A 271,579-nucleotide genomic window follows, 5' to 3' on the forward strand; every position below is an offset into this window, starting at 1 on the left:
CTCGGTTATAGGTCTTAGAGCTGGCAGGGGACAGCTGCAGCATTAGACGATACTGTAGGTGAGTATGTGTGTTTGTTTTTTCTCTTTTAAGCATACTACAACTTAAGTCTTTGTCAAGGCCTATTTGTTGGAACTCCAAAAGCTGTGATAAAGCTGGGTACATAGGGACCCATATGTTTCTTTCAGTAAAAAATATATAACCCAACCCGACTTTGTAGATATCTTTCAGGACTTCAGCAACATAAAATTTACTCTCCTCTGAGAATAACCCAAGGCAATTAGCTTTTGCCTCTCAATTTCCAAGTCATTATGCAAGTATGATCAGAGACTGACAAGGTTGACCTCTCTTATATCTCCAGTCCAGGTCCCATAGATGAAATAGAGGGTACCAAGGGACAGGAGGAACAAGAGTGTGGGTTGATAAGAATGCTTGCAGCAGGAGATGTAGACCCTGGCAGGCTGGCAGAACATCAAGTCAGGAACAGTAGCTGTGCATGAGATCCAACCAAAGTTAAAGGGGCACTTCACACAGGCTGCGGGTTCCAGATGCAAGGCTTAGCAGAGCTCCCAGCAGGCTTGGAAACATGAACTTACTGTGATGAGCAGAGCTGATACAGATGACAGCCAGATTGGCGCTTAAACCAGATGTGAGAGCAGAGCCCGGAATAGCAGCATGGTCACAGGAATAGCCAAGGTCAGCAGCAGGCAGGCAGCGATGTACTGACTCATAAGACAAAAACATTTACTTACCAAACAACAAACAATAAAGTAACACTTTATGCACTACATGCCAGATAAAAGCAAGACCACTAGCAGTGTGACAAAAAATTGAGCCATTGATGGCTGATAAGTATCTGAATATAGTCCGAAGTCTTTGCTAAGAACTGAAGCAAAGTATTCTGCAGCTGTCCCTGATCTCACCATGCACAAGAAAAGGATCTGAGCCAAAGACGAACAAGAGAAAAACAGGGAGGCACACACCTTTCGCAGGTAATCCTTTAATGATCAAAGTATTAAAATCAAAAATGATTGCAATCACATATTTCATGAACTAAAAGTACCTTGAATGGAGCCTCTTCTTGCTAAAGTTGTAGAACCGCTCAAACAGTATCTCACAAAAGTGAGTACACCCCTCACATTTTTATGAATATTTTATTATATCTTTTCATGTGACAACACTGAAAAAATGACACTTTGCTACAATGTAAAGTAGTGAGTGTACAGCTTGTATAACAGTGTAAATTTGCTGTCCCCTCAAAATAAGTCAACACACAGCCATTAATGTCTAAACCGCTGGCAACAAAAGTGAGTACACCCCTAAGTGAAAATGTCCAAACTGGGCCCAATTAGCCATTTTCCCTTCACAGGTTGTCACTGGAGTCCTCTTACACTCCTCCATGATGACATCACAAACCTGGTGGATATTAGAGACCTTGTGCTCCTCCACCTTCCGTTTGAGAGTGCCCCACAGATGCTCAATAGGGTTTAGGTCTGGAGACATGCTTGGCCAGTCCATCACCTTTACCCTCAGATTCTTTAGCAAGGCAGTGGTCGTCTTGGAGGTATGTTTGGGGTCATTATCATGTTGAAATACTGCCCTGTGGCCCAGTCTCCGAAGGGAGGGGATCATGCTCAGTATGTCACATGTTGGCATTCATGGTTCCCTCAGTGAACTGTAGCTCCCCAGTGCCAGCAGCACTCATGCAGCCCCAGACCATGACACTCCCACCACCATGCTTGACTGTAAGCAAGACACAATTGTCTTTGTACTCCTCACATGGTTGCCACCACACACACTTGACACCATCTGAACCAAATAAGTTTATATTGGCCTCATCAGACCACAGGACATGGTTCCAGTAATCCGTGTCCTTAGTCAGCTTGTCTTCAGCAAACTGTTTGCGGACTTTCTTGTGCATCATCCTTAGAACAGGCTCCCTACTGGGAAGACAGCCATGCAGACCAATTTGATGCAGTGTGCGGCGTATGGTCTGAGCACTGACAGGCTGACCCCCTACCCCTTCAATCCCTGCAGCAATGCTGGCAGCACTTATATGTATATTTCCCAAAGATAACCTCTGGATATGATGCCGAGCACGTGCACTCAACTTTTTTGGTCAACCAAGGAAAGGCCTGTTCTGAGTGGAACCTGTCCTGTTAAACCGCTGTATGGTCTAGGCCACCGTGCTGTCGCTCAGTTTCAGGGTCTTGGCAATCTTCTTATAGCCTAGGCCATCTTTATGTAGAGTAAAAAATTCTTTTTTTCAGATCCTCAGAGAGTTCTTTGCCATGTTGAACTTCCAGTGACCAGTAGGAGAGAGTGAGAGCGATACCACCAAATTGAAAACACCTGCTCCCCATTCACACCTGAGACCTTGTAACACTAACGAGTCACATGACACCGGGGAGGGAAAATGGCTAATTGGGCTCAATTTGGACATTTTCACTTCGGGGTGTACTCACTTTTGTTGCCAGCAGTTTAGACATTAAAGGGGTTGTAAAGGTAATTTTTTTATTTTTTAAAAATAACAAACATGTTATACTTGCCTTCACTGTGCAGCTCGTTCTGCACAGAGTGGCCCCGAACCTGCTTTTCTGGGGTCCCTCGGCGGCTGTTTCAGCTCCTCCCCGCAAGAACTAACCACCTCAATGCGAGCTCCCTCGCATGGTGGTTAGTTGTTGCGGGCGCTCCCGTGATACAGCGGGCGGCTATAGCCGCTCGCTGTATCACTCGGCCCCGCCCCCCAGCGCGCCGCGTCATTGGATGTGATTGACAGCAGCGCGAGCCAATGGCTGCGCTGCTTCCAATCCATCCACTATAGCCAATCAGCGGCCAGGCTGAGCAGCGGAATGGATGTCGGGAACGAGCAGCCGACTTTCGAGGGGTCAGGTAAGTAAAACGGGGGGGCTGGGGGCGGCGGTATTGTCAGTAGTTTTTTCACCTTAATGCATAGAATGCATTAAGGTGAAAAAATGTTTACCTTTACAACCCCTTTAATGGCTGTGTGTTGAGTTATTTTGAGGGGACAGCAAATTTACACTGTTGTACAAGCTCTACACTCACTATATTACATTGTAGCAAAGTGTCATTTCTTCAGTGTTGTCACATGAAAAGATATAATAAAATATTTACAAAAATGTGAGGGGTGTACTCACTTTTGTGAGATACTGTATAACCTTTTTTGTTTCCTTATCACCCAGACCACTGCAAATTGGGTTGGCGCGCTGTTAACACCCTTCATCTTCCCTATAAATAACTATTGAATTGGAATAATTATAATTAGACATCAAGTAGGTGTCTAGGACACCTAGGACTGTGTTTGTGTCACAATATTATTATTATCATTCATTTGCATGAGTCACTATATGCACTATTGTTACTTGTACGAGTTGCACCTTTGGACATTTTTTTACCTGCTAATTGGGTTGTTCTCCAGCCAGATGATGATCCTTTGGTAGTTTTATTTGCCTTAGAATTTTGCAGTGTTTCGCCTGTTTACCTATCAATTTGATTAAATACTGTATGTGCGTTTTCTATATGTTCTAAGTCTACTTACCTTTAACAGCGCAGCACCATACACTACACATACCTTTGTTTAACTGAATCCTTTTGTGCCATCGTGCATTTTTATTCCAAAGTCTATCCATATACCTACTTGAGCTACATCCTCATAACAGATGGCCACTTTCAGAAAGATTGAATTGAGGACCCTTATGGATGAATATTTGCCTGAATCATCCCAGTGAGGATCATATGCGTATATATATATATATATATATATATATATATATATATATATATATATATATATATATATCTGTTATATCATAGATCCTGGTGCTCGCCCCCTGTAGACTGCACTCCCATATCGGCTTCTTATGACCTGTTTGGTTCCCTGGTGCCTGTGTCTGTCTAGCCGTTCCGCTTCACTGACAATAATTTGCAACTAATTTATTTATTTAGCTCTTGAAGAAGTGCATTTATGCGCAAAACTACTCTCAAGCAGAATTGACATACCCTGAGTTGGCCTTTGTTGAACCCTTATTACTCTCATCAGGGTTGTACCTGTTCAGGTTACCTCTTATGCTATCATATTGGGGAAACTACCAAACTTAGGGGATGCTTTGGCCTAACAGCCTTGTTAATTTAGTCCATGAGGACTATAGACCACTTGTTGGTCAATGATATATTTTAGCCATATTCATCATTGTATGTGTTTTTTATACTTGTCTCTGTTTAGAATTTTTGGCATAAATAAAATTTGTATACAAAATTGTTTTAAATCATGCCTACAAAGTCCATTCCTTTCTTCTTTCATTTAGTGTTTTTGACCATGTGAGATATAATTGCATGCTTTACATGTCTTCTTCTTCTTCTTGCATTGGTAGGTACCCTAGATATTAAGGAATGTTGGCATATCTCTATTCCTGTGCTCGGATGTTTTTAATTTGCTAGGGGCAAAAAGATTTTGGCATTTCCTGTCCCCCTAAAGACAACTCTAGGTTTTATAGGTAATACTTTGGCTAATTTATCATGTTGCATCAGGATTGGCCAATGGTTATTAATAATTGTGTTAATACTTTTGTAATGGTTGTTATATCCTGTAGAAAAAATATGGTAGAATTACTGGCATCACTGGGTATATTTCCTTCATGAAAGGTGGACACTGCAGATACTTCTCAATAGCTTCATTATTATGATCCACTTCATAGCTTTTTTCTAAGAACTCATTTTTCAATTTAATACTCTGCTCCCTCATGTTCTGTTTTGTGATACAATTTCATATCAATCTCTGAAATTGACCAAAGGGTATGTTTTTCTTCCATCATGGGTGATGGCAGCTCTTTTGATGAAAATAGCCGTTCTCATAATTTTGTGTTTTAGATATAATCTGACTCCTTTCACCTACAGATAAGACCAAATTCAAAAATACTAAGGAGTCTTGATCTGCAACATGTGTAAACCTGATATTGTGAGGACTGCCATTGCAGTATGACACAAAATCAAATATACTTTCAATGGACCCAAAGCTAGTCACTATAATGTTGTCAATGTAACTACCATAATAAATGGGATGTTGTTAGGTACGGGTATGGAGATTGAGATGCTAAGAGGGCTCCCCTTGCGGATAAGTGCAGCGCGCCCCTGGAGTTGGGAACAGGGGAACAGGCTGAGGTCATACACAGAAGCAAAGTCCAGATGTAAGCCAAAGGTCAAACCGGGTGATCAGGAACAGAAGCCGGGTCTAGAGGCAGGCCAAAGGTCAAACCGGGAGATCAGGAAGCGAGGTCACGGGAAGCCGGGTCAGCAACGGGTAATCCACAGATCAAGAAACAAGGTCACAAGGCACACAGGGATATAACATAATAACATAATAATGTTCTGCAGTCAATGGCTGGCTTAAATAGGGCCGTTGGCGGCAGCGTCAGTCACGCCACTTGCGCGCCACCGTGCACGCGCAGTATTGCGCGTGCGTGTGTGCCGATGCACGCAAAAGTGCGCCAGTGCGCACATCTCAGAACTCTCCGTGGGCATCCATGTTGGTTCTGGGCAACATTGCCAGTTCTGTGACGGCCATGTCTCTGACAGATGTGCTGCAAATGGGTTGTTTGACCAAATTTACAGAACTTACAAAAAGTCTATAAATAAGTTTGCATAACTGATGGTAAAATGTGCTCCCATAGCTGTGCCAACTCACTGGATGTAATAGTTGTCCAAGAACTGAAAACAATTATGTTCTGGTACAAACCTTGTGAAAATGGAAATGCATTTTGATGGTAATGGGTTGATATTCACTTCATTTTACAGAAAATAATCAAGGACGCTCAGTTTGGCTGAATGAGGGATTCAAGTATATAATGAGGGCACATCTAGGGATAACCAAAAATAGCCCAGCTCCCAATGGTAGTTTTTAGAGGGGTCTCTAAAATGTGCCGGTAGTTCAACCAATGTTGAACTAACAACATAAAAAAACTTGACCCACTAAAGGAGTCAAGACTAGTCAGGAGCTTGACTAGTCATAAAGTAACCCCTAGTGAAGTTCAAAGAGCTGCAAGGTAACTGGTTGCAAAACAGTCAAAATGAAGCATCCAAAAAATACTGATAGTGTCCCCATAGCTCCCAGTGCTTAGAAAATGCTATATGAGTTTAAAATGAGTACCCCTGGCTGTTGTGGCACCCCCTAATAATGTCACTGCTCCAGCACATGCTCACATGCAACCAAGAGGATAGGTGCCTTCTTTGAAAAGGGAAATCAGCTGTCTTTATCCAGAGACCACAGGAGACAGAAAGGAAAAAAGCCACAGAGTGTTGGCAGTGAACAAATAACTTCCAGCAGAGACACTATGGACAATGCTGCAATATGTACACAGGCTTATTTAAAGCCTTGTAGGAAAAAAGGGGGGTTGGGACCAGAGCAGTCCCAGGACTGCAATCAATGGGAGAATCACAATGGTATTAATTAATGAAAAATATAACTTTATTGGTTATTGCACAATAAAAATATATAAATCTCACTGATGTGGCACCATGGCCATATGAGTGAGATGGGTTCCCTCACAAAAAACACCAAGCTCTGGTCCCAACCCTCCTTTTTTCCTACTAAATTATTACTCTGCAACTAGGGAGATACCCCGTCATATAGACGCATCGGCTGATCAATCATTATTTTTATAATTTTTGACACTTAAACACAAGTGGATTCCAGTGGTTTTTATCTTTTGTTATTATTTAAAGCCTTTTCTTGAGAACAGAATGCCCCACAGACCACCAGAATGGGGCTCCCCTCATAAAGCGCTGTTAGAGACTGTACAAAGAGGACATCCACCCAGGAAAGGCTGAACCTGGCTGGGACTATGCAGTGGTAAGGAAGTTTGCTCGCTGATCCATTGATGGGGCAGAGAAAATAATGGTGTGCAGTCTCTGGGTCTATTAACTTATAGATAGCTGGTCCTATGGGGTTATGGGGGTGGAGCCTTCACCCATCTGAATTTATTTGATTCAGGAAAGACTCTATCGGGTGTTTCCCTCCTCTTCTGAAAATTTCTAGAGAAGTTCTGTTTCCTCAGCAGAATCCTTTCATGTATTTTGGACTTGTCACAAAAGCCTGGATTATTGTAATTTTGTTACAGAGTTCATAACAGAAATTACTTTTATTCCACTGCAACCCATACCATACGCAATCATTAACCCTCTCTATGGCAGTTTGTACATTACTAGGTCTCTACTTTATTACGTTTGTAAAGCCATAATACTACACTGACCAAATTTGACCCTCCTACATTGGACTTTTATAAAAAAAACATATTAAACTCCATGCTGGGATTCTACAAAACAAATTATAGGGTATGTCTCAAAAGTTTGGTAATTGTGACTGAATGACCCTGAGACAACCACATATCTATAAGCACTGTCATATTTCATCTAATGCTAGAGGACTCTGAAGAAGAGGGTAAGCCTTTGAAATGCATTTTGGACAATTACATTCTATTGTAGGGGTTCGATAGTTGAAATTCTGTGCCAATTGGTTTGATAGAGGTTCTGTTTTAATATATTTCATGTTATACGTGCTTACATCAAATCTTTGTGAGTATGAGATATCTTTTTTTTTTTTATTACAAATATATTGAGGATTTTACACAATACCAGGTCACTTTTTGTCTGTTTTCTAGCATTGGTCAATAATTGCATTCAGCAATTTTATCAGAGACATTGTCAGTTTGTATCCTTTCAACATTTGCGTGCTGAAGGTTGTGTTCTACACTTCATCTGATAATACTGTTTAGCTGTTTTGAACATTGGTTGCTGGGAGGGGTTTTGCTCTCTGCAACTAAATTTTTCTATATGTTTATTTTTCATTTTCGGAATGGTACAATATCAAGAAATATCCACAACTTACATCCCAATTGCTTTTGCATGATGATAATTAACCATTCTGGAAAAAGAATGATTAGAATACACTTAGTATGTTACAGATACCAAAAATTACAATTCCAACAAAACATCTACTAAAAAATGTAACCAATAATCTTTATCCACATCTGACAGCAACCCTCAATAGTCCCTTTACCATATACATTAAAGCAGAACTAGACACAACAATTCAACAGTTTCAAAAGAGCCACATTCCCGGCATGCCCACGCTCTTAACCAAACTGTCAAACCATCAAATTGCTGGTGCCACAACTGACCACACCTGCAGCACCACAGCAGCCACAGGCAGTAGCCTCCCTGGCTGAACAGAAGGGTCCAGCTCCACTTCAAATAATTAAGGTAATAAACAATTAATAAATAAAAGTATGTTTTAACTATGAGTTACGTTTAAGATTACCCAAACTATTATTAGTATAAGCTTTGCTATACCATTTTGTATATTTTCATGTGATCATAAATTGTTGTATCTCCACCAGTTCTAGAGTGCAGTATATAAATTGTTTCCACCTCTTAAGAAAATTGTTAACTTGGGTCTGATTTGAGAGTTCCATACTTAACTCTCTTAAAATATATATATGTTTTTTCATATCTGTTATTAATTCTGCCACTATAGGAGAGGCACTAGTTATCCAGTGACTCATAATGGCTCTCTCAGCTGTCAATAAAAATATATGAAACCACTGCAGATTAAATGTCCACCTATTTATAATACTTATTGCCTCAGCCTGATCACAGCTAATCAGTAACATCAAAGGGTCTTTGTGAATAGTGATACCTGTAACCAAATTTATATATCCCATCACCTGCTCCCAAAAATAGTGATATCTGTAACCAAATTTATACAGTATCTCACAAAAGTGAGTACACCCCTTACATTTTTATAAATATTTTATCATATCTTTTTATGTGACAACATTGAAAAATGACACTTTGCTACAATCTAAAGTAGTGAGTGTACAGCTTGTATAACATTGTAAATTTGCTGTCCCCTCAAAATAAGTCAACACACAGCCATTAATGTCTAAGCCGCTGGCAACAAAAGTGAGTACACCCCTAAGTGAAAATGTCCAAATTGGGCCCAAAGTGTCAATATTTTGTGTGGCCACCATTATTTTCCAGCACTGCCTTAACCCTCTTGGGCATGGAGTTCACCAGAGCTTCACAGGTTGCCACTGGAGTCCTCTTCCACTCCTCCATGATGACATCACAGAGCTGGTGGATGTTAGAGACCTTGCGCTCCTCCACCTTCCATTTGAGGATGCTCCACAGATGCTCAATAGGGTTTAGGTCTGGAGACATGCTTGGCCAGTCCATCACCTTTACCCTCAGATTCTTTAGCAAGGCAGTAGTCATCTTGGAGGTATGTTTGGGGTCGTTATCATGTTGAAATACTGCCCTGTGGCCCAGTCTCTGAAGGGAGGGGATCATGCTCAGCTTCAGTATGTCACAGTACATGTTGGCATGCATGGTTCCCTCAATGAACTGTAGCTCCCCAGTGCCAGCAGCACTCATGCAGCCCCAGACCATGACACTCCCACCACCATGCTTGACTGTAGGCAAGACACGCTTGTCTTTGTACTCCTCACCTGGTTGCCACCACACACACTTGACACCATCTGAACCAAATAAGTTTATTTTGGTCTCATCAGACCACAGGACATGGTTCCAGTAATCCATGTCCTTAGTCTGCTTATCTTCAGCAAACTGTTTGCTGGCTTTCTTGTGCATCATCTTTAGAACAGGCTTCTTTCTGGGACGGCAGCCATGCAGACCAATTTGATGCAGTGTGCAGCGTATGGTCTGAGCACTGACAGGCTGAACCCCTACCCCTCCAATCTCTGCAGCAATGCTGGCAGCGCTTATATGTCTATTTCCCAAAGACAACCTCTGGATATGATGGTGAGCACGTGCACTCAGCTTCTTTGGTCAACCAAGGCGAGGCCTGTTCTGAGTGGAACCTGTCCTGTTAAACCGCTGTATGGTCTTGGCCACCGTGCTGCCGCTCAGTTTCAGGGTCTTGGCAATCTTTTTATAGCCTAGGCAATCTTTATGTAGAGCAACAATTCTTTTTTTCAGATCCTCGGAGAGTTCTTTGCCATGTGACCAGTGACCAGTATGAGAGAGTGAGAGCGATACCACCAAATTGAAAACACCTGCTCCCCATTCACAACTGAGACCTTGTGACACTAACGAGTCACATGACACCAGGGAGGGAAAATGGCTAATTGGGCTCAATTTGGACATTTTCACTTCGGGGTGTACTCACTTTTGTTGCCAGCGGTTTAGACATTTATGGCTGTGTGTTGAGTTATTTTGAGGGGACAGCAAATTTACACTGCTATACATGCTCTACACTCACTACTTTACATTGTAGCAAAGTGTCATTTCTTCAGTGTTGTCACATGAAAAGATATAATAAAATATTTACAAAAATGTGAGGGGTGTACTCACTTTTGTAAAATACTGCATATCCCATCACCTGCTCCCACCAGTGCCACAAACAATGTGCCAGCATAAGTCTATATAGATTACATTTTGAACATATTCCTGCAGCGATGCATAGTATTAAATGGAGTTTCTCTCCAGTTCTCATTTATAATTATTCTCCGAACCTAGTTGTATCCCTCCACTAATTTTTCCACCAGATCAGCTTGCCAATTTTATACGCTTGTATTTTTCACTGATTTAGAGCAGATAATATTCAAAGGATAGTATAGATTAGATATAGTGTAGATACATTTTCCTATCAACCTATCCAAGAAGGTGGGCTTGAATGCATAGAGCATAGCATTGCAACAGGACCCTAGGTTAACTAGATATTTGTAATGCTGGCTCAGAATATTACATTCCATAGAGATTGTTTCAAAAGACTTAAATGAGTAAGAATTAGTATGGTTCAATTGGTATGCTATAATCAACCCATTCTGGCTCCAGGTTTGAAAAGCTGCATTCCATTGGATGGGTTCTTCCGGGTGAAATACCACAAGCAAGTCTCCTCATTTGAAAGCGTTATTTTTAATTAACAAAAAGAAAAAAAACAACTGCCTGTAAATATCTCGGTTTATACTTTCATGCTGTGTTGACTTTTTAAGTGTAAATCAAGCAAATTACTTTGTTATGGGTATTGTCAGTGTTTCCACATCATGTTTATACTGTTAAAATATTCACTGTGTTAGTTTTCAATAGGAGTTCTGTAATTTCTTAGGTTGCCAGAAAAAAAAAAAAAAAAGGCGCTTCGTCAGTAAATTTTCCATGTTTTGCCAGTAAAAAATGCTACTGAAGGTTGGCAACCCTGGCTGTGAGGAAATTGTTGTAAAACTTATGTAAAAAAAAAAAAAAAAAACAGAACAATACTCAGTGCAGCATCGGGGTAAACAAAACGCAACCTGTCTACTACACATCTCTAGTCTGTGGAAACAATGGATTATCCTGCATTGACAGGAACTTTTATACATTGGGAGACATTCCTTGTTTTTTCATCAATTCTCTTCATGCTGCTATTGTATCCCTGTAAAGTAAGTTAGTCTTCAGACTTAGAGGCAGACTTTCTCATTTTAGTGTGTACTAAAGCAGAGAGAACCCAGGGAGAGGCCTGTTCTATCCCTATATCTAAGTTAGAATACATGTATCTCAACAAAGATGTTAGCCAGTCGAAGGCATGTCTCAATAAACAAGCTAAATAGTCAATTCTAAAGCTGGGAAAGCCAAGATCACTTTTATTTTTAGGCAGGGAAAGAGTAAATATTGATACTTGTAGTGTCTTCCCATGCCATAAAAACCTAGTCATAGCCTTCATTAATTAATTCACATCCTTATGTTTAAGAAGAATTGGTAATGTTTGTAAAGGATAGAGAAGATGGGCTAAATTCACTATTTTAATAACATGGCTTTTCCCAAATGGCGAAAGTGGAAGATCAGCCCACACCTCCAAATCTTTATCTTATTAATCATTGATGGACAATTTAAAGCATACAAAAGTACCAATTTTTATCCCTAGATAGTTGTAATTGGTAGTATCTCACTTTTGTTAAAGTTTGTATGCAAACCAGAAAATCTACTGTAATGTTCAGATATTTTTTGAATCTCTAGGATATTCTGGCTGGCTGTGATGAAAAAATGAATATATCATCTGCAAATAATGCAGTTTTAATTTCTATTTTACCTATTTTTTTCTTCAAGGTTGACCCAAAATGAGGATATCTAGATGGGTTCAATAGCAACATTAAATAAAATTGGTGAAAGCGGACACCCTTGTCGAGTGTCCTTCATTGGTTGAGATACATATATTATAATATAATTTCAAGCTGAATGGGAGTGATACATTTTTTTAGATTTCACACTTGTGTGCAGTTTGCATATTGCAGGTGCATTTTGAATATATATATATATATATATATATATATATATATATATATATATATATATATATATATATATACCCTGTTTCCCCGAAAATAAGACCTAGCGTGATTGTCTGTGATGGCTGCAATATAAGCCCTACCCCCCAAATAAGCCCTAGTTAAAGTCCTTGTAGGTCTTCTTTTCAGGGTAGGGCTTATTTTCGGGGAAACAGGGTAGGGCCTATTTGGGGGCTAGGGCTTATATTGCAGCCATCACCGACAATCACGCTAGGTCTTATTTTTGGGGAAACAGGGTATATATACATCTTTAAACCATTGGAGTCTATGGAACCAAAAAACAGAAAAAAGTCCCTGGCCCTTTCCATAAAATGTGCAGATGTGAACTACATCCATAGGAAACCATGTTAGATGGACTGTAGTGTGTTTCAGCAAAACTGAAAATGCATACAAAATGCATAGGTGTGAACTAGGCCTCAAGCTATGATTTTTTAAAAGATTTTAACATCCACTTTTAATTATGAGCTATGTTTATACAAAGATGGTGCCATAGGCTCTTTTCCCTTTTTAGGAAGAAGTCTTATAAAAGCCTCTGAACAAGAGTGCAAATATGGACAAACCTCTCACATGGAGTTATACCGAGCAGTAAGGAACAATGTTTTTCATCTTATCTTCTACAGGAAATCCATCTGGTTTTGGAGATTTATCATTGGCCATACACTTAATCATACTTTTAATCTCTCCTGCTGTTATTTTACTATTTAACCTTTCCAAGTTAGAGGGATGAACAGTCAACAATGGCATTTTTTGTCAAAAATTGTTCCCCCGTTTTATGTTCTAATCCACCTTTTGAAAATACACAACTAATCTTTGTGCAATGCTGGAGTCACCCACTCACTATTAACCACAAACTACTTTATTGAATTGGATCACATTGTCCTGAGAAGGCACAGTTGTCTAAGAAGATTTTATCTTGTTTATGTAGAACCTGTTTCATGTTGGGATCTGAAGCAGGCCATACAGTAGATGGTGCGAATTGCTGAGAAAATACTGTGATTATTGCTAGTGGCTATAGTACGATAATCATAAGTAAATCCGGCAGGCTGGTTATACCCAAGTTGATTGATCAATCAACTTGGTACATTCAGCCTGCCTGCGCACACCTCGAATCTCTGGTTCCTGCTGAACCGGCCAAGATTCTAACCATCTATGGCCTTATTCATGTTATATGGACATGATGATAATGTAGAAAAATACTTACAACTTAGCTTGTCATCTTTTGTAAATCATAGCCTGTTTAGTCATCCACTTGTGTTTTTTTTCTCTGCTTAATTTGTGTGCAGTGTTTATTAATAGAACTTGAGGACCAATATTGCAAGAGTACCAATCATTGGTGTCATAGCTAGTGTTTTTGTGTCATCTCTATACATGGGCTTCTGAGATTAGTATAGGTTAGTATGAGATCAGTCTCTGCTTTGTTTACAGTGTATTCCACCATAGAACTCAATGGGATCTCATGGCAAACACATGGTAAATGCATGACAAGTAGGGATGAGCTTCATGTTCGAGTCGAACCCACGTTCGACTCGAACATCGTCTGTTCACCCGTTCGCCGAATTGCGAACGATATGGGCCGTTCGCGCCAAATTCGTGTGGCGCGTCACAGCCCATAATTCACTGCGGCATCGCAGTGCATTGCTGGCTGATGATTGGCCAAGCATGCACTATGACCCGCATGCTTGGCCAATCACAGAGCCGTCTGAACAGAGAGCCGTAATTGGCCAAAGCCAAGGAGGCTTTGGTCAATTATGGCTCAGGGGATTTAGCACACGCCCCACACTATATAAGGCCGCCTGCACGGCGGCCCTGTGTAGTGTGTGTTCCGGCATTCATAGATAGAGAGACAGACAGTGTCATTTGATTTGAGTTAGATAGATTAGGCAGAACAGTCAGTCAGTTAGCTGCACTTACAGTGTATTGTGTATATATGTATGCATCCCAGGTGTTGCATATATATATATATATATATATACACTGTATTCAGTTTAGCTAGATCCGTTTATCTTCTTACTGACAGGCAGGCTTGTCTTGTTACAGTATTTACAGCTACCTGAAGAAAATTGCTGGTGTTCTTTTGATCCTATTAGTACCACAGTCAGGCAGCTAGACTATTTACAGTTAGTTCATTGCGTCCTGCTCACAGTGTTCAGCTAAAACTACAAGTTAGTGTGGTGCGTCCATCTCACAGTGTTCAGCTAAACCTACAAGTTAGTGCGGTGCGTCCACCTCACAGTGTTCAGCTAAACCTAGAAGTTAGTGCGGTGCGTCCTGCTCACAGTGTTAAGCTAAAACTACAAGTTAGTGCTGTGCGTCCTCCTCACAGTGTTCAGCTAAACCTACAAGTTAGCACAGTGAGACCTCTGCACAGTGTTCATCTAAAGCTACAAGTTAGTGCAGTGCGTCCTGCTCACAGTGTTCAGCTAGATCCGTTCCTGTTATCTTCTTACTGACAGGCAGGCTTGTCTTGTTACAGTATTTACAGCTACCTGAAGAAAATTGCTGGTGTTCTTTTGATCCTATTAGTACCACAGTCAGGCAGCTAGACTATTTACAGTTAGTGCAGTGCGTCCTGCTCACAGTGTTCAGCTAAAACTACAAGTTAGTGTGGTGCGTCCACCTCACAGTGTTCAGCTAAACCTACAAGTTAGTGCGGTGTATCCTGCTCACAGTGTTCAGCTAGATCCGTTCCTGTTATCTTCTTACTGATAGGCAGGCTTGTCTTGTTACAGTATTTACAGCTACCTGAAGAAAATTGCTGGTGTTCTTTTGATCCTATTAGTACCACAGTCAGGCAGCTAGACTATTTACAGTTAGTGCAGTGTGTCCTGTTCACAGTGTTCAGCTAAAACTACAAGTTAGTGGGGTACGTCCACCTCACAGTGTTCAGCTAAACCTAGAAGTTAGTGCGGTGCATCCTGCTCACAGTGTTCAGCTAAAACTACAAGTTAGTGCTGTGCGTCCTGCTCACAGTGTTCAGCTAAACCTACAAGTTAGTGTAGTGAGACCTCTGCACAGTGTTCATCTAAAGCTACAAATTAGTGCAGTGCGTCCTGCTCACAGTGTTCAGCTAGATCCGTTCCTGTTATCTTCTTACTGACAGGCAGGCTTGTCTTGTTACAGTATTTACAGCTACCTGAAGAAAATTGCTGGTGTTCTTTTGATCCTATTAGTACCACAGTCAGGCAGCTAGACTATTTACAGTTAGTGCAGTGCGTCCTGCTCACAGTGTTCAGCTAAAACTACAAGTTAGTGGGGTACGTCCACCTCACAGTGTTCAGCTAAACCTACAAGTTAGTGGGGTGCGTCCTGCTCACAGTGTTCAGCTAAACCTACAAGTTAGTGCGGTGCGTCCACCTCACAGTGTTCAGCTAAACCTACAAGTTAGTGCAGTGCGTCCTGCTCACAGTGTTCAGCTAAAACTACAAGTTAGTGCTGTGCATCCTCCTCACAGTGTTCAGCTAAACCTACAAGTTAGCGTAGTGAGACCTCTGCACAGTGTTCATCTAAAGCTACAAATTAGTGCAGTGCGTCCTGCTCACAGTGTTCAGCTAGATCCGTTCCTGTTATCTTCTTACTGACAGGCAGGCTTGTCTTGTTACAGTATTTACAGCTACCTGAAGAAAATTGCTGGTGTTCTTTTGATCCTATTAGTACCACAGTCAGGCAGCTAGACTAATTACAGTTAGTGCAGTGCGTCCTGCTCACAGTGTTCAGCTAAAACTACAAGTTAGTGGGGTACGTCCACCTCACAGTGTTCAGCTAAACCTACAAGTTAGTGGGGTACGTCCTGCTCACAGTGTTCAGCTAAACCTACAAGTTAGTGCGGTGCGTCCACCTCACAGTGTTCAGCTAAACCTACAAGTTAGTGCAGTGCGTCCTGCTCACAGTGTTCAGCTAAAACTACAAGTTAGTGCTGTGCGTCCTCCTCACAGTGTTCAGCTAAACCTACAAGTTAGCGTAGTGAGACCTCTGCACAGTGTTCATCTAAAGCTACACGTTAGTGCAGTGCGTCCTGCTCACAGTGTTCAGCTAGATCCGTTCCTGTTATCTTCTTACTGACAGGCAGGCTTGTCTTGTTACAGTATTTACAGCTACCTGAAGAAAATTGCTGGGGTTCTTTTGATCCTATTAGTACCACAGTCAGGCAGCTAGACTATTTACAGTTAGTGCAGTGCGTCCTGCTCACAGTGTTCAGCTAAAACTACAAGTAAGTGTGGTGCGTCCACCTCACAGTGTTCAGCTAAACCTACAAGTTAGTGCGGTGCATCCTGCTCACAGTGTTCAGCTAGATCCGTTCCTGTTATCTTCTTACTGACAGGCAGGCTTGTCTTGTTACAGTATTTACAGCTACCTGAAGAAAATTGCTGGTGTTCTTTTGATCCTATTAGTACCACAGTCAGGCAGCTAGACTATTTACAGTTAGTGCAGTGCGTCCTGCTCACAGTGTTCAGCTAAAACTACAAGTTAGTGGGGTATGTCCACCTCACAGTGTTCAGCTAAACCTACAAGTTAGTGCGGTGCGTCCTGCTCACAGTGTACAGCTAAAACTACAAGTTAGTGCTGTGCGTCCTGCTCACAGTGTTCAGCTAAAACTACAAGTTAGTGTGGTGCGTCCTCCTCACAGTGTCCAGCTAAACCTACAAGTTATTTTTTTGCGAGCTCTGCACAGTGTTCAGCTAAAGCTACCTGTAGAAGGTTGGTGGTGTTTTCCTGATCCTATCACTACCGCAGGCAGCTAAAAAAGCTACAAGTTAGTTTTTTGTGAGCTCTGCACAGTGTTCAGCTAAAGCTACCTGTAGAAGGTTGGTGGTGTTCTCATACTACAGGCAGGCAGTTGACTTTGCTAGCTGCAGTATCAGTACATATATATATATATATATATATATATATATCTCAGCTTAGTGCAGCTACAGGCCATTAGTATGTCTGGAAGGCCAAGAAGGAGAGGCAGACAGTCACAAGCCAATAAGAAAGGGCAAGCAGGCTCTGTGTCTAGTGCTGGTCGTGGAGACGGTGCATCCTCATCAGCACGTGGCCGTGGGTCACACTTGGCCTTTTTTTCAGGCAGCTGGCCATGTTGAGCCGCAACATGCGGAAGACTTGGTCGAGTGGATGACCAAGCCGTCCTCATCCTCCTCATCCTCTCTCACCCATGCCCAGGGTACTTTGTCTGGCAAAGCAGCTGCCTCTTCCCTTGGCTCAATGTCATCAGTGACTCCTTCCCTAGCCCCACCATGTCCTCCTGAGGAGTCCCTCGAACTGTTTGACCACAGTGTTGGGTACATGCTCCAGGAGGATGCCCAGCGTTTGGAAGGCTCTGATGATGATACTGAGCTCGATGAAGGCAGTAACGTGAGCACGGACAGAGGGGGTGCCCAAGAAGGACAGCAATCTGGCAGTCATGCTCCCCCTGCTGCAGCATACTGCCAGGTTTGCTCCAGTGATGAGGAGGGAGGGGATGATGAGGTCACTGACTCAACGTGGGTGCCTGATAGGAGAGAGGAGGAGGCGGCACATCACCAACGAGGCAGGATGCCCTCCAGGGGCCAGCCTAAGGGCAGCACCTTGACTGCATCACACCCCAAAGCTCCACATGTGCAGGGCGCTGCAGTCTCTGCGCAATATTCAAAAAGTTCTTTGGTGTGGGCCTTTTTTGAGACGAGTGCATCAGATCGCACCGCTGCTATTTGCAACATATGTCTCAAGCGTATCTCGCGTGGCCAAAACATCTCCCGCTTGGGTACCACATGCTTGACCAGACATATGTTGACCTGCCATGCAGTTCGTTGGCAAGCGTATCTAAAAGACCCACACCAAAGAACAAAGAGGATCTCTCCTTGCTCCTCATCAGCTGAGATCTCCAACCCCACTATACCTTCAGTCCTCTCTGAGATCTGCACTGAGAGGAATGAAGGTGTAGAATTAGGTGTGTCACAGCCAAGTACTTGTGGGCAATCTGCTTTTGGTACACCGACGTCAGATTGTACCAGGCAAATTTCCCTGCCCCAGCTGCTGCACCGCCGAAAGAAGTTTGCTCCCAGCCATCCACATGCCCAGCAGTTGAATGCTAGCTTGGCAAAATTGCTAGCACTTCAACTGCTGCCTTTTCAGTTGGTAGACTCTGCCCCCTTCCATGAGTTTGTGGAATGTGCAGTTCCTCAGTGGCAGGTACCCAAACGCCACTTTTTCTCACGGAAGGCGATTCTGGCTCTCTACCGGCATGTGGAAGGCAATGTCCATGCCTCGCTGGACAGGGCAGTCAGCGGTAAGGTGCATATTACCGCTGACTCATGGTCCAGCAGGCATGGACAGGGACATTACCTAAGTTTCACGGCACATTGGGTGACTCTGCTGGCAGCTGGGAAGGATGCAGGACAAGGTGCAGTAGTGTTGGAGGTTGTTCCGCCACCACGTCTCCAAAATGCTAATGATTGTGACACACCTCTCTCCTCCACCCCCTCCTCTTCTTCTTCCTCCATGGCCTCTTCCTGTGCTTTGTCCTCGGAACCAGCGGTGCTCCGTAGCCGTTCAAGGGGCTACGCAAGTACGCAGGCCAAAAGATGTCATGCTGTGCTTGAGCTGGTGTGCTTGGGGGACAGGAGCCACACTGGGGCAGAGGTTCAGCTCTGCAGGGGCAGGTTCAGAGGTGGTTGACGCCACACCAACTTAAGGCAGGAATGGTGGTTTGTGACAATGGCACCAACCTCCTTTCTGCCCTCCGACAGGGACAAATGACCCATGTGCCCTGTTTGGCTCACGTCCTTAACTTGGTGGTGCAGCGGTTCTTGGGCAGGTACCCGGGCTTACAGGATGTCCTGAGGCAGGCCAGGAAAGTCTGTGTGCATTTCCGCCGGTCATATAATGCCGGTGCTCGGCTGACGAACCTCCAAAAGGAGTTTAACCTACCCAAGAACCGCCTAATCTGTGACATGCCCACCAGGTGGAACTCAACGTTGGCCATGCTGCAGCGGCTGCACACACAGCAGAGGGCCATCAATGAGTACCTGTGCGACTATGGCACCAGGACAGGGTCAGGGGAGCTTGTTTTTTTTTCCCCACGCCAGTGGGCCATGATCAGGGATGCATGCACTGTCCTGTCACCATTTGAGGAGGCCACAAGGATGGTGAGCAGTGACAGTGCATGCATCAGTGACACTGTCCCCCTTGTCCACCTGTTGGAGCACGCGCTGCGTGGAATAATGGACAGGGCACTTGAGGCAGAACAGAGGCAGGAAGAGGAGGACTTCCTTAGCTCTCAAGGCCCCCTTTATCCAGACAGTGTTCCTGCATGCCCGCCGATCACACAGGAAGAGGAGGAGGAGGAGGAGGAAGATTGTGTCAGTATGGAGGTGGAGCCTGGCACTCAGCATCAGCAACAGTCTTTAAGAGATCAGTCCCAAGAAACACATGGACTTGTACGTGGCTGGGAGGAGGTGGCTGCGGACCATGTCATCCTTAGTGACCCAGAGGACTCCAGACCGAATGCCTCAGCAAACCTACGCTGCATGGCCTCCCTGATCCTGCAAAGCCTGCGTGAGGATCCTCGTATCAAGGAGAAGGACCAATACTGGCTGGCAACCCTCCTTGATCCACGTTACAAGGGTAAGGTTGCAGACCTTATCTTGCCATCGCAGAGGGAGCAGAGGATGAAACATCTTCGGGAGGCCTTGCAGAAAGGTCTGTGCAACGCGTTCCCAGAGACTGGGAGGTTACAAACTCCTGTTTCTGGACAACGTGTTGCTGAGGCTTCGGTCAGTCAAAGAAGGAGCGGTGGAGAAGGTGGCCGTCTGACCGATGCGTTCAGACAATTTTTTGGTCCGCAGCCCCAAGGTTTGATCGGTTCCAGCAACCATCGCCAGCGTCTGTTTTACATGGTGCAGGAATACCCAGGGGCAAGATCTGACTTGGATACCTTTCCCACCGAAAATCCTCTGGGTTACTGGGTCTTGAGGATGGATCACTGGCCAGAGCTTGCACAGTATGCAATTGAGCTACTGGCCTGTCCTGCATCCAGCGTTCTTTTGGAACGCACATTCAGTGCTGCTGGAGGTTTTGTAACCTATCACAGGGTGCGTCTGTCCACCGACTCGGTCGATCGACTGACCTTCATAAAAATGAATCAGTCTTGGATCACCACCAGCTACCAAGCACCTGATGCTGATGTAACCGAATAATTTTTTTTGAAATCTCAGATCCCTTCCAATTTTTCAGCCCCTGTTAAACAGGGGCGTGTAATTACAATTTTTGATGCAATACTTTGCAGCAGGGCTCGTTTCTGCGTTACAACTAGAGTATCTGTGAGGGGTTGCAGTGTTGTGGCACCAGCACCAGTGCCTAAGGCCCAATTTTTCAGCCCCTGTTTAACAGGGGCATGTAATTACAATTTTTGATGCAATACTTTGCAGCAGGGCTCATTTCTGCGTTCCAACTAGAGTATCTGTGAGAGGTTGCAGTGTTGTGGCACCAGTGCCTAAGGCCCAATTTTTCAGCCCCTGTTTAACAGGGGCATGTAATTACAATTTTTGATGCAATACTTTGCAGCAGGGCTCATTTCTGCGTTCCAACTAGAGTATCTGTGAGGGGTTGCAGTGTTGTGGCATCAGCACCAGTGCCTAAGGCCTAATTTTTCAGCCCCTGTTCAACAGGGGCATGTAATTACAATTCTTGATCTAATATTTCACAGCAGGGCCCATTTCTGCACCCACCAAGAGCGAGTGAGGACTTACAGTGTTGTGGCACCACCACCACCAAAGGCCCAATTTTTCTGCCCTTGTTCAACAGGGGCATGTAATTACAATTCTTGATCTAATATTTCACAGCAGGGCCCTTTGAGGGCTTACAGTGTTGTGGCCACAACAACACCTAAGGCCCAAATTTCTGCTGAGTATATAGGGCAGGCCCCTACTTTCAAACATCTAACTTACAAACGACTCCTACTTGCAAACGGAAGGAGACAACAGGAAGTGAGATGAAATCTACCCCTAGGAAGGGAAATTCTCTCCTGTAAGAGTTAATATGGGAAAAACATTTCTCCTTTCCACTGATGCTTTCTAATCCTTGTTCCACAAAAAAACCCAAATTTTCAAAAAACATTTGTCATTGGGACAAAAAGTGAGGTGAAATCTTCTGAAGAGGAGGAAAGACAGCAAAACAAATGTCACAGGGGTGATAACCCTTCCCTATGTTTTCCAAAAAGCTTAAAAAAGATTTTTTGGCTGGAGCTAAACACGTTAAAAATGTACCCGTTAAAAAATGACAAACAGATTCTACTTAACAACAAACCTACAGTCCCTGTCTTGTTTGCACCGCCTGTATACTGCTGTTCAGAGTATATAGGGCCTGGTGGCCCCACACCTTTCCTTATTTTAATTTGGGTGCGGGGTTCCCCTTAATATCCATACAAGACCCAAAGGGCCTGGTAATGGTCTGGGGGATACCCATGCCGTTTGTCTCACTGATTTTCATCCATATTGCCAGGACCCGACATTACATTAAACCCGCAAGCAGTTTTAAATGAGATTTTTTCCTTTAAAAATTACATTTTGTGCAGGGACTGTTCTAAACATGGGAAACACGCGCCACTTTACAGGCATATAGACACACCCTAGGTACGATATTTAAAGGAATATTTCACTTTTTTTTTTACTTTAAGCATCATTAAAATCACTGCTCCCAAAAAAACGGCTGTTTTTAAAAGTTTTTTTTGCATCGATACAAGTCCCTTGGGGTAGGACCCAAGTCCCCAAACCCTTTTTAGGACAATACCATGCAAATTAGCCTTTAAAATGAGCACTTTTGATTTTGAACGTTCGAGTCCCATAGACGTCAATGGGGTTCTAACGTTCGTGCGAATTTTCGGTCCGTTCACAGGTTCTGGTGCGAACCGAACCGGGGGGTGTTCGGCTCATCCCTAATGACAAGTATGTGGAAAATGAATGATTAAGGCATTTCAAAAGCCTGTGTACTCTATCTATAAACGTGATGCTGATAATAGTTTCAGTTGGGAGGCAGCAGTGTCAGCAGAGTTGTCCAGGTTGCTTGTATATCTGCATGAAATATATAACAGTGGTAAATATTTGGGTGGAACATATATAATTTTATTGCCCTTATGCAATCCTCATTGCAGGGTGATAAAGTAATCTATATGAAAGGGTTCAGCCAGGTCACAAATCTATGCACATAAGTAACAGGGGTTTAGTACAAGCTGTCATCACACAACACTACACAACAGCAATTACTGGAAAAAGATGAAGCTTATTCTCTGGATAGTGTGCCTGCTGGGAACCTTTTTATATGGGGGGTCATGTTTAAAGGTGCAATATAATGGGTGAGTATTGCAACAAATCATTTTTTTATCATATTTACAGAACAAAAAAGATTATTGTATGTAATATGTTACAGCTTAAAAAAGCAATCAACATAAAAAAATATGAATAAGCTACTTTTGTTTAGTTTTGTTCTAAAGTAAACCATATGATACCAAAAGCAGAAGAAACTATGTTTTGATTACTGGTAAACACTTACAGCTAGCTTGCTATTAGATAGCTTTGCAGTTTTTGGAACATTTGCTTCTTTATCATTTCCCCTTGGCTTAATTAGTAAAGTTTGCTGCTAATTAAAACAGTGTATGTTTCAGAAGTAATACTTTGTACCAGTCCCTAAAAAAATGACATTATACTGTTTACAAGGGATATGCAATTAGCAGACCTCCAACTGCTGCAAAACTACAAGTCCCATCATGCCTCTGCCTCTTATGCCGCGTACACACGAGCAGAATTTCCGACAGAAAGAGTCCAATTGGAGCTTTTCATCGTATATTCCGACCTTGTGTATGCCCCATCGGACTTTTTCTGTTGAAAATTCAGACGGACTTAGATAGAGAACATGTTCTATATTTTTCCGATGGAACAAATTACTATAGGAAAAAACACTCGTCTGTATGCTGTTCCGACGCACCAAAAATGATGCATGCTCTGAAGCAAGTACGAGACGGAAGCGATCGGTCTGGTAAAACTCGCGTTCGTAATGGAGATAGCACATTCCTCACGCTGCAAATTCTGTGATCTTTTAATGCAGTGCATTCTTTTGTGCTTTATAATGCTAGAAGAATGAAGTTGTTTTGCTGCTGATATTCATGCAGAGTTCTCACAAACTTATTTCTTTATTATTTCTCATGATCTCATGAATAATCTTTTATTTTTTTAAGACAGATCTCCAGAATAATGTTTAGAATTATGTTTTATAGTCATCTTTTTTTTATTCTTTATTTCATCAAGATCTCCTTTTTTTTGGATTATTGAAAAATTTTTTTCTAGTGATCTCCATATTTTTTTTTTTGCGTGTGTCAAGTTTCCACAATAACATTATTATCTTGTATTTTTTAACCTCAAGGAGGTTGGTGTTGGTGTCCCTTGTTAATTTGACCTTGTATTTTTGAAATGTACCTGCCTACTCACAAACAAACTGTCCTTTTTGTAGAAAAACACATAGGCAAGTATTTGTGAAAAATAAAATCCTCATTTATTCTGGGTAACAAAATAAAGAGGAAGGCAACGCTGGATAAACTTTTGGAATTTGTGAAGCCTTTTGGCCCCCAGGGCAGACATCAAGTCTGTGGAAAATAAAATTGTTAGTTTGAGGCGTCCATATAATGTGGAGCCCAGGACTCCAGGGTGGTCCAGGACTCCCCAAGATCAGGACCAGCAGCAGATGACATATATGTCCCCAGGCTGTGGTACTACACCAGCCTGCATCTTCTGTCAGACCAGACTGAACCCAGGCCATGACTTTCTTCTCTTAACTGCAGCCTTCCCTCCAAGCTTCCCTGCAGCCTTCCTTGCAGCCTTCCCTGCAGCCTTCCTTGGAGGCTGTGGCTCTGGTGGTGGACTTGTGGCAGGAGGAGGAGGAGGAGGATGGGCGAGCTCACATACGTGGCTGTTCTCAGTCAGCTGCGCCCTCAACCCCTTCTGAAGGACCTGAGCAAAAATTCCCTCACAGAGGAAGCGTTGGCCCTCCTCCAAATTCTGCAATCTAGTGGCTAGATAGCAGCCATAGGCCTCTTCAGCGTTGGGGGGGCTCCTGAGGACATCACTTGCTTCCCTAATGAGGCCCAGTGCTGCCTCCTCCGTGATTGTTCCCTTCCTGGGCCTTTTTGTTGGAAGGCGGAGGGGAGGCACCTGTGATTGGGTTAGGCCACTGCGCCCGCCCACCTCCTGGCTGACACTGGGCCCGCCCACATCCTGGCTGACACTGGGCACGGCCACCTCCTGGCTGACACTGGGCACGGCCACCTTCTGGCTGACATTGGGCACGGCCTCCTCCTAGATGACACTGGGCACGGCCTCCTCCTGCCTGCCACTTTCCAGACCCTCCTCCTGGCTGAGCTCATCCTGTGTATAAAAAAGGGACATAGTTTTGATTTGGTTTTTGGTTCATCAATCACACACAATTTTCAGCTCATGACTTGCAAATTGAATGTTAAAAAATAGAAAAGACTATCATTCCGAGCCCAGCATTTTTCATTCTTGTCCCAAACATTTTTGGCCACTACTGTTAATTGATATGTAAATCTCTTTTTTTTAAATCATTAATTAAAAAATTATCAATTATAACTAGTTATATATATTATAACTAGTTATATTATATCCAGTTATCATTAATATTAGGATAATAAATATGTATAAAAATAATATACCTGACTCCAGCTGGGCGCATCCACTTCTTTCAGGATGGAAGACCCAGGTTGTTCCTCGTCAGCCTCTGCTGGAGTTAAGGGAAGGGTGGAGGGCAGGCTGCAGGGAAGGGTAGAAAGTGATTACCTGACTTCAGTCTGGTTGTCCAGAAACCACAGTTTGTGAAGTACCACAGCCTGGGTACATACATTTGCGCTGCTGCTGCTCCTGATCTGAGTGATTTCTGAATCTTATTATGCTCCTTCTTATACATGTTTCTCAAGATCTCAATTTTACTTTCCAAGAACACGATGGTTGCATCTTCACAAATTCCAAAAGTTTCTCCAGCATTGACCTCCTAGCTTGTTTATTATAATATAAGCTGTGTTTCACCTCCCACAAATTCCTCATCTCCCTGTACCTGTCCATGAATTCTGGGTCCTTAAAGTGAATCATATTTGCTGTAAGTCAATACACCAAACAAAAACACTAATCTCAGCCTAAACTCTCCTAATCTTATCCCATTATAGGCCTCAATCTTGAAGCAGTATAGGCCACTGATGGCCCAAGTTAAAATGTTACCTTTGTTTAGGACGCTCGCCACTTCCGTTCCTCCTTCCTCCGCACACAGATCGTACGTATGACACATGCTAGCTTGATATACACTGTGCATGCGTGAAACTCCGCCCTCCATAGCCCGCCCCTGACAGTCTTGCGAGAATATTCCCTGCCCTTTCTCTGTCAGCGCGCAGTAGAAGTGACATGGCGGAGACACAGCAGGTGCATGATAATAGCAGTAATGAGGAGGAGGAAAGCCCGGAGCCAGAAACATCCTGAGAAGATTTAAGGCCTCAAATATGGCCTTTATAGAGATGGTGGACATCTTGAGGAGGAAAGACTATTATGGGAAGCATGGACCGTACCTAAACCCAAATGAGAGAAAGGCCAAGATCATAACTAAAGTTTTGAAAAGTCTGCACATAAATTTTGGGGTACGATGATCCAAGGAGCAATTGAGGAAACGCTGGTCAGACCTGAAACTGAGGGAGCAGGATCAGTATAGAAGAATCAAGAGAGTGCTTCTAAAAAGTAAGTACTTGTCGTGTGTTCCTATCATTATTATTAAACTTGCATGCTGCTCCGTGTGCTTTTATTTACTGTTGTACAGTTTAAAATGGCGACTTTCATGTTCTTGGGCACAGTAATCGGTCATAGGAAACATTGTTCGCTCATTAAATATGATTTTTGGGCAGATACAGGTTAAATAAATTTGGTCATGCCTATTTGTATAAAAATAAGTTTTGTACATTGCTGTCTAGATGTGTTTGTAACTAGAATGAAATGCAAGCTTGATTCAGTGTAATGTAAGGAGAGGACACTCAGCAGCTGTTTACACATCTGGACTCAGGAGCACTAGTGTGAAACACAAGAACAAACTTTTTAAGGTGTCCCATACAGGTGCTCCAGTGGATACTTGGGGTGTCTCCATGTGTGAAAATTGTTACAAAAAGGTAAGTATTCCAGCTTTGGTAAGATAAGAAATCAAGTCTTCAGCTTGGAACTCTGCCCAAAACAGACAATTGTTCCCCACTTACCAGCAATGTTTCATATTGCTATTTCTGGACTCAAATATCTGTGTGCTAAGTATACCTTTTGTTTCATTCTCATAGGGGAGAATAGACTCAGAGGACACCACTCAGAGGACACCAGGAACCCCACACCTCACAAAGAAGGGGAACTCAGTACAAGACCACACCCGAGGATCTGGAGGAAGAAGAGGTGGAGGAAGATGGCGAACTTGTCACCACAACAGGTGAGTGTCTGACACCCCAGCTTCAGGTAATATATGTATGCCTGAATATTTATAATACATGTTTTTGCTCAAATGTTTAGGTGATGTGCTGGTTGTGGAAGAGCAAGCTGAACATTTCACAAGTGACAGTGCACAAAGTCTAATCCAGGACATCATGGTGTGGAATCGTGTAATTGACATCATAAGGAATAAACTCAATGTTATACAACAAATAAAGAACATGATTGACGTGTTGGGGAGAATCGAAATATCTTCTAAATGCCACCATTTTACCATTTGTTGTACTAAACAAAAATTTTTTTTTTACATTTTAAAAGCCAAATTTTGAAGATGCACACGGTGTGTCAACATGTGCTATCTGCCATCAGGAGATATCAATGTATGCCTTCATTTTTTTCTACGTTGAACTTTGTAGGTTCCAGAGTTGTGTATGTTATGTTTTGAAACATGCCTGTTTTTACCAAAAAAAACCAAAAAATTGTAAAAACTTGAGAAAAAAATATATTTTCCCAAAAATTTTTTCGAACGCACATGTGATTGTGCACAGAGTAAAAAGTTTGATAATCAGCAATGTGTGGCTTCTTCTTTCAATGCTCAATACCAGTTTTGTAAGTAATTTTGTGTTTACAGTGACAATGGGGCTTATTTACTAAAGGGAAATACACTTGGCACTACAAGTGCACTAGGAGAACCTAGGAGACAGCTAAAAAGAAACACAAGCAATAAAGAAATTTCAAGATTTTTTCAGATTTTTTTTTATTATTAAAAACTTATTTAGACATTGTATGGCATAGCAATGGCCCCCCTACCCATTAAATAATTTACATATTTCTGCCAAACTTCACGGCACTTTGGGGTGCCAAGCCAGGACGGCCAGTATCCAGGCCCGTCAGGGGATTCACAGGAAGTCCGGCCTCAGGCCCAACCGAGGCAACATAATTTTGGGCATTTTTCCTTAAAAAATTGTGCAATATGCAGCAGGATAAGATGATGTGGTTAATTTTGTACTCCGCCATATGTATTGCTTTCAGAAACAGGCAGAACTGGCTGGATATTATCCCGAAGGAATTCTCAACGACTCTTCTGGCTCTGACCAGCCGGTAGTTAGAAACTCTCCTCTCTGGGGTGAGGGTCCTCTGGGGGAATGGCCTCATCAGGTGTTCGCCCAGACAAATGCTTCATCAGCAATAAAGACGAGCGGGAGTCCTTCAAAGTTGTCCGCAGCAGGTGGCAATGCCAGGCCACCAGTCTGGAGACATTGGTAGAACTCGGTCTGGGTGAAGACTCCTCCATCTGATATCTGGCCATTCTTCCCCACGTCCACGTAACTCATATTGTGCCGACACCACCACCATCAACACTATACTATTAAAACCCTTATAATTGTAATAGTAAGAGTAATAGTAAGACCCCGAATGGGGTGGTGGCACGATGTGGATGTGCTTCCCATCTATAGCCCCTCCACAGTTGGGAAAGTCCCAAAGGTCAGCAAAATGGGAGGCCACAGTCTGCCATTCCTGTGGCATGGAAGGAGACTGTGGAGTCAAACCAGAAATAAAAAAATTAGTACTTTTGCACATAACATTGAAAGCAGATTACACAAAAACTTTCTTGGCCAACATTAGTATAACATTTATTTTAAGGAGTATTTAAAGAAATTTTAGGGGGGTTCTAAATGAGTTTGGGACCCCAAAAAAAGCCTCTGGCACTCTGCCTGAACTTACGGACAACAATAACATTTGTACACATTTTAGGGTGTGTTTAGGGTAAAGCAGTACAATGGAGCTGACAAAATACATTGTCAAGTGACTAGGCTAGGTGTATATGGGCCCAGAATAGCATGCTGGGGAGGTTAGTGAAGGCAAAAAAAAAGCAGCATTAAAAACTTTCAGCATGCATGAGGATAAAGGGGACATTCCCAGCATATTACAATCATGGTAATTAGGGAATGATGAAAGAAGTACAATACATTAGCAAACATTAAATACATATAATGTTGATGTTAAAGGAGAAATTTTACCTTAATATAGTCCTTCTGCAGGATCTGAATAATGGTAGAACAGGTCTCTGGGATAATGATCCCCAGAGCCTGGGGTAGATGCCTGTCGAGAATTTGAGGTCCTGCAGACTTCTCCCAGTCGCCAAGTACTGCAACGTGGTGACTAGCCTCTGCTCCAGAGTGATGGCTTGCCGCATGCAGGTGTCCTGCCTGCTAATATAAGGGGTCAGCAAAGCCAACAGACTGTGAAAAATGGGGTCCATCATCCTGAGAAAGTTTCTGAAATCATCAGGATTATTCTCCTGGATCTCACGAAGCAAAGACATATGAGAGAATTGGTCACGCCGGAGTAAGCAATTCTTAGTCCATGAACTCCTCCCCACCCTGTTCATGGACTGGGCTTAGGTCCAAGTATGAACCCCAACACCAAGCCCCCACTCAGCACGAACTCTACGTCGAGTATGTACCCGCAACATGGCTTCAAAATGGTTGGCTGGTCAGAACGAACAGAAAGCGTTGAAGAACAGCAAGGCCTGTGAAGAGCGAGCTGAAAATCAGAAATGAGCGGACAAGAACACACTGAAAAACAGATGCGAACTGACTACACGCACCGAAAAGCAGATACAAACCCACAAGCACAAACTGAAGAGCAGTAACAGACTGAAAGCACGAAAGCTGAAAAGCGCAAATCGTCTCTCACCAAAATTCTACTAACACGAGATAAACACAAGATTAGCAGAAGGAGCCCAAAGGGTGGCGCACTGGCTATTGAACTTCCTTTTTCTAGTCCCATCGTACAAGATGTACGTCACCGCATACTGGACGGTCGGAATTTGGTGTGACCATCCATGTGTATGCAAGACAGCTTGAGCGGAATTTCGTCGGAACTCCGTCAGAAAAACCTTCAGAGTTTATTCCGACGGCAAAACCGGTCGTGTGTACAGGGCATTAGTGTCATGCTTGTGGCTGTCAGAGTCTTGCTGTGCCTCATGGGACTTGTAGTTCTGCAACAGCTGGAGGTTCGCTAATTGCACATCCCTGCTGTATACTGTATGATAAACAAATAGGAAGAAAGATGTAACCTACCAGCAAACAATTAATTTACTGTCAAGACTGGCAGAGAAGTGGTTTAACTTTAAAGTGATTGTAAAGGTTTGTTTTTTTTTTAATAACAAAAATGTCATACTTACCTCCTCTGTGCAGTTTGTTTTGCACAGAGCAGCCTGGATCCTCTTCTTCTTGGGTCCCTCTTCGCTGCTCCTAGCCCCTCTCTCCTTTGAGTGCCCCTCAGCCAGCAGCTTGCTACAGGGGGCACCCAAGCCAAGTCAGAGCTCCGTGTATCCATTCAGACACGGAGCCCCGACCTGGCCCCGCCCCTCTCTCCCCTGATTGGCTGACTGACTTTGATTAACATCTGTGGGAGCTAATGGCGCCACTGCTCTGTCTCAGCCAATCAGGAGGACTGTCCTGGATGGCTGAGGGGATTGTGGACATCGCTGGAGAGAGAAGGGGCTCAGGTAGGTAATTAAGGGGGTTCTGGGGGGGGCGCTGCTACACACACAAGGTTTTTAATCCTAATGCATAGAATGCATTAAGATAAAAACCTTCTGCCTTTACAACTCCTTTAAGCTGCGTAGGGGTTTTTTCACTGTCAGGGCGGTAAGGATGTGGAACTCTCTTCCACAATCGGTGTTGTCGGCAGGAAGTATGGTAGTTTTAAAAAAGACTCTTGGACGTGCATCTTAGCAGAAAAAAATATAAGGGCATATGGGAAAATATTTTTTTCTACACACACACCTATACAGGTTGAGCTGGATGGACTGTTATCTTTATTCAACCTTGCCAACTATGTACCTATGTCAATACAAAAAGAATAATACGACTATTCCGTACAGGGGCATGACTACAGATCATGGGCCCATATGGCAAAACTTTGATGGGGCCTTCCCAGAAACTTCCCTGCTGACATTCATGTTAATTTGGGACTAAAGCCCACAGATATTGACTGCCTTCACTCCCTTGCCAGTACCAACATCTTTTCCTTGGCTTTTTCCATGTGGTTCAGCCATCCTAATTGCCAAATGGGAATGGCATTACTCCCATGCATTCCTTCGTTTTAGCACTGAGCTATACCAAGAATGTCCATTAAGCTGCATATGCACAGCTCAGTGTGCAGACTAAAGAAGACTAAAGAATATTGAAAACAAGCAGGAAAACTTGTTTTATTGCAGAAGAGACATCACAATTTTTTATTTTTGCAAGCTAGTTCTCCTTTAACACAAAGTATGTCTAAATCCAGGACAAGTAGCAGGAGAGCTGTCAGCATAGTCAGTACACTACAAGTTACCAGAGATGTGGAAAGAAGTTGTCAGGGAAGAAGGGGCATCATTGCATGGAATTAAAGTCACTATGTGACTTTACATGTATCCCCTCTGGATTATGCTGCCATGAACTATAGTGTGTGTTTTTTTTAAATGAAAAGGCTAAATACCTTTTCTAACACTGCAACTGTGTGGCCACATGATCCCCCTCCGCTCGTCTTTTCTAATCTATGGAGAGAGGTGGGAGGGGCCGAGATTCCCCTGTGAAGTCAGCCAAACAACACAGGGGGATCCCGTGACAGCACAGCAGTGGTGTGGGAAAAGGTATTTAGCTCTTTCATTTTAAATACAAGATGGCAGCCTAAACTGAAGGGGGTACATGTATTTATGCATATTGCAGCTGAATAGCTGCAGGAGGGGTGGGGAGGAGAGTCGCTCTCACACTGAGCGGCTGACAGGGAGGGAGGGGGAGAGGAGAGAGACTGTTAGAGCCTGTCAGAGCAGAGCAGCAGGCATGTAACCCGACCACAGTAATTATGGATCAGCAGCCATCATTACCGTGGTCAACAAAGACAGGGGGACACAGGAGCTGGCAGGATAAACCAGGTTTTTTTACAAGATAGGAAGGGAAAGATTACATAGCATGAGCACTGTGCTATATACAGCATGCTTTAAAGGTACAGGATTTTTTTTAGGTTAGAACCACTTTAACTCAAAGTCAGTAGTAGATGGATAGCTTCCACCACCCGCTCTGTGTTTGCAAGGGACAGTGGCAAATGGCACAGCATGTTGTACCCAGTTAAAAGTGCCCATTGCTCCTAATTCCTGACCGTCCAAATAAAAAAATATTTAGAATAGCAGTTGTATCTGTCTGTATGTAATGTTAAGGAGCAGTCAAAATTTTCAGATAGTGTCAGTGTCATGATATTCTGGCATCACGTATTTTGGAAGTGCAATTGATTTTTTTACATTTAAAGTTAGCTTGGCCTAAATACAGCAGCAGAACCCCAATCCGATGCATTTCAACTTGTAAAGGAAATCTTTTTAGGTAGTTTTAACAGATTTTTTTTTTTTTTTTTTTTCCTTGTCAAAAGAAGTTTATTGAGTATACAATGTTATAAAGATACATAAAGATACATAAAGTAAGTTTACAAGGATCTATAAAGTAAGCTCATTGTTTTACAGTAGGGTTTATATAGGTAAATATCATGAAATTTCAAATATTAAACATTGGGTTCACGTAAACCTAAATTAAAGATATATATCATTTCCTTAGTTACTTTTGTAGGTATTTAAATGATTTATACCTACTATACATATTGTTTACAAGTAGAGTGTATATAGGTCAAATAAATTCTGATAATGAGCTTTAATCGTAAGGTGGAGAAAAGGAAAGAGAAAGAAGAAAAAGGGTTGAAAGGTAGAGGTATGGTCCACAAGGTTGTCCCGCTCGTCAGTTTATTATTCTTTTTAGTTCTCTTTGAAGCCTTAGAATGGGTGTCTCTGTAAGTCATTTAATCTGTTACCATGGCAACAGGACAGAGTCATTGAAATTTGACAGGAACTGTTTTTTTATCCAAGGATGCCAAAGTTTTTCAAATTTTGGAATTTGATTTTGATCGATGGCTACCATCTTAGCATGGGACATTGTATTATTCATTCTGTGAATTGTTTCTGCTAGTACCAATGTAGGAGATTTCCATGCCTTGGCCACTGTTTGTTTTGCAGCCGTTATTAGTTGGATCATAAGTTTGAATTGAGAGAGTGTTAACCATTCCGGTTTTAGATTAAGTACAGTTAAATATGGATCTGGTTGTATTATTTTTTTAAATATTTTAGATGCAATCACGAAGACTTCCTTCCAGAAGGTTTGGATTACTGGGCACGTCCACCATATGTGTAAATATGTGCCTATTTCTGGGCATCCTCGAAAACAAAGAGTTGAGGTATTAGGTGAATATTTTGCCACTCTAGCGGGTACAAGGTACCAGCGAGTTAGGACTTTATAATTTGTCTCCAGTTCCAAGATGTTGGGTGAAGATGACTTAGATGTGAGCCATATGTTAGACCAGTCCGTGTCTTCTAAAGTTCGTCCCAGGTCCTCCTCCCACCTCTGAACGTAAGAGGGTCTATTAAGATTTGCTACTCCATATAATTGATTATAAAGTGATGAAATTGTACCTTTAGCAAATGGATCTTTTGTACAGATTGATTCAAAAATGGATAATTGGGATAATGGTGTATCCCCCTTTAGGAATGGTGTATAGAAATTTTTGATTTGGAGATATCTAAATATCTCAGAGTTTGGTAGATCATATTTTTCTCTAAGCGATGGGAATGAAAGGAATGATTTAGATGCTATGAAGTCATTTAGTGTCTGAATGCCTGATGTTGTCCAAGCTTTAAAAGAATTTGGGTAGATCCATGCCGGATAAAAGGCCGGATTTCTGATAAAAGAAAGGAGAGGATTATGTGGAGATTGTAACTGATATTTGGTTTTTAGTTTATCCCAGAGAGATAAGAAGTGTTTAGTTATGGGATTATGAATTTTAAAGCGGTCTTTAGGATCAAGCCATAATAAATTTGATATTAATAGAGGGTCATTTTCTGAAGCCTCTATAAATACCCATAATGGGATTTCCTGTTTTGCATGGTATTTGGACAGACTGGCCAAATGTGCTGCTCTGTAGTAGTTAGTAAAATTAGGGTATCCCAGGCCTCCTTTATTTTTGGGAAGATGTAGTGTGTGTATAGGTATACGTGGTTTAGAAGAGCCCCATATAAACGAAGTTGCTCTTTTTTGTACTATTCTCAAAAAATAGGAAGGAATTGGAATAGGGAGGACTCTGAATAGATAAAGCAATTTGGGTAGAATAGTCATTTTGATTGCATTAATCTTCCCTATCCAGGATAAAGGAAGTTGCGACCATTGTTTTATTAGATTTGTGATCTGTCTAAATACAGGAGGACTGACAAACTGACCAGTGGCAAAACAGTTTATTAGTATAGTTTGTGAGCTTCTTTTTTTTTTTTTTTTGCAGGATCACACTACAGTGTCTTTACTGTGAGTACACAAGAACATTTTAAAACTACAACCCCACATTCCACGATTCTGAACTCCTCCCCACATCCCTAATTATTCCCAAAATGTTAATATAAACTTCAGGTATGTGTTTGTTAGAAATTGTCCAGCACAGGACAGTATGTGAGTACTGTGAATAGGTAGCAAATAGTGAAACTGGCCATACAGGCTGAACAAAAAACTAAATCCTCCATCCATTTCATTTGTATGGAGGAATCCCCCTTGCTTGGACATTATATTCTGACAGCTGCACCTAATTCTGTCAGAATACACTAATCAGCAACTGCAGCTGCTGGTCTGGAAACATTTTCCAACCAAGTCCCTTCGACAGGTTGATCAAATGATCAACTATTGTCGAGGAGTGACAGCCATACACTAATCAAAACTTGGCTGGTTCAGCAGGGAATTTCTTTCAGTGTATGGCAAGCCTGAGAGACAAGGTGGGTTTTATCTTGCAATACAAGTTGAGTGCATTATCTGAGAGCCAATTACAACAAATATTGATCGGTGGGTGAACAGTATGTAACAACTTGGTTAGGCCCCAATAAACATGTGGCAAAGTCCCCAAAATATAAGAATGCTGAAGCACTAGAATAGACTGAAAACTTTGAGGCTCAAGGAAAGATTTACTCTGCAAACATTGAAGGCCTTCATAAACAGCACACTGGCTGCAGGGCAAGCCAGAAGCTTCAGCCCATACTATGCAAGCTCTGGCAAGTGGTTCAGTCTGGACACCAAATAGTGAATGGGGTCCTCACTGCTAGGGAAGTCCACATCAGCACTAGACCCTATATAGTGAATAATGATGTGGTTCAAGAGCTGCCAGTGACTGCTGCCTAAAGCCAAGCCTGAGCCACTGTGTTAAAAAAAATAGTGCTGAGGCAGCCACTACATCCAATGATCCTCCTTCCAGGGATTAGAGCACATGTGTTAAACACAAGGCCCATGGGCCAAATATGGCCCACCAGGTAACTTCATGTGGCCCTCACGCCTCCCCTGCAGCTGCAGCACCCCCCATGTCTCCATCCCCACCTTTTAGCAGCAGAGAGGAGGACAGATCCCTTCTTCCAGATCCTGTGCATTTCCATGCAGCCACGGGGAGGCTTGTGCCTGCCCCCGTCTCAGCAGTTGGCAGCAGACAGGAGGACAGAACTACTCCTACAGATCTTACACCTCTCTGTACATCCTTAGCATCCTCTCGTCTCTGCCTCTCCTGGTTTTAGAATTCAGCAGACTCCAGCAGCTGACTCCAGCCCTCCTCTGGTCCTCCTCCAGATCTTGCACTTTCGGCTTCCCAGCAACTCCTCCAGCTTCTTCCTGGCAGCAGGACAAGAAAAGGGAGGTGCACTACAATGTAAGGTAAGGTGTGGCGAGGGGGGTGCTCTGGACATTTGTTTATAATTATTCTTAGAAAAATACAGTTCTATGCCATTTGGAAAGGATGGTCGTACATTGCTGGTGTCATCCACAAGAAACTCCATTGGAGGCTGCCCAGACAGAACTCCATTGGCAGAGCCATGTTCTGTCTAAGCAGTCTCCAATAAAGTTTCTTGTGCATGATACCAGTAGTGTGTGACCCTCTTTTTTAGACTTGCATCATCTGCTGCAGGAGTGTGAATGGGCTCCATGCCGGTCTGCACCTGCCCTTCAGCATACCCCATTCAGTACAACTGGGAATATAAGAGCCCTGCAGCAAAGGACCCCAAGCCCTTGGTGCCACTGAGGATAACATTCTCCTCAACAATATTACCCCCACCAAAGTACAACTTATAGGGTTTCGGAGGGGTGAAACATGCCCTATTTCCTCTTCACCTCTTGCATCCCAACCCTCCTTCTCCCATTCCTTTTCTGCTGCTGCCCCACAGGGATGGAGCCAGTAGGCAAAGGATACAGCTGGCCTTGAGACAGCAGCAAGTCCTCTTCCTCCTCCTACTGATGTGTCTCTAGAGACAATTTGTGACACAACGCAGTGTGTACTCCATGAGGAACATAAGAGAGATTGTGCCTGTAATCTGATTTAATGTAGCTCACCATTTTGGTTTCCACTTCAAAAGGTAATACAATTTTGCATGCTTCTTGAATGATGAACCATTGATAAAGTGAAAAGAATCCCACCTCCCACAGTCTGTCCTCCTACCATCACACAGATACACATTGATGGTATGGCCACTGCTGGTGCAACCTCTGCATTGTGGCCAAGGTTGAGTTCCAGTGCATTCGGACATCACAGATGAGGCGGTTGGCAGGCAGGGCAACTCAGGAGCAGGTTTCACAAACATCACCAACTGGCTGAGCAAGTAAAAAAAAACAAAAAAAAACAAAAACAAAGAGAGAAGAAGGACGCCTAGATCATAGTGCCCCACGGCATTTCAATCTATAACATAAATCAACTGAGGGCCTTAAAGTCTGGATCAATCTGTTCCCCCTTGTAGCTTGGTAAGCAGAGAGAGAAAATTATTTTGTGATGGTTTCTATGATTTTTAACTGTATTCATATTTCCTAGATGTATGATATGTTTCTAATTTGGGTATTTTTGCACATATTTCTTATTAGTATGTGCTGAAATAAGACATACAATTTTCTATAAATAAGCAATAATTTTATTTACAAAGGTTAGTGCCAGTTTTGCCTTTTTTGACAAACTTGTAACCATTGCTTTAGCTGTTGTGAGTCTTCACATTGGTAATTGTTACTTTATCAAAAACAAAAAAAATAGTTACATTGTATCTATATCTACAACGTATTTCCAAACACTGTGATCCTATTACCCTCTGCTGGCCATTTATACACACTACAAGGTTTAGACTTTTTTTCATTTATAATGTAATATGAACTCATTTTTTATAGATTAATCACATCATTTAAGGACTTTTTATTTAAAAAAAAAAAAATGTGTAATTTTCGATTCTGAGATTCTGTGTTTTTCTTTTACTATTTTCTGAGTTTAAATACTTTTTATTAAAGATACTTTACTCCCACCAATCCTCTTTAGGAAATATGTATATATACTGTATATACAGTACTGTGAAAAACTTTTAGGCAGGTGTGCTGTAAATTAAAAATGCTTTCAGAAATGGAAGTGTTAATAATTTTTTTTTTGTCAGTTAACAAAATGAAAAGTAAATGCAAATGTCATTAAGAACTATCTTTGGTGTAAAGAAGAACAAGGAGTGATGGAAATGATGGGTTGGCCCCCACAGAGCCCTTATCTTAACATAATGGAGTCTGTCTGGAATTACATGAAGAGACACAAGGATTTGAGACAGCCTACACCCACACAAGATATATGGTTAATTTTTCAAGATGTTTGGAACAACCTACCTGCCGAGTTCCTTCAAAAATTTAGTGCAAGTATACCTACAAGAATTGAAGAATTAATGCTGGGTGGTTAAACCAGATATTGTTTTAATTAGGTTTCTCCCCTGTTCATTTACTTTCCATTTTGTTCATTGATAGAAATAAACACTTCTATTTCTGAAAGCATTCTTAATTTACAGCATTTTTTCACACCTGCCTAAAACTTTTGCATATATATATATATACACACACATCCATTACACTGACATGTGTGGTTTGAAAACTTCATTGTGAGTTACCCACACATAGGGATGAGCTCGATGTTGGGGTCAAACATAAGTTTGACTCGAACATCGGGTGTTTGCCCGTTCGCCGAAGAACGAACATTATAGGGTGTTCGCGGGAAATTCAAGCGCCCACAAAACGCCCCATAATGCACTGCAAGATCAAACCCAATCAAATCAATCAAACAGATGTCAGCTTTATAGCAGTTGATTCCTAATAAGAGAGAAATTATGTCCACTAGTAGTTTGGGTATGTTGGAGCTCAAAGATTAGCTGATTGATCAGCACTTTGGGTAATCATAGGTCTTAGTAGGATATCTGCAGCTGAAAACTTCTGTATAATGAAAATAGATGCCACTTTCCGACAGCCTTTAAATGAAAACCACAGGACTAAAAGAGGGAGCATGAAACCAGAGGAAGTAAACTCATATTCCAGAGATTAGAAACGGTATGAATAAAGATGATAATTAGTGATAATAGTTGTACATAAACTTTGCCAAAAAAACAGTTTGTAATCAAGTGGAAAGAGTACTTTCAGAAGGAGTTCATTTTTCATGTAGAGTTATCCTGATGTTATTTCTCCAATTGGGAATTGGCATCAACAATACATGTATAGTTGCAGACTGAAGCAGGCAAACAGCAGTATAACAGTTGTTGATTGGGTTTAAATGAATGTGTGGCTGGTGTTACTATCCGTGTTCTGATAACGTTATCATTCTATATAACTATGTGGTGGTGGAATCTCTTTTTGGAAAAAAAATTCTATATGGTGGAATTATTTATAATAATGTAATTATTATTTTTTTCTAAAAAAACAGTTTTTGTTCCTCTTTGAAGAATCCTTTCCGTGCTGTCGGCCCTCTATTTCTCTCCATATTTTTTCTAGATGCATTAACCCCGATTCAGAGGAACACACCTAATGCCCTGTACACAGGGTCAGACATTGATCGGACATTCTGACAGGAAAATCCATGGATTTTTTCTGACGGATGTTGGCTCAAACTTGTTTTGTGAAGGGTTAGTTTGTGGGTGTGGCGCTGTCCTAATTCATAGAATACTTGGTAGATCGTGTGTAGCCAAATCCCATATGTAAAGTCGCATATAAAGTATAGACCAAAATTGCAAATAAAAAATTCAACGAAAATAAAGCCAAACATAAAACAGCAAAGTGACCCCCTTTGGAGTGTATAGGTGTAACGTTGTCCTAGTGGAGAAAAAAGTGGAGAAAATGGAAAAAAATGGAAACAATGGAAGAAATCGCATAAAGGACTGCTGCCTCCACAGATGTGATTTCCACCAAGGTGGAAAAAACAGAAGGTAAGTGAAGGGTTAGTGTGTGGGTGTGGCGCTGTCCTAATTCATAGAAATACTTGGTAAATCTTGTGTAGCCAAATCCCATATGTAAAGTCACATATAAAGTATAGACCAAAATTGTAAATAAGAAATTCAACCAAAATAAAACCAAACATAAAACAGCAAAGTGACCCCCTTTGGAGTGTGTAGGTGTAACGTTGTCCTAGTTTAAAAAATACTTTATAAGTCGTGTGTAGCCAAATCCCACATGTAAAGTCGCATGTAAATTATAAACAAGATATAAACAAAATCGCATATAGCAAATTTAACGGCTAGGTTGGCCCCCTTTGAATTGGGGGAGGGGGAAGGGGAACAGGGGATGAAATCAAAAAATGACTTTAGCCAAAACTATTCCCTCCGCATAAAAACCCCATATAGTGATTGATTTAAAAGTCTTTGACAAACATAACATTGCTGAGTAATTACATAGGTTAAATCGTGACTAGTGCTCAGTGCAACTTAAGTGAAAAACTTGACATCTTTGTAAAACAAGGCAGGTATTTGTATTAATCTTGGTGACCAGGTGCTCGTGTCTTGTGATCATGCGGACAATCACCAGCTTCTTTAACCCCTGCGGTGGTAATGCGCAGTCACAGTGTATGCCACTGTGCGGCAATCCACAGGCTGTTTCTGGGTCACGGTGACGTTTTAGGCATAAGAGAAGAAAGAGGAGATTCCATAGCGTAAAACCATAAAACACTCTTTATTGAATGCAGATGACAGAATGGTACTCACATTTAAGCAGTTTATAATAGGCAACCAAATGTCATCAAAACAGGCGATCACACTCCAGTTGACGTCCCTATGACGAAACGCGTAGGGTGTGGCCTATTTTGATGCTTTTGCATCATCTCCCAGAGGATCACCAACTTAAATCTGACGCTCTCCTGTTTTGATGACATTTGGTTGCCTATTATAAACTGCTTAAATGTGAGTACCATTCTGTCATCTGCATTCAATAAAGAGTGTTTTATGGTTTTACACTATGGAATCTCCTCTTTCTTCTCTTATGCCTAAAACGTCACCGTGACCCAGAAACAGCCTGTGGATTGCCGCACAGTGGCATACACTGTGACTGCGCATTACCCCCGCAGGGGTTAAAGAAGCTGCCTAAAACGTCACCGTGACCCAGAAACAGCCTGTGGATTGCCGCACAGTGGCATACACTGTGACTGCGCATTACCCCCACAGGGGTTAAAGAAGCTGGTGAGTGTCCGCATGATCACAAAACACGAGCACCTGGTCACCAAGATTAATACAAATACCTGCCTTGTTTTACAAAGATGTCAAGTTTTTCACTTAAGTTGCACTAAGCACTAGTCACGATTTAACCTATGTAATTATTCAGCAATGTTATGTTTGTCAAAGACTTTTAAATCAATCACTATATGAGGTTTTTATGCGGATGGAATAGTTTTGGCTAAAGTCATTTTTTTATTTCATCCCCTGTTCCCCTTCCCCCTCCCCCAATTCAAAGGGGGCCAACCTAGCCGTTAAATTTGCTATATGCGATTTTGTTTATATTTTGTTTATAATTTACATGCGACTTTACATGTGGGATTTGGCTACACACGACTTATAAAGTATTTTTTAAACTAGGACAACGTTACACCTACACACTCCAAAGGGGGTCACTTTGCTGTTTTATGTTTGGTTTTATTTTCGTAGAATTTTTTATTTACAAATTTGGTCTATACTTTAGATGCAACTTTGCATATGGGATTTGGCTACACACGATTTACCAAGTATTTCTATGAATTAGGACAGCGCCACACCCACACACTAACCCTTCACTTACCTTCTGTTTTTTCCACCTTGGTGGAAATCATATCTGTGGAGGCAGCAGTCCTTTTATGCGATTTCTTCCATTGTTTCCATTTTTTCCCATTTTCTCCACTTTTTTCTCCACTAGGACAACGTTACACCTATACACTCCAAAGGGGGTCACTTTGCTGTTTTATGTTTGGTTTTATTTTCGTTGAATTTTTTGTTTGCAATTTTGGTCTATACTTTATATGCGACTTTACATATGGGATTTGGCTACACACGATCTACCAAGTATTCTATGAATTAGGACAGCGCCACACCCACACACTAACCCTTCACTTACCTTCCGTTTTTTCCACCTTGGTGGAAATCACATCTGTGGAGGCAGCAGTCCTTTATGCGATTTCTTCCATTGTTTCCATTTTTTTTTTTTTTTTTTTTCCATTTTCTCCACTTTTTTCTCCACTAGGACAATGTTACACCTATACACTCCAAAGGGGGTCACTTTGCTGTTTTATGTTTGGTTTTATTTTCGTTGAATTTTTTATTTGCAATTTTGGTCTATACTTTATATGCGACTTTACATATGGGATTTGGCTACACACGATCTACCAAGTATTCTATGAATTAGGACAGCACCACACCCACACACTAACCCTTCACTTACCTTCTGTTTTTTCCACCTTGGTGGAAATCACATCTGTGGAGGCAGCAGTCCTTTATGCGATTTCTTCCATTGTTTCCATTTTTTTCCATTTTCTCCACTTTTTTAATTTTCTGTTCCGTTGCGCTGATACACCACTCATATTTCAAACTTGTTTTGCATACACACGATCCCACAAAGTAGTCGGAATTTCCGAATGCCATGAACGCGATGACGTACACCACGTACGATGAGACTATAAAAGGGCAGTTCAATACCAAGGGAGGCACCCTTGGGGTTCCTTTTGCTAATCTCGTGTTAGTAAAAGTTTGGTGAGAGACGATTCATGCTTTTTCAGACTCGTGGTTTTCAGATTGTATTTCTGCTATTCAGTTTGTGCTTGTGGGTTTGTATCTGGTCTTCAGTGTGTGCAGCAAGTTCCCATTGACTTGTCATTGTGTTCTTGTCCATTTGTTACTGATTTTCAGGTCTCTCTTCACAGGCCTTGCTGTTCTTCAGTGCCTTCTGTTACTTCGTTCTGACCAACCAACCAATTTCTAGCCATGTTGCGTGTACGTACTCATCGTAGAGTTCGTGCTGTGTGGGGGCTTGGTGTTGGGGTCCTTACTTTGACATAAGCTCAGTCTATGAATAGGGCGAGGAGGAGTTCATGGACCAAGAGTTGGTTGCTCCAGCATGACCAATTCTGTCACATGCCTTTGCCTCGTGAGATCCGTGACAATAATCCTGATGATTTCAGGAATTTTCTCAGGATGACGGACCCCGTTTTTCACTGTTTGTTGGCTTTGCTGACCCCTTATATCAGCAGGCAGGATACCTGCATGCGGCAAGTCATCACTGCGGAGCAGAGGCTAGTCGCCACCCTGCGGTACTTGGCGACGGGGTTCTGCCATCATCCAGGTCCTGCAGAAGGAGTATATTAAGGTAAGATTTTTATCCTTTAACATCACAATTTATTGTATTTAATGTTTGATAATGTATTGTATTTCTTTCCTCATTCCCTAATAACCATGATTGTAATATGCTGTGAATGTCCCCTTTGTCCTCATGCATGCTGGAATTTAAAAAAAAAAATTTTTGTCCTTCATACATATTTGCCTTCACTTACCTCCCCAGCATGCTCTCCTGGGCCTATATCCACCTTGTCTAGTCAATTAGCAATGTATTTTGTCAGCTCCATAGTAGTGCTTTACCCTAAATACCCCCTAAAAGGTGTAAAATTGTGATTTGTGCTTTAAATTCTGGCAGAGTGCCAGAGGTTTTTTTTTTTTGGGTCCCAAAATCATTTGGAACCCTCCCTCCGCCCCAACAGCTAACTCAGCTGATACCAATCCTCTATCTGCTGACTTTGCCAAACCCACACACACTATACCCACCTCTTTTGTGATCAGATTTATGGATGAATTCCCCAAAGCATGTAGTGCAAGGGCCTGCCTGAATACTTTCAAATGGTACTGTTTAAAGTTTTTGTATCCTATTATTATCTTGATAGGTAATATCAGAATGTAAAAATGTGCTAAAATGTGTATAGTGTGTATTTATATCTTTGTATTATGACACTTCTTACCTGTCCAGTGGGCTGCCAATAGTGTAAGTAAGGAGGGGCTGGCCAAAGTAATACACATTATTTAGGCATTCATCTCTCAATGAAGTGGAGAGGGTTACCTGTCCAAAACATCTCCCCCCCTAAAATTTTTTAAAATGGCCCATGAGAGGGGGGGAGGAATCTGATAGGTGGTTCCTATGACGATGTCTTCGTGAGACGAAACGTACCTTCGGAAGGTTGACGCGCTGACATCATCGCTGACTGCCTCATCCTGAATGGGTGATTGCTAGCCGGCCGGCTGCTGCTATTGTTCGTGTCTATGCTTTTATCTACTAAACGCATGTAAGTGCAACTTTTAAGCATCATTAAACGTCATTTTACTGATTTACACTATGGAGAGCCGTTGTTTTATTATTTTTTTGGGTCCTGCCTACAGATCGCCCATTGGATGGAGCAACCCTGTATGTTTTTGGCCCTTCATTGAGAAGCCGTGGTGTGACGCTGCTTACCATTGATTGTCAGGCTACTTACAAGCTATCCAAAGCTTGCCATCTTATAAGCGTTTAGCACATACGGTGGTGGATCTTCTCACAAATCGCTATTGGTGTGACCGATTTACCTCACCTTTTATTTGTTTGGATGAGTTTTTCCACAGAGGTTTCATTGTTTCCACATTTTCACTGTTTGGACTAATTTTTACTACCCTTTTATGTTGTTACCACCCTTTTTATGTTACTTTTTTTTTGGCACTTATATTGTTAATTATTGTTAATTTTGGTCCATCATGGACTCTCGATCCTTATTTATTTGTACTAATTTTCATACATTATATTCACTTTCTGTAGCGCTGCTCATGTTTTTATAGAGACCTTATACCTTTGTCTTTAAATACTCCCTAAAATAAATGTTATCCTGATGTTGACCAAGAATGTTTGTGTCTAATCTGCTTTCCATGTTTATGTGCAAAATGATTCATTTATTTTTCTTGTTTGACTCCACAGTTTCCTTCCAACCCACAGGAATGGCAGACTGTGGCATCCCACTTTGCCCAGCGGTGGGACTTTCCTAACTGCGTAGGGGCAATTGATGGGAAATACGTCCACATCGTCCCACCACCCAACTTGGGGTCATGCTATTACAACTACAAGGGGTTCAATAGTATTGTCATGTTGGCGGTGGTGTTGGCTACTTATGAGTTCCTGTATGTGGACATGGGGAAGAATGGCCGGATGTCAGATGGTGGAGTCATCGCCCACACAGAGTTCTACAGGCATCTCCAGAATGGCAGCTTGGGCTTGCCACCTCCAGAAGACAATGCGGAAGGACTCCCATTCGTCTTTGTTGTGGATGAAGCGTTTGCACTGGGGAACCATCTTATGCAGCCATTCCCTATGAGGACCCTCACCCCAGACCAGAGGGTTTTTAATTACCGGCTGGCCAGAGCCAGAAAAGTGGTGGAGAACACGTTTGGAATAATGGCCAGCCGGTTCCGCTTATTTCTTACACAGATACACATGGCGGAATATAAAGTCAATTACATCATCCTGGCTTGCTGTGTTCTCCACAACTTTTTAAGGAGAAATTCTTGGAACTATGCTGGCTCAGTTGGGCCTGAGGCCAGAATTCATATTAATCAACCAACCCTGATGGCGCTTGAAGCTGGCCCTCCTGGCTTGCCCCCCCAGAGTGCCTGCGAGGTCCGTCTAAGATACATGGAATACTTTGCGGGTAGGGGGGCCATCGATATGCCAGACAATGTCTGAGACATTTTTTAAATAAAAATATATTTTAAACTGAACAAATATTTGCTTTGATTTACTGTTTGGATTTCTTTTAGCTGACCATGACTGAAATTTGGGGAGTCCTGAAAATGGCGTGATTGTATAAAATCAGAAAGCACTGTTGGGTGTTATTTACTAAAGGAAAATACACTTTGCACTACAAGTGCCCTTGAGACTGCACTGAAATTGCACTTGTAGTGCAAAGTGGATTTGCCTTTAGTAAATAACCCCCATTGTCAATGAAAACACCAACTTTACTACAAAAAATGCTTTTGAGCATTCAAAGAAGAAGCCACACATTGTTGATTCTCAATTTTTTTAATCAAAGCACAATCACATGTGCATTTATAAAAGGTTTTTAGAACAAACCAACATGTTTGTTGTATAACAATTTTTTAGGTCACATTAAAAGTAGAAATTGCCTTTTAAGGTAAAACAGGCAAGTTTAAAACCAAAAAGAAATACACAACTTTGGAACTTACAAAGTTCAACTTTTATAGGAAGTGAAGGCAATATCAGATATGAGTATTTATAAACTGTGTTTGATATTGCGTTCAGCAGATGGGGTGAAGTCACCCCTGGAAAAGCCAAATTTTGAAGATGCACACAAATTCCCGAATGTCAACATGCGCTAGCTGCCATCATGGGGGATCAATGGACGTGTTTTGTGGGTGCAACCCCTTCCTCTCAGCTCCTTTATTATTGAGGAAGGGGTTGCACCCCCAAAACGCATACATTGATCTCCCATGATGGCAGATAGCACATGTTGACACACTGTGTGCATCTTCAAAATTTGGCTTTTCTATAATATGTCACAAAATTGTCTCTAAATTGTCAGAAAAAATAAAAACACAAAGCAGAAATAAGTTAGGGATTTCTAGGGGTTTTAAATTCTCCCTAAAGCATCAATGATGTTCTTTATTTTGTTTTGAACATCATTGTTGTTTTGCTTGATATTTTCCAAGTCCATATTACACCCCATTATCTCCCCGATCAGGATCTGGGCTCTTTCACTGGTGAAATGACTTTCTTCCACAACATCACGATCACCTAAAATAAAAAAAAACACACCATGTATTATAACTATGCAGGCGTCCATCTCTTACCTGAGCCTGTGGTCGCAGACACTCACCTGTTGTGGCGACTATTTCCACAACGTCTCCCTCCTCCTCCTCTGCTTGGGTTTGGGGGATTTCCACTTCTTCATGAGGTAGGGGGTCTGCTGTCTCCTCTAATGAGTGGTGTCCTCCGAATCTTTTCTCCCCTATGCTAAAAAAGATAGGTATACTTAGCACACAGATATTTGATGGCAGAAATAGGAATATAAAACATTGCTTGGAAGTGGGGTACAATTGTCTCTTTTGGCAGAGTTGCAAGCTGAAGACATGATTTTTTACCTTACCAAAGCTGGAATACTTACCTTTTTGTAACAATTTTCACACATGTAGACACCCCAAGTATCCACTGGAGCAAGCTTGAATACTTACCTGTTTTGTACAAGATTCACAGATGGAGACACCCCTATAGTATACACTGGAGCACCTGTGTGGGGCCCCCTAATAAAAACGGTGTTCTTTTGTCCCACACTAGTGCTCCAGCGTCCAGATGTGTAAACAGCTGCTGAGTGTCCTCTCCTTATACAGAATCTAGTTTGCATTTCATTCTAGTTACTAACCCATCTAGACAACAAAATTATTTTAAGAAAAGTAGGCCATAAAAAAATGCCTTGAACTGCATCTGGACAAAACATGGTGCTTTCGTTTCCTACGAACTAATAATGTGTCCATGAACATGAAAGTTGCCATTTTAAACTGTACAACAGTAAAGAAAAGCACATGGAGCAGCACGACGTAAGAAAAATAAAGAATAGGAACACAGGACAACTACTTACTTTTTTGCAGCACTCTCCTGATCTTTCTATACTGATCGTGCTCCCTGATTTTGAGGTCCGACCACCGTTTCCTCAGTTGATCCTTGGATCGATGTACCCCAAAATTACGGTGCAGAATCTTCACAACTTTCGCCATGATCTTGGCCTTTCTGACATTTGGGTTTGGGTAAGGTCCATACTTTCCATCATAGTCGGCCCTCTTCAGTATGTTCACCATCTCCACCATCTCCACAACGGACATATTTGATGCCTTGAATCTTCTCCTCCGGGATTGTGACGTTTCTGGTTCCAGGCTTTCCTCCTCCTCCTCGTTGCTGCTATTAGCACGCACCTGCTCTGTCTCCGCCATGTGCTCTTCCCCACTGCACCGAATGAGAAGGGGTGGGGAATAGACTAGAAAGAACGTCAGGGGAGGGCGGAGTTTCACGCATGCGCAGTGTATATAAAACGTGCGTCGTACATACGATCTGTGAGCGGAGGAAGGAGTATAGGAAGCGCCGATCGTGATAACGAAGGTAACATTTAATATTGGGCCTATACTGCTTATAGATTGAGGCCTATATTGGGACAAGATTAGGAGACTTTAACCTGACATTAGGATTTCTCTTGTGTTGTGTCTTGCAGAGAAAATGGATATATTGAATGATCAGGACTTTATCCTCATATTCATTGATATGTACAGGGAGCTGTCCTGTCTGTGGCAGGTAAACCACCCACATTATAAGAATCAAACAAAGAGGAAGGCAGCACTGGATAAATTGCTGGAATTTGTGAAGCCGGTGAACCCCATGGCAGACATCCCCTATTTGAAGGCCCTAATTGGTGGCATGAGGAGCAATTATCTAAGGAAGCGCAAGAAGGTCCAGCATTCCCTGAGATCAGCAGCTGCAGATGCCATTTATGTCACCAGGGTCTGGTAATATGACAGACTGCATTTTCTGGCAGGCCAGACTGAACCCAGGCCAGCACTCTCCAGTCTTCCTTCCATGCTTCCTTCCCCCTCAGCTGAATCCTCTGACGACCAACCTGGGCCTTCCAGGCAGCAACATGTGGAGGAGCCCAAATTGAGCCAGGTACAGCATTCTTCTAAATATTTATGTTGGTCAAATTAATGATGTTACATCTATGTTATTTTGAATTCCTAATTTCTGATTATGATTGATAAACCAAAAACTAAAACGATGTCCCTTTTTCATACACAGGAAAGTCTCAGCCAGGAGGTGGCCGGGCCCAGTAGCCTGCCCGATACACAGGTCCCTCCCCTCCGCCTTCAACCAAAAAGTGTCAACCAAAAAGGAGGCAGCAATTGGCCTATTTTGGAAGGCTACTGCGGCTCTCAGAACCCCCCACAGTGTTCAAGAGGACTTTGCATACATAACAGCCTGCAAAATGCTGGAAATGGAGGAGGGCCAACGCCTAATATGTGAGTATATCATCTTCCAAGCACTAAATAAGGGGTTAAGGGGCCAACTCACAAGCCAAAGCCATGTTTGTGAGCTCAACCATGGTCCTCCGCCTCCTCCTGCCACACCTCCAACACCAGAGCCACAGCCTGGAAGGAAGCGTGTAAGGAAGACCAGAGAGTGGTGACCTGGGTTCAGTCTGGTCTGACAAAAGATGCAGGCTCTTGTATGACCACAGCCTGGGGACATGTATGTCATCTGCTGCTATTCCTGATCTCTTGGACTTCTGGACCAGATTGTACTTCCTTATATATGGACTCCTCAGGCCACCAATTTTGCAGTAAAATAATTGATGTGTGCCCTGGGGGCCAAAGGCTTCGCCAATTTCTGCAGTTTATCCAGCATTGCCTCCCTCTTTGTTTGGTTAGGACCCTTTAATAAAGGTATTTTTTTCTATTATACTCGCCTATGTGTGTTTTCCTTCAAAAAGGACAGTTTGTTTGTGAGGAGGCAGGTACATTTAAAAATACAATGTGAAATAAACAACGGACACCAACACCAAGCAATCTCCTTGAGATTAAATAATACAAGATAATAATGGTGTTGTGGTAACTTGACACACAAAACACACCCAAAACTATTCTGGAGTTAAAAAATAAAATTACAAAAAATAACACGAGATCAGGATTTCAAAAAAAAAAAAAAAATTAATCTAAAAACATCAAAAATTTAATTTTTTTTCGGTAGATGTGACAAATAAAAATATTATATTCATGAAATCACGATAAATAATAAAGAGAGAAGTTTGTGAGAACTCTGTGTGAATATGAGCAGCAAAACAACTTCATTCTTCACGCATTATAAAGAAGAAGAGAGTGCGCTGCATTAAACAATTTAAAACATTGCAGCGTGACGAAAGTGCTATATCCATTATGAACGCTAATTTTACCAGACCGAGCAGTTCCATCTCAGAATTTATTCTGAGCATGCGTGGCACTTTGTGCGTCGGAATTCCAATGGAAAAAGTCCGATGGAGTCCACACACGGTTGGAATTTCCGACAACAAACTCTGATCGCACATTTTCCGTCGGCGTGGCACTTTGTGCGTCGGAATTGTCCACACATGGTCGGAATTGACGCAAACGGATTTTGTTGTCAGAAAATTTTATAGCCTGCTCTCAAACTTTGTGTGTCGGAAATTCCGATGTAAAAAGTCAGATGGAGCCCACACACAGTCGGAATTTCTGACAACAAGCTCCGATCGCACATTTTCCGTCGGAAAATCCGACCGTGTGTATAGGGCATAACTTTATCTAATTAACCACTTCAGCCCCAGACCATTTTGCTGCCCAAAGACCAGAGCACTTTTTGGGATTCGGCACTGCGTTGCTTTAACTGACAATTGCGCGGTTCATACAATGTGGTTCCCAAACAAAATTGACTTTTTTCCCCACAAATAGAGCTTCCTTTTGGTGGTATTTGATCACCTCTGTGGTTTTTATTTTTTGCACTATAAACAAAAAAAGAGCAACCAACACCAAGCAATCTCCTTGAGATTAAATAATACAAGATAATAATGGTGTTGTGGTAACTTGACACACAAAACACACCCAAAACTATTCTGGAGTTAAAAAAAAATTATAAAAAATAACACGAGATCAGGATTTCAAAAAAAAAAAATTAATCTAAAAACATCAAAAAATTTAATTTTTTTTTTGGTAGATGTGACAAATAAAAATATTATATTCATGAAATCACGATAAATAATAAAGAAAGAAGTTTGTGAGAACTCTGTGTGAATATGAGCAGCAAAACAACTTCATTCTTCACGCATTATAAAGAAGAAGAGAGTGCGCTGCATTAAACAATTTAAAACATTGCAGCGTGACGAAAGTGCTATATCCATTATGAACGCTAATTTTACCAGACCGAGCAGTTCCGTCTCAGAATTTATTCTGAGCATGCGTGGCACTTTGTGCGTCGGAATTCCAATGGAAAAAGTCCGATGGAGCCCACACACGGTTGGAATTTCCGACAACAAACTCTGATCACACATTTTCCGTCGGCGTGGCACTTTGTGCGTCGGAATTGTCCACACATGGTCGGAATTGACGCAAATGGATTTTGTTGTCAGAAAATTTTATAGCCTGCTCTCAAACTTTGTGTGTCGGAAATTCCGATGTAAAAAGTCTGATGGAGCCCACACACAGTCGGAATTTCTGACAACAAGCTCCGACCGCACATTTTCAGTCGGAAAATCCAAACGTGTGTATAGCGCATAACTTTATCTAATTAACCACTTCAGCCCCAGACCATTTTGCTGCCCAAAGACCAGAGCACTTTTTGGGATTCGGCACTGCGTCGCTTTAACTGACAATTGCACGGTTCATGCAATGTGGTTCCCAAACAAAATTGACATTTTTCCCCACAAATAGAGCTTTCTTTTGGTGGTATTTGATCACCTCTGCGGTTTTTATTTTTTGCACTATAAACAAAAAAAGAGCGACAATTTTGAAAAAAGCAATATTTTGTACTGATCTCATTTTAGTATAGCAGCTGCCGACTATTGTTTTATCAATATTTTCTCTGTGTGCGCTGAGGGATACTGAACATAGTTTTTTATCTCTCATTCTTTGATATTTTTTACTTTTTGCTATAATAAATATCCCCCCAAAATATATAAAAAAACATTTTTTTCCTCAGTTTAGGCCGATATGTATTCTTCTACATATTTTTGGTAAAAAAAATCGCAATAAGCATATATTGATTGGTTTGCGCAAAAGTTATAGCATCTATAAAATAGGGGATAGTTTTATGTCTTTTTTTATTATTCATTTTTTTTTACTAGTAATGGCGACGATCTGCAATTTTTATCGGGACTGCGACATTATGGCGGACACGTCAGACAATTTTGACACATTTTTGGGACCATTGGCATTTTTACAGGGATCAGTGCTATAAAATTGCATTGATTACTGTAAAAAATGTCACTGGCAGTGAATGGGCAGTGAAGGGGTTAATCACTAGGGGGCAATGAAGGGGTTAAGTGTGTCCTAGTGTTTGTTCTAACTGAAGGGGGAGGGGACTGTGCAGGGGAGATGACAGATCACTGTTCATACTCTGTATGAACAGACGATTTGTCTTCTTCCCCCAGAGAACCGGAAATGGTGTGTTTACACACACATATCCCGGTTCTCCGTGTGCCCCGTGCGATCGTGGGAGCCCGGTGGTGATCACGACCACCGGGCACTCGCATTGGCTCCGTGGGTGAGCAGGGGGGCGCGCGCACACCCCCTAGTGGCCGTCTATTGTACCGACGTACCATGACGGCGATTCGCTCAGCCGAGCCATGTTGCTGCAGTATAACTGCGGCGGCTGGTCAGCAAGCGGTTAAAATAATTTAGGTGAATGATTTGTATCTGGGCAGTTGAAGAATTCATACTGTATTTTCTTCATTAACTATTCCCTGCCCAAGTCTATATATTAGGGTGATACTTCATGACAACCTTCCTGTTTTTTGCCTACATGGCGGCCCTGTGTAGTGTTGTTGGCGTTCAGTTAATGGCAGTGTATTTGATTATATATATATATATATATATATATATATATATATATATATATATATATATATACTCTGCATCAAGTGTAGCCTATATCTACAGTTCATTCCGTGGTGTACTATTTCTAATATACTTCAGGCAGTGTATTATTATATATACAGTCTAGTATATATATATATATATATATATATATATATATATATATATATATATATATATATATATATATAATCTGCATCCTGTGTAACCTATATTGTGGGCGGCACAGTGGTGTAGTGGGTAGCACTCTTGCCTAGCAGTAAAAAGAGTCCCAACCACAACACTACCTGCCTGGAGTTTGCATGTTCTCCCTGTGCCTGCGTGGATTTCCTCCCACACTCCAAAGACATGCTGGTAGATTAATTGGCTTCTGTCCAAAATTGGCCCTAGTATATGAATGTGAGTTGGGGACCTTGGATTGCGGGCTCCTTGAGGGTAGGGACCGATGTGAGTCTGCGATGTATGTGCGGAGCACTGTGTAAATTGACGGCGCTATATGGGTACCTTAAATAAATAATAATATAATAGATGAGCATCTTAATGAGACACAATGTACAGGGATATTAGACACGTACCCACACTCACTCAGGTTGGACTGGTGTCTTTATTCAACCTTACTAACTATGTAACTATGTAACTATATCTACAGTTCATTCCGTGGTGTACTATTTCTCATATACTTCAGGTGGTGTATTAATATATACATATATATATATATACAGTCTAGTATATATATATATATATATATATATACTCTGCATCCAGTGTAGCCTATATCTACAGTGCATTCCGTGGTGTACTATTTCTAATATACTTCAGGTGGTGTATTAATATATATATATATATATTAAGGCTGTTACTGATTAAAATTTTCGTGTTCAATTAATCGATCTTTTTTTTAATTGATTAATCGACTAATTTCGATTAATTATAACGCACATACAGATCCAACTACTTTTAGCTGAACTCCTTGCATTGCAACTCTGCATTAGTCAATGGTAAATGTGGTATACACTATATACAATCACCCAACACTAGTTAGTTTCATTGGGTAGTTGTGTTTTATTGAACTTCAATCAACTTCAATACAGTTCTGCTACTGTAACTGGAATCTAAGTGTTTACTGCCGCTGCACCACCCCACAAGTGTTGTACCCAGTTTTCATGTTAGTGATGCCACGGTATTTTTTCTATCCATCACTGATAAACCTAAAAAAGATTCTGTCTCCTTTTTAAAAGTATTTAGCCATCTCCTCCTTTTTCTTTGTTGATTTCCCCACCAAGAGGATCCAACTATTTGGCCTTTAGATACACTTTAAGATGACCATGGGATTATCGAAGGGTCAAATTTTGCTGCATTAAGATAACTGTACATGGATAAGATCCCTGAATCATTCTCCACCTCCTGGACTTGGACCTTCATCTCCTTATCCACACTCCACCCGGAGCTCTAGATCGCTCTCCCTGCAGAATGTAGAGCCACGGCTCGTGACTTCAACTGTTTCTGCAGGTAGGACTCCTGCCTTAGATCCTGACAAACCAGCTCTGGTTTGTCAGGCCTTCATTAGCAGACAAAGGCACTTGGGGAAGGGGGAGGAGTCTGGTGACGTCGATGTCCGCGATGTCACCGGATCTCCAACGGAACTCCCTGAAGACCCGGAAGCGGGCAGAGAGGTGAGTACCGATCAAAAGAATTTTGATCGATCAAAAAAGTTAACGATTAATCGAGGAATTAATAATTAATTTCCGCAGCCCTAATTTATATATATATATATATATCTATATAGATCTATATCTATATAGATCTATATAGATAGATCTATATAGATCTATATAGATATATATATATATATACTCTGCATCCAGTGTAGCCTATATCTACAGTTCATTGCTTAATTTTTTATATAATATTTCAATGCAGGGCCCGTTCCTGCGCCCAACAAGAGTATCTGTGAGGGCTTACAGTGTTGTGGCACCACTACCACCACCCAAGGCCCAATTTTTCAAGGAGAAGGAAGAATATGGGCCTTTTGCTGCTGGCTTGTTTCAATGAGATGCTGCTCCTAGAGAACTCTGTAGGGAATCATAGCTCAGTGGGTGAGTCATGTGTTCCCTCATGCATGTGGTACCCAAATGGCTGATATGCTGCAGGTAGAGACTGTAGATCACCATGGTGCTGTTGGCAGACCATATATTATAAAAGGCCAACACATCAGAGCTCTGTAGATCATGCCTGGGAATACCAGTGAACTATAACTGTAGAGCAGTTTTGTCAGATGGATTATGGCAGTTGCTCCCTGCACCCTTCTGCAAGCTGCCCTTGCTTCTAGACTAAATCTGGGGTGCACAAGAATATTTGGCCCACCACACTGCAATCCACAGTAGATTATTGCAAAATATAGCAATTATAGAGCAATTACCACTCCCCACACAAACACTGACAAATGACTACTGGGGATCCACCCTTTTATTGTGAGGTAGCTGCTACATAACAAATGCCCCGTTATTAGCTCTTCTAAGACCAGCTGACCTAACTTCAAGGGCCATACAGTGCATCATGGTTACAAAGAATTCAACCCAACAAAACTCATCATGTATTTGCCAGGACCACGAATCTTGAACACACTGGATCTGCCATGAACCCATGGTAATGGTGAATCCAAACCTTATCACCACACCTTATGCTGGCTAATTGTTTTTGCAAATTAAACTAGGGGGAATCTAAAAAGTAAACATGACATGTAACACAGAAGAAATACTGGTGCAACATAAATAATTTAGACATATTGTTACTGAATTGATATTGAGATATAAAAGCAAAATAGGCTTCAAATAAACCTGCTATGTGTTTAATGTAGGACCAAAAAGTGTCCTCCGGGCAGCCCAGGAATGATCTGACTACCAAATAATTTTTTAACAGATTTTATCATGCACATTTTTCACATCTCTTTTTTATATGCATGCTTATGTACATAGCAGGCACCTTCCCTGTTAGCCTTGTCTTGGCTAACAATAATCTAGAAAAATCCAATGTTGCCTTTGTAGACATCTTTATTTCATATTACATCTCAAATAAACAATATGTGTCCATGCTCAGATAACCTAAGCATAAAAATCCATAAATATTAACCCAAGCAATAAGTATTTAATCATTACACATTTCCACTGCTCATTTATGGATCTGTAGTGCTGAATGTGCAAAGTCAACATAACTTTGCAAACCTGCACATAATGTGAGCTGTAAATTATAAATCTAAGGTCCTTGAACATGATAAAGCTAAACAGAAAATGTGATGGTTCAAGATCTGAATCCCAGATAAGAAAAATGTAATTCAGTTTTTCTAAGTACATGATAGGAGGGTGAGGAAATTACGCTAATTAACAAGATGATAGGTTATGAACAAATTGTTCACAACTCTTTGGGTAGGAGATTGCTGTTTTGTTTTGTTATTATTATCAAAGCTGATTGTGTTAATATGGAAAATGGCTTTCCTTTCTCTTGGTTGGTTTTTGTTTTTTTTCTCTTCTTTGAAATTAATAAAAAAATTGTATAAAAAAAAAGAAAAAAAAGAAAAATTAAATTAAAAGTAATAATGAAGGTTAGGAAAATGGAAGAAAGGAAAACAATGAGCAACGTAATTGATATTGAAAGTTTGGAATGCCTAAAAGTTAACTACAGTTTTTAGACCATGTTAAGGCTGGTACACATAGGTTGAATAGCAGCCTGTTCAACAGAAACAGATTGAAGTGTACCAGGCTTTACATGTTTCACCCATTCTTAGAGTACTGTACGACATGTAACATGGTTGCATGGGGAGATTTAGTAACTGCCACAGGCATACAAAAAGGGGAGACATTCCATGCTTCCACGTTGAAAGTTAGAAGTTAAGATTGATTTGAGGATCCATTCCAAGTCCTCTGTTGTCCTATGCATCACATTAACGGGCATTGTGTCAGGGATATGCAGCAACACAACACACAATAATGCCTCAGCATGCATTGTGGCGGTTCTGCAACAAATGTGCATTGTCTTAGGTACCATTCAAAGTGAATGACATCACAACATACTAACACACAATACTTGTGTTGCAGTAATGTACATTACTCCAACGCATTGCATCGCAAAGGTGTATTTCATCCCTGAAATTAACCTGTGAGAATAGATATGAATAAAATAAAATAAAAGATAAGGCGCTAGTCGTGTTCATGTGTATGTCAATAGATATAACAATCCATAAATAAAATGTCATAGATTCAACAAAACATATAGCAAGCTAAAAGTCCATGTGTGATAATAATCCCAACACCAAAAACTGATTGCTTTCAAATAAAACTTCTAGTTGTTCCACCACGAGTGCTCAATGGGAAGGTGGCAACTCAATACGGATGTTTGACCCCTTTGTATAGGATGGTCAAATTGCGCATTTGGAATACCAATAGTATTCCACTGTCCACACCACTCCACTCCAATGGCCCCTCAAGATGAAGCTATGATGAAGAAAATGACTCCACGGGAGACATATATGAAAGTCTCATAGTGTAGTAGTTTTAATGAAAACGTTAAAAGCAGTTACAAAAAAGATTGCACTCACATGTTATAGTGCATGGCACTAGGTATAAATAGCGTGTGCGGATATGGCTTAGCCTCCGGCGGTGGCGTGCTGTTCACTACTCGGGTTGTAAAGCCTGTGTAGGGTGACAAACAGGACCCGGAAATGATGAACCCTCCGCTCTGACGTAAGTTTTGCCGTGCTCTTCGTCTTTATGAAGTGACTCTTGCTTTTTTTTACATTTCATTGCTTTTTTTGTGAATGGGTAGAGGTACAATGTACCCAATACCCATTCACATGGGGGGCTGGGATCTGGGGGTCCACTTGTTAACCACTTCAGCCCCGGAAGGATTTACCCCCTTCCTGACCAGAGCACTTTTTACAATTTGGCACTGCGTCGCTTTAACTGCTAATTGCGCGGTCATGCAATGCTGTACCCAAACGAAATTTGTGTCCTTTTCTTCCCACAAATAGAGCTTTCTTTTGATGGTATTTGATCACCTCTGCCATTTTTATTTTTTGCGCTATAAACGGAAAAAGACCGAACATTTTGAAAAAAAATGATATTTTCTACATTTGTTATAAAAAAAATCCAATAAACTCAATTTTAGTCATACATTTAGGCCAAAATGTATTCGGCCACATGTCTTTGGTAAAAAAAATGTCAATAAGTGTATATTTATTGGTTTGCGCAAAAGTTATAGTGTCTACAAACTAGGGTACATTTTCTGGAATTTACACAGCTTTTAGTTTATGACTGCCTATGTCATTTCTTGAGGTACTAAAATGGCAGGGCAGTACAAACCCCCCCAAATGACCCCATTTTGGAAAGTAGAAACCCCAAGGAAATTGTTGAGAGGCATGTTGAGCCCATTGAATATTTATTTTTTTTGTCCCAAGTGATTGAATAATGACACAAAAAAAAAATTTACAAAAAGTTGTCACTAAATGATATATTGCTCACACAGGCCATGGGCATATGTGGAATTGCACCCCAAAATACATTCAGCTGCTTCCCCTGAGTACGGGGATACCACATATGTGGGACTTTTTGGGAGCCTAGCAGCGTACGGGGCCCCGAAAACCAATCACTGCCTTCAGGATTTCTAAGGGCATAAATTTTTGATTTCACTCCTCACTACCTATTACAGTTTTGAAGGCCATAAAATGCCCAGATGGGACAACCCCCCCCCAAATGACCCCATTTTGGAAAGTAGACACCCCAAGCTATTTGCTGAGAGGCATGTTGAGTCCATGGAATATTTTACATTTTGACACAAGTTGCAGAAAAGTGACAATTTTTTTTTTTTGCACAAAGTTGTCACTAAATGATATATTGCTCAAACATGCCATGGGCATATGTGGAATTACACCCCAAAATACATTCTGCTGCTTCTCCTGAGTACGGGGATACCACATGTGTGGCACTTTTTGGGAGCCTAGCTTCATACGCCTTGAATCCAATCACCGCCTTGAGGATTTCTAAGGACGTAAATTTTTGATTTCACTCCTCACTACCTATCACAGTTACGAAGGCCATAAAATGCCAAGATAGCACAAAACCTCCCAAAAAATCCCATTTTGGAAAGTAGACACCCCAAGCTATTTGCTGAGAGGCATGGTGAGTATTTTGCAGCTCTCATTTGTTTTTGAAAATGAAGAAAGACAAGAAAAATGTATTTTTTTTTCTTTTTTTCAATTTTCAAAAGTTTGTGACAAAAGTGAGGTCTGCAAAATACTCACTATACCTCTCAGCAAATAGCTTTGGGTGTCTATTTTCCAAAATGGGGTCATTTGGGGGGGGTTTGTGCCATCTGGGCATTCCATGGCCTCCGAAACTGTGATAGGCAGTGAAGAGTGAAATCAAAAATTTACGCCCTTAGAAAGCCTGAAGGCGGTGCTTGGTTTTCGGGGTCCCGTACGCGGCTAGCCTCCCAAAAAGTCTCACACATGTGGTATCCCCGTACTCAGGAGAAGCAACAGAATTTATTTTGGGGTGTAATTTCACATATTCCCATGGCATGTTTGAGCGATATATATCTTTTAGTGACAACTTTGTGCAAAAAAAAAAAAAAATGTGTCTTTTTCCCGCAACTTGTGTCACAATATAAAATATTCCATGGACTCGACATGCCTCTCAGCAAATAGCTTGGGGTGTCTACTTTCCAAAATGGGGTCATTTGGGGGGGTTTTGAACTGTCCTGGCATTTTATGTACAACATTTAGAAGCTTATGTCACACATCACCCACTCTTCTAACCACTCGAAGACAAAGCCCTTTCTGACACTTTTTGTTTACATGAAAAAAATTTTTTTTTTTGCAATAAAATTACTTTGAACCCCCAAACATTATATATTTTTTTAAATCAAATGCCCTACAGATTAAAATGGTGGGTGTTTCATTTTTTTTTTACACAGTATTTGCGCAGCGATTTTTCAAACGCATTTTTTTGGGAAAAAACACACTTTTTTAAATTTTAATGCACTAAAACACACTATATTGCCCAAATGTTTGATGAAACAAAAAATATGATCTTAGGCCGAGTACATGGATACCAAACATGACATGCTTTAAAATTGCGCACAAACATGCAGTGGCGACAAACTAAATACATTTTTAAAAGCCTTTAAAAGCCTTTACAGGTTACCACTTTAGATTTACAGAGGAGGTCTACTGCTAAAATTACTGCCCTTGATCTGACCTTCGCGGTGATACCTCACATGCATGGTGCAATTGCTGTTTACATTTGACGCTAGACCGACACTTGTGTTCGCCTTTGCGCGAGAGCAGGGGGGGACAGGGGTGCTTTTTTTTTTTTTTTTTCTTTATTATTTTTTTTTTTTTTCATCTTATTTTTAAACTGTTCCTTTCATTTTTATTTTTTTTAATCATTTTTATTGTTATCTCAGGGAATGTAAATATCCCCTATGATAGCAATAGGTAGTGACAGGTCCTCTTTTTTGAAAAAATTGGGGTCTATTAGACCCTAGATCTCTCCTCTGCCCTCAAAGCATCTGACCACACCAAGATCGGTGTGATAAAATGCTTTCCCAATTTCCCAATGGCGCTGTTTACATCCGGCGAAATCTAAGTCATGAAATGCTCGTACCTTCTGGTTTCTTAGGCCATAGAGATGTTTGGAGCCATTCTGGTCTCTGATCAGCTCTATGGTCAGCTGGCCGAATCACCGGCTGCATTCTCAGGTTCCCTGTTGGGACAGGAGAGCCAGAGAAAAACATGGAAGACGGTGGGGGGGCATTGCTAATTAGCCGCTAGGATTGCTTTTACATGAAAGCCGACCGCTGGCTGAAAAGAATGATACCAAGATGATACCTAAACCTGCAGGCATCATTCTGGTATAACCACTCAAAGTCCAGCAACATACCAGTACGTTGCTGGTCCTTGTTGGGCATATATTGTAAACTTTTTTTTCATGCAGCCTGTGGGCTGAACGAAAAAAAGATATTGATCGGTGGGTATGCTCACCATAAGAATACCTCCCCTTATCCACCCACTTCTAATGATGGGCATACATGCACCGTATATATATGCCGAAGCATGGGGGCATCCTCCTGCAAAAGTTAGGAGCAAATCGCTCCTCCGCCCACTGCTGCCCCCACGCTTCGGCATATATGCTGAAGTATGTAACTGTGGTGGTGAAATCACCTCTGACAGCGCTGGAGTCACGGCTTTATGTATCGTGGGAGCAAACGCTGTTGCTGTCAAGATAAATAAATCCGCGCTGCAACTGAATGGCGTACCTGCTAAGCAAATAATGGTTAACAAAAAACAAAGTAACATTACAGTATAACAGTAATACTTACCATACCTGCAAAGCAAATACAAAAAAAAATAGTAAAAAATAAAACATTTAACGTAACCTGTGCCTACCTAAAATATATATATGCCGAAGCATGGGGGCATCCTCCCGCAAAAGGTAGGAGCAAATCGCTCCTCCACCCACTGCTGCCCCCACGCTTCGGCATATATGCTGAAGTATGTAACTGTGGTGGTGAAATCACCTCCGACAGCGCTGGAGTCACAGCTTTATATATCGTGGGAGCAAACGCTGTTGCTGTCAAGATAAATAAATCCGTGCTGCAACTGAATGGCGTACCTGCTAAGCAAATGATGGTTAACAAAAAAACAAAGTAACATTACAGTATAACAGTAATACTTACCATACCTGCAAAGCAAATACAAAAAAAAAACATAGTAAAAAATAAAAAATTTAACGCAACCTGTGCCTACCTAAAATATATATATGCCGAAGCATGGGGGCATCCTCCCGCAAAAGGCAGGAGCAAATTGCTCCTCCACCCACTGCTGCCCCCACGCCTCGGCATATATGCTGAAGTATGTAACTGTGATGGTGAAATCACCTCCGACAGCGCTGGAGTCATGGCTTTATGTATCGTGGGAGCAAACGCTGTTGCTGTCAAGATAAATAAATCCGCTCTGCAGCTGAATGGCGTACCTGAAAACAAAAAAGTGGTTAACAATAAAAAAACAAAGTATAAAAAAATTGCATACCTATAAAGCAAACATGATAAAAACATAACATAAAACATTGCAGTATAGAATACAATAAAAAAGAGCAGAACAATAGAGAGAGAATAGAGAGAGAACAATAAAACAACAACTATTTTTGGTTTTTTTATTTTATATTTTTTTTGTATTTTTATTTTTATTTTTTTTAATTTTTTAAATTTTTTTAAATTTTTTTTATTCTTTTTACACTTTTTTTAGTAACTTTAACTTTTTTAACTGGTACCAGGTTTGGGACTCTCAAAATGCAATGGCATCTTGGGAGACCCTGTGAAAGTGTGTCCTAGTCTGTGCAGTGCTGTACCCTACGCTAATACTCAACTAGTGTATGGTAGCGTTCAAAACATTCACCAATGCATAGACCAGGATTGTCAGGACAGGAGGGACAACAATACCGGGTGTCACGCCTAAATCCGCGCTTGCTGCAAGCACGACATCTTTTTTGGGGGGCTCGTTGGGTAGGGGTACTCGGAAGGACATAAGGAAAATGCCTCTCATGCAGCCGGCTTACTGCATTTGGTTGGGGAAGGTAAGGTGGAGCACCGTCTGGAAACAGAAGGGCTCTGACGATGTCTTGGAATTTAAGGAAGGATCCAGTCCGTCCTGAAGCTCTGTATATCACATGAGCATTCAGCAAAGCCAATTGAAATAAATAAACAGACACTTTTTTGTACCAGCGTCTGGCCTTACGGGCAACTAGGTACGGTGCCAACAACTGGTCGTTGAGGTCCACCTCTCCCATATTGAGGTTATATTCGTGGACACAGAGGGGTTTCTCCACAACACCAGTCGCCGTAGTAATTTGGGTCGTCGTGTCTGCATGAAGGGAGGTAAGAACGAAAACATTCTTATTGTCCCTCCACTTCATAGCGAGCAAATTATTACACTGCAAGCAGGCTCTCTCCCCCAGCCTAAGACGGGAATCTACAAGCCGCTGGGGAAAGCCCCGGTGATTAGGTCGCACGGTGCCACATGCTCCAATCTGTTGATCAAAAAGGTGACTAAAAAGTGGCACGCTCATGTAATAATTGTCCACGTACAAGTGGTACCCCTTTCCGAATAAGGGTGACACCAAGTCCCACACTATCTTGCCAGCGCTTCCTATGTAGTCAGGGCAGTTTGTCGGCTCTACGTGACTATCTTTGCCCTCGTAAACCATAAAACTACATGTATAGCCTGTGCCCCTGTCACAGAGCTTATACATCTTGACCCCGTATCTGGCACGCTTGCTGGGAAGGTACTGTTTGAATGACAAGCGGCCAGAAAATTTAATCAGGGACTCATCAACGCAGACAACTTGATGGGGAGTAAACAAGTCTGCAAAACGTTGGTTGAAGTGGTTTACGAGGGGCCGAATTTTGTAGAGCCGATCGTATCCACAGTCTCCATGAGGACAACAGAGTTCATTGTCGTTGAAGTGCATGAACTGCAAAATCTGCTCGTATCGTGCCCTGGTCATGGAGGCAGAGAACACGGGCATATGTTAAATTGGGTCAGTGGACCAATATGACCGCAACTCACTCTTTTTATTTATGCCCATGTTGAGGGAAAGGCCCAGAAAGAGCTTAAATTCAGAAACCATAATTGGTTTCCAATCTCTGGCAAGGGAGGACTGGGGAATAGTGGTGATGTGTTGACCAGCGTACAAATTGCTTTGGTCCACAATAGATCTAAAGAGATCTTCGGTGAAAAACAGCGAATAAAAGTCCAGTGGTGTAAAATCAACTGTTTCCACCTGAATTCCGGGTTGGCCAGTGAATGGGGGAAGTACGGGTGCTGCAGAAGTGGTGGGTTCCCAATTCGGATTGGCGAATGCAGCAGGAAGGGCACTATGGGCATGACAGGCCTGTGTTCATCTTGTTGGTGGCAGCGGCACACTACTAGTGCTTGCTACCTCGCCAGCTTGAACTGCACTTATGGGACTCGCCACGTCACCAAGTGTTACTGCAGTGCTGGATGTACGACCAGGGTGTACTAGGCCGCTGGTGCTTGCCAGTTCACCAGAAGGAATAGCGGCGCTAGTACTTCTCTGCTCCATACAAGGGACCTGCGGTTCTTGCACTTCAAGGACAGAAGAAGAAGATTGGGGTCTGGTATGCCTGACCGTGGCAGGGACCACAACTCAGAGCTATCTGTCATAGAGCCGCTGTCCTCTACAGGATCGTATTCTGAGCCTGAATCTGACAGATGAGTGACTTCCTCTTCACTATCTGTCATGCTCAGAAACATGTAGGCCTCTTCACTAGTGTACCTTCGATTTGCCATTTTGGGATCTAAATTTAGGGGTACACTAGTGAGACTCACAGGCAAAAAAGCTCCTGACTGTTAGCGACTGATTCAAAACGCTACCAAAAAACTGTTAGCGATCACAGGGATTAGGCCTGACTCTGCGAACGCTGCAGTTATGTGTGCTTAGTGTTTTGTAAGTGTCAGTGATCGATCCATACTGCACTTGGGTGGGCTGGGCTGGGCTGGGCCGAGGGGCAAAACGCAGGGGCTAGCAGGTATCTGGGCTGATCCCGCTAACACTGCGTTTTTTGGGGGGAGCCTAAACTGCTGGGGAGTATAGACCTGATCGGATCAGATATTGATCCGTTCAGATACTATAGCACTAAGGGAGGTGTATGCTGCTTGCGTGAGTGTTAGCGGTACTGGCGCTAACCTGACGCTGCCTGGGGCGACGCAGACCTTATCTGATCCTAAAAACGTAACTTATATCACCGCCAGGCAATTAGGGGGTTAAACCTTTATAAGGTAATAAATGGCGGGTGCCCTAAAACTATAATAAACTATAAAAAACTATAAAAAACAAACTAACCAGCGTCACCCATAACACTTATACGGTGATCGCTGGTGAAAGGGTTAACTAGGGGGCAATCAGGGGGTTAAAACCTTTAGTAGGTAGTATATGGGGGTCCCTGTCGCTATAAAACACTGACAGCGAACCTATATACTTACCTCCCTAACTAGCGTCACCTGTGTCACTAATACAGCGATCAGAAAAACAATCGCTTAGCGACACTGGTGACGGGGGGGTGATCAAGGGGTTAACCTTTATTAGGGGGGTACCCTAGACCTAAATGGGGGTACCCCAGATCTAAAGGGGGCTAACCTAACTGCTCTAACACTTATAACTGTCACAAACTGACACCAATGCAAAAAAAAAAAAACTGCTATTGGTGTCAGTGTGACAGGGGGTACAGGGGGGTGATCGGGGGGTGATCGGGGGTGATGGGGGGTGAAAAGTGTGCCTAGTGTGTTCTACTGTTAGTGTAGTGTTGGTGCACTTACTTGGATGTCTTCTCTCCTCAGTGCCGGAACGAAAAGACCGTCTCGAGGAGGGATGACATCACTTCCTCTCCCTCTGTTTACATTACAGAGGGAGAGAAAGGATTTTCATTCGCTGTGAGCGATCGGGAGGAGGTAGCCAACAATGGATGGCCTCCCCTTCACCTCTCATCGCCCGCAAAGAAATGCCGGCCGCCTCTGGCACTGGGGGGGGTCCGATCGGACCCCCCACCCGCGGGAGGCAGATCACGTATGGGTACGTGATTCTGCCTGCCCGTGCCATTCTGCTGACGTATATCAGCGTGAGGCGGTCGGCAAGTGGTTAAAGGGGGCTTTCAGATTCCGATAAGCCCTCCACCCACAGACCCCAACAACCACCGGCCAGGGTTGTCGGGAAGAAGCCCTTGTCCCCATCAACATGGGTCAAGGTGCTCTCGGGTGGGGGGCGCACCCCCCCATGTTAAGGGCATGCAGCCTGGTATGGTTCAGGAGGGGGGGTGCTCGCTCGTCCCCTCCCTTTCCTGACCTACCGGGCTGTATGCTCGGATAAGGGTCTGGTATGGATTTTGGGGGGACCCCACGCCATTTTTTTTTACAATTTTGGCGCGGGGGGTGTCCCCTTCTAATCCATACCGCTGAATTTTTTTAGCCGGCAATTTTTTTTTTTACATACAGCTGTCAGCGGGAAAGCCCACTGACAGCTGATGACTCATCGGTTGTTAAGTACACGGCAGCCGACTACAGTTATATACAGTGAATGTACAGCTAAAAAAAAAAACACACAAATCGTGGCAAAATCGCAGTAAAAACGCTGTACTTGCGTTTTGGATGCTGGTCCATTGAAGTCTATTACATGCAAAACGCTGCATTTTGCGGGAAAAAAGTCCTCGACCCTTTCCAAAAATCCATTGATGTGAATATGTTCCTTAGGAACCCATGTTAAAAAATTTCCCTGCATTTCTGCAAAATGTATCAAAAAACGCATTGGTGTGAATGGAGCATTACAGCATAACATTTGTCAGTACATTCAGATCCTAAGAACTACTAAAATAAATATAAAGCAGCAAAACAATTGTGCCAAAGATAAATAATAATTGCAGCAGCAGTCACTATGAAAAAGCCTAATGCCCCATACACACGATCGGAAATTCTGCCAGCAAAAGTCGGATGTGAGCTTTTGGTCGGCAATTCCGACCGTGTGTATGCTCCATCGGACTTTTGCTGGCGGAGTTTCTGCCAGCAAAAGATTGAGAGCAGGTTCTCTATCTTTCCGACGGAAAAAGTTCCTATTGGAAATTCCGATCGTCTGTAGCAATTCCGAAACGCAAAATTCCTACGCATGCTCGGAAACAATTCGACGCATGCTCAGAAGCATTGAACTTCATTTTCTCAGCTCGTCGTAGTGTTGTACGTCACCGCGTTTTTGACGGTCGAAAGTTCAGAAAACTTTTGTGTGACCGTGTGTATGCAAGGCAAGCTTGAGCGAAATTCCGACGGAAAAACCATCCAAGGTTTTTCCGAAGGAAATTCCGATTGTGTGTATGCAGCATTAGGCATAAATTGTACGCGATAAGGTGACCGCACTTCTACAATAATGGAATGGTGTACCTAAAACCATGCGATCATAACTGACGATATAGCATCGAAAAAAATGGAATCAACATCAGACAAATAAAAGGACTTTTGTGATATAAAAAAACACATCACAAAGTTCATCCATGTGATAATAATAAATATAATTTGTATAAAAAAATTCATAAACATAGATCTCCCATTGAAAGTTCATAAAAAAATCTTGTAGTGATATAAAGTGCAAAAAATGTGTACTATATTGCATGTTCATCCATAACAAATTAAATAAGTTAATTAATAAAAAAAAGTTAATTCATTAAAAAAAGTGTACTCCACAAAGTTCACATGTGCCAAATAAGTCCTTCAGTGCACAAAGTTCAGCACCCAGTGTCCTCCACTATTCAGGAAAACTGAGTACTCACCCAAAAAATGCTTTGAAACAAAATTATTAGCAGCATACACCATCCAATATCGGTCCAATGAAATCATGTCTGATCAGCATATGAAAAGCCAGACCTTGATTCCCTCTCAAATATTGGCAGAATTGATCTCCAGACAAATCAGATGTTCATCAGTATTCCAGAACACAGAAAAAAGAGAAAGGTGCCACATAAAACCCCTAACATTTATTTAGAGAAACAGAAAAAATGCGCTTACAATGACTAGTGCCATGCCTGACACTAGAATGATGCGCTTTGTGAAATTATTAGAGCACTGCCGACTGCAAATACAATGGGCTTCTATGGGATGATGTCACTCAGTCTCTCCATCCTACGCGTTCCAACGTCTGTCTTCATTGAGAGCCGCAACTCGCTAATAATTACACCACAGCCACATATCTGCCTACAGGATCTGTAACAGCATGTTGAATCATACAAGACAAAGATTTACTATCCTACTTTACCTTAACTCCTCTAGTATAGGAAGACTAAATGTAATACTCTTTGGACCAAGGGTTTTTGTGACAGGTTCCTCCTGCTTACCAGAACTCCACAAGCAAGCTTTGCATCACCCTGCTTGTCAGGACACTTTAAACATACTTTATTCCACAATGCTTGTCAGAACACTTAAAGTTATCCACCAAAGAGCTAGCTGAAGACTTAAGGCCTTCTTTTCTTCTGTGAGACTACAAAATACCCCCCCCCCCCGCCACAAGGGATTAAAGCCATTGGTGCCATAAAGGCCCATGCTTTCATCCAGGACTCTAATCTAATCTACTAAACAAGCAGGTCTAAAGACTTAAAGGTTAAATTATTTGAGTTGAACTCAATACAGTGTTTAATGGTTCTTTGGGAATGTGGTGTTGGGGAATAGAAGGGAGTGGTCTGACGTGAGATTAGTCATTCCTCTGCCCTCCTCCTGCCTGAACCCATAGAGCTCAATTTAAGCAGAGTTGTTGGTTCTGTGTAAGTGTTCACATCATACTGCAATCAGTTATCATTTTTGTGATTGTCTCTGCTTTTGGGGTTATTCACCTTAACCACTTAACATAGGCCCATAGCCGAATGACGGCTACAGGGCGGTTGCATAACTGTGGGAGGGTGTACAGTGACGTCCTACCAGAATCCTGCCCTCGCACACCCCCTGGGGCGGGCACCCGAACACATCTGTGACCGTCGGGTCCAGAGGCCGTTTACCATGTGATCACTCCATCAAATGACGGAGCGATCACATGTAAACAAACCGGCGTGATATGCGGTTCCTCTTTCCCCTCTCTGTCCAGTGTGAGCGGAGAGGGGAGAGATCGGTGGCAGCAGCACTGTTGGCTGGATGTGTAGTGCCCACAGCGCTGCTCAGTGACAAATCCATCCATCTATTCTCAGCCATGCATGCCCATCCATACTCTGCATACTCAGCCATGCATACTCATCCATACTCTGCATACTCATCCATACTCTGCATACACATCCATCCATCCATACTCAGCATACCCATCCATACTCAGCATACCCATCCATACTCTGCATACCCATTCATCCATCCATCCATACTCAGCATACCCATCCATACTCTGCATAGTCATCCATACTCTGCATACCCATCCATCCATTCATCCATCCATACTCGGCATACCCAGCCATACTCGGCATACCCATCTATACTCTGCATACTCATCCATACTCTGCATACCCATCCATCCATCCATACTCGGCATACCCATCCATACTCAGCATACCCATCCATACTCTGCATACTCATCCATACTCTGCATACCCATCTATCCATCCATCCATACTCGGCATACCCATCCATACTCACCATACCCATCCATACTCGGCATACCCATCCATACTCTGCATACCTATCCATACTCAGCATACCCATCCATACTCTGCATACCCATCCATACTCTGCATATACGTCCATACTCAGCATACCTATCCATACTCAGCATACTCATCCATCTATCCATGCTCACCCATCCATACTCACATACTCATCCATCCCTCCATGCTTAGCCATCCATCCATCCATCCATCCATCCTCAGCAATACTCTTCCATCCATCCATCCATGCTCAGCCATCCCATCCACCCCATCCATAATTAGCCATACCCATCCATACTCAGCTATACTCAGCCGTACCCAGCCATACTCAGCCATACCTAGCCATGCCCAGCCGTACCGAGCCGTACTCAGCCATACCCAGCTGTACTCAGTCGTAACCAGCCATACTCAGCCGTACCCAGCCGTACCAACTATACCCAGCCATACTCAGCCATACCCCTCCGTATTCAGCTGTACCCAGCCATACTCAACGGTACCCATCCATACTCATGCCGTACCCGGCCATACTTATTCATGCTCAGCAATCCCCATCTACGGCTCATCCATCCCCATTCATGCTCATCCATGCCAAATCAGTTATCATCCATGCCACATCCATGCCACTACAGTGCCTCACAAAAGTGTAATAGGTAGTCAAATTAGATTTGAAACTTATGTACCTAGAACACCTGATGGTGCTCAATGCATGTTGGTCCTCTGTATGTGGCCAGGCTGTGGAGAAGTCTCACACATGTGGTATCGTCATACTCAGGAGGAGTATTTTGGGGTGTAATTTTTAGTATGTACATGCTATGTGCTAGAAATATTGTGTAAATTGACAACATTGTGTAAAAAAAAATGCATTTTCATTTTCTTTACACATTTTCCAAAAGCTTGTAGAAAAAAATGACATATTCAAAAGACTCAATATGCCTCATAGATTATACATTGGGTTGTTTTCTTTCCAAAATGGGGTCATTTTGGGGGCGTTTCCATTGTCCTGGTTCTCCAGAGCCCTCAAAAGTGTAAGAGGTAGTCAAGAAATTATACAGTGTATGTGTAATTTATGCTCCAAGAACACCTGATGGCGCTCCCTGCATGTTGGGCCTCTGTATGTGGCCACGCTGTGTAAAAGTCTCAGACATGTGGTATCGCCATACTCAGGAGGAGTAGCAGAATGTGTTTTGGGGTGTAATTTGTGCTATGCATATGCTGTGTGTGAGAAATAACTTGCAAATATGACAATTTTGTAAAAAGAAAAAAAAAATCTTGATTTTGCATAGAATTGTGGGAAAACATTACAACTTCAAAAAACTCACCATGCCTCTTACTAAATACCTTGGAATGTCTACTTTCCAAAAAGGGGTCATTTGGGGGGGTATTTGTACTTTCCTGGCTTGTTAGGGTCTCAAGAAATGAGATAGGCCGTCAGTACTCAATTTTCAGAGATTGGCACCATAGCTTGTGGACTCTATAACTTTCACAAAGACCAAATAATATACACCAATTTGGGTTATTTTTACCAAAGATATGTAGCGATATAAATTTTGGCCAAAATATATAAAGAAAAATTACTAATTTGCTAAATTTTATAACAGAAACGAAGAAAAATGCATTTTTACAGAATTTTCGGTCTTTTTTCTTTTATAGCACAAAAATAAAAAAAACAGCGGTGATTAAATACCACCAAAAGAAAGCTCTATTTGTGTGAAAAAAGGACAAACATTTCATATAGGTACAGTGTTGCATGACTGAATAATTGAGCGCCGAAAGCTGAAAATTGCTCTGTTAGGAAGGGGGTTTAAGTGCCCAGTGTGTAAGTGGTTAAAGAGTTCCCTGACAGTAGCCAGTTCATATTGCTGAATTCCATTGCTCTTCATCTTTCAGTGAACAAGACACAGTGGATTTATTTTGGCTATATCTATCACTTAATTATATTGTTACTGTTTGTTTTATGCTAAAAGAAAGTCTTTCAGTAAAAATATTTTCTGGTTTATCACAGTTTGTGTCTATCTACTATTGTGCCTGCAGTAACACTGTTTACTGGGTGTTCCAGAGGGCTGAGACTGTTTATAGGGTTGAGAGGCAGAACAAAGAAACTAAAATACTCAAGTTGCTCCTTCTGGGGTGGCACTACACTGTAAATCAGCAAAATTACTTAAAACTGTATTAAACCCAAAGTAAACATTTATTATATTGTAGCTTACTAATTCTTAGAGGTGATGGTTACATGTGTTTTCTTTTTTAAGCTTTCATTCTTTTATTTTCATCTGGTGATCTAGCCAGTAAGTCTGTTATTTTTCAAAAGAACAATCTCTTTTGCAGATGTATCAGTTTGCAGGAATAAAACAAAAATTTAACCACTAACAGGGGTGCTTACAATGATCAGCTTTTATTTATTTATGTAAAACCTTCATATATCCCAAGAGGCTACAGAAGCAGGGACACACAGCAGTCTGTTATGTCCATTTACATCAGGCTACCTCTGATCTGTCACATTTAGGTCTGGAAAAATAGAAAAGGATGCAGACATGATTGTATACCTGCTGGATGGCTCAGAGTTACCAACTCAATATCTGATTGGTTAAAGCTACAGTTCCATTGCCATTTTCTATAAATTACAGGTGCCTGCACTGTTAATTCTGAAGGTCTCAAAGCTAATTTATTTGACCCTGCAACACATGATAGCTACCATGGTTGAAATATGATTGAATAAAAGCTATGAAATGAAGAAAATAGACTATTGGGAATAACACAAAATAATTAAAAAATTAATATTCAGTAAAGAGTCACTCAGGGGAAATCAATAAAGCATTCCCTTTAAATCTACCTGCCCCTTCTGCAGGCCTGGTAATATTTTCAATAGATAAAAATCTGTTTGTTTTTATTAGGTTTTTTTTTTTCATTTTTCAGGTCATTCGTTATGATCGTAATTCGTAAATTTGTAAATTCGAAAATTCGTAAATTAGAAAATTCAAAAATTTGAAAAATCAGGAAATAAGAAAGAAAATCTGAAAATTCTAAAGAATACCTAACTAACTAACTAACTAACTAATAATAACTAATCATTAAATTATAGGTATTGTAATTTCCTTTCAAATTTGGCTGTTAGTGAACGTAACGAATACAAATTTATCTGAAGTTACGAATTATCCAAAATAACAAATGCCACATCTAAACAAATGGAACAGAACAAATTAATAATAAATAATAATAAAGAGTTTTTATTATTATTGTTGTTATTTATTATTATTAATTTGTTCCATTCCATTAGTTTAGATACGTCATTCGTTATTTCGGATAATTTGTAACTTTGGATTAATTTGTATTCGTTACGTTCACTAACAGCCAGATTTGAAAGGAAATTCCAATACCTATAATTTAATAGTTAGTAATAGTTAAGTTATTATTTCAGATTTTCGAATTTTTGGATTTTCTAATTTCGAATGTCCGAATGTCCGAATTTACAAATTTACGAATTTTCGAATTTACGAATTTACGAATTTACGAATTTCTGAATATTCAGAAGAAATGGGTTTTCGTTAATTCGGATATTTCCGAATTAACAAATTTGTCGAAATTTGTTAAAAAACGAATTCGGAGTGAAACGAATTGCCCATGTCTAATTTTCAACAAGTATGTCAAGCTCAGGTAGCTCTTACTACCACCACTTTAAGAACCTGTCACTATGGCAGCAACAGATTCTTGAAAACTTTCAGCCAGTTTGTAGATTAGGAAACTGGTAGTAAGTAAAGCAGAGCTAAACTCTGCGTTACCTGACATTTTTCACTGTTATCTTCTAGCTGGCTTCTTCTGGGTGCTGGGCTGTAGCCGTCTTCAATCTTCATTGGCCAGCGTGAGATGATATCACTCCTATGAATGTGCATGCAGTCATCCTAGCACAGAGGTGCTGTGCCAGAATGTAAGCTGAGCTTTGATTGTGCAGCTCAGTGCACATTAAAAAGCAGACTGCAAGCAGGCAGGTTGGTTTCTTTTTTGCACATCTCTTCTGTAATAAAGAATCTTTGAAAGAGGGTTTTTTCCACTTTAATACCAGTCCTTGGTTGGCTACAGAGTATGCCAGTACTCAGAGTGGGACATGTCTGTGCTGGGAAGCTGTCATAATTGTGACAGTTTCCCTCACAGTTCTTTATCCTGTCCCATTCATCTGTAGGCTGGGAGATTTCCCTTTGAAAGCTAAATGTAAACAAATGGGCTGGGCACACTGGCGATGTCAATACCCAAGCATGGTAATGGCATATTTGGAAATGATGATCTCACAGGGGTGGACAGACAGACCTAACGGAGAACTAGTCCCCAAGGTTATAGCGTCTGTTGGGTAGGTGTGGCTTGATGAAGAACTAAGAAATTAGTTTCCTATCAGGTTTGCCTTGATTTTGATTGATAGTGGATGGCAGTGGGACAATTTGAAAGCCACAATTGGACTGAATAGTAGCTAAATAACCACCCACTGTTTTGTGCTGTCAAACAAAAGCAAGGCAAGTCTGATAGGGAACTAGTCTCTTAGTTTCGCCATCAGGCTCCACCCACTTCACTACAAAACCCCTTGGCCATGCATTTGTCTGTATGATGGGCAGAGTGGCTGGCTGGGGGGGGGGGGCACTGAGGAATGAGGAAGCAATGTCCAGTATATGACTTTAGCACCGGCCTTTGACAGAGTCATGTACATGTCTCCGACAGGTACACTAATCTAGTGCCATCAAGTCCAAGTTGAGTGAATCGAGTAACAGACTGACAATTTCACTGCGGTAATGTAAACACAACACAGAGGATGGAAAAGCCTGCCCCCTGCCAGCATGCTGCTGAAAAGCATGTAGAAGTAGTGGTTTCTCTGCAGAGGTCTCACACATCCCCTGCTGAATCATAACTAGAGCTTTCCATGAACATGAGCTTTGCCAATTGTAAGCCATAAGTCTAACTTAGAAGGTGACATTTTGGACCTTTTGCAGAGGGACTAGAGCTTCCACACAGTAAAGAACAACTTCAGTTTTGATGCATCTGGAATGTATTTATGTAGCTGATTTTAAATGAAAATTCAGTTGGGCGGTTCATTTTTTGCCTTCCAATTTTGATGCTTCCCTACTAAGACCTCGGTAATCTCGATTTATACCTCCATTCTCTGCATTCATGGTATGTGTTTATTACCATGTACTACCCTGGGGAACCCTACTACCTCTCATTTCTATCTCCCTATCTATTTTTTCTCCTACCTAAGATTACTTTTTCTTTTATCTTCTTTCTCTCTTCTACTTTTTCCCCCTATTCTCTCTCACCTCTTTCAATTTACTCTTTATATAGTCCTGGTAGCAGAACTTTTATTTCCTTGGTTATCATTATACCAAGTGTACATAGTTCCAATATGTAGTATAAGAGTTTAGATTCTATAATAAATTATTATTTTATTTTATTTAAAAACTATACTCTTGATAATAATTAAGACTTTTTTTTTTTTATCTGAGGTCATCTTATATTAACCTGTTCTAAGTTGGTTTTATCCGCTCTTATACAATGTATGACTCAATCGTTTGAGTAGTTAGATCCATGCTAAAATTGTTTTAGTTAACCACTTCAGCCCCGGAAGGATTTGCCCCTTCCTGACCAGAGCACTTTTTGCGATTCGGAGCTGCGACGCTTTAACTGACAATTGCACGGTCGTGCAACAAGGCTCCCAAACAAAATTGACGTTCTTTTTTCCCACAAATAGAGCCTTCTTTTGGTGGCATTTGATCACCTCTGCGGTTTTTATTTTTTTGCGCTATAAACAAAAAAAGAGTGACAATTTTGAAAAAAAAGCAATATTTTTTACTTTTTGCTATAATAAATATCCCCCAAAAATATATAAAAAAACATTTTTTTTCCTAAGTTTAGGCCGATATGCTTCTACATATTTTTGGTAAAAAAAAATTGCAATAAGCGTTTATTGATTGGTTTGCGCAAAAGTTATAGCATCTACAAAATAGGGGATAGTTTTATGCCATTTTTATTAATCATTTTTTTTTTTTACTAGTAATGTCGGCGAACAGCGGTTTTTATTCTGACTGCGACATTATGGCGGACAGATCGGACACTTTTGGCGCTATTTTGGGACCATTCACATTTATACAGCGATCAGTGCAATTAAAAATGCACTGATTACTGTGTAAATGTGACTGGCAGTGAAGGGGTTAACCAGGAGGGGGCGTTGCAAGGGTTAAGTGTGTCCTAGGGAGTGATTCTAACTGTGGGGGGGGATGGGCTATGTGTGACACGACACTGATCACCGCTCCCGATTACAGGGAGCGGTGATCAGTGTCCTGCCACTAGGCAGAACGGGGAAATGCTTGTTTACATCAGCATTTCCTCATTCTTCCTCTCCATGAGTCGATCGCGGGTATCCCTGAGGATATTGAATCTGCGGGACCCGCGGTCAGACTCACGGAGCTTGCGGCGGGCACGCATGCGCCTGCTATCCAGACCTCGCGAGATCACGTACAGCTACATGATTTTTGCACAGCGGAGCCAACCTGCCGCAGTATAACTGCGGCGGCTGTTCCGCAAGTGGTTAAACTACTTTTAGTTTATGTCCAGAAATTAAACGAGATGATGTGGGATCCTCCGCTCAAAGAGGGGCTTAAATCAAAGTGCTTGTGTCTCATTACCTCCAGGAAGAGAAGAGCCCCAGGTGCTGGCTAAATGCTGATGCAAGTAGAAGAGAACAAGAAGACCTGGACAGCCGCACTTGGTGTAAGTGCGAAACACGTCAGCTATTTTTGTACCACCCCACAGTTGTGTTGTGTACCTCATGATCCTGTATTTTGAGTAAAAAGGCGGATTTATCCATTCCGGTGTGCGGCTGTCCAGGTTTTCTTGTTCTCTTCTACTTTTAGTTTATGTTGGAACTACAACTCAATATTATTACCATATGTGATCTTTTCTTTTTTGCCACCATATGTACTTATGTATTCTAATTGTGAAAATTCGATAAACAAATTTGTCCATGCAGGGCAAAGTAACAGTTTCACTTTAATCCCCCTTTCCCAACAGCACATGCTCATCTTTTCTTCACTACCCCATTGCTATGTTTAGGAAGTAAGAGCCAACCTGTGCAATGTAAAATCGTTATTTTTTTTACAAGAACTAATTAATTTGGTAATACTGTTTACTACTACCTAGTAGTAATACTGTTTATTACTACGGAAATTCTTTGTTTTTTGAGAATCCTTATTATATTTTATGATGTTTTTTTTTATTTTTTAATCTCCACTTCAAATGAATTATTTTCTGCTCTTTTTCAAAGAAACCTTACAGAACCATGCAAATCATATTGGTCAAATTCTAGCCTGCTAGCCATGGTTTAGGAAAAGAAAACCATGCATTTGTTTTTGTGAATTAATTGTTACGTAAAAAACATACTATAAAACTATTTTAATGATTTTATAATGTAGACAATTCAACTAATCCATGAATAACATTAGTTTTCCTCTGTAAGAAATAGTACACTACACATGGTAATGAAAACAACACATGCATTCAATTTACCTTTTTGTCTGGTAAAATAATATTATTTATATTCTGTTACTGAATGACAAAATGCATTCCGAGTTCAATCCATATTTTGATTAAAATACCATGTATTACAGGGATCAAGTGCTTCGAATCATCCCACAGACAGCAAAGCATGCTGAGTATCTGCAAGAATTAACCAATAACTGGCTGGTAAGTAAATTTCATATTAGTTATTAGTGGTTGCAGAAAAAAGCATATAAATGTAAATGTTCATCTTTCTGTAATCAGAAAATTCTTAGAATGCTTTTTCAGTTCAAGCAACTAGGACATTTTAGTAGATTAAGAAAAAATAAATCACCTATATCATGACTGATACACATCCCAAAGGTATCAAAGCATTCAGCTATTAGTCCTTTGGGGTGGACATAATAGCCATTCAAGAAACCCAGAGCATTCTCTGAGATAAACAAAATGTGCAATATTTCTCCTACTACAAACTGGGTGTTACACAAAACCACTGTTCAGCACTTTTTGATTCAGCTTCCCTCAAGATTGAAAAAAGGCCTCAAAAATACATATTTCAACTGTATATAATTTTCTCACTGAGACTACAAAAATAAAATCCTAGATTTGCTACATTTTTTCCATTTCTGTCTGTGTCCCTGTGTTTTCCTGTCTGGTAAAACCATTGTCAGTTGAACAGGGCAAATCTAAAAATGTAGACCGAGATAGTTCTAATCCTTTCCCACTTGATCCAAGAATAGGAAAATGTTTTTGCCAACACTTTAAGAGATGGGTGCCACAGAGAAGTAATGTGAGGTCTTAGATCTGCTTGTTTTTCATATTATGGGACTTATAATATACTTAACTTGTTATTTTCCACATAAAACTCATAGGAAATGTAATCAAAGTGAGTGGAAATATTACTTTCCATAATAGATATCTACATTGAAATATTATTAATGCATGTCAAACACACATCAAAAGCAGGCCAGCAGATCCCCCTAAAATGTTCAGAAGCTGAATTTGACTTTTTTGTGTTGAGCTGTGGATCTTTGGATGCAGCATGTTCAAATGAGCTTTTTCTTTAAAAATGACAAGAATTCCTATCTACATGAGCCCTTACTGTCATAATGGCACTGACAAGATTTTGTACAATAGTATGCAAAAGGGGATGACAGCAGATGGAGACAACAGGAGCCTAAACAGATCCCCGATGAGTCTCTCGTACGCTGTAGGTGCAAAAACAAAGGGGGAGATTCACTAAAACTGGTACACACAATCTGGTGCAGTTGTGCATAGTAACCAATCAGCTTCTAACATCAGCATGTGCAATAAAGCTTTAACAATAAAACCTAGAAGCTAATTGGTTACTATGCACAGCTGCACCAGATTCTTCTGTTTGTTCCAGTTGTAGCAAATCAACCCTCTAAGAATACCTAATCTTTTTCTCTTCTGGTGGTTAGCCCCCTTACTGAATCCACAAGTGCTCAGAACTGAAAACTTTCAGGTTCATTCAGAACCACAAGAACATAAGTTTGCCATTCTGGAATAGTGGATGGAACTCTGCATTTAAAGTTTAACAATATATGACTTGAGTTGCATCTTGATATAGCACAGTCCTTTACCCTACAGGGTCCCAACATGCTTACAAACACATACACATACTAGGGCCAATTTGTAGACAGGATCAGATTAACCTACCAGCATGTCTTTGGAGTGCGGGAGGAAACCAGAGAACCCCACACAGGCACAGGGAGAACATGCAAACTCTAGTAAGATGGTGTCATGGTTGGGATTTGATCCAGTGACCCTATTGCTGCTAGGTGAGAGTGATAACCACTACACCACTGTGCTGCCCAGTGAGGAGAAATTAGACACACTGTACTGATTAATTATTATTTTTTCAACATAACCATAAATGTCAATTTAGCCAAAATGCTGACTTATCTGTGGCATGTTGATTTCTTCTATCTCCAGCTGGATTTGTGGAGGCCAAACATCCCTGAAGGAATACATGCTGGAAGAGAGGTTCATATCCATATTCCATCTTCTCATGTTAATGAAATAAAAAAATTACTTCTCCAATTTGACATCCCATATAGGTAAGTTTGGAGAATAGAGAAACAAGTCTGCATGTATGCAGGCGGAGATCTTTCTCAGAACAAGTTATAAAATAGCAGTCCAATCTCAAACCTGTTGCACTGTTGCTGAAGCCAACCATGATCCTAATTACACTGTAGTTAATTTGAAAGTGAAAAACATGCATAATAATATATCTTGTTTTGGGAAACTGAACAGCGTTTTTCTCTTCTCTTTCTCATCTTTGTTATAATCTTATCACAATGAAGAATGAGGACTGTAAGATAACAGCAAGAGATGCCATAGGATCTTTCAATACAAATTCAATATTTGTATGTTCTAGAAATAATTTTTTTAGTTATTTTACACGTACTAGGTTGACCTTAATCTTTACTGTTCATTTTACACTATATACTATATTGTTTATATACATATACCCATGTATTTATTTAAAGCTCAACAGAGGTTAAATGTTTATAATGTCTAGGAATAGAGGAACACGCAAGATTACATACCCTATTGTACCCTGCATTGTACATGGTGTGGTCAAGCATATGAGGCTATGGGGGGACCCATCATACTACTGAAGGGACCCTTAATCTGGCACCCCTAGACATAACAAGCGTTTAAAGTGGTTGTAAAAGCAGAAGGTTTTTATCTTAATGCATTCTATACTTAAAGCCGACCTTCAGTTATTTTTTCATCTTTCCATCTATTAAATCTTCTGCTCTTGTTGTTTTAACTTTGGATGGTAAAACATTTTTTTTTCTGCCAGTAAATACCTTATACAGCCCACTTCCTGTTTATTGTCTGGTAAAAAGCCTAGGCCATCATGCACAGCTCTCTCTCTAACTCTTGTGAGAGTTTGCCCGGAAAGGAAGGGGGGGTTGAGTCATAAAAAGGCCAATGAAAGCTGCAGGGCTGCAGAGCTGGAGGGATGCCTCTGTGTGTCTGTGTAAATCCAGGCAGTTAACAGGCAGCTGCTTCAGCTGCCCTTAGTTAAAATGGCTGCAATCAAAGTCAGTGAGCCAATAAGGTGAGAGGGTGGGACAGGATGGATTGACACACTGAACTGCGGCTCAGCTCAGGGGCCCCCATAGCAATCTGCTTGCTGTGGGGGCACCCAACAGGAGGGAGGGGCCATGAGCACTAAAGAGAGACCCAAGAAGAGGAGGATCTGGGCTGCTGTGTGCAAAACCACTGCACAGAGCAGGTAAGTATAACATGATTGTTATTTTTTATCTAAAAAAATAACTTTAGAGACTTTAGTATCACATTAACCCTTGCAGTGTGGGAAATACTGCAAGGGTAGATTTTTTTCTAATTCCTGGTGTTGGGCTTTAAACTTCATAATTTTTTTTTTTCTTACAATAAAATAGAATCTTACCTGATATGAAAACACATCCATCTATATGTGTAACTATTCATCATGTTGATTGTCCTTCAGAACCATACTATTAGCAATAGCTTTTAAAATACACTGCTTAGAAACAATGGTCATACATAGGCAGGAAAAGTAGGGGTTTTCCGACCACAACAGTACTGTTAGTGACACATCACAGGACGTACCCTCATGGCTAACAGAGGCCGGAGTCAAGGAAAGACTTTATAAACTTAACACAAATAAATCTTTAGGACCAGATGGCTTACACCTGATAGTCCTCAGAGAACTCAGTCAGGTTATAGCCAGACCATTGTTCCTAATCTTTGCGGACAGCATACTGACAGGATTGGTACCAGCTGATTGTAGAAAAACCAATGTGGTACCAATATTCAAAAAAGGGCAGAGACGAATCCCCGGAAATATTTTGGAGGGGATGATAAGGGACTATATCCAAAAATTTACTGAGGAAAAAAATCTCATTAGTAGTAATCACCATGGGTTTACAAAAGGTCGTTCCTGCCAGACCAATCTGCTAACATTCTACGAGGAAGTGAGCTGTCATCTAGATAGGGGGGAGCCTGTGGCCTTAGTGTATTTGGATTTTGCAAAAGTATTTGATACAGTTCCCTTTAAACACTTAATTTACAAACTGCAAGTAAGGACCATAAGACTTGTGCTTGGGTAAAAAAATGGTTACAGGGACGTGTCCAAAGGGTGGTGATAAATAACATGTACTCAGACTGGTCGGGAGTGGCGAGGGGGTACCGCAAAGTTCTGTCTTGGGACCAATGCTATTAAATGTATTCCTGAATGATATAGAGGATGGGATAAATAGCTCAGTCTCAGTTTTTGCGGATGACACAAAGATAAGCAGGGCAATAACTTTACATCAGGATATAGAGATTTTACAGAATGACCTGAACAGAATAATGAAGTGGGCAGACAAATGGCAAATGAGGTCTAATGTGCAGAAATGTAAAGTAATGCACTTGGGGGCAAAAAACATAAATGCAAACTACTCACTAGGGGGAGAACCTCTGGGGGAATCAAGGATGGAGAAGAATCTGGGGGTCCTAGTTAATTAATTAGTAGATGGCAGATTGAGCAATAGCATGCAATGTCAAGCTGCAGCTACCAAAGCCGGTAGAATATTAGCATGCATAAAAAAGGGATATACTCCAGGGATAAAACTATAATCCTATCAAAACTATAATCCTGTCATAAAACTATAATCCTTTAGAAGGTATGTGCTGGAGCTGGAGAGAGTCCAAAGAAGTGCAACAAAACTAATAAGGGGACTGGGGGACCTCAATTTACGAGGAACGACAGCAAACACTACATTTATTCTCCCTGGAGAAGCAACACTTGAGAGTGGACATGATATTGATCTACAAATACTTCAATGGGGATCCCAACATAGGAAAAAACTATTGAGTCTCAGGGAATGTAAGAGGACATGGGGCCACACAATGAGACTGGAGGAGAAGCAGTTTAACCTTAAACTGCGCAGGGGGTTTTTCACTGTCAGCGCAATATGGATGTGGAACTTTCTTTCACAATTGGTGGTGGCTGTGAGGAGTATGGATATTTTTAAAAGCCTCTTAGATGTGCATCTTAAAGAACACAAAATACAGGGATGTGGGAAATAATTATAGACATTGACACACATACACCAACACAGGTTGAACTGGATGGACTATTGTCTTTTTTCAGCCTTACCTACTTTGTAACTATGTAACATATGTTTTTTTTTTCCATTGTAGTGTACTAACTGAGGATTTACAACAAAACATAGACATGAACATGGTCCATAATAAAAATATGAAGGCTGTGTCTTTAAACACTTATGACTATACTCAGTATCACCCAATGGATGAGGTAAGAATTAAAATGTAATTAAAGTGGAACCTTAACCATATCAACTTGATAAAAACAATGTTCTTAAACAAGAAACATTCTACATTAATAATTATGCTATCAAAATTAGTGTGTGCTGTAAATTGCCCCCAGCATTGTTCATGTTTTCTATTGCCCTATGCTGCCATTTTGCTGAAGCCCAGAGCCATTGAACAGCAGTAAATCCTTAGGCTGCCAGCAGATTGGCCTCTACAAATATGGCACAGTGCCTACAAATAGAGAGCAAATAAGCATTTACAGAGACAGTGTATTACTGGATTTTAAACAGAATAGGAACTTATTTTTAATTTTTTGCATAGCTATACCTGCAGAAGGGGCCAACCTGAAGTGATCTAGCAGGACTTTATTTTCTGACTAAAGTTCCATTTTACCCTCTTAGCGCTGTCGCCTCCTAGCCCTCTAAGAGGTTTATGATGCTGGGAGGCGGGCGGGGCTTAAAACCATGTGACCGCCATGATTGGCTGTCATGGTGGTCACGTGATCCGAAAACTTCGGTTAGACGGTGGTAACTGTGCCAGGAGTGTACAGCTTTGCGCGCTCTCGGCACAGGTGTATTGGCAGCAATTCAATTTATGGACCATGCGCCGAAAGGCCATATATTTGCATACACCGGCCATCCAGCCATCCAGCCATCCAAGATTCATCCTGGGCTCCCCAGCGGACTCCTAGCAACATTCTAGAAACGGGAGTGGGACACCTCGGCCCCCAGCCTCCATCGCGCCGTCTGCTGCCTCCGGACGCCTAGTTCCAACCTGCCAGCCTCATAGGACAGCCTCCCAGGACACACCGCAGCTCTGGCCTAGCACTCTGGCCTAGCCCGGCCTGTTGCCTTCCTTCCCCAGCCTTCCCAGCCCGATCGGCAGACCCACGCACCCCCTCCTCCTGCACCCTACCACCAGCTGCAGGCGCGATTGTTGCCGCACCAGAGACACTTATCTTGGGACACCCAAACGCGTCTGCAGCACTCTCCCAGCCACCCGGAATGCATCCTCGGACTCCACAGCAGGACCTACCGGGACCCCGGTCCCCTCCAACCCCCGCCCAGACCCCTGCCCTCCAGTGCACCTCCACAGCATCTGAACAGGTCGCGGCTCGGGCCTAACCAGGCGGCCATCTTGGTACTCCTAGATGTGGCCGTAGCTCTCTGCCGGCCACCTGGAGCTCATCCCCGGACTCCACAACAGTACTCAGTATCACCCTGCTCATCAGTGCACCTTCTGGTCACCTCGTCCCTAGCTGCTAGACTCGAGGGACAGACCGCATCTGCGGCCCAGCTCCAGCCCCGACGGCCCACCTCCTCAGCTCACCCCTCTCTGTCTCTAGCGGGCAGTTGCCCTTCCTACCCCTCAATACCACATCCGTTACCGGACCTCACCGCAAGGGCACGGGGTGATACTGAGAGCAGGACAATCCTCGGCTCAGGCCTTACACCGGTGTTCATCTCGATCCTTCCAGATGCGGCTCAGTACCAGTAAGTAGTGGCTTAGGTCAACCCTAGTGCCCTCTCCTTCAATCCGACAGCCCCCCCACCCCACATCCTTCTCTACTCATACCAACCAACCCGGGTCAGGTAAGTACGCGGGGCCCACCTACTAGCAGTTAATCCAGAGACCTTGGGTCCGATCGCCTCCGGGGGCCAGGAAGGAATTTTTTCCTCTGCTGCAGCAAATGGCTAGGTCAGCTAGGGGTTTTTCGCCTTCCTCTGGATCAACGGGAGGGCGGTTAGGCCTGCGTGGCCCCCTCCACCACCACCAACAGTTCCACTCGCACCATCATCAACGCCACCCCTGAAGCAGCGGCATCCTTCAGACCATCATCTTCTCAGCAACAGAAGCAGCGGCACCCTTCAGGACCACCATTTCCTCAGCAACGTCACCATCGCTACACCAGTATCATCACCACATCATCCTACCTTCAGCAATTTTCTCGCCATGTGCAACTTCAAATACTCAGCGGACGCTCTCCACAAGCTAAGAATTACCACCTCAACATTAGCAACTTCCGTTCATAAAATACTACAGAAAGAACATTTACTAAGGACCAACCTACAATCAACCATCAAATATAGGAAGACAACAATTCAACCACAACAATTATCATGCGCTCTGATCAACACCAGAACTGCAGTCAAGCACAGACTGGAAGTACGCGACTTCATCACCCAAAACAACATAGATTGCCTCTTCATCACGGAAAGCTGGCTAACACCCGACTGCAACGCCATCCTAACCGAATTAGTGCCTGAGAACTACAGGATCCTAACTGAGCACAGAATAGGGAAAAAAGGAGGAGGCCTAGCAGTGATCTTCAAATCTCACCTCGCGCTCATCAAACCAACTGTACAGAACACTAGGGATGAGCTTCGAGTTCGAGTCGAACTCATGTTCGACTCGAACATTGGCTGTTCGCAAGTTCACCGAACAGCGAACAATTTGGGGTGTTCGCGGCAAATTCGAATGCCGCGGAACACCCTTTAAAAGTCTATGGGAGAAATCAAAAGTGCTAATTTTAAAGGCTAATATGCAAGTTATTGTCATAAAAAGTGTTTGGGGACCTGGGTCCTGCCCCAGGGGACATGGATCAATGCAAAAAAAAGTTTTAAAAACGGCCGTTTTTTCAGGAGCAGTGATTTTAATAATACTTAAAGTCAATCAATAAAAGTGTAATATCCCTTTAAATTTCGTACCTGGGGGGTGTCTATAGTGTGCCTGTAAAGGGGCGCATGTTTCCTGTGTTTAGAACAGTCTGACAGCAAAATGACATTTTGAAGGAAAAAACTCATTTAAAACTACCCGCGGCTATTGCATTGCCGACAATACACATAGAAGTTCATTGATAAAAACGGCATGGGAATTCCCCAAAGGGGAACCCCGAACCAAAATTAAAAAAAAAAAATGACGTGGGGGTCCCCCTAAATTCCATACCAGGCCCTTCAGGTCTGGTATGGATATTAAGGGGAACCCCGGCCAAAATTTAAAAAAAAAAATGACGTGGGGTTCCCCCTAAATTCCATACCAGACCCTTCAGGTCTGGTATGGATTTTAAGGGGAACCCCGCGCCAAAAAAAAAAAAAAAACGGCGTGGGGTCCCCCCAAAAATCCATACCAGACCCTTATCCGAGCACGCAACCTGGCAGGCCGCAGGAAAAGAGGGGGGGACAAGAGTGCGGCCCCCCCTCCCTCCTGAACCGTACCAGGCCACATGCCCTCAACATTGGGAGGGTGCTTTGGGGTAGCCCCCCAAAACACCTTGTCCCCATGTTGATGAGGACAAGGGCCTCATCCCCACAACCCTGGCCGGTGGTTGTGGGGGTCTGCGGGCGGGGGGCTTATCGGAATCTGGAAGCCCCCTTTAACAAGGTGACCCCCAGATCCCGGCCCCCCCCTGTGTGAAATGGTAAGGGGGTACATAAGTACCCCTACCATTTCACGAAAAAAGTGTCAAAAATGTTAAAAATGACAAGAGACAGTTTTTGACAATTCCTTTATTTAAATGCTTCTTCTTTCTTCTATCTTCCTTCATCTTCTGGTTCTTCTGGCTCTTCTGGTTCTTCTGGTTCTTCCTCCGGCGTTCTCGTCCAGCATCTCCTCCGCGGCGTCTTCTTCTCCTCGGGCCGCTCCGCACCCATGGCATGGGGGGGAGGCTCCCGCTCTTCTCTTCTTCTCTTCTTCTTCTTTTCTTCTTTTCTTCTTTTCTTCTTTTCTTCTCTTCTTCTCTTCTTCTTCATTTTCTTCTCCGGGCCGCTCCGCAATCCATGCTGGCATGGAGGGAGGCTCCCGCTGTGTGACGGCGCTCCTCGTCTGACAGTTCTTAAATAACGGGGGGGCGGGGCCACCCGGTGACCCCGCCCCCCTCTGACGCACGGTGACTTGACGGGACTTCCCTGTGGCATTCCCCGTGACGTCACAGGGAAGTCCCGTCAAGTCACCGTGCGTCAGAGGGGGGCGGGGTCACCGGGTGGCCCCGCCCCCCCCCCGTTATTTAAGAACTGTCAGACGAGGAGCGCCGTCACACAGCGGGAGCCTCCCTCCATGCCAGCATGGATTGCGGAGCGGCCCGGAGAAGAAAATGAAGAAGAAGAGAAGAAGAGAAGAAAAGAAGAAAAGAAGAAGAGAAGAAGAGAAGAGCGGGAGCCTCCCCCCCATGCCATGGGTGCGGAGCGGCCCAAGGAGAAGAAGACAGAAGACGCCGCGGAGGAGATGCTGGACGAGAACGCCGGAGGAAGAACCAGAAGAACCAGAAGAGCCAGAAGAACCAGAAGATGAAGGAAGATAGAAGAAAGAAGAAGCATTTAAATAAAGGAATTGTCAAAAACTGTCTCTTGTCATTTTTAACATTTTTGACACTTTTTTCGTGAAATGGTAGGGGTACTTATGTACCCCCTTACCATTTCACACAGGGGGGGGGCCGGGATCTGGGGGTCACCTTGTTAAAGGGGGCTTCCAGATTCCGATAAGCCCCCCGCCCGCAGACCCCCACAACCACCGGCCAGGGTTGTGGGGATGAGGCCCTTGTCCTCATCAACATGGGGACAAGGTGTTTTGGGGGGCTACCCCAAAGCACCCTCCCAATGTTGAGGGCATGTGGCCTGGTACGGTTCAGGAGGGAGGGGGGGCCGCACTCTCGTCCCCCCCTCTTTTCCTGCGGCCTGCCAGGTTGCGTGCTCGGATAAGGGTCTGGTATGGATTTTTGGGGGGACCCCACGCCGTTTTTTTTTTTTTTTTTGGCGCGGGGTTCCCCTTAAAATCCATACCAGACCTGAAGGGTCTGGTATGGAATTTAGGGGGAACCCCACGTCATTTTTTTTTTTAAATTTTGGCCGGGGTTCCCCTTAATATCCATACCAGACCTGAAGGGCCTGGTATGGAATTTAGGGGGACCCCCACGTCATTTTTTTTTTTTAATTTTGGTTCGGGGTTCCCCTTTGGGGAATTCCCATGCCGTTTTTATCAATGAACTTCTATGTGTATTGTCGGCAATGCAATAGCCGCGGGTAGTTTTAAATGAGTTTTTTCCTTCAAAATGTCATTTTGCTGTCAGACTGTTCTAAACACAGGAAACATGCGCCCCTTTACAGGCACACTATAGACACCCCCCAGGTACGAAATTTAAAGGGATATTACACTTTTATTGTTTGACTTTAAGCATTATTAAAATCACTGCTCCTGAAAAAACGGCCGTTTTTAAAACTTTTTTTTGCATTGATCCATGTCCCCTGGGGCAGGACCCAGGTCCCCAAACACTTTTTATGACAATAACTTGCATATTAGCCTTTAAAATTAGCACTTTTGATTTCTCCCATAGACTTTTAAAGGGTGTTCCGCGGCATTCGAATTTGCCGCGAACACCCCAAATTGTTCGCTGTTCGGTGAACTTGCGAACAGCCAATGTTCGAGTCGAACATGAGTTCGACTCGAACTCGAAGCTCATCCCTAATAGGGAACACCTGAAACCAAGCAGCTATATTCAGTGTGAGGCTGTAGGCATCACTAAGTAAACAGAGACTGAGGATGACAGGGAGCCAGCCAGCTCAAAGTATGGATATTAGTGGCGGCATTCTAGGCTGCACACGAGGATAACAGCTGCCAAAATGCCTGGTGGATGTCAGGAGAGGGAGTGTGCCTAATGCATTTCCAGGGACTTTGCCCTCTTCTTCAAATGCATTTGAAGAAGTCCTGGAACTCATCCTGTACCCAAAGAGGAAGCAGAGGATGAAAAATCTTGAGGACACCTTAAAGAGGAGTTTATGTAATGCCTCTCCAGACTCTGGTAGGTTACAGTCTCATGCAAAAGCTAGTTTTGAAGCTTCTGTTCGTCAAAGGAGGAGTGGTGGAGAAGGGGGCTGCCTCAGTGATTCATTTAAAAAAAATTTTAGCCCTCGGCGCCCAGAGCTGTCAGCTTCCACATCTCATCGTCAGCGCTTGCATCACATGGTGGAAGATTACCTAGGGGTGAAAACAGAAATGGAGAACTTTCCAGTCGACGATCCATTGGGTTACTGGGTCATGAGAATAGACCACTGGCCAGAACTTGACCAGTATACAATTGAGCTTCTGGGCTGCCCTGCATCCAGCCTTCTTTCCGAATGGGCATTCAGTGCTGCCGTAGATTTTATGACCGATAAAAGATCGCGTCTGTACACAGACTCTGTTGACTGGCTGAAATTTATCAAAATGAATCATTCCTGGATTAGCAGCAGCTATTAAGCCCCTGATGCCGATGTTCATTGGTTAAGTGTTTTTGGGATGTGGAAACTCTGTCTAGGCTGCCAGTGTCTAGCTTTGTGGGTGTTGATTTTATCTGGAAGAAATTTTTTGGTATAGGTTTCATGGGCACAATTAACACCCAAGGACCAATTTTTACACACCTGTTTGACAGGTATATATAATTAAAATTTTTTATAGCAAGCTAATTCTTGCTTTCATCAAGAGTACCTCTATAGGGTTATGGTGTGATGGCACCACTAACACCCAAAGCCCAATTTTTCCGCCACTGTTTGACCGGGGCATATAATTTAAATTTTTTATAGCAAGGCCAATTCTTGCTTTTATCAACAGTCCCTCCATAGGGTTACGGTGTGAAGGCACCACCAACACCCAAAGCCAATTTTTCCACACCTGTTACTTCTATCCAAAGTCTGCGAAACAGACACCAGAATTTATCCAAAGAATCTCTAATCTTGTTCCGAGTGCACTAAATTGTGGCCTCATTACCTCATCATACAGACTGGCTCCCCAAGCCGTTGTTTATAAAATAAAGAAAGCTTCCATGGAAAATTTATTTTTCTTTTCTTTAGAAATTTTATTTTTGCGGCAGCAGGTTCTATATATGGTACAGATGTGCCATTTTACAGGCAGACTAAGGTGACTCCCCAGGCACTATAATTGGAGGAGTTTTTCATTTTTATTGTTTCACTTTAAGCATCAATAAATCTCCGCTCATTTAACCACTTGACAACTGGGCACTTAAACCCCCCTCGTGACCAGACCAATTTTCAGCTTTCAGCGCTCTCACACTTTGAATGACAATTACTCAGTCATGTAATACTGTACCCAAATGAATTTTTTGTCCTTTTTTTCATACAAATAGAGCTTTCTTTTGGTGGTATTTGATCACCTCTGGGTTTTTTATTTTTTGCGCTATAAATGAAAAAAGACCGCAAATTTTGAAAAAAAACGCATTTTTCTTAGTTTCTGTGATAAAATTTTGCAAATTAGTAATTTTGCTTCATAAATTTTGGCCACAATTTATACTGCTACATATCTTTGGTAAAAATAACCCAAATTAGTGGATATTATTTGGTCTTTGTGAAAGTTAGAGAGTCTACAAGTTATAATGCAAATCATAAAAAATTGATCACACCTGATGTACTGACGGCCTATCTCATTTCTTGCGACCCGAACAAGTCAGGAAAGTACAAATACCCCCCAAATGACCCCTTTTTTGAAAGTAGATAATCCAAGGTATTTAGTAAGATGCATGGTGAGGTTTTTGATGTTGTCATTTTTTCCCACAATTCTTTGCAAAATGAAGATTTTTTATTTTTTTTTTTTCCCCCCACAAAATTGTCATTGTAATGGTTATTTCTCTCACATGCCATGTATATACCACAAATGACGCCCCAAAATACATTCTGCTACTCCTCCTGAGTATTACGATACCACATGTGTGGGACTTTTTCGCAGCCTGGCCACATAGAGAGCCCCAACATGCAGGGAGCGCCATCAGGTGTTCTAGGAGCATAAATTACACATCTAATTTGTTGACTACCTATTACACTTTTGAAGGCCCTGGAGAACCAGGACAATGACACGTGACACTGACGTGGCACTGATAACAAATGGCACTGATACGTGGCACTGATACGTGGCACTGATGACAGATGGCACTGATACCTGGCACTGACACTGATGTGGCACTGATGACAGATGGCACTAATGACAGATGGCACTAATACATGGCACTGATGACAGATGGCACTAATACCTGGCACTGACAGATGGCACTAATACGTGGCACTGACAGATGGCACTAATATGTGGCACTGATGACATGTGGCGCTGATGACAAATGGCACTGATATGTGGCACTGATGACACGTGGCACTGATGAAAGATGGCACTAATACATGGCACTAATACGTGGCCCTGATGACAGATGGCACTAATACGTGGCACTGATGACACTGATGACAGATGGCACTGATACGTGGCACTGATGACACTGATGACAGGTGGCACTGATGACAGATGGCACGTGACACTGACAGATGGCACTGATGACAGATGGCACTGATGACAGATGGCACTATGTGGCACTGATGACAGATGGCACTGATGACAGATGGCACTATGTGGCACTGATGACAGATGGCACTGATGACAGATGGCACTATGTGGCACTGATGACAGATGGCACTTATACGTGGCAGTGGGGACAGATGGCACTGGGGACAGATGGCAGGGCAGATGGCAGGGGCAGATGGCAGGGCAGGGCAGATGGCAGGGGCAGATGGCAGGGGCAGATGGCAGAGCAGGGCAGATGGCAGGGGCAGATGGCAGGGGCAGATGGCAGGGCAGATGGCAGGGCAGATGGCAGGGACCGTTAACAGCGGGACGACTTTTTTTCCTTTTTTTTTTTTTCTTTTACACTTACCGCCGCAGCGGTTCCGCTCTCCCTCCTCACACGCTGTCTCTGTGTGAGGAGGGAGAGCCGGCGATGAGAGATGATCTCATATGTTTACATATGAGATCCTCTCTCATTGGCACCGCCGATCGCACTGTAAACGGCCACTGTCATTGGCCGTTTACGGTGATCTGTGACTGGCTGTGTCTGAGGGACACGGCCAGCACAAAACTTCCGCGATGCGCGCCCGCGGGAGCGCGCAGTGCGGAAGTAAACAGGAGGACGTCCAGGGACGCCCTCCCGGCAATTGAAGTCCGCGCTGTAGCCGTCTTTCGGCTATAGCGCGGACGCCTAGTGGTTAAAAATTATATTTTTTTTAAACTTTTTTTTTTCATTGATACTTGTGCCCTAGGGCAGCACCCAAACCCCCATACATTTTGTATGCCAAATAACTTGCATATAAGCCTTCAAAATGGGCACTGTTGATTTTTCCAGTTCAGGTCCCATAGACTTTAACCACTTGCCTACTGGGCACTTAAACCCCCCTCCTATCCAGACCAAATTTCAGCTTTCAGCGATGATGCACTTTGAATGACAACTGCGCAGTCATGCTACACTGTACCCAAATGAAATTTTTATCATTTCTTCCCCACAAATAGAGCTTTCTTTTGGTGGTATTTGATCACCTCTGCAGTTTTTAGTTTTTGTTAAAAAAATTTAAAAAACCAGAATTTAAAAAAAAAAAAAATTTTATTTTAATATTTTGTTATAAAATTTTGCAAACAGGTAATTTTTCTCCTTCATTGATGTACGCTGAGGAGGCGGCACTGATGGGCACCAATAGGTGGCAGTGATGGGCACTGATGGGTGACAGTGATGGGCACTGATGGGTGGCAATAATGGGCACTGATTGGTTACACTGATAGGCAGCACTGCTAGGTGACACTGATTGGCACCACTGGTGAGCATTAATAGGTGGCACTTGTGGGCATTGATAGGTGACACTCATGGGCATTGATAGGTGGCACTGGTGGGCACTGGCAGGTGGCAATGGCGGGTGGCACTGGCAGGGGGTACTGGTGGGCACAGATGAGGCATAATTGCCTCTTCCTCTTCGGGACCGATGTCCCTTGCAGATAAGCAGGTGATCAGCTTTTTTTTCTCCTCACGCTGTTAGTGTGAGGAGAAAAAAAAACGATTACCGAGCTTTTGTTTATGTCATGTGATCAGCCGTCATTGGCTGACAGCTGATCACATGGTTAGGGGCCGGGACCAGCCCCTTACTCGAATCTGTGATCACCCGAGTCTCAGTGACTCGGTGATCACAGCGCACGCCGCTGTGCACGGGGCACGTGCACAGGGGAGGCTGTCATATGACGGCCTCCTGGAAATTTAGGTCCACGCTGTGGCCATCATTCGGCTATATATATTCGGCTGTATATAAGTCCACGCCCCACACTATATAAGGTTGACTGCACGGCCCCTGTGTAGTGTTGTTGGCATGGACGGAGACATAGCTTGATTTAGATTGGGCAGGCAGGTTATTCAGTTAGTGTATTTAATATATATATATACAGTCAGTCTAGTACATATATATATATATATATATATATATATATATATATATATATATACTCTGCAGCATCCAGTCAGTGTAGCCTAGAGATCTACATTCTACAGTGCATCCTGTGGGGTACTATTTCTAATCTACTTCAGGCAGTGTATTTGATATATATACAGTCAGTCTAGTCTAGCTATGCTGCAGCATCCAGTCAGTGTAGCCTACAGATCTACATTCTAAAGTGCATTCCATGGTATACTATTTCTACTTGGTGCGGTGTATTTGATATCCCTTCACATTTTTGTAAATATTTTATTATATCTTTTCATGTGACAACACTGAAGAAATTACACTTTGCTACAATGTAAAGTAGTACAGCTTGTATAACCGTGTAAATTTGCTGTCCCCTCAAAATAACTCAACACACAGCCATTAATGTCTAAACCGCTGGCAACAAAAGTGAGTACACCCCTAAGTGAAAATGTCTAAATTGGGCCCAATTAGCAATTTTTTCCCTCCCCAGTGTCATGTGACTCGTTAGTGTTAAAAGGTCTCAGGTGTAAATGGGGAGCAGGTGTGTTAAATTTGGTGTTATCATTCTCACTCTCTCATACTGGTCACTGGAAGTTCAACATGGCACCTCATGGCAAAGAACTCTCTGAGGATATGAGAAAAAGAATTGTTGCTCTGTGTAAAGATGGTCTAGGCTATAAGAAGATTGCCAAGACCCTGAAACTGAGCTGCAGCACGGTGGCCAAGACCATACAGCGGTATAACAGGACAGGTTCCACTCAGAACAGGCCTCGCCATGGTCCACCAAAGAAGTCGAGTGCACGTGCTAAGTGTCATATCCAGAGTTTGTCTTTGGGAAATAGACATATGAGTGCTGCCAGCATTACTGCAGAGGTTGAAGGGGTGGGGGGTCAGCCTGTCAGTGCTCAGACCATACGCTGCACGCTGCATCAAATTGGTCTACATGGCTGTCATCCCAGAAGAAAGCCTCTTCTATAGATGATGCACAAGAAAGCCCGCAAACAGTTTGCTGAAGACAAGCAGACTAAGGACATGGATTATTGGAACCATGTTCTGTGGTCTGATGAGACCAAGATAAACTTATTTGGTTCAGATGGTGTCAAGTGTGTGTGGTGGCAACCAGGTGAGGAGTACAAAGACAAGTGTGTCTTGCCTACAGTCAAGCATGGTGGTGGGAGTGTCATGGCCTGGGGCTGCATGAGTGCTGCCGGAACTGGGGAGCTACAGTTCCTTGAGGGAAGTATGAATGCCAACATGTACTGTGACATACTGAAGCAGAGCATGATCCCCTCCCTTCAGAGACTGGGCCGCAGGGCAGTATTCCAACATAACAACCCCAAACACCCCTCCAAGATGACCATTGCCTTGCTAAGGAAGCTCAGGGTGAAGGTAATGGACTGGCCAAGCATGTCTCCAGACCTAAATCCTAATTGAGCATCTGTGGGGCATCCTCAAATGGAAGGTGGAGGAGTGCAAGGTCTCTAACATCCACCAGCTCCGTGATGTCATCATGGAGGAGTGGAGGAGGACTCCAGTGGCAACCTGTGAAGCTCCGATGAATTCCATGCCCAAGAGGGTTAAGGCAATGCTGGAAAATAATGGTGGCCACACAAAATATTGACACTTTGGGCCCAATTTGGACATTTTCACTTAGGGGTGTACTCACTTTTGTTGCCAGCGGTTTAGGCATTAATGGCTGTGTGTTGAGTTATTTTGAGGGGACAGCAAATTTACACTGTTATACAAGCTGTACACTCACTACTTTACATTGTAGCAAAGTGTCATTTCTTCAGTGTTGTCACATGAAAAGATATAATAAAATATTTACAAAAATGTGAGGGGTGTACTCACTTTTGTGAGATACTGTATAATATATTATATATATATATATATATATATATATATATATATATATATATATATATATATATATATATATTTATATACATACACACTGCAGCATCTAGTGTAGCGTATATCTACAGTGCATTCCGTGGTCTACCGTTTCTACTACTTTTTTGGTGGTGTACACAGCACACAAAACAGTGCAACCGTAGTGCAGTTGCTCCTAATTTTCAGGTGGTGTACACAGCACACAAAACAGTGCGACCGTAGTGCAGTTGCTCCTACTTTTCTGGTGGTGTACACAGCACACAAAACAGTGCAACCGTAGTGCAGTTGCTCCTACTTTTCTGGTGGTGTACACAGCACACAATACAGTGCAACCGTAGTGCAGTTGCTACTACTTTTCTGGTGGTGTACACAGCACACAATACAGTGCAACCTGGTGTTGCCAAACAAAATATACATCATGTCCGGAAGGCCACTAAGGAGAGGCAGATGCTCACAGGCCACTAAAAGAGGGCAAGCAGGCTCTGTGTCTACAGTCAACAGTGCTGAATCCCTGAAAACTCATTTATTCAGGGAAGCCTATCCCACACCCACATAACTGTCCCTGAGCCACCCCCATCAAATCATTCTTTGCAGCTATTACCTTTTGTACCACCACCCCCTCCCTTTAGAATGTAAGCTCTATGAGCAGGGCCCTCCTGTACCTTTTGTATTGAACTGTACTGTAATTGTGTTGTCCCCCTTATACATTGTAAAGCGCTGCATAAACTGTTGGCGCTATATAAATCTCATATAATAACAGTGCTGGTCGCGGACATGGTGCATCCTCTGCAGCTGGCAGTGGGGCACGCTTGTCCTTTTTTCCTGCTGCTGGCCATGTTATTGAGCCAGAGCATGCAGAAGAGTTGGTGGAGTGGATAACAAAGCCATCCTCATCCTCCTCATCCTCTGTCACCCAGGCTCAGAGTAGTTTGCCTTCCAATGCAGCTGCCCCCCCCCCCATGCAGCTGCAAGTGGCCTAATTCACAGTCACTCCTTCCGTAGCCCCACCATGATGTTGGTTCCCAGGTTGAGGAAGGGAGTAATGTGAGCCTAGAGAGAGAGGGGGTGCCCAAGAAGGACTAGAAACTGGCAGTCATGTTCCCCCAGCTGCAGCATACTGCCAAGTTTGCTCCAGTGACGAGGAGGGAGGAGATGATGAGGTCACTGACTCTACTTGGGTGCCTGATAGAAGAGAGGAGGAGGCACATCTCCAGTGAGGCAGGATGTCCTCCGGGGGGCAGTTTAAGAGCAGCCACCCTACTGCATCACATCTCAGAGCTCTGCAGGTGCAGGTCTCTGCTGACTCCCTGCTGATCTTGAAAAGTTCCTTTTTGACATGTATGCAGCAGATCGCACTGTTGCTGTTTGCAACCTATGCCTGAAGTGGATAAAGCGTGGCCAGAACAGCAACCGCTTGGGCACCACATGCTTGACCAGACATATGATGACCTCCGATGCAGTCCATTGGCAACAGCACTTGAAAGACCCACATCAAAGAAAAAGGCGGACTTCTCCTCATCTGGGATCACCAACCCCACTATACCTCCAGTCCTCTAAAAAACCTGCACTGAGAGGAATGAAGCTATAGCAATAGGTGTCCCAAGTACTTGCAACCAATCTGCTATCAGTACACCTCCATCTGATTTTAGCAGGTAAATTTCCCTACCCCAGTTGCTAAACCGGAAAAAGAAATTCAGTCCCAGCCATCCACATGCTCAGCGTCTGAATGCTAGCTTGGCCAAATTGCTAGCACTGCAATTGCTGCCTTTTCAGCTGGTAGACTCTGCCCCCTTACGTGAATTTGTGGAATGTGCTGTACCTCAGTGGCAGGTTCCAAAATGCCATTTCTTTTCACGGAAGTCCATTCCGGCTCTCTACCTCCATGTGGAAGGCAATGTTTTAGCCTCATTCGACAGGGTGGTCAGCAGTAAGGTGCATATTACTGCTGACTCATGGTCCAGCAGGCATGGGCAGGGACGTTACCTTTCCTTCACGGTGCACTGGGTAACTCTGTTGGCAGCTGGGAAGGATGCAGGACAGGGTTCAGTATTGTTGGAGCTTGTTCTGCCACCACGCCTCCAAAACGCTAGTGGTCATTCTGCCACAGCTCTCTCCTCCACTCCCTCCTCTTCTTCTTCCTCTATGGCCTCTTCTTCTGATTTCTCCTATGAACCAGCGGTGCTCCATAAGCGGTCAAGGGCCTACGCAAGCACTCAGGCAAAAAGATGCCATGCAGTGCTTGAGTTGGTCTGCTTAGGGGACAGGAGCCACACTGGGGCAGAGATTCTGTCACCTCTGCAGGGGCAGGCTCAGAGGTGGTTGACGCCACACCAGCTTCAACCAGGAGTGGTTGTATGTGAAAATGGCACCATCCTTCTCTCCGCCCTCCGACAGGGACACTTGACCTATGTCCCATGTTTAGCACACATCCTGAATTTGGTGGTGCAGCGGTTCTTGAGCAGGTACCCCGCCCTACAGGATCTCCTGAGGCAGGCCAAAAAAGTCTGTGGTCATTTCCGCCGGTCATACGATGCCAGTGCTCGGCTGGCTGAAATTTAAAGGGAATGCAACCTACCCACCAACCGCCTCATTTTTGACATGCCCACCAGGTGAAACTCAATGTTTGCAATGCTGCAGTGGCTGCACTCACAGCAGAGGGCCATCAATGAGTACCTGTGTGAGTATGGCACCAGGACAGGATCAGCGGAGCTTGGCTTTTTTTCGCCACGCCAGTGGCTACTGATCAAGGATGCATGCACTGTCCTGTCACCATTTGAGGAGGCTCTTGAGGATGGTGAGCAGTGGCAATGCATACATCAGTGATACTGTCCCTCTCATCTTCCTGTTGGAGCACACACTTCGTGGAATAATGGACAGGGCACTTGAGGCAGAACAGCAGGAGGAAAAGGAGGACTTCCTTACGTCTCAAGGCCCCCTTTATCCAGATAGCATTCCTGTGGGCCTGCCAAACACACAAGAAGAAGAGGAGGAGGATTGTGTCAGCATAGATGTAGAGGATAACACTCAGCAGCAGTCTTTAAGGGGTGGTTTTCAGTCCCCAGAAACCCAAGGAGTTTTTCGTGGTTGGGAGGAGGTAGTTTCTGACAACGTCATCCTCAGTGACCCAGAGGACTCACAATCGAATGCGTCTGCAAACTTACGCTGAATTCTGCAAAGCCTGCAAAAGGACCCTAGGATTCGTGGTATCAAGGAGAGAGATCATTACTGGCTGGCAACCCTTCTTGATCCACGTTACAAGGGTAAGGTTGCAGAATTCATACTGTCTTCGCAGAGGGAGCAGAGGATGAAACATCTTCAGGAGGCCATGAAGAAAGGTTTGTGCAATGCGTTTCCAGACCCTAGGAGGTTACAATTTCCTGGTGCTTGGTTAGTCAGAGGAAGAGCGGTGGAGAAGGTGGCTGGCTGACCTATGACGAGCAACCATCGCTAACGTCTGCATTACATAGTACAGGAATATCTTGGGTCAAGAGCAGACTTGGAGACCTTTCCAACAGACCATCCACTGGGTTACTGGGTCTTGAGGATAGACCACTGACCAGAACCTGCTCAATATGCAATTAAGCTACTGGCCTGTCCTGCATTCAGCGTTCTTTCTGAACACACATTCAGTGCTGTTGGAGGGTTTGTAATGGATCATAGAGTGCACCTGTCCACAGACTCCGTTGATAGGCTCACATTCATAAAAATGACTCAGTCTTGTATCAACAGCAGTTATCAAGCACCTGATGCTGATGTAACTGATTGATTTTTCTATGGATGTGGGATCCCTTGAAGACTGCCTATGCTGAGTGACTATCCTATTCCTCCTCAATCTTGATGATGCTAGCTGATCAACAATATTTTTGATTTAGGGCCCCACCACCAGTGCCTAAGGCCCAATTTTTCTGTCCCTGTTTAACAGGGGCATGTAATTACAATTTTTGTACAAATATTTCACAGCAGGGCCCATTCCTGTGCCCACCAATTGTAACTGTGAGGGGTTACAGTGTTGTGGCACCACCACCACCACCACCCAAGGCCCAATTTAGCTGCCCCTGTTTAACAGGAGCATGTAATTACAATTTTTGATCAAATATTTCACAGCAGGGCCCGTTCCTGCACCCACCAAGTGTAACTGTGAGGGGTTACAGTGTTGTGGCACCACCACTACCACCCAAGGCCCAATTTAGCTGCCCCTGTTTAACAGGGGCATGTAATTACAATTTTTGATCAAATATTTCATAGCAGGGCCCATTCCTGCACCCAACAAGCGTAACTGTGAGGAGTTACAGTGTTCTGGCACCACCAACACCTAAGGCTCAATTTTCTGCAGAGTATTTAGGGCAGGCCATATAGTATATATACTTCTGTTCAGAGTATATAGTGCCTGGGCCCCCCCAAGCCATTTTTTTTAAATTTGGGTGCAGGGTTCTCCTTAATATCCATACCAGACCCAAAGATCCTTGTAATGGGCTGGGGGGACCCATGACATTTTTCTCAATGATTTTCATGTATATTGCCGGGACCCGACAATACATTACAGCCGCAAGCAGTTTTAAATCACTTTTTTCCTTTAGAAATGTAATTTTGCTGTGGTATTGTTCTAAACACGGGAAAACTGTACCACTTTACAGGCATACTATAGACACCCCCCAGGCATGATATTTAAAGGAATATTTAATTTTTATTGTTTCACTTTAAGCATTCTTAAGGTTCTTAAAGGTCCTCAATGTTGCCTGTTTCTGTTGCCCCCAGTCTAATTTGAAATCTTTGCCTGGGAGAGACTTTGCTGATGCAGTATAACTACCTTGTGTCTTGGTGCTGTGCTCAGTCTTACCATGGTGCATGACCTGTGACATGAAACTTTCTTCCACAACCTCACCTTATTAGCAGAGTTTGGCTGTACTTCACCCAGTTTTAAATCTCCTAAACAGCTACACAGTTGTTTCTGTCTCAGTTAATTAACCTGTCTCAGTTAGTCAACCTAATTATGAAATTGATGATCATTATCACCTGCTTGGTATAGTTGGTTACTCATACACCTGATTGTAATACTATAAAATCCATACATTTGTGCAAGAGTATAAAGTGTTCAAATGTAAGAATTGATGTTGGTTTTAAACCAAAGGGTGGTTGCACCAAATATTGATTTGATTTAGATTTTTCTTCTGTTCGCTCACTTTGCATTTTATAAATTGATAAAAATAAACAATTAAGATATATATTTTTTAAATCATTCTTACGTTACAGCAAAGCATTCTTACTTTACAGCAATGTCTTCACACCTACCTAAAGCTTTTGCACAGTACTGTATATTTAAAACGCTAACATAATTAATTAAAAGAGAAGAGTGAGGTTTTATAAAAAAAAAACATTTATACTCAGCTTCGATGCTGTATCTGTCCCCTGCAGCTTCTAAGACTGAGAACTGAGTTTTCAGTCTCTACTGAACAGAGAGCTGGTGACTCTCATTGGAGTGCCGGGCTGTGCAGAGGGTAGGAGCACCTAGTTCAGTCTCCCAGCGGCTAGCTGAGAGGCTGATCCAGCTGCAGGTCCAGGCTTCTGTGGTTATTGTACACCACTGTATTTGTATGCTTAGGTTTCATATCATTATCATTTTCGTTATATTTATTATAGCGCAGTTTTTTTTTGCTTTCTTATTGTCTATTGTGAAATTCTCACGGTTGAACTGCTGCTTTGTTCGGGGGGGTTTTTCTCTATGGTAGCGCAGTGATTATTTCTGTTTGATTTAGCCCACTGTTGGCTGAAAACAGGTACAGGAGTGCAGAATGAACTGTACTCCTGTGATCCCCAGGCAAAGTAAAGCCAAAATTGCTTTGACTATATTCTTTGACTATATCCTTAAGAGATTTGGTATCTTTTACATATACAGTATCTCACAAAAGTGGATACACCCCTCACATTTTTGTAAATATTTTTTCATATCTTTTCATGTGACAGCACTGAAGAAATGACACTTTGCTACAATTTAAAGTAGTGAGTGTACAGCTTGTATAACAGTGTAAATTTGCTGTCCACTCAAAATAACTCAATACACAGCCATTAATGTCTAAACCGCTGGCAACAAAAGTGAGTACACCCCTAAGTGAAAATGTCAAAATTGGCCCAAAGTGTCAATATTTTGTGTGTCCACCATTATTTTCCAGCACTGCCTTAACCCTCTTGGGCATGGAATTCACCAGAGCTTCACAGGTTGCCACACTCCTCTTCCACTCCTCCTGATGACGACATCACGGAGCTGGTGGATGTTAGAGACCTTACACTCCTCCACCTTCCGTTTGAGGATGCCCCACAAATGCTCAATAGGGTTTAGGTCTAGAGACATGCTTGGCCAGTCCATCAACTTTACCCTCAGCTTCCTAAGCAAGGCAGTGGTCATCTTGGAGGTGTGTTTGGGGTCGTTATCATGTTGGAGTATTGTCCTGTGGCCCAGTCTCCGAACGGGGGGGAATCATGCTCTGCTTCAGTATGTCACAGTACATGTTGGCATTCATGGTTCCCTCAATGAACTGTAGCTCCCCAGTGCCTACAGCACTCATGTAGCCACTGACCATGACACTCCCACCAACATGCTTGACTGTGGGCAAGACACACTTGTCTTTGTACTCCTCACCTGGTTGCCACCACACACGCTTGACACCATCTGAACCAAATAAGTTTATCTTGGTCTCATCAGACCACAGGACATTGTTCCAGTAATCCAAGTCCTTAGTCTGCTTGTATTCAGCAAATGTTTGCAGGCTTTCTTGTGCATCATCTTTAGAAGAGGTTTCCTTCTGGAATGACAACCATGCAGACCAATTTGATGCAGTCTGCAGAGTATAGTCTGAGCACTTACAGGTTGACCCCCACCCCTTCAATGCTGGCAGCACTCATAAGTCTATTTTCCAAAGACCACCTCTGGATATTATGCTGAGCACGTGCACTCAACTTCTTTGGTCGACCATGGCAAGGCCTGTTCTGAGTGGAACCTGTCTTGTTAAACCACTGTTGGTCTTGCCCACTGTGCTGCAGTTCAGTTTCAGGGTCTTGGCAATCTTCTAATGCCGCGTACACACGAGCAAACTTTACAGCATACTTTGCCCGGCTGACGGGATTTCGTCGGACAATTCGATCGTGTGTGGGCTCCAGCGGACTTTGTTTTCTCAAAAGTTGGACGGACTTAGATTTGAAACATGTTTCAAATCTATCCGACGGACTCGAGTCCTGTCGAAAAGTCCGCTCGTCTGTATGCTAGTTCGACAGACAAAAAGCCACGCTAGGGCAGCTATTGGCTACTGGCTATGAACTTCCTTATTTTAGTCCGGTCATACGCCATCACGTACGAATTCGACGTACTTTGGTTGATTGTGTGTAGGCAAGTCCGTTCATTCAGAAAGTCCGTCGTAAAGTCCATAGAAAAGTCCGCCAGGCAAAGTCTGCCGTAAAGTCCGCTCATGTGTACGTGGCATAAGCCATCTTTAGTAGAGCAACAATTCTTTTTTTCAGATCCTCAGAGAGTTTTTTTGGCATGAGGTGCTATGTTGAACGTCCAATGTCCAGTATGAGAGAGTAAGAGCGTTAACACCAAATTTAACACACCTGCTCCCCATTCATAGCTGAGATCTTGCAACACTAACTAGTCACATAACACTAGGGAGGGAAAATAGCTAATTGGGCCTAATTTGGACATTTTCACTTTGGGGTGTACTCTCTTTTGTTGCCACCGGTTTAGACATTAATGGCTGTGTGCTGAATTGTTTTGAAGGGACAGCAAATTTACACTGTTATGCAAGCTGTACACTCACTACTTTACATTGTAGCAAAGTGTCATTTCTTCAGTGTTGTCACATGAAAAGACAGAATAAAATATTTACAAAAATGTGAGGGGTGTACTCACTTTTGTGAGATACCGTATATCCTATTTACTATAATGTAAAAAAAAAGTATTATAACACCATATTTTGGGCATTCAGCACCAATTTATTGTTTAGAACGTCCCCTTAGTTAGGCCAAACAAATTACTTTTTGTATGCATACTTAACTTAAAATATAGTACATGAAAAAAAAGGAACAATATGAAATCCTTACTGCCAGCTTATATTTTAAAAACTTAGAACATGTATGGCCATTTACACTTATCAAAACTTTATTGCAGTGTGGTAATGCACGTGCATTACCAAGTGTTACAGCATGAGATAGCATGCATTGGGTTAAGTACATTGTACTTGTACATTGGATTGGGATGGCATTCACATTGAATGGCACTGCAAAACACCTCCCACAGAGAAGATGCCATGCATGAAAGTCCACATTGCTGCAACACACAAGTGTGATTGGAAATTTAATTGTACTGTTGTTAATATATTTAAAATTAACTTTAGCTAAACTATAGTTGTACAAACTGTAATGCTAGTATATTTTTATTACAGATCTATGACTGGATGGAACAAATTAAAGAGAACCACAATGACTTGGTAACTAAACTGTATTTAGGAGAAACCTATGAAAAGCGATCAATATACTATTTTAGGGTAAGTTAAAAAAAATATTAATTTCATTACTGTTCTGATAGAATATTCTAGGTATTTTGGAGAACCTCTGATGACCTCATAGGAAAATCTAGAAGCCTACCCATATGTCCATCTTAAAAGCAATCTAGTTAAAATTCTTGTTTCTTAGCCAGGAAATTGTGACATTCAGAATGCCAATCTGATGTTTACCATTACTTCACCTTCTTAAATAGAGGTTGTGTGTGCTTGTGCGCATGTATTAAAGACTGCATTTTTTTTTTTTCACAGGTTGGATGGCCATCTGAAAAGAAGAAAAAAATCATGTTTATTGATTGTGGATTTCATGCTAGAGAATGGGTCTCTGTAGCTTTCTGTCAGTGGTTTGTAAAAGAGGTGAAGAGTAAATCTATTATTTAAATTACAATAAATTGTTATTAATGAGATTCTGTTAGCTTACATAACCATGGGCTTTCAAAAAGGAAGGAAACAAGAAGAGGAGAAAGGGAGGGCTGCTATGGCTCTAAATAAATAATCTTAGGCTGCTTTCACACTGAGGTGCTTTACAGGCACTATAGCGCTAAAAATAGCGCATGAAGAGCGCCTGTAAAGAGCCTCTCCTCTCACTCCAGTGTGAAAGCCCGAGTGCTATCATACTGAAGCAGTGTGCTGGCAGTACGCCAAAAAAGTCCTGCAAGCCGCATCTTTGAGGCACTTTAGGAGCGGTGTATACACCACTCCTACAGCACCACTGCCCATTTAATCAATGGGCAGCACCGCCGAAGTGCCAGAAAAGTGGAGCTGCACTTTGCGGGCTCTTTTAACCCTTTTTCGGCTGTTAGCGGGGGTTAAAAGTGTCCGAAAAGGGCCGCAAAAACCACAATAAAGCGCCTCTAAAAATAGCGGAGCTTTACCGCCGACGCCCCCAAGGCCCCAGTGTGAAAGTAGCCTAAGAGAGAGAAATACTCTTTTCATAAAATCATGTTCCATCTCCTCAATTTTTTTATCCCACCCAACAAAAAATATTATTTATTTATTTGGTTATTTATTTATTTATTTATTATTTATTTTTTTTGTTTACAAAAGATTTTATTTGGAAGACAAAAATAAAACATGTACACAGGTGCCATGAGATTTGTACAGGATAAAGTGTTATTACAGATATTACATAGGTATGAGATAAAGTATCGTAATGTATAGTACATTGGTGTGGTAGGTAAGGGGGAAGACCGAGGGGTACAGGCATCTCGTGAGAAATACAAATAAAAGGCCTAGTACATGGACATTAAAGTGCATCATCATGTGAGGACCAAAATAGCCATTTATCATTATAGATATGCATGCTATCAGATATAGTATGATGGACTCTCTCTGAAAGTCTGAGAATTTCCATTCTGGATTCAACCTGGGGCCAAGAAAGAGTGTGTGACTTCCAGTTAAAAGCTATCATCCATTGAACAGAACTAATTAGAGAGTGGATTAGTCTGTTACCAGGAAGAGGAACATCTGGAACCAAGGCATAGAGGAGGCAGATTTGTGGTGAAGGGGAAATTTTTTTTTTAAGTGGTTTTTCTAATTTACTAATAACTGCATTCCATATTGGCTCCAGATGTTTACAGCTCCAGAAAATGTGAATGTAGTTGCCTTCTATGGGGCAGCCCCTGAAACAGTCAGGGGATGTCGTGGGATAAAGGGAATGAATTTTGGCTGGTGTCATATACCATCTAGTGAAAAGTTTAAGGGGGATTCTCTAAATGCAGCAGCGCAGTTGCTTTTGTGAAGGTTTTTGGTCATTTTAGACCAAGACTCAATGGGAAACGAGCAACCAATTTCTGTCTCCCATATAATCATGGGGCCAGATTTTTCAGGTTGGTGAAGGTTATTGAGATAATTATATACTTGAGAGATCAGTCCCTTATCTCTAGGGGTAGAGATGCAGATATGTTCAAATAATGTGTATGGTGGGTTGAGATAAAGGGAGTAGTTAGTGTCAAAGAAGTTTCGGATAAGATTATATTGCGGGAGTTCAGTCGAGGGGAGTTTAAATCTAGATTGCAATGAGGCAAAGGAAGAGAAATTCATATTTAGTGTAAGAGACTTTAATGTGGTGAGATTATTTTTTATCCACAAGTTAAAGAGAGAGTTGTCTGTAAATGCCTGGGGGAGTCTGAGATCGCCCAGGAATGAGGTTAAAGGGGGGGTTTCTGATATAAGTTTAAAGTTATCTTTGATTCTATTCCATAATTGGATGAAGTGGCAAATAATCGTGTTATGTTTAATTAAAGCGTGATTTGATTTTAGGTTAGCCCAAAGGACACCTTTAAGGTTTAGAGGGAGTATAGAAGAGGTCTCAAAGATTAACCAGGAAATATTAGTAGCAGGAGAGAATCATTGAGCCAGCTGAATCAGTCTGGCTGCTAAAAAATATAGCCAGAGGTTGGGGAGTCCCAAACCACCACTGTGTTGAGTTCTATACATTAAGGAGTAACTGCATCTGGGTTTTTTATTATTCCAAATGAATTTATTTATTTCACGCTGAAGAGATTCAAGTTTTGTTTTGGGTACATTAATAGGAAGGGTCCTAAAATAATAAAGTAATTTAGGGAGAATGGTCAGCTTAAACGCACAGATCCTTCCGAGGAAGGAAATGTGATAGGATGACCAGGTTTTGATTAATGAGCTTATATGGGAAAAAAGTGGAGGGTAATTGGTTTTGTATAGTAAGTTATGAGAGGCTGTGATGAAAATACCAAGATATTTGAAGGAGATCTGGGACCATAGGAATTTGAATTTTTTTCCAGAAGGGATAGTAAGCTAGAGGGACAATTGATTGGCAATATAGAACATTTGCTGGTATTAATGTAGAGATAGTTTGTGGAATGAGTGGAGTTCAGAGAGGAGATTAGGGATCGAAACTAGAGGGTTTGTTAAGAATAGTAGGGCATCGTCAGCATATAGACTGAGTTTAAAGTGATATGATTCTTTTTGATATCCTTTAATGTTGTGATTATTTCTAATAGCAATTGCAAGGGGTTCTATGGCCAGAGCAAAGAGGAGGGGGGAAAGTGGGCAGCCCTGTCTGGTGCCTCTACTGAGGGGGAAGAATTCGGAATTACTTCCAGGGATTTTAATTCTGGTTTGGGGTAGGTGATATAGTGCATTAAAGCCGTGTATACATTTTTCTGATATGTCAAATTTGGGTAATAGATGATTTAGATAAGACCAATTGACACTGTCAAAGGCCTTGTGGATGTCAAGACTGAGTAAATAAAGGGGACGAGAGTGGAGATTGGCATCTTGGACAATGTTTGTAACTAATCTGATATTGTCGGCAATTTGTCTGCCTGGGATAAAACCTGTTTGGTCAGTGTGAATCAGGGAAGTGATGACTGTGGCCAGTCTGTTAGCCAACATTCTGCCAAATAATTTAAGGTCATTATTAAGAACCAAAATGGGACGAAAGTTTTGGGGTAAAGTGTGGTCTTTTTGAGGTTTAGGAATCAAAGATAAATTAGCCAGCAGCATGTCCTCTGGGAAATGGCCCCCGGATAGGATGTGGTTGAACATCTTGGTGAGGCTGGGGGATAAAAGGGAGGCAAATTTTTTATAATAAGTAGTTGTGAAACCATCAGGGCCTGGTGCTGTTGAGGTTTTGAGAGATTTTATTATGTCCAGTATCTCAGCCTTAGTGCAGGGTTCACTTAGCGCAGAAGTTTGCTGCTGGTTAAGTTTAGGAAGTTGTAAAGAGTTTAACCAGTCTAAGTCAGTGGGTTTTGGGTGAGTTTGAGGGCCAGAGAGGAGGTTTTGGTAGAAGGAGGTGAAAATTTGGAGAACATCTTGGGGATGAGATACTAAATTTCCTTTTTGATTTCGTAGTTTGTATACGTGAGGGGGTTTAGTGTCTTGGTTTAATTTTCTGGCAAACATTGCTGAGGATGAGTTGCCATGTAGTAGAAATTTGGCCTTAGAGAATCTTAATGATTTTTCAGTGTCCTCAGACAGTAATGAATTAAGAACTTTGCGTTTGCTTTGAATAAGTTCAGTTAATTCTGGGGATATAGCGTTATTAAGTTTGTTATATAGCTCATGAAGTTCTTTGGTCAGGCATTTAATCTCAGAGAGTTTAGCCTTGTTCTTAGCTGCAGCTATGCTAATCAAAGGACCTCTAAGAACCACTTTGTGTGCGGCCCAAACAGAGGTAGGGAGGACCCCCTCAGTGGAGTTTGTGTTGAAGTATTCTTCTATATGTGAGGTGATGATTTGAACAGTAGAGGGGTTTGAAAGAAGAGAGTCATTGAGGCGCCAATTAAAGGGGGTGGGGGCCATACCAATATGTGAGGTTTCAAAGGCTACAATGTTATGATCTGACCATGGACAAGGAAGGATGCTAGCTGTGGAAGAGTTCGCTAGAAGGATAGGAGTGCAAAAAATATAGTCCAGTCTGGCATAGCAATCGTGAGGGTGAGAATAGTGGGAGTATGCTCTGATTCCTATATTATGTGCTCTCCAAGAGTCAATTAATTGTAATTTGCTAAGGGAACGGTTAATGGATTTGCTAAACGCTTTAGAGGAGGGGACAGACCTACTTCTGTCCAGAGCTGGATGGGCAGATAAATTGAAATCACTTCCAATAATCATATGAGGAGAGATGTATTGATCAAGTGTGTTAAAGAAGTTATTGAAAAATGTTGATTGAGCGTCATTGGGGGCGTATAGTGAAACTATTGTGACTGATTTTCTGTTAATACTGCCCTTTATTATAATAAATCTGCTTTCAACATCTTTGTGGATGATATGTGGTTCAAAAATTATATTATTTTTAATAAAAATTGCAACACCTCGTGTTTTATTGGAGAAGGTAGTATAGTGTATTTGGTTGAATGATTTGTCAAAGTATTGAGGGTGATTAGTGGAGGAGAAGTGGGTTTCTTGCATCAGTATAATGTCAGCCCCCAGTCTTTTGTATTGTTTAAAAGCTTTTTTCCTTTTGTTGGGGGAGTTGAAGCCTTGGATATTGTGAGAAAAAATTTTAAGTACCATATTCAGAGAGAGGGGGGGATGCTAGTTGAGGAGGGGGAAGTTAGTAGGGGCCACAGATGGGGGTCAGGTAAGGAAAACATGACAGAATAATACTGATCTGTAAAAACATTAATAAGATGAAAGGAGCATAATAAAGCAATGTCAATATCTATGTTAAATAAATGTTCCATGTACCTCATAAAATGTAATGAGTAATGAGAATAGTCATTCTGAAAATCAAAGCTGTGTAATTGTTTGAGTCTTCCAGAACATTTAAAATTAGCATAAGTTGCCGTAAGGGCTAGAAAAACAGTAACTAGAACAAAAAAACGTAAGGGGGTTGGAGGACTGAGAGTCGTCCAACCAATTGAGGAACTCAATAGGACATATTCGTCCAGGTTCTGCCGGAGGAGAGTGCCGCAGCCCTCCGGTGGGAGGTGAAGCCGCGAACTCCACAGGCAGATTGGGGATCAAACCAGCGACGGCGGATAGGCCAGGCAAAAAAAATAGTATATAGTATTAATGAGAAAAAAAAGAACAGAAAAAAAAAAAAAAGTGCATGGTGGTAAAAAAAAAATTTTTACTGACTATCCATGTCAGGCTACCAAAAGGTAGAAAACAACAGTGTTAAACAGAAACAACCACAATGTAGTAGATATTGACATGGTAATATTTGGAGTTAAAAGGGAAGCTAGAGTCAATATGGTGACATGTGATAGGTATAAAAAGTCTCACAGTAATTAGAAGTGATGTCTTCAGGTGAGTAGTTCAGTAGTTTGTGGGACATCTGCTGTTTTCACCCAAGAAAGGGCAGATAGTTTTGGATCAGAAGAACTAAAGGGCTAATAACCTGTAAGGGGAGAAAATTAAGGGTTATACCTGAAAAAAAAACGATTGTTAGTGTAAGGTGGGAATGGGGTTGGGACTCTGCTTCACGCCTTTGATTTAAGGAAGTCCGCATTTTTAGCGTTTTGGAGAGTGGTAGTGAGAAGTTTCTTGAGGAGTTATATATGAGAGGGTGAAGGTATGGGTTAACAGAACTCAGTCCGTCTAAATGTAAGAGGGGAAACCTCTTGTTTGGTCATTTGAGGCAGGTTGAAGTGACTATGTAACACGGTATTGAGGTGAGAGTTGTCGCCATCTTCTCTGTTCCCTGGAATTACGTCCGGTGGAGGGTGTGGACCAAATGGGAGATGATCTGGGGGTTACAGGGAGACGTTGAGAGGGTTGTGGTTCCAGCAGTCCCAGTTTGATTAATAAATCTTTTCCTTCAATAACATTATAAACCGTGTACGTCGAACCATTATGCATTATGGATAGCTTAAAAGAGAAGCCCCAGCGATATTTGATTCTGGCGGTTTGAAGGATGTTGGTAACCTCTTTCATCCTGCGTCTTCAATCCAGAGTCGCAGGGGAGATGTCAGGGTAAATCTGTAGCCTTGTACCATCTAACTCGATCTAACTAGGCAAGTTTCTAGCAGCTCTCATTATATCTTCCTTAGTGACAAAGTCTTTCATGCACAATATCACATCTCTAGAAGGCTTGTCTGAAGTGGGTTTAGGGCGCAGTGCCCTGTGCATTCTGTCACAGGCGAAAGCAGAGACAGGTTTGTCTGGGACTAGGTTGTGAAAGAGTTTTGTGATGGCATGATTTAAATCAGTGATAGACTCTGGAATACCACGAATTCTAATGTTGTTTCGTCTGTTTCTGTTATCTAAATCTTCAATGTGGGCTTGCATGAAGGAGAAGCTATCAGCCAGTGTCTCATAATCTTTCCTAAGATCATTGTGTGCAATGGCAAGTTCGTCATGCTTGGCCTCAAGTAAATCAGTGTGCCCTCCTATGCTAGTGATCTCCTGGGAGAGTGCATTTGTGGATTTGTGGATTTCTTTTTCTAGTTTGTCCACAAATCTGTCATATATGGCGGATAAACTAGCATCCAGGTCAGCCTTAGAGAGGGGCTGGTTGTACTCACAGTTTTTAGAAGCAGGCTGTGTGGAAATGCTGGAGGCCGCATGGTGGCGGGCGCCATTTTGGGTCATCTTCTTAGCTGTACTTGATTTCTCCAAGCTCAATAAAAAGTTTGTCAGGTTGTGTGTGGAGTGGCGAGATCGCTTCTTTTTGTGCGCTGGCATGCACCGGGGTGTCCCGCAGGGGTGATCGTATGAATCAGGCGGATTGTATGTGGAAATAGCCCTGGGGAACATGCCTGGCCTTCCTTGTCAGACGGAGCTCAGCTCAGCAGCGTCCATCCCGCATTGTGCCACGCATGTGCCTTATTTATTATTTTTATATATAACATATGGAAAAAATAAACATAGTTTATATCAAGACAATAAAGTGCAGGTGACAACTAGGGATGTAAGTGTCCATCATGGTAATCAAATCCCCACATTCATATAATATACATTCCCTTGCCCTCTTTTTATATGTGCAAGGTCCAAACCAAGTGTCCTCATATGTTTTTTAAATGGTGTTCCACAAAGACAATGAAAGGAGTCAAAGTGTCAATCCAAGTGGCACAACACAACCTTTCTGTTTAAGCAACTTAAACTAACAGCTCCTTCCAGAATGCTTGCATCACACATAAATTGAGATTCTGGCAACTTATGCCGTGTACACATGACCGGACTTTTCGTCGGACTGAACCCCGAAGGACTTTTCGACGGAGTTCCAACGAAACGGACTTGCCTACACACGATGACACCAAAGTCCGATCGTTTCGAACGTGATGACGTACAACCGGACTAGAATAAGGAAGTTCATAGCCAGTAGCCAATAGCTGCTCTTGCATGCTTTTTTGTCCGTCAGACTAGCATACAGGCGGATTTGTCGATCGGACTCGAGTCCGTTGGAAAGATTTGAAATATGTTCTATTTCTAAAGTCCGACAGATTTTTTGACAGAAAACGCCTGATGAAGCCCACACATGATCGAATTGTCTGATGAATTTGTTTTGTCGGACCAGTTTGGTTGAAAAGTTTGGTCGTGTGTACACGGCATTAGTTAAACACTTACAGGCCAGAAGATTTGAATTTTGATTTTAATGACCAGGCAATTTTTTGCAATACGGCGCTGCGTCGCTTTAACTGACAATTGCGCGTTCGTGCGACGCTGTACCCAAACAAAATTGGGGTCCTTTTTTTCCCCACAAATAGAGCTTTCTTTTGGTGGTATTCGATCACCTCTGCGTTTTTTTTATTTTTTGCGTTATAAACAAAAAAAGAGCGACAATTTTGAAAAAAAACAATATTTTTTACTTTTTGCTATAATAAATATCTATAAAATGTTTTGAAAAAACAAATTTCTTCCTTTCTTTTAGGCTAATATATATTTTTTCCTGCATATTGTTGTTTAAAAAATATATTATATATATATATATATATATATATATATATATATATATATATATATATATATATATATATATATATATATATATATATATATATATATTATATATGCATATAATATATTTTGCGAAAAATGGCCTGGTCATGAAGGGGTAAACCTTCCGGGGCTGAAGTGGTTAAAGCAACACATGTTTTAATGCTGTTAATTATTTAATTTTCATTTATGCAATATTCCATTTCACAGCTTGTTTCATCTCACAAATCCGATGCTATTCTTGCCAAAGTCCTAAAAGAAGTCGATTTCTACATTGTACCTGTGTTTAATATTGATGGATATATTTACACATGGACAACGGTAAGTTGAAGAAATAATAAAAGAAAAAAAAGCATTGTAAATTCAAGGGGACCTCACTAAGTAAAAAAACAGCATGAAAAAGTTAACTCTCATGAAATGTATGCCACCTCCCGGATTGCTACCCTTTCTTTATTTAATATTTACATTTTTATTCATGCCAGGATGTATGCAATAGCTATCTATTTTCTCCTTGCCCGTTGCAGCTAGGAGAACTGGGGCTCTCCTACACAGTGTTGTTAACTTCCCCATCTCTCCCCATGTTTATTCACAGAACACCCTGCATCCTGTGAGCTATTTAGAAAATACAAGTCGTTCTGTAACTGGACGAGGGATGAAAAGCTGTGGATAAACAACACTACGGTCTCTGTATATTGGAGTAGCAGGTCTCATAGCCATGGTGGCACAGAGGGATAGCTAATGCTTTACCTACTACCATGAATGAAGCTGTAGATAAAATATGGTCTGAATGGAAGCATGGGCACAAAATTATCAGTACTGCATGCTAAAGTTATATAAAATACATGAAAGAACAATGTAAACAGACTGTTAGGGATGTTGTGACAGACCTAGCTGGGAGAGAGACTTTTGGAGGGGACTGTATGCTAGCCTCTTGCCGATCGATCGTGGGCCCTTGCATTTGGGGGAACGGTGCTCTTTGTGAGCTGTATGCCTGGGGACCCTTGAGGTGGTATTACTGTGGATTCGGGTCCTGGTCCCCCAGGACACACAGACTCTGGGGACCCTGGATTTGCCATATTAGAAATAGTGGCTGATTCATAATGCTGGGACAGATACTGTTAGGAGATGCTGATGTAAATTCCAGCACCTGTCTGTCTGTTGTCTGATAAAATGTGTATTGTAAATAAGTCTATAGTATGGGATCTAAGAGTCATCCAATATGGCATCCCCATTGTTGTTTGTGTTAATTAACTCTGCTATTGTGTGAAGAAGAGTCTATGTTGATTGTGATAATGTTGATTGGGGGTTCTAAGCTACAAGACGGCCAGTCTGGCCTAAAGGTCATGTCTGAGTCATCTAGGCTGTCTAAAGGGATTAGTTAATTAGCCCATGTTAATTAGGTTAATTAGATTACAGGTGTATTGTTAGAGTAATATGAGCCGGAGGTATGCACCTCCACTTTTAGTGTATAAAAGAGCCTGTGTATTGTCCAATAAAAGAGATTCCTGGTTGAACTTACATACAGCCTGCCTGGTGTTTGTTCTGAGCTATCACAAATGGGTTAGAACGGCACATAGCTGTAATTCTAATCCCGGAGCATTGGATGACCGGGCAATCAGATGGTGCGATCTGCAGTCTGATTCTATAGCTGCAGAGGAGTGTCGGGAGAGTGAAACCGAGCGAGCAAGGGGCTGGTTACAGATGTGCTGGCCATAGCACAGCTGAAACTCAGAGGAAAAAGCAAATGCGCAGGGGCAGACGCATGCGCACACGTTTTCACTGTTAATGTTGGTGCCAAAAGGCCTATATAAGTGCAGCAGCTGCACTAGTCCTCTGTGTTTGACTGCTCTTGACTTCCCTTGAATGCTACCTGCCCTAACCTTGGCCTTTATCTGGACTTTGCCTCTGCCTTCTGCCCATCTGTCTGATCTCGTGCTGCCAACCTCTGCCTGTACCTTAACCATTCCTTGCCTGCTGTTTATGCCTGCATCTGACCGTCTATTGCCGATCTGGCTTGTCTGACCATGCATCCAGTCTCACCTGGCCTACATGCACCTGCCTGGCTCTCCCTGGAGCTTCCTCTACTCTGGCCCACCAGTTTTCCTGCACCAGCTATCACCCGCTGCCTTCTGCTGCCTGCTGCCTGCTGCCCACTAGCCCAGGGTATGCTGTTCCTGCTGATATCTGCTGTTCCAGCTATCCAGTCCATTCTGGTGATGCACCCGATACGCATCACTACTTCCAGCGGAAGACAACTCAGGCACCCAAACCTCACGTGGCCACTTTCACAACACCAGTGGTCCCTGAGCTGGGGCTGTACGAGAGGCCTTTACTCTGCACGTCAGGCTCAGCCGCAAAGTTCGTGACACAGACTTTTGAGGTACCCAAGAATAATAACCAAATTCATATATTTGTTTTTATTACGTCACTTTTTAAAAGAACATAAACGGTACAGTCATTAGAATGCATCCCTCATCCATCATCCTCATCCTCATCTGTCCAGTAGGCATTAGCATTTAGTAAGTCAGTCTCATAGGTAATTTACAACTATAAACTTTACACCTACATAATAATAGATTGATGATAAAGTGGACAACAGAAGCCTTATTCCTTTACTTTACATGTTTCTCTGATTTGTACCGCTTCTCAGGAGGATGAAGAAGGCTACTTTTGTATTAAATTTAAAAACAATTTCAAAAATAGTTCATATAAAATAGTTCATATACCAATATATCTGTACATAGATTATATTTACATATCACTTTTATCTGACGATTTGATGTCTACTACAGCCTTTTTCAACCAGGAAGCCCAAGCACCCTGGGGTGCTTTGAGGTTTCTTCAGGGGTGCCTTGGCAAAATGGCAAAAAAATTGCCCAAAATTGTAAACAGGCAGTGTGTGGATGAAGCCTGCCTTACAGTTACACAAAGTCACAGGTTTTTATTGTGCACCATACAACCTTCTAGCTGCTGTCCTTCTAACGACCAATTACATCATCAGTTTCAAGGGAGGCCTTCATTGCATCCTTGTTTGACCCTCCCCTGCCTTTCTCCGTCAGCTTTGGGGTCACATTAGATGAGTGAGTAAAACTGAGGAAGAAGAGAAACATTGGAATGCTAGTCAGTACTAGTTTGCACCTCTAACATTGGGGGTCCTACATGTGTGGATGTTGCTGCATTATGTAAAACTATTAGAATAGTTTTTACATTTTAGAATGAGGTGCCTCAAGACTGTCTATAGTTTTAAAGGATGCTTCGAGACTTTCCATAATTTTGGAGGGTGCTTCGAGATTGTCCATAATTTTAAAGGGTGCCTTGACGGACAAAAGGTTGACAAATACTGGTCTACTACATACTCAAGGATTGTCGGTTCCAAAGCGCATGATCGCTAGGTATAATAGAGAACAGCCCCAGGGAGTCACAGGAAGCTGTGGGCTGTACAAATTAAGCATATCTATAGGGGTATAAGTAAAAAAAAAATATATAATCGTTTCCAGTTCTATATTCAAATCACAAACTATCCAGCAAAGACTACCAAAAAATTAAATTAATATAAAAAAAAAACCTCTCAGGCTACTTTTGTTTTAGAATATACAGAATATTTAGGATTCACTATTGATATCTACCATCCTGGAGGCAACTAGACTATATGTCAGACAAGTCAGTAACAGCAAAAAAAAACCAATATGGTTCACAAAAGAGGTAAGAGCCCTTTCGCACTGGGGAGTGCGGGTGCCGGTGGTAAAACGGCGCTATTTTTACCGTTGTTTTAGCAGCGGTATTTGGCCACTAGCGGGGCGGTTTTACCCCCCTGCTAGCAGCCAAGAAAGGGTAAAAACCACCGCAAACCGCTGCTGCACCTAATCATTTCAATGGGCAGGAGCGGTGAAGGAGCGGTATACACACTGCTCCTTCACCGCTCCAAATATGCTGCTAGCAGGACTTTTTTTAACGTCCTGCCAGCACACATCTCCAGTGTGAAAGCCCGAGGGCTTTCACACTGGAGTGTGAGGAGCGGCTCTTTCAGGGCGCTTTGCAGGCGCTATTTTTAGCGATGTAGCGCCTGCAAAGCACCCCAGTGTGAAAGGGGTCTGATAAAAGAAAAAAAAATTGTATATATGAGACTCACAGAAACAAGAAGATATATGAAACCAGACAAAGGAAAGCCAAATATATTATCATTGCTGCAAAGGCACAAAAAGAGGAGTTAATGACTAAATCTATTATGAAAGAAGGAAAAAACTTTTTTAGATGATGGAAAGAAAAAAATACCAGGGGATCACCAACATGAAAAATGTGTACAGTTCTTATGTCGAGAGAGACCTGGATGTAGCAAACCATTTAAACATTTTACTTACGTTAAGTCTTCTTGGAATAAAATCTCTTCTAAGAAAACTTTGAGGTATAGTCGCTGGACCATTAACTAATCCTTTTTAATCAATCTCTTCCAACAAGAGAAGTTCCCCATGACTGGTGAACCTCTTCTAACAAGAGAAGTACCCCATGACTGGTGAACAGCTAATATTGTACCTATCCATAGGGTAGCAAGGTAGAAGCTGGCAACTACACACGGGTTGGTTTAACATTTGTTGTTATCAAATTAATGGAATCACTCCTACAAAAAGGATCCTTGATCACCTAAAAACACACAGTTTGCTGGACCCAAAGCAGCATGGCTCTACTGAGGGCATATCATGTCAGACTACTTTGATTGAATTTTTTAGTTATATCACAAATGTGTTGGACATAGCCTATCTTGATTTCGCCAAAGCATTTGATACAATTCCACAAAATAATCTCACAAAAAAGTTGTACAGGGCTTAACCCTTAGGTGGTTCAGTGGATATGCAGTTGGCTAAAGCAGAAATATGTGGTTGTAGATGGGGTTCATTCCGAACAGAGATCAGTCACAAGTGGTGCACCAATAGGTTCTGTACTAGGTCTTGTTTCAATTTAATCTGTTTTTTGGTGATATATATATAAATGTTTGTGTAAGGCAAGTCTTTTTGCTGATGACACAAAGGTGTGTAATATGGTTGATATTTCTGGAGATGTCTGTGACATGGAAAATGATTTGACATTGGTGATCAAAGCAGTGGAAACTGCAGTTCAATGTTTCTAAATGTAAAATAATGCTCATGGGAAAAAAGAAAACCTTGATAGAGTACAATGTTGGTGGTACAGTGCTGGGAAAAACTAAAAAAAAAAGTTTTGGGAGTACTTATTTCAGATAATTAAAAAATGAGCAAACAGTGTGACTAAGCTGTGGGAAAAGCAAAAAGAAATCTAGGATCTATTATTAGAGGAGTCACTTTTAGGAGGAAGAAGGTCCTGATTCCACTACATTACATTACATTTACTTAGACCTCATTTAGAATGCTGTGTCCAGAGACAGGCAACAAAAATGGTGAAAGGTCTGGAGGTTAAAACATATCAGGAGAGACTTCAGGAACCTAATATGTACAGTCTTGAGGAAAGAAGAGAAAGGGGAGACTTGCCTGGAAATTTTTAAATACATAAAGGGTGGGAACAAGATTCATGACAGTATTTTTAATATGAAACTGACATCAAGAACACGGGGACATGACCTCAAACTAGCAAGAGGAAAGTTCAAAACTTGTATTGCTTTAAGGGTGATAACTCAGTTCTCTTAGTAGGTTCTTTCCATGGCCTACAATCTTTCAGTAAGTAATAGTAGGGATGAGCCGAACACCCCCCCCCCCGGTTCGGATCGCACCAGAACCTGCGAACGGACTGAAATTTGCACAAACTTTAGAACCCCATTGAAATCTATGGGACTCGAACGTTCGAAATCAAAAGTGCTAATTTTAAAGGCTAATTTGCATGGTATTGTCCTAAAAAGGGTTTGGGGACCTGGGTCCTGCCCCAGGGGACATGTATCAATGCAAAAAAAAGTTTTAAAAACTGACGTTTTTTCGGGAGCAGTTATTTTAATGATGCTTAAAGTGAAAAAAAAGTGAAATATTCCTTTAAATATCGTACCTGTGGGGGTGTCTATAGTATGCATGTAAAGTGGCACGTGTTTCCCGTGCTTAGAACAGTCCCTGCACAAAATTACATTTTTAAAGGAATAAAAGTAATTTAAAACTGCTTGCGGCTTTAAAGTAATGTTGGGTCCCGGGAATATGGATGAAAATCAGTGAGACAAACGGCATGGGTACCCCCCACCCCCTAGTCCATTACCAGGCCCTTTGGGTCTTGTATGGATATGAAGGGGAACCCAAATTAAAAAAAGGAAAGGCGTGTGGCCCCCAGGCCCTATATACTCTGAACAGCAGTATACAGGCGGTGCAAACAAGACAGGGACTGTAGGTTTGTTGTTAGGTAGAATCTGTTTGTAATTTTGAACTGGTACATTTTTAAAGTGTAGCTCCAGCCAAAAAAACTATTTTAAGCTTTTTGGAAAACATAGGGAAGGGTTATCACCCCTGTGACATTTGTTTTGCTGTCTGTGCACCTCTTCAGAAGATTTTACCTCACTTTCTGTTCCAATGACAAATGTTTTTTGACAATTTGGGGTTTTTAGTGAAACAAGGATTGTTGATAAATCATCAGTGGAGAGGAGACACGTGTTTCCCATATTAACTCTTACAGGAGAGAATTTCCCTTCCTAGGGGTAGATTTAATCTCACTTCCTGTTGTCTCCTTCCGTTTGCAAGTAGGAGTCGTTTGTAAGTTGGATGTTTGAAAGTAGGGGCCTGCCCTATATACTCTGCTGAAATTGGGGCCTTAGGTGCTGGTGTTGCCACAACACTGTAAGCCCTCACAGTTACTCTTGGTGGGCGCAGGAACGGGCCCTACTGTGAAATATTAGATCAAGAATTGTAATTACATGCCCCTGTTGAACAGGGTCAGAAAAATTGGGCCTTTGTTGGTGGTGGTGGTGGTGCTGCTGCCACAACACTGTAAGTCCTCACAGTTACTCTTGGTGTTCGCAGAAATGGGCCCTGCTGTGAAATATTAGATCAAGAATTGTAATTACATTACATAAAAATTGGGCCTTAGGCACTGGTGCCACAACACTGCAACCCCTCACAGATACTCTAGTTGGAGCGCAGCAATGAGCCCTCCTGCAAAATATTGCATCAAAAATTGTGATCACAAGCCCCTGTTAAACAGGGGCTGAAAAATTGGGCCTTAGGCACTGGTGCCACAACACTGCAACCCCTTACAAATACTCTAGTTAAGCGCATCAACGAACTCTCCGTGCAAAATATTGCATCAAAAATTGTAATTACACGCCCCTGTTGAACAGGGGCTGAAAAATTGGGCCTTAGCCACTGGCGGCGGCGCCCAGAACCAAAAATATTCTTACAAACTATCAGCATGATCATTGAGGAGGAAGAGGATAGTCACTCAGCATAACAGGATAGTCACTCAGCATCAGCATAAGCAGTCTTGAAGGGATCTGACATTTCAAACAAAATTATTCTGTTACATCAGCATCAGGTGCTTGGTAGCTGGTGGTGATCCAAGACTGATTCATTTTTATGAAAGTCAGTCGATCGACCGAGTCGGTGGACAGGCGCACCCTGTGATCGGTTACAAAGCCTCCAGCAGCACTGAATATGCAATCCAAAAGAACGCTGGATGCAGGACAGGCTAGTAGCTTAACTGCATACTGTGCAAGCTCTGGCCAGTGATCCATCCTCAAGACCCAGTAACCCAGAGGATTTTCGGTGGGAAAGGTGTCCAAGTCAGAGCTTGCCCTAGGTATTCCTGCACCATGTAAAACAGACACTGGCGATGGTTGCTGGAACCGATCATACCTTGGGGCTGCGGACTAAAAAATTGTCTGAACACATCGGTCAGACGGCCACCTTCTCCACCGCTCTTTCTTTGACTGACCGAAGCCTCAGCAACACGTTGTCCAGGAACAGGAGTTTGTAATATCCCAGTCTCTGGAAACGCATTGCACAGACCTTTCTGCAAGGCCTCCCGAAGATGTTTCATCCTCTGCTCCCTCTGCGACGGCAAGAAAAGGTCCGCAAGCTTATGTGGATCAAGGAGAGTTGCCAGCCAGTAATGATCCCTCTCCTTGATACCACAAATACAAGGATCCTTCCGCAGGCTTTGCAGGATCAGGGAGGCCATGCAGCATAGGTATTCGGTCCGAGTGTCCTCTGGGTCACTAAGGACGACATGATCCGCAGCCACCTCCTGCCAGCCACGTACAAGTCCATGGGTTTCTTTGGACTGTAAATGATCGCTTGAAAACTGCTGCTGATGCTGAGTGCCAGGCTCCACCTCTATGCTGACACAATCCTCCTCTTCCTTCTCGTCCTCTTCCTGTGTGATCAGCGGGCACACAGGAACACTTCCTGGATAAAGGGGGCCTTGAGAGGTAAGGAAGTCCTCCTCTTCCTGCCTCTGTTCTGCCTCAAGTGCCCTGTCCATTATTCCACGCAGCGTGTGCTCCAATAGGTGGACAAGGGGAACAGTGTCACTGATGCATGCACTGTCACTGTTCACCATCTTGTGGCCTCCTCAAATGGTGACAGGACAGTGCATGCATCCCTGATCATGGCCCACTGGCCTGGGGGAAAAAACCAAGCTCCCCTGACCCTGTCCTGGTGCCATAGTCGCACAGGTACTCATTGATGGCCCTCTGCTGCATGTGCAGCCGCTAAAGCATGGCCAACGTTGAGTTCCACCTGGTGGGCATGTCACAGATTAGGCGGTTCTTGGGCAGGTTAAATTCCTTTTGGAGGTCAGCCAGCCGAGCACTGGCATTATATGACCAGCGGAAATGCACACAGACTTTCCTGGCCTGCCTCAGGACATCCTGTAAGCCCGGGTACCTGCCCGAGAACCGCTGCACCACCAAGTTAAGGACGTGAGCCAAACAGGGCACATGGGTCAGTTGTCCCTGTCAGAGGGCGGAGAGGAGGTTGGTGCCATTGTCGCAAACCACCATTCCTGGCTGAAGCTGGCATGGCGTCAACCACCTCTGAGCCTGCCCCTGCAGAGCTGACAGAATCTCTGCCCCAGTGTGGCTCCTGTCCCCCAAGCACACCAGCTCAAGCACCGCATGGCATCTTTTGGCCTGTGTACTTGCGTAGCCCCTTGAACGCTTACGGAGCACTGCTGGTTCCGAGGACAAAGCACAGGAAGAGGCCATGGAGGAAGAAGAAGAGGAGGGGGTGGAGGAGAGAAGTGTGTCAGAATCACAAGTAGTAGCATTTTGGAGGCGTGGTGGCGGAACAACCTCCAACACTACTGCACCTTGTCCTGCATCCTTCCCAGCTGCCAGAAGAGTCATCCAATGCGCCGTGAAAGATAGGTAACGTCCCTGTCCATGCCTGCTGGACCATGAGTCAGCGGTAATATGCACCTTACCACTGACCGCCCTGTCCAGCTAGGCCAAGACATTGCCTTCCACATGCCGGTAGAGAGCCGGAATCGCCTCCTGTGAGAAAAAGTGGCGTTTGGGAAACTGCCACTAAGGAAACGCACATTCCACAAACTCACGGAAGGGGGCAGAGTCTACCAACTGAAAAGGCAGCAGTTGAAGTGCTAGCAATTTAGCCAAGTAAGCATTCAACCGCTGGGCATGTGGATGGCTGGGGGCAAACTTTTTTTCAGCAGTGCAGCAGCTGAGGCAGGGAAATTTGCCTGGTACAATCTGACGTCAGTGTACCGATAGCAGATTGCCCGCAAGTACTTGGCTGTGACACACCTAATTCTACACCTTCATTCCTCTCAGTGCAGGTCTCAGAGAGGACTGAAGGTATAGTGGGGTTGGAGGTCCCAGCTGATGAGGAGCAAGGAGAGGTCCTCTTTGTTCTTTGGTGTGGGTCTTTTAGGTACGCCTGCCAACAAACTGCATGGCAGTCAACATGTGTCTGGTCAAGCATGTTGTGCCCAAGCAGGTGATGTTTTGGCCACGCGAGATACGCTTGAGACATATGTTGCAAATAGTAGCGGTGGGATCTGATGCACTCGTCTCAAAAAAGGCCCACCAAAGAACTTTTGGAATAATGTGCAGAGACAGCAGCGCCCTGCACATGCGGAACTCTGCGGTGTGATGCAGTCCTTGTGCTGCCCTTAAGCTGGCCCCTGGAGGGCATCCTGCCTTGTTGGTGATGTGCCTCCTCCTCCTCTCTCCTATCAGGCACCCACGTGGAGTCAGACTGTGGTCAAACAGTTCGGGGGACTCCTCAGGAGGACATAGTGGGGCTAGGGAAGGAGTGATTGATGCCATTGAGCCAAGGGAAGAAGCCGTGTTGGCAGCTGCTTTATCAAACAACGTACCCTGAGCCTGGGTGAGAGGGGATGAGGAGGATGAGGATGGCTTGGTCATCCACTCTACCAAGTCTTCTGCATGTTGCAGCTTAACACGGCCAGCTGCCAAAAAAAAGGACAAGCGTGTCCCACGGCCACGTGCTGATGAGGATGCACCGTGTTCACGACCAGCACTGTTGCCTCTAGACACAGAGCCTACTTGCCCTCTTTTATTGGCTTGAGACTGTCTGCCTCTCCTTGTTGGCCTTCCAGACATACTAATGGCCTGCACTGCAGTGAGATGTAGCTGCACAAAACTGGGATGTATATATATATATATATATACTGATTATACAGCAGCTAGCAGAATGCCTGCCTGTGGTATTAATAGGATCAGAAGAAGCACACCAGCACTTGTCTTCAGGTAGCTATAGGTGCAACTGTGCAGGGTACACAGTACACTAACTGTAAATACTTCAAGAGCCTGCCTGTGCTATTAATAGGATCATAAGAAGCACACAAGCACTTCTCTTCATGTAGCTATAGGTGCAACTGTGCAGGGTACACAGTACACTAACTGTAAATACTTCAAGAGCCTGTCTGTGCTATTATTAGGATCAGAAGAAGCACACAAGCACTTGTCTTCAAGTAGGTATAGGTGCAACTGTGCAGGGTACACAGTACACTAACTGTAAATACTTCAAGAGCCTGCCTGTGCTATTAATAGGATCAGAAGAAGAACACAAGCACTTGTCTTCAGGTAGCTATAGGTACAACTGTGCAGGGTACACAGTACACTAACTGTAAATACTTCAAGAGACTGCCTGTGCTATTAATAGGATCAGAAGAAGCACACAAGCACTTGTCTTCATGTAGCTATACTGTAGGTGCAACTGTGCAGGGTACACAGTACACTAACTGTAAATACTTCAAGAGCCTGCCTGTGCTATTAATAGGATCAGAAGAAGCACACAAGCACTTGTCTTCAGGTAGCTATACTGTAGGTGCAACTGTGCAGGGTACACAGTACACTAACTGTAAATACTTCAAGAGCCTGCCTGTGCTATTAATAGGATCAGAAGAAGCACACAAGCACTTGTCTTCAGGTAGCTATAGGTGCAACTGTGCAGAGTACATAGTACACTAACTGTAAATACTTCAAGAGCCTGCCTGTGCTATTAATAGGATCAGAAGAAGAACACAAGCACTTGTCTTCAGGTAGCTATAGGTGCAACTGTGCAGGGTACACAGTACACTAACTGTAAATACTTCAAGAACCTGTCTGTGCTATTAATAGGATCAGAAGAAGCACACAAGCACTTGTCTTCAGGTAGCTATACTGTAGGTGCGACTGTGCAGGGTACACAGTACACTAACTGTAAATACTTCAAGAGCCTGCCTGTGCTATTAACAGGATCAGAAGAAGCACACAAGCACTTGTCTTCAGGTAGCTATACTGTAGGTGCAACTGTGCAGGGTACACAGTACACTAACTGTAAATACTTCAAGAGCCTGCCTGTACTATTAAAAGGGTCAGAAGAAGCACACAAGCACTTGTCTACAGGTAGCTATACTGTAGGTGCAACTGTGCAGGGTACACAGTACACTAACTGTAAATACTTCAAGAGCCTGCCTGTGCTATTAATAGGATCAGAAGAAGCACACAAGCACTTGTCTTCAGGTAGCTATACTGTAGGTACAACTGTGCAGGGTACACAGTTCACTAACTGTAAATACTTCAAGAGCCTGCCTGTGCTATTAATAGGATCAGGAGAAGCACACAAGCACTTGTCTTCAGGCAACTATACTGTAGGTGCAACTGTGCAGGGTACACAGTACACTAACTGTAAATAGTGTAAAAATACCTACCTGCCTGTCAGTATAATAGGAAGAGAATAACAGGAACGGATCTAGCTAAACTGAATACAGTGTATATATATATATATATATATATATATATATATATATATATATATATATATATATATATATACAACACCTGGGATGCATATATATATACACAATACACTGTAAGTGCAGCTAACTGACTCAACCTGCCTACTCTAGCTAACTTAAATCAAATGACACTGTCTCTCTGTCTATACATCTCTCTCTGCCGTGCAACACACTACACAAGGCCACCACGCAGGCGGCCTTATATAGTGTGGGGCGTGTATAAACCCCCTGAGCCATAATTGGACAAAGCCACCCAGGCTTTGGCCAATTATGGCTCTCTGTACACACGGCGCTGTGATTGGCCAAGCATGCAGGTCATAGTGCATGCTTGGCCAATCATCAGCCAGCGGTGCTGCAGTGAACTATGGGCCATGACACGCCACTCGAATTTGCCATGAACGGCCTATAACGTTTGCAATTCGACGAACGGTCAAACAGGCGATGTTCGAGACGAACATGGGTTCGACTCGAACTCGAAGCTCATCCCTAAGTAATAGACAATAAATGTCATATTTGTGATGTGTGAATTGAATAAGGATCGCACTGTCTACTTGATCATCAATCTATTAATGTATTTGTGAAAAATGTGGATGTTTTGTATTGCCTTACTAAATTCTAAAGCATACTGGACACCTACAGTATGTGAGGGAGGCATTTGAATGACTGTAACTTTTATGTTTTTTTTTTAATTATAGTGATAAAAACATTTATATTTTGTATGAATTTGTTTGTAATACGGGGGGCAGGAGGCGGAGCCTAGAGGAGCAGACATGCATTGTTAGAGCTCCACACCGCTGAGGAGAGAAGAGAAGGACAAAGCGGAGCCTGCAGGCTCAAAAGGTATCCATTTGAACCTTTTTGCCCCAGGGAACAAACTGTGAAAGTTTGGGCAGGAAATATGGTACTGGGAGGAAACCGTGGCAGAAATAAAAATCACCTCACAAAGAGCTCACAGGCACTCACTGCAGCTGAAGCAGCTCCAGTCACCTCACAAGATACAGCATCAGGGCGCTCTCACAGACAGAAAATGTCACAGCAAGACTCTCCATTTGAGTCAGATACAGAACAAATCCTCTCACAAACTTCTCCACAAGCCTCCTCAGTATCCCCAGTAATATTATTACAATTTGAAAAGATGCTTCATAAGGCTTTAAAACAAACCTCAGACCAAATAACAAAAAGCCTAACCAAAGAAATAAGAGAGCTGGGAAACCGCACCGCAGCCTTAGAAATAAAAATGGATGAAATTGAAATTACAACCCAAGAAAATATAACAGAATTGGAACAATTAAAAAAAGAGAATTTAATACTTCAAACTAAGCTCGAAGATTACGAAAATAGAGCCAGACGTTCAAACTTGCGCATAAGGGGAATACCTGAATCTGTGACAGACCTGCAATCTACTATTACTGCTCTATTACAAGAACTAAAGCCAGATATCCCTATTGAACGTTTAGAACTGGACAGAGTACACAGAGCCCTCACAGCCAAAAAGAAAGATGGACCCCCACGTGATATAATCACAAAATTTCATTATTACAGAACGAAAGAACAAATACTAATTGCTGCAAGAGAAAAAAAGGAACTTAATTTTCAAGGACACAATTATCAAATTTTTGCTGACCTATCCCAACTTACTATTACTAAAAGACGATCCATGAAACCCCAACTAATGGAACTGCAACGCCACAACATTGTGTATCAATGGGGCTTCCCCTTTTCAGTCAGATTTAACTACCAAGGTACAATTTACAGAAGCAGATCAGCAGATGAACTACAACAAACCCTTTTAAAATTAAATCTGACAGAACCCACAAGCAGCAACACTCCCACACGCAGAAGAATGGCATCATCTTCACCTTCAGGCAGCACCCAGAAAATTTCAGAACAAAATGGGAATCATCATTCTCACAAAAGAGGCTGTTATGCCACATCATCCATGGACCAAGAAGATTCAATGGACTGACATCCTAATTCCTGATATCTCTTCATTTATTATACTAAGAGATGGTTCTCTATAAAAAACCTATATTTATAACTGAATGTAACTGCATTCTGATAGTCACACACTGTGTGGGATCATGTTACATTCCAGTTATATTTCTTATTACTTCTGATTCATATAGCCTTAGAATATATAAGTGAAATAAGGAAATTCTTGTTCAGTTATATATTATCAGGTAATAACAATAGATTTATTACTTTTTAGGACAAAAATGTTCAATAATCCAGAAGTAATGGAAGCTTTTTCTTTCTTTTCTTAAAACAAATATATTATTACCTAACTAGTTCCTAGAATTATGTTTTTGTTTATTCTAATCTGAAGCAATACAACCTCAATTTTATGAGTTAACATATCTAAACAGTTACATATGAATAAAATATGTAATTGTTTACTCTAAAAGGGTTAAAATCCCAAAATAATTCAAACTATCTTCATCAATACCAAAGTTATTAACAGTACCTTTATAACTGAATTATTTAGCCTAGGGCAAGACTAACCATATACAACCACCCTGGAATAAATAATTTCAACAAAAACTATATTCTGCACTCCAATTAATGAAACATCATTTTGATGTCTTTTGACATAGCACTTCTCTCCTGTAAGCGGAAGATCCGTGTACCCCCATTAGCCCTCCTCATTCTCCCAACCATATTATGTGGGAGTGTGATGAAGGCACTTATTCCCCTGAGAGAGATATTTATTCTCTTTCACGGGTAAATTGTGATTACTTGCAAAAAATAATTTATACAATGTATCATCTAATCTCATATATTTTTTGTTTACTCTTTACTCCAGAATTCACTGGTTTCTTTTCTATCTATTCATCTCTTCAGTCCACACAGGTTGATCTGCGCAGTCAGCTCTGCATAACAAAAAGTAAGTCAAAACTATTTGATCTGTTGCCATGGCACCACTGAATATACTTTCCCTGAATGTTCAGGGAATAAATGTCCCTCAAAAAAGGACCAAAGCCTTCCGTACTTTTCATAACAAGAAGGCTCACATAGTATGCCTCCAAGAAACACACTTCACCAAAGATTCTACTCCAAAATATATTTCTCCTTTTTATCAACAAATTTACACGGCTTCTGCCTGTACCAAGCAAAGGGGAACTCTAATTGCATTTCACCGATCCACACCATTCACCTTATCATCAGAAATTAAAGACCCAGAAGGTAGATACCTGATACTCATGGGTTATATAATGGATATAGCAATCACGGTGATTTCCTACTACGCTCCTAACAAACAACCTACACCATTCCTCTCACATATATTACAAGTGATTAACACACACAAAATAGGAACAGTGATAATGTGTGGGGATTCGAACCAGGTCCTCCTCCCATTTCTAGATAAATCACCTTTTACACCATCCAAAATAACCTCTAGATTAACTTTTTCTCAACTTCTTTCCAAATACAATCTGGTAGATTCATGGAGAGAAAGTAACTCAATGAAAAAGAAATTCACTTATTTCTCGCACCCTCATCAAACCTTCACCAGAATAGATCATATTTTTCTAACAATAGGAATGATACCAGAAATTATTGCATCAGATATAATTCCGATTCCGTGGTCTGACCATAATGCAGTATACACTACTATAGCCTCAGCCATACCAAAAGCGCATGACCCAACGTGGTACTTACCGGACATAATGCTCAAACACCCACTACATCAGATGGCCATTGAACAAGCTTTAAAGGAATACATATCAATTAATAATACAACAGACATCTCCCCAATAACACTGTGGGAAGCTCATAAGCCTGTCTTGCGTGGTACAATACAAAGACAAATGGCACTATTTAAACGGGAACGCAAAAATCTAGCAAAAAAACTAGAACTCAATTTTAATGCAGCCTACATATCATTTCAAGATAATCCATCTCAGAGTACAAAATCTCATCTGGAAAAATCTAGATTGGAATACGATCTATTTCTCACTGAGTCAGTTGATAAATCCCTCAAACGCTCCAAACACAATTTCTACATGAATACAAACAAACCAGGTACATATTTGGCTCGGGCATTAAATTCAACTAACAAATCTTTCAAATCAATACGTTTGAAATTATCAAAAAATGTTTACACTTGTAATCCAGTTAAAATAGTCCATAAATTTCACTCACATCTCGCAACTTTATACAAGACAAACAATGAATTTAATCCTACAGAGGCTGAATCCTTCTTCTCAAAAATAACCTTACCTGAGTTATCTCAGAATCAAAAAAGCAGTTTGGATGAGCCTATAACTATAGATGAAGTTGCTAACGCCATAAAAGACCTAAAACTTAACAAAAGACCAGGCCCAGACGGCTACTCGGCTGTATACTATAAAACATTCTCAGAAATACTCTCTCCCATTCTCATTGAAACTTTTAACAAACTTCTAGATGGACATTCTTTTCGGCAAGAAACACTAATGGCAATTGTTTGTATGATCCCAAAACCCCTTTCTGATGATACTTCCTGTGTGAATTATCGGCCTATCTCTCTGTTAAACCTCGATATTAAATTATTAGCAAAAATAATAGCAAAACGCCTCAATAGCATTATAGGAAAATTAATACATAGAGATCAAGTAGGCTTCATGCCAAATAGACAGGCAGGCGATAATATACGCAGGGCAGTGTTATTGGCACATATTGCTAAAAAACGGAAAATCTCTTTATGTTTTCTATCTCTCGATATTAAGAGGGCATTTGACACAGTATCCTGGCAATATATGCAATATTCATCACAAAAATGGGGTTTTGGACCCCACTTTTTAACATGGATCAAAGCATTATATAATAAACCCAAAGCCTATATAAAATATGCTGGATACAAATCTGAAGCCTTTAATATCGAAAGAGGTACCCGACAGGGTTGCCCATTATCTCCCTTATTATTTGCCCTTATACTCGAACCCATGGCCCAATACATCAGAACAAACCAAACTATAACTGGCATTGAAGTAGGAGGTATTACACACAAATTATGTATATTTGCAGACGATATATTACTTTTTCTATCATCACCACAGGTCTTTGGTCCTAACTTAATACCAGCTCTTGATGGATTTGCAGCCCTATCCGGCCTTATGATTAATCCTAAGAAATGCCTAGTGCTTAATATTTCACTCACAAACATGGAATTGATCCCGGCTAGGGCTGCACTCCCATTCACATGGGCAGAAAAATCAATCCCATATCTTGGAATTCATTTAACAGCATCTCATTCTGACTTATTCTCAACCAATTATCCTCCTGTATTAAGACAGATCACAAATCTAATAAAACAATGGTCGCAACTTCCTTTATCCTGGATAGGGAAGATTAATGCAATCAAAATGACTATTCTACCCAAATTGCTTTATCTATTCAGAGTCCTCCCTATTCCAATTCCTTCCTATTTTTTGAGAATAGTACAAAAAAGAGCAACTTCGTTTATATGGGGCTCTTCTAAACCACGTATACCTATACACACACTACATCTTCCCAAAAATAAAGGAGGCCTGGGATACCCTAATTTTACTAACAACTACAGAGCAGCACATTTGGCCAGTCTGTCCAAATACCATGCAAAACAGGAAATCCCATTATGGGTATTTATAGAGGCTTCAGAAAATGACCCTCTATTAATATCAAATTTATTATGGCTTGATCCTAAAGACCGCTTTAAAATTCATAATCCCATAACCAAACACTTCTTATCTCTCTGGGATAAACTAAAAACCAAATATCAGTTACAATCTCCACACAATCCTCTCCTTTCTTTTATCAGAAATCCGGCCTTTTATCCGGCATGGATCTACCCAAATTCTTTTAAAGCTTGGACAACATCAGGCATTCAGACACTAAATGACTTCATAGCATCTAAATCATTCCTTTCATTCCCATCGCTTAGAGAAAAATATGATCTACCAAACTCTGAGATATTTAGATATCTCCAAATCAAAAATTTCTATACACCATTCCTAAAGGGGGATACACCATTATCCCAATTATCCATTTTTGAATCAATCTGTACAAAAGATCAATTTGCTAAAAGTACAATTTCATCACTTTATAATCAATTATATGGAGTAGCAAATCTTAATAGACCCTCTTACGTTCAGAGGTGGGAGGAGGACCTGGGACGAACTTTAGAAGACACGGACTGGTCTAACATATGGCTCACATCTAAGTCATCTTCACCCAACATCTTAGCACTGGAGACAAATTATAAAGTCCTAACTCGCTGGTACCTTGTACCCGCTAGAGTGGCAAAATATTCACCTAATACCTCAGCTCTTTGTTTTCGAGGATGCCCAGAAATAGGCACATATTTACACATATGGTGGACGTGCCCAGTAATCCAAACCTTCTGGAAGGAAGTCTTCGTGATTGCATCTAAAATATTTTAAAAAATAATACAACCAGATCCATATTTAACTTTACTTAATCTAAAACCGGAATGGTTAACACTCTCTCAATTCAAACCTATGATCCAACTAATAACGGCTGCAAAACAAACAGTGGCCAAGGCATGGAAATCTCCTACATTGGTACTAGCAGAAACAATTCACAGAATGAATAATACAATGTCCCATGCTAAGATGGTAGCCATCGATCAAAATCAAATTCCAAAATTTGAAAAACTTTGGCATCCTTGGATAAAACAACAGTTCCTGTCAAACTTCAATGACTCTGTCCTTTTGCCATGGTAACAGATTAAATGACTTACATAGATACCCATTCCAAGGCTTCAAAGAGAACTAAAAAGAATAATAAACTGACGAGCGGGACAACCTTGTGGACCATACCTCTACCTTTCAACCCTTTTTCTTCTTTCTCTTTCCTTTTCTTCACCTTACGATTAAAGCTCATTATCAGAATTTATTTGACCTATATACACTCTACTTGTAAACAATATGTATAGTAGGTATAAATCATTTAAATACCTACAAAAGTAACTAAGGAAATGATATATATCTTTAATTTAGGTTTACGTGAACCCAATGTTTAATATTTGAAATTTCATGATATTTACCTATATAAACCCTACTGTAAAACAATGAGCTTACTTTATAGATCCTTGTAAACTTACTTTATGTATCTTTATAACATTGTATACTCAATAAACTTCTTTTGACAAGGAATTTGTTTGTAATACTTGGGTACCTCTAAAGTTTACTTTGTTCCTTCATGTATTTTTGAAATAGTAGCTATAAAAAAAACAGCATCAATCCTGGAGGTGGCATACACCTCATGAGATATAGCTTTTTTTACACAGCACATTTTAATTAAAAAAATGTTTGGCTGGTGTTCTGCTTTAAACTATCTGGGGTTGCAAAGATAATAGCCTAATTGAAACAAACTTTAAAATCTATCCTCAAGACAGAATGGTAAGAGAAAAAAAATAAAAAATTATTCCAAAGGGGTGAACTTGAATTAAGTTCTACTAATGCCCCGTACACATGGTCGGACATTGATCAGACATTCCGACAACAAAATCCATGGATTTTTTCCGACGGATGTTGGCTCAAACTTGTCTTGCATACACACGGTCACACAAAGTTGTCGGAAAATCCGATCGTTCTGAACGCAGTGACGAAAAACACGTACGTCAGGACTATAAATGGGGCAATAGCCAATAACTTTCGTCTCTTAATTTATTCTGAGCATGCGTGGCACTTTGTCTGTCGGATTTGTCTACACACGATCAGAATTTAAAGGATCGGATTTTGTTGTCGGAAAATTTTATAGCTTGCTCTCAAACTTTATGTGTCAGAAATTCAGATGGAAAAAGTCAGATGGAGCCCACACACAGTCGGAATATCCAACAACAAGCTCCGATCGCACATATTCCGTCAGAAAGTCAGACCGTGTGTACAGGGCATAAGAGGGAGCTGTTAGTGCATTTGTTGATGAGGAAAAATGAAAAAGATGTAAAAACCTGACTGAGCTCAACTTCAATTTTACACACTATGTGCTGTATCCATAAGTAGATGTAACAGGATCCAGTGATCTGACACATATATAGAAATATAGAAATTAACTTTATTGGACACAAATACAATACAAAACCCACTATCTATCTCATAAAATCATAATTGGCCAATTATTAAAAACACACACAACCTTGGCAGCTGTAGGGAAGTTATATGAACAACCCCCTCTCCCAAAAGAGAAAACAAAGGGGGGAAACAAAGGTATCAGCACATGTTCAAAAATGTATGTGCCCCATTGGGGGTCACAAGCTATATCAATTAGATAAAAAAAAAAAACATATAACATTGCCTTTTCTTTGTTGTAAAGTGATAATATATGGCTCATGGCTGAATGTTGCTGAAGCTTCCTTAAAGTGGATCATTGTGTTCCAGGACTGGTTTGAAGTTGGATGTTATACAAAGTCCATTAAGCGATCCTCTCATGGATATGCAAAAGTCCAGACCACATGAGAACAATGTCATCCCCATGTGGCCAACACTGTAATAGATTCTTTAGGCTATGGTGTAAAATCTACCAAGCTGAGGTTGATATAATAGGCCACTACGTGTTTATAGTAACCTGTAAAGTTCATAAGGGTATCCCATATAGGATCAGTCCTTATATATCCAGCTTGGAATGTGTCAGGAACCCTGAATCAGACTACGACAGAAGTACAGTAAAAATCACATTATTTAATAAAATGGTAAAATGGTATAAACAGAGCAAACATAGTCAAAACATAAACTAAAAATAAATAAAGAACCGCGCTACGTGCATAAATGTGAAAACATAAAATAAGTGAATCGTGAGTGACCAAATTTAAAGAAAATCCTGCTGCTAAACACAATAACCTCGATATAAGGCAAAGATCAAATACATGGCAATCAGTGTAGCGCTGGACATAAAAAATGTGACTAGTGACTAAAAAATAGTGCACAATCTCTATTATTACTAAGATATAATGCCAAAATAAACAGTATAAACACACTTAGATTATTTATCTAAGACTTATATCTAAATATGATACATAGTGAAGTTCTCATGAGTGATATTCCTTATAAATGTGGGTCCATGCCCAGAATAAAAATAAATATAACATGAATAGTGAAATAAAGTTCAAAAAAAGTGTCCCAAATAACAATGTGTTAATTCCAAAGAAATTCAGAAAAAGATGTATTGCAGGGTTCGGGAATACTTGATCCACCTCTGGTGCAGCCCACCACCAAATGTTAAAATTGAAGGCTTACCAAAAAGCCTGCGACCGCCCTTACTCAGGGGGGGTCAAAACAGGCTTAGTTGTGGAAATATGCAGGGATGATGGACCCCCCTGAGCCCTCTCTTACTTCATCGGACAGGCAGTGCCCAGTGCCTTCCCGTATTGCTAGGATACGGGAAGGCACTGGGCGGTACGATGAGAATAGCGTGCGAGTGTTGAAAGAGAGGGATCTATGTTCAGAGGGCGGAGCCAATCATCTCTCAAGTAGCTGTCCTGGAAGGTTCCTGGAAATACCGTTACCGCTGTGGTTTACCTGTACCTGACCTTTTCCGAGAAGAAATATTGAAGGAATTCCTGGGAGCATACTTCCACATCGGGGTCCCCGTTGCTGTGGGCTGCCTGTCCGATGAAGTAAGAGAGGGCTCGGAGGGTCCATCATCCCTGGATATTTCCACAACTAAGCCTGTTTTGACCCCCCTGAGTAAGGGCGGTCGCAGGCTTTTTGGTAAGCCTTCAATTTTAACATTTGGTGGTCGGCTGCACGAGAGGTGGATCAAGTATTCTCGAACCCTGCAATACATCTTTTTCTGAATTTCTTTGGAATTAACACATTGTTATTTGGGACACTTTTTTTTAACTTTATTTCACTATTCATGTTATATTTATTTTTATTCTGGGCATGGACCCACATTTATAAGGAATATCACTCATGAGAACTTCACTATGTATCATATTTAGATATAAGTCTTAGATAAATAATCTAAGTGTGTTTATACTGTTTATTTTGGCATTATATCTTAGTAATAATAGAGATTGTGCACTATTTTTTAGTCACTAGTCACATTTTTTATGTCCAGCGCTACACTGATTGCCATATAGTCAAAACATAGCCAGAGTTCGGTAACCAGGACGGGTAGTCAGAACAAGCCAGAGAAACAGGAGTCCAGAGATCAGCGAAGTCGGGTGCAGCAAACAGGATCAGGAACCAGAAGGGAAGTCAGCCAAGCAAAAGTTTTTCACGGGAAAACACAGCAGAGAGAGTTATGTTGACCAAGGCAAAGGCACAGAAGATCTGATCCAAGGAGTTTATATAACCAGCAGCTCTACCCGATGAGCAGGAAATGAAGATCAGGTGAGTCACTGTGGAAGGAAGAGACTTTGGCAATTACCGACAGCTGAGCACAGAGCTCTGGGAAGGAAGGGCTGAGCCCAGCCCTAACAGAATGATAGTGAAATAGTGGCTTATATAAGGAGTAGTGATGAGCTTCGTGTTCGAATCGAACGCATGTTCGACTCGAACATCGTGTGTTCGGTCATTCGCCGAATTACGAACGATGTGGGCTGTTCGTGCCAAATTCGAGTGGCGCGTCACGGCCCATAATTCACTACGGCATCGCAGTGCATTGCGGGCTGATGATTGGCCAAGCATGCACTATTACCCGCATGCTTGGCCAATCACAGCGCCGTCTGTACAGAGAGCCGTAATTGGCCAAAGACAGGGTGGCTTTGGCCAATTATGGCTCAGGGGGTTTAGTACACGCCCCACACTATATAGAGCCGCCTGCACGGCAGCCCTGTGTAGTGTGTTCCGGCATTGAGAGAGAGATAAATAGACAAGAGAGACAGTTTCATTTGATTTAAGTTAGATAGAGTAGGCAGGCAAGTCAGTTAGCTGCACTTACAGTGTATTGTGTATATATATATATATATATATATATATATATATATATATTTATATATATATATATATACACTGTATTCAGTTTAGCTAAATCCATTCCTGTTATTCTGTTCCTACTACTGACAGGCAGGCAGGTGTTTTTACAGTATTTACAGCTACCTGAAGAAAATTGCTGGTGTTCTTCTGATGCTATTAGTCCTATTAGCTACAGTATTTACAGTTAGTGTACTGCGTCCTCTGCACAGTGTGCGCCTAAAGCTACCTGAAGAAAATTAGTGGTGTTCTTCTGATCCTATTAGTACAGTACCGCAGGCAGCTGCAGTATTTACAAGTTAGTGTAGTGTATCCTCTGCACAGTGTGCACCTAAAGCTACCTGAAGAAAATTAGTGGTGTTCTTCTGATCCTATTAGTACAATACCGTAGGCAGCTGTAGTATTTACAAGTTAGTGTAGTGCGTCCTCTGCACACTGTGGACCTAAAGCTACCTGAAGAAAATTAGTGGTGTTCTTCTGATCCTATTAGTACAGTACCACAGGCCGCTGCAGTATTTACAAGTTAGTGTAGTGCATCCTCTGCACAGTGAGCACCTAAAGGTACCTGAAGAAAATTAGTGGTGTTCTTCTAATCCTATTAGTACAGTACCGCAGGCAGCTGCAGTATTTACAAGTTAGTGTAGTGCGTCCTCTGCACAGTGTGCACCTAAAGCTACCTAAACAAAATTAGTGGTGTTCTTCTGATCCTATTAGTACAGTACCGCAGGCAGCTGCAGTATTTACAAGTTAGTGTAGTGCGTTCTCTGCACAGTGTGCACCTAAAGCTACCTGAAGAAAATTGGTGGTGTTCTTCTGATTCTATATTAATACCACAGGCAGGCAGCTACAGTATTTACAGTTAGTGTACTGTGTCCTCTGCACAGTGTGCACCTAAAGCTACCTGAAGACAATTGCTGTTGTTCTGCTCCTATTAATACCACAGGCAGGCAGTTACAGTATTTACAGTTAGTGTACTGCGTCCTCTGCACAGTGTGCACCTAAAGCTACCTGAAGACAATTTCTGGTGTTCTCATACTAATAATACTACAGGTAGGCAGTTGATTCTGCTTGCTGCAGTATCAGTATATATATACATCCCAGCTTTGTGCAGCTACATCTCACTGCAGGCCATTAGTATGTCTGGAAGGTCAACAAGGAGAGGCAGACAGTCACAAGCCAATAAAAGAGGGCAAGCAGGCTCTGTGTCTAGAGGCAACAGTGCTGGTCATGGACACGGTGCATCCTCATCAGCACGTGGCCGTGGGACTTACTTGTCCTTTTTTTCGGCAGCTGACCGCGTTGAGCCGCAACATGGGGAAGACTTGGTCGAGTGGATGACCAAGCCGTCCTCATCCTCCTCATCCTTTCTCACCCAGGCTCAGGGTACTTTGTCTGGCAAAGCAGCTGCCAACGTGGCCTCTTCCCTCGGCTCAATGGCATCAGTCACTCCTTCCCTAGCCCCACCATGTCCTCCTGAGGAGTCCCTCGAACTGTTTTACCACAGTGTTGGGTACATGCTCCAGGAGGATGCCCAGCGTTTTGAAGGCTCCGATGATGGTACCCAGCTAGAGGAAGGCAGTAACGTGAGCCCAGAGAGAGGGGGTGCCCAAGAAGGATAGCAATCTGGCAGTCATGTTCCCCCAGCTGCAGCATACTATCAGCTTTGCTCCAGTGATGTGGAGGGAGGGGATGATGAGGTCACTGACTCCACGTGGGTGCCTGATAGGAGAGAGGAGGAGGAGGCACATCACCAACAAGGCAGGATGCTCTCCAGGGGCCAGCTTATGGGCAGCACACCGACTGCATCACACCACAGAGCTCCACATGTGCAGGGCGCTGCTGTCTCTGCGTGTTATTCCAAAAGTTCTTTGATGTGGGGCTTTTTTGAGACGAGTGCATCAGATCCCACCGCTGCTATTTGCAACATATGTCTCAAGCGTATCTCGCATGGCCAAAACATCTCCCACTTGGGCACCACATGCTTGACCAGACATATGTTGACCTGCCATGCAGTTCATTGGCTAGTGTACCTAAAAGACCCACACCAAAGAACAAAGAGGACCTCTCCTTGCTCCTCATCAGCTGGGATCTCCAACCCCACTATATCTTCAGTCCTCTCTGAGACCTGCACTGAGAGCAATGAAGGTGTGGAATTAGGTGTATGTCATGAACAGGTGTGACCAGAACCGTGTGATCTGCGACAGAGGACACCAAAACGTATATAAGTGAAAATATAATAATTTATTAAAGTGAGTGAGTAATATAGTACAACCAACTCCAATATGACACAGTGCAATAACCAACCACAGACAGAGACCCATAAATAACAACAGACAGATAAGTACAATAAATGGGAAATACCAGGATCATAAACAATAGCCAGGCCAGGGTCATACACAGCAGATCAGCAGGGGATGTTCCAGAGACATAAACGTAAGCCAGGCCAAGGTCATACACAGGGAAATCAGCAGATGGGGTATGGAACACAGGACAGGGAGAGGATGGATGGGTCAGACTGCAGGCAGGGATGCAAGGTAACAGGTGGGACAGGATAGGGATCTGAACAGGGAGACAGGATCAGATTCAGGGCACAGGATCAGGTTCAGGGCACAGGATCAGGTTCAGGTTCAGGTTCAGGTTCAGGGCACAGGATCAGGTCGCTAGCAGGTCAGGAGGCAATGAAGAAACCAAGGCAAACATGTGAGTGCTTGCCGGGTATTTATAGGCCTGTGATTGGCCTCAAGTGACACCTGATTGTAGGAGGTACTGTCTGCTCCACACTGCCAGGATCCATCCGCTGGTGGACGCCAGTACTGCGGCCCAAAGATGACATAACATTAACAGGGAAAAGCTCTCCTGACAGTTCCAAACTGCCAGGAGACACCTGCTGGTGGACCTCAGTACTGCATGCCAAATAACAGCGGATGGAACATTTCCTGACAGTGTATCCCAGCCAAGTACTTGGGGGCAATCTGCTATCGGTACACCGACGTCAGATTGTACCAGGCAAATTTCCCTGCCCCAGCTGCTGCACCGCCGAAAGAAGTTCGCTCCCAGCCATGCACATGCCCAGCGGTTGAATGCTAGCTTGGCTAAATTGCTAGCACTTCAACTGCTGCCTTTTCAGTTGGTAGACTCTGCCCCCTTCCGTGAGTTTGTGGAATGTGCGGTTCCTCAGTGGTAGGTTTCCAAACGCCACTTTTTCTCACAGAAGGCGATTTCGGCTCTCTACCGGCATGTGGAAGGCAATGTCTTGTGTAAATAAATAATTCTGCGCTGCTCATAACGTTAGCAGCTAACACACCAAATTGGATAAATGGTAAATGTACATACAAAATAATAAAGTGTAGCGCTAAAATGTGATATATCAAAACCCATATAGACCTTAGGTAACAGTGATACTGAGAATAAAACCCATAAAATCAATTATTAAACATGTATATATAAAAAAAAAAAAAATCACTTAAAGACTTTGTGAAAATCGTGCAAGGGAAATATATTAAATATAATAAATAGTCCCAGTCTATATATTTGGTGATGTAAAATTCATCAATGGAAACCACTGATGTGAGGAATCGCTTCAAGAGCTGCGATAAGTGATTGTAGAAAGACACCACCACCGTGTGAAAGGAAGGCTTACTGAATCGTTTGGACACGTCGGAGCATACGCTCTGCGTGCCAAACAGGCTTGTAGCAAGGTGGATGGACTCTGGATCAGTATCCCAAGTTTGTAATGAGGATGGAATCTGGATCAATATCCTAGGACCAGAATCCTAGTTCTCAGCAGGGTGGAGACATAAGGCCCATAACCTCCTTTACGGAGAATCAAATGTATTTACACGCAGCCACAAGCACCATCTGGAATGAGCCGTAATGAAGATTTGCAGCAGGTCACAATCGGCTCCTACCAGGTGCTGCACATAATCAATAACCGAATTCTCTCATACATTCAAGTTCTGAAGTTCACTGCCCTCCTAATGAAGCTCCACGCTGCAAAATGCATTGAAAGATAACTTCAAATCTGTTCTGGGTATAATCCAATGGTACCTAAGGGGACCCTAACTGGTGCCCATTCTCCGCCAAACGAGGCTTCCCTGGGGCTCCTCCGCCCCGCACTCAGCCAACTGATGCAAACCGCCTACTGAATCCACTGCGGCTACCGGCATGTGGAATGCAATGTCTTGGCCTCGCTGGACAGGGCGGTCAGCAGTAAGGTGCATATTACCGCTGACTCATGGTCTAGCAGGCATGGACAGGGACATTACCTATCTTTCACCGTGCACTGGGTGACTCTTCTGGCAGCTGGGAAGGATGCAGGAAAGGGTGCAGTAGTGTTGGAGGTTGTTCCACCACCACGCCTCCAAAATACTACTAGTGGTGATTCTGCCACACCTCTCTCCTCCACCCCCTCCTCTTCTTCTTCCTCCATGGCCTCTTCCTGTGCTGATTTGTCTTCGGAACCAGCGGTGCCCTGTAGGCGTTCAAGGGGCTACGCAAGCCCGCAGGCCAAAAGATGCCATGCGGTGCATGAGCTGGTGTGCTTGGGGGACAGGAGCCACACTGGGGCAGAGATTCTGTCAGCTCTGCAGGTTCAGAGGTGGTTTACGGCACACCAGCTTAAGGCGGGTATGGTGGTTTGCGACAATGGCACCTACCTCCTCTCCGCCCTCCGACAGGGACAACTGACCCATGTGCCCTGTTTGGCTCACGTCCTTAACTTGGTGGTGCAGTGGTTCTTGGGCAGGTACCCGGGCTTTCAGGATGTCCTGAGGCAGGCCAGGAAAGTCTGTGTGCATTTCCGCAGGTCATATAATGCCAGTGCTCGGCTGGCTGACCTCCAAAAGGAATTTAACCTGCCCAAGAACCGCCTAATCTGTGACATGCCCACCAGGTGGAACTCAATGTTGGCCATGCTACAGCAGCTGCACACGCAGCAGAGGGCCATCAATGAGTACCTGTGCGACTATGGCACCAGGACAGGGTCAGGGGAGCTTGTTTTTTGCATGCACTGTCCTGTCACCATTTGAGGAGGCCACGAGGATGGAGAGCAGTGACAGTGCATGCATCAGTGACACTGTCCCCCTTGTCCACCTGTTGGAGCACACTCTGCAGGGAATAATGGACAGGGCACTTGAGGCAGAACAGAGGCAGGAAGAGGAGGACTTCCTTAGTTCTCAAGGCCCCCTTTATCCAGACAGTGTTCCTTTGTGGCGAGGACGAGGAGGAGGAGGAGGAAGAAGAGGACTGTGTCAGCATGGAGGTGGAGCCTGGCACTCAGCATCAGCAGCAGTCTTCAAGGGATCGTTTACAGTCCCAAGAAACCCATGGACTTGTACGTGGCTGGGAGGAGGTGGCTGCAGATCATGTCGTCCTTAGTGACCCAGAAGACTCTGGACCGAATGCCTCAGCAAACCTATGCTGCTTGGCCTCCCTGATCCTGCAAAGCCTGCGGAAGGATCCTCGTATTCGTGGTATCAAGGAGAGGGATCAATACTGGCTGGCAACCCTTGATCCACGTTACAAGGGTAAGGTTGCGGACCTTTTCTTGCCGTCGCAGAGGGAGCAGGAATGCCTAGGTGCAGGAATACATGGTGCAGGAATACCTAGGGGCAAGATCTGACTTGGACACCTTTCCCACCGAAAATCCTCTGGGTTACTGGGTCTTAAGGATGGATCACTGGCCAGAGCTTGCACAGTATGCAATTGAGCTACTGGCCTGTCCTGCATCCAGCGTTCTTTCGGAACGCACATTCATTGCTGCTGGAGGTTTTGTAACCGATCACAGGGTGCGCCTGTCCACCGACTCGGTCGATCGACATGACCTTCATAAAAATGAATCAGTCTTGGATCACCACCAGCTACCAAGCACCTGATGCTGATGTAACCGAATATTTTTTTTTTGAAATGTCAGATCCCTTCAAGACTGCCTATGCTGATGCTGAGTGACTATCCTTTTATGCTGAGTGACTATCCTTATCCTCCTCAATGATCATGCTGATAGCTTGTAAGAATATTATTGGTTCTGGGCGCCGCCACCAGTGGCTAAGGCCCAATTTTTCAGCCCCTGTTTAACAGGGCGTGTAATTACAATTTTTGATGCAATATTTTGCAAGGAGGGTTCATTGCTGCACTCAACTAGAGTATTTGTGAGGAGTTGCAGTCTTGTGGCACCAGCACCAGTGCCTAAGGCCCAATTTTTCAGCCCCTGTAATTACAATTCTTGATCTAATATTTCACAGCAGAGCCCGTTCCAGCTCCCACCAAGAGTAACTGTGAGGACTTACAGTGTTGTGGCAACACCACCACCACCAAAGGCCCTATTTTTCTGCCCCTGTTCCACAGGTGCATGAAATTACAATTCTTGATCTAATATTTCACAGCAGAGCCCATTCCTGAGCCCACCAAGAGTAACTGTGAGGGCTTACAGTGTTGTGGCAACACCAACACCTAAGGCCCCAATCTCTGCACAGTATATAGGGCAGGCCCCTACTTTCAAACATCCAACTTACAAACGACTCCTACTTGCAGACGGAAGGAGACAACAGGAAGTGAGATGAAATCTACTCCTAGGAAGGGAAATTCTCTCCTGTGTTAATATGGGAAAAACGTGTCTCCTCTCCACTGATGCTTTATCACCAGTCCTTGTTTCCCTAAAAAAAACAAATTGTCAAAAAACATTTGTCATTGGGACAGAAAGTGAGGTAAAATCTTCTGAAGAGGTGCACAGACAGCAAAACAAATGTCACAGGGGTGATAACCCTTCCCTATGTTTTCCAAAAGACTTCAAATATATTTTTTGGCTGGAGCTACACTTTAAAAATGAACCAGTTCAAAATTACAAACAGATTCTACTTAACAACAAACCTACAGTCCCTGTCTTGTTTGCACCGCCTGTATCTGCTGTTCAGAGGGCCTGGGGCCCCACGCCTTTCCTTTTTTTAATTTGGATACAGGGTTCCCCTTAATATCCATACAAGACCCAAAGGGCTTGGTAATGGACTGGGGGGAGGGGGTACCAATGGCGTTTGTCTCACTGATTTTCATCCATATTACCGGGACCGGACATTACATTAAAGCCGCAAGCAGTTTTAAATGACTTTTATTCCTTTAAAAATGTCATTTTGTGCAGGACTGTTCTAAGCACGGGAAACATGCGCCAGTTTACAGGCATACTATAGACCCCCCCCCGGGTACGATATTTAAAGGAATATTTCACTTTTTTTCACTTTAAGCATCATTAAAATCACTGCTGCTGAAAAAATGGCCATTTTTAAAACTTTTTTGTGCATTGATACATGTCCCCTGGGGCAGGACCCAGGTCCCCAAACCCTTTTTAGGACAATACCATGTAAATTAGCCTTTAAAATTAGCACTTTTGATTTTGAACGTTCGAGTCCCATAGACTTCAATGGGGTTCTAACGTTCGTGCAAATTTTCGGTCCGTTTGCAGTTACTGGTGTGAACCGAACCGGGGGGGGGGGGGGGGGGGGGGAGTGTTCAGCTCATCCCTAATAATGAGCATCAGATACAACTGAAAAACTCCCAGGGAGGGATGTCCTTGCCATTACATATAGTTATTTTTGTAGTTTAAAGCAAGGCATCTACTGTCCTCCCTTTATTGGCAAATGAATCACATAGGAGAACTTCTCCAACTGTGTAATATGTGGTTTGTCATTGCCCAGTGTGGGAGCAATCAGTATAATTTTAAGAGAAACAAAAAGCCATTTAACACTCAAGTAAAGTCCAAGCTGTGTTTGTAGAATTAGATGTATATAAGTCCATATTCAAAGAGACTATCTGTCCCTTAAAGGAATGGAGGAGGTAGGGGAGGAGGTATCCCAGAGGCTGGCTGCATGGGACCAAGCTGGAAGCCTGACCGGTTTCACCAGCCACGCCGGCTGCTTCAGAGGCAATTGTTCACATGGGCGACATTGTTCACATGTGGTCAGGACTTTTGCATAAACATGAGAAGATCTCCTAATGGACTTTGTATAACATCCAACTTCAAACCAGTCCTGGAACACACCTTACCAAAGGATCCCTCTTTAAGGAACCTTCAGTAACATTCAGCCATGAGCCATATATTATCACTTTATAATGTGGAGGAGGAAATGTTATACATTTTTTGATTTAGTTGATATATATTGTGCCCCTCCAATGGGGCACAAACATTTATGAACATGTGTTAATACCTTTGTTTTACCCCTTTTTTCTCTTTTGGGAGAGGAAGATGTTCATACAACTTCCCTGCAGCTGCCATGGTTATGTGTGTTTTTTAATAATTGTGTGTACAAGTGAGGTTGAGCTTAGTCAGGTTTTTTACGTCTTTCTGTTTTTCCTCATAGATAATAGCCTACCATACTGTAAATGTGTGGTTTATTTAACACAAATGTGGCTGGGGGTCACTGATCCCTAGATACTTAAGCAAAATTTAACAGCATCCCTATGCATTAGTCAATTTGACTGAAGCTCTATTGCCCCGTACACACGGTCGGATTTTCCGACGGAAAATGTGCGATCGGAGCGTGTTGTCGGAAAATTCGACCGTGTGTGGGCTCCATCGGACTTTTTCCATCGGATTTTCCGACACACAAAGTTTGAGAGCAGGCTATAAAATTTTCCGACAACAAAATCCGATCGCGTCAATCCCGACCGTGTGTGGACAATTCCGACGCACAAAGTGCCACGCATGCTCAGAAGAAATTCCGAGACGGAACAGTTGTCTGGTAAAATTAGCATTCGGAATGGATAGAGCACTTTCGTCAGGCTGCAATGTTAAAAATTGTTTAATGCAGCGCACTCTCTTCTTCTTTATAATGCTAGAAGAATGAAGTAGTTTTGCTGCTCATATTCACACAGACTTCTTACAAACTTATTTCTTTATTATTTATCGTGATCCCCTCAATATATTTTGATTTGTCACATCTGACAACATTTTTTTTTGGTTATTTTTTTTTTTGGTTTTGTATTTTTTTCAAAGCTGATTTTTTTTTTTTTTGGGGGGGTTTGTATTTGTTTCAAGGCTGATGTTTTTTTTTTTGTTTTACTCCATAATATTTTTGTGTCTGTTTTGTGTGTCAAGTTACCACAACACCATTATTATCTTGTATTATTCAATCTCAAGGAGATTGTTTGGTGTTGGTGTCTCTTGTTAATTTCACATTGTATTTTTGAAATGTTCCTGCCTCCTCACAAACAAACTGTCCTTTATGAAGGAAAACACACATAGGTGAGTATAATTGAAACAAAAATTCCTTTATTAAGGGCTCAGAATCAAACAAAGAGGGAGGCAACGCTGGAGAAACAGCAGAACTTGGCGAAGCCTTGGACCCCCAGGGCAGATATCAATTATTTTACTGCAAAATTGGTGGCCTGAGGAGTCCATATCTAAGGGAATGCAGTCTGGTCCAGAAGTCCCAGAGATCTGGAAAGCAGCAGATGACATGTATGTCCCCAGGCTGTGGTACTACAAGAGGCTGCATATTTTGCCAGACCAGACTGAACCCAGGGTCATCACTCTCTGGTCTTCCTTCCACGCTTCCTTCCCGGCTGTGGCTCTGGTGTTGGAGATGTGGCAGGAGGAGGAGTAGGACCTGGAGGAGGAGGAGGAGAACCTGGAGGAGGAGGAGGACTATGGGTGAGGTGACAAATGTGGGTTGCACATGTGAGTTGGCCCCTTAACCCCTTATTTAGAGCTTCCAAAATTAAGAACTCACACAGGAGTTGTTGGCCCTCCTCCATCTGCATCATTTTGAAGGCAGTTATGCCAGCAAAGTCCTCCTCCACACTGTGTGGTGTTCTGAGGGCCTCAGTAGCCTTCCAAAAGAGGCCTATGTCAGCCTCCTCCAGGTTACTCCTCTTCCTGCCACTTTGTCTTTAAAGGTGTAGGGGAGGGACCTGGATATCAGGCAGCCTGCCTGGCCCGGCCACCTCCTGGCTGAGACTTCCCAATGTATGAAAAAGGGACATGGTTTTAGTTTTTGCATCATCAATCACAATCCTAAATTAGTACTCTTAACTAACATCTATTTAACATCATTGATTGGACAACCAGCAATATTTAGAAGAATGCTATACCTGACTCAATCTGGGCTCCTCATCTGTGAAGCTTGTTGCTGCCTGGAAGGCCCAGGTTGGGCGTCAGAAGCCTCAGCTGGGGGGGAAGGAAGCATGGAAGGACGAGTGGAGAGTGCTGGCCTGGGTTCAGTCTGACCTGCCAGAAAATGCAGTCTGTCATAGTACCACAGCCTGGGGATATAAATGTCATCTGCAGCTCCTGATCTCTGGGAATCCTGGACCTTCTTGTGCTCCCTTAGATAAGTGCTCCTCAGGCCACCAATTAGGATCTTCAAATAGGTGATGTCTGCCGTGGGGATCACCGACTTCACAAATTGCAGCAAATTATCCAGCGCTGCCTTCCTCTTTGTTTCGTTCTTATAATCAGGGTGGTTTACCTACCACAGACAGGGCAGCTCCCTGAACATATCAATGAAGATTGGCATAAAGTCCTAATCCTTCAAGATATCCATTTTCACTGCAAGACACAACACAAGACAAATTCTAATGTCAGCCTAAAGTCTTCTAAACTTGTGCAAATACAGGCCTCAATCTAGAAGCAGTATAGGCCCAATGTTAAATCTTACCTTCGCTATCACGATCGGTGCCTCCGTTACTCCTTCCTCCGCTCACAGATCGTACGTGCTACGCACACGTGTTACGCTTTATAGACACTGTGCATGCGTGAAACTCCGCCCACCCCTGACATTCTTTATAGTCTATTCCCCGCCCCTTCTCATTCGGCGCAGTGGGGGAAGAGCACATGGCGGAGACACAGCAGGTGTCAGATAATTACACCAACGAGGAGGAGGAGGAGGAAAGCCCGGAGCCTGAAACATCCCAATCCAGAAGGAGACGATTTAAGGCATCGAATATGTCCTTTGGGGAGCTGTTGGAGATGGTGGACATCCTGAAGAAGGCCGACTATGACGGGAAGTATGGACCTTACCCCAACCCCAATGTCAGAAAGGCCAAGATCATGGCGAAAGTGGTCAAAAGTCTGCACCGGAATTTCGGGGTACGACAATCGAAAGATCAGCTCAGGAAGCGGTGGTCGGACCTCAAATTAAGGGAGCATGAGCAGTACAGAAGGATCAGGAGAGTGCTGCAAAAAAGTAAGTAGTTGTCCTGTGTTCCTATTCTTTATGTTTAGTATGTTCGTGCTGCTCCATGTGCTTTACTTAACTGTTGTCCAGTTTAAAATGGCAACTTTCATGTTCATGGGCACATTATTCGTTTGTATGAAACATTGTTCGTTCGGCCTAGAACACACCATTGTTTTGGCCATATGCATTTTAAAACATTTTTTATGGCCTACTTGTCTGAAAATAATTTGGTTGTGTAGATGGGTTTGTAACTAGAATGAAATGCAAACTAGATTCTGTGTAAGGAGAGGACACTCAGCAGCAGTTTTCACATCTGGAGCACTAGTGTGGGACACAAGAATACCCTTTTTATTAGGGGCTCCAGTGTATACTATAGGGGTGTCTCCATCTGTGAAGCTTGTACTAAACAGGTAACTATTCAAGCTTGACAAAGGACAATAACATTTCAACATTTTGGAACTCAGCCAAAATAGACAATTGTACCCCACTTCCAAGCAATGTTTCATATTTATAGTTATGCCATCTGTGTGCTAAGTATACCTATTTGTTTTTACATAGGGGATAAAAGACTCGGAGGACACCCCTCATCTGAGGAAACCACAGACCCCCCACCTCTGGAAGAAGTGGAGACCCACCCAAGCCAAGCAGAGCAGGAGGAGGAAGACGTGGTGGAAATTATCACCACAACAGGTGAGTGTCTGCGACCACAGGCTCAGGTAAGAGATGGATGCTGGCATATTTATAATACATGGTGTGTTTTTGTTTCTATCTTTTTAGGTGATCGAGATGTTGTGGATCCAGGGCATTTCACCTCTGAAAGTGCACAGATCCTGATCAGGGAGATCATGGGGTGTAATAGGGACTTGGAAAACATCCAGAAAAACATCAATGATGTTCAAAAAAAAAAAGAAGAACATCATTGATGTTTTAGGGAGAGTTTAAAACAAATCCAAATCCCTTTGTTTTTTTGTGAGCTAAAAATTTATACAATTTTTTGACATATTTGCGAAAAGCCAAATTTTGAAGATGCACACAGTGTGTCAACATGTGCTATCTGCCATCACGGGAGATCAATGGATGCATTTTGGGGGTGCAACCCCTTCCTCAATAATAAAGTAGCTGTGAGGAAGGGGTTGCACCCCAAAAACATGTCCCTTGATCCCCCATGATGGCAGGTAGCACATATTGACATTCGGCAATTTGTGTGCATCTTCAAAATTTGGCTTTTCCTGAGGTGACTTCACCCCATCTGAACGCAATATCAAACACAGTTTGTAAATACTCATGTCTGATATTGCCTTCAAGTTCTACCAAATGTGAACTTTGTAAGTTCAAGATTTGTGTCTTTCTTCTTGGTTTTAAACATGCCTGTTTTATCTTAAATGGACATTGCTACTTTTTCTAATGTGACCCCAAAAATTGTTATACAATAAACATGTTGGTTTGTTTTAAAAACCTTTTCTAAATGCACATGTGATTGTGCTGGTATTAAAAAGATTGTTAATCAAGAATGTGTGGATTATTGTTTCAACGCTCCAAAACTTTTGTTGTGCTCTAATTGATGTTTTCAGTGACAATTGGGGTTATTTCCTAAGGGAAAATCCACTTTGCACTACAAGTGCAGTTTTAACTGCACTTGTAGTGCAATGTGTTTTGCCGTTAGTAAATAACACCCAACAGTGCTTTGTAATGTTACACAATCACACCATTTTCAGGACTCACCACATTTCTGTCAGGGTCAGCTAAAAGAAACACAAGCAGTAAATGTCACCAAAGATTTTAGTAGTTATTTTTTTTTATTATTTGAAAAAGGTTTCAGACATTGTCTGGCATATTGATAGCCCCCCTATCCACAAAGTATTCATGGTATTTTAGCCGGACATCACGGGCACTCAGGGGGGGGCAAGCCAGGATGGCCACTTTCAAGTGCTGTCAGGATTGTTTCATTTAGAATTCCAGCCCTCAGGCCCAACTGAGCCAGCATAGTTGGCAGAATGTTGCCGTAAAAAGTTGTGTAGAACACAGCAAGCCAGGATGATATGATTCAGTTTGCACTCCGCCATGTGTATGGGTGTAAGAAATAGGCGGAACCGGCTGGCCATGATACCAAACGTGTTCTCCACCACTCTTCTGGCTCTGGCCAGCCGGTAATTAAAAAAACCCTCTGGTCCGGGGTGAGAGTCCTCATCGGGAATAGCCGCATAAGATGGTCCCCCAGCGCAAACGCTTCATCCGCAACGAAGACGAATGGGAGTCCTTCCATATTGTCTTCTGAAGGTGGCAAGTCCAAGCTGCCATTCTGGAGATGCCTGTAGAACTCTGTCTGGGCGATGACTCCACCATCGGACATCCGGCCATTCTTCCCCACGTCCACATACAGGAACTCATAAGTAGCCGACACCACCGCCAACATCACAATACTATTGAACCCCTTATAGTTGAAATAGTATGACCCCGAGTTGGGTGGTGGGACGATGTGGACGTGTTTCCCATCAATTGCCCCTCCGCAGTTAGGAAAGTCCCACCGCTGGGCAAAGTGGGAGGCCACAGTCTGCCATTCCTGTGGGTTGGAAGGAAACTGTGGAGTCAAACAACAACAAAAAATTAGTCATTTTGCACATAAACAGGGAAAGCAGATTAGACACAAACATTCTTGGCCAGCATCAGTATAACATTTATTTGAGGGAGTTTTTAAAGACCAAAGTATAAGGTACACCTATCAGATTCCCCCCCCCTCTCATGGGCCATTTCTAACATTTTAGGGGGGGAGCTCTTGGACAGGTAACCCTCTCCACTTGATTGAGAGATGAATGCCTATATAATGTGTATTACTTTGGCCAGCCCCTCCTTAGTTACACTATTGACAGCCCACTGGACAGGTAAGAAGTGTCATAATACAAAGATATAAATACACACTGTACACATTTGAGCACATTTGGAAATTCTGCTATTACCTATCAAGATAATAATAGGATACAAAAACTTTAAACAGTACCTTTTGAAAGTATTCAGGCAGGCCCTTGCACTACATGCTTCGGGGAATTCATCCATAAATATGACCACAAAAGAGATGGGTATAGTGTGTATAAGTTTGGCAAAGTCAGCAGATAGATGATTGAGGATAGATAGAGAATTGGTATCAGCTGACTTAGCAGTTGGGGGGAGGGAGGGTTCCAAATTATTTGGGGACCCCGCAAAAAAGCCTCTGGCACTCTGGCAGAATTTAAAGCACAAATCACATTTTAAAACATTTTAGGGGGTGTTTGGGGTAAAGCACTACTATGGAGCTGATAAAATACATTGTTAAGTGACTACATGAGGTGAATATAGGGCCAGGAGACCATGCTGGGGAGGTAAGTGAAGGCAAATATGTATGAAGGACAAAAAAATTACAGAAAAATCCAGCATGAATGAGGACAAAGGGGACATTTACAGCATATTCCAATCATGGTAATTAGGGAATGAGGAAAGAAATACAATATATTATCAAACATTAAATACAATACAATGTGATGTTAAAGGATAAAAATCTTACCTTAATATACTCCTTTTGCAGGACCTGAATGATGGCAAAACAGGTCTCTGGGATAATGATCCCCAGAGCCTGGGGGGAGATGCCTGTCAAGAAATTCAAGTCCTGCAGGCTTCTCCCCGTTGCCAAGTACCGCAGGGTGGCGACGAGCCTCTGCTCCAGAGTGATGGCTTGCCTCATGCAGGTATCCTGCCTGCGTATATAGGGGGTCAGCAAAGCCAACAAACGGTGAAATACAGGGTCCGTCATCCTGAGAAAGTTCCTGAAATCATCAGGATTATTCTCACGGATCTCACGGAGCAAAGGCATGTGACAGAACTGTTCACGCTGGAGCAACCAATTCTTGGTTCATGAACTCCTCCCCACCCTGTTCATGGAGTGGACTTGTATCAAGGTAAGGACCCCAACACCAAGCCCCCACACAGCACGAACTCTTGAGGAGTACGTATACGGAACATGGCTAGAAAACAGTCGGCTGCTCAGAACGAAGTAACAGAACGCACTGAAGAACAGCAAGGCCTGTGAAGAGCGACCTGAAAATCAGTAACGAACAAACAAGAACACAATGATAAATAAATGCGAACTCACTGCACGCACTGAAGAGCAGATACAAACCCACAAGCACAAACTGAACAGCAGAAAACGATCTTAAGCTACGAGTCTGAAAAAGCACAAATCGTCTCTCACCAAACTACTACTACTACTAACATGAGATTAGCAAAAGGAGCCCAAAGGGTGCCATGCTTGGTTAGGACCTGCCCTTTTCTAGTCTTGTCGTATGTGGAGTACGTGGCCGCGTTCTTGGCGATCTGAAATTCTGACAACTTTGTGCGACCGTGTGTATGCAAAACAACTTTGAGCCAACATCCGTCAGAAAAAACCCATGGATTTTGTTGTCGGAATGTCCGATCAATGTCCGATCGTGTGTACGGGGCATATGACCAGTTTGCCTGCCAAAAAAAGGTTACCCTGTTTTTGAATAACATACTGTATTATAGAGTATATATCTTATTTGCAACATTGTTTAAATAAATACCTTGTCTTACGAGGAATTTAGTCATTCTGTTGTTTATTTTCTCCTTCCTCTGTGATGAGTGGGAGGGTCTGCATGCTATAGTGGCTTGATAGGTTGCAGGTTTGTCATAAGAGAACAAATTCTGAGAAAGATAGTGAGCAATCCAAAGGGTAGGTGCATTTTAGGGGAGGTCTATACATCCAACATGTCCCCAGTTGCCATGTTGACAAAGAAGGGTCTTTTGAATCAAAGGAAATCATAGCTTGTCAAAATTATAGGGTAACTTTTAAATATAAAATTTCAAAATGATTTAGATAAAAATTATTTATGTTATAATAGTTTTTCTTTTTTTTAACAAAAGTGAAGTTACACTTTAAATGTTGATATACTATATATTTTTACATTTAAGTAACACTTTATATTAACACAAAATAGATTATATAAAAAATAATAATAATATAATGCAAGTGTCATGTTTCCTCGCCAGGAACGTCTTTGGAGAAAAAATCGTGCGCCTTTCAATAATGGAACATGCTATGGAGTGGACCTAAATCGCAATTTTGATGCCCAGTGGTGCAGTAAGTGGTTTAATTAAAATGTCTGGCTAGGTTAAAGGGATTGTAAAGTCAGAAGGTTTTTTATTTTAGTGCATTCAGCACCCCCACCCCCCCAGCCCCCCTAACACATACCTGAGGTCCCTCTCTGTCCAGCAATGTCCACGAGTGTCTCAGCCGTCCGAGATTATCCCTCCTGATTGGTTGAGATAAAACAGCAGCAGCGCTATTGGCTCCCGCTTCTGTCAATCAAAGTCAGCTAGCCAATCAGGAGAGAGAGGGGGCTGGGTTGGGGCTCCGTGCCTGAATAGACACAGAGAGCTGTGACTTGGCGCGAGTACCTCCATAGCAAGCTGCTTGCTGTGGGGGCACTCAACAGGAGGGAGGGGCCAGGAGCACAGAAGAGGGTCCCCAGGTAGAGGAGGATCTGGGCGGCTCTGTGCAAAATCACTATACAGAGCAGGTAAGTATAACATGGCGCGTATCGGCTCAATATCCTGAGGGCGTCATATGACGCCCAGTCAGGATATTGAAACCACTTTGCGCCGTCATTCTGCTTTATGGCGGGCAGCATGTGGTTAAGCACAAATTTCTGATAATTTTATGGAGAGGACTAAGAAGATATAACCTTGCCAATGGTGCAGCAGAAAACATATAGCACAGTGAGGAAGGTTTGTGGTCCAGGATAATAGGACAGCCAAAATTAGAAGCGGCGCCCCCCCCCCCCCACAGTTGCGGAATGCCGGCCACCTGCATATCGGAGGCAGTGCGGCCACTTTATTTTACCTCTCAGCCCAGTACGCCCCCATAAGACTGGCGCTACACTAACAGTGTAGCGCAAGCCGGTGGGGACCCTTTTCATGCTGCCCCCCTGCAAAATGCTGCCCTAGGCCTGGGCCTTGTCGACCTAGGCCAGGATACAGCGTTGCAATTACATCACTTCCGGTTATTGTAAACCGTCAGTAATTGGAGACTTCGATGAACTGCTGTTTTGACACAACACCAGCAACCGTATACACTCCATGTACACAGTATTATGAGCAGATATTTTTACTCTCATACTAACCAACAAAATGCCCGCCACCGCAGCAACAACAATTTTTTCCTTTTTAACCACTGTTGTGTCAAAACAGCAAACTCTTCATGTACCGGAGTGTACACGCTTTCCGGTGTTGTGTCAAAATGGCAAATTATCGAAATCTCCAATTACACTGTCAAGAAGGCACAGCTCCCAGACTTTCCGACTGTGTGCTTATGATCATTATCATTATGATGATCAAAGCACAGGACATACTTTACAGGGTCAGTGTCACATGGCTGTTAGGTACTGACTTTGTTAACTTTATGGCTGTACTGTGTGTTACAGACTGTAATATTGTACAGCCATAAATATCAGCACCCAGCAGCCATGTAACACTGACCCAGTAAAGTATGTGCTGTTCTGTAATCATCATAATGATAATGATCAAAAGCATGAGATGCTATTTTACACGTTTGTCTTCTTTTTTTGTTTTTTTTGGGGTTGGGGCAGTAAGAACTCGCAGCTGAGCCCCCCCCCCCAACACCACTGCTGCCCTTAAATAACCTTTCAACCAAGCTTTCCAATTATGTCCGCTTTTTAATTTTTTTATGCAGACCTGAATGAATGCGTTATGTAGGTCTATAGGAGTCTGGATGTAATTGGACTAGTGTCCATTTACACCTACCTACCTCCAGGTCTGTGCAGGTCTAGAAAAAAATGGAAAAGGACTGCGTCCTTTTCTATTTTTCTAGACCTCAATGTGAAATTTGACAGATCAGAGGTAGCCTAATCTGGCTACCCATAGAGACATCACAAGTCCACCCCTGTCTGCTGTGTTGTATATCTGGACACAGACTGAGGAGGCATGGATGTCAAAACACTGACATCTGCCCCATTCGGCTCCAATTCAGCAGGGAATCTGCTCACGAATCCTCTGCGGAGTGGAGTTTATAACAGACTGGAGAAAGATAAATATCACTAAAAGACAAAGCTAAAGTCCCATTCACATGATCAGAATTTCAGACTAAAAATACTGCTTTTGAAGCGATTGTGCGATAATCTGATCCTTAGTACACAGCTCATCTAAAATTATCTGAAAGGACAAACACAAAAATGTTTCTACCATCATACAAGAATTTTCGTACTTTAGTAGCCTCTTCTTTTTAGATATGAGATTAGCATGCAAAAAAACTGGACAATCAGTCATCCCATAATCTCATCATGTGTACCAGGCTTTCATTTTTTTTAGTCGGGTGGGCAGGGTTTAGGCTGGGGCCGATGGCGGGGTTAAGGGTGGGGTCAAGGGTGGGGTTGGGGGGCCCCGTTAAGTAGGCTGTACTGGGCCCCATGATTTCTAACAGTGGCTCTGCACAGGCTGCCAACCAACATGGAGACAATGCTGGGTTTTCTTATTAGAAGTTTGAATGATTAAAAACGAAGTTAAAAAGGAACAAAATGAATCAATCTTTCGTTATACTGTAACTGTGCAGCTTCGTGCCTGAAAGTCCTGAATTATCTCAGTTTGATTTGCATGCCTGCTGCACACATAAGCACAAAAATGTAATGTCATATATCATCCAAAGTGGATTCAGACTCCCAAGCACCAGGGGTGATATTAGGGTTTGGCGCTACCATGGGTTTTATCTTGTGAAATGCAAGATTTGCGGTCCTGGCAAATTTATGTGCAGATTCAACCACCATAATGCTGCATCACCTTTGAACTATGTTCAGCAGATTTACCAAATCCCATTACAGGGCTTTTGTGAGTTTTATGTCTACTTTATGTTGATAGATGATAAACCACCCAACATTACATCACTCCTGTTTATGGCCTACATTCCCTAATTACATTTATCCTGCTGTTGGTCACTTTTACACTGCTGTATCCTCTGCAATATCTTTTTAAATTCATGTAAAATTAACCACAAGAAAATTTGACAGCACCCACAAACACCCAGAACAGTATAAAAAAGAGAAAAGGTAGTGGTATGCCCACTGAGAGAGTCTGAACCACCAGAAAACACCAGAAAAAAAGAGAAGAGGCACTAAGAAGGGGAGGGAGAGAGGAAGAGAAGGGAGATAAGGTGGATGGAAGGACTGCAGTATCTTTATTCTTGTAATAAAATCCATCCTGTATAGGAGTGAGCTTCGTGTTCGAGTCGAACCCATGTTCGATTCGAACATCGTCTGTTCAGTAGTTCGCCGAATTACGAACGATATGGGCCGTTCACGCCAAATTCGAGTAGCGCTTCACGGCCCATAATTCACTGCGGCATCGCAGTGCATTGCTGGCTGATGATTGGCCAAGCATGCACTATGACCCGCATGCTTGGCCAATCACAGCACTGTGTGTACACAGAGCCATAATTGGCCAAAGCCAAGGAGGCTTTGGCCAATTATGGCTCAGGGGGTTTAGTACATGCCCCACACTATATAAGGCCGCCTGCATGTCGGCCCTGTGTAATGTATTCCTGCTTAAGAGAGATATAGACAGAGAGAGATCAGTGTCATTTGATTTAAGTTAAATAGGCAGGTCGAGTCAGTTAGCTGCAATTACAGTGCATCCCAGGTGTTGTATATATATATATATATATATATATATATATATATATATATATATACACTGTATTCAGTTTAGCTAGATCCTGTTCTTCTCTTCCTAATATACTGACAGGCAGGCAGGTGTTTTTACAGTATTTCCAGTTACTGTACTGTGTACCTTGCACAGTTGCACCTACAGTATAGCTACCTGCAGCCAGGTGCTTGTGTAGGCTCTTTGAAGTATTTCCAGTTACTGTACTGTGTACCCTGCACAGTTGCACCTACAGTATAGCTACCTGCAGCCAGGTGCTTGTGTAGGCTCTTTAAAGTATTTCCAGTTACAGTACTGTGTACCCTGCACAGTTGCACATACAGTATAGCTACCTGCAGCCAGGTGCTTGTGTAGGCTCTTGAAGTATTTCCAGTTACTGTACTGTGTACCCCGCACAGTTGCACCTAAAGAATAGCTACCTGCAGCCAGGTGCTTGTGTAGGCTCTTTGAAGTATTTCCAGTTACTGTACTGTGTACCCCGCACAGTTGCACCTACAGTATAGCTACCTGCAGCCAGGTGCTTGTGTATGCTCTTGAAGTATTTCCAGTTACTGTACTGTGTACCCACCACAGTTGCACCTACAGTATAGCTACCTGCAGCCAGGTGCTTGTGTAGGCTCTTTAAATTATTTCCAGTTACTGTACTGTGTACCCCGCACAGTCGCACCTACAGTATAGCTACCTGCAGCCAGGTGCTTGTGTAGGCTCTTTGAAGTATTTCCAGTTACTGTACTGTGTACCCTGCACAGTTGTACCTACAGTATAGCTACCTGCAGCCAGGTGCTTGTGTAGGCTCTTGAAGTATTTCCAGTTACTGTACTGTGTACTACGCACAGTTGCACCTAAAGTCTAGCTAACTGCAGCCAGGTGCTTGTGTAGGCTCTTTGAAGTATTTCCAGTTACTGTACTGTGTACCCCGCACAGTTGCACCTACAGTATAGCTACCTGCAGCCAGGTGCTTGTGTAGGCTCTTTGAAGTATTTCCAGTTACTGTACTGTGTACCCTGCATAGTTGCACCTACAGTATAGCTACCTGCAGCCAGGTGCTTGTGTAGGCTCTTTGAAGTATTTCCAGTTACTGTACTGTGTACCCCGCACAGTTGCACCTACAGTATAGCTACCTGCAGCCAGCTGCTTGTGTAGTCTCTTTGAAGTATTTCCAGTTACTGTACTGTGTACCCCGCACAGTTGCACCTACAGTATAGCTACCTGCAGCCAGGTGCTTGTGTAGGCTCTTGAAGTATTTCCAGCTACTGTACTGTGTACCCCACACAGTTGCACCTACAGTATAGTTACCTGCAGCCAGGTGCTTGTGTAGGCTTTTTGAAGTATTTCCAGTTACTATACTGTGTACCCCGCACAGTTGCACATACAGTATAGCTATCTGCAGCCAGGTGCTTGTGTAGGCTCTTTGAAGTATTTCCAGTTACTGTACTGTGTACCCCGCACAGTTGCACCTACAGTATAGCTACCTGCAGCCAGGTGCTTGTGTAGACTCTTTGAAGTATTTCCAGTTACTGTACTGTGTACACCGCACAGTTGCACCTACAGTATAGCTACCTGCAGCCAGGTGCTTGTGTAGGCTCTTTGAAGTATTTCCAGTTACTGTACTGTGTACCCTGCACAGTTGCACCTACAGTATAGCTACCTGCAGCCAGGTGCTTGTGTAGGCTCTTTGAAGTATTTCCAGTTACTGTACTGTGTACCCCGTACAGTTGCACCTACAGTATAGCTACCTGCAGCCAAGTGCTTGTGTAGGCTCTTTGAAGTATTTCCAGTTACTGTACTGTGTACCCCGCACAGTTGCACCTACAGTATAGCTACCTGCAGCCAGGTGCTTGTGTATGCTCTTGAAGTATTTCCAGTTACTGTACTGTGTACTCCGCACAGTTGCACCTACAGTATAGCTACCTGCAGCCAGGTGCTTGTGTAGGCTCTTTGAAGTATTTCCAGTTACTGTACTGTGTACCCCGCACAGTTGCACCTACAGTATAGCTACCTGCAGCCAAGTGCTTGTGTAGGCTCTTTGAGGTATTTCCAGTTACTGTACTGTGTACTCCGCACAGTTGCACCTACAGTATAGCTACCTGCAGCCAGGTGCTTGTGTAGGCTCTTTGAAGTATTTCCAGTTACTGTACTGTGTACCCCGCACAGTTGCACCTACAGTATAGCTACCTGCAGCCAGGTGCTTGTGTATGCTCTTGAAGTATTTCCAGTTACTGTACTGTGTACCCCGCACAATTGCACCTACAGTATAGCTACCTGCAGCCAGGTGCTTGTGTAGGCTCTTGAAGTATTTCCAGTTACTGTACTGTGTACCCTGCACGGTTGCACCTACGTTATAGCTACCTGAAGACAAGTGCAGGTGTTCTAATACTAATAATACTACAGGCAGGCAGTTGATTCTGCTAGCTGCAGTCTAATCAGTATATATATATATATATATATATATATATATATATATATATATATATATATATATATATCCCAGTTTTGTGCAGCTCACTTCAGGCCAATAGTATGTCTGGAAGGCCAACAAGGAGAGGCAGACAGTCACAAGCCAATAAAAGAGGGCAAGCAGGCTCTGTGTCTAGAGGCAACAACGCTGGTCGTGAACACGGTGCATCTTCATCAGCACGTGGCCGTGGGACACGCTTGGCCTTTTTTTCAGGCAGCTGGCCATGTTGAGCCGCAACATGCGGAAGACTTGGTCGAGTGGATGACCAAGCCGTCCTCATCCTCCTTATCCTCTCTCACCCAGACTCAGGGTACTTTGTCTGAGAAAGCAGCTGCCAACACGGCCTCTTCCCTCGGTTCAATGGCCTCAGTGACTCCTTCCCTAGCCCCACCATGTCCTCCTGAGGAGTCCCCCAAACTGTTTGACCACAGTGTTGGGTACATGCTCCAGGAGGATACCCAGCGTTTTGAAGGCTCCGATGATGGTACTCAGCTAGAGGAAGGCAGTAACGTGAGCCCAGACAGAGAGGGTGCCCAAGAAAGACAGCAATCTGGCAGTCATGTTCCCCCTGCTGCAGCATACTGCCAGGTTTGCTCCAGTGATGAGGAAGGAGGGGATTATGGGGTCACTGACTCCACGTGGGTGGCTGATAGAAGAGAGGAGGAGGCACATCACCAATGAGGCAGGATGCCCTCCAGGGGCCAGCCTAAGGGCAGCACACTGACTGCATCACACCATAGAGCTCAGCATGTGCAAGGCGCTGCTGTCTCTGCGCGTTATTCCAAAAGTTCTTTGGTGTGGGCCTTTTTTGAGACGAGTGCATCAGATCCCACTGCTGCTATTTGCAACATATGTCTCAAGCGTATCTCGTGTGGCCAAAACATCTCCCGCTTGGGCACCACATGCTTGACCAGACATATGTTGACCTGCCATGCAGTTACTTGGCAAGCGTACCTAAAAGACCCACAACAAAGAACAAAGAGGACCTCTCCTTGCTCCTCATCAGCTGGGATCTCCAACCCCACTATACCATCAGTCCTCTCTGAGACCTGCACTGAGAGGAATGAAGGTGTAGAATTAGGTGTGTCACAGCCAAGTACTTACGGGCAATCTACTATCGGTACACCGATGTCAGATTGTACCAGGCAAATTTCCCTGCCCCAGCTGCTGCACCGCAGAAAGAAGTTCGCTCCCAGCCATCCACATGCCCAGCAGTTGAATGCTAGCTTGGCAAAATTGCTAGCACTTCAACTGCTACCTTTTCAGTTGGTAGACTCTGCCCCCTTCCGTGAACTTGTGGAATGTGCGCTTCCTCAGTGGTAGGTTCCCAAACGCCACTTTTTCTCATGGAAGGCAATTCCGGCTCTCTACCGGCATGTGGAAGGCAATGTCTTGGCCTCACTGGACAGGTCGGTCAGCGGTAAGGTGCATATTACTGACTCATGGTCCAGCAGGCATGGACAGGGACGTTACAGGGACGTTACCTAAGTTTCACGGCGCATTGGGTGACTCTGGGGCTACGCAAGAACGCAGGCCAAAAGATGCCATGCGGTGCTTGAGCTGGTGTGCTTGGGGGACAGGAGCCACACTGGGGCAGAGATTCTGTCAGCTGTGCAGGGCCACGCCAACTTAAGGCAGGAATGGTGGTTGGCGACAATGGCACCAACCTCCTCTCCGCCCTCCAACAGGGACAACTGACCCATGTGCCCTGTTTGGCTCATGACCTTAACTTGGTGGTGCAGTGGTTCTTGGGCAGGTACCCGGGCTTACAGGATGTCCTGAGGCAGACCAGGAAAGTCTGTGTGCATTTCCGCCAGTCATATAATGCCAGTGCTCGGCTGGCAGACCTCCAAAAGGAATTTAACCTGCCCAAGAACTGCCTAATATGTGACATGCCCACCAGGTGGAACTCAACGTTGGCCATGCTGCAGCGGCTGCACACGCAGCAGAGGGCCATCAATGAGTACCTGTGCAACTATGGCACCAGGACAGGGTCAGGGGAGCTTGTCTTTTTTCCCCACGCCAGTGGGCCATGATCAGGGATGCATGCACTGTCTTGTCACCATTTGAGGAGGCCACGAGGATGGAGAGCAGTGACAGTGCATGCATCAGTGACACTGTCCCCCTTGTCCACCTGTTGGGGCACACGCTGCGTGGACTAATGGACAGGGCACTTGAGGCAGAACAGAAGCAGGAAGGACTTCCTTAGCTCTCAAGGCCCCCTTTATCCAGACAGTGTTCCTGCGCCGATTACACAGGAAGAGGACGAGGAGGAGGATTGTGTCAGCATGGAGGTGGAGCCTGGCCCTCAGCATCAGCAGCAGTCTTTAAGGGATCATTTACAGTCCCAAGAAACCCATGGACTTTTACGTGGCTGGGAGGAGGTGGCTGCGGATCATGTCGTCCTTAGTGACCCAGAAGGAAGAATGTACAAAATAATTCTGCGCTGCCCTAAAAACATAGACTAGCAGCTAACACGGCCAACAGGATATATGCCAATTCAAGAGGAAACAAAATAAGTGTAGCGCTAAAAAATTAAGATGTCCAATGTCAAGACAAAAGGTGAACCAACAGTTCTAGATGTAGAATATGGGAGGAGATCCTCCATATATATATTGATCCTAATAATAGGTAGTCCTCGGAAGTTGTATGACTTCAGACAAGGAGCACATCAATAGGTGTATGACATCTGGAGTGAAGACAGACACACCACCACCAACAATGAAGAGGCTTACCGGATCCAATGGACCCAAAGGGGCATACGCCGAATTGGGTCAGACAAAGCTTGGGTGGTGAGTGGCTGTAGATGATCCAGAGGGATGGTGTTCTTGAGATGAACCATAAGCTGATATGTCCCTGTATCAGCAGAGTAATAGATGCCCCTCCCTAGGATACTTCACTGCAGTCGCCAAAAACCAGGGTCAGATCATGTGATCACAAAACAGCACTGTATATGAAGACAGTCTCTCTCTGTGATGTGCTCCGTAGTCCCGGGAAGCGGCGATGTCCCCCCGATGATCGCAATGACAACAAACACAAGTCCTGGCAGCGACCACTGATCAGCTGGTGCTATAGGGAAGTGAAGGGCGGAGCCACCACCGTCTATTGACATCTCCTCCCATATTCTACATCTAGAACTGTTGGTTCACTTTTTGTCTTGACATTGGACATCTTAATTTTTTAGTGCTACACTTATTTTGTGTCCTTAGTGACCCAGAGGACTCTGGACCGAATGCCTCAGCAAACCTACACTGCATGGCCTCCCTGATCCTGCAAAGCCTGCAGAAGGATACTCGTATTCGTGGTATCAAGGAGAGGGATCAATACTGGCTGGCAACCCTCCTTGATCCACGTTACAAGGGTAAGGTTGCGGACCTTATCTTGCCGTCACAGAGGGAGCAGAGGATGAAACATCTTCGGGAGGCCTTGCAGAAAGGTCTGTGCAACGCATTCCCAGAGACTGGGAGGTTACAAACTCCTGTTCCTGGACAACGTGTTGCTGAGGCTTCGGTCAGTCAAAGAAGGAGCGGTGGAGAAGGTGGCCGTCTGACCAATGCGTTCAGACAATTTTTTAGTCCGCAGCCCCAAGGTATGATCGGTTCCAGCAACCATCGCCAGCGTCTGTTTAACATGGTGCAGGAATACCTAGGGGCAAGATCTGACTTGGACACCTTTCCCACCGAAAATCCCTGGGTTACTGGGTCTTGAGGATGGATCACTGGCCAGAGCTTGCACAGTATGCAATTGAGCTACTGGCCTGTCCTGCATCCAGCGTTCCTTCGGAACGAAAATTCAGTGCTGCTGGAGGCTTTGTAACCGATCACAGGGTGTGCCTGTCCACCGACTTGGTCGATCGACTGACCTTCATAAAAAGGAATCAGTCTTGGATCACCACCAGCTATCAAGCACCTGATGCTGATGTAAACGAAAAAATTTTTTTTGAAATGTCAGATCCCTTCAAGACTGCCTTTGCTGATGCTGAGTGGCTATCCTGTTATGCTGAGTGATTATCCTCTTCCTCCTCAATGATCATGCTGATAGCTTGTAAGAACATTTTTGGTTCTGGGCGCCGCCACCAGTGGCTAAGGCCCAATTTTTCAGCCCCTGTTTTTGATGCAATATTTTGCAGGAGGGTTCATTGCTGCGCTCAACTAAAGTATCTGTGAGGGGTTGCAGTGTTGTGGCACCAGCACCAGTGCCTAAGGCCCAATTTTTCAGCCCCTGTTTAATAGGGGCGTGTAATTACAATTTTTGATGCAATACTTTGCAGCAGGGCTCGTTCCTACACTCCAACTAGAGTATCTGTGAGGGGTTGCAGTGTTGTGGCACCAGCACCAGTGCTTAAGGCCCAATTTTTATGCCCCTGTTCAACAGGGACATGTAATTACAATTCTTGATCTAATATTTCACAGCAGGGCCCGTTCCAGCGCCCACCAAGAGTAACTGTAAGGACTTACAGTGTTGTGGCACCAGCACCACCACCACCAAAGGCCCAATTTTTCTGCCCCTGTTCAGCAGGTGCATGTAATTACAATTCTTGATCTAATATTTCACAGCAGGGCCAGTTTCTGCGCCCACCAAGTGTAACTGTGAGGACTTAAAGTGTTGTGGCACCAGCACCACCACTTCCACCACCACCAAAGGCCCAATTTTTCTGCCCCTGTTCAACAGGTGCAGTAATTACAATTCTTGATCTAATATTTCACAGTAGGGCCCGTTCCAGCGCCCACCAAGAGCAACTGTGAGGACTTACAGTGTTGTGGCACCAGCACCACCACCATCACCAAAGGCCCAATTTTTCTGCTGCTGTTCAACAGGGGCATGTAATTACAATTCTTGATTTAATATTTCACAGCAGGGCCCTGTGAGGGCTTACAGTGTTGTGGCAACACCAACACCTAAGGCCCAAATTTCTGCAGAGTATATAGGGCAGGCCCCTACTTTCAAACATCCAACTTACAAATGACTCCTACTTGAAAACGGAAGGAGACAACAGGAAGTGAGATGAAATCTCCTGTAAGAGTTAATATGGGAAAAAACGTTTCTTCTTTCCACTGATGCTTTATCACCAATCCTTGTTTCACTAAAACCCCCAAATTTTCTAAAAACATTTGTCATTGGGACAGAAAGTGAGGTGAAATCTTCTGAAGAGGTGCACAGACAGCAAAACAAATGTCACAGGGGTGATAACCCTTCCCTATGTTTTCCAAAAAGCTTAAAATAAATTTTTTGGCTGGAGCTAAACACGATAAAAATGTACCAGTTCAAAATTACAAACCTAGAGTCCCTGTCTTGTTTGCACCGCCTGTATACTGCTGTTCAGAGTATATAGGGCCTGGTGGCCCCACGCCTTTCCTGTTTTTAATTTGGGTGTGGGGTTCCCCTTAATATCTATACAAGACCCAAAGGGCCTGGTAATGGACTGGGGGGTACCCATGCCATTTGTCTCACTGATTTTCATCCATATTGCCAGGACCCGACATTACATTAAAGCTGCAAGCAGTTTTAAATGACTTTTATTCCTTTAAAAATGTCATTTTGTGCAGGGACTGTTCTAAGCACAGGAAACACGCGCCACTTTACAGGCATACTATAGACACCTCCCAGGTATGATATTTAAAGGAATATTTCACTTTTTTTTTTTTTTTTACTTTAAGCATCATTAAAATCACTGCTCCCGAAAAAACTGCCGTTTTTAAAACTTTTTTTTGCATTGATACATGTCCCCTGGGGCAGGACCCGGGTCCCCAAACCCTTTTTAGGACAATACCATGCAAATTAGCCTTTAAAATTAGCACTTTTGATTTCGAACGTTCGAGTCCCATAGACGTCAATGGGGTTCTAACGTTCGTGCAAAATTCGCAGGTTCTGGTGCGAACCAAACCGGGGGTGTTCGGCTCATCCCTAATCCTGTGCCGTTTGTCTCTAGTAGATTTAGAACAAGCTAACTTGTTCATCAAATTGTTATGCCGATGGCCCGTTTCACACTAATGTATCATCTGTGGTCTCATAAAGTGGTTATAAACCCTCACATATACCCAGTGAAGTGAACAGACTCAGATGATACACAGACATAAAACAAATCTCCCTACATAAGTTTTACTTGTATAACTGCTGTCTTCCCCTTTCTAAACCCTTTGGAAAGTACAGATTGTGTTAGAAATCTTTTTTCCTCTTTCAGCAGCACATAAAGATGGGTGGCAAGAGTGGAGTTACACTGTGTGAGAGCTGATTGGAGGAAAGGGACACCCCCCCTCTACATAGGCAGAGGAATGAAGGAACATGCAGAGCTGTAGTCTGAATAGAAGAGCTCTCTGCTAATGTCCCCCTAAGCTCCTTCCTTGATACAAATTTTCAGCTCATGTTATGTTGGAGAATTTTTCAGATATGACTCATGCCGATAAGAGGGAAATGGAGCACCAGAGAGAAACGTAGTTAGAGCTTTTGAGAGAGATAAGTAAACACTACAGATATATGTGCTTAGGTCAAATTTCATAAATGAGGTTTGCAACCACTTTGATTTAAAGCGTATCTCCAGCTTTTAGTGAAGTTTAAAAAGTTCCTTTGCATCAAGGTGGTCCAAATGAACTATTTACTTCACTAAGAGATACAGCATCTCTCAGTGTTGTGTTCCAATCGTAAAAAAAAGAAAAAGATTCCACCATCGACAGAACCAGGTGTTATGTCGCCAACATCCCAAATAATTGAGAACCAAGAAATAACCCCCTTAGGAGTGGGACTTTAAAGGCCACATAAACACCAAGCATTAATAAGTATACATTTTATTACAAACGAAATTGAAATATAACAAAAAAATCATGTCTGTGCAAAGTAGACATGTGCACACTGAAATATTTTGTTTCGGAATTTCATTTTCGTCCGAAATATAAATGTATTTAGTTACTCCCGAAATTAGTTTTTATTTATTTTGTTTTTCGTTAAAAATTGCATTCGTCCGAAAATCCAAATTAAGGTCGAATCTGTCATTGAAGGCTTATGGTGTCTGTCGAATGTTCAAAGAAGATTCGACGGAGCAGCTAAACTGTACAACGCTGTATAGTTTACCTGCACCGTTGAATCTTCTTAGAACCTTCAACAGACACCATAAGCCAAAGTACGTGTGTACTTAGTTCTAGCTATTTTACTGCTCCTCCTCTTTGGTTACAATCAGCCAATAACATTCATCATCATCATTATTTTTATTTATCTTTTCTCTCTATGTCAAATCTTTTCTCTCTATGTAGAATAATCTTGGACTAATAGAGCTAAGGTTAGGCACATTCGACCACAGGTTTGATGGACACAGATTGTTGTTGTCATCATCATGTCGAATCTCCTATCTATATCGAACTGTTGTAGCAACGAAAACGAAAATAAAGCATTTGTTTATGTCGGATCTTTCATTTTTCGGATTCTGCACTTTCATTATCGTTTGTTAAAATGATAACGAAAATACCTGAAATTCGGAAGAAAATGCATTCGGACGAAAACGAATGCACATGTCTAGTGCAAAGACAAATACAAATTGTCACTTTGAATTGATGTATGAAATATACAGATACTTAATGATTCTCCAATATACCCAACCCATTTCTGGCTATAAATGCCTTTCTTCAGGGGTAGTAACAAAGAGATCTGTATTCGTACAATAGTTCTATTAATAAAAAGCATACAGCATACAGCATTATAGAGGACATCAAAGAGGGCCACAATACATTCAACAGTTTAGGCTTCACATACCATTTAGCATTTTGTACACTCATGCACTTGATAAAAGAAAGATTTACATAAGATCAGTTGCCAACAGGTAAGCCGGACAGGTGAGATGGAACAGACGGCCACCCCCGAAGCAAGAGATACCCCTACGGAGGTAAACTTCAATGAGGGCCACAGATAGAGAACATCACAGATAGTCTGACCTAAAAGATCAGAAAAATTGTATACTAATGTCAAAATAGTATATGTATGCACACATGTATTGTAAAGAATCCTTACATACCTGGATAATGTGTTAAGCTTAGGCTCAAATGGCTTTCTCCTTGGCCTAGATGGACCAGTAGCTCTAGAAGACTCCCTACTAATAGGGCTTAACCCTGTGGGATGAATAGAGGTATGGTATTCATTTGTGTTAATGCCATAGTGTAAGTAAGATCTTAAGGTCTGAACCAAAAGGGTGTAGGCTAGGGACCTACAGACCAGGGATATGAGGAGATGTGAAAAGTACCTGGCGTCCACAGGCTCCCGGTATGTGCAATGTCTCGTCTGTCGCGTCTCTGCTGGAGATAGGCCATGACCAGATCTAAATATGGCGACGGACGCCTGCGCAGTCACGTGGGCTGTGTGCCATGATGCACATGCGGTGGTTAGAGGCCACCGCGCATGCGCCCTGCAGCTAATAGGACCAACTGTCTCTAGAGTGCAGAGACACGCACCTGGGAAGCGCAGAAAACCCCTTTTGTGCGCAGAGAGCATCCTCTCCAACTGAACAGCCACCTCCAAATTCTGTTCGGCCTCCTGTTGAAAAAACGGGGAAAGGGGAATAGTGTATCCTCCCCAATGGCTTACTTAGATGGCAATGTTAGAAAGTTATGTGCATTTACATACCATGAGTAATAGTACAATTGTGTAGGTGGCAGCAAGTCAGAATTTAAAGACGAGCAGAAATAAGGGAGGACATAAGTTGATCAGAAGCAGCCAAAATCAATTATATCACATTAGTGAGCAAGATTATTAGACGTGAAGATGAAAGTTGAAAAATACACATAAAAATAAAACTAAATGTAAAAATGAAAATAAAAATAGAAATGAAAAAAATAGACATTACAAAGAAAAATTAGAAAGATATTGAATATAACAACAAGCAAATAGAATGGTAGAAAGAAGCAAAAAAGGGGGATATCCATAATTTTAACGGGTTGCATCATACAGATGTGCATGCTAATGTGTCCTATACATATAAAAATGACTGTATCATTTCTAAACACATGTATATAGAAATGTATATGAAAAGGGGGTTCATTCCTCCCAACCCCCTGATGAGAAACCATCCAAAAAGGGGCGATAACTGTCATTGAGACCAGGAGGTGAGGTAGCTTCTAGATTGATAATCCAAAGTGTTTCAAGTTGGAGTAGTATCCTATTCCAGTCACCACCGCTATCACTTGGATGTATTCGATCTAGAGTCAAAAATTTAATTTGAGGGAATTTCCCTGCATGAACATCCTTAATATGACTCCCCAATGGGAGGTCTGGATTTGATGTCTTCATACTTAGGATATGTCTAAAGGATCTTTTGTGAAATTCCTGTTTGGTTTTTCCTACATATCCTACATAGAAGCATCCGCACTGGCATATCAACAGGTATACCACTCCAGATGTGCTACAGTTGGCATAATGAGTCGGTCTAAACATTTTCCCCTTTGGAAGTTTAATATTGGAACCTATTTACATGCATTGGTAATATCCGCATCCACCACATCTAAATGTTCCCATGCGTTTTCAAGGGTCTTTTCTGAATTCCCCTGTAAATTCACTGTGGACAAGAAAATCTTTTAACGACTTTGTCCTTCGATATGTAATGGAGAGGGTCTCAGAAATAAAGGTATTCAGAGATGGGCCAATACATTGCAAATGCCAGTATTTGGATATAATTTGTTTTATTCTTTTGTGTTGTTTAGTGTATCTTGTAATGATCCTCAGTGTGTCAGGTTGCAGTTCTTGAGATTTAATGGAATTCTTTTTTGTCAAAGAGTAAGCTTTGTCTGGACCGTTTGGTGGCTTTCTTGAATGTCTTTTTCAGACAAGTTAGGGAGTAACCTCGTTGTAGCAGTCTGTCCCTCAGATTATTGGCCTCCATATGGAAAGCCACATCATCTGAACAGTTGCATTGGATATGCAGATATTGACTAAAAGGGATAGATCTAATCAATGGTTGGGGATGTGCACTACTGGCATGCAATGTCGTGTTGCCGGTGTAACTTTGTGGTAAAGTGAGCTTGTAAGTGTACCATCCTTTTCTTTTTGTATAGCAACATCCAAAAAATGTATTTTGTCTGAGCTGTATGTCATAGTAAAGCTCAAATTGCATGTGTTGTTGGCTTTTACACATTGATAGAGTGGTTCAACCGATCCATTTCAGACGATCAAAATGTCGTCTATAGAATGATGCCAAATCATAATATTGTTGGCAAATTGGATGAGAGTCTCATCTGCCAGAAAAGATTGCTCCCATTCCCCCAGGTACAGATTGGCATAAGAAGGGGTACAACAAGTCCTCATTGCTACGCCCTGCACCTGGGAAAATGGGAGCCATCAAATGAGAACACATTGTGTGTAAGTATATGCTCCAATGAAAGAAGCACAAACTCATTGAAACTACGGTTGTCTCTGTGGGATTGGGATATGGTGTGTCCAATGGCCAAGATGCCCAGCTGGTGGGGGATAGAGCTGTAAAGAGCTTCAACATCTATCGCCACCAGCAGGGCATCTTCAGGCACCACCAATCCTTCTAAGTTTTGAAGGAGTGTGTTTCAACAGTGGGATGGGAATTTTCTGTCCCACAACCACAACAAAATTGAGTCAGACTGAATGCTAAACAACCATTCACAGGGAGCTTTGCATTTTCTGAATGAATACTGAGGTGGAGAAGTGACATTATAGCCTGCCTCTCTGCTCCAGCCAATCAAAGGAAGCTTTGTATTCATTCAGAAAATGCAAAGCTTCCTGTGAATGCATCAGCAGTGCTGAACCAATGCAGTTTTGTTCAGGGTGTGGCATGGGAAGTTCCCATCCCTCTGCCAGTACACAGCACTGTATACTGTATGTAGCTAAGGCTATACACAGTTCATACAGTGCTGAGAGCCACTACATCTCTTACTTACCTAAATAGTTAATTTGGACCAGCTTGGTGCTATTTAATCTTCAAACAGTACTAAACCCAAAAGCAAACATTTATATATTGTAGCTTAGCAATTCTTAGATGTGATGGCTGCATTCGTTTCATTTTTAGGCTTTTTTCTTCTGTTTTCATCTAGTGATCCAGCCAGTAGTAAGTCTGTTGTTTTTCATTAGAACAAGCTCTCTTGCAGTTACAGGGGCAGGAAAGTAGTCAGTTAGACATGCAGATGGGTCAGTACAAGTGGCAGGCAGAGACATGATCAGCAAATATGCAAAGGATTGGTCCAGGCAGCAGGCAGAAATGTGATCACTAAACAGACCAGGGGCAGGCAGGGGCAACACTGTACTGGTGTGGTAGTGATCAGGAACACTGTTGCTGTCTGCATTGGTCTGGTGACATGGCAAATTGTGTAGTGGCAATCAGGAACATTGCTGCTGACGTACACTGGTCTAGTGACATTGGTGACTAGTGTAGCAGAAATCAGGAACACTATTACTGACTTACACTGGTATTGTGACACTGCAACTGGTGTGGCAGTGATAAGGAACACTGTTGTTGGCATACACTGGTCTGGGGACAATAGGACTGGTGTGGTGGCCGTCAGGAAAACTTTTGCTGGCTGCACTGGTCTGGTATGGTGGCAATCAGGAACACTAATTCCAGCTATACTGGTCTGGCGATACTGTGACTGGTGTGGTGGTGATCAGAGACACTGACTGGCTGCACTAACGGGGTTCACTCACAAGTGAGATTGGGGGTGGTAAAACTTCATATTTGAGTCATGGTTTTACCGCCATCAACCGCTACCCCCTTTAGCTACAGAGGCAGTGGCCGGGGGTATAGACATGTTGTAACTGCGATGTTTTGCTTCGCAGTTGTGTGAGGCATTATACCCCCTGTACACATGCTGCGCACAACCCATTCCTGTGAACAGAGGGGTGCTTGTGCAAGGTCCAAGGGGTTAAAGCAGGTGGAGAGGAGGCAATACAATGCCTCCTCACTGCCTGTCAAATGCTCTTTGAAGAATGATCCAAACGATCTCCTCAGAAAGCATTGCACATGTGAACAAGTAAAAAATAAATAAAGTGCGCTAATTATATGAAAATACACACATATATTTGAATACATGTGGGTGGTAGTAAAAACCCCAATCTACTGAGAGCAAGTAAATGACTCCTTGAGTGGTAGAAATATATAAGTGCAAAACATAAAAACTCAAAGAAGAAACAAAAAATGTGTACACGTGAAGTACAATGATATTAATAGCGTGAAAATCTGAAAATCAAACAAACTCAGTCCATGGGTTCAAACATAAAAAGTTCATCAGTGAAAAAAAGCTTCCATCCACTATACAGCTCAGCAGCAACTAATCCCCCTATGAGTGGATTGACAAAGGAGAGAGATGTGCAGGATGGTGCAAATCCAATGACGGTGACTCCAATAAGTGAGAAAGTGATAAAGGTGGACTCTTACCCTCCGTGTTGGACCCCCTCCTTGGCAGGGTCTATCAGGCATGCAGATTTTTGCCCTCTGCAGGGACCGTGTAATGAGAAGATCTCCCCAGCAGCTGTCAGGAATGTTGTCTCCGATCCGGGCTGGTCCAAGTGAAACGCCTGGAGAGGGGGGAAGGAAAGCTCTCTTGCTCCCAGTGTGGCAAAGGAAAAAGCAAAAGAGCGGAGCTCCAATAGTGTAAAAAGTTTCGGAATTTATTCAATAAAAGTACAGACCGCAACGGAGAGTGCACGCTCCGTGAGGTAAAAATACAATTAAAAACAAGCCGGCATATAAGAATCGTAATAACCCGTGCATAACATGGGGCAATCGTGACGGCTTACAACGTAGCCACGCCCTACATGTTTCGTCATTAGTAGACGTCTACCACTCATGGAGTCATTTACTTGCTCTCAGTAGATTGGGGTTTTTACTACCACCCACATGTATTCACATCTATGTGTGTATTTTCATATAATTAGCGCACTTTATTTATTTTTTATTTTTCATGGTATACACAGATATTGGTGTATTTTGTGTGCAGCTTTTACCTTTGACCTTTTTTGCTCTGCAGCGCAGTTTTTCTTTTTACATGTGAACAAGTACTTATGGTGAAACTATGGGGTTGATTTACTAAAGGCAAAAAGACTGTGCACTTTGCTGTCACCAGAGCAGTAATAAACAATGGCACTATGAATAAAAGCTTGTTGTTTACTACTGTTACTGTGGTTTCTGTAATTGGGCACAGTGATCACATGGTACAGGGCCAATCACAGCTGCCTTGTACCCTGATCTGTGATCCTCTATGCCTGGTGGACACAACGATCACAGATCACTCCATTGTGTGGCCCTAAGGCTGTGTATAAGTGCTCAAAATGGGAGGACATATAGGCACATCCTCCCAGAATGGTGCTTGTCCCCTCCGACTTTATATGTACAGTGACAGGAAACAGCTAAAGAATTTGTGTATTTCAGTGTCGCCATTGCCAACAATGCTACATGAAAGAATCTTTCCCTGCTGTCTGAGAGGTAATATTTTCACCCCTTGCAGACTATTTGTTGGTGTGTTGGCATCTGCATTTATTTTGAGTAAGGCATAGCACACAGGCAGGCCTACCAATCAGGGAGTGGACTAAAATGGCGACTGTAATTGGCTCAACCTGCTATATATTTATATAGATCTCTATAGGGAAGAATATCATGCTGGATACCTATTTTAATATGGATTGGGTAATGTGTTAGGAACACGCCACATCGTGTGATGAAAATTAAAATGATCAACCTACAGACAGCTGAATTCAAAGACACCCCAAAAATCAAAGTGAGAAAACTAGGCAGCAGGCTCGTCTCTTTTGCTGAAATTTCATTGCAGCAACTCAAAATGGTACTCGGGTGGTACCTTGGTTATTTCCTCCAAGATCTGGACCAGGGTATCACTGAGTTCCTGAACAGACAGGTGCAACCTGGCAGCGGTGGATAGACCGAAACATAATGTCCCAGAGGTGTTCTATTGGATTTAGGTCAGGTGAGCGGGATCATTCAATGATATAAATTCCTTCATCCTCCATAAACTGGCTGCATACTGTCACCACATGAGGCCGGGCATTGCACCAGGAGGAACCCAGGACCCACTGCACCAGCGTAGGGTCTGACAATGCTTCCAAGGATTTCCTCCTGATACCTAATGGCAGTCAGGGTGTCATTGTCTAGCCTGTAGCGGTCTGTGCGTCTCTCCATGGATATGCCTCCCAGACCATCACTGACCCACCACCAAACCGGTCATACTAAATGATGTTACAGGCAGTATAACATTCTCCATGACTTCTCCAGACACTTTCACGTCTGTCACATGTGCTCAGGGTGAACCTGCTCCCATCTGTGAAATGCACAGGACTCCAGTGGTGGACCTGACAATTCTGAGGTTCAATGGCAAATGCCCATTAAGTTCCACAGTGCCAAGCAGTGAGCACAGGGCCTACTAAAAACACAGCAAATTGACGTGCCATCCTGGAGGAGTTGGACTGCCTGTGCAACATCTATAGGGTCCAGGTATCGCCTCATGCTATCAGTAGTGACACTGACCCTAGCCAAATGCAAAACTAGTGAAAAACAGTCAGAAAAGATGAGTAGGGAAAAAATGTCAGTGGCCTCCACCTGTAAAACCATTCCTGCTTTGGAAGTTGTCTCATTGTTGCCTATCTAGTGCACATGTTGTTAATTTCAAAGCAGCTGAAACTGATTAGCAACCCCCTCTGCTACTTAACTGACCAGATCAATATCCCAGAAGTTTAATTGACTCGATGCTATACTCTGATTAAAAAGTGTCCCTTAAATTTGGGCAGAATATATATATAGATATATATATATATATATATATATATATATATATATATATATATATCTATATATATATATATATATATATAGATATATATATATATATATCTATATCTATATATATATCTATATATAGAGATAGATATATCTCTATATATAGATATATATATAGAGATATATCTATATATATATAGATATATCTCTATATATCTATATATATATGTTCACTGGAGTGAACATGTGAACAGAAGAGGGAACTTCCCTTACTTGTTCATCATCGGGAGGCATGATGCCTTGTCCCAAATGTGAAAGTGGCTGCAGACCCTTTGGAGCTAACATGTAGGTCACATGTGGATCTTCCCCACTGATTTCCACTATGGAAACTGCCAGTCAGTGTGGGGGGGGGGGGCACTTGTGCTCCATATCTAGCTGCTTGATTCATTTGAAATCCTGTGTAGAAGAATTATACCCCTCTCAATTTTCTTATCTGCTGATTTTTCGCGTCTGAAGGGATGCCAGGGAAAACAGCACAGTGATAGCTCAGACAATCTCACAAAGAGTTGAAAGCAAAAGAAAACTTCCTCTACTCACTTCTCTGGCAGGTTCTGACTAATGACTATTGCAGAGCCCAGCAGAGGAAGCCAGTGGTGGAAGTCTTCCTTTGCTGCTGCTTTTTGTTTACTTGACTGAGCTGTCACTGCAGTGGCTTCCCCAGCATCCCTCCAGACGTGCCGGCCACAGGAGCAGTCATACCGCTGTTACTTCTCCTGTCAGTAGCGGTGCACCCCTTCCCACAATGAGGCGCCGGGCCCTCTTGATTAAAAGATGCCCCCACCCAGGCAATATGAGTTACCACCTGTGGAGCCACAGGGGGACAACATTATGTGGTCACAGTATGCATGGAACATGCAGTACCTAAAACTTGAAGCTGCCGGCTAGTCGGGCCCATCTCTAAAGTAATTGGGCCTGGGTTCCCTACAGGAGGCCCAGAGGAACTACCTTATTGGCAGCCCTGCTTGACACATATGAGAATCCAGTCTATATCCAAACCCCAAATAATTATAATACTAAGATGAGAGAACAATGGCTTTGCCTCTTGAAGTTACACCATATAGGAATGTTTGAATAACTTAGGTTTATATTTTCCAGATCACAAGAGAATCAATTGTATTAGCAGAAATGCATAGGCTAGCTAGAAAGTTCTTTTTTTCAAACTAGAAAACTAATGCCCATTCATAGATTTGTTATTTTTGACTAATTGTTTATTTTGGAATCCAATAAGTCATAGTATAAAAATATCCTCACTGCACCGCGCTCTGTGGCTGCAAGTGGAGAGCCAGTGCATGGAAATAGGGACACCACAAACCCAAATGAACGTAGATGATTGCCCACCAACAAGTGATGAAGATTTTACTCAGCCATAAAGCTGATGATATTTCAGGGCTGCGCAGGACCCTTTAAGTAGGGTGACACCTTCATAAAGGGGCTCTGCTTGACCCCAAAACTTAGTTGGTATTATGTCTGAGAAGTAACTTTATCACTCCTTGATGACCATTTGTTGGTGTGCTGGCATCTATGTTCTACTTTGAGTGAGCCAAAGCATGCATTACTGCCCTATCAGGCAATCGTTCAGCTCGACACATTTTATTATATAAACAGAAAAGTCAGTGCTACTACCCATACACCATATAGACAACAGAGCTCCCAGGTGCTCGATCCACAGTCGCTGGCTGAGTAGAGTAATGTAGAAAAATGATCCGCACTCCAGTTGTTGCTCTTAAAATTTCTTAATTTTATTGAATAGCCACAGTGAACGAACGCAGATTTAGTCAGTTGACGCGTTTCAGCCTATAAGGCCTTAGTCATAATCACATTATAGAAATAAAACTTTGAAATAAATAGTAGCTCTACATTTTATTGTCCAAGTGTTCCTTTTTTGAAAACTGTAAACTGAAAATTGTGGCTACAGTATAGGAGGCAGAAAAGTAGCTGGTCATAGAAGGACTTAGTTTTTCTGTTTTCTGAAGGAAAATGTTGCTACTAAGTAAACCCTACCATCCTACCACATCCAGTAAGTGAAGTGAGATAATCTTGTCATGTTTCGGAACACAACTTAAGAAAGAGAGGACAATGGTAGAGACTACCTTTTTGTAAAGAGGGTCTGGATCTCAGAATCACCTTGTCCCTATGTAAAACAAAAAAAGGCTCTTTGCAAGAAAGAACCGCCAACTCAGAGACATGTCTGATGGAGGTAATGACCATCAAAAAAGCCACCTTATCCGTGAGATCTGCCAGTGGGATATCCTAAATTGGTTCAATGGGGGGTTTTGAAGAACTAAAAGTACAAGGTTCTGGTCCTATAGAAACACAGGCCAAAATGGGGGATTAACATGAGTGACACTTTGCATAAAGGTCATGACAAGGGAGTGTGAGGACAAAGGTTTCTGCAATAGAATGAAAAAGGCAAAAAACTGCCTCTTTAGATGACTAAGAGCCAGCTGCTGGTCCAGACTAGACTGAAGGAAGGTCAGGATGTGAGAAATAAAGTATTCCTGGTGACCTTTACCCCAGCCACACTACTGTGCAAAAGTTTTAGGCAGGTGTGGAAAAAAAAGCTGTAAATCAAGAATGCTTTCATAAATAGAAGTGTAATAGTTTATTTTTTTTATCAATTAACAAAATAGAAAGTAAATGAGCAGAAGAGAAATCCAAATCAAATCAATATTTGGTGTGACTACCCTTTGCCTTCAAAACAGTATTGATTCTTCTAGGTATACTTGAATGCAGTTTTTGAAGGAACTCGACTGGTAGGTTGGTCCAAACATCTTGGAGAACTAACCACAGATCTTCTGTGGATGTATGTCTCTTCATGTAATCCCATACATACTCGTGGATGTTAAGATCAGGGCTCTGTGGGGTCCAAACCATCACTTTCAGGACTCCTTGTTCTTCTTTACGCTGAAGATAGTTCTTAAATGACATTGGCTGTATGTTTAGGGTCATTGTCTTGCTGCAGTACAAATTTGGGGCCAATTACATGCTTCACAGCTAAATATTTCAAATTTTGACTCATCGGTCCACAGCACCTGCTGCCATTTTTCTGCATCCCAGCTCTAAGCATAGTTGAGTTGCTTAGCCTTGTTTCCACATCAGAGATATGGCTTTTTTGGCCACAATTCTTCATTTAAGATCACTTCTGGCCAGACTTCCCTGTACAGTAGATGGATGTACCTGGGTCCTTCTGGTTGCCTCAGGTTCTGTGCTGATGGCACTGCTGGACATCTTCTGATGTTGAAGGGAAGTAAGCATGATGCTACTTTTATCTGCTGAATTTCCTTGGCCGACTACTGCATCTACTGTCCTCAACTTTTCCTGTTTTTTAAGTGCTTCTTCAAAAGAGCTTCAACAACACATCTTGAACTCCCAGTCTGCTTTGAAATCCTTGCTCAGAAGAAACCTTGCTGATGCAGTATAACTAACTTGTAGAGATAGTAATGTGGGCATTAGATATATTTGTACATACTTCAATTTGTGTATTTATCAGCAAACCTGTGCAACAAAACAATTGTGTGGCCAATAAGAATATTGCACGCTAATATACAAAACTTAAACAATATATACCAACTAAAGCATTAATATGTATTTGTATACCATCAAATATATAAAAGTGCCAAAAAACTTAATAGTGCAAAAATGCATTAAGGTGACAAGTGCTAAAATTCATAACTTTATTAGTGATACAGTGGAAAGTGACATGTGCTTAAAATGAATAGTCCTTGGTGTGATATTGCAGAAGGATCACCTAATGCCGCGTACACACGGTCGGACTTTCCGGCATACTTGGTCCAGCGGACCAGAGTGTGCCGGACAATCCGCCCGTGTGTGGGCGGCGGCGGACTTTTCCGGCGGACTTCTTCCCAAAAGCCCGCCGGACCTAGATTTGAAGAAAGTTTCAAATCTTTCCATCGGACTCAGTTTCGGGCGGAAAGTCCGCTCGTGTGTGTGCTGGTCCGACGGAAAGCCCGCTCGTGTGTAGGCTGGTCCGACAGACCAAATACGACACGAGGGGATGGTATTGCATCTCGCGCTCGCTGCAATAGGAAAAACAAATCTTCCTATTGCGGCGAGCGCGGGGCATACCAGGCCCTTAGGTCTGGTATGGATTATAAAGGGGAACCCCGCTACGCCGAAAAAACGGCGTGGGGTCCCCCTAAAATCCATACCAGACCCCGATCCGAGCACGCAGCCTGGCCGGTCAGGAAAGGGGGTGGGGACGAGCGAGCGCCCCCCCCCCTCCTGAACCGTACCAGGCCGCATGCCCTCAACATGGGGGGTGGGTGCTTTGGGGGAGGGGGGCGCCCTGCACCCCCCCCAAAGCACCTTGTCCCCATGTTGATGAGGACAAGGGCCTCTTCCCGACAACCCTGGCCGTTGGTTGTCGGGGTCTGCGGGCGGGGGCTTATCGGAATCTGGGAGCCCCCTTTAATAAGGGGGCCCCCAGATCCCGGCCCCCCACCCTATGTAAATGAGTATGGGGTACATGGTACCCCTACCCATTTACCTAGGAAAAAAGTGTAAGTAATAAAACACACTACACAGGTTTTTAAAATATTTTATTAAACAGCTCCAGGGGGGGGATCTTCCTCCGGCTGGGGGGGTTTTCTTCCGGCTTCGGGGGTCCCTCCGCTTCATCTTCTCCCGGCGTCCGGTTGGTTCTTCTCCGCTCTCCGGCCTCTTCTCCCGGTGTCGCAGGTCTTCGGCCGGCCCCTCCGCTGTCTTCATGTAGCTCTATTGCGAGCGGAGGTCCGGACTTCTGGGCTTCTTGGCTTCTTGGCTTCTCTTCTCTTCTCTTCTCCCAGATGTTGACACGACGCTCTCTCCGGCTGGACTGGTCTCTGAGGGCTGCGTTGTGACTTATATAGGCGGAGACCCCGCCCCCATATGATGTCACAGTCCCTGGGCATGCTGGGACTGTGACGTTTTAGAGGGCGTGGTCGACCACGCCCCCTAAAACGTCACAGTCCCAGCATGCCCAGGGACTGTGACATCATACGGGGGCGGGGTCTCCGCCTATATAAGTCACAACGCAGCCCTCAGAGACCAGTCCAGCCGGAGAGAGCGTCGTGTCAACATCTGGGAGAAGAGAAGAGAAGAGAAGCCAAGAAGCCAAGAAGCCCAGAAGTCCGGACCTCCGCTCGCAATAGAGCTACATGAAGACAGCGGAGGGGCCGGCCGAAGACCTGCGACACCGGGAGAAGAGGCCGGAGAGCGGAGAAGAACCAACCGGACGCCGGGAGAAGATGAAGCGGAGGGACCCCCGAAGCCGGAAGAAGACCCCCGAAGCCGGAGGAAGATCCCCCCCCCCGGAGCTGTTTAATAAAATATTTTAAAAACCTGTGTAGTGTGTTTTATTACTTACACTTTTTTCCTAGGTAAATGGGTAGGGGTACCATGTACCCCATACTCATTTACATAGGGTGGGGGGCCGGGATCTGGGGGCCCCCTTATTAAAGGGGGCTCCCAGATTCCGATAAGCCCCCGCCCGCAGACCCCGACAACCAACGGCCAGGGTTGTCGGGAAGAGGCCCTTGTCCTCATCAACATGGGGACAAGGTGCTTTGGGGGGGGGGGGCGCAGGGCGCCCCCCTCCCCCAAAGCAAAAAAAGCCCCCATGTTGAGGGCATGCGGCCTGGTACGGTTCAGGAGGGGGGGGGCGCTCGCTCGTCCCCACCCCCTTTCCTGACCGGCCAGGCTGCGTGCTCGGATCGGGGTCTGGTATGGATTTTAGGGGGACCCCACGCCGTTTTTTCGGCGTAGCGGGGTTCCCCTTTATAATCCATACCAGACCTAAGGGCCTGGTATGCCCCGCGACGAGGCTAGTAAGGTGTCAATCTCGCCGATAAAAGCGGCAAGATTGACATCCTTTTCTAGTCCCGTCGCACCTGAGTCACGTTCAAAATGAACGGACTTGTCCGTGTGTGGGCAAGTCCGTTCATTCTGAAAGTCCGCCGGAACTCCGGCGAAAGTCCGTCGGAAAGACGGGCGGACTTAGCCCGCCGGAAAGTCCCGGCGTGTGTGGGCAAGTCCGTCCGTTTTAAAGTCCGGCGCACCTGGCGGACAAAGTCCGTCGGAAAGTGTGCCGGACCAAGTAGGATAGAAAGTCCGCTCGTGTGTACGCGGCATAAGCAATACAGTTGTGCTTCACAAAGTTGCAGGAACCTTAAGTAATCCTTCTGCAATATCACACCAAGGACTATTCATTTTAAACACTTGACTCTTTCCATTGTATCACTAATGCAGTTATGAATTTTAGCACTTATAGACATATTGATGCTTTAGTTGTTAGACAGTATATTGTTTAAGTTTTGTATATTAGGGTGCAACATTCTTATTGGTCACACAATTGTTTTGTTGCACATGTTTGCTGATAAATACACATATTGAAGTATGTACAAATAAATCTAACTCCTAGCAGCACCACATCCACTTTACTATCTCTATTATATTCTAACACCTACTCTGGTAGCTGTTCAAGTGGAGGCAGCAGCTGTAAACATTATCACCTAGTCCATAGCACGGAACTATCCTTTCTTATTTCCATAACTACCTTGTGTCTTTTTGTTGTGCTCAGTCTTGCCATAGTGAATGACCTGTGACATGAAACTGTCTTTCACAACCTCACTTTAGTATCAGAGTTTGGCTGGTCCTCACTCAGTTTTAAGCCTCCTACACAGCTGTTTCTGTTTCAGTTAATGACTGCATTTCAACCTACATATGACATTGATGATCATTAGCACCTGCTTGGTATAATTGGTTATTCATACATCTGACTCTAATCCTACAAAACCCCTGATTTTGTACAAGTGTACAAAATGTGCAAATGTAAGAATTGATAATGGTTTTAAGCCAAAGGGTAGTCACACCAAATATCGATTTGATTTTGATTTTTCTTCTGTTAACTCACTTTGCATTTTGTAAATTGATAAAAATAAACAAGTAAAATACATATTTTTTAAAAGCATTCCTACTTTAAAGCATTTCTTCACACTGGCCTAAAAATTTTGCACAGTACTGTAGGTTTTCTAGGTATAATGGTAGATTTTAAAAGAGGTGGATTTTTTCCCCTTAAGCAAGACAAGTCCACAATGCTCCTAAGCCTTAAAGTGGTTCTTTACCTTAAAGCGGTAGTAAACTCAAAAAGTAAATAAAAAAAAACTTTTCCCATGCAAGGCAATTTTATATTGTGCTAGTATGCTAGTAGGCCATTCAGGTATCTTATGACCTGGATACCATGAGATCTGAGCAGAGAATGGGAAAATTAGCATTTTGAATGTCCACTAACTCAAGAAATTCCATTGGTCTGAGAGAAGCAGATCTTGCAGACTCCATATACACCCTTTGAACCCTTCCTCTGCAGGAACTGAGATAACCATTCTATGTGGGTTTAGTTGACAGTCCATAAATCTGCCTGTATTTAGGGTAAAGCTGGCAGATTAGAGGGTAGGAATTGAGAAGGGGCAGGGACAGAAATTCTATTTTGTAGCCCCTGGAATTGAAAGATTGGACCCCAAAGTCTGGGATGTCTCTGATTTAGTCTGATGAAAATGCCAACAGACATCCCCCCACTCCAGAGAGTGAGGGCATCCCTTTAGTGTGAGGAGGGCTTCTGGGAAGGCTCGGTATGCACAGAAAACAGTGTCAATCCAGATTCCTAGCAAATTATATTTTCTAGGTCATCAACGCAAAGTAGCAGCACCAAGGGCATAAGCTGCAATTGTTCTAGCTAAACAGAGTCCTCAAAAACAGCAGCATGTTCTCTATAAATTTGTCCAGTCTAGTTAGCACTAGTCAACTAAATGGGCATAGCCGTAATGACTGGTTGTAAGGCAGGACCAACGAGAGCAAAGGTTGTCTTCAAAAGGTTTCAAAATGTCTATCAACAGAATCCTTAAAGAAGGGAACATCCTCAACAGCAACAGTGAGATGCTTGTTGAGAACAGAAATAACAGGATCCACCACCAGGACAGACACATTTTTTCATAAATTCCTTTTCCCTATTATTAAACTCAGCAAAAGGTTTTGGAGGAGTTCTCATGCAAACCACAGTTAATTTATGTGTGCAAGGGAAAGGTCTTTCTAGATTTTGCCAGCCATTTATTGCCCATAAAAGCTTTTTTTGACTGGTGAGATTTTGGTGCTGTTAGGCAAAGGCTAGTACACGCCCTATCAATAAGTGGTTTGGTGTGAAGCCTTATCTTATGCCTCATAAATTGCTGGATGTGAAAACTCCTCTGCAGGATAATTTTCTACATCTACCTCATCATCCTCCATATCATTTGCAAAGAGGTTAAGAGGTTCAATGTCATACTCTTGCATACATTTAGGTATTCCAGAAGCAGAAGAGTGCTTTTTTGCCTGAGACCAAAGGTTCTAGAAGGGCAGGACAGTTTTCCAAACAATCAGAAATAGCTGCAGTGGTGTATGGGAAAGCCTGACATTTTTTTTAAAAGGTGAATGTTATAATAGCATTATCTACCACCAACATTATAGAGATCATTACAGAGGGAGATAACACACTAGAGTGGAAAACACCCCACATGTAAAACATGACCCATTCACAATTTACAGGGAAATCCTGTCTTAGCTTATCCATTCTGCAGGTTCTTTGATGGAGCCATCCATTGCAGTGGGCATACCCCCAAAGGAGTCTTCAGGGGCTGGGTGTCATAGGAATGGACCAAAGTCCTGGACCTGTATAGCTGTGGCTAACTACACTCATTGCAGCCATGTGCTAAGGTGAGCCTGAATGCAAGATCCAGTTCTCAATGCAAACATTACAGGCTAGGTCCATGTATGGTTCCCACGATGTACATTAGGAGTAACTGATTCAGAAACCGCTAGTGAGTCTTCCTCCAATCAGCAGTTCCATTTTTGTAGAAGTTTCATTCAAAGTAGTGAAAAAAATAAAATAAAAAAGAATGGTTTCAAAGACTATGCCATAGAAGAAAAGGGTGGGGTTATACAAGGATGCAGTGGGGGCACTCCCAAAAAAGCTTTTGGAAATGTCCATTCACCTATCCTTTACTATATGATTAGTATATTAACTTTGTAAAGAATGCTTAATCATGTGCTTCAACCCCACTGTATTTGATATCATATTCTTTTTACATTTGTCCAGCTATTGGTGCTTCAAGAAACTGTAGCAGCAATACCTTTTGTGGGCCATCTGCAGCCTCAGAACCTGAAACAAAAGCATTAGCAGGTCTTATAGAAAACATCAAATCCGATATTTTGTTTTACCTTACTATACATTCCTATGGCCAAATGATCCTTCTACCATATGGCTACAAAGATGAGGTTTCCAAAGACCACGATTTAATGGTAAGTAACGCCACTTGTTTAAGTAAGCTTCTTTAGTATTAATTTTACACTAGATGAAAATGGAGACACAGCTATCTGATAAAGTAACAAAATTACAGCATACTGCCATATTTTGTAGAAATTTTAAAACTGAAAGCAGTCTGTTTTATGACATTTGATATTTAAATTGCAGTGATTCATTCACCACCAGTGAATGTTTTCTGAAAGTTACATTCATTACATTATGAATATGCCCCTATGAGTTGTTGCCATTTGGAGGACCATAGCAGGGCTGAGAAAAGCAAAGACATAGGCTCTTGTGTTGACTTTCTCCACCAATACTAATCTTGAATAGAGTACTAGCAAAATAATATAAAATGTTGTCCGAGGACTCCAAGTCTAAAACAAGTGAAGTGGCATAAATCTTCTCAAATTACTACTTCAAAGTGCAAACATGTATACAGTGCGAGAGCTACCCAAGAGCCAAGTTGAATTTGTTCAAGTACTGTATTCTATATTTCTATTCATCAATAATGCAAAGTGGTTACTGTTATTTCTATTCACAGAAAACCTTCTGGAAAGTCAATAAATCATTTAAGCTGGAAATTAGCAAACTCCATATCCTTTGTGGAACTTGTTTTCTATGTTACATATGAAATGTGCATTGTACCAAAATGTTAAAGCTGAACTCTGGGAAGGGTAATGCCGCATACACACGATCGAGATTTTGGTCGGAAAAAGATATGATGGCTTTTCCGAAGGGATTCGGCTCAAGCTTGCCTTGCATACACACGGTCACACAAAAGTTCGCTGAACTTTTAACCGCCAAGAACGCGGTGACGTAAAACACTACGACGAGCCGAGAAAATGAAGTTCAATGCTTCCGAGCATGCATTGAATTGTTTCTGAGCATGCGTAGGAATTATGCACGTCAGAATTGCCACAGACGATCGCATTTTCAGATAGGAACTTTTTCCGACCGAAAAATTTAGAACATGCTCCCAATCTTTTGCTGGCTGGAATTCGGCCAGCAAAAGTCCGATGGAGCATACACACGGTCGCATTTTCCAACCAAAAGCTCTCATCGGTCTTTTTTCTAGGTTTTTTCTGGACGAATTTCCGATCGTGTGTATGTGGCATTACATACTTTTAAGTTTAGGGGTAGAAGAATAAGTTGTAATACTTTCTTTGTTCCTTGCTTCGGCAGTCTTTTACCATGCTGTGTGACTGGTCACCCAAAATCTCTTCTCTAAGGCGATCTGGATAGTGGTCATAATCTGATGACATCACATACTATGCAGGACCAGCAGTCCTGCACTGTATGTGAAGATGGCCCACAACTTGGAGTGTAGGACAGGAAGGAGAGCACCAGAGCCTGCTGTAGCAAGGAAAAAGCTAAGTATTACAGCTCATTCCTCTACCCCTAGCCTTAACACGCTTCAATGTAAGGGTATTTCTTTTTTTTTTTTTTAAACTCAGTATTCAGCTTTAAATATTTGTTGGTTGTAGTGCAAAACAAATGCAACAAATCCAAAACCAAATATGCTGGATGAAATGTGTTAAAGTTAGTAATGGAGAAAGATTCTAAGTGGTATGACAAGTGTCTCCATAGACAGATGATGAATGTATGACCTCTCCAGATTTATATATGTCAGCTTAAAAGCCTATGGAAGTAATCACAAAACAGTGTCTCTCTCCTGATCGACATGTCCCATATGGCAGAGCACTGGAACTCCATGAAAAAGTTGTGGGTGGTTTTGGCAAACTTGCATACCAGCTTTGACGTTTTATCAATTGGTATCCATGTAGAAGATAGGCTGCACGCTTGTAATGCCCTGTACACACGATAGGATTGTCCGATGGAAAATGTGTGATAGGACCTTGTTGTCGGAAATTCCGACCATGTGTGGGCTCCATCACACATTTTCCATAGGAATTTCCGACACACAAAGTTTGAGAGCTTGCTATAAAATTTTCCGACAACAAAATCCGTTGTCGGAAATTCCGATTGTGTGTACACAAATCCGACGCACAAAGTGCCACGCATGCTCAGAATAAATTAAGAAACGAAAGCTATTGGCTACTTCCCTGTTTATAGTCCCGATGTACGTGTTTTACGTCACCACGTTCAGAATGATTGGATTTTCCGACAACTTTGTGTGACCGTGTGTATGTAAGACAAGTTCGAACCAACGTCCGTCGGAAAAAATCCATGGATTTTGTTGTCGGAATGTCCGATCAATGTCCGACCATGTGTACAGGGCATTAGCCTTTCTATTCAGCATCAGGATGGTATTACATTGGGGTAGCTGGCCCTCATTATTGATTTAAAAAGAATTAAAGAAATGTAAAAAGAAGAAAGTCCAATGTTTACTTTAGGTTGCCATTGTTATTAAGTCACATTTTCTAATTTTGCTCCATCTTTGAGTCCATTCTCTGCAAAATGTAATCATCCCAGTACAGGCTCGCATGGGATTTAAACAGACATGGGATAGGAAAAACATTTCACTGCGTATTTCTCTTTTTGACATGAGCAAATGAAGAATAGTATTGAAATGAAACACACACAACCACAAACCAAATGCCCATAAAATTGTATAAAACATGATGTTTAAAATTTGCCAATTTATAGGGCAAATATTTGTAATTTGTATTTATGAAGGATAACTGCGCCAACCCTAAACCTGTACCTTGTGTCTAAACAATTCTATCATACAATTCATGTGACTATACAAAATTAGGTGAATACATAAAATATATATATTCATAAATACACTTTTCACTATCCCACACTATATAGTTGAGAATTTATAACTGCAGCAGATCCTATATTTACACATTTATATTTCTTGGTTTGCACCGGTGACACCACTCACAAATATTTGTAATTGATTACCATTTTTGGGTTACAAGTTTTTCTATTTGAGATGGAGGAAATTTTAATTTTGTTAGCACTGAACTGCAGCATATGTTAAAAACACAGAGAAACTCCAGATTTGTTATAATTTCACCTCTCAAATACATATACTGTATTGTATGCTGCAAAATGTATTTTGCTCCAATAAATTTACCAGGAAGGATTTATTTCATCCACTGTATGGTTTAAGTAGCATAAGATTTCTATAATTTTGTTTTGCCTTCTTTTTGATCAGTCATGTCAGAATAGTTTGCACTTGATGAACCTTGGTCATTTTTCATCCTTACTTATTAAGCTTCTATGATGAACCTAAGGTTAAAAGGCTTGTGCTTCTATGATTAACCTAAGGTTATAGGGATTTTATGCTTTTATGATGAACTTAAGGTGATAAGATTTTATTTGAATGTATTCACCAGAAACACCATACAGTAATTCAACTGACCATAAAATAAAATATTAAATATCACAATGCTTTATCTATTCTGATGAGTAAAACAGCAACCATTTTACTGGCACTACATACAGTATCTCACTTTTTAATAATATTTTAACATGATATAAAGTTCATAGTTGAAAGTTTATCTAGGTATAAGGAAAAGTGGAGCCAATCAGAGGAATCACCACCAAGGAGAAAAAACTTCTATTGAACGGAATCCACCATGGAGGGAACTTCTGAAGGGGACAGAAAGCCCATCACCATCACCCAAAATAACTGACCCTTACCATCAGTGTATGGGCTATACACATAGTATGTAACTAGATGATAGGAACGATCATTCCAGATTAAGGAGCGATCCACTGCACATGCAATCCCAAAACATCCCTCTCCCACTGCACCAGATGGAAAATCCTAGGAGCCCCTCCTCTGAACAGGATAAATTGCCAGGTGTGTTCCAATAGGCGAATGGTAGCTAAAGAATCATATACATGTAAAGGGTAGAAAAGGAACGCTCATTGCGTAGACTTCTTGATAAGGGATGTTTATTGGAAAAATAGGTAAAATAAACTCACATTTGCTGAGAGGTAAGAAAGCAATGAGAAGCAACCAGCGCTTCTAACCATCAAGATGGCCGCCATGTCTCCGTCCATCCACATTCAGCGTCACTCGTCTCTGACGTCGCCCAACGTTTCGTCATCAATATGCGTCTTCAGGGGCTTCTGGTTACATACTATATGTATAGCCCATACACTGATGGTAAGGGTCAGTTATTTTGGGTGATGGCAATGGGCTTTCTGTCACTTTCAGAAGTTCCCTCCATGGTGGATTCCGTTCAATAGAAGTTTTTTCTCCTTGGTGGTGATTGCTCTGATTGGCTCCACTTTTCCTTATACCTAGATGAACTTTCAACTATGAACTTTATATTGTTTTATTTTATTTTATTATATGTTTTTATTATTATATGTTTTTGAGCGCTACACCTTTTCTTTATATTATGTTTATTGTATCCAGCAATTTAGTGTTAGCTGCTTTTTGTTAATTCATTTTTTGTGTATTTAGTGCAACAAATTTCTTATTTTCATTAATATTTTAACATGATTGATCCAAACCTATATTGTAAGATAATGGGTTTCCAAACCTATTTTAAAAAAAATAATTTAGAGCACTTTTTAAGTCATAAAAAAAATCTTCCTCTGTAGCTACTGTATGTGTACAGTAAGAACATTACTTTGCAGAAATGTTTAAAAAACTCACATTTTTTACAAGATGAAAATCAGTGAAATCTGTAATTATCTTTGTAGATGAAAGTTGCAACAAAAGCTAATGCAAAAATGAAGGAAAGAAACAATAATGAATATGCAGCTGGAGCTTCAGCTTCTGTAATTGGTAAGTAAATAGCATATTAATATTAGCAGGTTTTAACAGATTTTTCTTATATAGCCAAGACAGAGTCTAGGATGAACAAGGATCTAGTTGTGGCCATATTACTTGAGCTTCAGCACCCTAACTGTTTTGGTTCAATGTACTAAAGAAAACCTTTTCAATAAATTTTTTTCAATACATTTTAATAATTGTAAATAACAGAACAGAAAGTAACCATTAACTGCAGGAAATACAAAGTGCAGAATGAAGAGTTGTCATGTCAAACACAATATGTTTGTTTCATAGGAAAATGCATCTGTACCAGTGACTTCCTGCTGATGGAAAGAAAGAGAGATAAATGTACAGTATCTTGGACATTCAGAAACAGTCAGTTATCAATAAATACAAGGCTTTCTCTGACTGCCTGAGGTGGACATTGTGATCTGACCGCCCCTCCATCTCAGCCGATCATGCCTAGGAGGTCTATGGGAAGAGGCAGAGGTTGTTCCCATGCAGCCACTGGGGGCAGGCAGGTTCTGTATAATAGGCCCTAATGATAGTCAGAGCACAGCATCAAGAGGCAGGGCAGGTAGGTCTTTCTTTCCTGACAATGGGAATGCTATACAGCCACAAAGAACATGAAGCAGATAGGTAGAGTAGCTAACCAAGCCATCCCTGTCCCTTTTATCTCAGGCACAGACTAGCGTAATGTCATCTACAGCTGCAAAAGTGCTGGTTCTTCCTCCTCATCTACAGCTAATGCTGCTGTTACCCTGAAAATTGGCATGGAGGAGTTGACAGAATTATTTGATCACAGTGTCAGTGCAGGAGGATGCGCAGCAATTAATTGCACCTGAGGACGAGAAGAAGAGCAGTGGTAGCATAGAAGGAGGTGACAACAGGCAGAGAGAACCAACTGATGCACCTGCAGCTTACTGCCAAGCTGGTTAGCATCTAAATGTCAGCTTTGCAAAATCACTGGTTTTACATCTGCTCTCATTCCACCCGATGGAGTCTGCCTCCTCCCATGATTTTGAGGCCTGAGCTGTACCACAGTGGCATTTCCAGCCACCATTTTTTTCACCTAGGCTGGCCATCCTTTACCATTACCATCAGCATAATTTGCAAAAATATAAACAAAACCAGCTTCTGGGGGCAATATGTTTCTTTTCCTGATTTTGCAAAAAGTATTTATTAAATATGTTTTTTTTGGGAGTCATAATCAATTAGAGTGGGTTGCTGCTGCTCTATGCAGGCCAAGTAATAATATATGAATAAACAATATTATTACACATATAACCTATGTGATGCCAGATTATGGTGTCACTGAAGATGTCTCTGAAAATTGTAATGTTTTGTAAAATCATGTACAGCTTGTAGGCATCACCCAAGCATGTAATTTGAATATTTATATTGTTGTCAATTAAGCGCCCTGAAAATACCCTCTCCCTGAGGAATACTAATTTTTAAAACACTTTTTCACATTGGTATATGCCCCTCCAGGGCAGTGATTTTAAGGAACTGATTTTAAGCTTTGTCTCTCTTTAAATCCAATGGAGTTCAGATTGACGACCAAGCTTTTGCAAGTTTGCCAAATGTACCCTGAACCAAACCAGTTTGGCTCATCTCTAATTTTGAGAAGGAGGGGTAGAGAGCATATCACAGGGTGTAGAGAGTTGGAATTAGACTTAGAAGGGAGCTGGATGGGGAAATACAGATTCACTTGCAGTCTGTTTGGATTGGAGCACTATTGTTAGTAGCTACAGTACTACTGCCATAAATGCCCGTGTTAAACTGCCATACCATTTATGTAGAAATTATCACTTTGATAGAAAGTACCTGAGCCCCCTTGGAAGAGTGCCTTTCCCCCAAAGAGTTGTTACTAATTTATAGGAACATAGGCTATGGGAATGTTCGTTAATCAATTAATTAGGAACTTATAAGAGCTACATAGATGAAAGCGGAAACATTCACACTAATTGTATTGGTAAAAGGAAATATTTGAATAGAAAAGCAGCTTATCCTCAGCAAACAAAAATAGCCCATCACTATGGTACAAAAATAAAAGGGTCGGCTCACCGCCAGTCATACTCATCCCTTAACAGGGTTTTTGAAAATTCCTGTCAGCCTCAGGGGTCCCAAAGAGGAGGTCTCCACAGTTCAGCAACTGTGTCCACCTCACAGACAGTTATTGGCTGCTTCCTCTTCCTTTTCTGGACTCTGATGCAAACGGGTTAACCCTTTCAGAACCAAAGTCTCTGCAGTCATGGTTTGGAGGTATTTTCCCATACAAAGGTCTCTCAGAACCTCCGAATTCCAGTTCCCAAATTAGGACTTTCCAATTCAGAGAGTACTGAAAATCAGCCCTTACCTTTCTGAGTGGAATAATCTAGAGTGGAGTGGAATAATCTAGAACTCCTCACCCTGTACGGGTGATAACCCCTGATTATCAGTAATGTTTCTTGAGTTATCCCTTAAAGGGACCACAACCTGAATAGTGGGGGAATGTATCTCCCATCCATGACCCAACCCTGGTATCCTGTACATTAGATATAACTTGTACAGTTTAAGTTTAACAGTTTAAGTTTAACAGTTGTAGGTTAAAATGAACGCACCATGTTCCAGAGGGTTGCAGGATGAGTTTCACACAGACAAGACAGTAAGGTAGTGATTAAAAATCACTGTACCATAATACAGAGGAATGCAAGATAAGTTTCGTAAAGACTAGTAAGGTAGTTGTTAACAATCAATGCACCTGTAAAGGAGCAGAGAAAAGATAATGAGAAGATAATTGCATAATTTGTTGCCACGTTAAACTGTCATTTTATCTATGTAGAAATTATCGCTTAGGCAAAAAGTATCATGGCACAGTGTTAATTATCAAATCAAATAAACAATCCACATACCCAAAGATACCTCATGACAAATTCATCCTGGTTTTCACTATGTAAGAAGTGTAATTTATTTTATTCCTAACAAAATGCAATCACTTGTGCTTTATTTCAGAGTTTCTTAAACTTTTTAATCAAAGGGTCAGTTTACTGTGCTTCAGACTGTTGGGGGTGGGGCAGACAGTGAGTGGGATAAAAAGTAAGCTCTGATATGGCTTTGCAAAATTTTGGGCCAGATAAACAAGCAAGGACTTTTCAGAGTTCCTGGCTTACGCACAGTTTGTCCACAAAAGCTGTAGTTTTCCCTGTTTTATATGTCCAGCTTACTTTTTGTTATACTGTTGTGCTGGAAGTAGCCATCAGAAGATGTAGTCATAAACGGATGGACATGGTCAGCAACATTACTCAGGTAGACCGTGGCATTTAAAGGATGCTCAATTGGTACTAAGGGGCCCAAAGTGTGCCAATAAAATATCCCCCCCACCTTTACACTACCACCACAAGCCTGAACCGTTGATACAAGGCAGGATGGATCCATGTTTTCATGTTGTTTACATCAAATTCTGACCCTGTCATCTGAATGTCGCAGCTGAAATCAAGACCCATCAGACCAGGCAGCATTTTTCCAATCTTCTATTGTCCAATTTTGGTGAGCCTGTGCGAAATTGTAGCCTCAGTTTCCCGTTCTTAGCTGACAGGAGTGGCACCCGGTGTGGTCTTCTGCTGCTATAGCCCATCTGCTTCAAGGTTTGATGTGTTGTGCATTCAGAGATAGTATTCTGCAAACCTTGGTTGTAACGAGTGGTTATTTGAGTTACTGTTGCTTTTTTATCATCTCGAACCAGTCTGCCCATTCTCCTCTGACCTCTGACATCAACAAAGCATTTTTCTCTACACAACTTCCGCTCCCTGGATATTTTCTCTTTTCCTGACCGTACTCTGTAAACTTTAAAGATGGTTGCATGTGAAAATCCCATCTGGCACTAACAACCATGCCACGTTCAAAGTCACTTAAATCCCCTTTCTTCTCCATTCTGATGCTCGGTTTGAACTTCTGAAAGTCATCTTCACCACGTCTAGATGCCTAAATGCATTGAGTTGCTGCCATGTGATTGGCTAATTAGCAATTGTGGTTCCAAGCAATTGAACAGGTGTACCTAATAAAATGGATGGTGAGTGTATATGTAGATTGACTGGTTTTGTATGTGATTAGCACACAGAAACTTTTACTGCCAACTTCTCTAATCAACCATACCACCTTCTCTAATCAACCATAGACTTAAAGTGGTTGTAAAACCCATTTATGAAATCTGACCTATGCACATATATCTGTAGTGTTTACTTATCTCACTCCAAAGCTGTGACATGTCTTTCTTCTACTTCGTTCCTCTGTTATCAGCATGATGACAAGTTCTCTGGCACATGAGATAAAAGCAGCTGGAAATTTGTGTTGGGGAGGTAACTTATAGATAGATAAGCATAGAGCTTGTCTAGTCAGACTGCAGCTCTGCAAGTTTCTTTATTCCTCTGCCTATGTGGAGTTGGGGTGTGTGCCTTTCCTCCAATCAGCTCACACATAGTGTATTCCCAGACTCCACACAATCTGCATGTTCTAAAGAGTGTAGAAAGCTTAAGACAGCAGAATACAAGTAAAACTTATCTAGAAGGATTTGTTTCATCTCTGGGTATCATCTGTTCACAATACCGTGTATATATATGAGGGTTTACATCCACTTTAAGGGCCCCTGGCGTACAGCGCACACGTCACAGTTGTGTCTACTGTGAACCACAATAGCCTGCTGTCAATGCTCAACACTAGAATAGAAGAATGAGTAGCAGAACACCAGCAGGACCAGTTAGCAGTAATAGTGTTTGGTTGTAGCAGTAGTCCATTTCAGGCTTCTGATTTTTTTCTGGAAGCCAGCTGGATGAATGAGTAGTGGGACAGCATCAGTAATGGTAAGGTTTGCTATTACTGCAGCTCTTTAATTTACTTGCAGTTCAGAAAAGGTATTGAAGGCGCCATATCCAGACTGTGGGCTGTAGACTGAGGATGGTTGCTAATTATTTAATACATATGTTTTTTGTTGTATTCTTATAGGGTATTATGATTCTGGTTCATCCGGTGATTGGGCAACTGATATTGGAATAAAATTTTCATATACCTTTGAACTAAGAGACAATGGTACCCATGGATTCCAACTTCCACAGAATCAAATTAAACCTACATGTGAAGAAGTCACCACTGCCATATTGTCCATGGTTGAATATGTTCATGACAACTATCTTGAAAACAGTGGTGTAGCTGTGACTGCTGTCTGGATCAATATGTTTATTTCAGTCATTTGCTTATACTATACAATAAATCTTTAAATGCCTTAGGCATAGTACACACTACTCCCTCAATCACTTCTCAGAAATTGAGTGCCTTTATGCAGGGTGAGGCATCACTGATGGCTATCCTGGTTGCAACTGACAGTGAGTATCTGCTGAATGAATCTCAAATGTCATATGGATAGACATGAATATGTGTTCAGCAAATTTACCACAAGTAGTGTGTATTAGTGCCTGCAAATAAAGAATCAATCAGCAATGTATACTCCAAACCACAGAAAGTCTGTGTCTAGCATGCATTGAATGTGATACCACTGAAATCATTATCAATTAGTCTAATTATTTAGTGATGACTAAACGAAACGTAAAATTGTGGCTTAAATTAATGATATACCTGTGAAAAAATCCACTGAACTATTGTTTAACATTTTTATAATAAATTATGCATTTCAGTTATACTCTGCTACATCCTCTGGGAATGTAAAGTAGAAAACAATCCTTCATAGTCTTGTCTTGTCTAGTCTTGTCATTTGTCATTTGTATGTCAAATTCAGGGCTTTCTCAATAAGTCAGAAGTCTAATTTCATTAATGAAATTTCAGACACAGCTGTGTAAAACTTGTCCAGTAACAGTACAATTTTAATCAAGAATGGCCTGAACTCAAAGACACAAGGCACAGGCAGATGTTTTCATACAAAAATAAAGAGTGTCAGCCCACAGAGGACACATCTGTAAAAAAAAAAAAAAAAAAAAGCCAGTGGCCAGGGCTGGATTTAGACCTTGCCGGGGCTCTATGCACTTCAGGTGCCATGGGCCTCTCATACACAGGAACTAAAATATACAGCAAATCACCAGATTGACATATCAAAGCTTGTTTATGGCATATCATTGGAACTGAGAAGTCATATATACACCGAAAAGTAAAATTGGTTATATAGCTGAAATAAATACATGTATTCATGAAAATATGAATACAAAAAACTCCAAGTAGCTATTGCTGCTATTTACTTTAGTTTCCATAAGTGACAAGGGCTGGTTCAACAATTTACAAAACAAAACTAAACTCTGAACCTGTCAATGCAAAAGTGTTCAATCTTATCACAGCAAAGTTTTACCAACATACAGCTATATGCACATTTGGCATCTGAAAACTCAGCAGACTGTATGTTCTTTAGAAACCTGTTCTCTACATCCAGTAGGCACAGAGCACTTATAGTGTTTCAAGGCTTAGCATGGTTCTCAAATAATTATTTATTAGTGCCAATATGCTAAATTGACTTTCTCAATGACAGTCACACATTTTAAATATGCATGACACAACACCAGTATTTACAGACTGCCTTCCTTAACAACATGGTTTGCTTGTTTCACAAAAATTCATTTAAAACCAGTACAATATTACAATATGATAACTTTTACAGACGATTGCAGGCAAACTATTGCTTCCCAAGATAAAGTTTACAAGTTTTATTTAAAGAGCAGCTCCAATCATATTTGTGTTTATCAAAAGTCAGCAGCTACAGAAACTGTAGCTGCAGACTTTTAATAAACAGATATTTACCTGTTCCAGGATCCAGTGATGTGCTCACCTGAGTTGTTCCTTCCATTGGTCTTCTGTCCCCAGCATCGGCATCTCAACTGTGAGCACTTGGTTTGATAGCTTGCGCTTCACAGTCAGGTTCCCACTGCACATTGTGAATGGTCCAGTCTTCTGGGACCTGTGACATGTTCCAAAAGACTGCTGGGAACTGGGAGTGGGTACCTGTCAAAACCAGGTACCTAAACCCCCCACAAAAAAAAGTGAAGAGGAGAGGAAGGAGGCCTTAAAGCAGAACTTCCCCTTTTGGGTGGAGCTACAGTTTAAAAAATGTTCATAGAAGAGGTCAGGGAGACCAGGGTAATTGCCCTTCTGCCCCCTTATAAATCTAGCTCTGCCAGTGACAAAACAATTTAAAACAGGCTGAACGAAAAAAAAAAAAAAGAACAGATTTTTTTCACACAAGTGAGGTGAATAGAGGAATCCTTCCCACTGGGACATTTTTACAGAAGAACTCCCTGCTGTCAGAATTCACTGATCAGCAAAAGGGCTGCAGCCAGCTGATCAAGAACATTTTTCCAACAAGCCAGTTTGACAAAAGTTGATCTAAAAATCTATTTCTGTCAAACAGTCATGGCCACACATGCATCAAGATTCGGCTGGTCCCTGCTGAACAGGTCAAATTTCAATCCACCTATGGCCAACTTTAGTCTAAACTTGTTTTTTTTTATTATGGGGATAGTGGGGTCTAGTGAATATGAGTGATATAATGCAAAACATTTTGGGTACACACTGCGATTGCAGTTAGATTAGAACAGATGGTTCTACAACAAGCAATGCTGTGCTTTGAGAACTAGAAACCTAAAAAAGCTCTTATCAACATAAAGTAAAACAAATAGCTCCTCAAAAGAAATGTCAACCACAAAATGACCAGTTTACTGATAAATCCAAATTTTTGAGTTAAATAAAGAACTGTGAAAAACAATGCCATTCACACAAGTAAAGCACGGTCTGCTAAATGACCCAAATCTCTACCCAAGCAATTTGTCATCTCTCCTTAGCAGACAAAGCACATGTTCACTTATGCATTTCGGTCCAATCGGCTCTTAATTAATCTGTAACACTTTGTATGGATTATACAGTAAGAAAATATGCTTTTTTGTACCAAAATATAATAAAGCTTACAAAAAATTGGACTTTAATAGTGCAGTATATGGGTTCAACACAAATACAATTTGAATCCAACTCATTTTTATTACAAAAAGTCTTTTAAAAATAAGATTCGGTGAAACTTGTTTTTTCATCACATAATATAATTATTCATTATTGAAACCTCCTCATCTTAACCCACCAGCCTATCCTACCAGTAATACATTAGGAGAAAATCATTGTATTGCATCAATACACAATAAATGCTTTTCAAAGTATTTGATAAAAACACACAGTATCATGGGTAGATAAATGAAATAGTTTAATTTCTTCAGTAGATAGGAAAAGGTTAGTGTGTAAATTACACAGATACATCTTTATAAAATTCATATACATAATGTTCATACAGAGGATCAAATGAATTAATGCCACCTACATAATGCATCCATCCATTATCACAATATTTCCCATATGATTTAGGTGAGGATGCAGGGGGAATCAAGAAAAAACACAATTCAATTAGAAAAACAGATCAGGAATATATCAAAATAGTTCAACAGTTTCAGAGTGAGCAGATGGTTTACTGAGGGCTTTTTGAACTAATATCCTCTGCCATGTACCCAAACTCCATTCCCATTGCCAATGGACCATAGGCCCAGTCTCTTGGTGTAGTTATGTTGATGACATCACATTGCGCATACTTTGAGGCTATGTCAATGACATCATACCGCAGTTGCTTATCAGTCATGTATAGATGGGATGCCCCTAATCCTACTATTCCACCTCTCTACAGCAAAGGAATCACCCCACATGGGCTCAAACAAATGAGTTCCCCATTGACGGGTGGCCCAGAGAAAAAAAGGGGAGGGCAGGAAAAACATAGCACACCCCAGTCAGGTATGAGTAAACATAGGTCACTCCCAATAGGTAGAGTTAGGGAGGTCCTGGAGTGCCTATACAGCCCCCACAGTTTCCAAGCTCATAGCAGGATTACATACCAACATGTTGACATTGCAATAGCCAAACAAGTGAGAAAAAAGTAAAACTTTGGAATTTCTAAAGGTAGAATATCCTCAAAAATCCAACTTTTTATGCACTATCCAAAACACATAAGCTTGGGAAGTACCCCTGCAGGGGAAAATAGTTAAAAGGAAAACTACCTCTAGGACAAGGGTTTGGTTCTGCTCAATGCATGGGAAGGGAAGAGGAGCTGTGCCTGGATGTGATTGTTATCTTGCTTTAAAACACCCCATATGGGATTTCCGTCTGGGTTCCAAGGATATGGACTTAAGTATGCCATTGCTTAATTGACTTTAAAAGGACTCACCTACTTCTCACCTACTTAAGGTATGACTACCTCATGGGGGAAGGGCACCAGGAAACACTCACTGGGCACAATAAAGCATTTTGTATAAGGAGAGATCTACAGTATCTCACAAAAATGAGTACTCCCCTCACATTTTTGTAAATATTTTATTATATATTTCCATGTGACAACACTGAAGAAATGGCACTTTGCTACAATGTAAAGTAGTGAGTGTACAGCTTGTATAAAAGTGTAAATTCGCTGTCCCCTCAAAATAACTCAACAAACAGCCATTAATGTCTAAACTGCTAGCAACAAAAGTGAGTACACCCCTAAGCAAAAACGTGCACATTGGGCCCAATTAGCCATTTTCCCTCCCCGATGTCATGTGACTCATTAGTGTTACAAGGTCTCAGCTGTGAATGGGGAGCAGGTGTGTTAAATTTGTTGTTATCGCTCTCACTCTCTCATACTGGTCACTGGAAATTCAACATGGCACCTCATGGCAAAGAGCTCTCTGAGGATCTGAAAAAAAGAATTGTTGACCGACATAAAGATAGCCTAGGCTATAAGAAGATTGCCAAGATTGCCCTGAAACTGAGCTGCAGCATGGTGACCAGGACCATACAGCAGTTTAATAGGACAGGTTCCACTCAGAACAGGCCTCGCCATGGTCGACCAAAGAAGTTGAGTGCACATGCTCAGCATCATATCCAGAGGTTGTCTTTGGGAAATAGACGTATAAGTGCTGCCAGCATTTCTGTAGAGGTTGAAGGGGTGGGGGGTCAGCCTGTCAGTGCTCAGACCATACGCTGCACACTGCATCAAATTGGTCTGCATGGCTGTCATCCCAGAAGGAAATCCGCTTCTGAAGATGATGCACAAGAAAGCTGGAACCATGCCCTGTGGTCTGATGAGCCAAGATAAACTTATTTGGTTCAGATGGGGTCAAGTGTGTGTTGCGGCAACCAGGTGAGGAGTACAAAGACAAGTAGGTCTTGCCTACACTCAAGCATGGTGGTGGGAGTGTCTTGGTATGGGGCTGCATGAGTGCTGCCAGCACTGGGGAGCTACAGTTCATTGAGGGAACCATGAATGCCAACATGTACTGTGACATACTGAAGCAGAGCATGATCCTCTCCCTTCAGAAACTGGGCCGTAGGGCAGTATTCCAACATGATAACGACCCCAAAGACTCTTCCAACATGACCACTGCCTTGCTAAAGAAGCTGAGAGTAAAGGTGATGGACCGGCCAAGCATGTTTCCAGACCTAAACCCTATTGAGCATCTGTGGGGCATTCGCAAACGGAAGGTGGAGATGCACAAGGTTTCTAACATCCACCAGCCCCATGATGTCATCATGGAGGAGTGGAAGAGAACCCCAGTGGAAACCTGTCAAGCTCTGGTGAACTCCATGCCCAACAGGGTTGAGGCAGTGCTGGAAAATAATGGTGGCCATACAAAATATTGACACTTTGGGCCCAATTTGTACATTTTCACTTAGGGGTGTACCCACTTTTGTTGCCAGCGGTTTAGACATTAATACAAGTGGTACACTCACTACTTTACATTGTAGCAAAGTGTCATTTCTTCAGTGTTGTCACATGAAAAGATATAATAAAATATTTACAAAAATGTGAGGGATGTACTCACTTTTGAGAGATACTGTATATGAAGAATTGCCTGCATGTTCTGTTTATATTTAAACAACTTTTAGTAAAGAACTTTATTTTTATATAAGCTTGCCTGGTCTGAAGTCACTTTAGGACAATCTTAAAGGGGTAAATACATGCTTACACCCAGGGACAAGACGAGGTAGAGAAGATGCAGTACAAATATCTAGCGTGCAATGAAGCTATTGGGAAGAGGCTATATGGCTATTGTTGTGAGTGTGGTATAGAATTTTGATGATAAGAAATATGAGGAATTTTAATTAAATAAAAATTAATGTTTTGGGTGAATGGTAAATTTTAAGAAAAAAACGGTAGTGTCAAAAGTACAGTAGTATGCAGTGCCAGCAGCCGATTATGGCAATTAATAAATAACTTAATAAAAATATGAATTTTGTTCAGACAATCAGTAGTATACCACAATAATTTCCTGAGTTTGTTAAACTATGGGGAATTCTTACCAATTAAATGAATAAGTAAATAGAATTTATTAATATACAAGTATAATTATACAACTTCATACAAAACCGGAATTTCTGGTGATTAATATTTCATACACATAATCAAATAACCCTGGGACAGCCCCAACCAACTATAATAAAGGGTGGCTAACTGTTTCTTAAAGAGGGAGTCCACCTAGAAAAAAAAAATATTAAAAGCCAGCAGCTACAAATACTGCAGCTGCTGACTTTTAATAAATAGTCACTTACCTGTCCTAGAGTCCAGCGATGTCGGCAGCCGAAACCGATCAATCGCTCGGCTCTCGGCTGCTGCCGCCGCCATTCTCTGTGAGGGAATCAGGAAGTGAAGTGTTATGGCTTCACTTCCTGGTTCCCTACTGCGCATGCGCGAGTCGCGCTGCATGTTCTAAGTGGTCCCCGCTATCTCCTGGGACCTGTGTGTTTCCCAGGAGACAGAGGGGGGTGCGGGAAGGGGCTTGACTCCCGCGAGAGTCTATTCCAGGAAGTGGGTGCAAATACCTGTAGTAGACAGGTATCTGCACCCCCCTCCCCCCTGAAAGGTGCCAATTGTGGCACCGGAGGGGGGGGGGGATCAGATGAGCAAAAGTTCCACTTTTGGGTGGAACTCCGCTTTAAACTAAAAAAATAATATCTCTTGTTGCTCCTAAGAAAATTTTCTCTCTCCAGTTGGAAGAGAGAGGGAAATATATCTTGAGGAGCCAACAGATAGATATTACTAATTTGAAAAAAGTCCTAATGTCAAAGGAGCTACCAAATTGGAATGGGCAATAGACAATGTCACTGGGACCACAATAGCCAAATTAGTTGCAATACAGTTTATACTTAATTTCACCCAGACACGGCTTCAACACACAGCATAGACAAATAATGTGGGAAAATTATTAATTACTAAACTATCCTGATACGATAATATGCAATTCCTATGTATTCCTACGTTTACATAAACGGTAACATGCAAATTTCTACAATTTTGGGAAGAAAAAGTTGATTAATATTTACATGGTCTGTATCTCACCACTTTAAAAGGGGAAGATGTCCAAAGGGCTACCAGTATATTCGATTCATCCTGGCAGCAAAATCCAACTTGATGGGGAGTGGTCAATTATCACGAAGCTTCGTGTTCGTTCAGAGAGTGTATCAGCATGTGGGGGTGTGGTCCTTTTTTTGGAATCATATGTGCTTGTTTTTATAGGGTGCAGTCCAATTGTTGAATTGGTACCTTCCCACCTTATGTTTACCATCTCATGTATTTTAATATGTTTCATGTTACTGTGATATGGTGATTGCTTGCCTTCATTACCCCTTTACTTGCTGTGCCCATATCGTGTACCTTGCTGGTTATAAGAAGTTAGACCTAACCAAATATACTGAGACTGTCAGAGATTCTTGGGATCAAACAAACACAACCTTTCACCCATATAATACTGGTGCCAAGTCCTTGTACAATATGTGGATGACTCCGGTATTATTGATCTTTTTGTGTATAGCCAATATGGTACATTAATACACTTATATATACCTATCTATTTATAGATAGACATATATCTATCTATATATAGTTATATATATATATCCTCAGGTTCTGTTTCAATTGTGACTGTTTGCTACTTGGTATATAATTAACTGGTGTCTGTGCTATCCCCAGACATCACTGCAGCTGCCTTATCGACTTATGTTACCACTGATGCTTTAATACGCCAATTATCCTAGCACTAGGTTTTAGTGCTTCATATGTGAGTACCTGTCTTTTAAATAAAGGAAATGTTTTAGCCATACAGTGTGCACTATATTATCCTTTATATTTCATGTCACTACGGATGCAAAATTTAAAGCTACTGAGTGCAGATTGTCAAAAAGAGGTGCCCGGTTTTCCACCCAAGATTCCATCTATAGCCACTACTTGTGGTGAATGCCTGTGTGACCCATCTGTTAGCTCAGGGGTCCAATATTTAAGGTGAGCGGTTTGGCTAGCAGGTGGTGGGAGCACGGATTAAGGAGCACTTCTGTATTTGCATGAAGCACCCTTATCACCGCAGAGGATTTGCCTTTCTATCAAATCTACATTTCCTCTCTTCGTAATAGAAGATTATATGGACTTATGTCATGCATATATTATTTTTAGTCCACTGATTACTTCATTAGCGCTGCACTGTATTTCATTTTTGTATTTCTGAAAGGGTTTATATATTTGCCTTTAGTGTTCAGCTGCTTACATTAGTATCTTAGGTTGTGTTTTTGCGTTGACTGTTTCTCTCGATATCCACTTTGTGCTATTGTTCTGTACGCCAGCTACATCAACACTGGGTTTCCATTGAAGAGGCAACCTTGGGGCTGTTTAACATGGGTCTTACTTGATCAAAGATTCTGATCCTGATCTCAAAACACCAGGTCATCAGCATTGTCGGTTGGGGTTGAGTTAAGTGGGACCATTGTTCAGGTCTCTGCTTTATAAACAGCAGAGCTTGCATAGAGAGAGAGAGAAATCACCGCTCTCAAAGAGGTCTGTGAGGAACAAACGTTTTCTCCATGCTGGAAGTAACAGGTGCAGGCAATGCTGGTAGTTAAGAGGTAAATGAAAAATCCTGGACAGCCGCACTCAAAAGAAATCTTCGATCTTTATTTAAATATGATCATAAAAATACATGCCACAGCATCACAAAGCAGGAAAGCTGACGCTTTCACACTGTAGTCAGTGCTTAATCATAGCTAAATATCACATGAATGAATCCCCTATGTAGAACGATATGAACAGCATGAACAATTTCAACTACTTTTGTTCATTTATCGTTCTACATAGCAGAGCTGGATGAAACTGGAGACAGCATGAACAGCTCCAATCACTTTATTACATGCTATTTCTGTTGTGTTGTATGTTTGATTTTCAGCCATTCAGTTAGATGCAGCAACATTTGTTGTTTTTACAACATAGGAGCTGGATGATATTGGACACAGCATGAACAAATTCAACTACTTTTTTACATGCCATTCCTGTTGTGTTGAATGTCTTATTTCTAGCCATTGGTCATGCCCTTAACGTAATATATATCTTGCAATACGGGATAACCTTTGGCCATTTATGTTTCAGTTAGATTTAATAACATTAGGTTTTACTGTCTTATATAGCGGAGTTGAATGTAACTGGAACAAATAATTTCAATTACTTCATTATATGCCAATTTTTGTTGCGTTGAATGCTTGATTTCTGGCCATTCAGTCAGATACAACAATACTAGTTACAGCGGAGCTGGATGAAACTGGAGACAGCATGAAGAATTCTAACTACTTCATTATATGTCATTTTTTGTACTAAATTCTTGATTTATAGCCATTGGCCATGCCCTTATTGTAATGTATATTTTATTATTAGCATTTTATCGGTATCTGTTTATGTTATTGTGTCTATAGCGTTGTATATGTGTTCACGAAGAAAAATGTTTTTATACATTTTTTTATATATATTTTTTACATTTTGGATCTAAACACATGGAAAGATTATGTATTTTTACATTTATATACACCATTTACGTGCGTTTAGGCTATTGTCCAACATTTATTCTTTGTTTTACATATACACATGCACGTTATTTGTACATCTATTTTGTATATCCTCTTCTTTTCTAACCTCTCCACTTTTTGGAGTTTGGTCAGTATGATATAATTATATTATATGTTTGATATCTATTAAGGATATTCATTCATTTGGATATACACACACACATTTTTGAGCTTCACTTTTTTTCTTTTTCCCTTTTTTTATCACTCATTTTATGCATAATTTTTTGAGTCAATATTTTTCCACAGCAAAGAATTTTTTACACTTCCTTTTGGCTTTTTTTGCATTTTTTGCATCTTTTGCATATTTACCTTTTTCATTAATTATTTTTATTCACTTATATTATTCAAAGGAATTTCATAGGCACAGTTTCAGTTCCCACTTCCATTTCAGTCACAGCTTTTTTATTGGTATATATAGGGGATTCATTCATGTGATATTTAGCTATGATTAACCACCTCAATACAGGGCACTTTCACCCCGTTCCTGCCCAAGCCATTTTTCAGCTTTCAGCCTGTCGCATTTGAATGACAATTGCGCAGTCATGTTACACTGCACCCAAATGAAATTTTTATCATTTTTTCCCCACAAATAGAGCTTTCTTTTGGTGGTATTTGATCGCCTCTGCGGTTTTTATTTATTGTGCTATAAACAAAAGAAGAGGGACAAGTTTGAAAAAACACAATATTTTTTACTATTTGCTATAATAAATATCCAATTTTTTTATTTTTTTTTTAACAAATTTTTTCCTCAGTTTAGGCCGATACGTATTCTTCTACATATTTTTGGTAAAAAAATCGCAATAAGCGTATATTGATTGGTTTGCGCAAAATTTATAGTGTCTACAAAATAGGGGATAGATTTAGGCTATGTTTCCACTAGTGCGTCCCCAAAGTCGCACGATTTACACTGCGACTTTGCGATGCGATTTGAGGTGTGATTTGTTGCGACTTTAAAAACAACTTTGTGCGACTTGGATGTTCTGCGATTTAGTCATAGTGATGTAATTCCTTATCCTGCTTAGTTACTTCCCCTTCCTCTTTCATTGTCACGTGTTGTATGTTTGTTAGCAAACATGTTGGCTATGCAATATGTTGGGTCAGCAGTCATTTTGGCTGCTGTAGCAGCATTTATAGATGAAGAAGAGGAGGATAACCAGAGGAGGAGAAGGCATATGTTTTGGATCCATCCTATCATCGCCCAAAGGGAAGTGAGAGGCCAGTTTGGGGTCCTTTACAACGACCTCCGTGCTCATGAAGACAAATTCTTCAACTACACAAGGATATCAATTAGAAGGTGAGAACATTTTTTGATGTCAACGTGCAAATGCTGCCAGATATATTTATGAAAATGTGTATATGCCTGGTCAGTATGACTCTTTTTATAATTTTTAGGTTTGAATAGCTAGAAGTGTTAACTATAACCTGATCAAATTGTTTAAAAAATGGAACTCGATTTTTAAATGTTTGATTTTTACATGGTCAATGTAGATAATAGCCATATTTTTTCTCTTTACAGTTTTGATGAATTGTTGGCTTTGCTCTCTAGCCATCTAGAGCGACAAAACACAAGAAGGAGTATTCCAGCTGTTGAAAGACTCATTATAACATTGAGGTAACTTTTCATACCTACTTTTTCTTCTTCTTAACTTCTATGTGGCATTTGGATATCCACATCATTCTTTCATCCTCTTTACATGAAGTAAAAAAATAAATACTAGCATGTAATTGTGCGTGAGATTGTTTTTACAATATTAACTTTGCCTCTACATCACCAGTGTCTTTCTCCTGCTCCTCTTCTTCCTTCACTTCCTCAGGCACATCCTTCCTAGCTCATTTTTTTTTAGTTTATTGAAGTAGCTTAGTGTAAATATGTATCATTATAATAAACTGTATGTACTTTTCCATTTTAAGTACCTGGCAACTGGACATTCCTTTGCAAGTTTGCATTATGAGTTTTTGGTTGTCAAAACTACTGTCAGCAATATTGTCCACGATACCTGCAGAGACATCTGGAATGTCCTTAGGGATTTGGTCCTGAAGAAGCCCACTTGCGAAGATTGGTGCAAGATAGCAGAAGTTTTCTGGGATCGTTGCAATTTCCCGAATTGTCTCGGGGCAATTGATGGAAAACATATGAGGGTAGTGATGCCCATCGGCAGTGGAACCAAATAATTTAACTACAAAAATATTTTTCTTTTGTATTACTAGCAGTGGCTGATGCCAATTATTGTTTTCCAAAGATCATCGTTTGGAAGAATGTTGAGGGAAAATGGTCTGGACCTGCCACAGGACTGTCCATTGCCAGGAACAAATGGGCCGCCAATGCCATTTGTGTATGTTGGGGATGAGGCCTTTGCTCTCAGTGAGCATCTATTAAGGCCTTATTCCAATAGGTGTCTGAGTGAAGAGAAGCGAATCTTCAATTACGGTTAACGAGGGCAAGAAGAGTGGTAGAATGTTCATTTGGCATTTTAGCCAACAAGTGGCGTTTGCTACATACACTGATTAATTTAAAACTTGAGAATGCAGTAAAAGCAGCATGTGTGCTTCATAATTTTGTTAGAATTCATGATGGCTATCTTTTTGAAGATTCCCTCATGCACGATCTGGAAGGTGCACAATGGAGTGCCAGTAGGGGCACCACCAATGGTGCCACTGTGCGTGAGGGATTCTCGTCGTATTTTATGTCTGCTGCTGGTTCTGTCCCCTGGCAGCAGGATGCCATTGCATAATGTATGTCATGCATTTTATTGTAATATTATTTAGATGTCTGTTATGTTTCATTGCATCCAAATGCAGAATAACAGGTCTTTAACACAAATTCGAAAAAAGGATAAGTAGAAACTGCATAATGTAACCAGAATAATTAATTATAATAAATAAATAATTTTATTTTCCTGAATTTTGTGCAAGAATGCACCAAAAATTTTTTTTTTTTTTGGTTTTGGTGAACTACACCATTTTTTTTTACTTTTTAACAAGCACAACAAATATTAAAATAATAAAAGATTTCACTTTGAACAACACAAAAATAAAAGTCATAGAAAAAATAAAATATATAATCTGAATCTTTTTTACAAGACAAATCTTTTTGCAAGAAGGCAAAAATAAAGAAATAAGTTCCATGAACTCAAAAATTCAACAGTTGTTGTTTTGGCCTCCACAACCAACCCAAAAAATATAGAACAAGTCTTAAACCCACATCAAAAATAATAGAAAATTACAATTGCTCGTATGTTTTGTTTTCAGTGGTCCCGGAAACTGAACTATTGGTTGGTCCAGGGAAATCCACTGATGGACCAGGGTAATATTTCCTTTCAAGAAAAGGCGGAACCTGACTGGGTGTAGGCTGCCCAAGTTGGTGAGTGGTTGGGGGGGCAAGGGTAGAGGTAGTGGGGGCAGGAATTAGATGCAACATGCGTGGCCTTGAGGGATTCAGCATATTACCATACTGGTCACAGTATGGACGGTTTATTGGTGGAGCATACTGTGTACTTCTTGATAAGGGGGATATTGGGGAAGGGGGGTTGCATATATGCTGAGGATGTTGTTGGCCCCTCACCCACAAATGATTGAGCAGTTGACATCAAAGCCATCCTGAGTGCACATTTTTTCTCAGGGGGTACCTGTTTACATATGCCTAAAATTACAGTGAGAAATGCTGTGTCTTCACACTGGTTTTCAGCCATTTTAGTGGACATCTGACTGACTACATCTAAAATTTTATCCATGGGTTTCACAGGCCAGGCACTTCCCCTTGAAGATCTTCGCAAAGGCCTAGAGACATTGCTAGGCCCTGGTTCTGCATCCTCCTCATTCATTGAGTTTGATGTTGACCTTGATTCATCTACGAACAGTTCCTTGTCAACATTGTCTTGGAATTGTTCTTGCTCCTCCTCCGCAGCAGCTTCCTCTGACTCATCTTCTGCTGCCAAACCCTGTGTGCTGTCTTCCCAGCTTGCTTGGGTTCTGAAATACAAATCACATATTTTTAAAGTAAGCATTACAATTTGATATGTACAATTCGTAACATATGCCTGCTGATAACTTACTCTCGCATTTCCAACACTGGTTTTAAAAAATCAAGATCCCCTGCATGGGCATATGGGGCTAATCTTTTTGAGCCGGAACCACTCCTTCCTTCTTTTAACTTTCGTAAGTACCGGTTGTAGCAGTCTTTGAGACTTCTCCATCGAGTTTGTAACGAGTGCATTACAAAACATAAAGCAAATAATAAATTAAACCAAAAAATTTTATTAACTGCCTATAGGTCATTCATTTGCTAGGCTGCATAATTGATATGGATGGTGTTAAAACAACCGCTAAATATATTACCCATGATACCTGCATAATTTGCCATGTGCTGAAGGATGTTGACAGGGCCATCTTTAATAGTATTTAATATTATTAGGACCGTGGTCAAATATTATTTGCTGGTCCACACACACACACACACACACAGATTTACTTTCCTGCAGCCACAGGTTACAGGAAAGTAACTATATAAATTCCACCATCAACACAGATAGTGTTGACAGGGGATTCCCTCCTGCCAAACCATTGTGATCTCCTGGCAGGAGAAGTGGTCCCCACCAAGAAAACACAGTGCACATTGTTAACACACACCCATTGGTTGCAGATTATTTAAATAGGTGCAAGGCGCAAAGTGCTAAGCAGCATATATCAACCACTTACTTTTTGAAGAACGTTCTGTGGCTGATAAAGAGTCCCAGGTCTCATAATATATGCGAGCCACTTCCAACCATGCTCTCTCCTTCTTTGCATGATCTTTGTAACCTGGATCTCTGAGGTCATATATTGCCGGACGTTGTCTGACAAGCCTAATAATTTCCTCATTGTCATGAACTTGTCGCTTGTTTTTTCTAGCCCTAGGCATGCTTCCTGCTGTCTTCCACACTCACATACATCAATATAGGAAGTGATGTATTTGGGAGGAGCAGAGATCATGTGCTTCCATAGACTTCCGTGGAAGTCGCAACAAAGTCGCGGTGTCAGACATGTACATACGATGCATTGCGACTTAATACCTTTCTATGGAGAACAAGTCGCACCGAAGACGGAACAAAGTAGTGCAAGAACCTTTTTTGGAGTCGCTGCGACTTGAGTCGCACCAATTAGAACGGGAACCATTAAAATACATGGGTTTTGACTTGTCATGCGACTTGACATGTGTCAAGTCGCAAAACAACTCTCAGTAGTGGAAACAGAGCCTTATAGCATTTTTATTATTTTTTTTTTCCTAGTCATGGCGGCGATCTGCGATTTTTATTGTGACTGCGATATTTAGGGCGGACATAGCAGACACTTTTGACACATTTTTGGGACCATTCACATTTATACAGCGATCCATGCTATAAAAATGCATTGATTACTGTGTAAATGTGACTGACAGGGAAGGGGTTAACACTAGGGGGCGATCGAGGGGTTAATGTGTGTCCTAGGAGGTGATTCTAACTGTGGGGGGAGGGGACTGACTGGGGGAGGTGACCGATCGGTGTCCCTGTGTACAAGGGACACACATCAGTCTCCTCTCCTCTCTGACAGGACGTGGATCTGTGTGTTTACACACACAGATCCACAGTCCTGCTCGGTTGCTGGACAATCGCGGGTGCCCGGCAGACATAGCATCCACCGGGCACGCGCATCGGGTGCGTGCCCCCTAGTGGCTCAGGAAGGCGGTCACGTCAAATGATGTCCGCCCAGAACGAGAGCTGCCTCATCCCGCCGTCATATGACAGTGGGCGGGCAGCTAGTGGTTAAGCACTTTCCTGCTTTGTGATGCTGTGGCATGTATTTTTATGATCATATTTAAATAAAGATCGAAGACTTTTTTAGGAGAGCTTGCATACTAATCCCTCATCTGCCACCCATGAGTATAATTCAATCAACATTTCTTTTGGTTTGGAATCTCCTTGACTTTGTATTTTATGAATTATATAATTTGTTATGTATCCAAACCATGACAAATCCCCATTTGCATTCCAGGTATGTAAGGAAGTCATGCATGGAATTAACTTCATCACATGGCATTGATCAGGTGTTTTTTTTTTTGCAGCCTCCACTGATTGGTGGCAACTTTGTAGGTATAGGTATCCAGGAGCCTTTTCTGTAAGTCGTTTAAGATGACTCCAGGTGCTTTTTGGGGACGAGTATTCCCAAGGAAGGTCCTGGTCGGGCGATGAGACCGGCCTGACTTGGAATGAACCCCCCTTCCAGTGCCCGGTCATTACTACTTCCGATCACTGGTTTGAACGGTGGTGGGGACCTCATTGCGCTCACGCATGCTGCAAGGAAATAGACGGTGTGAGTATCACTTACGTATAGAAATATATATATATATTCTGGTGAGCTAAAAAATTTTAAGTTATCTTTAATTTAGCGGTTGCCAATCATGATCTTTCAATCACCAAGGAGGGGTATGTGGGTTAGTCCTCCAACAACTGTAATTGGGACTTGGGATGGCAAGCATGTAATTGATTGCTGTGCACCCATCTCTCACTGATTACACCATTCCGCGGAATATGTAATTTATATGCCACGTGGGGAGATCCTGTCAACAATGTTAAATGGACCTCTCCAGGAAGGCAGGAATTTCCGTTCCTTGACCTGGTTCCTCAAGAAATTGTAGAGATATACCTTGTCCCCAATTTCATACTCCTTCTTGGTGCTCTTAAGATCATAGTATGTTATGGCGCCAGTTGCGGCTCTTTCAATATTTTGCTGGGTGAAGGAAAAAGCATTTTGTAAGTGTTTTCGTGAATCCTCTATGTATTGGTGGGTTGTGGTGGCATTGACCACATTATGGTCGATAGTGAGGTACAATAGGTGTTGGGGCAGGACCATCCGCCTTCCCGTCATAAGTTAAAAAGGTGACATATTTGTGACCGTATTCGGGTTTGCCCTTAAGGCCATTAGGACTAAGGGAAGCTTTACATCACAGTCCTTGCCTGTTTCCTTGACAAATTTCTTGAGTATGTTCACAATTGTCTGATTGTACCGTTCTATTCCACCACTAGAGGCGGGCCGATATGTGATATGCAATTTCCTTTTTGCTCCCAATATTTTCCACAGTTTGGTCATTACTTCACTAGTGAAATGTGAACCCCTATTGGACTCTATGCTCTGGGGAAGACCAAACATGAAAAGATATGATTGATTAATAGAGCGGTACATGTATCGGAGCTGTTATTTGATGCTGGAATAAATTCAACATACTTGGTAAATAAACAAGTCATGGTTAGCATATATCGATTTCCTTGTGAAGATTTAGTTACAGGTCCAATGAAATTCATTTGAAGGTCGGACCAAGGCATGCAGATCCCCCTTTTCTGAAGGGGTGCCCTATGGGTGGGTGAAGTTGGTTGAAATTGAGGACATATTAAACAGCCTTGGCAGTACATCACACAATATATGAGGCCAGTAGGCGTAATCCCGGAGGATCTCATAGCTGATCCTTTCTCTGCGGTGCCCGGAAGTAGGGACGTCATGGGCATGCTGTAGCATTAAACCTCTGAATTTAAGTGGGACTACCCATTGTTGGAAACCCCCTTTTGAGGTGCGGATCAACAATCACTGATGCAGCGTAAACTGGGATTTGGATTTCATTAACATACGTACGTCTTCTTTCTTTCTTGACTAAGGCGATTTTGGTCCGGATGTTCTAAATGTTTATAAAATAAGCCAATTATTGGGCCATCTTTTAGGGCTGTAATTAAGTCTTCACTGGGAGCTTCATGACACCATTGCAATAAGTTTGAATCATCAGCTTGAGCTTGATGTCTAGTGACAGCTTCTAACTACTGTACCCAAGAGATGATCTATGTCTAGCAACTCAACTGTTATGCCGCGTACACACGGTCGGACTTTTCACCTACAAAAGTCCGACAGCCTGTCCGACATACTTCCGGCGTACCTTCGGCGGACTTGCGGCAGACTTTCTTACGAACGGACTTGCCTACACACGACCACACAAAAGTACGACAGCCTAGTACGCGGTGACGTACACCAAGTCCGACGAGACTATAAAACGGAAGTTCAATAGCCCGTACGACACCCTTTGGGCTCCTTCTGCTAATCTCGTGTTTATCTCGTGTTAGTAGAAGTTTGGTGAGAGACGATTCGCGCTTGTGAGACTCGTATTTTTCAGTTCGTTTTAACTGTTGTTCAGTCTGTGCTTGTGAGGTTTGTATCTGCTTTTCAGTGCGTTTGGTCAGTTGGCATTGAGAAATCTTTGTTTTATTGGCCGCTCGTTCCTGATTTTCAGGTCTCTCTTCACAGGCCTTGCTGTTCTTCAGTGCGTTCTGTTTAGTGCGTTCTGACCAGCCGACCGTTTTGAAACCATGTTACCTGTACGTACTCGTCGTCGAGCTCGTGCATTGTATGTGTTTGGTGCTGTAGTTTATTCTTCAGCCCAAGACCAGTCCATGAACAGGGCGAGGAGGAGTTCATGGACCAAGAATTGGTTGCTTCAGCGTGACCAGTTCTGTCACATGCCTTTGCTCCGTGAGATCCGTGAGAATAATCCTGAGGATTTCAGGAACTTTCTCCGGATGACGGACCCCGTTTTTGACCGTTTGGTGGCTTTGCTGACCCCCTATATCAGCAGGCAGGATACCTGCATGAGGCAAGCCATCACTCCGGAGCAGAGGCTGGTCGCTACCTTGCGGTATTTGGCCACAGGGAGAAGCCTGCAGGACCTTAAGTTCTCGACAGGCATCTCCCCCCAGGCTCTGGGGATCATTATCCCAGAGACCTGTTCTGCCATCATCCAGGTCCTGCAGAAGGACTATATTAAGGTAAGATATTTTTCTTTTATTAGCATCACATGGTTTTTTATGTAATCTTTGATAATGTAATGTATTTCTTGCTTCAAACACTACTTACCATCATTGCAATATAGTGTGAATGTCCCCTTTTTATCCTCACACATGCTGGATTTTTTTCCTGTTATTTTTTGTCATGCATGTATATTTTCCTTCAATAACCTCCCCAGCATGCAGTGATGGGAACATATCCACCTAGTCTACTCATTTTGAATGTATTTTGTTTGAGTGTATTTAGTGTGCTTATAATTAGCAATTAGCTAGATTTCACAACCCCCCCCCACCTAAACTCACTCCAAATAGTGTGCTGCTAATTAGCAATTAGCTAGATTTCCCAACCCCCCCCCCCCCACCCTCGTAAAAATTTGCTTGAATGTTCTGTGGTGTTGATTTGTCTAAAGCAAATATATGTTGCACTTTGCAAAATGCATGTGCACTCTACAAGTGCATTTGTTCCAGTGCTTTAGTAAATGAGCAGAAGCTCTGCTGATTTCCATCATCAAATCATATGCAAGCCTCAAAGTGTTTTCATTAATTGCCCTTGCATGTGATTGTGTACTCCTTGCAACATGAATGCCTTTTTACATTACCTCATTTACTGTAAGCTGGTTAGCAACTGCACCTGCAGAGTGCGACAACTGCAGTCTTGTAGCCTTTTTAGTCCCTAAATTCCTGCGTGTCCTAAAAGTAATCTTTTTTAGGGATTTCACAACCCCCTAAAATGTAATCAATGTTCCATCAGAGGGGGTGAGCAATCTGATAAGTGTGCCTTTCCATATTAGTTATTCCAGAAGAATTAAATTATTTAATGTTATACTGATGCTGGGGAATAATGTTTTTAATTGTCTAATTTTCTTGCAATGTTAGCTTCCAAATTAATTGATTTTGGTCTTCTTGTTTGATTCCCCAGTTTCCTTCAACGCCACAGGAATGGCAGACTGTGGCATCCCATTTTGCCAGCCGTTGGGACTTTCCCAATTGTGGAGGGGCTATAGATGGGAAACATGTCCACATCGTGCCACCACCCCATTCGGGGTCATACTATTTCAATTATAAAGGGTTCCACAGTATTGTTTTAATGGCGGTGGTGTCGGCACACTATGAATTTTTATATGTGGACGTGGGGAAGAATGGCCGGATGTCGGATGGAGGAGTATTTGCCCAGACGGAGTTCTGCCAGCGTCTCCAGAGTGGTGGCCTGGGATTGCCACCTGATGCGGATAATGTGGAAGGACTCCCCTTTGTCTTCATTGCCGATGAAGCCTTCGCTCTGAGCAAGCACCTCATGAGGCCATTCCCCCAAAGAACCCTCACCCCGGAGAGGAGGGTTTTTAATTTCCGGCTGGCCAGAGCTAGAAGAGTGGTTGAGAATGCGTTTGGAATTCTGGCCAGCCGGTTCCGCCTGTTTCAAACAGCCATTAATTTGGCGGAATACAAACTTAATTTTATAATTTTATCGTGCTGCATTCTGCACAACTTTTTAAACAAACATTCTCAGAATTATATAGGCACAGTTGGGCCTGAGGCCGGACTTATAGATGCCAACCTTACGGGCCTGGATACTGTCCGTACTGGCTTGGCCCCCCAAAGTGCCCGTCAAGTTAGACAGCAATATGTTAATTATTTTATGGGTAGGGGGGCCATTGCAATGGGCCAGGATATTTAATTTTTTACAATAAAAAAAATATTGATGAAATCTTGACAACTTTTTGACAATTATAACCAAACTGATACTGAGCATTGAAATAACAAACCACACATTTATTTAATTCCTATAAGGAGATGTTTTTATTAATGGTTGTTATGCATTCAGTTCTGCATTTAGTATAAAATGTTCATAGACAAAAATATAATGATATCTTAATAATTTTGAAAAATATAATTATATTTAAATATTTCTACCTAATCCACAAAAAAAATATTTTTGGCTTTTTGATTTTCGCAAACAGGCTTTTTTTTTTTTGTTTTTTTTTTTGTTTTTGAAAATCAAGTTTTTTACTTTTTTTGGTTTTTTTAAATCAAGTTTTATTTTTTTTTTGGTTTTTGAGAAAATCAATTTTTTATTTTTTTTTGTTTTTTTAAAATCAAGTTTTTTATTTTTTTTGGTTTTTTTAAAATCAAGTTTTTTATTTTTTTTGGTTTTTTGAAAATCAAGTTTTTTACTTTTTTTGGTTTTTTTAAATCAAGTTTTATTTTTTTTTTTTTGGTTTTTGAGAAAATCAATTTTTTATTTTTTTTGGTTTTTTTAAAATCAAGTTTTTTATTTTTTTTTGGTTTTTTGAAAATCAAGTTTTTTATTTTTTTTGGTTTTTTGAAAATCAAGTTTTTTACTTTTTTTGTTTTTTTTAAATCAAGTTTTATTTTTTTTTTTGGTTTTTGAGAAAATCAATTTTTTATTTTTTTTGGTTTTAAAATCAAGTTTTTTATTTATTTTTTTTTTTTTTTTTAAATCAAGTTTTATTTTTTTGTGGATTTTTTTATGTATTTTCGAGAAACAGCCCTCCTTTTTTAAATTAGGTTAAACAGCCATTTCTGTTCAGCCAAAAAAATAAAGAGAAGGCCCAGAATGGGGTCAGCAAAACAGGAAATGAAGGACATGATTGATGTTTTGGGGTTTCAAAAAGGGCATTTAGATTCGACCCAAAACATCAATCATGTCCTTCATTTCCTGCTGCATACGATCCAGCCGATTACGCATTTCATCGATGTCCTTATTCCAGGCCATTATTTGACCAATTAGCCGTTGGGCACTTTCTGAGGTGAAAGAGTCACTTCTTGTACCTAAAGTGGAATGAAACCAAAAAATTTATTTAGAAATATGCACACATACATAGTTTACCTTACCATAATAAAGCTGTTGTCTCAGACACTGACCTGGTGGGGTGCCCATGTAGCATAATTCCTCCACATCCTCGGGGGTGGCACTGTTGCTTGAATCAAGCACAACCAGATCCCCTAAAATAGAGTAGAAAAATTACATTAAACAAAAGGCAGCCATGCATAGATTACCGTAAGCTGGTGTGTCAGACACTCACCTGGTGGGGTGCCCATGTCGCCCACCTCTCCTTCCTCCACATCCTCAGTGGGGCTTGGGCTGATTTCCCAATCATGTTTGGCTTGGGGTGGACTGTCTTCTTGTTGGCTGAGTGATTTTTCCCCTATGTGAAACAAAAAAATATTAATTAATCTACTTAGCACACAGATATTTTAGTACATAGTAATTTTCCAACATTTGTAGTGAAGTGGTTTGTGTAGAGTTCCTATTTTACCTCAATAATTAAAATTATAAAGACATATCGGATAGATAGATATCTAGATATCAATATCTCAAAATATAGTTAATAATCTTTTGATCTCTCTCTCTATATCTGGAACAAAATCTATAAATATCTAACTAAATGTAAAGAAAAAAAAAAAGATAACTTAAAATATTCAAAAAGAATGTTTTACATTTCTATATCTATCTATCTACCTATCTCTATATCTCTCTCTCTCTCTATATATTTCTCTCTCTCTCTCTCTCTCTCTCTATATCTATATATATATATCTATATATATATCTATATATCTATATATATATATATCTATATCTATATTATATATATATATATATATATATATATATATATATATATATATATATATATATATATATATATATATATATCTTTATATATATATAGATCTATCTATAGATATGTAACGAGGTTTATTAAAAGATCGTTTAAAACGATGAAAAAAAAATCGTATAGGAAGGAAAAGCACATGGAGCAGTATACAAGGTAATAAACACAAGAGAAAAACACGACAAGTACTTACTTTTTTTCAGAACTTTCCGGATACGTCTATATTGATCCGGCTCCCTGAGTTTCAGGTCAGACCATCTTTTTCGAAGTTGATCTCTGGAGCGCTGTACCCCAAAAGATGCCTGCAAAGTGTCCACGACCTTCGCCATTATTTTGGCCTTGCGCAAATTTGGCCGTGCGTACGGCCCATACTTCCCATCATAGTCGTCTTTGTGAAGAATGGCCACCATCTCCACCATCTCTTTAAAACTCATATTAGAGGCCTTAAATCTAGGCCTCACAGATTTGGTTGACGTTCCAGCCTCCGGGCTGTCTCCACTACCTGAGGTCGTCAACATGTCAGGTGTCTCCGCCATTATTTACCCCACTATGCGCCGTAACAAAAAATGGGCGGAGAACATGAGTTAATTTCGAACGTCAGGGGCGGGCGACGCAGGCGGAGTTTCACACATGCGTAGTGTATAAAGAGGGCCCTTGCGCACGTGTCGTACGTACGTTCTGTGCGTCGAATTAGGGGGCGGAGAACATGAGTTAATTTCGAACGTCAGGGGCGGGCGACGCAGGCGGAGTTTCACACATGCGTAGTGTATAAAGAGGGCCCTTGCGCACGTGTCGTACGTACGTTCTGTGCGTCGAATTAGGGGGCGGAGAACATGAGTTAATTTCGAACGTCAGGGGCGGGCGACGCAGGCGGAGTTTCACACATGCGTAGTGTATAAAGAGGGCCCTTGCGCATGTGTCGTAAGTACGTTCTGTGCGTAGGTGATAGTGGACCAGGACGTTACAAAACGAAGGTAATTTTAAATTTTTTTTTTTGGGTTTTATGGTCATGACTTTGTAGCAAGCGGCCTATATGGCTTGATAGATTGATGAGGCCTACATAGGGAGAAGATGATGAGGGGTTAGCAGAAACCTATAATAAGTGTTTTTTGTCTTGTGACTTTATCTTTTCCAGATATAATGAATCCCCTATTTAAGGATCCAGAGTTCCTTACAGCTTTTATTTCTAAATATCGAGAGATGAGGAATTTGTGGGAGGTGAAACACCCTCAGTATTATGCAAAGCATGTGAGGAAGTCAACGCTGGAGAGACTTCTGTCCTTTGTCCAGGCGACCATCCCGGAAGCAACAATGGAGACATTGCTCAAGAAAATTGGGGTCTTGAGGAACATGTATAAGAGGGAGCATAAGAAGATCCAGGAATCAAGGAGATCAGGAGCATCAGCAGATGATGTTTATGTACCCAGGCTGTGGTACTACAATCAACTCCGTTTTCTTGATGACCAGAATGAAGCCAGGGCATCACTTTCAACCCTTCCCTCCACCCTTCCCTCCACCCTTCCCTCCACCCTTCCCTCCACCCCAGCAGAGGCTGATGAGGAGCAAGCTGGGTCTTCCATCCTGGATGAACCGGATATGACCATCTGGAGTCAGGTAAATTATTTTAACAAATATTTACTGTACTAATATTAATGATGTTAACTGGATGTTATAATTGTCTAAACTAATTTTGCACTCAAAATTGTGTATACATATCAATTGACAGTAGTGGCTAAATATGTTTGGCACCTGCTTGAAATAATTAAGGTGTCTGATTAGACTCTTTTATTAAAGAGATGTATTCACATTGAATTTGCTATTCATGAGAAGCAAACTGTGTGTCATTGATGAACCCAAAAAAATATACTAAAACTATTGTCCTTTTTTTATACACAGGATGAGTCCATCCAGGAGGAATGTGGGGAAAGTGGCAGGCAGGAGGAGACAGGGCCCATGGACAGCCTGGAGGAGGCCGGATTCACCATCATCCTGGAGGAGGCTGGGCCCAGTGTCAGGCAGGAGGTGGCTGCTCCCCGTGAGGTGGCTGCTCCCAGTGAGGTGGCTGGGCCAAGTGAGGTGGCTGGGCCAAGTGAGGTGGCTGGGCCCAGTAGGAGCCTGACCGAATCCCAAGTGCCTCCCCTCCACCTTCCCAAAAAAAGGGCCAGGAAGGGGATGGTCACACAGGACGCATCCCTGCGCCTCATGCAAGAGGCCACCCGTTTTTTAAGGAGCCCCCCCGAAGTGGAAGAATCCTATGGCTGCTACTTAGCCAGCAGGCTTCTTCAGATGGATTGGGAGCAGCGCCTCATTTGTGAGCGCCTATTTGGGGAAACAATCCATAAGGGGCTGCAGGGCACGCTAACACGAAACACCCAACTACATGAGGCAGCCCCCCCTCCTCCTCCTCCTCCTCCTCCTCCTCCTCCTGCCACAACTGAAACACCAGAGCCACAGCCTCAAAAGAAGGCTACAGGGAAGGCTGCAGGGCAGCGTGGAGGAAAGGCTGCAGGGAAGAGAAGAAAGTGATGACCTGGGTTCAGTCTGGTCTGACAGAAGACGCAGGCTGTTGTAGGACCACAGTCTGGGGACATCTAGATCATCTGCTGGTGCTGTTGATCTCTGGGATTCTTGGACCAGATTGTGCTCCCTCTTATATGGACTCCGCAAGATCCCAATTTTCTTGTACACCGACTTTTTCCAGCGTTGACTTCCTCTTTATTTTATTTTGACCATGAATAAATGGATCTTTTTTGAGTTTAGCAAAAGACTTTATGTGTTTTCTTTTAAATCATTAATTTTACACACAATGTTAAATTAACAAGGGACAACAATCTCATTGAGTTTGAAAAAAACACACCAAAAATACATTACTAATGTTAATAATGTTCAAGTGGTAAGTCTTGAAAATAAAAAAATCTACATAACCAAAAACGGTGCTTTGGGTTAACTTTATCTAAAAACTAAAAGATAATCACTAGAAAAAAAAAATAGAATAATGGGTTCTTTGTGGTAACTTTACAAACCTAAAAAAAAAAAAAAAAAGGGAAAAAGTATTATTAGTATGGAAACATTGTTTTTAAAAAGCATACTATATCATTCATGAGATCAAAGAGAAAAAGAATCCAGAAATCAGTTTGGGAGAACTCTGATTATGAACAGCAAAACACCTTCGTTCTTTAGAGCATTCGTAAAGAAGAAATAAAATGCGCTGCATTCAACGATCACAGATTTTGCAGCGTGATGAATGTGCTACCTACAATACGAACACTAGTTTTACTAGACCGAGTGCTTCCGTTTAGTTTTTGCTTATGAGCATGCGTCGTTTTTTTGTCCGTCGGACTAGCATACAGACGAGCGGACTTCGGGGTCCGTCGTAGTTACGACGTAAAGATTTGAAGCATGTTTCAAATCTAAAGTACGTCGGATTTGAGGCTAAAAAAGTCCGTTGAAAGTCCGGAGAAGCCCACACACGATCGGATTACCAGCCAGCTTTAGTCCGTCAGCGTCCGTTGGACTTTTGTAGACGAAAAGTCCGACCGTGTGTACGCGGCATTAGGGCTCCTTCTTTGGCTATGGAATCAGCCTGATCATTCCCTTCCTTTTCTTCACCTAGGACTTTGGAGTGGCCATTGGTTTTCTTAAAATACCGAGTGATTTTGTGTTCCCTTACCTTAATTGGTCTATTTGACAAAATAACTTACCATGTTTGACAGGTTTATGGTTACTTTTTACCATGTCCTTCCTTTTTCCACCGGGGAAGGTACTCAACAAAACTATCCCTGACATAATTGGAATCGGTGATGATAGCGAATTCTTTAAGGTGGTAATCTATGGGCATCTCAACAGCTTTCAGGATTGCAGCAAGTTCAGCAACTTGGCTGCTTTTCGGCCCAAGCTTCTATCCCACAGTGTTTGGGACTTCACCTTGGGTTCATATAATCCAGACACCAGCCACTAGTTGAAGCTGTTTTTTGTCCTCATGATGATAGGCACAACCATCTACACCTGGCAACTGTTTACAGTATTCATCATCATAAACCTTGCAGGGAGACAACAGTTCTAAAAAGTCAGTGTTCGTGGTCCCCACGTAAGGATTGGGGGCAATATAATGAATGCAGCTCAGCAAGATCCTGGGCTACTGGACCTTTCCTGTTCTGTTTGTATCAATTTTCCAGGGGCTCCCTTGCAAGACACATTTCTATCCCTGATACGTTCACTCTGTAAATACTGCAACGGTCAGTGTTCAGTCTCAACAATAATTCTTTCACCTTAAATGTAACTGGAAATTCTGTAATGCCCAGACAGTGGACAATAAAGCTTTTTTGCATTCAGAAAATGTCATCTCTACTAGGGACAGTGTTTTTTTTCTGGCAAGTAACTTGATGGCATAAGAAATTTCTGTAAGCTGTTTGGTCATATTAGTACTTTTGATGAGGATGATATCAACGTATGCCAATGTTCCTCGCTCTAAGGCATCTGGCATAGCCTTGTACATGAAGACAGCAAATTCATGGCCAGAATTAATATAACCAAAAGGCATACACACCCAGCAGTGCTGTTGATTCCAAAAACTGAAGGCTAGTTTATACTGATCTTCTTTGCTGACTTTTATGGTCCAGTACCCCTGGGCACAAATGAGGACCATGAATACCTGGGACCCTTGGAGTTGTGCGAGGCACTGGTCTATGTAGGGTACGGGCCATCCTGACATGTAGACATGCTTGTTGAGTTGTCAGAGATCAACACACAAGCACCACTGTCCATTGGGTTTCAAAATACCCAGGATGGGGTGAATGTACGAGCTATGAATGGGCCTAATTACACCCCGTTTGTGTAACTTACTAATGATCTCGGCTAGAGACTCATAGGAGGCTAGCGGAAGTCTATATTGCTTTACAAACACTGGTGGGGCCCGAGGGTCGGTCTGGATTCTGGCTAGGGATGATCCGAACACCCCCCTGTTCGGTTTGCACCAGAACATGCGAACAGGCAAAAAATTCCTTCGAACACGCGAACACCGTTAAAGTCTATGGAACACGAACATGAATAATCAAAAGTGCTCATTTTAAAGGCTTATATGCAAGTTATTGTCATAAAAAGTGTTTGGGGATCTGGGTCCTGCCCCAGGGGACATGGATCAATGCAAAAAAAGTTTTAAAAACGGACGTTTTTTCGGGAGCAGTGATTTTAATAATGCTTAAAGTGAAACAATAAAAGTGTAATATTCCTTTAAATTTCGTACCTGGGGGGTGTCTATACTATGCCTGTAAAGGGGCGCATGTTTCCTGTATTTAGAACAGTCTGACAGCAAAATGACATTTCAAAGGAAAAAAAGTCATTTAAAACTACGCGTGGCTATTGATGAATTGCCGGTCCGACAATACACATAAAAGTTCATTGATAAAAACGGCATGGGAATTCCCCACAGGGGAACCCCTAACCAAAATTTCTTTAAAAATGGCGTGGGGGTCCCCCTAAATTCCATACCAGGCCCTTCAGGTCTGGTATGGATATTAAGGGGAACCTCCGGACCAAATTTTTTTTTAAAAATGGCGTGGAGTCCCCCTCAAAATCTATACCAGACCCTTATCCAAGAACGCAACCTGGCAGGCCACAGGAAAAGAGGGGGGATGAGAGAGCGCCCCCCCCTCCTGAACCGAACCAGGCCACATGCCCTCAACATTGGAAGGGTGCTTTGGGGTAGCCCTCCAAAGCACCTTGTCCCCATGTTGATGAGGACAAGGGCCTCATCCCCACAACCCTTTCCCAGTGGTTGTGGGGGTCTGCGGGCAGGGGGCCTATCGGAATCTGGAAGCCCCCTCCCCTTTAACAAGGGGACCCCCAGATCCCGGCCCTCCCCCCTGTGTGAAATGGTAAGGGTTGTACCCCTACCATTTCACAAAAAAATTGTCAAAAATGTTAAAAATGACAAGAGACAGTTTTTGACAATTCCTTTATTTAAATGCTTCTTCTTTCTTCTTCTTTCTTCTATCTTCTATCTTCTATCTTTCTTCAGTTTCTTCCTCCATCTTCTTCTTCTTCTTCTGGTTATTCTGGTTCTTCTGGTTCTTCCTCCGGTGTTCTCGTGTGGTGATCAGGTCATTGGGTATGTGATGTCTACTTCTCTCCCAGTCAGGTCCCTTGGGGTACTCTTGTTCTTTGATTGGTTGATCAAAGACAAGGGACATCTCTTCAATTTTACAGGTACCATCCTTAGAATCAAAGGGATAAATGGACTCTATGTTAAACATACCATCAGGTAAAGAATTGAACAGTTGTTCAATTCATTTCTCCTCAGATAATTATTCATCTGGTATGAGTCCAATCACTTGGTTGGTGACTCCAAATGTATAATACCCTGTCTCTACCGCAAGGCCGATAAGGGTGCCCTTGGGTAAGTTAAGGTCCTGATTTGAGAGGTTGTGGATGTAGATGGATACTGTAGACTGATGTGTGTTGATCAGAGGTGTGTGAGTAATTTTCATTCCCTCCTCCTGTGTTCTCTGGGACAGACATACTAATGCATCTGACCCCTTCAGTTTTTGTCCCTTTTTTACTTTTATAGGGAGTAGGAAATTGTTTATGCCCCTGGGGAAGATAATTTCTCGAGCTACCTGAACCTCAACCGCATAAGGTATCCGTTGCTGAAATTTCAGAGCTGAGGTCATATCCTGGTATCCCTCGGGGTCCCCCTTTAGTCGACTCCATAAGCAGTCATTTATCAGGTCAATTTGGGTTGGCAAAATGATGCAATAAGTCCTTGCCGATGTAAATTTGGGATTATCCAGGACTATGAACATATGGGTGGTTGTCTTATTACTTATAGTGATATTGAAAAGACATCTAGCAATTGAGTTATGAGCCTCAAAATCGTCAATGGCATCTGAAATCCAATGTCGCTGAGGAGCAGGGATGTCTTTAAGGCAGGGCAAAAGGGGCAGCTGCTCTGGGCCCTGTCATTGTTGTGGGGCCCAAAGCAGCAGCCTCATACTTGCCAACTTTCCCAGTTTAAATTCCCTTGTCCTTTGAAGTTTTAGTCCTGTACTGTGTCCCAATATCTCAGTGTGAAGTGCTGGTACTAATGCTGCCCAGCTCTGCCTTATTGTTGTGTACAGATGACTCACCTGCAGACCCTGTGTTTACATGTAAATAACCGGCAATCATATGTAAATAGCTGCGTTCTGCTGCATTGATATGTAAATAAAGGCAGCATTCATATGTATATCATGCCCCCCTACAGTGAGGAGATGATGTGCTGTAACCTCTAGCAACCAATCAGTGAGCAGTAATACTGTACAGTAATCTCTAGCAACCAATTAACAAGCAGAAATCATTTGCTGTAACCTCTAGCAACTAATCAGTGAGCCATAATGTGTGCTGTAACCTCTAGCAACCGGTCAGTAAGCAGTAATGATATGCTGTAACCGCTGGCAACCAATCGCAATCGCTGCCTGATCTCAATAGTTACATAGTTACATAGTTAGTCAGGTTGAAAAAAGACACAAGTCCATCCAGTCCAACCATAAAAAAACAAAAAAAACAAAAAAAACAATATACCCAATACTATACCCACAGTTGATCCAGAGGAAGGCAAAAAACCCCAGCAGAGCATGCTCCAATTTGCTACAGCAGGGGAAAAAATTCCTTCCTGATCCCAGAGAGGCAATCGGATTATCCCTGGATCAACTTTACCTATAAATGTCAGTACCCAGTTATATTATGTACATTTAGGAAAGTATCCAGGCCTTTCTTAAAGCAATCTACTGAGCTGGCCAGAACCACCTCTGGAGGGAGTCTATTCCACATTTTCACAGCTCTTACTGTGAAGAAACCTTTCCGTATTTGGAGATGAAATCTCTTTTCCTCCAGTCGTAAAGAGTGCCCCCTTGTCCTCTGTGTTGACCGTAAAGTGAATAACTCAACACCAAGTTCACTATATGGACCCCTTATATATTTAAAAATGTTGATCATACCCCCCTTTATTCTCCTCTTCTCAAGAGTGAACAAATTCAGTTCCTCTTATATAGTAAACTGATTTTAAGTCTAGCTGCTATTTATTGTATATCTCAGAGCAGGTGGAGAGTGAAATTAAATGGGGGCGGCCTAAGAAAATTTTTGCCCAGGGTCCAATTAATATTAAATATGGCCCTGCTGAGGAGTGGAGAAATGGATAATTTCCATTTTGGAAATGTGGTTAACAAGTCCATGGCTCACAAAGCTATGCACTTGTTTTAAATCAATATTGGCATATTTTGACCTATTAAGACCATTTGTCCGCATAGGGATAAATAGGTCTCTGCTAACCCTTTCCACTCCTGTCAGGAACTGGGTGTGTTTTCCTCCTTTCCTAGTTTAATTCTCCTGATAGAAGGATATGGTCAGTATGTTATCTTGGAGGGAGATCTCTTTTATTTTACCACGGGGGATTTTTTAAAAAATGGTCATCATCTCCTACTATCAGGTCTTGATTGTCAGGTTGGATAACCATAACATCGGGGAACTGACTATTCCTGAAATGGATTTCTAGGGAACCAGGCCTTTCTTACACGAGGTGGCAATGTTGCCGGGAATGGGGAGTTTTAAGTCTCTCATACTCAATCGGAGAAATGACTTGTGACCACATTACTTGGTTTGCACAGTCAACAATTGTGTTGAGCCTCTTAAGGAGATCCATCCCAATTATCATGTGATGATGTGAGAGATTTGCAATAATAAGAGGGTGCCTAATGTCCAGTACCCATGACTTGCAGTAGCTCCTAAGTTTTGGTTTGTTGGGCATTGAAGTTATTACTTCAGTAAATTGTTCCTGAAACCTGAAATGGGGTGATCACCGGCCTCTTTCACCTTTATTGTAGCAAAATATCTTCCATCAGATTCAGTCAACTCACACATGAAATTAGCATGGTTGAGGATCTGTGGATTTTCCAATAATTTACAGTTGCCATTTATCTCACCGCATGTCACAGATTCTTTGCGCTTATGATTCCTGTGGGATGGCCTGTGGGGCTTACTCGAGACGGAAGCAAAAGAAGTAGGAGGCATCCTGCCTGATTGGTCATTTACAACGATTCCCAGCACCTCAGCTACTTTAGAGGGGTTAGAAGGATACTGAAAAACAGGAGCAGAATTAACAACCCAAGTATCAGAGATGTACTTACCGAGGTCGAAATGCCAAGAGCGGTTCACCCTTGCGACTCAGCACAGTCTGCCCCCTGGAGGTGAGATGGGGAGTGGATGGCACAAAGAGGCACAGGCTACCCAGAAGGCAGGAGGTAACTTGCGTGTAGACTTTGCAGGGAAGAGTAGCTGTGCAGAGACTGGCAGATGGTATAATTTGCTGGTGCAGGTACAAGAGAGAGTCCAGAACCAGGCTGAGGGTCAAACACACAGGAGCAGTATTATTATGTGCGCTGAAGTAAGGTGTCAGGAGGACACAAGGAAAGTCCAGGACACATGCAGAGGTACTAGAGCAAGGAGACAGTAGGCAAATCTGAGTCACAGGCAGAAAGTCAAACACAGGAGAGAAGCGGAATCCGTAATAACAAGCCAAGGGGTCAGGTCCAGGAGAAGAGCGGAAGAGTCGAGGTCAATCCGGGTCACAACAGGTAATCAAGTAGCAAGCAACAGGAACAGGGTTTCACAGGAAGCTGAAGACAAACCAGAAATTTGTTTGAGTCACTTTTATAGGGCAGCCCCAAGGGTCACGTAGGGCGTGCGCCAGTGCGCATGTGCATGCGCCGGATTGCCGGGCCGCGAATGTGCATGCGCCGGAGCACCTTTCCCCCGTGCATGCACGCAGGAACGCGGCTGAAGCACCTGGAAGCAACATTCTCCTGACACCAAGACTGATTCCACCTGGCCCTTTGATTGAGCCCCCTATTTAGGGGCACGTCAGGGTATGGTGTGTGTCTCCTGTCATCGCATCCAGGGTTGTCCCCTGCTAGAGGACTATTTGGAGTTTTACGCATTTTGTGACCCTGAGTTGGTCACAGGAGTGGCCCCTAAAAAAGACAGGTTGGAAGATTAGTGGTTTATCAGGTGTGTCATCTGTTCGCACATTCGATTTATCTGTGTCTCTAAATGTTCAATTTGCCGGCCCGTGACACTTTGTCAATTTGCCCTATTTCACCTGACCCGGTTACGTTCAGAATGGGACGTAACAGGTGCATCAAACTCATCACCACTCCTCTGGTCCTGATGCTATGGCCTTTCAATTGGGAGCTCCGTGGTTCCCTTTGATTTTGGGGAATTTGGGGAACTACACCAACCCTAGGGTCACTTACGTTTTCCTGATTGGGAGGTGACCTACGACCATCAGGATTTTCATTAAATCTAGTGTGTCTTATGAAATTGGGGTCTCGTTTAAAGTTGGGGTTTCTGTAATAACCGGGATGCCCATGGAAGTTGGGGTTTCTGTTAAAGCGGGGATACCCTTGGAAGTTGGGAACTCTGTTAAATTTAGGGTTTCTGTCAAAATGAGGGTTCCTGTTAAAGTAGGGGTACCTATTAAAATTGGATCTCGATTAAAATTGGGATGTTGGTTATTCTGGGACCCCTGCGGATATCCCCTCTGGTCATTTCTGTGCCCGAGGCCCCTTTCACCCTCACTATTATAACTTTGCAACCTCTGTCTGTCCCCCATCATCTGCTGTGGCTGGGGCACAACTCCGGAAGGTCCCGTGGGCTTCCCACCTCGGACTGCCTCTGTATATGATTTTCTCTCTGTTTGCAAACCGAGAGGTTGAGGGCTCACAGTAGTGGCTGCTACGATTTTAAGGTTAGGTTTGGCTTCTCTTTTCACCCCACCTTCACTAGATTGCTGGATTGAGTATAGGTAATCACTCTCTCTGACTAGCCAATCCAGGGATGTCCCTTTTTAAAATCGCTTGCAAGCCCCAATTTTATAAAAGCAGGTAATGCTTCATAAAATAGAAAGTAAACACTTCTCAATATGGCCAGAAATTCTGTAGAACTCTGATTAGGGCCACATTTTAAATTGTAGGCCGCAGCCTAGGCAGCGGTGACAGTTTTATAGGGTCCAAACTCCATTTGACACCTATGTTTAATCTCCCTCCATGACTGACCATACAGGGCCTGTAATGAATCAAAGAATTGTCTGTACTTTTCTTTAAATACTCATGGTAGTAACTCAATTTTGGTACGATCGTCCTGAATGTCTAAGATTTTTAAGGTACATTCGTATGTTCCTAGATGGTCGGTCATGGTTGGGGATCCTTTCTTAGAAAATACGGAATAGTTTATTTTAAAAATTTGATCGTTTTGGGGGTGCCATACCTTTTAACTGGGTTCCTGGACTTCCTTTTCTGTCCATTTGAAGCACTATCTACTTCCTCCTCTGTACACACTGGGGTGTATTTTTGAAAATTAGGGGGCGACCCGTATTCTGACCCTGCCTCACTGTGACTTACCTGTATCTCCCGGTAATATGAATATTTCCATTCTTCCAGTTCTTGTTCCTCTAAGCGACCTTGGCTCATTGATTCATAGTTTAACTGGGACGTTAATTTTCTTATCTGTTCCTCCATTGCTTTCTGCTCTGATCTGAGTATGTCAATTTCTCTTTTACTCTTTTTAGCCCCAGAAGCAGAGTTTGTTTTAATGGGGCTTTTTGTCTCTTGTCTATAGTATTCTATTTCTTGTCTAAATTCTTGATATTTCTCTTCATATAAGGCCTTAGTTTTATTGATCTGGTTAACTAATTCTTCCTGACTTTCCTTAGTGTCAGGGCTGGGCTCAGCCCTTCCTTCTCTGAGCTGGCAGCTTAGCTGTCGGCTAATTGCCAGCTCTTATCTCTCCACAGTGACTCACCTGTTGATGATATCCTGCTTACTTAAACAGTCCAGCCCAGATGATCTCTGCTTTCGCCTTGGTCAACATCACAGAGACTTTCTCCTGCACTCCTGTTAAAAACTTGCTTGGCTGACATTCCTTCTGGCACCAGATCCTGCTTGCTGATCCACTATGCTGATTCCTGGCTTCCTGACTTTCTGGCTTGTCTGACTATCCGTTCCGATTACGAAACTTTGGCTATATTTGACTATGTTTGTTCTATTTACTTTTATTATTAAACAAGTGTGATTTAACTGTACTTCTGTCTCGGTCTGATTCATGGTTTCTGACACTTAGCCTGTCTAAGTCTACTCTTAACCTTTTCAGCCTGTTGGAGCTTGTCTGACAGGGACCCTGTCTCCTCTTTTTTTATTTAAGGTTTCATATAATTCTTTCTTTAAGGTTGGCATCTGTTTGACCACTGCATTACACAAAAACCACAAGGTCAGCCAAGACTCCAGAATGAGACGGTCTTAACCTTTTGAGTCCCTTGCGCTAGCAAAGGCCATAAACATTTGTTAAACCTAGCCACCTTCAACAAAAAAGTAATCACTCAAACTCTGGGCCTGCTCCTTCTCCTCTTTTATAAACCTCTCTAGACTGCTTCCTATGCCTAACCTTTTACAAATGTTTTCGGTTACACCCTCAAGAACTTTCATCAAGAACTTTACGAAAGTTTTCCTGAGGTTCAGTAGTCTCTTTTAGGGTTGAGGTAGCTACAGCTGGGGCGGTATTACCAATCTGGCTATTTCTAGATGAGTTTGATTCATTATCACTTCCTGCCATGTTGCTATACAACAGATATCCTTAACAACGTATATGAAAATACAATCACCAGTATCTTTTGTAATGTGGTAAGATTCCCTCTTACAAGATATCTCAGCAAGTATCTGCCAATTTTATGTTGTGAGTGTGGTATAGAATGTTGATGATAAGAAATATGGGGAATTTTCATAAAATAAAAATTTGTGTTTTGGCGAATGGTATATTATAAGAAAAAAAGGTAGTTTCTGAATAAAAGTACAGTGGTACGCAGTACCTCCAGCCGATTACAGCAATTAATAAATAACTTAATAAAAATATGAATTTTGTTCAGACAATCAGTAGTATACCACAATAATTTCCTGGGTTTGTTAATCTACGGGGAATTCTTACCAATGTATAAATATCTCCAAATTAAATTGATAAGTAAATAGAATTTATTAATATACAAGTATAATTATACAACTTCATACAAAACCAGAATTTCTTGTGATTAATATTTCATACACATTATCAAAGACATCAACACAACAATAAAATAATTTCTCTTTAAAATTTGAAATTATAACCCTGGGACAGCCCCAACCAACTATAAAAGGGGTGGCTAAAAGTGTCTTAAACAAAAAAAAATAATATCTCTTGTTGCTCATAAGAACATTTTCTGACTCTCTCCAGCTGGAAGAGAGAGGGAAATATATCTTGAGGAGCCAACAGATAGATATTGCTAATCTGAAGAAGTCCTAACTTCAAAGGAGCTATTAAATTGGAGTGGACAATAGACAATTTCTCTGGGACCACAATATCCAAATTAGTTGCAATACAGATTTATACTTACTTTTACCCAGACTTGGCTTCCACACATAGCATAGACAAATAATGTGGGAAAATTATTAATTACTAAACTACCCTACACACTGTACATGATAAGGTTAAAACATAAAGGGTAACATGCAACTCCTACAATTTTGGGAGGAAAAAGTTGATCAATATTTGTATGGTCTATATCTCACCACTGTTTAAAAAGGGAAGATGTCCACAGGGCTACCAGTATATTTGATTCGTCCTAGAAGCAAAGTCCAACGAGATGGGGAGTGGTCAATTATCAACAAGCTTTGTGTTCATCCAGAGAGTGTATCAGCGTGTGGGTGTGTGGTCCTTTATTTCAAATCATATGTTTTCTTTTTATAGAGTGCAGTCCAATTGTTGAATTGGTACCGTCCCACCTTATGTTTGCCATCTCATGATTGGTTGGTTCCAAATATGGGTGGTAACTGTCCTATTTCCCACCCACCCATTAGTGATCATGGTAAACGTGTAATCAGAATAATGGTGTCTTGTACTATTATAAAATGTATTTTAATATGTTTCATGTTACTTTGATATGATGATTGCTTGCCTTCATGACCCTTTTACACGCTGTCCCCATATCGTGTACCTTGCTGGTTATAAGAAGTTAGACCTAACCAAATATACTGAGACTGTCAGAAATTCATGGGATCAAACAAACACAACCTTTCAACCATATAATACTGGTGCCAAGTCCTTGTACAATATGTGGATGACTCCAGAATTATTGATCTTTTGTGTATAGCCAATATGATACATTAATACATATACAGTATATATATATATATATATATATATATATATATATATATATATATATATATATATATATTGGGGATGAAAAGTATTCAGACCCCCTTAAATGTTTCACTCTTTGTTATATTGCAGCCATTTGCTAAAATCATTTAAGTTCATTTTTTTCCTCGTTAATGTACACACAACACCCCATATTGACAGAAAAACACAGAATTGTTGACATTTTTGCAGATTTATTAAAAAAGAAAAACTGAAATATCACATGGTCCTAAGTATTCAGATCCTTTGCTCGGTATTTAGTAGAAGCACCCTTTTGATCTAATACAGCCATGAGTCTTTTTGGGAAAGATGCAACAAGTTTTTCACACCTGGATTTGGGGATCCTCTGCCATTCCTACTTGCAGATCCTCTCCAGTTCTGTCAGGTTGGATGGTAAACGTTGGTGGACAGCCATTTTTAGGTCTCTCCAGAGACGCTCAATTGGGTTTAAGTCAGGGCTCTGGCTGAGCCATTCAAGAACAGTCACGGAGTTGTTGTGAAGCCACTCCTTCGTTATTTTAGCTGTGTGCTTAGGGTCATTGTTTTGTTGGAAGGTAAACCTTTGGCCCAGTCTGAGGTCCTGAGCACTCTGGAGAAGGTTTTCATCTAGGAAATCCCTGTACTTGGCCGCATTCATCTTTCCCTCGATTGCAACCAGTCATCCTGTCCCTGCAGCTGAAAAACACCCCCACAGCATGATGCTGCCACCATCATGCTTTACTGCTGGGACTGTATTGGACAGGTGATGAGCAGTGCCTGGTTTTCTCCACACATACCGCTTAGAATTAAGGCCAAAAAGTTCTATCTTGCTCTCATCAGACCAGAGAATCTTATTTCTCACCATCTTGGAGTCCTTCAGGTGTTTTTTAGCAAACTCCATGTGGGCTTTCATGTGTCTTGCACTGAGGAAAGGCTTCCGTTGGGCCACTCTGCCATAAAGCCCTGACTGGTGGAGGGCTGCAGTGATAGGTGACTTTCTACAAGCTCTTCAGGCAGTTCCTTTGACCTCATGATTCTCATTTGCTCTGACATGCACTGTGAGCTGTAAGGTCTTATATAGACAGGTGTGTGGCTTTCCTAATCAAGTCCAATCAGTATAATCAAACACAGCTGGACTCAAATCAAGGTGTAGAACCATCTCAAGGATGATCAGAAGAAATGGACAGCACCTGAGCTAAATATATGAGTGTCACAGCAAAGGGTCTGAATACTTATGACCGTGTGATATTTCAGTTTTTCTTTTTTAATAAATCTGCAAAAATGTCAACAATTCTATATATATCCTTGTGACTGTTTGTGATTTTGTGATTTTGTAAGTATAATTCAATCAACATTTCCTCTGGGGGGACGAGACGCTCTCCTGGTCTGTAATCTCCTTGACTGTGTATTTTATGAATCATATAAATTAAAGGAGCTTGTATGCTTAAGCTTCTTCCCTAGCAACCGAAACCCCAGTATTGGGTCCAACTCACGGCATGGGGCATCCTAGGGACCCAGCCTGGAGGTCACAGAAGATGGAGTGTGGCCTCGGAGGAAAAATAAACATGCGTTATATAGTTGAGCTTCCTGGGACTCAAGTCTAAAATGGGATGAGGTGATGGGTAACTGGGCTTTTGGAGTCTAGTGCACGCTCCACAGCACTGGCTCAGAAATGCTGCACAATAAAAGAAAGAGAAGAGTTTTGATGTGAATTGAGGAACTGTCACCCATATATTGTCGTCCAATGTAAAGAGTTACAGAAGTTGGGCTATGGATTACAAGGAGTAAATTTTGTTTGTGTGGAGAATTGCTTAATTTACAAACTGGGTCTGTAGGAATGGACCATAAGATTTGTTCATGGATAGAAAACTGGTTACAGGGGCACATCCAAAGGATGGTGATAAATAATGTGTACTCAGACTGGTCTCAGACTGGTCTGGAGTGGTAAGTGAGGTACCCCAAGGCTCTGTTCTAGGACCAAATCTGTTTAATATATTCATAAATGACGTAGAGGTTGGTATAAATAGCACAATCGCAGTTGTGGCTGATGACTCAAAAATAAGCAGGGCAATAACTTCACAGCAGGATATAGAGACTTTAACAGAAGACCTGAATAAAATAATGGGGTGGGCAGCTACATGACAAATAAAGGTTTAATGTTTAAAAATATAAAGTAATGCACTGAGGGGCTAAAAAATATAAATGCAAGTTACTCACTAGGGGGAGAACCTCCGGGGGAATCCAGGAAGCGTGCTCCAATTTGCTACAGCAGGGGAAGAAATTCCTTCCTGATCCCCTAAGAGGCAATCGGATTTTCCCTGAAACAACTTTACATATAAATGTCAGTACCCAGTTATAATATGTACATTTAGGAAAGAACCCAGGCCTTTTTTAAAGCAATCTACTGAGCTGGCCAGAACCACCTCTGGAGGGAGTCTATTCCACATTTTCACAGCTCTTACTGTGAAGAAACCTTTCCATATTTGGAGATGAAATCTTTTTTCCTCTAGACGTAAAGAGTGCCCCCTTGTCCTTTGTGATAACCTTAAAGTAAATAATGCAACACCAAGATCGCTATATGGACCACTTATGTATTTGTACATGTTGATCATATCCCCCCTTAATCTCCTCTTCTCAAGAGAGAATACGTTCAGTTCCTCTAATCTTTCCTCATAGCTGAGCTTCTTCATGCCTGTTATCAGTTTGGTTGTCCTTCTCTGCACTTTCTCCAGTTCCCCAATATCCTTTTTGAGAACTGATGCCCAAAACTGAACTGCATATTCCAGATGAGGTCTTACTAATGATTTGTGCAGAGGCAAAATGATAACTCACTCTTTGGAGTCCATACCTCTCTTAATACAAAAAAAGAACTTTGCTCGCTTTGGAAACCGCAGCTTGGCATTGCGTGCTATTATTAGGCTTATGATCTACCAAAACCTCCAGATCCTTCTCCACTATGAATTCCCCCAGTTGTACTCCCCCTAGTATGTATGATGCAAGCATATTCTTAGCCACCAAGTGCATAACTTTACATTTATCAATATTAAACCTCATTGCCACTTAGTTGCCCAATTAGACAGAGCATTGAGGTCGGCTTGTAAATTGGAGACATCCTGTAAGGACGTTATTCCACTGCATAGCTTGGTGTCATCTACAAAGACAGAAATGGTACTTTTACCTGAGGTCATCAATCCTCAGGAAGTATGTGCTAGAAGTGGAGGGAGTCCAGAGAAGGGCAACAAAATGAATAGGGGGAATGTAGGACATCAATTACAAGGAATGACTACAAGCACTAAACTTACTCTCCCTGGAGAAGAGACGCTTGAGAGGCAAAATTATAGAAATATACAAATATCTCAATGGTGATCCCAGCGTAGGTAGGAAACTATTCAGTCTCAGGCTCAGGGAGTGTAAGAGGACATGAGGCCACACAATGAGATTGGAGGAGAAGCAGTTTAGTCTTAAGTTGCGTAGAGGTTTTTCACTGTTAGGGCAGTAAGAATGTGGAACTCTCTTCCACAATCGGTGGTGTCAGCAGGAAGTATTGATAGTTTTAAAAGACTCTTGGATGTGCATCTTAGTGAACACATATATACAGGGATGTGGGAAATGATTATTGACATGAACACACATACCCCAAGTATCCCAAGTATACAGGTTGAACTGGATGGACTAGTGTCTTTATTCAACCTTACCAACTATGCAACTATAAGTGTCGCTTTTAAGATGGAGTGCAGCAATAAACAAGTCGGGGGTCACTAGCAAATGCTCTCTCCTTCTGCACCCTAAATCGAAACTTCTACTTTTGTTGATGAATAATATAGTACAACACTTTACTGCTGCATTCCTAAAAAATAAAAGGAATAAGAGATGTAAAGAAAATAGAAAAAACACATGAAATATGAACACATACAAGGAAATAAAAATGTTCTTTTATTGCTCGCTGCCTCTTCCAAATCGCCAAATCCCTCCTTTTTGCTGCTGTGATGTCACTTCCTGTAAGAGGGTGGCTATGTTCATTTTCCACGGTCTCACTGTATGTAGGAATGTAATCACCCTCTCTTGTCCACACCTGAGATAAATTAGGAACTATGGAATATGTGATTTGTAGTGTACATAGAACAGTGCACATACAGTGCCTTGAAAAAGTATTCATACCCCTTGACATTTTCCACATTTTGTCATGTTACAATGAAAAGACCAACACAAAGTGGCACGTAATTGTGAAGTGGAAGGAAAATGATAAATGATTTTCAAAATTTTTTTAAAAATAAATATCTGAAAAGTATGGTATGCATTTGTATTCAGCCCCCTTTACTCTTATCCCCCTAACTAAAATCTAATTGAACCAATTGCCTTCAGAAGTTACTTAATTAGTAAATAGAGTTCACCTGTGTGTAATTTAATCTCAGTATAAATACAGCTGTTCTGTGAAGCCCTCAGAGGTTTGTTAGAGAACCTTAGTGTACAAACAGCATCATGAAGGCCAAATTACACACCAGACAGGTCAGGGATAAAGTTGTGGAGAAGTTTAAAGCAGGGTTAGGTTATAAAAAATATCCCAAGCTTTAAACATCTCATGGAGTACTGTTCGATCTATCATCTGAAAATGGAAAGAGTATGTCACAACTGCAAACCTACCAAGACATGGCCGTCTACCGAAACTGACAGGCTGAACAAGGAGAGCATTAATCAGAGAAGCAGCCAAGAGGCCCATGGTAACTCTGGAGGAGCTACAGAGATTCACAGTTCAGGTGGGAGAATCTGTCCTCAGGAGAACTATTAGTCGTGCACTCCACAAATCTTGACTTTATAGAAGAGTGGCAAGAAGAAAGCCAATGTTGAAAGAAGGCCATAATAAGTCAGTTTTCTAGAAGTCATGTGGGGGATACAACAAACATGTAGAAGAAGGTGCTCTGGTTAGATGAGACCAAAATTTAACTTTTTGGCCTAAAAGCAAAACGCTATCCCAGTGTAAGCATGAAACTTTTCAGTCCCAGGAAGTGTAGCAAGACACAGGGTCACACGATTAGACTGGTGGAGAGGCGGTTTAACGTTAAGCTGCGTCAGGGCGGTAGGGATGTGGAACTCTCTTCCACAATCGGTAGTGTCAGCAGGAAGTCTTTTAAAAGACTCTTGGAGGTGCATCTTAGCGAAAACAATAAGGGAAATTATTTTTCTGCATGCACACACACACACCTACACAGGTTAACCTGGATGGACTGCTGTCTTTATTCAACCATACCAACTATGCTATGTGTGGTGAAAAACTAACAATGCACATCACCCTGAACCCATCATCCCCGCCGTGAATCATGGTGGTGGCAGCATCATGTTGCGTGGATGCTTTTCTTCAGAAGGGACAGGGTCAGAGTTGATGGGAAGTTGGATGGAGCCAAATACAGGGCAATGTTAAAAGAAAACCTTTTAGAGTCTGCAAAAGACTTGAGACTGGGGTGGAGGTTCACCTTCCAGCAGGACAACGACTCTAAACATACAGCCAGAGCTACAATGGAATGGTTTCGATCAAAGCATATTCATGTGTTAGAATGGCTCAGTCAAAGTCCAGACCGAAATCCAATTGAGAGTCCGTGGCAAGACTTGAAAATTGCTGCTCACAGACACTCTCCATCCAAACTGACAGATCTTGAGCTATTTTGCAAAGAAGAATGGGCAAAAATGTCACTCTCTAGAATTGCAAAAAACTTGCAGCTGTAATTGCAGTGAAAGGTAGTACTACAAAGTATTGACTCAGGGGGGCTGAATATTAATGCACACCATACTTTTCACATATTTGTTTATAAAAAATTTTGAAAACCATTTATCATTTTCCTTCCACTTTACAATTATGTGCCACCTTGTGCTGGTCTATCACATAAAATCCCATTAAAATACATTTACGTTTTTGATTGTAACATGACAAAATGTGGAAAATGTCAAGGGGTAGGAATACTTTTTCAAGGCACTGTAACTGCAACTAACATGCACTGCTTGTTCCAAAGAGACTGTACTTAGAGGAAAAAGCAGAGGTTTGGGAGCTTGAAGATGATGTTACAAGGATGCAGCAAAATTCAGTAAGAAACGATTTAATGAAAATTTGATTACAGGGCCATTAAGCAGTGGATGTGTATAGATAATTTTTTGAATTAAGGATATTGTTTATTGTCTCTTTAAGATTAAAGCATCATGCCAGGCATTTCTATTTTTGTTCTTGATGCAGTAGGGAAGATTTACAATTTATCAGTGTTTCTATTTCTGCCCGATTTCTATTTCTGTCCTTGTGACACCAAGGCATCAAATGGGGGAGCAGCTGTCATCAGAAATGGAAGGCACAAGCTAAAAAAAGCACAATGTCAAAAATTCTAACCCTTCTTCACTCTACTAAAATGTGTTTTTTTAGTGTCCCCTTTGGATTTTCATTACTTCTTGTCCTGACAAAACATAATGTAACACTTTTTATGCCACACATTAAAGCGTGTTTCGTTAAGGAAGCCATTTCATCTTAATGGGCTGTTTAACAAACTAATTGTACAAAAACAGATGCAAGCAATATTTTTGTCAGCTCAGCACACAGTAACACACTCACAAGTTCATTGAGAAAGTGCACTGGTGTGTCATTCTGAATGGCACCTTATTGCACCATTGCATGTACCATGGCCATTATCACAGTGAAATAGTCTGAACAGGCTCCAAAGATTAAATTAAGGGCTTATGAAAAATGGTAGGGTGTCAGAAACCATGAATCAGACCGAGACAGAAGTACAGTTAAAACACACTTGTTTAATAATAAAAGTAAATATAACTAACGTCAAAGTTTGGTAACCGGAACGGATAGTCAGACAAGCCAGAAAGTCAGGAAGCCAGGAATCAGCGTAGTGGAACCCCAAGCAGGATCTGGAGCCAGAAGGAATGTCAGCCAAGCAAGTCTTTAACAGGAGAGCAGGAGAAAGTCACTGTGATGTTGACCAAGACGAAGGCAGAGATCATCTGGGCTGGACGGCTTAAGTAAGCAGGTCTGACGAGCAGGATATCATCAACAGATGAGTCACTGTGGAGACATAGGAGCTGGCAATTAGCCAACAGCTGAGCTGCCAGCTCAGAGAAGGAAGGGCTGAGGTTGGGGCTAACAATGGTATTGAGGTCATAGGTGGAACAAAAAAAGAGGAAAGTGCACCAAAAATAAGCCACGTCCATAAATCATTGAGGATACAAAATAAGGTAGTACTGAGTATTACCAGGGAGGCGGACTTTTTAGGCTAAGGAACAGTGGAGAAGATATAGCAGTATAAAAAATATAAATTTATTGAAAAATACAATATCTAAAAAACAATAACAATTGTAAGATAGCATCTATGATTATTGTGCAGTGAGCCCTTGTATGTAGACATACAAGGGCTCACTGCACAATAATCATAGATGCTATGTTACAATTATCATTGTTTTTTAGATATTGTATTTTTCAATAAATTTATATTTTTTATACTGCTATATCTTCTCCACTGTTCCTTAGCCTAAAAAGTCTGCCTCCCTGGTAATACTCAGTACTACCTTATTTTGTATCATCATAGGTGGAAGTTAGGTTGATATAATTAGATGATTAGTTATAGAAGCTTAATGTTATCTAAAATTGTTCTTATACTTAGCGAGACTTAAGCCCCGTACACACTAGTAGGTTTTTTTGTTCAATCCAAACTGACAGCTCAGGAGGAGCCACTGTTACTAACTATTCAACATTAGTACAGCGATCTCCCCTGCTGTTTAATTGTGTTCTGACAGGGGGAACACTCCAGTGGCTGAGAGCTCTAATCAGGAGCTGGTCAGCAGGGTCATGCCCCTTTCAACAGAAGCTGGCCGATCTGTCGGACCGTCTCCAGTATACACGGGCCAAATGTCGGCCGGTTTCTATTGCACCGACCAAGCCACCCGACATTTGGCCCATGTGTACAAGGCTTTAGTCTGCTTGAATGTTCTGTGGCAAAGTATCTGAATACACAGTGATCTGAGAATGGTAATGTTCACACATAAATATATATATACAGTGGGGACGAAAGTATTCAGACCCCCTTAAATTTTTCACTCTTTGTTATATTGCAGCCATTTGCTAAAATCATTTAAGTTCATTTTTTTCCTCATTAAAGTACACACAGCACCCCATATTGACAGAAAAACACAGAATTGTTGACATTTTTGCAGATTTATTAAAAAAGAAAAACTGAAATAACATATGGTCCTAAGTATTCAGACCCTTTGCTCAGTATTTAGTAGAAGCACCCTTTTGATCTAATACAGCCATGAGTCTCTTTGGGAAAGATGCAGCAAGTTTTTCACACCTGGATTTGGGAATCCTCTGCCATTCCTCCTTGCAGATCCTCTCCAGTTCTGTCAGGTTGGATGGTAAACGTTGGTGGACAGCCATTTTTAGGTCTCTCCAGAGATGATCAATTGGGTTTATGTCAGAGCTCTGGCTGGGCCATTCAAGAACAGTCACGGAGTTGTTGTGAAGCCACTCCTTCGTTATTTTAGCTGTGTGCTTAGGGTCATTGTCTTGTTGGAAGGTAAACCTTCAGCCCAGTCTGAGGTCCTGAGCACTCTGGAGAAGGTTTTCGTCCAGGATATCCCTGTACTTGGCCGCATTCATCTTTCCCTCGATTGCAACCAGTCGTCCTGTCCCTGCAGCTGAAAAACATCCCCACAGCATGATGCTGCCACCACCATGCTTCACTGTTGGAACTGTATTTGACTGGTGATGAGCAGTGCCTGGTTTTCTCCACACATACCGCTTAGAATTAAGGCCAAAAAGTTCTATCTTGCTCTCATCAGACCAGAGAATCTTATTTCTCACCATCTTGGAGTCCTTCAGGTGTTTTTTAGCAAACTCCATGCGGGCTTTCACGTGTCTTGCACTAAGGAGAGGCTTCTGTCTGGCCACTCTGCCATAAAGCCCTGACTGGTGGAGGGCTGCAGTGATGGTTGACTTTCTACAACTTTCTCCCATCTCCCGACTGCATCTCTGGAGCTCAGCCACAGTGATCTTTGGGTTCTTCTTTACCTCTCTCACCAAGGCTCTTCTCCCCCAATAGCTCAGTTTGGCCGGACGGCCAGCTCTAGGAAGGGTTCTGGTAATCCCAAACCTCTTCCATTTAAGGATTATAGAGACCACTGTGCTCTTAGGAACCTTAAGTGCAGCAGAAATTTTTTGCCACCTTGGCCAGATTTGTGCCTTGCCACAATTCTGTCTCTGAGCTCTTCAGGCAGTTCCTTTGACCTCATGATTCTCATTTGCTCTGACATGCACTGTGAGCTGTAAGGTCTTATATAGACAGGTGTGTGGCTTTCCAAATCAAGTCCAATCAGTATAATCAAACACAGCTGGACTCAAATGAAGGTGTAGAACCATCTCAAGGATGATCAGAAGAAATGGACAGCACCTGAGTTAAATATATGAGTGTCACAGCAAAGGGTCTGAATACTTAGGACCATGTGATATTTCAGTTTTTCTTTTTTAATAAATCTACAAAAATGTCAACAATTCTGTGCATTTCTGTCAATATGGGGTGCTGTGTGTACATTAATGAGGAAAAAAATGAACTTAAATGATTTTAGCAAATGGCTGCAATATAACAAAAAGTGAAAAATTTAAGGGGTTCTGAATACTTTCCGTCCCCACTGTATATATATATATATATATATATATATATATATATATATATATATATATATATACTGTATGTATACAGTATAATGCATGAAAATACGCAAAAAAATTATGTGATTTGCCTTCAATTGACATACATTAATGCACATTTTTATGAGTATTGACATCAATTTTACACATAATAAATTGCTATGCATTTTTCAGGTTATTCCCTCTGACATCACATCCTTTCCCTGTTTGTGGGTTGAGAGAAGGACTAAGGGAGAAAAATATAGTGAGGTAGAAAGAAATCCTGGATAGCCGCACTCTGGGATAAGGACATCTTTATTTCAATAAAATCCAACAATACAGTCAATTGCAGAGACGTACAGGGTGGTAGACTGCTAATGCGTTTCACATCATTTGGATGCTTATTCGTAGCTACGAATAAGCATCCAAATGATGTGAAACGCGTTAGCAGTCTACCACCCTGTACGTCTCTGCAATTGACTGTATTGTTGGATTTTATTGAAATAAAGATGTCCTTATCCCAGAGTGCGGCTATCCAGGATTTCTTTCTACCTCACTGCAAACCAGCAAAGCCAGCACCTGGAACCAGTTCTTACTAGGGCGGTGTCATTCCAGAACAAGAGTGTTTGTGAGCTGCATTTCCTTTTTTCCTGTCTACTTAAGGGAGAAAAATATAGAAAGACAGAGACAAACACTTTTTGTTGTAGAGAGGCATTCACAAATTAAATGTCTAGCATAACAGCCCTAATCATTGTGCTTGTGCTAAATATATTGTGGAGGAGGAGAAGGTGGATGAGGAGATTGGGGCAAGCCAAACAGGGCTATTAAGTTTATCCAAGAAGTGGGATGGTTCCCCCAGGGTTTTTTTTAGCAGCAAAGTAATTTATCAAACGCTATGATTTATATAAAAAATTATTTTTATTATACAAATGTTAAAATACACAAAGTTTTAAATAATGAGCTCTGGTTGCAAGATATAGAACGTGATCCATCAAACATAGCAACAATAAAAAAAATGGGTGGATATACTCAAAAATTGCAGTAGTCCTGCCCAAACTTGTACCCTGATGCATTTCGACCCAATACAGTCTTGGTCTTCTTCAGGGGGATTATTTTATTTACAAAATACATCAAAAACTTGAAATTGTAACATATCACAATATATAACTATCCATGTGGACACATCAGGTATATTTACCGCTAGCCTCTCCACTTTAATGTGTTTTTCCATATTTATTGAGTCTATCCATTGCTCACATAACATAAGAAAAGGGCAGTTTTGGACCTTGTTCCAGAATTTACACTGTCACTCAACAATTTCTATAAACCCTGCATTTGAGGCTCACAAGCCAGCTTTACATTGCACATACTCTATTTCCCCTCTATAATGGCTCCTATACTGGTCCTTGTAAGGGACAAAATGATAAAAAGCTTTTTCTTCTCAATAGACTTGCATTGCGTTGATGTGCATTTATGTGCATTGCATTGCTTTAAAATGCACACATGTAACATTTTAAGGATGCATTCACACATAGAGTGATGACAGACGTTTTACTGCATTTTAAAACGCCTGTCATCACAAGGACGCACAGAAGGCAACTGTGTTCTGTGTCCCATTTACACTGTGACGCAGCTTGGAGCTGCGCTGAAGCATACTGCGATGAAATGCAAGCATGCTGCATTCTATTGCAGTGTACTGTACAGAACTGCATGGAACTGTAAAGCACCATGAATGAAGTGTATTTTTGTACACTTCAAATCAAGTTTGTACAAAAAAAGGAGCTGTGTGATGCATTGAATCATGCGCCACACTGCCCCAGCTGCTGGAGAATGCCGGAAATGAAAGTAAACTACATAGCTTCTTACTACAAGATGCACTGTTTAGATAAATTGCACTGATTAGATATAATAATGAGTTTTTCACACAGTTCGGGGTGATCTCTTTAAAAGGTCCTACGTAATCTGAATTGTATATCTTATCTGTAAGGCTCTTATCAGCAGTAGCCTGTTATACAGTAATATTAGGTTCATAGTACTGTTAAGTTTCAGTCCATTTTTCTATCTGTGTCTTCTGTTTTTGCATATATCATGCCCAGTTCTTGTAGTATTCTATTACAATAGATACATCTCTTTTTAGGGATTTTTATGAAGTATAGACTTTTTTTTATAGCATTTTATGCTTATTATCCTTCAGGTGTTTTTTAGCAAATTCCATGCGGGCTTTCACGTGTCTTGCACTAAGGAGAGGCTTCTGTCGGGCCACTCTGCCATAAAGCCCCGACTGGTGGAGGGCTGCAGTGATAGTTGACTTTTTACAACTTTCTCCCATCTCCCGACTGCATCTCTGGAGCTCAGCCACATTGATCTTTGGGTTCTTCTTTACCTCTCTCACCAAGGCTCTTCTCCCCCGATAGCTCAGCTTGGCCAGACGGCCAGCTCTAGGAAGGGATCTGGCCATCCCAAACCTCTTCCGTTTAAGGATTATGGAGGCCACTGTGCTCTTAGGAACCTTAAGTGCAGCAGAATTTTTTTGTAACCTTGGCCAGATCTGTGCCTTGCCAAAATTCTGTCTCTGAGCTCTTCAGGCAGTTCCTTTGACCTCATGATTCTCATTTGCACTGACATGCACTGTGAGCTGTAAGGTCTTATATAGACAGGTGTGTGGCTTTCCAAATCAAGTCCAATCAGTATGATCAAACACAGCTGGACTCAAATGAAGGTGTAGAACCATCTCAAGGATGATCAGAAGAAATGGACAGCACCTGAGTTAAATATATGAGTGTCACAGCAAAGGGTCTGAATACTTAGGACCATGTGATATTTCAGTTTTTCTTTTTTAATAAATATGCAAAAATGTCAATAATTCTGTTTTTCTGTCAATATGGGGTGCTGCATGTACATTAATGAGGAAAAAAATGAACATAAATGATTTTAGCAAATGGCTGCAATATAACAAAGAGTGAAAAATTTAAGGGAGTCGGAATACTTTCCGTCCCCACTGTATATATATATATATATATATATATATATATATATATATATATATATATATATATATATATATTTACTGTATGTATACAGTATAATGCATGAAAATACGCAAAAAATGGATGTGATTTGCCTTCAATTGACATACATTAATGCACATTTTTATGAGGGTTGACATCAATTTTAACGTGTGTTGACATGCATTTTTTTTATATATATTAAATTGCTATGCATTTTGCAAGTTATTCCCTCTGAAATCACATCCTTTTCCTGTTTGTGGATTGAGAGAAGGACTAAGGGAGAAAAATATAGAAAGACAGAGACAAACACTTTTTGTTGTAGAGAGGCATTCGCAAATTAAATGTCTAGCATAACAGCCCTAATCATTGTGCGTGTGCTAAATATATTGTGGAGGAGGAGAAGGTGGATGAGGAGATTGGGGCAAGCCAAATGGGGATATTGAGTCTATCCAAGAAGTGGGATGGTTCCCCCAGGGGTTTTTTTAGCAGCAAAGTAATTTATCAAATGCAATGAGTTATATAAAAATTTATTTTTATTATACAAATGTTAAAATACACAAAGCTTTAAATAATGAGCTCTGGTTGCAAGATATAGAACATGATCCATCAAACATAGCAACAATAAAAAAATTGGGTGGATATACTCAAAAATTTCAGTAGTCCTGCCCAAACTTGTACCCCGATGCATTTCGACCCAATACAGTCTTGGTCTTCTTCAGGGGGATTATTTTATTTACAAAATACATCAAAAACTTGAAATTGTAACATATCACAATATATAACTATCCATGTGGACACATCAGGTATATTTACTGCTAGCCTCTCCACCAGGGGCAGACTGACAACTCATGGGGCCCCCAGGCAATAGGAGATAGGAGGCTAGCGGTAAATATACCTGATGTGTCCACATGGATAGTTATATATTGTGATATGTTACAATTTCAAGTTTTTGATGTATTTTGTAAATAAAATAATTCCCCTGAAGAAGACCAAGACTGTATTGGGTCGAAATGCATCGGGGTACAAGTTTTGGCAGGACTACTGAAATTTAGGGCAATAGGAGATTATGGGGCCCTCAGGCAATAAGAGATTATGGGGCCCCCAGGTAATAGATTATGGGGCCACACAGTATACACACACACACACATACAGTATACACATACAGACACACAATATACACACAGTATACACACACAGAAAAGGTACTGGAGAGGCGGGGCAGCTATAATCTTGGGATTTTTGAAAAAAACACAGATTTTTACATACTGTCCCTGGTTTTATTGAGGCTGGCAACCCTGATGGGGCCCCTTAGTGGCATGGGGCCCTCGGGCAGTGCCCGAATGGTCAGTCCGCCCCTGCTCTCCACTTTAATGTGTTTTTACATATTTACTGAGTTTATACATTGCTCACATAACATAAGAAAAGGGTAGTTTTGGACCTTATTCCAGAATTTACAATGTCACTCAACAATTTCTATAAACCCTGCATTTGAGGCTCACAAGCCAGCTTTACATTGCACACACTCTATTTCCCCTCTATAATGGCTGCTATACTGGTCCTTGTAAGGGACAAAATAATAAAAAGCTTTTTCTTCTCAATAGATTTGCGTTGCGTTGATGTGCATTTATGTGTATTGCATTGCTTTAAAATGCACACATGTAACATTTTAAGGATGCATTTACACATAGAGTGATGACAGACGTTTTACTGCATTTTAAAACGCCTGTCATCACAAGGACGCACAGAAGGCAACTGTTTTCTGTGTGTCCCATTTACACTGTGACGCAGCTTGGCGCTGCGCTGAAGCATACTGCGATGAAATGCAAACATGCTGCATTCTATTGCAGTGCACTGTACAGAACTGCATGGAACTGTACAGCACCATGAATGAAGTGTATTTTTGTACACTTCAAATCAAGTTTGTACAAAAAAAGGAGCTGTGTGATGCATTGAATCATGCGCCACACTGCCCCAGCTGCTGGAGAATGCCGGAAATAAAAGTAAACTAAATTGCTTCTTACTACAAGATGCACTGTTTAGATAAATTGCACTGATTAGATATAATAATGAGTTTTTCACACAGTTCAGCGATCTCTTTAAAAGGTCCTACGTAATCTGAATTGTATATCTTATCTGTAAGGCTCTTATCAGTAGTAGCCTGTTATACAGTAATATTAGGTTCATAGTACTGTTATATTTCAGTCCATTTTTCTATCTCTGTGTCTTCTGTTTTTGCTTATATCATGCCCAGTTCTTGCAGTATTCTATTACAAAAGATACATCTCTTTTTAGGAATTTTTATGAAGTATAGACTTTTTTTACAGCATTTTATCCTTATTATCCTTAATGTTTCACACTGGTTTAGTGGATGGCTTTTTGGTCCCTATAAAGTGTATGTACTGGCAAAAAAACATGTTCAGTTTATCTCTACAATACACACACATTTCCTTATGTTTTGTCTGTTTTTGAAAAGGCGGAAAATACATAAAAACGACTGCTGATCCAGCCAGAAATCCAGTTAGCGTGTAAATTTTTGTTTAATAAAAATCTTACACACATACAACATGGGTAAAACTTATTTACATATACAGAATAAATAAATAAAAAAAATATATATATCTATATATATATCTATAGATATCTATAGATATATATATAGATATATATATCTAGACATATCTAGATATATACAGTGGGGACAGAAAGTATTCAGACCCCCTTAAATTTTTCACTCTTTGTTATATTGCAGCCATTTGCTAAAATCATTTAAGTTCATTTTTTTCCTCATTAATGTACACACAGCACCCCATATTGACAGAAAAACACAGAATTGTTGACATTGTTGCAGATTTATTAAAAAAGAAAAACTGAAATATCACATGGTCCTAAGCATTCAGACCCTTTGCTCAGTATTTAGTAGAAGCACCCTTTTGATCTAATACAGCCACAAGACTTTTTGGGAAGATGCAACAAGTTTTTCACACCTGGATTTGGGGATCCTCTGCCATTCCTTCTTGCAGATCCTCTCCAGTTCTGTCAGGTTGAATGGTAAATGTTGGTGGACAGCCATTTTCTCCAGAGATGCTCAATTGGGTTTATGTCAGGGCTCTGGCTGGGCCATTCAAGAACAGTCACGGAGTTGTTGTGAAGCCACTTCTTCGTTATTTTAGCTGTGTGCTTAGGGTCATTGTCGTGTTGGAAGGTAAACCTTCGGCTCAGTCTGAGGTCCTGAGCACTCTGGAGAAGGTTTACGTCCAGGATATCTCTGTACTTGGCTGCATTTATCTTTCCCTCGATTGCAACCAGTCGTCCCATCCCTGCAGCTGAAAAACACCCCCACAGCATGATGCTGCCACCACCATGCTTCACTGTTGGGACTGTATTGGACAGGTGATGAGCAGTGCCTGGTTTTCTCCACAAAAAGTTCTATCTTGGTCTCATCAGACCAGAGAATCTTATTTCTCACCATCTTGGAGTCCTTCAGGTGTTTTTTAGCAAACACCATGCAGGCTTTCACGTGTCTTGCACTGAGGAGAGGCTTCCGTCGGGCCACTCTGCCATAAAGCCCCGACTGGTGGAGGGCTGCAGTGATGGTTGACTTTCTACAACTTTCTCCCATCTCCAGACTGCATCTCTGGAGCTCAGCCACAGTGATCTTTGGGTTCTTCTTTACCTCTCTCACCAAGGCTCTTCTCCCCTGATAGCTCAGTTTGGCCGGACGACCAGCTCTAGGAAGGGTTCTGGTCATCCCAAACCTCTTCCATTTAAGGATTATGGAGGCCACTGTGCTCTTAGGAACCTTAAGTGCAGCAGAAATTTTTTTGTAACCTTGGCCAGATCTGTGCCTTGCCAAAATTCTGTCTCTGAGCTCTTCAGGCAGTTCCTTTGACCTCATGATTCTCATTTGCTCTGACATGCACTGTGAGCTGTAAGGTCTAATATAGACAGGTATGTGGCTTTCCTAATCAAGTCCAATCAGTATAATCAAATACAGTTGGACTCAAATGAAGGTGTAGAACCATCTCAAGGATGATCAGAAGAAATGGACAGCACCTGAGTTAAATATATGAGTGTCACAGCAAAGGGTCTGAATACTTAGGACCATGTGATATTTCAGTTTTTCTTTTTTTTTTTTTAATTATTATATTTTTATTAAATTTGACATAGCCATTAAAAACACCTTCAGAACATATTTATATTTATCACATAGAGTCAATACATCTTTATCCATTTCCCAATCCCCCCCCCCACAAAAAAAAAGGGGAAACTCTCCCTTCTCCCCCCTCCCTCCACCCCCCTCCCTCCTCCAAATACCCTATATTAAATGTGTTTCCAATTCACCCAAACTAAGAAAGAAAGAAAAAAAAATTAAGAGGCTTCTATGAGCCGTGTCCATATTACTCTTAACACCCAAAAAAGAAAAAACAAACAAACACAAAAAAAAATAAATAATTATGAGGCTTCTATAAGCCATACTCCACCCCTTACCTATCTATAGTGAATATACACCTCATCTTCCTTTAACCATATCTACTCCTTCTACCCTCCATCCTATATATCCACCTTCCTTTACCCTTCCCCTTATGTGCTTTGTCCCCTCTTCCCATTATTAATCCCACCCTCCTCGACATCAAGTGCATCACTCCTTCCCCCTACCTATATCACCTAGAAAAATAGAAGAAAGAGGGGGGGACAGGGAGGTGAAAGGGGAAAGGGAGAGGGAAAAAAAAATCCCCCCCCCCCCCAGAGGCAACCGCATCCAATCCCAGAGACCATGCGGCTTTATATATTAATACTCTACACAATTTCCATAGAGCATTGTTCCCAACCTGCCCATATTACCCTCATTTTTTCCTTTCTATCTTTAATTGTATGTACCCATCTTTCAGCTTCCATTATTAAATTGACCTCTCTCTTCCAGTCCAACAGAGTTGGACATCTAGTCTGTTTCCATAGCCTGGGTATTAACAATTTGGCTGCATTCAATTGATGCGGGGTAATACTTTTCTTATATGATCTAATCGACATTGGTGTCCAATGAAATAGAAAATTTAAGGGCGTTAATTCCATGGGTCGAGAGGACAACCTCTCGACCCATGGAGCGATCTCTTCCCAACATACCTTAATCCTGGGACAGGACCACCATAGATGGAGGTAAGTACCCTTTTGCCCACACCCCCTCCAGTAGACATGTGCACACTGAAATATTTCGTTTCGGAATTTCGTTTTCGTCAGAAAAATTTAGTTACTCACGAAATTCGTTTTTATTCATTTAGTTTTTCATTAAAAATTGCATTCGTCCGAAAATCCAAATTAATTAAGATTGAATCTGTCACTGAAGGCTTATGGTGTCTGTCGAATGTTTCGCTGCTTTGTCGAATCTTCGTTGTTCATGTTGAATGTATATAGTTCAAACAGAAAATGGACTGGTGATAGTGATCACTGATCAGACAGGTAGATAGGGTATATAGAATCTTTATAGAATCTCAATCTATAATATAGAATCTATAATAATAAATCCCCCCCCCCCACAAGATGGGCAGCCTCCGAGGCTATCACAACACTAGCAACACTAGTATCACTATCAAGTTCACAACACTAACACAACAGCCGATTATTATGAAAAAGTTAAGCTGTAGCTTGCTTCACTTTTGTTCTGCTGCTGTGCTTATGCTTAATTGCTAAATAATTCAGGTTCTCTGACAAACGGACCAGCTAAGATTGACTGTCTTCTGAAATGATTCAGCGTGAGTGTCTCTCTCTGCTAGCAAATCCTAAGTGAAAGTAAGTTGGCTGTACTTGTGTACTTAGTTAGTTCTAGCTATTTTACTGCAGATTGTTATTGTTATCATCATGTCGAATCTCCTATCTATAACGAACTGTTATCACAACGAAAACGAAAATAAAGCATTTGTTTATGTCGGATCTTTCGTTTTTCGGATTCTGCACTTTCGTTATCGTTTGTTAAAACGATAACGAAAATACCTGAAATTTGGACGAAAATGCATTCGGACGAAAACGAATGCACATGCCTACCCTCCAGCACCTAGCATCTGCGCTCGGGTACATCTGTGGCAGTCTTACTGGAGTCCGATACCACCAAGCTAGAAATTTATATGACATCTCCTGAATCCGTGAACTTATAGATGTAGAGTGTGTTAGGTCAATAATCTTTTTAATTTGTGCCCTAGAGAGCCCCTGCTTTAACTCCCCTTCCCATTCTCTAATGAAAAAGGGAACTGTTTTATTTTGTGTCTCAAGGACCAGTCTATACATTTTCAACAGCAAATGTCTAGCGCTTGATATATGTACACACATAGATTCAAATACAGTAAGAGAGTTTAATGGCCTCATTAATGGTTTCAGCTTATTGAAAAAACACACCAAATGTTGGTATCTCCACTCCACATAGGTACCTTTCCCAGCCTTAATGCCTAATCTGGGAGGGGGGCTAGCATTCCATGTGGAGCAAATTTGCCACATGTCGTGTCTCCATCCCTCCCCCATGATCCCAAAGATCCCACCTCTTCTCCCGGAGGGAACCATGGGTACCCCTCCAATGGGGTCAGGGGTGATATCCGGGGGGCATAATCTCACAATTGATTTAATTTATCCCAGGTCGCTAATGTACTCTGAGTTAAAGGTGATGTCCATTTTGAAAGGCCCCTATCTACACTCGGGATCCAAGGAATTCCCGCCAACTTCCTACCTGCCATTATCTGTTCTAAAGAGACCCATATTTTATTCGATGAGTCATGGCACCAGTTCAAAATCCTCACCAAAGACATTGCCCTATAATATAAGGCTTTGTCTGGTAATCCCATTCCTCCTTCAGATTTACCTCTGCATAAAATGTCATGGGCCAATCTGGGCCATTTCTCATTCCATACAAATGATATAAAAGCCTTCCGTATAGTTTTGAAAAAGCTCTGTGGGAGTATAATTGGTACTGTGTGTTGAGTGTAAATTATTTTAGGCAGTATACTCATCTTTATAGCACTCACCCTTCCAAATCATGTTAAAAACTGGCCCTTCCATTTCTGCAGGTCCCCTATTATACCTGTCACTAAAGAGCCATAGTTTAATTCATACAAAAGTTTGGGATCTAATGTAATATGTATTCCCAAGTATACCAATGAATTTTTATTCCAGATAAACGGATAGGAGTCCTGCAAAATAGTCTCCATTGCTGGAGGTACATGGCTGGGTAGAAGTATCGACTTCTCAAAATTGATTTTGAAATTGGATAGAGTTCCAAATTTAGATACCTCTGTCATCAGGGCTGGTAATGATATCTGAGGGGAAGAGAGGTAAAATAATAAGTCATCGGCATACGCCGAAACTTTATGTTCCTCAGGTCCATTACGTGTCCCCAAGATTTCAGTATTTTTCCTCACTCTACAAAGAAAGGGCTCCAGTGTCAAACAGCAATGGAGACAATGGACACCCTTGTCTCGTGCCGTTGCGTATTTGAAAATAGTCCGATAATGTGCCATTCACCTTCACCCTTGCTCTCGGAGTCACATATAATGCCGATATCCAACCCATTATGCAATCACCCAGACCCATCCCCCTTAATACTTCAATCATAAATGCCCAGTTCACCCTGTCAAAAGACTTTTCGGCATCCATTGACAATGTCACTCTCGGGGCTTTATCAGGGCCGTGTTGCATCCAATGGAGGATGTGTAAGGCCCGGATGGTGTTATCCCTAGCCTCACGGTCCTTCATAAAGCCCGTTTGATCAGGGTGAACAAGCTTCACTATATGGTCCTGTAATCTAAGAGCCAAAATTTTGGCTAACAACTTAGTGTCGGAATTTAACACAGAGATGGGTCTGTACTTGGCACAGTGTTGAGGGTCTTTCCCTAATTTAGGGAGTATCGTGATATATGCCAATAGAGCTTCTGGGGGTAATGGATTTGAAGCATTGATCGAATTGGGACCCCTAATCTAGAAATAAATTTCTTATAATATAAGTTCGTAAAACCATCAGGCCCTGGACTTTTACCTATCAACAGGTTCAATATTGCATCATTTATTTCATTAATGGAAATTGGTCTATTTCCTCAGTCACCGTGGATGGCAATGAGGGCAGTGCTGAATCTTCTATGTATTCTCTAATCTCCCATTTACGCTGTTCCTCTATGCCTTTCACGGAGCTAGCCTGAATGTTGTATAGAGCTTCATAAAATTTATGGAATACTGCCGCTATGGCCTGAGTTTCCATTATCTTTTTATTGTGGACTATTAGATTATGAACATGCCTAGAGTCTTGATGTTTTTTCAGCTGTCTGGCTAATAACTGACCACTTTTATTTCCTTGTTCGTAGGACCGATGAGCAAAAAATGTATACTTATTTTTAGTTTTCTGATCCACTGCGCCAACTTGCACCGCAAGGTCTCCAATTGCTGAACATCTGCTGGATCTAGGTGTCTTTTATGTTTAATCTCCAACTTATTAATCTCTTCCAGCAGATCTACTATCTCTTTTTGTTTTTCTTTTTGGATCCGCGACCCATGCGCTATCAGTTCGCCCCTAATAACTAATTCCCACACAGCCTGCTCAGATACTTCTCCCGGAACATTAATTTCAAAATATGTTTTAATCTTAAGAGACAATGCCTCCACTACTCTGTTATCATCCAGCAATGATTCATTTAGCCGCCAAGTCCTTTCTAGGTGGTCTGCAGAAACTGGTAAAAAGGTCACAGTTATAGGGGCATGGTCTGAAATTGTTATTGATTCTATAGTGAATGAGCGAATCATTTCCAGGTGAAACTAGTCCACTAGGAAAAGGTCCAGACGAGAATAGGTGCCATGTACTTTAGAATAATAGCTATAGACCTTTCTCCCATTATGTGTCGCACGTCATCCATCCACCAGATGCAAGGAATGCAAAAGTTGTTTTAGATGTTTTAACACTTTAAAAGATATAGGGGTTTTACCTGTTGACGTATCTTTACCTGGGTCTAAGGTAAGATTAAAATCCCCTCCCAGGATCAAAAATCCCTCTTTGAACTTCTCCAAAAGCTTCAGAGTTCTTTCAAGAAAATTGACCGTTCCTGTATTTGGCGCGTAAATTGAGGCAAATGTATAACAATAGCCGTGCAGTCTTCCCTTTACAAAAAGAAAACGGCCTTCTGGGTCCATTTGTGAGGCTATTAAAATCATCAGGCATGTCCTTCCAAAGGCCATTGTCACCCTCCTTGCCCTTGCAATGGGGGATGGTGCATGGTACCACTGATTAAACAGAGGTAATGGCATATTTGGAACTGCCCCTTTTAAAAAATGCGTCTCTTGCAGGAAAGCCACATCCACCCTATGATGGCGCAGCTCCTGCCATAGACGACCCCTTTTCTGGGGTGAACATAAACCTCTTATATTATACAATATCACTTTTATTGGGCCTGCCATTACTTATAGACCTACTACCTACTCTATTCCTCTGGTATCTGTTGTCTCTCTTTGCTCTCTGCCGACGCCCCTGGGAGGAAGGAGAGAAAAAAAAAAAAAAAAAGGGAAACTGGGAAATCATGAAACCCCCCCTCCCCCCACTCACCCCACCCTCACTTCAGTATTCCACCCCAAGGAATACATACTAATCGGGAGATAAATCCAAATGTGGGGGGCACCCTCACCCATCAGTCTCTCCATCTTCCTGCTATACTGCAGGATCTTAAGTCCCTTATATCGGACCTGACCTAATGGGTAACCCAAACCTTTACCCCAATACCTTAACATGCATCTCTCTATCCCTCTTCCCCCCAAGCAACCTATTACATTCCCCCTTATTACTATCTTATCTATAGGGATCCCTTATTACCTTATCCCACTGATATTAATTCAGGGTAGGGGGACTAGAGGTGTAGGAGGTACAAAAGGGACTCACCGCCTCAAAGGGGGAAAAAAAAAGAAAGAAAATCCACAACCCCACATATCCTTAATATCTTTTATGACCACCTTTACGATCCTTTACCATCACCTTCTAAAAAAAGAGAAAAAAAAAAGGGGGGTAAAGGATATGGTGAGCCCCGAGCCCCCCCCCCCCAAAAAGAAAAAAAAATATAACATCTTGACTTAAACCCAATTGAGCATCTCTGGAGAGACCTAAAAATGTCTGTCCACCAACGTTTACCATCCAACCTGACAGAACTGGAGAGGATCTGCATGGAGGAATGGCAGAGGATCCCCAAATCCAGGTATGAAAAACTTGTTGCATCTTTCCCAAAAAGACTCATGGCTGTATTAGATCAAAAGGGTACTTCTACTAAATACTGAGCAAAGGGTCTGAATGCTTAGAACCATGTGATATTTCAGTTTTTCTTTTTTAATAAATCTGCAAAAATGTCAACAGTTCTGTGTTTTTCTGTCAATATGGGGTGCTGTGTGTACATTAATGAGGAAAAAAATGAACCTAAATGATTTTAACAAATGGCTGCAATATAACAAAGAATGAAAAATTTAAGGGGGTCTGAATACTTTCCGTCCCCACTGTAGATATATATATATATATATATATATATATATATATATATATCTACAGTAAATATCTATATATGTATATATAGATATATACAGTTGTGAATATGAATGATAACACAAAAGCGTTTCTTTCACTCGTAGTTAGTGTTTGGCTGAAGCCATTTATTATCAATCAACTGTGTTTACTAGGAGATATAGGTACAGGGGATTATTGCGGTGCTTGGATTAGGTATACAAAAAAAGAGAAAATTTTTTTTTTTTTAAAAAATAACAAAGTAGCAAATTTTATTTGTTGATAACAATATAAATATACAATAAACATTCGGATTGTTTACACTTAAAATCAACTTGTGTAATGCGTGCGACCCAGAAGTATAATCAAGTAGGCCGGATGGAGATGGCCATTGAAATATGGGCTCGATTTCCTACATGTTTCGCCAAGACATTGGCTTCCTCAGGGAACATGAGCTCAAACTGGGTACATAGAAGTCTATATATAGGAGTACAGAAAACAATATGTAAGCAGAAATATTTAACAGTACAACATATAATGTGCATTATTGTGGCTGGACTATCATGCAAAGAGGCGGCCACCAAAATTCCAGCAGCGCAGACGCACCTGAAAACACGACACCCGAGGGGGGGCACGGCAAGCGTCACCTCAGGAAGACGGAGCAAACCGCGCCGTATAATGTGCCTGCAGGGGGCATGTAGTAAACCTGGCAAGAGAGTGTATTTCCAATAGGTGAGGAGCTGTTAAATTTCACTTGAACGTTATATTCAAAGAAATACTCAAAATGATGCCTTTATGCATCCATTGCAAAGAGCAAAAAATATAAAAATTTTTTTGAGAAAGGAAAAGAGACTCACACTATTACTTAAAAACGGTCAATTGCAGAAGGCTGGAAGTGCCTGTAAGTAGATACCACCACACAACAAGCCCATTTACAGGGTTGACAATCAGTCAATGAGTAACCTGTGTAAAAAAATACGTTTAAAGGTGGGCCAAACAGTGTTAGTGGAGATGAAAGAAAAAATGGCACTGAGAGTAAACTTACTTGATGAAGTATACTGCAGCGCAGATGGCTAATTGGGATGTTTGCAATCTCAAATACACAAGGCAAAGTCTTTTTGAAAAAGCACTGAATGCAAAGTATCCTGCAGAGGAATGAACAAAGGGGACTATGATGGAGAGGCAGAGACTTAATAGAACTGGTAAAAAAACCAGGAAATCATTTACCTGATAAGACATAAAGTTAAGCAGGTAGCGCATGGAAGGTTAATGATGCAAATTTCCAAAAAGAGGATGGATGGTATTTCCCGAATGTTCGCTTCTAAAAGAGAATGGTTGAAGGCTTCAGTGGACAATAGTTGCAAGCAATAGTTTTAGTGCTATAAGAGTGTCACTTTACCTGGTTGTTGTGTGTGGGAGTATAGACAGGCACGTCCCTCATCCAGCATGTGGATTAAGGGACTGGCCGGTTACTGAAATACCCCCCACACCTGATCAATTAGTGATCAGGTGTGCGGACGCTCAAACAGCGGGCGTCCGCGCGTGCGCAGACCGCGGCGCCTCGGAACTCCAAGTACTGACATGCGCCGCGCGCGCATGCTCAGACCAAACGGCCCGCCCCGGGGAAAATGGGAGGATGGAACGCCCAGGACTGGGAGGTATCTAGGCGTCGTCACCACCCATAAACCGATGGAGTAGGGGGGGCCGCAAGAATGCGAGCAACGCGCGGACCCCCAAGGCAGACAAAGAGGGTGGTCTGCCCCTGGCGTCCGTACAGGCACGGACGGCGCTGGTGAAGCATCCCCCAAGAGGGGAACACAGCCATGCCAGCCCAGGGATACCGAGCGGTCAGGGAAACGAAGCGATCCGGAGATGGAGCCCACCCCAATGCAGGATAAAATGTGGGCAGAGGCACAGGATAGGGGAGCTAATCCCCATTCGCCCGACAGTCCGCAAGGGTCTAAAAGGGACATCGGCCCCCGATGTCCAGCCACAAAACGCATCGCGATCATAGAGAACCACAAGGGCCCAGTAATGCAGAAAAAACCTATAAAAAGACTATGTAGCGATAACTGAAAAGAGTATACCAAAACATAAATAAAAGGAAAAAGAAGAATAAATTGAGTTAATAGATGTATCACAAAGTTTCACAACAATGAAAATTAACATAAATCAAAAAAAACAATCGAAGCATATATATGTTTGGATTTTAAATATATAGAAAAATGCAGTTTGACCGACATATGAAACATAAATATTAGTACTTTGAAAGTGCCCTAAAGGCCTGTACAGGGGGGGAAAAACACAAACGTAGCCATGGCAGAGAGATGATGAACAAGGAGGGCGTAGAGGGAAATGGGGGAAGTACAAACATGGACATAAAACATGAAAAAATGAAAAATAAAAAATAAACAGGATGGGACAGGAAAGGGGAAGGGGGGGAAAAAGGGAGAGGAAAGGGAAATAGAGTGGAGGACTTCCCCTTTCCTGTCCCATCCTGTTTATTTTTTATTTTTCATTTTTTGTTTTATGTCCATGTTTGTACTTCCCCCATTTCCCTCTACGCCCTCCTTGTTCATCATCTCTCTGCCATGGCTACGTTTGTGTTTTTCCCCCCTGTACAGGCCTTTAGGGCACTTTCAAAGTACTAATATTTATGTTTCATATGTCGGTCAAACTGCATTTTTCTATATATTTAAAATCCAAACATATATATGCTTCGATTGTTTTTTTTGATTTATGTTAATTTTCATTGTTGTGAAACTTTGTGATACATCTATTAACTCAATTTATTCTTCTTTTTCCTTTTATTTATGTTTTGGTATACTCTTTTCAGTTATCGCTACATAGTCTTTTTATAGGTTTTTTCTGCATTACTGGGCCCTTGTGGTTCTCTATGATCGCGATGCGTTTTGTGGCTGGACATTGGGGGCCGATGCGCAGGTGTATACGCCCGCTGTCCCTTTTAGACCCTTGCGGACTGTCGGGCGAATGGGGATTAGCTCCCCTATCCTGTGCCTCTGCCCACATTTTATCCTGCATTGGGGTGGGCTCCATCTCCGGATCGCTTCGTTTCCCTGACCGCTCGGTATCCCTGGGCTGACATGGCTGTGTTCCCCTCTTGGGGGATGCTTCACCAGCGCCGTCCGTGCCTGTACGGACGCCAGGGGCAGACCACCCTCTTTGTCTGCCTTGGGGGTCCGCGCGTTGCTCGCATTCTTGCGGCCCCCCCTACTCCATCGGTTTATGGGTGGTGACGACGCCTAGATACCTCCCAGTCCTGGGCGTTCCATCCTCCCATTTTCCCCGGGGCGGGCCGTTTGGTCTGAGCATGCGCGCGCGGCGCATGTCGGTACTTGGAGTTCCGAGGCGCCGCGGTCTGCGCACGCTCGGACGCCCGCTGTTTGAGCGTCCGCACACCTGATCACTAATTGATCAGGTGTGGGGGGTATTTCAGTAACCGGCCAGTCCCTTAATCCACATGCTGAATGAGGGACGTGCCTGTCTATACTCCCACACACAACAACCAGGTAAAGTGACACTCTTATAGCACTAAAACTATTGCTTGCAACTACTGTCCACTGAAGCCTTCAACCATTCTCTTTTAGAAGCGAACATTCGGGAAATACCATCCATCCTCTTTTTGGCAATTTGCATCATTAACCTTCCATGCGCTACCTGCTTAACTTTATGTCTTATCAGGTAAATGATTTCCTGTTTTTTTTACCAGTTCTATTAAGTCTCTGCCTCTCCATCATAGTCCCCTTTGTTCATTCCTCTGCAGGATACTTTGCATTCAGTGCTTTTTCAAAAAGACTTTGCCTTGTGTATTTGAGGCTGCAAACATCCCAATTAGCCATCTGCGCTGCAGTATGCTTCATCAAGTAAGTTTACTCTCAGTGCCATTTTTTCTTTCATCTCCACTAACACTGTTTGGCCCACCTTTAAACGTATTTTTTTACACAGGTTACTCATTGACTGATTGTCAACCCTGTAAATGGGCTTGTTGTGTGGTGGTATCTACTTACAGGCACTTCAAGCCTTCTGCAATTGACCGTTTTTAAGTAATAGTGTGAGTCTCTTTTCCTTTCTCAAAAAAATTTTTATATTTTTTGCTCTTTGCAATGGATGCATAAAGGCATCATTTTGAGTATTTCTTTAAATATAACGTTCAAGTGAAATTTAACAGCTCCTCACCTATTGGAAATATACTCTCTTGCCAGGTTTACTACATGCCCCCTGCAGGCACATTATACGGCGCGGTTTGCTCCGTCTTCCTGAGGTGACGCTTGCCGTGCCCCCCCCTCGGGTGTCGTGTTTTCAGGTGCGTCTGCGCTGCTGGAATTTTGGTGGCCGCCTCTTTGCATGATAGTCCAGCCACAATAATGCACATTATATGTTGTACTGTTAAATATTTCTGCTTACATATTGTTTTCTGTACTCCTATATATAGACTTCTATGTACCCAGTTTGAGCTCATGTTCCCTGAGGAAGCCAATGTCTTGGCGAAACATGTAGGAAATCGAGCCCATATTTCAATGGCCATCTCCATCCGGCCTACTTGATTATACTTCTGGGTCGCACGCATTACACAAGTTGATTTTAAGTGTAAACAATCCGAATGTTTATTGTATATTTATATTGTTATCAACAAATAAAGTTTGCTACTTTGTTATTTTTTTTTAAAAAAAAAATTTTCTCTTTTTTTGTATACCTAATCCAAGCACCGCAATAATCCCCTGTCCCTATATCTCCTAGCTAATTTATTATCTTTTTGGGATGAGGTGCCGTATCTAATTGTACCTTCTAGCCACAACCATATTTTCTCAACTGTGTTTACTCTTTTTAAATCATAATGACAACAGAAACTACCCGAATGACCCTGATCAAAAGTTTACATACCCCAGTTCTTAATACCGTGTATTGCCCTGTTTAACATCAATGACAGTTTAAAGTCTTTTGTGGTATTTGTGGATGAGGTGCTTAATCTTCTCAGATGGTAAAGCTGCCCATTCCTCTGGGAAAAAAAGACTCCAGTTCCTGTAAATTCTTGGGCTGTCTTGCATGAACTGTACTTTAGAGATCTCCCCAGAGTGGCTCAATGAGATTGAGGTCAGGAGACTGAGATGGCCACCCCAGAACCTTCATTTTATTCTGTTGTAGCCAATGACTTGGCCTTGTGTTTTGGATCATTGTCATGTTGGAATGTCCAAGTACGTTCCATGCGCAGCTTCCTGGCTGATGAATGCAAATGTTCCTCCAGTATTTTTTGATAACTTACTGCATTCGTCTTGCCAACAATTTTGACCAAATTTCCTGTGCCTTTGTAGCTCACACATCCCCAAAACATCAGCGATGTTTTGGGGATATGCCTTGTTGACTCCTCTCCAAATGTAACGTTTATGGTGTGGCCAAAAAGCTAAATTTTGGTCTCATCACTCCAAATGACTTTGTGCCAGAAGGTTTGAGGCTTGTCTCTGTGCTGTTTGGCATATTGTAAGTGGGATACTTTGTGGCATTTGCATAGTAATGGCTTTCTTCTGGCGAGAAATTTTAGTTTGGTTTCAACAGAACCCCTCATTTTCCACTTCTAGATTAGAGTTTGAACACAGCTGATTGGCATTCTCAATTCCTTGGATATATTTTTATATCCCTTTCCTCTTTTATACAGTTCAACTACCTTTTCCCGCAGATCCTTTGACAATTATTTTGCTTTCCCCATGACACAGAATCCAGAAACGTCAGTGCAGCACTGGATAAAAGATGCAAAAGGAGTCCAGAAACTCATTGACCTTTTATACACACACACTAATTACAAGCAAACAGATCACAGGTGAGGATGGTTACCTTTAATAGTCATTCAAACCCCTTTGTGTCAACTTGTGTGCATGTTATCAGGCCAAAATCACCAGGGTATGTAAACTTTTGATCAGGGTCATTTGGGTAGTTTCTGTTGTCATGATGATTTAAAAAGAGTAAACACAGTTGATTGATAATAAATATCTTCTGTCAAACACTAACCATGAGTGAAATATATGTTTTTGTGTTATCATTCATATTCTCTGAAAAATGGCCAAGAAATTATAATTTTTTTCCAGGGTATTTAAACTTATGAGCACAACTGTATATAAACAAAAATAGCTTGCTTCAGCATAGAAAACAGAAACAGAAAATGTTTTTTTTTTGCCAGAAAAAAACATAAAGAAAGCTAAATATACAAATCAAGACATATTTTCATATTATTATTATCGTGATTCACCTCAACACAACCTTAACCTCCACCTAAACACCCCGTCAGGCTAAGAAATGATTAAACATTTAACCAACGTATGCATCCTTTTTTCAAAAATCCGATCATAATAAAATCTAGGGTACATGAAAGGACAGAAAGAAAAGCCACTCATACACACAGACTGACAGACAGCAGCTACAGGGATCTGACATTCCTCCACGCCCTTGTCCAGGCCTTCGGCCGCCACCTTTCCTTCTCAAGACCCTGAATCTTCCCAAGCTTACCCAGAATGTTGTGTACCACCATCTCGACAAGAAGGACTTTTTTTCCGAGTGGAAACCTGTCACTGTGCATTCCACGTGAAGTAACGGACTGCTAAATCAACTAGAAAAAGTGTCTCAAAATCAAAATCCTGATGAGTCTCAAAAGCCCCGCATGTCTACTCCGCGTAGCTCAAGTGGGAAAAGAAAGGGATACCCAGAGCCCCACCCACCTGCTTAGTTTGTAAGTTCCTGTGTTGTCTGCGCTAAAAGGAGGGATTAATATAGGACACAGAAGTTAAATCCAAAGCAGTTTTTCTTTACAATGTACAATACAGAAGGTTTTTGTTTTCAGTCTTTTGAAGTGCAAGAAAAAAAGACTTTCTGAGCCATGTGTTTGCAAAGCGACCAAAACTACCTAAGGGATATGAGAGAGGGAGGATCCAACTAGTACTGTACTAATTAATACAAAAACAAGAGGGGGTAAGCAAATAAAAATACCAAGAATACATACATACACGTAGTCAAGGCTCTGCACTACCACTAGACATCAGTAGATAAGCAAATCTTATAAACAAACTGCAACAGAGGAATACAACAACTGAAAAAAATAAAATTAAAAACCAGAGAGATAAGCACAAGCCAAAATTGAGGGTAATCCCCTCATACAATAGATCCAGGATTCACTGACTCACTATATAATTAATCTGGTGCTGTCCCGTAACTAAAGTATAGCTAAAGGGAAAGCTTTATTTTTTGTTTTGGATAGAGGGGAGAAGGATTAGAATACCTGTCAGTTTTTATTGCTTTCTCTGCCCCCCATTCAGGAGATTCATCTATTTGTCCTGTTTACCCATGACCGTTTTTAAGGCAGGGCAAAAGGGGCAGCTGCCCTGGGCCCCATCATTGTTGGGTGGGCCCCAAGCAGCTGCCTCATACTTGCCAACTATCTCAGTTTAAATTCCCTTATCCCTTGAAGTCTTATGCCGCGTACACACGAGCGGACTTTCTATCCTACTTGGTCCGGCACACTTTCCGACGGACTTTGTCCGCCAGGTGCGCCGGACTTTAAAACGGACGGACTTGCCCACACACGCCGGGACTTTCCGGCGGGCTAAGTCCGCCCGTCTTTCCGACGGACTTTCGCCGGAGTTCCGGCGGACTTTCAGAATGAACGGACTTGCCCACACACGGACAAGTCCGTTCATTTTGAACGTGACTCAGGTGCGACGGGACTAGAAAAGGATGTCAATCTTGCCGCTTTTATCGGCGAGATTGACACCTTACTAGCCCCGTCGCGGGGCATACCAGGCCCTTAGGTCTGGTATGGATTATAAAGGGGAACCCCGCTACGCCGAAAAAACGGCGTGGGGTCCCCCTAAAATCCATACCAGACCCCGATCCGAGCACGCAGCATGGCCGGTCAGGAAAGGGGGTGGGGACGAGCGAGCGCCCCCCCCCCTCCTGAACCGTACCAGGCCGCATGCCCTCAACATGGGGGGTGGGTGCTTTGGGGGAGGGGGGCGCCCTGCGCCCCCCCCAAAGCACCTTGTCCCCATGTTGATGAGGACAAGGGCCTCTTCCCGACAACCCTGGCCGTTGGTTGTCGGGGTCTGCGGGCGGGGGCTTATCGGAATCTGGGAGCCCCCTTTAATAAGGGGGCCCCCAGATCCCGGCCCCCCACCCTATGTAAATGAGTATGGGGTACATGGTACCCCTACCCATTTACCTAGGAAAAAATTGTAAGTAATAAAACACACTACACAGGTTTTTAAAATATTTTATTAAACAGCTCCGGGGGGGGATCTTCCTCCGGCTTCGGGGGTCTTCTTCCGGCTTCGGGGGTCCTTCCGCTTCATCTTCTCCCGGCGTCCGGTTGGTTCTTCTCCGCTCTCCGGCCTCTTCTCCCGGTGTCGCAGGTCTTCGGCCGGCCCCTCCGCTGTCTTCATGTAGCTCTATTGCGAGCGGAGGTCCGGACTTCTTGGCTTCTTGGCTTCTTGGCTTCTTGTGTTCTCTTCTCTTCTCTTCTCTTCCCCCAGATGTTGACACGACGCTCTCTCCGGCTGGACTGGTCTCTGAGGGCTGCGTTGTGACTTATATAGGCGGAGACCCCGCCCCCATATGATGTCACAGTCCCTGGGCATGCTGGGACTGTGACGTTTTAGGGGGCGTGGTCACAACGCAGCCCTCAGAGACCAGTCCAGCCGCAGAGAGCGTCGTGTCAACATCTGGGAGAAGAGAAGAGAAGAGAAGCCAAGAAGCCAAGAAGCCAAGAAGTCCGGACCTCCGCTCGCAATAGAGCTACATGAAGACAGCGGAGGGGCCGGCCGAAGACCTGCGACACCGGGAGAAGAGGCCGGAGAGCGGAGAAGAACCAACCGGACGCCGGGAGAAGATGAAGCGGAGGGACCCCCGAAGCCGGAAGAAGACCCCCGAAGCCGGAGGAAGATCCTCCCCCGGAGCTGTTTAATAAAATATTTTAAAAACCTGTGTAGTGTGTTTTATTACTTACAATTTTTTCCTAGGTAAATGGGTAGGGGTACCATGTACCCCATACTCATTTACATAGGGTGGGGGGCCGGGATCTGGGGGCCCCCTTATTAAAGGGGGCTCCCAGATTCCGATAAGCCCCCGCCCGCAGACCCCGACAACCAACGGCCAGGGTTGTCGGGAAGAGGCCCTTGTCCTCATCAACATGGGGACAAGGTGCTTTGGGGGGGGCGCAGGGCGCCCCCCTCCCCCAAAGCACCCACCCCCCATGTTGAGGGCATGCGGCCTGGTACGGTTCAGGAGGGGGGGGGGGGCGCTCGCTCGTCCCCACCCCCTTTCCTGACCGGCCAGGCTGCGTGCTCGGATCGGGGTCTGGTATGGATTTTAGGGGGACCCCACGCCGTTTTTTCGGCGTAGCGGGGTTCCCCTTTATAATCCATACCAGACCTAAGGGCCTGGTATGCCCCGCGCTCGCCGCAATAGGAAGATTTGTTTTTCCTATTGCAGCGAGCGCGAGATGCAATACCATCCCCTCGTGTCGCATTTGGTCCGTCGGACCAGCCTACACACGAGCGGGCTTTCTGTCGGACCAGCACACACACGAGCGGACTTTCCGCCCGAAACTGAGTCCGACGGAAAGATTTGAAACTTTCTTCAAATCTAGGTCCGGCGGGCTTTTGGGAAGAAGTCCGCCGGAAAAGTCCGCCGCCGCCCACACACGGGCGGATTGTCCGGCACACTCTGGTCCGCCGGACCAAGTATGCCGGAAAGTCCGACCGTGTGTACGCGGCATTAGTCCCATGCTGTGTCCCAATATCTCAGTGTAAAATTCTGTTGCTGCTGCCCAGCTCTGCCCTATTGCCACTCACCTGCAGACCCTGTGTTTATATGTAAATAACATGAATTGATATTTAAATAGCGGCAGCATTAATATGTAAATAGTTGTGAACTGCTGCATTGATATGTAAATAGAGGCGGCATTCATATGTATATCATGTCCCCCTGAGATCATTTCTACCATCACTTCTGCTGAATGCTGCCCACTGGGGAGGTAAAGGAGCATGCTTGAAAGTCCTGCCTACAACTATAGTCATTAAGCCTTTAAGCCTAAAATCAGCCTGTTCTGCAAAGTTAAGCAAATTGGAGGTGGAACCCTTCTTCAAAATAACATGGTGCCACAGCACCCTGAATTTTGGTCCATGTGAATACGCACATCTCAGCCGATGTATGAGGGTGTCATTAACAATTAATAGCACTGCTGTGTATCTGCTAAGAGGCAGCATGTTTCTGCTGTGTCAGGAAAGTGATTTTGCATGTATTCCCAACATACACAACGCAGGTTAAATGTCTCAGTTACATTGGTGGTCAGTGTATATCTTGTCATTACATTGGGGTACTTGGTTGGTGCTTGGTGTACAATCCTTTCATTCACACTAGTGACCAGTGTGAAGGTCCCCCTTACATTGGTGGTCAGTGTAAATCCCTCTATTCATTGGTGGTTACTGTGAATGCTCCTATTACATAAGTGGTCAGTGTAAATCCCCATTGCATTGGTGGCCAGTGTAGAAACTCCTCTTTATATTGGTAATCGTTAAAAAAATCCAAACTTGCATTTGTGGTCAGTTTCAAATCCTCCCTTACATTGGTGGTCCATGTAGAAGCCCCCTTTAAATTGGTGGTGAGTCCTCTTACATTGGTGGCCAGTGTAGAAATCTCCCTTTATTGGCTGCTGATGTAAAACCCCCCATTACATTGGTTGTCAGTGTAAATTCTTTATAACATTGGTGATCAGTGTACATTTCCCTTTACATTGGTGATAAGTGCAAAATTGCCCTTACACTGGTGGTTAATATAAATCCCCCTTTACATTAGTGGTCAGTGTAAATCCCCCCTAACATTGGTGGTTGGTGTAGAAGTGTCACCTTACATTGGTGGTCAGTACAAATCTCCTCGACAATGGTTGTCAGTGTAAAGTCCCCCTTACATGGAGGTTATTGTATATTCCCCCTTACACTGGTGGGTGAAAGTAAAAGAAAACCCAAATTTTGGGTTGTCCCCAGAAAAGTAAAGAGAGGAAATCTTCCAATAGGGACACAAGTTCTGGTGACCTGGGGGTCCCCAAGGAATTTCCATTAATTTGCAGTAATTTCCCCTCACTTCCTGTTTGGCTGTGGGACAGAAAGTGAAGAGAAATCTCCACAATGGGCAAAGATGGCGAAAACAAATCTGACAGGAGTTTTAACCCTCCATTGCGCTATCCAAACTGAAAAAATAAATTTTGCCTATAGTTCTCTTTTACTGTACAAAAAATCGAGGCTAGAGACGCCTCCCACTCAAGTAGTTACAAAATGAGGACCAAGTATTGTAACCCAAAATAACAATTTACAGTATTAATGAATAAGTTTGGCAATAAAGCTTACACTGGAAAAACCCCCTCCACCTACTTAAAATCATGACAACGTTGTCATATAAAATTCAGTCCAGACACCATGACTCACACATACAAGCTACCACAATTCTGTATTCAAAAAATACCCATGAGAAGTTCCCAAGTGGACTAGCTCAGTGGTATACCATCCCAAAAGTTCCCCAGTGGCGGCCCTTGCCATAGTATGTTTGGTCACCCAAATGGGTTATATAACAAGCTGGGGGGAATTATTGGGAGTACAACAACCGACAAGCTGCAAAATATTACATTTTGGTTTTATAATTAGATACATTAAGGTTAGGTTAGCCTTACCTTAATCTGTCTAGTTATACTTTATCATTGCTTTCAAAGCCATACTCCATAGAAGGCATACTTACCATACCCTGCACAGATTATAGCCAGCAGGGTTGTAACTGTTGTATGTGATTTGAAATAAATGTCTCTATAGTATTACAGTATGTGCAGCACCAGCCAGTGTCTTCTTTAAAGCTGAAGTATAGGGGTTTTTTTTGTATACAGCACCAAACACATGTAAGAATCTTCTGATCAAAGCCGATAAATACTGGCCTGCCTTTGTATTTTGACACTGTGAGAGTTAGCAGCAGCCTCTGCTACTGAGAAAAGTTGTGCTGCCTGCCCACCCCCTTCGGCCCTCTCTGACATTCGTGTTGCTCAAAATGCTCCTCCCTTGAGAGGAGCTTGTGATCAGACCTGGAGCTCATGTAGGTCGGGACGCGACGGCCATCTTTTTGGAGGTTCTTATGTGTTGAGACCATAACACAAGCGATTTTTTAACCTGCTATCATGTGAGTGCAATCTTGTTTTTTATTCACAATAAATTGATGTTAAAGATTACTGCACCATGAGGCCTATTCTTTTATGTTTCCTGGGGATGTATGCTGGTGTTGTAACGCTGTTGTGAGCATTGGGAACGACCTATGGAGATCTGGTTACCTGCATCGTGTTATACCTGGCTTGATGTTACCTGGTGTGCTGTTATCAAGGATACCGCATATATCTCTGGCTGATCTGACCCCTATAATAAGGGTCCACAGAGGAGGGTAAGAAGCAGTGTGTTTGGGGGATGGTGGTGGCTCTTCCTCTTCCCTGATCAAGTGTTTTTTCACCAAGATATTTGATACATCTTGAGTGCATTGCCTTGTGGACTTTAACCGGTTCAATACCGGGCCTTTTCACCCCCTTCCTTCCCAGACCAATTTTTAGTTTTCAGCGCTGTCGCAATTTAAACGACAATTGCGCTGTCCTGCGACGTTGTACCCAAACAAAATTGACATCCTTTTTTTCCCACAAATAGAGCTTTCTTTTGGTGGTATTTGATCACCTCTGCGGTTTTTATTTTTTGCGCTATAAACAAAAGAAGAGCGACAATTTTGAAAAAAACACAATATTTTTTACTTTTTGCTATAATAAATATCCCAATTTAAAAAAAAAAAAAAAAAAAAAATTTCCTCAGTTTTGGCCGATACGTATTCTTCTACATATTTTTGGTAAAAAAAAATCGCAATAAGCATATATTGATTGGTTTGCACAAAAGTTATAGCGTCTATAAAATACGGGATAGATTTATGGCATTTTTAAAAAAAAAAATATTTATTTATTTTTTTATACTAATAATAGCGGCGATCGTGATTTTTTTTCGTGACTGCGACATTATGGCGGACACATCGGACACTTTTGACATATTTTTGGGACCATTCACATTTATACAGCGATCAATGCTATAAAATTGCATTGATTACTGTGTAAATGTGACAGGCAGTGAAGGGGTTAACCACTAGGAGGACACAAGGGGTTAAATGTGTTTCCTAGGGAATGCTTCTAACTGTAGGGGGCGAGGACGTACAAGGGGAGGAGACCGATCAGTGTTCCGCTGTTCTGGGAACACAGATCGCTCTCCTCTGAGCTGACAGGACGTGGATCTGTGTGTTTACACACACAGATCCACGGTCCGGCCCGGTTAACGGGCAATCGCGAGTGCCTGGCGGACATCGTGGCCGCCGGGCACAAGCACCAGGTCCCGAGCAACGCGGCGGGCGTGCGCCCCCTAGGCGGCCGGGAACCCGAGGCCGTCATATGACGTCCACCCAGGATGGGAGATCCCATCTGTGGACGTCATTTGACTATAGGCGGGTAGGGAAGTGGTTAAGCGCTGCACCTTTTTTTCTATTTTCGATTGTAAATGATCACCTTGAAAAGCAATCCATTCGGTTTAAAATTGAAATGAAAGGCAAAACATTTGTTTATAGATATTAAAAAAATCATAAATACCTTTTTTCCCTTTTTTATAAGCGATCCAATAAGAGCTGGGTGAAGAGAATCAGCAGCACACTGAACTTTCCAGTGAATGGATGAATGGCTGTGCGGGGGTTGTGGGTCAGGACAAGTCTGATTATTTAAGGAGAGAAGGCTCAATTTCCAGCAGAGCTAGAGAACTGATGACACTGTGCTCTCCTGCTCAGTGTGGTCAGTTTCTAATAGGAAAGTACGGGGACTGGCAGGAACACCAGGGATTTCACATAAAGGAAGCAATACAAAGAGAACAGGATACTTATTCACATAAGTACATGGTGCAGCAGGCACATATCCGGAATATGTAATGCTGGGGTAACAAACACTTTAAGGATATTTGCCAAACATGGACTTCATGGACTCTGTGCTACCACTTGTAGATTATCTGCCAATCATGGATTCTATCTTTAATAGACACTAAGGACGATCTGTTGTTATTCAGGTAAGACTACCCTATGGGCAATAAAGTACCTTGTACAGGAATTATTGTGAGAAGCTGCCTAATAAGAACTGTTCTTGTGTGATGCCTTTCTTCAGTAAAGATATTGTCACCGGTTTAATGCCTAATCAGAAGTTTTCTTCTCAAGTGGTGTATTGCATGGCATACCCAAACTGTAGGTTAGAGTAGATATAGTACACTTTAGTCCAGCATGTATTTTGCCATCTAGTGTAGACCATATTGTCTCAGTTATCGGTCATTTATCCTTAGCACAGTTTGGACACTACGCATTATACACCTTGGACCATGACTTCATGGGAAGACATGAGAAATTGGAGCTACTACTCTTTATGATCACAGACAATATGGAGACTTTCATTTTCATGGGTAATCATGTTTGTGTGCTCGGATCTTCCTGCACATTTCCAACCACAGTTCCTGGGGCAGACATCTCTTACAGCATCCCAGTTTACAGCACCACACTTTTTTACTCTAGCCAATATAAAATCGATGCATCCGCTCCTGAAGAAGTGGAGCAGATCGCATCAAGCCTATTTGGATGCATGTATATTTTATTACATAATGCCACAGTTTTATCTTGACCACACTATGACACTATGTCATTCCTGCATTTTTATTGACATTAGTACAACTGTCTTACACCATATACTGCAACGGGCTGGGTAGTATCATGTAAATACAGTATTTGCAAATCACGTGCCTCATTTAAAGTCTCAACCCCCCCCCCCCTTTCTTTTTTCTTTACACAGATTTAGGGATAGAGGCGTATGAATTCCATACGCTTCACTTAAAGTCCTAAACCCCCCATTTATAGTTCATATTGTTGTGGTTAGGGACAACCATACATATATAGTATAATAAAAAGTGAAAAAAATTCCACGCTTGTGCAACCAAAAAGTTTTTTTAAATAATTAAAGCAGCAAGCACACTACAAGATATCTATCACAGCATATAATTATTTTGCAGCCAATCAGCCAGGGAGTGGGTGACTTGGCGAAGGGTGATGCTTACTCAGCTAGTGATCGAGTGTTGTGCTCATCCCCTTCACTAGCAGTTCTCTTTATCTTGGGACTGGACCTGTGGCACAGAGTGCCTAGAGACTTAACCTGGGAGTCATGGAACAGCTGTAGAAGGGCCCCTGAGAGAGAGAGAGAGAGAGAGAGAGAGAGAGAGAGAGAGAGAGTAAGCATGTAGTTATGCCTATGCCTTTTTAATGCTAGTTGTGAGTTGTGAGTAGGGCCTGGCAGTTTGGGTATGGGAACAGGAAACCCCGACCAACAAAATGTAAGTCTGTGTCCTGTGGAGAAACTGATAGGGTCCTTTGCAGGGCTGAGCTGCCAGGAGGACTAGCAATGGGCACATAGGGAGAAGATGGAGGAACCTTGCCACCCCTGACTGTCGTCTAGCAGGTCCTGGTTCAGTACAGTCTTAGGACCTAGGTTTGTGGTGCACCATCTGTGGAGATTGACTGGTAACATCTGGGAAGATGGCTGACTCTGAGTGTTCTGTACTGTGACTGTGCACCATGAAGGAGATGTGTTGCCATTTTGAACCTGGCTCAATGCAGAAAACATTAAAAATGCATTTGGACTGGACATTCTTTATTCTGGGTAACAGGCCCCAGGCAAAAAATATGTGCAGAGGTGGGCTGCAGACCAGGAGCATGAGTGACACAAGATGGCAGCGTTCCCCCTTAAAGACAGGTATGTTTCGTTCCCAAAACGAAGGTGGAGCTTTTCCACAGCGGCACTGTAGTTGAATGTTGGAATTTATGACAGCCTGGACTTTGGGTAGATGACTTTTCCAATCCAAATAACCACATCATCTTGGGCTGCAGAATAGGCTCAGGCCTTGCATACACACCACTCTGCTGTATTTTTTCATTTTTTGTTTTGTTTCCCCACTAATTCCATTCAAGCCTACACCACACAGTTAGAGCAGCTATTTATATGTGTAATCTGGTGGTGTGGGCTGCTTTCTACTTTTGGGGTCATGGGTTTGATACAAACTACCAATTTTTTTGATGATCTGATGTTTTTTTAACTACATAGATGCATGGTGTATGGCGGCACATGATATATAAGATTTGATTGTATGAGAGGGGGTTGTTTTAGTGCTGTGGTTAGTGAGAGGTAGACACTAATCAATCAAGTGTCTGTACCTGTGCTGTCTACATATATTGGTCTTGGTATTGACATAGGAGGTTGAGGTTGATGTTCCATCTGTGATATCCCCAAGGTGTCTGTGATGTTTTTATGATACACATTAAAGGATTTCAAGAATTGAAGGGATTCCAGAACTTTTCTTTGATGTGTATCATTGCTGGCACCCTTGAATCACCCTCACCAGGTGTTTCTTTTTAGCTCACCCGGAGCGGCTATTTTGAACTTAGGCTGTAGAATAGCGTTGATGTGGATGAAGGATCTTATCTATCATCTGCTGGAATGTAGCATGATCTCCATTCCAAAGGGCATCCCCACATACCACATAAGCCCTCCGGAGTTGCAAAAGCTGTTTTCTCTTTTGCTTCCTCTGTCAAGGAAACCTGCTAATACTCTGTAGTGAGATCAAGGGTGGTTATGTACCAGGTCCCAACTTCACTAGTTCATCAACACGGGGCATGGGGTAAGTGTGAAACTGTGACACTTTGTTCAGTTTCAGGTAGTCGTTGCAAAATCGTAGGTACCCATCTGGTTTGGGAACCAAGACTTTTGGACTACACCAATTACTTTTGGACTTCTCTATCACCCCGAGATCGAACATCATCTGTATTTCCTCAGCTACTGCCTGTCTGTGGGTCAGTGACAATGTCATGTTTAATTACATTTGTGCAGCCTGGCAACTCTGAGAAGAAATCTTTATTACACCGTAGAAACTCTCTTACCGCCTGCTGTTGTGACACCGACATAGACTCAGGTATCTGAACCTCATCTATGCCTTCCTCTTTCTTTAGTGGCTGATCACCCAGGGCTAGGAGGGCTTTCCTGTCTGTTCAGGTTTAAATTCACATGATAGATCTGTTCCTTCTTCCACTTGTCTGGTTGGTATACCTTACCAATATTTTATAGGGTCTTTGCCACTTAGCTAGGAACTTACTTTTCACTGTGGGAACTAAAACAAGTATGCGATCCCTCAGATGGAAAGTTCACACCTTCACTGACCTATTGTACACCTGACTTTGTGCTTCCTGCATGTGTTTTCGGACAAGGGGCATTACCAAGGCAATTCTATCCTGCATGGCTGACATATACTCTATGAAACTCCACTATGGGGTGAGGAGATTCAGCCTCCCAGGTTTCTTTAGCAATATCCAGCAACCCTCGGGGATGGCTCCCATGCAAAAGTTTAAAGGGTGAGAACCCCATGGGAGACTGTGGGACCTCTCTAATTGCAAACAACAGATATGGCAGTACAAAATCACAGTCTCTTCCATCTTTAGCCACCACCTTCTTTAGCATACTCTTAAGGGTTTTGTTAAACCCTTCTACTAAACCATCTGTCTGAGAGTGGTAAACTGAAGTATCCAAATGCTAAATATTGAACAAATTGCACATCTCTTTCATTACTTTTGACATAAAGGGAGTCCCTTGATTGGTTAGAACCTCTTTTGAGATCCCAGTACGGGTAAACACGTAGAACAACTCTTTGGCAATTGTCTTGGAGGAAGTGTTTCTTAAGGGAACTGCCTCTGGATACCGAGTGGCATAGTCCATGACCACTAGGATGTACTAATGGCCTCTAGCACACTTAACTACTGGCCCTATCAGATCCATGGCATCTCAGTCAAAAGGAACCTCAATCACGGGCAATGGCATCAGTGGGCAATGGTAATGGGCATAGAGGCTGCCTTTTGACACTCAGGGAATGACTCACAATAGTTTTTCACAACGGCATGTATGCCGGGCCAAAAGAAATGCTGTCGAGAATGTTCTTTGGTTTTCTCCTAGGCCAGGTGATCCCCGGGGGATGTGTATGAGCAAACACATTCTCCAGCCCCTGGGCTCTCGGAGTCCTATTGTTTACCTTCACATTTTTCCAGGCTTGTTCAAGAGTAAGATCCTGTAACTAGGCAGTCCCAGAGTTGTCCTGAGAGACCTCTAGCTCTGGCACCCTGGGCAACTGTAGGGTCCCAGGGGTCACCCCCGGTTCCCCCGCACAGACTGCTAAGGGAAAAGACATATTTTCATCAGGGCTCACCCCTGCAGCATTTCCATCAATTTTTGGTTCAAAGGGGATAGGGTCCCCCCTGCAGTCTCACTAGGAAGTCCAATCTCAGGACTCTTATCCTTCCTATGGCAGAGTTCCTTGAAGAGTGGAAAGTTTCTCCCCAGTATTACGCTGTGCAATAGGATAGTGGACACAGCCACTTCATGGCAAACAGATCCTGAACTGGTTTCAAAGGTCATCTGTGCTGTAGGGTACATTTTACAGTCACCTTATACACATACCACTACTTTCTGATGCTGGGTCAGCTGTTCGGGGTCCACAAGTAGGGTATGTACCAGGGTGACCAGGCTATGTACCAGGGTGACCAGGCTTCCAGAGTCCAAGAGTGCACACACTCTTTTCCCCCTTATCTTTACAACAGAGCTCAGCAATTCCGGATCCGTGACTAGGCCCAGGCGTGCAAACAGGGACATGCATCAGACTACGTCACACTCCATAGGCTCAGGGTTCAAGGGACACTTGCCAGCAATGTGGGGCTTCCCAGATAGGGTCTTTCAACAGGGGGTGACCCTCTAACAACTCTCACCAGCCTCTCAGAACTTCCTCCCCTTTTCGGAACTACGAGATGTGATACTGGGTTTGACCGGGTGGCAACAGGAGGGGGTCTTTTGACCCTTAGGGATCCTGAAACTGCAGACCCCACAATGAGATTTTCTGCAGCAAAGTAGCATTTCACCAGCTCAACCAGAACAGCCTTCGAATTTAGATCAGTTGTTTCACCCACCTCTGCAACTCAGGAGGAAGAGCTCTCAGGAATCGTTTTTTCACAACTATCTCTGCTATTTGGGGCCCTGTGAGTATCTCAGGCTGCAGCCACCGTTTGACCAGGTTGATAAGGTCATACATATGGGAGCGAGGGGATCCATCTGCCTTGAAACTCCAGCTATGTACTCACTGCGCTTTCACTGCGGTTGTGACCCCCAGACGTTGCAAGATCTCAGCTTTTAGTCATAATCTCGGGCATCCTCAGTGTATGAGTAAAAGTATGCTGCTGAGCCAGAACTTTCTGAAAAGTCTGTTGCTGTGCAGCATTACTTTGGAGTAAGGCCCTCATCAAGTCCCCCATGCTGCAGATTCACAATTATACTGCAGTACACTGTGCCTTTAAGTGGTATGGACACACACTGCTGTCCTTTTACCCCCACTGACACAACGTTCACACAGCTTATCTCAATGTAGTTTTTTTAGCAACAGGTACACAGTGTAGCCAGCAATCTTGACTTCCAGCATGGATCAGTAGAGGGATTGACTGCATCCTAAAACACCAATTGTGGGGTTCAGCTTCAAGTGGAGAGCTCGCAGACAGGTAATCCAGCTGTGTGTAAGGTTAGGGGCTTCCTGCCTGTGTTTATTTGGTCAGCATATACAGTAAACAGAAAAGGATTCCCATGCAGGGGTAGAAAATATAGTGCCAAAGCAAAAGTCCAGCAACACAAATATAAGCCCTCCTGGTTATTAAACAGACCTCACTGGGTCTGTTCCAGTCCTGCAGACATGTCTGCTTGTCTCCTTTCTCAGCACCAATCAGATTAACCCAGGGAAGACCCATTGTACCCCAGATGGGGGGCAAGGTGTGGCCAGTGCTTAACTCCTTGCTGCTTACACACCTCTCACTGCCACCCATTTACTTTAAGAACCTCAGGATTCTATGTGACAGATACACTCCATCGATAACTGACAGGGGCTGTTTGTCACAATATATACCTATACTGTACAGTATCTCACAAAAGTGAGTACACCCCTCACATTTTTGTAAATATTCTATTATATCTTTTCATGTGACAACACTGAAGAAATGACACTTTTCTACAATGTAAAGTAGTGAGTGTACAGCATATATATAACAGTGTAAATTTGCTGTCCCCTCAAAATAACTCAACACACAGCCATTAATGTCTAAACGCTGGCAACAAAAGTGAGTACACCCCTAAGTAAAAATGTCTAAATTGGACCCAAAGTGTCAATATTTAGTGTGGCCATGATTATTTTCCAGCACTGTCTTAACCCTCTTGGGCATGGAGTTCACCAGAGATTCACAGGTTGCCACTGGAGTCCTCTTCCACTCCTCCATGACGACATCATGGAGCTGGTGGATGTTAGAGACCTTGTGCATCCCCACCTTCCATTTGAGGATGCCCCACAGATGCTCAATAGGGTTTAGGTCTGGAGACATGCTTTGCCAGTCCATCACCTTTACACTCAGCTTCTTCAGCAAGGCAGTGGTCATCTTGGAGGTGTGTTTGGGGTTGTTATCATGTTGGCCCAGTCTCAGAAGGGAGGGGATCATGCTCTGCTTCAGTATGTCACAGTACATGTTGGCATTTATGGTTCCCTCAACGAATTGTAACTCCCCAGTGCCAGCAGCACTCATGCAACCCCAGACCATGACATTCCCACCACCATGCTTGACTGTAGGCAAGACACACTTGTCTTTGTACTCCTCACTTGGTTGCCACCACACACGCTTGACACCATCTGAACCAAATAAGTTTATCTTGGTCTCAACAGACCACAGGACATGGTTCCAGTAATCCATGTCCTTAGTCTGCTTGTCTTCAGCAAACTGTTTGTGGTCTTTCTTGTATATCATATTTAGAAGAGGCTTCCTTCTGGGATGATAGCCGTGCAGACCAATTTGATGCAGTTTGAGGCGTATGGTCTGAGCACTGACAAGCTGACCCTCCACCCCTTCAAGGGCTGCAGCAATGCTGGCAGCACTTATACGTGTATTTCCCAAAGACAACCTATGGTTATGACGCTGAGCACGTGCACTCAACTTCTTTGGTCGACCGCGGTGAGGCCTGTTCTGAGTGGAACCTGTCCTGTTAAAACGCTTGTCTTGGCCACCGTGCTGCAGCTCAGTTTCAAGGTCTTGCCAACCTTCTAGTAGCCTAGGCCATCTTTATGTAGAGCAACAATTCTTTTTTTTCAGATCCTCAGACAGTTTTTTGCCATGAGGTGCCATATTGAGCTTCCAGTGACCAGTATGAAAGAGTGAGAGCGATAACACCAAATTTAACACAGCTGCTCCCCATTCACACCTGAGACCTTGCAACAGTAATGAGTCACATGACATCGGGGAGGGCAAATGGCTAATTGGGCCCAATTTGGACATTTTCCCATAGGGGTGTATTCACTTTTGTTACCAGCGGTTTAGTCATTAATGGCTCTGTGTTGTTTCTTCAGTGTTGTCACATGAAAAGATATAATAAAATATTTACAAAAATGTGAGGGGTGTACTCACTTTTGTAAGATACTGCATATAGTGTTGGGCGAACGGTTAAGCCCCAGCATGAGTTTGGGCAGAACATTGGCTGTTCGTGCTGCACAGTGCATTCAGCGCCCTGATTGGGCAGACTTTTGCCCAATCAGTTCAAAACATATTACAGCGCACACATTCAAGAATGACATTTCCTGCAAGGCTTTTCCTAAAAGCTAGTTGTAAAGAAGTGGGGCCAGGAAGCTGTCAATGGGCTTCCCTGCTGAATACAAAAAAAAATTGCTGGTAAAAAAAATAGTACAAAAAAATGCCTTGTTGATGGGAACAAGGGTCTATACCTAACAACCCTGGGCTCTGGTTGTGGAGGTCTGCAGGTGGGGGACACATTGGAATCTGGAAGCCCGCTTTAAGAAGGGGGCCCCCAGATCACATCCCCCTCATGTGAATGAGTGTGGGCTACATAGTACCCCTACACATTCACTAAAGATGTGTCAAAAAGTAATAAAAATACAGGAACAGTTTTTGACAATTTCCTTATTAGAAAAAAAAACAATGTCCCCCCCATGTAAATCCATAGTCAATCACGACGCCCGCCATCTGCACTTATTGGTGGCTGACTGCCGAATGCCTCCTACACTGGGCAGGGCTACAGCCAGAGTAAGGGGACTAAGGGGACCGCCCAGGCCCTATATTTAAAGGAATTGTTAATTTTTATTGCTGCACTTTAAGCAACATTAAAATCACTGCTCTTTTAAAAACAATAATTTTTTTTTTTTATTGCATTAATACATGTCCCCCAGGGCAGTACCCTAACCCCCATACACTTTTTTGGCCAATTACTTTCATATAGGCCTTCAAAATGGGAACTTTTGATTTTTCAAGTTTGGCTCACACAGACTTCAATGGGGTTCCCTGTTCAGGTCAGAATTTTTTCTCTGTTTGAAAATTCTGATCTG

General features: G+C 42.2%; 1 pseudogene; it reads left to right on the plus strand.

Annotated features, from left to right (window-relative positions):
* Positions 1–22,524: 22,524 nt before the first annotated feature.
* On the plus strand, positions 22,525–189,464 carry LOC141146803 (carboxypeptidase O-like; annotated as a pseudogene).
* The last annotated feature ends 82,115 nt before the right edge of the window (positions 189,465–271,579 follow it).

The sequence above is a fragment of the Aquarana catesbeiana genome, linkage group LG06 (genome assembly GCF_042186555.1).
Source record: "Aquarana catesbeiana isolate 2022-GZ linkage group LG06, ASM4218655v1, whole genome shotgun sequence".
In the NCBI taxonomy this organism is placed as follows: Eukaryota; Metazoa; Chordata; class Amphibia; order Anura; family Ranidae; genus Aquarana; species Aquarana catesbeiana.